This window comes from Prionailurus bengalensis, chromosome A2 (genome assembly GCF_016509475.1).
Source record: "Prionailurus bengalensis isolate Pbe53 chromosome A2, Fcat_Pben_1.1_paternal_pri, whole genome shotgun sequence".
NCBI classification, from domain to species: Eukaryota; Metazoa; Chordata; class Mammalia; order Carnivora; family Felidae; genus Prionailurus; species Prionailurus bengalensis.
The window spans coordinates 32194646-32483003 of record NC_057348.1 but is presented as its reverse complement, the minus strand read 5'-3'; the positions used below and the strand labels follow the sequence as shown (position 1 = coordinate 32483003).

Sequence of the window (288358 nt, the reverse complement as noted above, 5' to 3'; positions counted from 1 at the left end):
GTACCAACCCAAGTGATGCTAAGTCAGCGAGCATCAGAAATAACATACGGATGACGTGCATGGCTGACCAACCGCCCTTGGCTTTCAATTCAGCCTCTTAGTCTCCAGCAGGATTCTCTGTATTCATCAGTCCTTACACTGGGCAACTTGGGGAGGCAACATAAATGTTCTGTGCACCTTCTTGCCTATCTTTGGAAACATTTTTTAAGTTTATTTATTTTTAGAGAGAGAGAGGAGAAAGAGAATCTCAAACAGGCTCCATGCTGTCAGCACAGAACCCCACTCGGGGCTCGATCTCACTAACTGTGAGATCATGATCTGAGCCGAAATCTAGAGTCGGATGCTCACCTGACTGAGCCACCCAGGCGCCCCTGAGGAAACATTTTAGGGAAAGTTGCATTTTTTTACGTTCAGTGTCAAGTGACCCAGCAAGCAAAGTAGATAAGCCTAGAACCCTGATCTTTTAAAAATGTTCACATGTATGCCTATATCCTCTGTACCAGGCACAATGCAAGTTGCTAGTGTTTTGATGTTGAGGACGACAATGATATTAATATTACTATCATCAGCAACAATAACATACACTCAGTGCTTACCCTGGCCAGGTACTGTACGAAGCCCTGTCCACATATTGCTAATTTATTCATCCCATAAACAGTAAGGTATATACTCTTGGCATTTTTCTTACTATGAATGAGATTTAAAGAGGTTAAGTACCTTGCCTAAAGTTACACAGCTAGCATATGCCAGAGATTTGAAATCTTATTTGGCATGCAATAATGAATTAGGCAAACGAGGCAGTGACCTACTTTTTAATTAATATTTTTATTATTTTATTTTGGCATCATCAGAGCTAACATAATAATAGGCCCATGATATCTTGTATAAGGCATTTGCTGAATTAGACATTTTCTTGCCCTCTCTGCCTGGTGTGGAAAACAGATACATGATGATTGTAATATATAATATGATATGATATGATATGATATGATATGATATGATATGATATGATATATTGTCAAAAAACAAATCAGGGACAATTAATTCTGCTTGGGTAGACAGAATGGTGGGGGGATATTTATAAATAGAAGAGGGTATTTCTTAAAGGGCTTTAAAGACTGAATAGGAGCCTGCCAAGCAGAAGAGAAAGAAGCATGCCAACTGGGGCAGACAGAAGGAGCAAATATACAGGCATAAAATCGTAAGGAATTCTGGACAAATGATCAGCCTATAGCAGGAGTTCTCAAAATTAAGGGTGCATTGGAATCACTTAAAGGCTTGTTAAAAAAACACAGAATGCTGGGCCCAATCCTCAGATCTTTCAATTCAGCAGGGCTGTGTGAGACCATGAATTTGCATTTGTAATGAGTTCTAATGCCATTCTTACCCTTCTTGTCCAGGGACAACACATTGTTAGAGCCCTGGTCTATTTAGAAGGATCATCTGGAAACCCCCACAGCTGTGTGTGTGTGTGTGTGTGTGTGTGTGTGTGAGCGTGCGCGTGCGTGGGCACGCCTGGGTGCGTGTGAGGCACAAGCCAAAGTCAGCAAGACTTGCACCAAAAGTAAATTCTCTGAAGAGATGAGGATTTCTTCTTTTCCTGCAAGGAGTGGTAGTTAAATTTTACTGTTGGTTTTGGGAGCAATTCATACTGAAGCCGTCCAGTGGGAGGAAGCAGAGAAACCACAACTCAGGGCTCAAACGAGGAAACCTGGGATTTTATTGCATCTGTGCCCCCTCAGTGCCCTTACTCATGTGTTAGTGAAGGCCTGAAGCTAGAGGAGACCAAGTGCATAACATCTTTTGTTGTGCGAGCAAGCATTTGTGTCCAGTTCGTGGGGAAGGTGGCGTTTTTTACTTCTCTTCCCGCAGTTTTGGCGCTGTGTCTGCTGACCACAGGTGAGTTGCTGTGTTTATCACCTACGTGATCTACTGACCCCCGAGGGCCATGAGCAGGGACTGGGGGACAAGTCGGGAATGTTCTCCCACGCAAAGAGTGAGGAGGGTGCTGGAATGCTGAGCTCATTGGGAAGGCCGTGGCAGATGACATCCTTGTGAAATTACGCCTTTTCCTCCATTTCTAATTTCAATTATCACGCTTTGCTTCTCTCATGCTCCAGGATGGAAAAACCTAGGTTGTGTTTGCCGTTGCTCCTCACCCCCTTCCACAGGGGTGAGCAACCCTGCCAGGCCTGCCTCCGATATTAGGATCTTCCCTTTTCAGCCCCCAACCTGTGTAGGACAGATCCCAGCTAGATCTGGAGGTCCTGTCTGTCCGGTCATCGGAAAACATGTGGCATCTAGCTCCAGTGGCCGATTTTGTCACTAGGTTGGTTTGCCAGCTGATGGCCAACAGCTGTGTGTGTTACACTCCTGGCAGGGGCCCTTCCAGACCCCACCATTACTCCCGGGATTGGGAGAGAGGAGCAGGAATCGCCGACCAGAGAAACAAAACAAAATCGCGTTGTTGGGATTCTGTGTTCCATGTTTGGTTCCATTTCAAAGGCAATTCCCCACTTCTCTGTTGTAATTTTCTAGAAAATTTCTAGAAGCCTACTTAGGAGTCGACCTAGTTACTGGCTAAAGCCCATAGCAACGGTCATCTTTCATTGTGGGATTTTTATTTTCTTGCTGTTGGCCAGGTAGGAGGAGAAAGAGAGTGATGGTCTAAAAAGCACACAGTACCTGAGACAGCTGAGCCCTATGCTCCGTTTTGTTAGGGGAATGGGAGCTTTATTATCGGTATTATTGATGAGACTCTGGCTTCCCTTGCAGAGATGAAGTATTTTTGTCATCATGTCTATTATTCTTCACAAGAACCCAATTAGGCAAGATTGCCTCAACAGAGGAGGCTGATTAAATTCACAGATTTATTGCAAAACCACTTTGGGAGTTATGGAAAATGAGTTTAACTGCTAAGCTTCCTTGCTTTAAAGGAAAAAAAAATTCAAGCTGCAAGCCTGTACCTTGGATTATCCATCTATAACAGATCATAAAATACCCATAACCTTGCACGCAGTTTATCTTTCTCCAGAGAGGCTGAAGATGCTTCTTCCAGGCTCCTCGTACCTCCCCCCACGGGGCAGGTGATGGCTTCTGTGCTCATGGAACACAAGGGGGATTTCTGACCCGGGGCAGGATGGGGTAGGCAGAGAGCTGCTTCCAGGATATAGGTCAAAAGGCAGATTTTGCTTTGCAAATCTCGTAGCCAATTTGTGCAGGCAGTCCTTGTTTTTATTTGGGTCCCAGAAAAGTTGCTGTAAGTAGGAATGATGTAAATGAAATCCGATTTTCCACAGAAATGTGGACAGCATTGAGGATCCTGACCTAAAACCTGATGCCCCAAATGTGATAGAAACACCCACAAACATGATTTTGAAACTTTTAACTTGCTAGTGAGGATATCTAAGACAAACAGCCATCCTGCCCACCCCCAAAGTCTCAGGTTTTATTTATTTAAGGCAGCATTTCCCAAATTGTTTTCTGTAGAACATTAACCTCCAAAGATGTCCTGGAATAAAAGGCTTATGCTGGTAAAATTGGGACACTGCTGCATGTTACCGTGTCCCTTGGCCTGCAGTCCTCATTAACATAACAAAAATAAGAGCTGAGTCTCATTGAAAGTCTGCCTGAGCCAAGCACCTTATATATCTTACCTCTTTAGGGCTTCAAAAAATAATCCTCAGAGGTGGATGCTGATTGAGCCCATTTTGCACATGGGGAAATTGAGGTGTGGAGCAGTTAAATGGGTTGCCTGGTTAAAAGGTGAAAGGTCAAGCCAGGTTTCGAGTCCGTGCTCGTTCCCAGATGCGGGCTCTTAGCCACTAAACTTTCTCACTTTCTCACTGACTGCCGTGGCTACTTTGACCCTTTGCTGTTAACTGTTTTCGTTTTCGTTATTGCTTTTTTACACAGGTGAGGCCATCCTTAACCGTGGCAATTGGTCACTATTTGTTGGCATCTCCAATGTTTATTCATGTCTTCACACAGAGCCAAGTTGGTAGCATTTTAGGTAATAGCTTCCCCTAACATCAGGCTTTCATGCTCCGATCTCGCATGGCCTTTGTGTAACTGCTCTGAGCATACGCTAGTGGATTTTCATCTGTATCTCTAACAGTTTACAGATCCACAAAGATGTAAGGGAGGCAGGATGCGTCTGAGTTTATTTACCCCGTCTTTGGCAAGAGAGTCTTCATCCACAGAATGAAAGTGAGTAAAAAGCAAGCAGAAGATAAAAAAAGGACACTCAGGGTATGTCGTTAACCCTTAGGTTGGAGGGGTTGGGATTTCTTGCACCAATGGCATCTCAGTAACTGTTAGCTGGCCAATCATTTCATCTGCGAGATGTAGGGGGAAGGGTGAGGAGAAGGGGAGACCGAGAATGGTTCAGTACCCAGTGTTTCACCCTAAACAAAGTGTTCATTAAATGTAGGAGCCAGGCTGTCTGCTAATCACTTTACCAAAGCATGCATTTGCTCGGGAAATGGGCTTTGCAAGGGTGACGAAGAGAAGAATGCGAGTTAGTGGTAGGTAGGGGCCCTGTCTCAGCAGGAGCAGGGGCAAAAGGTCCTAGAAGTGGTGTCCCCGGTCATGTAAGATTGCACAGGGCACCTTATCTCCTCCATCGTGCTTGATCCCAGTTAAGTCAGCTTCCTTCCGTACATGTCTGTGCTCTCTGAGAGTCCACACATGAAAGGATTTGCCCTCCCTTTGCCCCCTTGATCAGTCAGGAAAAATTTAATGAGCACCTACACGGTACTCAGTGTTTCCTTTTCGCACAGGCCCGTTGCCTGATGTGGACTGGATGATGCTCAAGGACGTTTTTTGGTGCTTGAAACTGTTGTATGCTCTCCATGGACTATCTCCTTCCATATCCATAACAGTCATAAAAGAGAGAGCCTATTATTAGTTGCAGTTTACGGAGGAGAAAAATGGGGCTAGGAGAGGTGGGACGGCTTGTTAAAAGACACACAGCTAGTGACGGACAGAGCCAGGAAACTAACTTTACTCCCTCGAATTTGAAAGCCTGTACCTTTTATGAGTCTCAAACGCAATAAGCGAATGGGAGCTCCTCCTCCACTGCTCTCTGCAAGGACTAGATGGGTGCTATTTAGGAAGTCTAAGGCAAAAAATAAAAATAAATTTTAAAATGCTGGATTCATGTTTTAAAAATGAATGTTATCACGAATCAGGTAAGTGAGCCTCTGATGTTGCTGGAAGTAAAAAAAAAAAAAAAACAACAACAAAAAAAAACCAGGAGATCATTTATTTTAGGGAAAACACTAATTTTATGGATATAAATTCTTCTGGGTACAAATGCCAAGAAGTCCATTGTTGCCTGCAGCCTAAACAGACCACCGCTACTTTGGCTGTGATTGAGATATTAGCATTTGCTTTCTTTCTCCAGCTGTACAAAAGGTACTTGAAGCTGGTCTGAAATAGTATTTAACTCCCTGAAATAACACTTTTAAAACTTTTTAAAACTTAGGTGATGACTAGTAATCTTAATGAATGTGCAAATGCCAGTTGCGGCGGGTGGGGGAGGGAGGGGGGTGGATAACCATTCCCGTCTCGAACACTAGAAGCTTTATTTTATTTTTTTTTTTAAGATTTTTTTTTTCAATGTTTATTTATTTTTGGGACAGAGAGAGACAGAGCATGAACGGGGGAGGGGCAGAGAGAGAGGGAGACACAGAATCGGAAACAGGCTCCAGGCCAGAGCCTGATGCGGGGCTCGAACTCATGGACCGCGAGATCGTGACCTGGCTGAAGTCGGATGCTTAACCGACTGCGCCACCCAGGCGCCCCTAGAAGCTTTAAATATTAAGCAGAGGTTATTCACCAATGAAAAGAAAGGAGCTATCCAGTCCCCAAAAGACACGGGGGAGCCTTAAATGCGTATTGCTAGGTGAAAGACGCCAACTGGAAAGGCTGCATACTATAGGATTCCCACTGTATGACTTTCTAGAGAAGGCAAAACTGTGGAGACAGGAAAAAGATCAGTGGTTGCCTGGGTTGGTGGGGAGGGAAGACTAAATAGACAGAGCAAGGAGGAGATTTAGGGCAAGGAAGCTATTGTTCGTGATACTATAATGTGATACATGTCATTATATATTTGTGAAACCCCAAAGATTGTAAGATACAGAGAGTAATGTAATGTAAACTATGGATTTTAGTTAATAACAATGTATCACTATAGGCTCACCAATGACAGCAAATGTATCCCAGTAATGCAAGATGTCAGTAATGTGGGAGACTGAGGGAGGAAGCAACGTGAGGGGGTCGATGGGAACTCGGTAGTCTGTTCAGTTCTTCTGGAAACCAAAAAAAAGTCTATGAATTTATTTTTCTTAAGCAGAAGAGAATCACACTGTTTTCCAGCATCATAGCATCTCTGTGGATGACAGTGCCCTTGGAGAAGAAAGAAATTGATAATCCTCTCAATACATAATACCAACTCAGTGCTCAGGTTGTGACAACCAAGGAATATATGAAAGGTCAATTTAAACGTCTCACTGGGTTGGAAAGACAAAGCGGACTTTGTGCCACAATAGAACTCATCCCATGGAACCGTGGAGATGGCAGGAGATAAAACAATACTCTTTATCGCCAGCGGACTAACCAGCAAGGACATGTTCTTTCTATTTATCCTATAGGCTCCTAAGGACAATAGGCCCTTTGTCCTTACACCTGTTGAAAGGGGAAGGAGCCCCTAACAGAGACCTTGTGGGTTTATGTGAGGCCATGCGGTTCAGATTTCTTACCTCTGTCTCTGACGGTACATCCCATTTCATAATACACCTTCCAGCGACAGAACTTGGGAGACAGAGCCCTCAGCGTTCGAAGGGAAAGAAGCAGGTCCCAGCTTTATTTGAGAAGAATGATGGAATACAGAAATCAGTGTAGGAGAGCAGTGTAACAAAGTGGTGGCGTATTCTGGCTCTCAGCCAGACCTGAGTTCTGGGGGGAGGGGGGTCTTGCTCTTTCCCTGCCCTCAGCTCCTGGGCTGAGGGTCAAGGCTCCAAAGGGTGAAGACTGCTGGACGAATGAACCTTCAGGACTTTGCTAAAGAAAAGGGAACAGCTAAATAATTCGTCAAGATTGACAGCTCGTTTTTCCAGCTGTTTGACGAAAGTTTCCAGATAAACGTGTCTGTGGGCACGTGGGCATGGATGACTTTTTTCATTCTGAATTCTTGCTTGTAATGGGATCTGTTGGTTTTACTGCCTTCTTTGGGGGGGAAAACACAGTCTAATTTTCTTTGGGGCAACCAACCCTCCCCTCATTGTTGGTGTGTGAAGTTTGATTTTAATACTTCCTTTTGGCTTGAAGGGATGGTCTGCGGCCTGGGCACAGCCAGATAGTGTTGTTTCCCCTTGGCCTCAGAGGAATTCAGTGAGAGACGTGTAACTCCAGCCGGGCCCATGAGAATCCCACCTGAGATTTTGCTGCTTGATTTGGAAAGAAGTGTTCTTTTCTTGCTAGGGTTGAGAAATGGGTAAAAGGCAAGCCTTGTGGTTATGAGTAGACTTCATAGCCCCTACTTGGGAAAAATATCCTTGAAAATAAAGTCAAAATAGGGGTGCCTGGTTGGCTCAGTTGGTTAAGCATCTGACTCTTGGCTTCAGCTCAGGTCATGATCTCACAGTTTCATGAGAGTCGAGCTCTGCACTGGCAGCACGGAACCTGTTTGGGATTCTCTCTCTCCCTTTCTCTCTCTGCCCCTCCCCCACTCATGCTATGTCTCTCTCTCTCTCAACATAAATAAACTAAAAAAAAGAAAAAAAGAAAAGGAAAGAAAGCCAAAATAGAAGAAAACTGAGCTGAGAGATGGAGAAAGAACAGTCCTGGTAAACATATTTGACCAACTTGAACCACCCAAGCCTAAAGTCAACCCATTTCCTGGATCCTTCAAGGAAATGGGCCACTAAATTCTCAGGGTTTCAACCACCTTATAACCAACTGTATACACACACACACACACACACACACACACACACACACACAGATACACAGAGATATATATTTATATACATATATAGAGATGTGTAGATATCCTTCCAAATACATGTGAGCAGGGGAGAGGCAGAGAGAGAGAGGGAGACAGAATCCGAAGCAGGTTTCAGGCTCTGAGCTGTCAGCACAGAACCCAACGTGGGGCTCGAACTCAGGAACCATGAGATCACGACCTGAGCTAAAGTTGGATGCTCAACTGACTAAGCCACCCGGGCGCCTCCACTTTATTCATTTTTTCACTTACGTGAGAAATTCTGAGGCACTCCTGTTCTCCCATATGTTCGCCTCATTCGTATCAAAATTTAATAGGAAAATTCTAACTGGGAGGTGTTGTTCTGTCCAGAGCCTCCCCAACATGTTGCAGCCTCTTCACCCCCTCCTATGGACAAAGATAACATCTGAAATGAGGAGACCTTGAATCACCTATTCCAAATTTCAACAAAAGGAAGAATTCTCCTTTGTTGAACATCTCACTTCACCACCGGCTCTAAATCTTTTCGTGGCTTAGAAAAAGTTGGCACGTGGCAGAGTCCTGCCGACCAGATTGAGACATCAGAGAATGGGCCGTTGGCCATGCCTGGCACACGTTCTGAAGACATGGCCCCATGCCACCTCCCCCCTCACGTTCAGTATGCCATTAACACTAGGAGTGGGCTCAAGAGCTAGGGCAACTTGGACTTGAAATATAACCTTGAAATTCATGGATGGATTTGAAGGATGAGAAAGAACACATTGTAGCTCTTCAGCCGTCTCTAGCCGTTAAATAGAATAAGATCTAACATTAATCGAGTATAGCTGTACTACATACAGCACTAAATACTCCTCTTGCATCGTCCCTTTGAACCCTCACCACAACCTTGTGTGGTGGGTCCCATTGTAATCCTCATTTTACAGTTCAAGGAATTTGACCTAGAAAACTTAGTGAACCTGCCCTGGATCACTGAGCAGGATTCAGACCCAAGGAGCGGGCAGGCTCTCCATCATCGCACAAGGTTGCGCGTTAAGAGAAAAACGCAGTGCCTGGATCCCCACAGCGATAGAACTGCGGAGATGAATGTTAGGACTGGAAGGAGGCTTTAACATCATTTAGCCTGGTGGAAAACCTGCGACCGAGGGAGAGAAGTGACTTCCCCAAAGCCATGTAGCAAGATAAAGAACCAGACACTGACATCTAGCTTTGATGCCCCAGTTCTTGTGCAGTGCACATCTTGCTATTCAACACACATCACCATGATAGATGCACCAGTTACTAAAATTCTAAAATATATGCACACAGATTAGCAAATGACAACCATCCTGAAACTCTCTCTTTCCTCAGGACTCCTAGACCTCCCCACAATCGATAACTGAAAGGGCTATTATCTGTCCCTGTGGCCAGTTTCCATTCTGATTAGTCAAGCCCCTTCCTTCGTTAAATATTTTTCCTTTTTTTTTTTTAATTTTTTTTTCAACGTTTATTTATTTTGGGGACAGAGAGAGACAGAGCATGAACGGGGGAGGGGCAGAGAGAGAGGGAGACACAGAATCGAAAACAGGCTCCAGGCTCTGAGCCATCAGCCCAGAGCCCGACGCGGGGCTCGAACTCACGGACCGCGAGATCGTGACTGGCTGAAGTCGGACGCTTAACCGACTGCGCCACCCAGGCGCCCCTCGTTAAATATTTTTAATATGAACCCTTCCTTAACACAAAAGCCAGCACGCATGCTCTTTTCCCTCCAGATAATGGGAGATTCACGGGTGGATTACAGGCCACATGTCAGTCATTTGGGATAACAGTATTATCTCATATGTAAGAAACAGATGGAAGCCAATCAAGTCAGCTGTACATAGTACATGTTGTGGGGACCCAGGGGGAGGAGGGAGTGCACAAGAGGAGAAAGTTCTGCCCCAGCATTCAGGACTCTGAGGAGGTCTTGCCATCCCCTTCCAGGTGTGGGTTCAAATGTTCTCTCCCACAGAGAGGAAGTTCAGAGCATCTGAATTGTCAGAGGCAAGAAGGGTCCTGCCCCGCCTCTCTCACCTTTCTTAATTCTTTTTAAAATGGTAGAGCCATCCCTCAAGTCCTGAGAGGCCTACTCACGACAAGTGGAAATACAAGGAAAACCAAGCTCGCCAGCTGCAGAGATAACAGCCTCAGCTCCTTGTGAAGTCAACGGGAGGTAAGCCATTTTTTCTGACTCTTCTCAGCTGCAGAGATGGAGAAGCCAGTTGCTAGTGGAAGGGAAGCCCTGATGCATAGCATGCCCAGCCTGAGTCAACCAACCATGCGCTACTAGCCAGTCTGAAAACCATCTAGACAGTGGCCGGTCTTCAATGGGAAGATGGTTTGCAGAGGACAAACTCCAGCTGTTTGAATATCTTTTTTTCTGTTATGCCTTCCTAGGGCCTATAGATCACCAAATAATCCTTAAATATGAATTGATATGCCTATTCATCAAGACCATTATTTTGTGGACTGGAAATCTATTTCAGTGGTAGAAGGAGATGCACCCTGGTTGAAAGCAAATATAGGAAAGGCCTGGAAATTCCCCAGCCACCTCCCGCATTCCCATAGCACCTTATGATTTCCCTTTTGTAGCATTTAGTGCATTTATAATGATCTTCTCAGTGCTTGTCTTCCCCCACTAGAGCCTAATACCCATGAGGAATGAATATGCATTGCTCTTACTAACATTTCCCCAATACTTAGAAGAGTGTGTTACCATATTCACTGAATAACGGAAGGACACTGCACACTCTTGACACGAAGCCCTAACTATTTATGGAGTGTGCCATTTAACCATCATTAGATTACGTGGGAAAGGCACTTAAAAAGACATAAAGTCATCCATGAATACGTCAAGTTCGTTAGCTCCACCAACTCACCGAACACATTTCAGTTCATCTTCTCTTCCTACTTATTTAAGTGCATTCTCTGCTACCCTGGGATTTAAGGAAACTTCCATTCCATGCTATTGTATCTGGTGCATAACTGAATTTTTCTCCGTCTGAGGTTCACGGACCAACGAGGGCCGGCTTACCTTTTCTTGGGGTTCTGTGAATTCCCTATGAGATTTGTAAAGAGTTGTAGGCATATGCTGAGTCATGTAGATAAACATTGAAAAACTGAATGTGGCTGGGGTGCCTGGGTGTTGAGCATCCAACTCCTGATTTAGCTCAGGTCATGATCTCACGGTTCGTGAGTTGGAGCCCCGTGTCAGGCTCTGTACTGACAGTGAGGAGCCTGCTTGGGACTCTCTCCCTCTCTCTCTGCCTTTCACCTGCTTGCACTTTCTCTCTCTCTCTCTCTCAAAATACATAAATACATTTAAAAAAAAAACTGAATGTTGTCATGTGATTTCAATATCTGGAAGTTTTAAAATATATTTCAAATCCTCTATCACCCTTCCCTTCAGTAGGTGGGATCTAATTTTCCTTCCCTTGAATGCAGGCAGGCTTTAGTGACTTTGCTTCTAACGAATGATGTGAGGCAAGACAACCTTGCATGACTTCCAAGCAGAGGTTAGAAAAGGTGATATGGCTTCCATTTGGCTCACTGTCTTCGGGCATTCGCCTAAGAAGCTCTGAGTCGTATAAGAAATCCGGCTTTCATGACACTGCCATGCTTTACCAACCAAATGGAGGGACTTTATAGAGACTGCTAGGAGAACCCGAACTATTCAAGTCTTCCCGGCCCAGCTAGCAGGCATGTGATAAAGACTTTGAGAGGGCCCCAGCCTCAGCCACCATCTGACTATGACCTCATGAAAGTCCCCAAGCCAGAACTACCCAGCTGAACCATCCCTGGGTTTCTGGCCCAAAGAAACCAGGGGACGTACGTGGTCATTGCTGTTTTAGGTCACCGAGTTTTGTGGTGTATGTTACAAAGCAATAGGTTACTACTCTGTTCTTGCTTGCAATTGAGTTTATGATTGCATTGCAACCATGTATTTATTAGGGGAGAATGAGAAGAGAATACAGGCAGACTTAATAAATGCATGTCAAGTGAGGGGTAAAGTCTTGCAGCGGTTCAAATGGAGAACAGTGACAAGAAAATGGCTCATCACACCCAGCTTGGTGTTTCTGGCAGGCTGAACTCAAAGGAATCTTTGTTCCGTCAATGCCACACTCAAATTGCAAGCAGTTAGTGGGCTTCAACAAAACAACTTGAGCTGCATTTAACAAATGCAGTCAATTTTAATTCTTACTGGCTTTGTTTTGCTTTTTTTATTTTTTCGGATTCTCTTGAACATTATAATTCCTTGTATCTAGTTGTATACGTAGACATTTAAGTAACATTATAATAAAATACTTAAGCCAGCACCAGAGAACAGCAATTACTTTTTCTTTAAAAGGAATCTTCAGTTTGAGAATCCATGAGGGAGGGTCTTCAGGAAGGCGTATGCATCTTATAACACACTGTCATCTCATTAACTGTTAAATGAAGGAATAGCTACTACTCTTCACCCTAGAGCATTTTCCTTAATTGTCCATATATGTAGCAGTTCAATTGCTAGTCTCAGGGTATCTGTCTTTAAGTCTCCCGTTGTTCTAGCCTTGCATTTGAAACCCCTCTTGAGGATAATGATGTTTTCAGTCTGTGTATTCTTAGTATACGTGGCCTGGCTTTTTGATTAGCAATCAGGTATTCCTCCTATTCACGAGTTTCAGCTAAAAGATGGCCACCTGTCTTTTCACTGCTCTTGACCACCCCAACTTAAACCCTTGAGTAGAGCACTTACATTATATTTCAAACTAGACCATTATAAATGTAACTTTCAAATCTGGTGAACATTCATTCACTTGTTTTTATGTTGTGCTTAAGCTAAAATATAGGAGGTTAATTCACAGCTTAGGTTAATATATTTCAGTGTATATATATATATATATATATATATATATATATAATTTTTTAATGTGAGCGATTGGTAGCTATAACACATGGCTTTCTGTTACATGCTGTGAAAAATACCCAGAAGCAATTTGACTTCTTAAATAGAACGATAGACTGTTAATTATCATAATAAGAATTATATCAATCATTTATTGCCGTCTTGAAGTACTTACACAGTACGGTGTTAAAGGCTTCGTATATATATTATTTTGTTTAATCCGTAGAATTTACCTAATGGTTTAGATAAAATTGTCATTTTTTACAGAGGTTTGGAGGGGTGGTCATTTGTCCAAAGATAACATAACTAGAAATACAGGAGCTAAGATTTGAATCCAGATAGGTTGGCCTTTATCAACTCAGAATTCACTTGAATTCGAAATTCTTTGGACTCATCATACTTTCTTATTTACCATATTTCAGCAAAGCCAACCTGTCCTCCGTTGTAAGGTGTTCCATTATTTGCGTGCCTGTATGACAAAGACTGACAGTTAAACTATGACTCAATGCTTTAACGCCACAATTTTCACTCTATATTGATTTGAAAACACTCTATGTAATAAACAGACCCAGTTAGGCATACATATTTCCCTAATGTTACTGTTATACGAATATAAAACAGAAAGCCAAAACAAATAAATGGAAGGAGACGTTTCCTAGAGTTTCTCATTTGGAGTCTGGCTCTTCTGAACTGTTTTGTAGATGAAGGTCATCGCTATCTGTATGTCTCCACATTGTCATATTCCGTGTCAATGAGAGGATCGATGATGTAGCATTTCTTTTCTTTTCCTTTTTTTTTTTTTTTTTTTTTTTTTTTTAGAGAGAAGGTAGAGAGAATGCATGCACACATACACACAAGCAGGGGAAGAACAGGCAGCGGGGGAGAATGAGAATCTCAACTAGGCTCTATGCCCACCGTGGAGCCCAATGCTGGGCTCAATCCCACAACCCTGAGATCATGACCTAAGCCAAAATCAAGAGTCAAACACTCAACCAACTGAGCTGCCTAAGCTCCCCGGTGATGTTGCATTTCTTAAAAGAATGCTCCATTATTGGGTCTGGATTTTTCTACCAAACTACTATCCTCTTTTTTCCAAACTTTGATACGTATGTGCAGGCAAAGCCAATGCCCCTCATTTAAATATTTAAAAATGCACATCTTAGAGTCCATGGAATATGATATTATGTTTCCTGTAGACCATGTTAAAAACTCAATCATCCACAAATTTAAGTGTTTTATAATGGTCTGGTTATTCTAGGCATCTAGGTCTAATCTCAGACGCTAGTCAGCCCTGGATCATTAGTATACATTTATGTTGCTTTAGTTACATTATCTCCATTTGTTGAATACTTATGATACAGCAAGTACTGATCTAGATTCTTTGCATGTGTTAATTCATCAAAGCCACGGAAGCTGCATATTGTCCCATCATATCAATGAAGAAACTGAGATTTAGAATTTAAATTATTTGTTCAGTCACATTGCTTCCTAACTGACAACTCTAGGATTTGACTTCAGTCTCTTGGACACCCACATCCATTCTGCTAACTACTTAGCTATATTACCATCCACATAAACCCACACATTGGCAGTGTTAGAACTGGTAACTAATATTAATGATCCCTATTATGTGCTATGTAAACTATTTTTACTTCCCTTAGCCTTCCCTCTGCCTGCACTTGGGTATATAAAGTACCATGAACATGGATTTTTATTAACTCCTCTCCCCAAAGCCAAATATTAACAGTAACCCTTCAGGAACTGATCTGGACGTAATAGGCCAATATTTCTTGCAGTCTGGCAATGCATCACTCCTATGGCTGTCTTGCTTTAAAGGTTTCTGGGGGTATTGGCTATAAAAATGACCACAGAACTGGCCATATCACAGGACTGTTATAAGACATAGGTCCAAGCATGCGTATTTTACCACTGATCAGAACATTTCACCTTGGCAAATCACTCTATAGGAAATTAATGCCGCTTCCTTCACATATTTATGGCTCACCATATGAAAGGAAACAATATGTGCAGTTGCTGTATGTTATGCCTGAAGCAAAAGATTTTATTATTTAGCCGCTGCCCAGTATAGCCATGCTTAGGTAATTATGTTGCTTTTAAATAGAAGGAAAATAATCTCAAAGGCACTCTGACCTCATTTTTAAACTGGAGGTCAGTGGCACAAACATTTAGCAATACTCCTAAACCTTAGGCCGCGCAAGTAACTAATCCAAGAATCACTTACAAAATAAAGTGAAGCCACTTTCATAAGGTCAGGTCATGGATTTGGGGAACCTTCATTTAAAGATTCCTCCTATGGTACCTTGAGACAGCACCTTTTAACAACTCAGTCCAGGGGTTTGCGAACGCGAGGATCTCTGTAATTTCTAGAACTTGAGAGCCATATTTTGTTGGAGAAAAGTAAGTTTCATCTGAGAAGGCTTGCGAGACGCTATGCACCAATGCACCGGGCAAGATGTGCACGTGCTTCCTCACATTTTCTCAGGTCTCGGCATCTGTGCGACCATCTCCCCAGCTACCCAAAGTCAAAACGATTCTTGCCCAAATGATTCTTACTTGGTCCCTTTCTGCACGCCATCCTAGAGTCTTCCTTCTTGTACCCCCTCAATAAATCCCCAAGTGGGCTACTTCTCCCTGTCATTTCTTCCAATCACCACCATGCCCCGCCTCATGCCTCAGCCTCTGCTTAATCTCACTGATCCTTTCTGCCTCCAGTCCTGCTGTTGATGAGGCACAAAATCTAATCTTTTCACTCTCTGGCTTAAACTCTTCAATTGCTTCCGGTAGCTCTTGAGATGAGGTCCCTAGTTTGTTGTATAGCTTACAAGGCCCGCATGATGAGGTCCCCTGTCAACTTCCCCAGCCCCATCTCCCTTCTTCCCCCCCATCCCCCCCCCATTTCTCCGCTTCAGTCAAATGGAACCACTTTTAACAATTCCGATGTCCCACCTCGAGCCCCTCACACGTGGGATTTCTCTGCCTAAAATATCCTGCCCTTTGAAGTCCAAAGTTAGATTCTACAGCCTTTTAGGGTGACTGCTTCCACGTGCAGGCAAGTTTCCTGCCCCCTGCCCTGTGTTCTCATTTTCCATGATTATCCTATCACTTAGTTAATGCTGGAGTTACCCACTTACTTACATGTTTCACCAAACATGAATTCCTCAAGAGCAGAAACAGTTTCTTGTTCACTGTCGTATAGCAGGGCAACGGTTTCCATGCCATGGATGGCCCTGGTGGTACAAAGGGCAATGTGAAGGAGTATTCCCACATTCTGAAATTTAAAGGTCATCGTATGTTTTTGGTGTTCATCTTCTCTTTGTGAAAAATGGTGTTTGCTTTCTTTGTTATGGATGTTGGATGTACAGAAGTGCGTTAACGGTGATCCCTGTTCTATGACACAGTCATCACCAGCCCTTGCATGGACCCACTTAGATATGTTTTGTTACTTTGTATCATAATAAGCATCTACAAGTTCACAATGCAAAACAAAAGCTAAGATCCTCACATCACAACAGCTGACATTTACCCAAATAGTACACTTGTTCTCTTCTCCATCCTTCCACCTGACCCTGCCTCCTGTCATCACCCTTCTCTTGCTTTCTGTTTGAATAGTTTAACTGCCTATTTCCAAATTTATTTTTCTTATGTTGGTTGTTCTGAACTTTATAGAAAGGATATCATGCGTACACAATAGCTGGGGACGTTTTGTCACCTAATATCATGTTGCTGAGAGTTGTATTTATTGTTGTATTGTTGGATGTTGCTGCAGTTCGTTTGGTTTGACTGCTTTATTACATTCCTCTGATGAGTATACCCCAGTTTAAGCATCTGTTTGCCCACTGACATGGGTTTGGATTGCTTCCCAGTTTTTGCCATTGTGCACAGCCATGCTCTGAATCTTTGAGTGTGTGTCACCTATCAGACATTGCAAGCACTTCACTGGAGTAGACTTCTGGGCCATAGAGTAGGTGAGTCTTTTTTTTTCTTTTTCTTTTTTTTTCTTTTTTTTTTTTTTTCTTTTTTGAGAGACAGAGCGTGAGCGGGGGAGGAACAGAGAGAGAGGGAGACACAGAATCTGAAGCAGGATCCCGGCTCTGAGTTGTCAACACACAGCCCGCTGCAGGGCTCGAACTCACAGATGGCGAGATCATGACCTGAGCCAAAGTCAGATGCTTAACTGACTGAGCCACCTAGCCACCCCTAAAGTATGTGAATCTTTAGGAGATAATGCCAGAATAGAATTCAATGAGATGGCTCTAATTTACCACTACCACTACCACCTTTTGCGAAGTCCTAGGGTTCCAAATCCTTCCCAGTACTTCTTATCATCAGCCTTTTTCGTTTTGGTTACTCTAATGTCAGTAGAATGGCATCTCCTATAATTTTGATTTGCATTTCCCTGATTATTAATAATAATGAACATTTTTTCATGCATCTATTGCACCTGTGTCTTTTCTCTGAAATGCTTATTCTTGGTTTTTTTGTCTATTTTTCTATTGGATTGTTTGTGTTATTCTTAGCAATTTATAGACATTTTAACTTATTTTGATACCAATTCTTTGTAGATTATGTGTGCTTGTTGCAGAATATCATTGAAGTTGGTAACTTTTTTTCAAAAGTTTACTTAAATTCTAGTTAGTTAACATATAGTGTAATATTGGTTTCAGGAGTAGAATTTAGTGAGTCATCACTTACCTATAACACCCAGTGCTCATCCCAACAAGAGCCCTCCTTAATGCCCATCACCCATTCAGCCCCTCCCCCACCCACTTCCCTCCATCAACCCTCAGTTTGTTCTCTATCATCAAGAGTCTCTTATGGTTTGTTTCCCTTTCTTTTCCCCACCTCTTCCCATATGATCATCTGTTTTGTTTCTTAAAGTTGGTAACTTATTTTTGTAATATCTTTAAGTGGTCCTAATGAGCAAAGGGTGATAACATACCATACATGTGATGTTCAAAAGTATCAAGGTAAACTTGTGGAATACATGACAGGGAATGAAATCACCTAGTTTCTTTACTGATAAAATACCTTGTGGTGGAGGTTTCGCTCTGTATTTGAGGTGTTTGGGAACCAAAACCTACTGCTATCCACATTTCCATAAGGGCCGAGGCACTCAGCCAGCACTTGCATGAATAAACTGAAATACTTTGTGGCAACAGGCACATTAATAAGAACCTACACCCTCTGAATTGTTCAAACAGATGGCTTGCTTTTCAAAAAACAACAAACAAACAAAAAGAAACTAAAGAATGGGATTGATCTCCAGTTGATCTTCATGGTTGTGGGGAAATGGTGTTTTTGGTGGGCTTTCTCATATGGTCACATGAACCATATCCTCCTTTTCTTTTTTTTTTCAACGTTTATTTATTTATTTTTTTTGGGGGGGGGGACAGAGAGAGACAGAGCATGAACGGGGGAGGGGCAGAGAGAGAGGGAGACACAGAATCGGAAACAGGCTCCAGGCTCTGAGCCATCAGCCCAGAGCCTGATGCGGGGCTCGGACTCACAGACAGCGAGATCGTGACCTGGCTGAAGTCGGACGCTTAACCGACTGCGCCACCCAGGCGCCCCATATCCTCCTTTTCTAAGACTATATTTTGGAGATGCCTTGGTATTTTTGGTATAGGTAATTTTTACTGACTCATCAGAAAGAGAGTTTTGCATATATTGTGGAAATTCTTTTGGAGCTAAAGAAAGGAAAGAAATAAAAATTAAATGCTACTTACTCCTTCTTAAAAGCCCTCTATGACCTAAAATCTCCCCACCTGCACAGACAGATCTACCTCTTTCTCTTGTTCACTCCTTGCTCTTATATAGGCACAAAGCAAGACATATCAACATGGCCACTTTAATATAAAATCATAATGTAAAATGTTAATTTTTAATCTGCTAAAATATGGAGTTAAGCACCCTCTCCAATTCTCTTCCTGTGACTCCTATCAACCCTATACCCAGCACCCCAACCCACCTCCCATGAGAGCCAAGGCAGTCGCAGGGATAATTTGCATCTGAGTGATGCACTGAGGAGGTCTGTTTTATATCTTACTTGGCAATGTTTCTCAATATAAAAATTCAGTAGTGCATTTTAAAATTTTGAAGTATTGTATAATATATTTCATAATCCAGAAACTACATATTCACACATATGTAGGATAAGGAGCACCAAGACACATACCCCTAAATACCCATCATGCAGCCTGAGTAACAGAACTTCACGAATCCTACTGTAACTCCCTATATCATTTGCCTCTCTCCTCATTTATTTATTTATTGAAAAAAATACTTCATTTTTTTCTTTCATTTTTTTCATTTTTAATGTTTTATTTATTTTTGAGAGAGAGAGACAAAGAGAATGAGTGAAGGAGGGGTAGAGACAGATGGAGACACAGAATCCAAAGCAGGGTCCAGGCTCTGAGCTGTCAGTACAGAGCCGGATGCAGGGCTCAACTCATGAATAGTGAGATCGTGACCTGAGCCGAAATCAGATGCTTAACCAACTGAGCCACCAGGTGCCCTGATAAATATATTTTGCATGATTATTATGTGTCAAGTACTGTTCTAGTCACTGAAAGACATTAAAATAAAATAAAATAAAATAAAATAAAATAAAATAAAATAAAATAATAATAAAACAATGAAAAGCCCTGATTCACAGAGCTTACATTTTATTCTGAAGTTTGGGTTCATCATTTCCTTTTCCTCCCTCATAGTTTTACTATGTCTATGTGAATCTCTAAACAATATATTAGTTTACTATCTTTTAAGCCTGGATTTTTTTCATTTAATGTTTTTATGCATGAAATGCTAGTTTGTTCATTTTTACTGTTTGTGGACTTTTATTATGTGAGTATTCTTCACATTTTCCTGTTTGTGGATATTTGGACTATCTTTAGATTTTTGCTATTGCAAACAAAGCTACTTAGAAATGGTATCATACAACACATGTTTTTTTGTCCGGATTCTTTTGCTCAATATTTTGTGTGTGAGATTCATTTCTCTTGTGTGTAGCAATATTTCATTACTGTTCATTGTTGTATAGTTTTCCACTGTATGTACCTACCCTATTATAATTCCGTATTGCTAGATTTATTTGTGTTAAGTATTGCTGGATAGTAAGATATGTATATGCTGAAGTTTAGTCAACCCTGCGAAATGATTATCCAAGGTTGTTCTACAGTTTACATCCCTATAGCAGTGTATGAGAGTAACCATTTTGGTGGCAGTGTATCATACTGTACTTTTAATTTCCATTTACCTGTTGATGAGGGAAGATGAGCCCTTGTATAAACGCCTGTGGGTTGCTTAATATCATATTTTATCAAGTAGTGGTTTAACACTTCTGCCCACTTGTTCTGTTTCTCATTGACTTGAACAAAGCATATACACAAATACTTCAAACATATAAAACACAGCACCCTTGATATTAAATGTAAGTGGTAATAATAGCCAAACCTGTTTCATTCCCAATCTCAGAGGTAAAAATTCAACATTTCACTTAAATGTGACATTATAGATGTTTAACAATCATTTATTGTAATTTTAAAAATCTGGTTTCATGGAAAAGATTGACCTCTAGGTTTACTTTCTTATCATATCCTTGTCATTTTTTGGTATTAAAATTATGCTGGCCTCCAAAGTACCTAGGAAAATGATACCTCTCCATTCTGTATATTTTCTTCTGGCCCATCTCCCCCTTTACTAATTCTCTTTTCTAACCTTCTGTATCTAATCTTCTGTTAAGCCCAACTGATCGGGTTATTCAATTAAGTTATTATAGTTTAAAATTTTCCAGGTTTCACTTGATCCCTTTGTATAAAATCTGGTTTTCCACCAAAATTCTCCACCTCATTATTTACTATTTTAACATATTAGTCTTGTTTACTTTATTTTTTAATTTATTTAAAAAATTTTTTTTAACGTTTATTTATTTTTGAGACAGAGAGAGACAGAGCATGAACAGGGGAGGAGCAGGGAGAGAGAGAGACAGAGAATCTGAAATAGGCTCCAGGCTCTGAGCTGTCAGCACAGAGCCCGACGCGGGGCTTGAACTCATGGACCGTGAGATCATGACCTGAGCCCAAGTCAGACACTTAACTGACCAAGCCACCCAGGTGCCCCGCGTCTTGTTTACTTTAAAATCTATGTCTGGGGCGCCTGGGTGGCGCAGTCGGTTAAACGTCCGACTTCAGCCAGGTCACGATCTCGCGGTCTGTGAGTTCGAGCCCCGCGTCGGGCTCTGGGCTGATGGCTCAGAGCCTGGAGCCTGTTTCCCATTCTGTGTCTCCCTCTCTCTCTGCCCCTCCCCTGTTCATGCTCTGTCTCTCTCTGTCCCAAAAATAAATAAACGTTGAAAAAAAAATAAATAAAAAATAAATAAATAAATAAATAAATAAATAAAATCTATGTCTGATAACAAAAATATCTGGATAACTTATGGATCTATTTCTAGTGTTTATTATTTTATATTAGTTATTAGTCAATTCTTGTCTTTTTGTGTGTCTCATTATTTTTGTGTGAGTGCTAAACATTGACTTTGAAAACTGGAAATAATTTGAAGCTCTCATCTGATCCTTTATTTTTTTTTTATTTTTTTTTCAACATTTATTTATTTTTGGGACAGAGAGAGACAGAGCATGAACGGGGGAGGGGCAGAGAGAGAGGGAGACACAGAATCGGAAACAGGCTCCAGGCTCTGAGCCATCAGCCCAGAGCCCGACTCGGGGCTCGAACTCCCGGACCGCGAGATCGTGACCTGGCTGAAGTCGGACACTTAACCGACTGCGCCACCCAGGCGCCCCTCATCTGATCCTTTAATATTAGCAAATTCCTTAGGGAAACAAGCAATTCAAGTTATGGGTTCACCTCTCTGGGGTTCCACCCTCCCTCCAATCCTAGAATTACAAGTTCTTACTGTATCAGTATTGTTTATCAATGCTTTCAAAGAAACATTTTAAGACATTTAGTCAAGCTTGTCTAGTTATTATCAGATGGAGAGACTGTCTAAAATAAACCAGGATGCTATTACCCAGAAGTAACATTGTCTACCTTGTTAAATTTTAATTTGCATTTTCCATATTTCAAATGAGTGAACATTTTTAGAAGCTTAGTTACTAGTGTTTGCACTTATGCAAATTTATCTATTTCATGCTTAGTTTCTTCTTAATGATCTATAGAGATTCTTTATGTCATCTAGATTTTTATTCTTATCCCATGTATTTTAAATTATTTCTAATTTGTATTTTTATTTATTTTGATGAACTCATGTATTTTTTTAATGTGGTCATATTCATCAATCTTTTCCCTTTTGTTTTGTGCTTTTTATCTTATTTAGGAACTTCTTCCCCATCTGAATGTCATAGAAATATTCTCCTCTATATTTTCCTATATCATATTAAAGACTTTCTTTTAACTTCTGTCTTTAATCTTCACGTTGTATGTGGCGTGAAGTAGGGATTCAATTTTACTTTTCTCATATGAATATGAGTTTGTCCCAGGACCATTTATTGAGGTAAGAAACTGACCTATATAAAAAGCACCTTAATTTCAGAACAACTTGTTTGAGGGAATTATGCTTCAAGTATGGGAGGTCCCCCTTATCTTAGTATTAGTTATCTGTGTCTCTGAAACAAATGATCTCTTTAAAATCTAGTGTCCCCTCAAACAACCCTTTGACTCAATTTTAGCTTCTCTCCTCTTGTGTCAATAGTATTTGCTAGTCAGTATCCCATAGGTTGTTAGCTGTTTTTAAAATCCTCCAAATACAGTGCAAAAACAGTGAAAATGGATGGTAAAGTAAAATTACAAATCTTGCAGAAGATGTGGGATCTTGTAAAATGAGCATAATTGCCATTACAGATAGGAATATGCAGAATTAGCAATAAAACAAAAGAACATAACCAAGTGAGGTAATGCTATAGATGCCTTAAAATAAAATGACTTTAACATCAAAACTTGACATCAAAACCGACCTTCTAGGTCCATCCAAGTTGTTTTAAATGGCAAGATTTATTCTTTTTATGGCTGAGTAATATTCCATTGTGTGTATCTATCTATCTATCTCTCTCTCCCTCCCTCCCTACATACCTACCTACCACTTCTTCTTTATCCATTCAATAGCAGAAAGAAATTTGGGCTCTTTCCATACAATGGCATATATATATACACACATACCACATCTTCTTTATCCATTTATCTACTGATAGACACTAGATTGCTTCCATTTCTTGGCCATTGTAAATAATGCTGTGATAAATATAAGGTTGCGTGTATCTTTTTGAATCAGTGTTTTTATTGATTGATTGATTGATTGATTGGTGTGGGGGTCAATACCCAGAACGAAAATTACTGGATCAATGGTATTTCTATTTTTAACTTTCTGAAGAACCACCATATCATTTTCCCTAGTGGATGCACCAGCTGACCTTCCAACCAGCAATATACGAGGAATCCCTTTTCTCCACATAGTCATCATTGCTGCTTATTTCTTGCCTTTTTGATGCTGGCCATTCCTACTACTGTGAGGTAATACCTCATTGTGGTTTTGATTGGCATTTTCCTGATGATTAATGATGCTGAACTTCTTTTCATGTGTCTGATTGCCATCTGAATGTCTTCTTCTATTTAGATCTTCTGCCCATTTTTAAATTAGATTATTACTATTATTAATGATGTTGCATTGTATGGATTCTTTATATATCTTGGATATTTACCTCTTATCAAATATATCATTTACAAATATCTTCTCAGTAAGTTGCCATTTTGTTGATGATTTTCTTTGCTCTGCAAAAGCTTTTTGGTTTGATATAGTTCCAATTATTTATTTTTGCTATTGATTCTCTTGCCTGAGGAGACTGGTCCAGAAAAATATTGCTAAGGCTGATGGCCAAGAGTTTACTGCCTAAGTTCTCCTTGATACGTTTTATGATTTCTGGTCTTACATTTAGATCTTTGAACCACTTTGAGTTTATTTTTGTGTGTGGTGTAAGAAAGTGGTGGTGTTTAATTCTTTTGCATGTAAATATAGCTCAATTTTTAAAGACTTACAAACACACACACACACACACACACACACACACACGCACGCACAAGAAACAGCACTTGATTCCAGCTTTAATTGTTCCAATACTATCTCATGCTTGGAGTTATGACCTAAGTTATCTTAAACACAGATTGTTTCATAAGTTATATTGTATTTTTGTTTGCTTAGAAGGGATACACCTTATCTTTTTGTGGCATACATTATATTAGTTTCAGGTATATGACATAGTGATTTGACAGTTCTATATGCGATGCTCGCTACAATAAGTGTAGCTACTCTCTATTACTATTTAACGTTATTACGATATTATTGACTCTATTCCCTATGAGGTACTTTCCTTCCCCAAGTTATGCTGTATTTTTCAAGATAAAATCCCAACCACAACTTTTTCATTTCTATATATTATAAAACCTTGATGACTCAAGGAACACTAAAGTAGATGGGGAGAGTAGGAGGTCTTCAAACCACATGACTGACACAAACCGACTTCTTGATGAACTTCTTTCATAGGACAAGTTTAAATGATTACCAGAGCCAGAAAATAGGGTAAGGTGACTGAGGTGCCTAGGGCAAGGTATTGAAGAAAGTATTCACTCTCGGTTGGGATTATACCACTGCAAAGACTGAGCTGAAACTTATTGCTATACTTTAGTTTTGCCTATTCTAGGACTTGAGAAGAAAATCACACAGTACGTTCTCTTTTGTGTTTGGCTTCTTTCACTCATTTGCTTTTGAGATTAGTCTCTATTTTTGTGTGTATCAGTAGTTCACTCCCCTTTATTGCTCAGTGTTCTCTTTTATAAATTTGCATTTTATAAATATACCTTTTTATATTTTATAATAAACAACTTTTTAATATAATAGTTTATAAATACACCACAGTGTGTTTATCCATTCATCTGTTGATGGGCATTTGAGATGTTTCCAATTATTGCCTACTATGAATAAGGCTATTGTGACATTAGCATCTGATTCCTTTTTGTGGGCAGATATTCCCATTTCTCTTGGATAAATGCCTCAGAGTGAAACTACTGGGTAATACGCTGTTTGCTCAACTTCACAAAAAGTGGCCAAAATGTTTTCCCAAAAGTTGTACCGTTTTACACAACTCTCTGCAATGTATGAGAGTTTTTGCAAACTCCATATCCTTGCCAATACTTGGTATTATTAGTCATTTGAATTTTAGCTGTTCTCTTGCCATGAAGTAGTATCTTGCTGTGTTTTAAACATGCAGTCCCTTGAAGACCAATATAATATTGAGTATCTTTTCATGTGTGTATTAGCTATATACAGTAAAACCTTGGTTTGTGGCTACAATTTGTTCCGTAAACATGTTTGTAATCTGAAGCACTTACATATCAAAGCAAATCTGAAGAACCACTGGCTCAGTTGTGATCATGTGACGTTCGGTGTCAGGTATTACTCGTATTGCAAGACATTTCAAGTTAACATTTATTAGAAATGTTTTCTCATCTTGTGGAACACTCGCAGAACAAGTTACCCACAATCTAAGGTTTTACTGTATCTTCTTTTATGGTCTTTTTAAGTCTTCAGCCAATTTTTTAGTTGAATTGTTTGTCATTTAATTGTTGAGTTGAAGATCACTTTATACATTCTGGATTATGTATTTTGCATTCAGAAGCTCTGTCAGAGTCAGGCATTGATACTATTATCCCCCTGTCTGTGGCTTGCCTTAGGGTATTCCAGTTGGTGTCCTTTGAAGAGCAAGAAGTTTCAATTTTTATAAAGTCAGATATATCTTTATTTTTAGTCTAAGAAACCTTTGCTCACCCCAAAGTTGCAAAATTTTTCTCTATTTATTTTGAGAGAGACAGAGATTGTGAGTGGGGGAGGGATGGGGGGAGGGGCAGAGACAGAAGGAGAATCCCAAGCAGGCTCCGTGATGTCAGCACAGAGCCCACACGGCACTTGAACCCATGGATCATGACCTGAGCTGAAACTAAGAGTCAGATGCTCAAACAACTGAGTCACCCAGGTGCTTCTCTCCTGCATTTTATTTTAGAAATATTATAGTTTGGCTTTTACATTTATAGTTAAAGACTATTTTGAATTAATTTTGGTTTATGGCACGAATAGACATCAGAATTCATTTTTAATACGAATTTCCAGTTCCCACATCACTTATTAAAAACAATTTTACTTTCCCATTTAATTACTTAGGAACCTTTCCAAAATTCAATTGACCATTGGCATGTGGGTCTCAATTTCTAGACTCTCTTCTGTCCCACTGCTCTATATGTCGATACTTTTGTCATTGCTACATTATTGTGATTACTGGAGCTTTATAATAAGCTTGGAAATCATATAGTGTAACTCTTCCAGCTTTGTGTCTTTTCCAAATTATTTTGGCTGGTATAGATCTTTTTTGTTTTTATACAAATTCTCAAATCATCTTATCAATTTCTAGGAAAACATTTGCTGGCATTTTGATTAGGATGCCAATAAATCTATAAACAAATTTGACAGAACTGACATCTTACCAATACCAAGCGTAGCAATCAGTGAACATGAAGTATCTCTCTTAGTAGTGTCTTCTAGTTTTGGTGTAGTTTTGTTGAATATCTTTCATTAGGTTTATTCCTATTGGAATTGTTTTCACTGCTATCAGTTTACTTTTTTAAAATAACTTTTTAATTTTAGATGAGTTTTAGATGCAGAGAAAAAAATGTGAAGCCAGAACAGAGTTTCTATACACCCCACACCCAATTTCCCCTGTTATTAGCATCCTGTTATAGTAGAGTACATTTGTCACAGTTAGTGAAGCAAGATTGATGTGTTATTACTGAAACTCAGACTTTATTCATATTTCCTTAGTTTTTATCTAGTATCCATTTTCTGTTCCAGGATCTCATCCAGAATACCTTATTATATTTAATTGTCATGTCTTCTTGGGCTCCTCTTGGATCTGATAGTGTCAATTTACTTTTTCCTATGTTTATGGTACTATGTTTCCTTTCTCCAAAATGATAGGCATATTGCAAATGAGTACAATATGCAAATGAGTGAGATTGGACCCCTACCTCACACCATGTCCAAAAATTAACTGAAAATGCATTAGTGACCTGAATATACCAGCTAACACCAGAAAATTCTTTTTTTTAAGTTTATTTATTTTTTGAGAAAGAGTAAGAGAGACAATGCCAGCTGAGGAGGGGCAGAGAGAGGAAGAGAAACCCAAGCGGTCTCCACACTGTCAGCACAGAGCCCAACATGGGGCTCAATCTCATGAACCATGAGTTCACCTGAGTCTAGACCAAGAGTCAGATGTTTAACAAGCTGAACCACGCAGGTGTCCCTATAACTGTAAAATTCTTAGAGGAAAACATTTGAGACAAACCTTCATGACCTTGGATTTGGAAATGTATCCTTTAATATGACAAAAGAAAAAATAGACAAACTGGGCTTCTTTAAAATTAAAAACCTTTCTGTATCAAAAGTCATTGTCAAGAAAAAAAAAGACAACTTAGAGAATAGGGTAAAATACTTGTGAATCATGTATCTCATAAGGATATAGTATCCAGCATATATAAAGAGCTTTTACAGTTTAACAATAAAAAATATCAACAAACCAATTTAAAAAGACAAATTATCTGAACAGACATCTCTCCAAGGAAGATATAACCAAAGAAGAAATGGCCAACAGGTACATAAAAAGATGTTCCACATTGGGGTACCTGGGTGGCTCAGTTGGTTAAGCCTCCAACTTCAGCTCAGGTCATGATTTACCTGAGGGGCTCGTGGTTTACAGGTTTGAGCCCCACGTCGGGCTATGTGCTGACAGCTCAAAGCCTGGAGCCTGCTTTGGATTCTGTGTATGTGTCTCTCTCTCTGCCCCTCCCTCCCTCTCGCTCTCTCTTTCTTTCAAAAATAAACATTAGGGAAATGGAGATGTTCCACATCATTAGTCCTGAGAGAAACGCAAACAAAATTCACAGTGAGGCACCACTTTGCACCCACTGTAATGGCCATAATGAAAACATGGAAAATAACAAGTATTGGCAAGGATGTGGAGAAATTGAAACCCTCATCCATTATTGGTGAGAATTTAAAGTGGTTCAGCAAGTTTAGAAAGCAGTCTGACAGTTCCTCAAGGAGTTAAACATAGAATTAGCATATGATTGAGCAACTCTACTCCTTGATATATACCCCCCAAAATTGAAAACAAGTACTCACACAACTACACGTATGTGCATATCTATAGGAGCACTAGCCACAATAGAGAAAATGTGGAAATAGCCTGAATGTCCATTACTGGGTGAATGGATAAACAAATTGTAGTCTGTACATACAATGGAATGTTATTGAACCTTCAGAAAAAAAGTAAATATCTAAGATGCTACAATGTAGACGACCTTGAAAACTTTATGCTAAGTGAAAAAGGGCCAGACACAAATGGTCACTTGTATGTTTCCATTTGTGTGAAATATCCATGGAGACCGAGCACAGATTGGTGGTTATCAGAGGGCAGGGTTCATTCAGGAAGGTGGGAAACAATTGCTTAACAGGTACCTTTTCCTTTCATGTGATAAAAATGTTTTGGAACTTGACAAAAGTGATGGTTGCACAAGGTTGTAAATGTACTAAATGCCTATGAATTTTTCACTTTTACAAGGTTAATTTTATGTTATGTGATTTACACCTCAATACAAAAAAAGAGAAACTTAAAAAAAAATGGTAGCGATAATTATCTATTTTGTCACTGCTATGCCTCCATCTGTTTTTTTTAATGTTTGTTTATTTTTGAGAGAGAGAGAGAGAGTGGGAGCAGGGAAGGGGGAGAGAGAGAGAGAGAGAGAGAGAGAGAGAGAGAGAGAGAGAGAATCCAAAGCAGGCTCCAGGCCCTGAGCTGTAAGCATAGAGCCCGATGCGGGGCTCGAACCCACAAATTGCAAGATCATAACCTGAGCCAAAGTCGGACGCTTGACCGACTGAGCCACCCAGGCACCCTGTCTCCAGCTACTTTAAGAGTATCTGGCATGCAGTGGGTGCTCAATAAAAAAATCTCTGATTCCATGAGAAACAGCACCTGTCTTTTCAGCCCCAAAGTTGCCTTTTATAGCTGTAGCTGGAAAACGTATATCTGGATTTGCGACCAAAAGTAACTTCTGATCCCATATATAGCTATAGTAGAAATGCACCAGCCACAATTTCTTCAAAATATAGAAGACAGGCCCAGACACTGGCAAACAACAGTCTCTGTCCTCTATCATCCTTACTTTTTCTATAAAGTTCAAGCGGCTTGGCTGCCTATGGCTCACCATGACCCCTGCTGTCCCCTGCCTCCCTATCCAGTGTGCCCCAACAAAAGTAAACTTTATTTACTGTGTTTACCCAAGTACATACTATAAAAAACAGTATGTGCAGCAAGGCTGAGCTTTTATGTAAGCCACTATGAGTGCTGGGGATTAGCTTTGCCAAGAAGTACATGAATAAAACCAGCCGGAAGACGGCAACATAGGTATTCAAAATATGTAAAGATAAATACAGCAGGAGTCTTAATTAGCCTCTATTGTTTTTGTTGCTGTTATTCAGTATTTATGATGTATCAGGCACTCTAAATCATACTTTTAATATATTATATAACTGAATTTTCACCCAGCAATTATTTTTAGATGAAGAAACTAAGGCTCCTAGAAGTGATGTAAGTGCCCTAGGGTCATGCAAAAGGGGCAGAGAAAGCATTTGAACTTAGACACTCAAGGATTGAGGATTGGCTTCATTCGGGTTTTTACCAGCGTGCTTTTCCACAAAGTGCACTTATGCTAACTAGAAGCCCCACTGCTCTTTCTTATACTCCACTGGTTGTTTGATCAGGGCGGGAAAAGATGACAAGTTTAAATAAATCTCAGGGAAGGTCTCTGATTGCATTAGCATAGGTCACATGACCAGCTCCAGCACAGGGGTCAGAGCACTATGATTGGATACTACCATTTCCCAAAAGAAAGGAGGGACTGTGGGGAGCATCTAAAACAGGCACAACGTCCTACCATCTCATGTAAGTTTCAGGCTATAGTTTAAAAGGCATCTGCAAAATAACATCATCCATTAAAAATGCAATACAAGGGGCACCTGGGTGGCTGAGTCAGTTAAGCGTCCAGCTTCGGCTCAGGTCATGATCTCACGGTTTGTGGGTTCAAGCCCCGTGTGGGGCTCTGTGCTGACAGCTCCGAGCCTGGAACCTGCTTCGGATTCTGTGTCTCCCGCTCTCTCTGCCCCTCCCTGGCTCACACTCTGTCTCTGTCTCTGTCTCTGTCTCTCTCTCAAAACTAAATAAACATTAAAAGAATTTTTTTTAAAAAAACACAATACAATAAGCATAAGAGAGAGATACTCAGTCTTTTGGTCAGTACTAGTATAATGAAGGGGCTCTGGTCTCTTGGCAGGCTGAAAGTCAGGTTCTGAGTCCCACTTAGCCTGTCTCTCTCTCTCTCTCTCTCTCTCTCTCTCTCTCTCTCTCTCTCCATCCTCAGGTAAGCCCAATCTGAGCCTTGATTTTCTACCTATAAAAGCAGCAGTTGTCACAAATAGTTCCCAAAGGCCTATCTCTAGGTAGCTGTGGTTTTCTTGGTCTAATCTTAAATTTTGGAAAAACATTCCTAGGTAGCCACGTACAGAATAAGAGAAGCATTTTATGGCTGTTTTCAGCCCAAATACCTCCTTTCTAATCTTTGTTTGGCCTTGCGGTACTGGTTTTGCGTCTAGGACTATAAATCCTTTAGTTTTAAGGTCTGATTTTCACAGTGATCACGGGGAATGTGTACATTCTGTGCAATGCCCCACTTAACCCAGCCAGAACTTCACGGAGGGAAAATGAAACAGTGAGTCATTGCTCAGAGAATTGAACCTGTAAAATGAAAACCGGAATAAAAATACAACTTCTAGCTTTTTCTGGGTGAAGATAACTTTAAAAGAGTAGAAATTTGGTGAACATCAGTTTCGTTTGATCGGTGTAGATGGGAATTTCTTAACCTTTTACAATGCATGCCCCATTCTGATAATCCTAAATATCCCCCCAAAAAACCCCAGAATTTTTGAAGCACACCCTTGGCTGGGGGACAGGGCTTGCCCCTCCCTTCCTGTCACCAAGAACGGGCACTAAAACCCAGAACACAGACTCTATCTCCTGTACGTGACCACATGGCAACTTTTGCCAAGCTTTACTTACCCTCCCTTGTTTTATAAAAATTGCAAGTTGTTTTTTTTTTAATTTCCAACTATTAAGCTACAATATTACCTCTCCTTTAATAACTTGCCCTTCGTCTTCATCATCCCGCCCGTGGAGGGGAGGTTCAGATACGCCTCCCCTAGGAAGAAGCGTCCTGTAGTCGAGGGCCACAGCTAGGGCACGCGCACTAATCGTTCTCACTTAGTGCAGACTCTATTTTCTCCTGGAGAGGTTATCTTTGACTTCCAGTTCATTTCTGAACCTCAGTTTGCGCATGTGTAAAAGACACACAGTGAAACTTGATAAGGTTGTGGGGAAAATTCCTGGGATCATTTGTGGAAAGTGCTTGGCACGGTGCCTAGAATATAGTAAGTGCCCAGTGAACATTCAATGATGGCCATCACGCTGCCGGGTATAATCCTAGGGCCTGTGAGCTACACAGTTCCACAGGCCACGAATCAAACTACATTGTGAGGGACGACCCCCGGACCTGTGATAAGCAGGAAATGCTGGACGCGTAAATAGACACGAATATACATGTATATAGATTATATAATATATAAAATATGGTATGTCTACGGCTCTTGCCAGTGAACCCTGCAAATTGCCCAAGCACGGGGTGTCTGATTTGCCAAGACTCTTCTGCTCCTGCTGTATACTATCAACAGCAGAGCCAGGAAGTTCTGGCCGGCCAAGTACGTGGTATCAGGCCAGCAGGATCACATCCAAGTCATTTTCCAAGCCAGCTCTGAAAAAGGAACAGCATTTGTGACCCAAAACAGAGGGAAGTATCGAAATGGAGCGGTTCGGGAAGGGCCGTGTGAGGCCTTCTACAAATTTCCCAGGCTCCCGTGGAAAGCGTTTATGTCTTTTTAAATATCGGTTGTTTAGATTGAGATTACCCTGCGAGCAACATGCTGCTGTTGTTGTAAAGACTAATGCCCAGAGAGAGAAGTTCTATCTCTGTTTGTTTGGACTTGAAGCAAACGCTTGCCCAGCAGCCTGTGGGCTGTAAGTGTTTCGTAACCGGGGGATGCTTCACTTCATGCCAGAGATGTGTGACCACGAAAACAATGTGAGAAGATGGAACAAATTGAAGAAGCAAAGTCTGGAGAACTTTCGATTCGTCGCAGGCTCCCTAACCATGTGTTTTGTGGCACGGAACACTCAAAGCAGAATGTGACATTAAAGAAAATAAGGGGGGCCTATGACCAAATAATACTAGCATGGAGGATTCTGATGGGCTACCTAGCTAGAGAAAACCAAATACTTCCAAGTAGTGGAAAGTGTATTTCCCAGATGCATTCCTCTATGCCCAGATTAACCCCACGCGAGATGACACTGCTTACTTCTCTTTCCCGCTTTCTCAGTTTATTGCTCTCCAATAATTGGCAGGATTGGCCTTGAAAAGCAGGAAACGCCTAAGCCCTTCAATTCCACTTCAAAGGGCATTTTTTGCTTGCCTCCTGTGTGCTAGGTAAAGGGGTAGGAATAGGATGAAGCTAAAGAGAAGGAGATCCCCTCAAGGAGCCCACTGTCTGCACAGTAAACCAGCGAGAAAGGAACTGATTGCAAAAAGGGACCTATATACTCTAACAATGATGCTGTTACCATAGTCCTGCCAGAGTGATGGCCAATACGAAAGAGAAAATAAAACACAAACGACCAATGTACAAATTGATGTCAAATTCAGACCAAAGAACCAGATGACGCCAAGAAATTCTGGGTTCAAGGGGAATCCTTTGTTTAGAGAAAAATATTTGAGACATTTTCAAGGGAGATGTTAATCATTTGTTTTAATAGAAATCGTGTTTTTCTCTTGCAAAATAGCAATTCACATCTATGGAGGAAAATAATTTTGCCTCGGTCGTTATATCCATGATTAATTAGTGGATGAATTGGAAAATCGTGCTTTAGTGAGATTTAACTTATTTAGTGAGCTCAGTGTATTTCGGAGATCTGTACAGACAAAACCTTTTTCAAAATCTATCCCCCAATCTTATTCTCTAACCACCCAGTTCTTTCATCCTTCACAAGCAATCACCAGTATGAAACGAGAACAGCAAAATGAAATGTCTTCCTCTTACTTTAATATGCCTCCTACATTTTAAATAATGATCTAGTTGAAAGGGCAAGATTGGAAATTGTAAAATAAAGCTACAATTCCAGGTTTGGATAAAGGAACTGAAAACATAGTTATTTTGTGCTCCCAGGACATTCGTCGATTTGGTCTGTTTTGCAGACTGTTGTTCTCCACTATGGCCCCCAAATGGTTCTAAGAAGTCTCTGAACAGTTTCTTCCCATGCTTTCAGAATGCTTCCTTTGGCCTGAACAGAAGAGCAGAATCTAGTTCCTTACCCGTGAACTCAATTTGGTACTTTGTGATCTGGAGATAAGAATGAGCTTTAGAAAATCAAGCCAGCAGATGGCCACTTTAAATAAAAATGATTACCCTTGATCAAGTACCTACTCTACGCCAGGTAGTATTCTTCATTTAGCCCTCGAAGTAAAGCCGTGTTTGAGTAAACTTAGGCCCGTTTTAGAGGTAAAAAGACACTAATTTGCGCAAAGGCCAGCAAATGGCACTGAAGGATTGAAAACCACCTTTGCTACCTTCGTGTGAAAATAATTGAATAGGTTAAAAAGCAACAGGATTTAGATGCAGGTCTCTTTCACCCCAGAGCCTGTCCCCTGAAGAAAACCCCTCGACTGCACTGAGTCCCTTCAAAATGTTACTTAATATATAATATTTGCTTACCATAACACTCTCCTGTTATAGGATATTGAAGGCTCTCCACTAACACCAATAGGGCTTCCATTATGTACAAGGTCTTATGCTTCTAATATGGGATACGGAGATGGGGGCTCCATGGCTTATAATCTAGTCCAAAAAATGAAATAATCATCAGCAATGCCTGGCTATCCACATACACGTACATCAGGGATGGGGTATACTCATTCATTTATTCATTTGACAAATATTCATTGAGTGGTACAGTTTGAGCATCTGAGATTGTGTTTACTCATCTGAAAAATAAGGACAATAATTTCCTTGCCTATTACTCTATGCTGTTGCAAAGCTTCAGTTAAGGAATGTGTGAAGTCATCTGAATGACTGCAAACTGCCCCACTTTCATACACTTATTACTGGGAAGCAATTCCACACAGGGATTGAGTACTTCCAAAGTTTGAATTCCACTGCTAGGTGACCTAGGGCAAAGTGTGCCCTTGTTGTAAACACGTATCTCTTAGGTTAACCTGAATCAGTGCCTGTTCCTTAACCACAAAAGTACTCGATGAACGCTGTCATCGTGGGGTGTTTGGGCTCTGGACACCAATATAGGACCCAAAATTTCATTCCCAAGATAAAAGCTTCTTCCCAGGATACAGTGAAAACAACATGCATTTGGGCATCCAATGGGTAATCCTGGCTCTGCCTCTCACTGGTGTGGGGCCTTAGGTATATCATAGACGTTCTCTGAACTTTGGTTTCCTCTCCCATAAAATGGGTGTTTTAATACTAGTCTCAGAGATTTGTTACAATAATTAGCTGAGAAGTGGATATAAAGCTTTCATTTATTGGCACTGCTCAATAAATACTAGTATGTTAGAAAAGCATAGCTCTTGCGTTAATAAAACACAACTCTCTTTTTTCACTTTCTGTTTAAACTTTAATCAGTGAGGGTGATCTTGAAAAAGCTAGAGAGAATGGATAGGGCATGCCTCGCCTTCATCACCACTCACCTTCCCTACTACCTTCTCTTTTTTAAAAAAATATTTTTAATATTTATTTATTTTTATTTATTTTGAGAGAGAGAGAGAGAGAGAGAGAGAGAGAGAGAGAGATACACACAGAATCTGAAGCAGGCTCCAGGCTCTGAGCTGTCAGCACAGAGCCCAGTGTGGGGCTCAAATTCCCGGACCGCAAGATCATGACAGAGCTGAAGTTGTATGCTTAATTGACTGATCCACTCAGGCGCACCTCATCTTCTCTTTGTTAACTGTAGGCTTATAGCAGGCAAGAAAGGCTTATACTTGGCTGCGCGATTTCTGGCCTGTCAAAAAAACAAAGTGTTGGCTATTCCAGATAGTCACCTTATGGCTCCTTCCTCAAGCCCTCGACCTCCAGAAGGGCACATCCATCTACTTCCTACTAAGATCCCCTCCAGGCAGCCAAGAGTCTACACCAGCCCTCTTTCATGCATCCTGTATCTGATCTCTAAGAAATGCTCACACATCTGTTCTTCAATATGTGGAAACTGAGGCCTTTGCCCCCACAGCAAAACTCTCCCAAAATTAGCACCAGAGAAGTTGGTCAACCCTTCTCCAGCCATTGGTTTCCTTGGAAGAGATCCCTAGACAATAGTTCCCCTAGTCAGGACTTTTCATATGGAAATCAGTAGTCGTGAAAGGTCCCAAACACAAGGGACACATTTCAGATTTTTCCAGTACCTCTCCAAACCTTTTTGTTTTTTTAAACCAGGCTTGTGGTTTGATCAGGGATTAGAAAACTTCTTCTGTAAAGACAAAAATGATAAATATTTCAGGCTTTGCAGGCCAGTTTCTGTCACAGCTGGTCAACTCTCCTTTTTCAGTGCCAAAGTAGCCATACATGATATGTAAAGGGGTGTGGCTCATATGCCAACACACTGGACAACCTAGAAGAAATTGTTCAGTTCCTAGAGACATGATTTTCTGAGACTGAATCATGAATAAATAGAAAATATGAATAGACCAGTTATGAGTAAGGAGATTGAAGCAGTAATCAAAAACGTCCCAATAAACAAAGTCCCAGATCAGCTGGTTTCACTGGTGAATTCTACCAAACATTCAAATAAGATTTAATACTTATCCTTTTCAAACTCCTCCAATAAAATGAAAAGGAGAGAACACTTTCAAAATCATTTTACAAGGCCAGAATTACCCTAATACCAAATCCAGACAAGGACACCACAAAGAAAATTAAAGACCAATATCTCTGATGACCATAGATGCAAAAATCAACAACAAAATATTAGCAGATCAAATTCAACAATTCAACAATCAAGAGGTTCATACACCATTATCAAGTGGATTTATTCCAGGGATGCAAGGATTGTTCAGTTTCCACAAATCTATCAATATGATACACCACATTAACACCATAAATGACAAAAAACATATGATCAACTGACTAGATTCAGAAAAAGCATTTGACAAAATTCAACCTCCACTTATGATAAAAATTCACAATAAAGTGCATATAGATGAAGCATACGTCAACATAATAAAAGCCACGTATGACAAACTTGCAGCAAACATCACCAAGGTGAAAAGCTAAAAGTTTTTCCCCTAAAATCAGGAACAAGACAAAAATGCCCACTCTTGGCCACTATTACTCAATGTAGTGTTAGAAGATTTAGCCATGGCAATAAGACAAGAAAAAGAAATAAAAAGCATCCAAATTGGAAAGAAAGAAGTAAAACTGTCATTATTTGTGGATGACATGATACTATATATAGAAAACTTTAAAGACTCCATAGAAAAACTATTAGAACTAATAAAAATGAATTCATTAAATTTCAGGATATTAAATCAATGTGCAGAAATGTCTTGCATCTCTATACACTAATAACAAAATATCTGAAAGAGAAATTATGAAAACAATCCCATCTACAATTGCATCAAAAAGACTAAAATACCTAGGAATAAATTTAAGAAAGGAGGTGAAAGCCTTATACACTGAAAACTGTAAGATATTGATGAAAGAATTTAAACAAGACACAAATAGATATTTCATAAAGGATGAGAAGAATTAACATTATTATTATCCATACAACCCAAAATAATCCACAAATTCTTTGCGGTCTCTACCAAAATTCCAATGGCTTTTTTCGCCTAACTAGAAGTCATTCTAAAATTTGTATAGAATCACAAAAGACCCCAAATAGCCAAAGCAACTTTGAGAAAGAAGAACAAAGCTGGCAGTTTCATGCTTCCTAATTTCAAACTATACTACAAATCTCTGGTAGTTAAAACATTATGGTGTTGGCATAAAATCAGACACATAGATTAATGGAACAGAATAAGGAAGGCCAGAAATAAATCCACTGATATATGGTCAGTTACTTTATGACAAAGATGTCAAGAATATACAATGGAGAAAGAACAGTCTCTTCAACAAATGGTGATGGGGAAAATGGGGAGCCACATGCAAAAGAATGAAACTTGACCATTATATTATACATTAAACAAAATTAATGCAAAATGAGTTAAAGTCTTGAATGTAATTCCTGAAGCTTTAAAACTGCTAATAATATAGGCATTAAGCTCCTTGACAAAAGTCTTTGAGTCAAATTTTTAAATCTGATGCCAAAAGCAAAGGCAACAAAAGCAAAATTAAAGTGTGACTACATCAAACTGAAAAGCTTCTGCACAGCAGAGGAAACCATCAACAGAATGAAAAGGCAACCTACTGGATGGAAGAAGATATCTGCAAATTGTATACCCAATAAGGGGTTGATATCCAAAGCATATAAAAGAACTCAATCAACTCAATAATAAAAAACAAACCAAAAAGAACCGAAACAATCCAATCCTGTGGTAATGTCCAAATAACAAATTATTACGTTGTACACTCTAAATGAATATAACGTTATATGTCCATTTTATCTCAATTTTTTAAAAAAGGCACAAGAATGCTGAATGAGCTTACTGGACATTTTCTTTAAAAATCTGTGTATGCAGATTCGTTTCATTCACTTTGTTATTTTGAATCTGTCATATTGATACGTCACCTGAAACTGAGACAGAAAGAGTTCTGTTTTAAAATCTTGTTGTAATAGTCATTACTGTTATTGTCATCATTACTGCCTAGAGTCTCTGGATGAGAGGTGAAGAAAGAAATACAGTTGAATGGAGTAAATGGTGGCCAATTCTGTTTTCTTCTATTTCCATGCTAAAGTTGTTGATTCAAGTGATCAGGAAGAAGCACATGTATCCTATTTACCTGCTTTAGCTTATCTTCTCTGCCCTACAAGTGTGTCCAAGGTAAGAGTTGGGGCACGTTTTTTCCCATTATCGATTCAGTCATTTTCGGAATGTGGGCTCTAGGGCAATAATGTGACTCCTTTCAGGTTCTAACTTTGTCCAGGAGAACAGAAGTTAGCACTAGGATCCATTGTCATACTATTTACGGGGCCAACCTACTTCAACTTTGTGTAGACTCGTTTTTGCATATGTCCAACAGCAAGTAGGTTTTAAGGATGTTTTAAGTAGCCGATGTACATTTACTCCTATGAAGGCCAAGTTTGCCAAATGAACTGCTTCAATATCAAGCTTCTTTCAGATTTGATCATGTTTTTAACCTTGGAGACTATGAGATTTACACCAAGGAAAAGGAAGGCTCAACTTAAAAGTAAAAGAATAATGTCTGGGGTTTTTTTTTTTTTTTAAGCAATCTCGTTTTCCTTCTGGAAGCATTACTCTGCTGTAATAAAGCTGTAGTACATCAAATGGATATTAATGTGCATCGTATCAAGGGGGCAATTTCTGGGCCACATTTGTATATAAATCCTCTTCCCTTAGGGTCACATGAGATCTGCCATCTGACAAGTTCAAAGCACTGAGAAAATGTGACCTCATTAATTTGCTCCACATCTCAGGGTCAGAAGAGACAGACATGATTTTTCTCCCATTCTGCAGGTGATGAACCTGAGGCCCAGAGAGGTTTTCACTGAAATAGGAGCACACAGCTGGTACAAGGAGGCCTTAGACGTAGTTTCACTTACTGACCTCCATACCCTTTCACTTAGGTGATGGTAGATACTCTTCAAAACGAGACCATGGAACATTTTCTCATATATACATGCACTGAGTGCAAATATTTTTTGAAACTGTCACCATTCCAATCCTGTGAATCAGTGACAATATTTTCCAGATTAGGAGCAGAATTTTCATACTCAAACCTTAGCATAACATCCATTCGTTTTATATTGGGGAAAATGAGGCCCCGGGGGGTATAAAAGATAGTCCCTGGTCACACAGCTAATTGGAGACAAGGAGACCACATCTCCTGACATTGTGTGATCTTTTCTTAGACTCAGAATAGCATGTATACTTCTGCAGCTGGTGCCAAGAGCAGACATCAGTAATCTGTCACCCTGCTCTTGTGTGCCACGTTTAGCCACAGTCTCTCATTCCTCCTAGGACTTCCAACCCTATGTTAAACAATAGTACTGAGAGTGGACATCCCTGTCGTGTTCCTGATCTCAGGGGGAAAGCTCTCAGTTTTTCCCTATTGAGGATGATATCAGCTGTGGGCTTTTCATAAATGGCTTCTCTGATGTTTAAGTATGTTCCTTCTGTCCCGACTTTCTTGTGGGTTTTCATCAAGAAAGGATGCTGTATTTTGTCAAATGCTTTTTCTGCATCTATTGACAGGACCATATGGTTCTTAACTTTTTGTTGCTTATGTGATGTAGCACATTGATGCATTTGCAAATATTGAACCAGCCCTGCAGCCCTGGAATGAATCCCGCTTGATCATGGTGAATAATTCTTCTTATATGCTGTTGAATTCGATTCACTAGTATCTTCTTGAGAATTTTTGCATCCATATACATCAGAAATATTGGCCTGTATTTCTCTTTTTTTTTTTTTTTTTTTTTTTTTTTTTTTTTTTGCTGGGTCTCTGTCTGGTTTGGGAATCAAAGTAATGCCAGCTTCATAGAATGAGTCTGGAAGTTTTCTCATTACTTCTAAACACAGCACTCCAGGTGGTCATAACTCATTACCCAGACTTGACACCAGAAATTGAACCTACTTACCATCCATGATATTAAACTGCCAAATACAGTTTTTAAAGCTACTTGTTGACAGGCACATGGTATATACCAGGAGGAGGGCACATAGTATATAATTGTGATCTCACCACTCTGTGAGGTTGGCACTACTAGAGATAGAAAGCTGAAGTCCAGAGAGGTTAAATAACCTACTCAATGTCACACGGTGAACAGGTGGCAGATCAAAGATTGGAACCTAGGCCATTATAAAACTTCTGTATGTAGGTAGATACATATATACGCATGAATTTCACTTCAAGGTTCTTTATATCCCATATCACTCCCTTTTCTATTTTAAATTATTTATTTTGAAAGAGAGGGAGAGAGAATTAGTGGGTGAGGGGCAGAGATAGGGAAAGAGAGAATCCCAAAAGGGCTCCATGCTATCAGTGCAGAGCCTGACGTGTGGCTGGATCTCACCAACTGTGAGAGTGTGACCTAAGCCGAAACCAAGAGCTGGATGCTCAACTGACTGAGCTACCTAGGAACCCCTCACTTTTTAATTTTTTTAATAAAAATTATATATATTTAAGGTATATAATAGGAAGGTTTAATGTACTTATACATAGTGAAATTATTACTCATGTGGAGATACTATGTCCAATTTTTTTGTGTTATGAATGCACCTGAATGTGCTCTCTCAGCATACCTCCATTGTTCAATACAGTATTAAGTGCAATCATCATGCCTATACATTAGATCTCTAGACGTACTCATCCTACAGAACTGCAAATCTCTACCCTTTGGCCTACATCTCCCCATTTCTTCTGCACCTTCCAGCCCCTAATAACCACTCTTCTACTCTCTGCTTCTGTGTTTTACCTTATTTTTTTTAGGATTCTACATGTAAGAGAGATCATGCAATATTTGTCTTTGCCTTGCTTCTCTTACTTAGCATAGTGCCCTCAACATCCACCCATATTGTTAGAAATGGCAGGATATCCTTCTCTCTCATGGTTGAATAATATTCCATTGTACATACGTATACCACATCTCCTTCAGCCACTCATTCATCAGTAGACACCTGGGTTCTTTTCAGATCCTGGCTATTTTGAATAATGCTGTAGTGCACGTGGGAGTGCAGATAAATCTTTGACATACTAATTTCATAGATACCAAGAAATGAGATTGCTGGACAATGTGATAGTCCTATTTTCAATTTTTAAGGTATTTCCATAGTTTTCTATAGCAGCTACACCAGTTTACATTCTCACCTTATTTTTACCTTCTCTTATTTAAAAAAAAAAAAAAACTTTAACATTTATTCATTTTTGAGAGTGAAAGAGACAGAGCATGAGTGGGGGAGGGACAGAGAGAAAGGGAGACACAGAATCCAAAGGAGGCTCCAGGACCTGAGCTGTCAGCACAGAGCCTGATGTGGAGCTCGAACTCACAGACTACGAGATCATGACCTGAGCTGAAGTTGGACGGCCAACTGACTGAGCCACCCAGGTGCCCCTACATTCTCTTATTTTTTTGTTTTTTTTTTAAGATTCACCAACAGTGCACAAGCATTTCCTTTTCCCCACATCCTTACCATTGTTTGTTATTTTTATCTTTTTGATGATAGCCATTATAACAGGTAGGTGGTGGTATCTCATTGTGGTTTTGATTTGCATTTCCCTGATGCTTAGTGATGTTGAGTACCTTCTCACATATCTGTTGACCATTTATTTGTGTGCCTTCTTTTGAGAGATGTCTATTTAGGCCCTCTGCCCATTGTTTCAATTGAGTGATTTCTTGTTGTTGAATTCTTTGAGTCCCTTATATATTTTGGATATCAATCCCTTATCCTATGTTCTCCATTCCATAGGTTGTCTCCTCACTCTGTTAATTGGATCCTTTTCTGTGCAGAAGGTTTTTAGTTTGATGCAGTCCATTCATCCATTACTTCTTTTGTTGCCTGTGCTTTTGGGGGCATATCCAAAAAGTCATTGCCCAGAGCATTGTCAAGGAGCTTACTGCCTATATTTTCTTCTAATGGTTTTATGGTTTCAGGCCCTACGTTTAATTTTCTAATCCATTTTGAGTGGATTTTTGTATATGGAGTGAGGTAAGGATCTAATTTCATTCTTCTGCATCATGTCACTCTCTCTTGAATACAGTTTCTATATCATACTCATCCTCTTTTCTCCCCTTCAATAATCTTTACATTGGATGAGTGGGTTTCTTTTCCCTTGTTGAACTGCACAGTAAGATCAGATGCTCCAAATTCAGTGAATTAGAAATACAAAGCAATTCCCTGTCTACAGTCCCCTCTCAGTTATTACTTGCTGCAGGTTAGAAATGGCCTTTCCCTGAAAGGCATATTTGGTAGAACAAATAAATTTCCTTTTGTTAGAGATTTGTTGTGTCCTTCTCTCATGTCCCACACTCTCACCACATCCATTTCCAAGTCCCTTACACAACTTCCTCTGCTTCCCTGTCCTCAAATGAACATGAACAAATTCAGCCCTGCTGTGTCTGGCATTTTAAATGGAGCTGGGGCCCGGCCAAAATAAAGTATTCCAGCATTTTCTAGCAATTCACCAGCAAGAAGATTAAGGATATATAGCAATTTTCATTTATATCTAAACACCACCAGGGTAGCTTAAGAGGCCAGGCATAAATTCTAGAACATTTGCCTTTATCTTTCTAAATCAAAAGGAAAAGTAAAAACAAAAGCAAAATAAAGACCCAGGAGAAGTGAAAGTTACGCTGGCTATGTGGTTTTTTAGCTGTCTCTAAATTAGTTAATGGTCCACCCAAGTCTACGAGGGTAAAGTTCAAGGAAGATCACAACAAAGTGCCCTTTTCTGGACACAGAAGTAAATCTGTTGAGATGATTTTTCCTCATCAAACATGATGTGGCTAGCCTCTGGTGACCCAGCTTGGCTCATAAATTAGAACCAGGGAATTCCCATGAATGCCTCACAACATTCGCACATGGCCTTGAGCCTGCTAACTCACACAATGGATCCAGTTTTTGAACACCTTTGGTCCCTCTCCGTAGCTTCTATTTGAAGTCAAAGGAGATAAATGGCGTCAAGTGATCCTCTTGAAAAACGAAACGCCATTTATCCTCGTGGTAAAGAAGATGAAAACAAATAACCTTAGTGTTTGCATATTGAGAGCTGAGATTCTAGTCCCTCTGGCAGAAGCCAAACACTTGGCCTCTTTCTGGACTGTATTTGAACAGTTTCAGATGCCTCGTTGTACCTGGTTTCTTAGAAAGATAAACGGACTCCAGGCCCCCAAGGGTGTTGGCTGTGACTGCTTGCTTTGCCAAAGTAGAATGTAAGCTACTGAGACGAGCACATCCTATTTGAAGGCGTACGCTTCATCAGTAAACAGTTTATTCTGCACCTTGTTAATACTGAGAGGTATTTAATGTAAACTGAATTATTCAAGCCCTGTGCAGCCTTCAGAAACACAGCTGCACCTCCTGGTGTCCTATTGAAGTTCCCTTGTTTGGTCTCCATCAAAATCCTGTAGCCGCAATGTGTTGGGAAGGAAAGGTAAATAGTTCTTGATTTCATCATTTAGATACAGCTGTGTTTGTAAGCACATGGTTGCTTGGGTAAGCGAATGCCATTTGAGATTCTTTGGTTCAATTATGCGGCTGCCATCACTCAAGAAGCACTGAGTCCACACAGACAAACCGCAAGTGAAATCTGATCAGCATAGACAGCTGATCTAAATAATCAAAGCAGCTGATAGTACGTGCCGCAAGAATCCTATACAGACGTGGTATTAACAGTAAGAGAGAAAGAGAGACATCCTTTCCATCCCTTCGGTCCCTCTTCCATGATGCCAAAGATTTCTCAGTGGATGTGCCATTGGAGGTGGATGTTGGTTGGTATTCCACCAGGCAAAGATGACAGAACATATCAATAGGACCTTTTAAAGGCAAGGTCTGGGACATCTGGGTGGCTCAGTCGGTTAAGCATCTGACTTCGGCTCAGGTCATGATCTCACAGTCCGTGAGTTCGAGCCCCGCGTCGGGCTCTGTGCTGACAGCTCAGAGTCTGGACCCCGCTTCGGATTCTGTGTCTCCCTCTCTCTGACCCTCCCCCATTTATGCTCTTTCTCTATCTCAAAAATAAATAAAAATTAAAAAAAAATTTTAAGCCAAGGTCTGATGTCTAACTGTATGTAATTTATATGCTTGCGTCTCTACCTGTTCTTTGTTACCTTTTTCTGGCATTTTTCTTCATACTCGAATATCCCTCCTGCACGCTTACATCCTTCCTGATACAAGAGCTCTGTTCTTGTGTTTGTGTCCTCCATGACTTTTTGCACACTACCCTTGTGCCCGGAATATAGTACGAGGTTCATGAATTCTGACTGAATTAACTTTTGGTTCATAGTCTACTTCTCTTCCCTTCCTTTCCTTTCCATTCTCACCCTACAGCCTATCCATGTTTGCCTTCAGACCTGCTGTCGTTCACCATGGCTTATACATGAGAAGTGGTCCACAAACATTTGATGGAGGGATGGAGGGATGGAGAGAGCAACTTGGTGACTCCGTAAACATGTCCACCTTGTTACATCAAGTATTGCTATACGCAGATATTTGACTCTTAGAATAGGATTATAACACAGGCACAGGGCTGAACCCCACCCCTATGTCATCTGATTGAATCTTCTCAACAACACGATGAAGTCACGACCTTCGCACGCTATAGGTGCTGAAAACAAGGTTCAGAGAGGGGAAATCACCTTGCCCTCCATTCGCCGAGATCATGCGCAAGGGGATTCTGAGTTGCACTTCTGCGCATCCCACTTCAGACCCTGGGTTCTTCCTCCCGTTCAACAAGGGAACCACTATTTCCTCCCATAGCAGACAACGAAGAACTGGCTGGACCTGCCTGTAGAGATACCCCCCAATTCTCATGTCGTGCAGAGAACAGAGGAGCCGAAGAAAGAAGGTAGAGGGAAAGGGGGGAACAGAGAGCGAGTCTCAATTAAAGGCTGAAAGTGGCTCACGTGGACGTACATTTTCTCTGGACCATCTCCTTCCTACTTGCATTGCTTCCTTCCGCTTCCAGCTGCTTAGTAGATAAAACAGCAAAAGCCAGTTTATTAAGTGAAGCCTAAATGGGGAGGCCCAAGCTGCTAGGGCACGTGTGATAAGAGTCATCTCTAAAGGACTTTTGCTCATCGGCTGTGGGTCGTTATTTCTGCCACTGCTTGCCAACTTGTGAGCGTATGAGTGAGAACCGCCTCCCACGTCTCCGCTTCAGAGAGGGCGCTCATACTCCCCGCGGTGATGTGAAAGCAGACTTGGTGAGTAACAACTGTTGGCCTCCAGTGTCAGCCAGGTATACAGCCAGCTAGGATTCTGTGTCCTCTTCGTGCCTGTTTCTTGGAACCTGGACCATTTTCTGTCTTCAGGAGAGGGTTCCAGTTCGTATCAGCTAATACCTAACTTATCACTGAATGCTCGATTATATCAGAGCATTCTGATACCGGATATATCTGATACCGGATTATATCAGAACCAGAGAGCTGGATGGAAGGGCCGGCTTGGAACTAAGGGGGAAAGGAGGAGAGACTGGAAGGTGCTGTCTGCCTGCACCAGACTTTGCGGCCCAGGCGTGCACGGAATGAGCCGCTCAGGTGTCTGAGGTCTGTGTCTGAGCGGGGGGATGAGGATTCTGAAAGTCTCAAAGAATACATTTTTGTGAACTTCAGCCTGGAAATCTTTGAGCAAAATTTAAATTTTGTAACTTTGTAAGTGAAGGGACTGAAAATATGCCTCTGGCAAGAATGTTTTCTTCTTTTGAGTAAAGAAGAGAAAGTAAAGCCCGAAATACATTAAAGAATTAATCCATTCCGACTGGAAAATAGGAGATGGCTGTTAATGCTTTTGTAAAGGTGTATCTCACTTTCAGAAATAAATAGGAAAGACAACTTTTTTCCCCTTCTGCCTCCCTCTGATTGCTCCCACCTCACGCTGATCCATATCATTTTTCATGTACCTTTCATAACTTGACTATTAAAATTGCCTCTTACTGTCTGACCTTATTGCCAGGTGAAGTCAATCCGTTGTATTTCTCTGCATCCCCGATGACCTGGCTACATCCTAACGCATAGAAAGGAAAGTCACTTTGAGGAAAGGGCATTGAGATTCCTCATGCTGGGCCTGTCCTTCTGTTACTATTAAACTGTTTATCCAATTACTGTCGTTGAAATTTCTCTCTGGAGGCTGAGGGGGCTGCAAACGCCAAGGGGAGAAATGGCCCCTTAAGCCACCCACTTACCCCACTCCTTCCCACGATACAGTGCAGAAAAAGGCAGCCCTGAGTGGAAAAGGACCAGGACACCACAGAGCAGAGGGGCCATGAGGTCACATGGGTATCCCAAGGATACAGGGCAAAGATAGATGGTTTCAGATATTTATGCTGGCTTGTTGCCAAGAAGCTAAATATTTTAAGAGGTAGAGGAAGACAGAATGGAAGGCAACGGAAGCAGTTCTATTTCAACCCATTCCCTACGCCTGCAGGGTGACCTTCTCAGAAAACGCATCTGATCAGCCCCTCCCCTGCTTAAAAACCTTCCAGGCTCCCCCTGACTTCTGAATATTCGCGATGTGGGTGACATCTCTGGTCTGGCCATTTTTGCAGTTAGTTCTGCACACCCCAGCGGTGCCAGTACTAACTGTGCTCTCTCTTATCTCCCTTTCTTGGCAAAAGGAGTCTTTTTACCTTGGCCTCCTCCGACTTCTCAGCCTCATTTGGTTAACTCCTCCGTAACCCTTGTGTCCGAGTTCGGGTATTGCTTCTACTGGGCTACCTCCCAGACCCCACCACTACGCTTGTCTCTAGGGCCTACATCAGGGCTTGGAAATTTTTCCCTAAAGATCCAGACAGTGAGTATTCCGGGCTACCCATTTCTACCATTGGAGCATGAAAGCCTACACAAATGAGCAAGTCCGCGTTGCACTAAAACTTGATTGGCCACAACAGATGGTGAGCTAGATTTGGCCCGGGGGTTATGGTAGTTTGCCACCCCTGATTCATATTCCCATAGTTTCTCAAGCTTCCATCTCTCAAGACCCTCATCAGAGATTCTGAGCACCCTGGGGACAAGGACAGTCTTTCATCTCTGCATTCCCAGTGCGTGACACAGAACCTGAGGCACACATGTTGTGCAGTGGCGGTTGAGAACGTGCATCTGTAGACAGAGGAGCGAAGAGGGTTCAGCCAGTCAACCTTCTTGGCTACTTCACTCTTCTACCATCAGTCCTTTCTCTAAAATGTTTTCTAAAACACTAAAGTTGCTTTGGACCATGTTGGGGGTGGGGCTCGGGGAGAATGGATTACTTAAGAAGAAGCTTGTCTTTTTGTGTCCGCTGAAGGGGAAACAAGGACACAGGAAATGTCTTCCTTTCAAATCTTTAGGCCCTGAATATCTGGCTCTTCTAAAAATTCCGGATGATAACTGGTAAGCCTTCCAAACTCCCAGAATGCTGGCAGGATCTGCTGAACATCATTCCTTGAGCCTGCACACTAGGGCCATCAGCAGTATGACCCTTTGAATCTCGTGCTGAGACACATTTCTCTGTCGATTGCATCCTGCCACACTTCCGGCACGCTAGGGCAGCTCCTAGGCAAGAATTTCTGGCCGTTCCTCCAAAGCAGAGACAACTCACTGTGGGGTTTGGCCAGCCCAGGGTATCTCCAGGGACCTTATGGGGAGTGAGGGAATTCCCTTCCCTCCCCCAGTAGTTCACAACCAAATGGATTTTTAAATGCTCTAATTCTTCAACAACCACAACAATCAGCACAAGAACAAAATGCATGTCCTGCAGCTGTTTGGAGAGGGAGAGGGAAAGAGATGAGGGGTTGGCAAAAAGACAGTGAACTTTTGTTCTCGCTTCCGGCCTGGTCCACCCTTACTTCTAGGGTTAGTACCTTTGTTTTCATGCCTTTAGCTCTCAGTCCATAGGGTCTGGATGAGATAAGACCATGTGCTATGACCTAGAGATGGATGCATGATCCAGGTTTTGCCCGTCTGTATGTTCCCTCTCCCCAGCTGTAGAGACCGTCTCTGAGGGATGGGCCTCTGCCTGAGGTCAGGCCAACTGGAACCACTTCTGATGGAGACCCTGGGAAGGCATTAGGTGATCTGAGAGGATAATACTTAAGTCAGGCATCCAGTGTGTCAACAGAGAGGAGCACAGAGCTGAGAGACAGAGTTCTAATGACTTTGCTTGAGCTTAACATCTGCCTTCTGCCTGAAGTTTTTAGCCTGGTGAGCCAATGAACTCCCATTTTTGTTTAAATCAAAGTCAGGTTTCCAGCTCTCGTGACCAAAAGAATCCTGACTAATGGAAGGAGTGTTTACACACCCCGACAAAGCCCCTAGGACAGAGTGTTACAACTTACAAAGGGCCGGGATTCCCCATTCCTGGAAAAGGATTTTCTGCCATCAGCTTAGCCGGTACTTCCTCCCGACATCTCCTCTGAGGAGAAGCACACGTGTGAGCGATGGCCCACTTTGTTGAACCGGGAGGGACATTTCTTAGAGCCAGTTTTAGGGGTGATATATTTAAAGGCAGGAGGGTTGGCCTCCCTGCTGGACAGCCTCTGTGTATCAGTTCATTGGTGGATATCTCCCTTTAGGGTGAGCGGACGGTAGAACGTGGAACGTGAGAACGCTCAGTGAAGTTGCGTTAGCATCCAGGTCTCCCGGCTCTCACCCCTTTAGTCCGTGGGCTCCCTGGCCCAACTGCTGTAACCCGGGCTGCTTCTCCACTGATGAAAGAACAGGCCGATTTCCTTGAAGAGAGAGCCTGCGAGGACGTGCTTAGAGCAACAGTGCTTTGTCTACTGTACAGTATGATTCCTTCCCTCAACCAATTATTGGAAGCCTACTCTGTGCTCGGTACACGTGTAATAGTTAACACAACGTGAATCCATGCTCGCGTGAAGCTTCTATGTCAGCAGAGGGAGACAATAAACAACACAGAAAAATATTTGGCAAGTCAGAGGGAAGAAGAGAAAACTGAAGCCTGGAAGAAGTGCTAGGGGGCCACACGTAACCTGCCCAGGCAGGGAGACCTGACTGAGAAGGTGATAGCTGAGCACCAGCCACCTAAGGGAGAAGAAAGACCCAATCCTGCAAATGGGAGAAGTGAACTCCAGCCAGAAGAAACAATTGAGCCTGGAGGTGGGAGCTGGGGAGCAGATCTTCCTTCTGTAAAGTCACAGTTTCATCCAACGCACCCCACCCTCTTCTCTCTGCTCAGTCAGCTAGGAAGCTGTGCTCAAATATCTATCTGACGGCACTTAGCAAGGTTATAAAAACTATCAGGTAGAGTGAACAAAAAGAGTGAAGGATGAGGGAATATAAACCATCATATTCTCCATAGAGAGAAATGTAGCAACATGTCACTTATATCCTTCCACCCAGAATTTCTGCGTCTGGGTACTCACGCGAAGAAAGTAATCTAATTAAGGATATGTGCAATGACTTGGCTACAAAAATGTTCATTTATCCCGGCATTATTTATAACAGTTCAAAATGTGAAACATCGTAAACATCCATTCTGTGTGGAATTAGCAATAAATTATGGTATTTCCACCAGAAATTCCAGGAATGGTTCAGTTTGGGCTGACTTGATTCATGGACCTATCCCTGAACTAGTTGCTCTGATCAGGAAGACAGAAATCTCTGTTTCGTAAGAAGCCGTTCTATGCGGCCATTAAAAATAACACTGTACAAACCCGTCTGTATTTGTGGAAACAATACGCACTTAAAACAGGTGCATTTTATTATCTTTGCATTTTGTTGTCAATAAAGCTTATTAAAACAAAAAAAAAGTGTATTTGTTAACACGAGAGATTTTTATTGGGTAAAAAAAATGAATCACAAAATGGATGGACTACATCATCTAACATATGCCATATATGACCAAAGTAAAGTCTGGCAGAATATATACTAAAATAGTAAAACGTTTCTTGAGTAGTGGGCTTATAGATGAATCTTACGGTCTTCGTATTAAGTAATTTTTTACGAGAAAATTAAAACACACTCCCGATTCCAAAAAAATCACAGTGCATATGGAATACAAAATAAAACATGTCTATCTCCTTCAAATAACCACTTTGTTTACAAGCTTTTGGGTATTCTTCCAAAAAAAAAAATTTTTTTTTTTTTGCCTACACAAGCACATCTGTGGGTGTGTGGGTTTTTCTTAGTATAAATAAGCCTTTTGAGAACACAAGTAGAAGCAAACTAAATAACACTGAACTACACCTTGCATTTCCCTTCTTAATTCATCTTAAATATCATTCACTATCAGCACTTACACGTAAATCTCTGCATCTTCTCAAATGACTGCAAATTATTCCATTATAGGGATGTCCCAAGCTTCATTTAATCAATCCCCCTACAAATGAACATTTAGATGGTCCTGACTCTTGCTAATCTCAAATGCTGGCATTATTGTTCTTTAATGTGCCTTGTTGGGCACATCTGTAAATATTTTTCTGATACCCAAAACCAGAATTGCTAGGCCAAAGAATATATACATTATTATCTTCATGGCACGTACCTCCATTTAATATTTTGTAAAGTTGCATGTTACCCGAGTACTTTCGTAAAGCAAGTTACTTTAAAATAGCGCTGGAGAGTCAACAGCTCTTTCAAAAATCTTCATTAAGCTCTGCTCTTGTTCATTCGACCTTGGGAAAGAAAGGGCCACGTGCTGGACTTATTACGGTACCGTGCCTACAGGACATGTTCTGAATAGGTTGCCAAATCTGGGAAGCCCATGGCTGGAATCTGAAACAACAGCCTCAATGTATAGTCCATTTTATCGTGCCAGAAAATCACAGAGCTCCTTCCCAGCGTTGCACACCCATTTAATAAAGCAGCCGGCAAAGACAAGCCGTTGGCTGAAGGAAATGGGGATATATCTCTGCTATCTTTGGCATCAGAATACCCTGAGAGAGGCAAAATGGTCAAAAACCCATAAAACTTTCATAGCCTATTAAGAGTGGCATGGCAGGCTTGGAGGAGTCTAAAAACAGAGGAGGTAAACTTGCCCTAAAAAGAAATTAATGGTTAGACTGAAATTCCATAGAGTTTATTGTTCGGACAGAGCAGCTTAAAGTTATTATAGAATCTCATTGCCAAGCAGTGTAAGTGAGCCAGGGCTGAGGCAACATGCGAGTGACAGACGGACAATTCTCACAGCAGCTGGCATCTGAGTAGAAATCTGTTAATTGTGTGTTCAGGGATAACATCGGAAAAGGGCATTAAAACGACTGTCTAAACAGGAGGAAATGAAAGCATATATGGCATGTTTCCTCAAAGGACAGGAGGGCAAATGTTGGCAACTTTCTTTAAATAGCAGATGAGTTTGCTTAGAACGCCCAGACACAGGATTAAAATAACGTGATCCACCTAATTGTTTTTCACTCCCCGGTATGCTCCTTTGGCTGATAACCTCTTCTAGCTTGTTTTCAAGTATATTGTTTTGCCTTGCGATTCCACGTCTAAAAATTATTTGCCGCGCAGTTACGTTTACATTACCATCAAAACTAATCTCTGAAGATTAATTTACATGGAAATAACTCAGATAGTGGATAAAATACATTTAGAACTTAAGGAGTAGGAGAGCAGGAAAGGTTTGCAAACAATTGGTGCAATGAAGAGCTTCAGATAAGTGTATGTTTTTCTGCCCTGAGCCACTGGCCACAGGTAACTATGTTTGCTTAAAATTAAATATAATTATAATTCAGTTCTTCAATCACCGTAGTCATATTGAAAGTGCTCAATAGTCCTATGTGGCCCCTGGCTACCATACTGGGCAGTACAGGTCTAGGACATTCCTTTCGTCGTGGAAAGTTCTGCTGGATGTCACTGGATTCGATCTTGCAAATAATTCTCAGACCATGCTTCCGCCGACCCAGTCTCCACCAGTTCCACCCATAGTTCTGAATGCCACCACTGGTCACCTCCATCTTATTTTCTTGTTTGTGTGTCACCTGGTAAGAGAATAGGAACAGCAGAATAGCAGAAATAATTGAAACACAGTCTGTGGCATTTTTTAATGGCAGCCATAGGAAACTAATACCAAAACCTGTTTTAGTTTGCTAGGACTGAGTTATCAAAGCACCACAGACTGTGTGGCTCACAGAACACAAATGTACTATCTCACAGTCGTAAAGACTGCAAGTCTAAGATCAAGGTATTGGTGGGCTTGGTTCCTTCTGAGGGCTGTGAAGGAAAAATCTGTTCCAGGTCTCCTTCCTTGGTTTGTAGATGGCCATCTTCTTCCTATGTCTAGTCACATCATTTGCCCTCTTTGCATGTCTCTGCGTCCAAATTCCCTCCCCCAATTTTAAGAATACAAGTCAAATGGATGAGGGCCAACCCTAATGATCTCATTTTAACATGGGTACCTCTGAAAAGTCCTTATCTCCAAATATGGTCATATTCTAAGGTACTGGGGTTAGAATTTCAACATATGAATTTTAGGTAATATGACTTTTAAGGGTAATGTGCTATCCTTAAAAATATTTGTAGGTATCAATGAAGGTTGTGGTAGGCAGAGACTCATTGGGATGGTGTGCCCTGAAGCCAGTCCCCATAGTTCTAGTTCTGTGACCTTGGACAGGTCACATCACCTCTCCATACCTGTCTCCTCCTTTTTATCATTACTTTTTTTTATAATATTTTATCTTATTCTGTCATCCTACACTTACTAAGGTACTTAGACCCATGCAGAAATAAAACAACTTAGTTCGAGGGGCACCTGGGTGGCTCAGGCGGTTGAGTGTCTGACTTCAGCTCAGGTCATGACCTTGAGGTTCGGGAGTTCGAGCCCCACAGCAGGCTCACTGCTGTAAGCACAGAACCCCCTTTGGATCTTCTGTCCCTTTCTCTCTGCCCCTCTCCCACTTGTGCTCTCTCAAACATAAATAAACATTTTTAGAAAACCAACTTAAGGGGCGCCTGGGTGGTGCAGTCGGTTAAGCGTCCGACTTCAGCCAGGTCACGATCTCGCGGTCCGGGAGTTCGAGCCCCGCGTCAGGTTCTGGGCTGATGGCTCAGAGCCTGGAGCCTGTTTCCGATTCTGTGTCTCCCTCTCTCTCTGCCCTTCCCCCGTTCATGCTCTGTCTCTCTCTGTCCCAAAAATAAATAAACGTTGAAAAAAAAATTAAAAAAAAAAAAAGAAAACCAACTTAATTCGACAGTCATTTAATGCACACCCAGGAGCTAAACACTCTGCTAGGTGATGAGAACCTAGAAATGGGTTCAGAACAGCACTTGACTTCAAGGAAGCTGCTAGTTTCACGGACTTTAGGTGTCAGATTTCAAATTGGCAAATAAGAGAAAGTTAACCTATTTATTGTGGAAACTGGATGTATATTAGCTCTCCTTCATACTTTAAACTCAATTCATGAATTGGGAAGGATTCGAAGCCTTTTGAGATCAGAATGAAAATGTCACTAAACTGTACAAGTGGGAAGGGGACTAAAATGTATTGATCACTGGTTATAAATCGCCTACTTTACTTCCATCCTTCTCTGATAGTCAAAAGTATTCCAGGCAGAATTTGGGAAAAACCAAATCCAAGAGCAAAAGACAAGAGAGAAGACAATCCAACTCCTCAGCAGTGGAATTACGAGGAATTTCATTGAGTTTTACAGCTCAGCATAGTGGGACAACCTGTATCAAAATGACTCTGAAAAATATATTTTTAAACCTCCATCCATGAATATGAAAGCTGTAAGTACCCTGAATACATAAGAACACCAACTGCGGCTTTACACTCTATGTAGGAGTCAAAATTTAAAGGTAAATCCTAAGCACACACTAAATAACATGAATAACAGAAATAAACAGAACAACCACTGGAGGAGATGAAGATTAGAATTAGAGTTGGTAGGGCTGAAATCTGCCTGGGACATTTCTGATGGCTGCTGAACAGAAGATATAAGTGATCTGTGCCTTAGTCACAGACTTGAAGGTACAGTGGCCCCATTAAAGGGTCATTTGGGCAATAATCGTGGTGATGATAATGCTAATGCCATAATAATGGCTCTCCACTTGGACCAGGCTGGGGGGTTATGGTTCCAGTCAGCTTCCTCCAAGCCCAACCATTTAGGTTGCACTAGCTTTTAACCATTGATCATCTTAGCATCTACATTCCTTCCTGGAGTTGTCGGGCAAACCTCCTACCTTTGAACTGAATAAATAAACGTGACAGTGAGCCCTTCAACAAATGCCCACCCATGATTATTGTAAAGGCTTTGGATCAGCCTCCACTAAAACTGAAGACAGATTTAAGGGGCCTTTGCCATTTACTGGAAACCCATGTTGAATGGGAAGACTTATGGGGGCCATTGATTCTAGAATAATAAATAAAAAAGACATGAGAGTCAAGTCCAAACCCACACAAAACCGCCTGACAGGTTGCAGAGCAAATCTAAACACACAAGCTTCTATAATAGCAAATGTAGAGAAAAACCACCAACCTCTTGCCATCCCAGCCCAACTATTTATAAACACTCTTTCAGCCAAGGTTCAGTTTTAGCTCACTCTCATGCCGAGGTCTACAGTTTTCTGGAAATAAAAACCAAAAAATAAATTACCTCTTACCAATGCATAGACATTGATAGACATCAGTGCACAGACCAACAACCTAGGGTCATTTTTTCACTGCCTAGAAGTTTAGAAATAATTTGAGTGGGAGTCACTGAATGCACTAGAAATACGGCATAATATGGCTCTGAGTAGGAGAGACATGTACTCATCCTTTCTTATCTTCTTTGTTTCTGATTGTCTTAATTTTTCCCTTTGTAAGACTTTTTATTTGGGGATGCATATTCAGACAGATAGCTGCTCATGGTCCTATGCTATTTATCCTCAGTGAAAGGTTGAAAAACGTACAAAAGCACATCCTCCGCAGCTGCATTTGCCAATAACTTCTGGATCTGTCTGGGGCTGATCTCACCCTCAGCCTCCCTCCAGTAACCATCAAAATAATGGATGGTGTAACTTCTCTCTAGTGGCACTGATATAAGTAGTAACGTGCTGTGGTAGGGGTTTTTTGGCTTCTCTGTGATTAATAGGTATTCCAGACTCACAGCCCTTTTACTGTTTTCTTTAGATTAGGGGGGAAACTTGATGCACAGGGTTGGAGTCTGAGAAGCAAGAAGAGGGCTTTTCCGATTATGGTGGAAAGAGTCGCCCCAGTTCACTTTCCTTTTGCATGTTCAGCTAATAGTACAACTGGGCAGTTGAGAGCTTGGGCTTTGGGTCAGACTGAGCTGACCCCACTTCTTGCTTGGCAAAGAAGGAACACCACTTAACCTCTTCTCCATTCCCTCACCAGATGTTAGGAGTAATGTTAACACCTATCCATAGGGGTGGTGTGAGATTTGAAAGCGATAGTGCTGGAAGGACATTAGCCAAGTGCCAGCCACCGTAGACCACTGCCAGGATGCGTGTTAGGATCCTTGGGGAGTTTGGTCAGCTCCCACTGTGAGCTCCTCAATCCAGCCATGGATGACAGGATGTGAGGAGGAGGGCAGAGAAGAGTTTCCAACTGTTCCAGGAAAGAGAGGCCATTTTTAGGTTCCAATACAGGCATGATTCAGAAAACCGTTGGGTGCCTAGACATAAACATCATCATGGAATTGGTCTCCTCTGTTGAACCAGTAGTGGTATTTACAAATTTAGGGCCAGATTTCCCAAAGGGAACATGATAAGCTTCGGCGAAATCCTGTTCTCCACTTCCAACTGGTCAAATGGGGTCATGATAGTTAGGTGATTGTCAAAGCCTGGGACCAGCAGCAGCAGGAGCACTCAGGATCACACCAGAAATGCAAATTCCTAGGCCCTGTTCCTAACCTGATAAATCAGACATGATGGGGAATTTGTGTTGTAACAAGTCCTGGTGGTTGGGATGCATGGTAGAGAGTCCTTACCTTCTCCTCTCCACATATGGATCTTTTTCACTGGTAACCTTACCTGTACAAACAAAGCAAATACAAAACCACCCCACTTTCATAATCCTATAGTTGGTGGGATGAGATTGAGCCATCCTTGGAAGGAAGCTTTAGCATAGGTGTACGTAAGCTAGGTTTTATATGTCTGTATCCTAGAAGTGACTGGATCTTAAAATAAGCTAAAAAGCTAGCTGGTCATCGTATTGAGAAAGGGCTTCGAGATATGGGGGCTAAATGCAGTTCAACAAACTCAAGAGTATGTTTGCTCACCCTATGGTGTCCCTACACTATCAGAGCTTAGCGCTCGGAGTTAGCAGTGTATAGGCGTTTAGTCCCCACAAACACTGTAGCCAAGAATAGAAGATCCTGCAGTACAAGCTGTGAATCTGCTTACTTTCAAAGTCCGAGATAAGCACCCCGTAGAAGCACCCCGTGTCACGAGCAAAGTGTCATGATTGACAGCATACCCGAGAAGAAGCATAGCTGTGACAGACATGGTTCTTATGTCCTTAACTTCAATCCCACTCATTTCCCACGGAGTAGCAGCCATAGAGTCAGATTTGCTCCGCTCCTAGATCCAGGGATGGGCCCCATTTGAACCAAATGCAGGATAATCCTCTCCCCCTTATCTAGAGATTGACTAGGTATCCCTGCCTGACTAGTTGGAACAGGCATTTCTCTGGCAAGAGGGATCAGTGAAGTCAAAGCAGGGGGATTTTTGTTAGGCTACAGAAACTCCTTGTTAACAGTATATGCGGTGGGGAGCCATTTGCCACCATGCAGGACAGTCACCCGCAGACAAGGCTGACCCATAATAAATGTCAGTTGTCATCATCATCAGCATCATCCTTCCTCTCCTCCCCTGCTCAATTCTGGAAAAGAATAAGGAGTTCTGAACAGGGCAGCCTAGAAGGAAGAAATAACTTGCAGCAGAGACCAAAGATAGAGAAATACTCAAGAGTTTCCAAGGAAAAGAATCAAGAAGAAAAATAAGCAGGAAGTGACTAGCTATAGGCCTTGGAGTGAAAAGCATCAAAATAAAACACCTTGATGTGTTAAGTGCAAAGTAAGTTCCTCCATCCCCCCGGAAAGAGAAGAAGCAGGTAAGGCTTCAGGACGATATGTAGCTCTTGAGGGGGGTCCCACCTAATCTAGACAAAGAGTAGAAGGAAAGACTCTTCTAGATACGTGCAGAGACTGTGACGCAAGTGGAAACACACAGAGTGTATGGACTGGAGAAAAAAGCCAGAGTGACTGAAACAGATCAGAAAGAAACATGGTATAAGGTTCACAGACATTAAACTGTTCTCGGAATTGCTATCATGGATTGAAGGGTGGTAGTTGAAGACACAGGACACAGGTCTTTCAGGCCATGATACAAGTTGTGGTCTCCATCTGAGGAGTGCTGGGAAACTATAAGTAAAGGGTGCGTGTGGTATCATGACACTTTGCAGGGAGGTGAGTCAAATCCGTACTTTTCAATTACCGCCTATTAGAGAAAGAGTGAAGACTTTATTACATGCCATACTCTTGGCAGAGTCCAAGAGTTCCTGCCATGGTTAATAATGATTCTATAGGCCAGCTGAGGGAAGTAGGAGACAAACTTAGTCTCCAAGGTGCGGGAAGCCCCAAAACACCACTGGGCACTCCAAGATAGGATGCTAGTCCTCCTTCGCTCCCAGATCCTGCCCTGGGCGGGCGTGAGCTGTTCCCCATGTGATGGAAAACACTTTTCCACCTGGAATTTCCTCTTGAGACTCTAGTCCACAGGCATGCGGCTAGCTTACCAACCCACTGGTATGTCATCTAACAAGACCAAAGTAATTTACTACTTGTAATGATGACCTTCCTCAATTGTTAAACAAGCGTTCATGTTTCTTGACATATTCACGTTTCTGAGACGAAGGTAGGTCTCCGAATCATTATATACATTTAATATGTTTTCTTTTTTTTCCCTCTGCCTCTGTAACACAGCTGATGTTAAAGGATGCACTATGATGTCTTGATACACCAAGGAAATGTCACAGATGGAATGCTCTTGATTGTAATGGTCTCTTCTTAAGTTAGTAACACCTTATTCTTTGTGTTTTTCTCCCTGGAACATGATTACACCTTTAGTCGCTTTCTCTTCCACTAAGCATTGAGCTCCATTAAGGACAGAAACTATGTTATTTATCTTAGTACATTTCCCGCCCTGGCTAACAAATAGCAGCTACTAGGACCTGGCCCACAGTAGGAGTCAGTATTTGTTGTATTAATGGATGAACCAATCGTTGAATAAATAAGTAATATCATGTAAATGATTCAACGATACCCCTAAGGTTCCCTTGGGAGAAAAATCTTTTTAATTTGCAATTTGGGCTGAATTTGTCATTTCTTAAGTATTTACAATGCCAGGCTCTGGGCTATGAGCTTTTACATGCAGTGTTTCATTTAATTTTCAAATGAACCCTCAGTTGATAGTATGTTTTCTCCGCTTAACTAGCATAGAGAGAGAGAGAGATTGGCAATTATTTGCTTCTAAAAAGAAACACCATTTCGGGGTGTCTGGGTGGCTCAGTCGGTTGGGCGGCTGACTTCAGCTCAGGTCATGATCTTGCGGTCCGTGAGCTCGAGCCCCGTGTCGGGCTCTGTGCTGACAGCTCAGAGCCTGGAGCCTGTTTCGGATTCTGTGTCTCCCTTTCTCTGACCCTCCCCCATTCATGTTCTGTCTCTCTCTATCTCAAAAATAAATAAACGTTAAAAAAAATTTTTTTTAAATAATAAAAAAAATAAATAAAAAGAAACACTATTTCTTGGCTCTGGCCTACATGACTCCATAGCCTGTCCTCCTGGCCAGTCCATTGAAACATTTTAAACATGACCTTTGCAGACCTAAATTTTGAAATTAAGGAACAGAGTCTTCTGAAATTCTAGTGCTTGCACCCTTTTCCAATCCTTTGGTAGTTAACGATGGCATCTGGAATTGCTGGCTCAGGAATAAATACTCTAGGGTAAGGAGTGGTTTACCTCCAATTCCTTTGTTGCATAAAGACTTAGTTCAGGAAAAGATACACATGGTAACAGAACTGTTTGCATATTTTTTTTCTATCCAGGGGATTTTCTTTTATCTTATTTCAGGTGGTGAGGTTTATCTTCATAATTCAACTTTGAATGCAGAAATGCATTCTTGCTAAATCAGACACCTCCTTTTCTCTGGAAAGGAAAGTGGAAAGAATTATAAGACACCCTAATGAGATGATGGTGCAAAATATTCAGCCTAGATTAAATTCGTGGGGAGGTACCATTGTGTATTTAGATATGTCAAATCACTGAAACATGCTGTGTTAGGAACTGTTAGTTCTTCCCCTGATACTCCCCCCTTTGTCTGTAGAAAGAGACTTCTGATTTTTAGCCAGGTATCTGGCTACCCAGTTTATCAGAGTTGGGGCTGTGTGTCTAAATTCTGGCTAGTACTCTGTCAGTGGGAGTATCGTGCGGCAGCCCTTAGAATCTTCCTGAAAAATCTGTGGCTATGCTTCCTTAGCTCCATCTTCTTTATTCCTTCTTTCCTGGTGGTCGGAATTTAATGTGTTTGCATCTACACTGGAGCATGAGGTGACCTTGAAAATAGAGGCCGTACACAGTAGGTCATAAAGACAGAACAAGCCTGGCTCTCATGATCTTCATGGAACAGAACCTCATGATAACCTCACACTGTCTTCCTCCAGGTCTTGACATGAGAGAGAATAAACTTCTATTTATACACCATTATAAGTTTATTCATTTATGGCAAGTCAAATCCGACCTGACGTACGTGCCAACAGCATTCCCTAAGACCCTGAGAGTAACGTGATAGTAACGATGGCTAGACAATAAATATACAAACCTTGTCACAGGATCCGGTTAGCCTATTAGGAGATGGGAATTTTATGTAACTACCACTAGGAATCATATTGGAAATGGTGGTCAGTTCTTGGCGAGTAAGGAGTTAGAGGTTGAGTGAAACATCCAACAGCTAGTGCAACTGCTGGGTAAAAGGCAAGACAGAGAGTTACGTAAAAACTAGAGAAATCAGTGAACAAATAAAACTTTATGTTAAGTGATTCAATCATAATTGGCCTGGGAACGCAAGCTTGAGTTGGCCTTTCAACATCTGTCTAGAACAGCTCATCTCCGGGGCGCCTGGATGGCGCCGTCGGTTAAGCGTCCGACTTCAGCCAGGTCACGATCTCGCGGTCCGTGAGTACGAGCCCCGCTCGAGTCGGGCTCTGGGCTGATGGCTCGGAGCCTGGAGCCTGTTTCCGATTCTGTGTCTCCCTCTCTCTCTGCCCCTCCCCCGTTCATGCTCTGTCTCTCTCTGTCCCAAAAATAAATTAAAAAAAAAAATGAAAAAAAAAAATGAAAAAAAAAAATGAAAAAAAAAGAAAAAAAAAAAAAAAAAAAGAACAGCTCATCTATACCTGAGAAGAGAGCGAGATTGGAGGGCGTGTATAATGACTCTTCTTGCCCCATTCATTCTCTGCAAGAGCACTTTTCTTCTTTTTTTTTTTTAATTTTTTTTTAACATTTATTTATTTTTGAGAGAGACAGAATGCAAGCAGCAGACGGGCAGAGAGAGAGGGAGACACAGAATTCGCAGCAGGCTCCAGGCTCCGAGCTGTCAGCACAGAACCCATGTGGGACTCAAACCCATGTCAGGCAAGATCATGACCTGAGCTGAAATCGGCCACTCAACCAACTGAGCCACCCAAGCGCCCCTGCGGAAGCACTTTTCACACTGGGGATCTTATTAAAAGTGCACATGCTGCAGGGCACCTAGGTGGCCCAGCTGATTAAGCATCTAACCCTTGATGTTGGCTCAGGTCATGCTCTTGTGGTTTGTGAGTTTGAGCCCCACGTCAGACTCTGCACTGACAGTGAGGAGCCTGCTTGGGATTCTCTCTCCCCCTCTCTCTTCTCCTCCCCTGCTTGCGCGCTCTCTCTCTCAAAAACAGATAGATAAATAAACAAATAAACTTAAAAAAAAAAGTGCATATGGTGCGTCAGAAGACCTGGGTGAGGAGGCCCAAGGTTCTGCTTGCTAGCCCGTTTCCAGGTGGTGCTCATGCAACCGGTCTACCTACAGACCACGCTTTAAGCACAAAGACTCTACACAACTGCCAAAGAGATCTCTAAAACCTAAATCAGATTGTGTCAGCCTCCTGCCTAAGACCCTCCAGTGGCTTCCCCCTGCAGTTATAGTAAAATCCCAAGTCCTCGTGTGTCTTTGAGACCTACCATACTCTAGCCCCTGCTCCCATTGCTGGCCAAGGCTCAACATTCTTCTTGCCTTTTCCACTCTCCATCAGCCACCCTGGTCTTCTTTCTGCGTCTCCAATATGTCATTCTTATCCCAGCACCTTTTCTTCATTGTTTAAATGACACTTGTCTGTAACTGGGGTTCCGACTTATTCCAAACCTGCAGAATATAAGCTGCCAGAACTTAGTCTACAACAGGCACCACCGTATTCTCACAGTGCACACCAAAATAATATCCTCACCGCACTCAACACATACGAACACCAACAGCTAAAAGCTGGACCACAAAAGTAGCGAAAATAATTGACCCGGGCGCACAGAATTCTGGCGGATAAGAGAAGCTGGGGGACTGAGTGACACCGTTCTCGCACACCCATAGCCTAGTGTCCTAGGAGAACGGGCTCCAGTTTAAGTCACGTCCCTACAGCACACAGCACCAGAACCACACTTCCAATGTCCCACCAGATGGTGGGTCACAGCAGTGGCAGACAGCATCAAAAGTCATGCCAACAAGTGCAGTTGGACGTTCCTCAGTGTTGGTTGTAAGAGTCAGGATTTAGGCTCCAGGGAAACGCCTTTGTGATAGTGATGACTTGGGTGGCAGAGGAGACGAAGCCTAGGGTCAGCCCGATGGAGACAAATCTCTGCCTGTGACACCATTTCCCAACAAAGGCCTCCAAAAGAATGAGTGCGCCCGTCTCTCTCTCTCTCTCTCTCTCTTATCCTCTGCTTACAATGCTGGAAAATCCAAACAAACGTGTACGCTCCAGAAAGGTCAGGCAGCTCATGCCATGGAAAATGGCCATCATGTGTTTCCTTTCAACCTACCCCTGATTCTCTCCCCAAGGGTGGAAATAAAACATTTTGAAGGTCTGAGAACATTCAAAATAAGCCATCATTTAGAAGTAACGGCCGCTCGTGCTATGCACATAAATAAAATCCATGCTAAACTTAAACACATTTATAAGGTCTTTGGAAAGACTGGCTTTTCTCTATAAATGTCCAAAAAGATTAATTAAGAACAGGATGACTCATCCATCTAGATTGATTAAACGTATATTTAAGGGTCAGCCTGGAAACAATGCCTAGAGGTATTAACATACAATTTGCCCACAGTGATTAGTCTATTTATTTTACTTGCTGACAATATTTCTAGAATTAAATCATTGTTAATCTATGACTGAAAGAAGGGACAGGACCGCCCTATTCTGCATCCAAGAAGCCATCTTCTCTCACTTCCCAGTATTATGATTCCCCTCCCAGATTTTCACGTTGCTTTAAAGCTTGGAAAGGGACCAAGATACCACAGGATCCAGGGAGTGCTCCCAGAAGCTGCATCCCAAGCCCAGCCTGCTGCTTCCCGCATCAGTCCCCTGAACAACATCTCTGCCCCCTTAGAACTTCTTCTCCTTTCTTGCACCTTTCTTTTGCATCAGGGCACATTCTCCAAAAACCTTTCGGGAAGCAAGGCACTCTTTCCAAAAACAAAACATTAATTACATGCTGATATCTAGGCCTCAAGACCTTGTGTAGTGTGCTGTACTATTTGTGTTGTGCTCTTTATCTCCATGGGCGTTCACAAAATCCTGCAAGGAGTTTGAGATGTGAACATTCATATCCTCAGCTCACAGGGACGTGGAACCGGGAACTGAAATTGTTAGCCTTGCTCACCCAGCCAGAGGTGAGGAGAGCAGGCGTCACAGCCTGGAGTGTGGCAAGTTCTCTGCGCTTTGCTCTTGGACCACGTGACCTCACGTGACTTGACTCTGTCAGTTATGCGTCTCTGAAATAGGGCTCCTGGACCCCAGCTGAGCAATGGAAGACTGAGAATAAACTTTCGTCCTGAATGCCGTCACCATCTATGTCCCTGGTGGGGAAGTTAAGCTCCTCGTGTGCCCCAGACACATTTGTTGATAGAACACAAATTACGTTGGTAACTTTCCTTTGGCTGTTCTTGAGCTATGGTGGCCAATTCTCTGGCACTTATTTAAACCATGTTTATTAATATAACAGCTAGGAGGTTTTTAAAGAGCCAGTCATACCTCTAGAGTGACCACATGGTTCTAAAAAGAGTCCACCAACAGAGCTGTAAAAAAAAAACAAAAAAAAAACAAGGCACTCTGAGTGAAAGGCTAGGAGCCAGAATCCCAGTCTTCCTCAGCAAATTCATACCAGATTGTGTTTGGTAGAATCACCAAACTACCCCTCTTCTCGGACAGGTTCATTACCCTCTCTGATCCTTAGCTCCTTTGTCCACAAAAAGGGTTGATTGCGAATATTAAGAGAGATCATGAAGGCAAAGCAAGCCACACAGTAGCTGTTAAAGAACGAATATTCAATCAGTGAGAACCATCACTGTTACTGGTCCCTACCTTAGGCTCGATGACGATCACCGCTAGCCGTTTAGTTCTAAGCACCTCACATACCTTATCTCATTTAATGCTTCCTCTGACTTCTGTAGGGAGTGACTGTTGTATTCCCATTTTACAGATGGGGATGTTGAGGTCCAGAGATGTCCACTCATTTGCCCAAGGTCACAAGCCAGTCATTCTCCATTGGAAGCAGGCACTTTAGCTCCAGAGCACAGTCTCTTAACCTTGACGCTACACGGGAAGTGGTTACACAGCCCCAAATCCAGTGGCTGAACTACATGAACTCCTGGAACAGAAGAGATGAGTTAACTTGCCCTCCAAGTCCCTGCTGGCCCACTCTTTCTCCCTTCCCCTACACCACCGTTTGATTTTTTTCAGCCAACGTGTAGCTAAGGAGAAAAGGGAGGCGAGGTGGTTTTTTTCCACCAGGGCTCATTCTCAAGTGGAGCCTCTCAGTGATTTTTAAGATACAATGATAATGTCACGGATGTTGAGACAACAAGGAAAAACAATAGAGGAGCACTAGGAAAGCAAGAGTGCTACATACAACAGACAACACACGGTGGCTCAGTCCCTGCATTTCTCCAGTTCAGCCCATCCCTCAGACTCACTGTCCCCGTAAGGGAGCCCGCTGTCCTCGCCCTATCCCTCCTCAGCTTTAATCACCAACCTCCTGCAGGACTCGAGTTGCACCCTGATTCCTACTTCTCCATCAGATTCCAGCTCAGACCTCCCCTCCTCCAGAAGGCCTTCCTGGATCCCTTTGCCCAGCCCACTCTAGCAGGATTCACTGGTCCCTCTGGGACTTCTGCAGCAAGTGGCCTATAAGCTCCACGAGGGCAGGCTCCAGCAGGCCGTCTTCTATATCCTCAGCAGCTAGCCTCGTGCCTGATATGTAATTACACACCTAGTAACCATGCTGAATGGTACCTTTGAGAACTCCAAAACATGCTAGTTCTTTTAAGCCTCAGCCTTGTGTAATAAAATGCTTAAAGATCAGACTTTTTGTGACCTAGTAGGGATATAAACATTTGCAGGAAAGTATCAGCCGTCTGTTTTCTTAGGCCACTCAATAATTTGGAAACCCAGAGAAGGTTTAATAGTACTTACTGCTGGAACATTCTTTCCTAAAGGGACCCTGCCATCATTTAAACTCCTTCCCTTCATTTGGTTCCCTGCAAAGGTAATGCTCAGGGGCTTAATGATGATTATGACATTTCCCCTCAGCTTTCTCTTTTCTAGATTTAATAACCTCAGCTTCCTAACCTTATCCCTGTAAAAAAAAATCTAATAATTTCCACTGCTATCCCACCTCCCCATATCACTCATATCCTAGCTCTTATTGTTAAATCTCATAATGGAAGTCGGAGGTTCATATTCCTACTTTTGTTCTCTGAGAGCTTAAAGACAAAAAAAGGAAAACTCAACAAACATATCCACGGGGTGAGGAGTAAGATATGGGTTTAGTGAATGGTGATTTGGTCTCAGTGTACCATCTTTTTGAGGTTCATATTTTGAAATATGCTCCACTTTATACAAAGTTCCAGAGTCAGATGATGTGAAATCCACGGTTGAGAATAAGTGAATACATTAAGACATTAGAAATCATTCCACATTTTCCAGAGTGGTCCCATTTCAAATATTTGAGTCCATTTTTCCCTGAGTAGAACTCGTAAGTGCCATGTCTATTTCCTAATTTGGGGTTCAGACACATGGTCGATCTATGTATGACATATGTTTAGATAATGATATTAACATCAGTATGAAACACTGATTACAGCCTGCCTCTGTAGTTGGTGCTGTGGTAGTCATTCGTTGGCATTTTGTCTTTCAATCATGAAAACAACTTTATGAGATAAATGATACTTGTATCCCCATTATATAGATGAGGAAATTGAGGCTCAGAAAAACTTATATGGAATCACCCACCAGTAGGTGGCAGGGTGGGGAGTCCAGCAGACCTATTTGACAGTCTCCACTCAGCTCTAGACGCATTGCTCAAAGTTCTCAATGCACTGATTTTGAGGTTTTGTTAGTTTGTTTTTTTGTAAATGACCTGATCCAGCATTATGCACACAGTAGCTTCGTAATCATTCTTTGATTTGGGACATGAGGAAGCAGGGGCTTGCGTACTTTGTTAGCAAGACTATGAATTGGTTAAACCACCTTGGAGGTCAGTTTGGCAACATCTAGGAGTGTTGAAGATGCGCATATTCTAGGGGCCAGCCATGATGCCCTGGGCATTATGCCAGATACAACTGGTCACATGAGTCAACCCTTTTCCACAGCCCCACACCATCCAGAAACGCTCCTCTAATTGGCTGAGGAATGAACCACAAGATCCTATTCTGCTAAAAGAGTATAAGTGAAAATTACTGAGGGGGCCTCTAGGAAATCGTGCTTACCAGGACGGACACACTGGCTGGACTGCTTTATTAGACTTTCGCTCCTTTCCTTTCCCTCTGACTGGAACTTGACACAGTGCCTAGGTCGCTCTATTTTGTGGCTGTGAAAGAGCAAATCTGAGGATTCAAGTGCACCTTCTAAGGATGGCAGGGCAGAGAAATGGAACAATCCTGGATCCCTTGGCATCATTCGATGGCCATGGTTGTCCTAGCATGCCTACTGTTCTGTTAGGAACAGTGGCCTCCCGTGCCACTAATTCACTGTTAGTTCGGTTACTTTTGATAGGTTTCTCGAGAAACTCACACATGTGCAGAAGATGACATACACAGAAGTATGTAATGTGGAAAATTACAAAGCTTAGTGCCCATCAAAAGGGAAATGGATAAATAACCTGTGAGACACCACACAGCAGTGAAAAAGGAGTGAACTCGATCTGCACATATCAACACAGACACTTCTTGAAACCAAAGTGTAGTGTGAAAAAGAGAAATTTCTGGATGGCGGGTGTTCAGTACAATACCACTTCAGTGTATTTTGAAAGTAGAGGACAACTCTATCTATTTTATGGATCTATGCACATCTACTAGAAGTAAAAAAAAAAAAAAACATGGATAGGGGCACCTGGGTGGCTCAGTCGGTTAAGCGGCCGACTTTGGCTCAGGTCATGATCTCGCGGTCCGTGAGTTCGAGCCCCGTGTCGGGCTCTGTGCTGACAGCTCAGAGCCTGGAGCCTGTTTCGGATTCTGTCCCTCTCTCTGACCCTCCTCTGTTCATGCTCTGTCTCTCCCTGTCTCAAAAATAAATAAAACGTTAAAAAAATTAAAAAAAAAACAAACAAAAAAACATGGATATGAAGGAAACACACTGACTTCAGAGACGGGGGGGAGGGGGGGAAGGGATGATACTGGAAGGGGTGTGTAGAAAGCACTTCACCTGACCCCGTAGTGTTTTATTCCATATAACTAATCTGAATCAAATATGGCAAAAAATCTGAACATTTGTTAAAGTTGAGTGGGGGATCCGTGGATATTTGCTACACAATCCTTTGTATTTTTTTGATAAATTTAAAATGCTTTCCACTTTTTAAAAAGTTGGATTCAAAAAAAAAAAGGAAAGAGACTGTTAAAAAAAATCGTTGGGCATTTACGTAAAAGTAAACTGCCAAATGTAAGGTGATATGAAAGCAGTATGCGTCATAATTATCATCGCCATGGACCAGGAAGGCTATGTTGAGGAGTGAGCTTCCCACGAGCCCTGAAAAAAAGTGTAGAATTAGAAGATTTAGGCGGCGGACATGAAGTTGTGTTTTGGAGTGAATTGTGTCTCCTCAAAACTCGTAGGTTGAAACCCTAACCCCCAATATAGTGTATTTGGAGATGGGGCCTCTAAGGGGGTAATTAAGGTTAAATGGGGTCATAAGAGTAGGACCCTGATTCAAGAAGGCTGGTATCCGTATCAGAAGACCAGGAGACACCAGGAGCAGAACAACACAGGGGAAAAAAAAAAAGCCATGTGGTGGCACAGAAAAAAGATGGCCATCTGCAAGGCCCCAGGAGAAACCAGATCTGCCGACACCTTGATCTTGGCTTCCAGCCTCCAGAACGGTGGGAAAATAAATTGCTGTTGTTTAAGTCACCTGGTCTGTGGTATTCTGTTCTGACAGCCTGAGCAGACTAATACAGAGAGTATGTCTAGAAATGTGGTCCTCAGCAGTGAATGGCACTGCATAATGCGGGGCATTTGAGAGATTGGGGGTGGGGCGGGTAATTTTGGTGGTTGCTAAGCCCAAGGAGCACAAGAGCCGTTTCATGGGCAGTGACACTTGAAAAATGAACACCTTTTTCAGCGCCCAGCTCAGTCCTCACAATACAAAATATTGTGCATCCCAAATGCCTTTAAAATGTCCCACAGGACATTCACATAGAGACGATACCTATATATGACAATCTAAAGCTACATAAAAATGCAGGAAAATGTGTGGGGTTTATTTTTTGTTTTTGTTTTTGGGTTTTTTTGCCAGGTAGTATTATATACTGAATTTTCTGGGAAAGTAACTGCTTAGTAGATTATGGGAGGATTGTACTTTGTTTTCCTCAGAACTTTGCCAAAAGTATACTCACGACCATTTTGGAAAATCATTGACAGTCATGCTCGTGATGTTTGAACACCATTATACACACAACATATCCTTATCAGTCTCCATTCACAGATGTTGTAATATGCCAAGAGCCAGCACACTACCGTTAGCTAGTCAAATCCAGGCCACCGCCTGTTTCTGTAAATAAAGTTTTGTTGGAACACAGTCATGCTCTTTTGTTTACATATTGTCTGTGGCTGCTTTTGTAGCACAACAGCAGAGATGAGAATGGCTCCCAAAGCCTAAAACATTTGCTTTCTGACCTTTTACAGAAATGTTTGCTGATCCTAGGTATAAACCTGATTCTGTGTCTAGAATAACATTCAGTACCTAATCTAGTTGATTTCTGGTGTATTTACCTGTTGAAATACGCGTGATTTTATCATGTTGCTCTCCCTTTAAGTTCTATTCATTATAGTTAATGCATTGGGTAGATTCTTTTGCATTTGTGTAGATAGCTATGAATCTGTGAAGTTCATTTCAGGAAAGAAACGGAATTCATTTCAGTACAGAGGGAGAAGTATTTCTAAATATTCTCAAGAGAGTTAAGAGAAACTACTCTAGGGGCGCCTGGGTTGCTCGGTCGAGCATCCAACACTTAAAAAAATTTTTTTTTAATGTTTATTTATTTTTGAGAGAGACAGACAGACAGACAGAATGGGGGAGGGGCAGAGAAAGAGGGAGACACAGGATCCAAAGCAGGCTCCAGGCTCTGAGCTACCAATACATGCTGAGCCAGACTCAGGGCTCAATCTCACAAGCCGTTGAGATCATGACCTGAGCTAAAGTTGCATGCTTAACTGACTGAGCCACCCAGCTTCCCCTTGAGCATCCAACTCTTGATATCAGCTCAGGTCATGATGTCATGGTTCGTGAGTTCAAGCCCTGTGCTGGGCTCCATGCTGACAGAGCAGAGCCTGCTTGGGATTGTCTCTCTCCCTCACTGTCTGCTTCCCCCCACCCCCGCTCAAAATAAATAAACTTAAAAAAAAAAATAAAAAAGACACTACCCTAGATCTCAGAACAAAGACGATAAAGATAAAAGAAAGTATATCACCAAGAAGAAATTGAAAACAGGTACCTCGCTGAACATTAACTGATCATAAGCTCAATGAAAGAAGCTCCTGGGTCTATTTATATGTCATTTAACTCAGGAACTGGTACACAGGAGGTGTTCACTGAACACGTGGCTGAATGATTCAACGAATGGAAGGATGGATGAAACATACAAATAACTGAAGGAAGAAAGACTGGAGTAGTGACCTTCCTATCTCAAGGGTTCATCAAGCAGAAGCTCAGTTGTCATTTGTTGGGTAGTTTGGAGAAAGAATTCTTTCCAACTAAAAGGACTAAGTGGACTGAGTAACTGAGTGGACTAGAGGATTCTCTAGGTCTCTAAACCTCCATTTCTAAGGTGAGCTCTAACACATGGAAATCTCATTACCTAGGGCCACTAAGACCTTGTTCCAGTTCTGGGCTGAAGATGACCTAAGGCTGCCAATACCTACCCTCCAGACCTCATCCCTGAACCAGTTACATACGGAAATAAAGAGAGGAGTACAGTGTGGGACCTCAGTGTAGAGGACTCCGAAACGAAACAGGTCTGGGTTGGAGGGTAAATTGTCGGCAGAGACGGACACCAACGTTTCCTCCCATCCTTGAATGCATTTTCCTTTGTGCTATGATGCTTCAGAGTTTTCCTTCAGGAGGTCACGTCTACAGCTCCACCACTCGTGTAGAGTATCACCTGGTGACTTGATTTGAGCAGTAGGATGCAGCAGAAAAGACCCTGTGACTTCTGAGCCTCGGTCTCAAGAGGCCTTGTAGCTTCTGCCTTAACTGTTTGGAAAGGTGCAGTCCCATGTGATGAAGTCTGGTTGAAGACAAGGATTGGCCAGGTATGGCCCATGGGCCAAATCCACCCCACCACCGTTTTTGTAAATTAAGTTTTATTGGAACACAGCTGTGTCCACTTGTTTCCGTATTGCCCATGACCGGTTTATACTACACCAGTAAAGTTGAGTGCATACATCCGTGACTGGATGCCCCGCAAAACCAAAAATTCTTACCATCTGACTTTCTGTCGAAAAAGTTTGCTGTACCTTTGGCCTCTACAGGATGAGAGTACATACAACAGAGAGGAACTGTCCCAACTGATGTCTCCTTAGAACAAGCGGCTCCCACTTAAGTGACCAAAGGAGGGCAACCACATGAATAACCGCAGGTGAGACCAGCAGAACAGTCCAGCTGAACTCAGCCCAAATTGCAGATCCATAGACTTGTGAACAAATATAATGGTGGTTGTGTTAAGCCACTGAGTTTTGGGCTGGTCTGTTCTGCAGCAAGAAATCATTGAGAATGGCACTTAGGGAAGTGCCACTTCATGTATGTAGCAATTTCGAGCTCCTATTTGGGGGCGGGGGGGGGGGGGGCGCGGGTGTCTCACCACCTCCATCGCAGGCTGGGTGACTTCCAGCTACCAGTATCTGAAACTCCCTGCTGAGGGGCTTTCTGCAAAGTCCTGGCCAGGGCTCGATCCCAGCTGCGAAATTAACACTCCATGTGCACCCCACCCACCCTCAACCGATGATCCACAGAAGCTGGTGTGGGAACACACTGCAGTTCCCTCACCCTCTGGAAGCGAGAACTCTGATGTATATGTTCTGCAGTGTTTTTTTCAGAGTTTCCCTGCGGACTAACCCTCTAATCTCCCACTGGCTTAGCATCACGCTCCTTATTAGCAGCCAGCCTTTTTGCGTCTATTTTTCCCATGACTCTCCGCGTATCTCCTGAACATCCCAAATGAGCTATTTCCACTCAACTCGTTGTCACAGGTTCTACTTCAAGTCAGAATACAAACCACAAGGCACTGGGTAACCTCAGCTGTTTCTTTCTCTCTCTGAATCTTTGTTTCCTTGTCTGTAAAATGAGGATTACAGGCGCATTTGTATCACGGGCGACGGCCCTGAGGACTATTTTAAGAACGTGTTGCTCAAGCACCCGGCGCTGCCCGTAGTAGGACGCGGCGCCTGAGCTAGCCCCACCTCCTTTCCGCATGGGCTCTGGTGATTGGCCAACACCAATCTGGCCAAGCACAGAGCTCTGGTGATTGGCCAGCACCCTCTAATAATCTAAGCTACTATTGAAGGGCTCTGAAATACCCAGTGTAGAGAGGCAAAACCTGCCCGAATTCGTCACAGTGTGTGGGGGCTGATTCTGGCTTTCCGTCACGTCCCAGTTCCGAAGTCTGGGCCCTGCGCCTCCATATTTGGACGACACTGTGGCTCCTGAATTCTGAGTTGACGCCCTGGGCTGGAGCCTGCTGCGTGCCTGACCCCAGGAACCTGTCCCCGACAGGAAGGAGAAGTGTAGTCAAGGAAGTGTGGCAGACCTGACTCCAGACAATTAGAAAAACATCAACGTGCCTCACAGTGGAAGGTGAGCATGACTTCAACTGTGGCCTTAAAAAGAAACGGGGTGGGGAAGGATGTTTTTCTTTTCTGCCTTAAGAGAGAAGCCGGTCTACCTAACACCCTCCACTCCTCCTAACGGCCTATAAATACATGCCCAAACCTGGAGAAAAAATTAAGCGCACCCTTCCCACCTCGCAGGCTAGGAAACACGTTCCTTTGCTCTGTTCTCTCTTTCAACTGCTGATTCCTTAATTCTCCTCCCTCAAGACCTGCCAAAGCCAAGACATTCAGGAATGTTTAGGAGGTAACTGGAAGGCAGAGCAAGAACAGAATGCTCAGCCGGTCCTGAGATCAATAATGGAAGGGTTCCATCACACCCCCGAGTTAGGCAGCAGCGGTAGTGACAGCAGAGTTCTGGATCACCGCCAGGCTGGGAATAATGGCAAGGCTATAATTACCTTGTAGGACTTTGGATGGAAGTGACTATTTTAGAACCTGAAAACATCTCAGCAGCATCTTGGAGTCCCGTTTGGGAAAGCCCCTTTTACTGTTGTCTTCTTGTCATGCCATAGGATGTCAGTGTCGGGAACATTTCCTACCAGAAAACCATCAAGGGATCTGTGCAGCCCCTTGGAGGAGTTTAAAAAAGGCACCATGGCTTCTAAGCCTTGACTTTGACTGAAAATGCTATCCTTTCGTCTTTCAGAAGAAAATATTTTCATTCTAGTGGTTGTTGGGTCACCATGTTTAGGAGAGGTCGTGGCCATGTACTTTCTAGTCACAGAGTGGAAAGTCTTTGCGATGTATCTTTGCACAACCCACAGCATCTCATTCGAGGTCTTGTAATAATTAGACGCTTGAGGATAACTGCGTTGGAAAATAGGATGTGCTTGGGTATGGCCCCAGAGATCTCTTTGTGGCTGTGTGACGTTAGATCATGCAGCCTCTCAGAGCCTCTGTTTCCTTATCTGTGAGCTTCCTCCCTCCCTCCCAGGACTTTTAGAAGTGTAAAAGGACAAAAGGTGCAACAGCAACAAAAATACGTGCTTAGGGAAGATGAGTTCCTGTCATTAAAGCATCTTTTGAGGTTCTTCAACTTGTAAGAAAAAGAGAAAAAAAGAGTGGGAAATCAAACACAGGCTATTGGGTGAGCATTGGCTCTGGAATTAGACTACACGGGTCCAAATATTAGCTTTGCCATCTCCTTGAAGTACGACCATGGACAGTTCACTTCATTGTTCCCTGCCTCACTCTTCCTAGCTGTACTACAGTTTAAGGACTCCCCTCAGTAGACTTCCACAGGATTAAATGAGACAGTTCGTAGAAATGCAGCAAAAAATCCGGAACGTAGTAGTTACCGGTAGAGGACAGTTGCTCCCATTAGTATCATAATTATTTGTAAACGATTGCTATTGGAAGCCAGTGTTGTTTCATTCCTCGGAATGTGGATTGTAAATCATGTAGCAGGTTCTTGGTAGCCGTTAGGGTCACTGCAGGACAGTACAAAGTATCAGATCAGTTTACCTGTATGAACTCAGTGTCATAACACTCTGATGGGGCCCAGTCAGCTGGCTGAAGCTTCACAACAGAAATTTGTTACAAAGTTCATTTACATTGTCCACGTATATAAAGGCTTCTGTTAAAAATAATACATTGATCTGGAAACGAAATTATCCAGACCAACCATGCTTTCATTTACTTGGATCTTAAATCATTTTCAGTAGGATACTAAGGTGAACTTACAGCTAGCTACCCTTCAGATTGCCTAAAACCTTGCGTTAATGATAGTGATAAATAATGATAATACGATGGTGGATAACATTCACTGCTTATTCATGCTATGTGCATTACCTACATTTGAACACGTGCTTTTTATTTGATTCTCATCAGCTTTCCCTGTGTTACTTTTTTGGATACAAGGAGGGAGGGCACTCTTACTAGCCCCAATTTACAGATGAGATGCTCAAAGCTCAATGAGGTTAAGTACCACTCTCATGATCACCCTCTGGTATGTGACGTGTGGGGGGTTTGAACCCAACCCGGTGAGAAATAGGAGTCTCAAGTTTGATCTCTGTTGAAGCCCACACTTTAGGGATGCCCCGACTGGCAGGGCATAATAGAGTAAGGAGACAGGATTTGCGGAAAGCAGACTTCTTGCAAGGATTTCCTTCCTGTCCCAGGAGAATTGTAAAGAAGCTGGGAAGTGCTGAGCAGTCAGTAGATTAATAATAAGTCACTTCCTTGGTCCATCACAATTAGGAAACAGTTTAACCAGCAGAAGGGTAAAAGTACCCGCAGTGATGATGCAGCAACTGGAAACCCTCCCAGGTACATAGGTATTTTCACTTTGCCAAGGGCTTTCCCCATGCCGTGTCATCGGTCCTTTTAAACTATCCTGTAGAGGCAGAATGAACACAAACATTACTGGAGACATACGCTATGGAAGGACCAGCAAGACAGAAAAGGATTTGGAAACCCTAACGTACAGAAGTTAACTATGAATGATCATTCAACCTGGGCAACAAGCCTCAGCTACCATGCAGCCCTCTGATCACAAGAATCAACAGCTGAAACACATACAGCCATTCTGTACCCATACAACCGTGCTGTTTTGTCACTTTCAGTACAGTATTCGCTGAGTTACACGAGTTACTCAACAAACTAGGCTTTGTGTTAGATTACTTTGCCCAAGTTATAGGCTAATGTAAGTGTTCTGAACACGTTTAAGGCAGGCTGGGCTACGCTATGATGTTGGATAGGTTCGGTGTATTGGGGATGCATTTTTTAAAATTCCAATTTATTTAACAGACAGTGCAATATTGGTTTCAGGAGTAGAATTCAGTGACTCATCACTTACATACAACACCCAGTCCTCATCACAAGTGCCCTCCTTAATTAACTCATCACCCATCTAGCCCATCTCCCACCCACCGCCCTCCACCAACCCTCAGTTTGTTCTCTATTGTTAAGAGTCTCTTGTGGTTCATTTCCCTCTCTTTTTTCCCCTCCCCTTCCCATGTGTTTATCTGTGTTGTTTCTTAAATTCCACATGTGAGTGAAATCATATGGTATTCACCTTTCTTTTTGACTTATTTTTCTTAGCGTAACACATTCTAGCTCCATCCACATGAGTACAAATGGCAAGGTTTCATTTCTTTCTGATGGCTGAATAATATTCCATATATATATATATATATATATATATATATATATATGTATTTGGAGAGAGGAGGGGCACATTTTTAACTTAGGATATTTTTAACTTAGGATGGTTTTATCAGGACCTAACCCCCTTGGAAGTCTAGGAAGATCTGTACATTCCAAACTCATTTGCCAAAACAGGCATTTGTTCAACATCAATTACTCTCTGCACTAGCATAGATAGTTTGGAGTTGGCAGTGGTGCTAGGGGGATGATTTAAATTGGAGGCAGAATATGGAGCTGGGAAAGACATTTTACGTGTCGGTCCAGTCCTTTTCAAAGTACCCACCAAGGGGACAAGAGCGGTCCCAACAAAGAACTGAGCTATGCAAAGGCCACTGCGTGTATTCATTAGGTACGGCTGGGGTGTGCCTGGTGGGAACAGACAAGAGATAACCAAGAACCATTTCAGCCATACTAAGGAGAGCTTGGCTCTTGTCCTCTATGCGCTGGAGAATCAATGAAGAAATTTTAAAACAGAAGTGTCAGGATCAAGATTTTCAAAAGATTGGCGTGGCAGTGCTGTGGCAAAGAGAAAGAAGTCTCTTCTACTCCAGTGTTTAAAGACCATGGTCTCAGTGCTTCTGGCAGCGACAAAGAGCTTTTTAAAACAGGGGACTTCCTCTACTGAATGTAGCCATGCCTGGCAGGTGCACAGACCCTTTTACGTCTAAAACTCTGTCTTTCAGTTCACCAAACAACAATCCGAGGAGGTGAGCCAAGTAGAATTATCCCCATTCACAGATGGGGAAGTATCTCTAAGTAACTTCAGGACCACAGAACAATTCCCAGTCAGAGCAAATGCATTCTAGCTGTGCCCTATTTAAGGCCGGAATTTGACATGCATGGCTAGAAAATGAAGCATGTCTAAAATGCTACAAGGAAAAAAAAACCAAAAAAAAAACCAACTGCTGATGCTCATAAGTAGAAATTAGTGTTAGGTAGTAATCTAAGAAGTATTGATTTCAAAAACAAAGAATGAGTAACTAGCACCAAGACCCACGCCAACATACCTGAAAACAGAAGGCTGCTGGCTGGGGATCTGCTTTGCAAAAGTAAGAAACACTTGATGGAAAGTATTATAGTTTCGCGCATCTAATATGCATAGCTTGTACATGTGCACAGATAGAGAATTTGAGCTTGCCTAATTATGCACATTACAACCTTTATCAAACCATGCTGGATTTCACTTAAAAGCAATTCTGAAATGACTACTGTCACGTACGTTCTTTGAATTACAAGAGAACGGCCTTCATTCTCTACACACCTTTTTGCATTTCCTTCAAAGTATACATACCTTCACAATTTAGGGAGAGAGATCATCAAATATCATTCATGAACTTCAGGTTTTATCAGGAAGAGACAAAAAAAGGAATGAATCAGGTTTGTAATATGACTCTGCACAGTCAAGAGAAATTCCCCGGCGGGGGGCGGGGGGGGGGGTGCGGGTGGACAGAGAGGCTGTTTACCATCTTAAGCAGCTTCCAGAGTGGAAGAAGCAGGATCTTTAGACTTCAATTGCTTCATTGTAAAATGGCCTACAAGACCCTAATTCTGGCCCCTAGCTCTGTCTCCAACCATAGCTCTTGCCATTCTTTTCCTTCCTCACTCATCCTCTGCCACAAGGACAGCCTACATGTCTCCTGGACATGCCAAACACATTACTGCCTCAGGGCCTTTGCACGTGCACTTTGCCTAGAAACAGCTCTTCCTTCAGAATTTTGTGGGTTCACCCTCTCCTCTCTTTCAAGCCTCCAGTGAAATGGCCCTTCTGCAAGAAGGCTTTCTTGGGTCCCTAAGTAGTACCTGCCTATCCCTTCACTCTATGATCTTTCCTATTTTTTTTTTCATAGCATTTATCTCTATCTGACATTATTTGTTTTCCTATTTATTGTTCCCGCCCTCGCTAGAATTAAGATCCACGAGTGCTGGAACTTTGTTATCTTCCTATTTTCCAACTTTTCAAAGAGTATCAGCAAATAAGTGGGAGCTCAGTAAATATTTGTAGAGAGGAAGGACGGAGAGAAGAAGGAAAAAAAATGTTTCATTTTTTTTTCATCTGATATTCCAAATAGACAGCATGGTTTTTTTTTTTTGTTTTTTTTTTTTAATTTTTTTTTTTCAACGTTTATTTATTTTTGGGACAGAGAGAGACAGAGCATGAACGGGGGAGGGGCAGAGAGAGAGGGAGACACAGAATCGGAAACAGGCTCCAGGCTCCGAGCCATCAGCACAGAGCCCGATGCGGGGCTCGAACTCACGGACCGCGAGATCGTGACCTGGCTGAAGTCGGACGCTCAACCGACTGCGCCACCCAGGCGCCCCGGCAGCATGGTTTTAAGGTATTCTAATTAACTGGCTTACCTTGGGCAATTAACTGAGTAAAGTGATAAATAATAGTCCCATTTAAAAAAAAAATATTGTCATAAACACACACAACATTTACCATCTTAGCCATTTTTAAATGTCTAACCGGCACACATTTTTGGACTTGGGGCTTCAAAGGGCCAAAATTCAGCCTTCCTAATGTACTGCTTCTAAATCACTGAAAGACTTCCCCAGTCCACAAAAACTTGTGCTACATTCTTAAATATTTACATTAAACAGATGAACATTTTTAAAATAGAAGGAAAATGCATTGCTATGTACTTGTACTGAGGCAAGATAATTATAGAATTTACCAAAAAAAATTAATAAATAATTCATCATAAGTAGTGTGGTCTGGTAATGGAACATCATTTAAAGCAATATAATTAACTTCTTCCCATCTTGTCAGTGTATCTCAGGAACCTTGTTTAGTGATTGTGTTAAACATCTACATTTGAAACTCTTCACGAACATGAGACTTGGTCAACTGGCCCTTGTGACCCCACTGTGCTAGGCTAAGAGATGCATCCCTAATTTACAGATGGGGAGAGTGAGCCCTCGGAAGAGTTATCACTTGTTCAAGGTCAACACAATGAACAGCAAAGCTGATACGTCAGGTCTTCTAACAGAAAGTTCTGAGTCTTTCTGCTATACGAGGCTGTGAAATGACTTTCCTAAATCTAAAAGCCTTGCTTTTCCGTCTCCTTTTATTATCTACTTTGCTATTCAGAGTCATTCTATACTGAACTGAAATTTCTTCCATCAGCAGTCATATAAAAAGGTGGTGGGTTTTCGGGTTTTTGTTTTTTTTTTTAGCTCAGCCCATGAATTTTCTAGTCTAGCTTCTTAGCAATAAAAAGCACCTTCCCTCACAAAGTGGCCCTACATGCCACCTGGCAGCTCAGACCTCACTTTAGGAAACACAATTTAATGGGGTGCTAGGAAGCAAGCTCAGGGTGCATCCAGCGTTTTAATACAGTGTCTCTGACCAGATGGTATTCACGTGCTCCTAAACTTATCCTTCTGTGATCGTGTGACTGCTTTTGTCTATTACTATAGCAATAACTAAGGAGGTGAATGCCATGGTTTGGATCCGTCGAGGGGTCATTTCCTTTTATTCAGGCTCCAAGATGTTGTTGCTATGATTGGCCCCATTCCACAGGCAGCGCCATTTCAAGTTACAGAGTGCAACTGGGTGGATGGATTGGTGCAAATCCATTACCAGGGGGCTAAGCAGCAAACACCCAAACCTGCACTCTTGCCACCGAAAGCCGCTGTGAAATTTCTAGTATATATCTGAGTACATGCTGGGTGTCCAATATAGTGTAGGATAGGGTGAATGGTTACAAAGTAAACTTTAATACTAATTCAGTGTTAATCAACTAAATAAGGAGTCCCTACTCTGTTCCTGGCACTATGCTGTGTGCTATGGCGATAATCAGGGAAGATATGGCGATAATCAGGGAAGATATTGTGGAGCTTACAAACTAGAAACTAGAGTATACTCCTATAATCGATTCCTATAGTAATTGCTGTAGTAATAAGCCAGTGTCATCTGGTAATGTTACTATTACAAAGGACTGTAGTGGCTACAAAGATAAAATCCCATTCTTGTCCTTAGGATTCCACATAAAAATGGAGAAATGCTCGCTAATGATAGCTCTGTTATTATTTTTAAACATTTTTTTTTTAATTTAGAGAGAGAGAGAGAGCACGCACAAGCAGGAGAGGGGCAGAGAGAGTGGGAGACACAGAATCCGAAGCAGGCTCCAGGCTCTGAGCTGTCAGCACAGAGCCCGACGCGGGGCTCGAACCCACATACCATGCGATCATGACCTGAGCCGAAGTCGGACGTTTATCCGACTAAGCCACCCAGGCACCCCTCTTTACAGTGTCTTTGTGGTAGAACAGTAGAATTTATCTCCGCAGCATTCCTGGGCATCTGATGTCTACGAGGCTTTCATTTTATTTGTATGTGGTCATATACTGAGCAGGCTGTACTCTTTAGGGGAGTTGGACACAAGTATGTTTTATAATGTAATTTTTCAAAGGGTATCGACTGTAAGCTAACTGGGAAAATCTAGGTCACAAGAAATTGGGTCACTGTAAAGCTTTTCCTCAAAAGAGTTTTAAACTTTCCCACAATAACATTTTTGTTAGAAAAAGAGAACCCAGCCTTTAAACATAAGGTTAGCATAGATCAAAAGCGGGCAGCCTCATTGCTCTGAGGTTAGCCTATGTGTGTAGATGCTAAGATCATGAACATGGGAATCGCAGAGGCCTGGATTTGAATCTGGGCTCTGAAATGCACTGACTGGGTATTTATGCATGAGCTGGGGAGTCTCTTAGGTGGGTGGCTTTGTTAACTCTAGAATGGGTTTAACCAAGATTACCTCCAGAAATGGTTGCAAAGATTAAATAATGTAGATAAAGTGCTTAGCCCAGGGCCTGGCTTATAATAAGAACATGATAGCAGTGATGATGTTTATATTGATGATGATGATGATGATGATGATGATGAAGCAGAAGACAACCAAGATGGGGAGGGGGGAGGGATGATAACCATGACATTGATGAGCTCCGTGATTCTTTCCCTCTCCCACCTAACCTAACTTTTCCTTCCCCATGATGCTATTCTAAAGGCCAAGGTTAGATATACACTATACTAGATTAAAAAAAAAAAAAAAAGAACTCTGTAGCATAACAGGGCTAAATTCTTTGAACTGTGTTCCTACTCCTACGGACAAACTTGACATTATTCCTCCCGAGTCCTCCGGCCAGGCCCTCCTGTGAGCAGGAGCTTATGCTCGTAAGATGGTTGGTTGCTTTCACAGAGCTGACAGGCCCAGGCGGGGATTCACCTTGGATCATGTCTCGCTCTTACTAGCACCGTACTCATAACCAACAGAGCTAACTAGTCTGACATGAAGGAAGCATGAAATCCCAAACCAGTCCCTGAGGTTTTTTCCTTGGCTCTACAACAGAACTGTCGGCAGAAAATATTTTTATTGTCGGGCTCCTTTTCTATCCTCAGCAGATTTTCCTTTGGAATAATTTTCTCCAGATTATGGTGACTCCTTGGGAGAAGGCCTGGGACGGAGCCGGCCTGCATTTCCTGAGACATAAGAACAACCACTCCGTTTCATTGTGAGGATCTAATAGGCACAAAATTACATGTCACAGAAACACGAATAAATCAGGACGCTGTGAAAGCCTAAAAGGACAGCAGAAAACAGGGACATTACAGCTTTACGTTGCAACTACATCTTCGCTGCCGTGTGAAAAATATATATATATATCCATTACTCTATATGTGACAGAGATATCTGAAAGACACTATTTTTTCACATGCTCTTTCTACCTAAGAGGTTTTAATGCCCTTAGATAGTAGAATTTTGGCAGCCTGGATAAAATGAAGGCTGTGAATAGCGTGTGACTTAAAATATGCTGGGAAGGGGGCGCCCAAGTGGCTCAGTCGGTTGAGCGTCAGACTCTTGATTTCGGCTCAGGGCATGATCTCATGGTTCACGGGACTGAACCCCGGGTAAGGCTCTGTGCTGACAGCGCAGAGCCTGCTTGGGATTCTCTCTCCCTCTCTCTCTCTCTGCCCCTCTCCTGTTCATGCATGCTTACACTCTTGACATAAATAAATAAATAAATAAACTTAAAAAAATATGCTGAGAAGAGCCAAGCAACATATGAGCTTTGACACCATGAAGACCTTTCACCCGCAGCTAATCCAATCTAGTGATACAGGTTGTAAAATCCTCTCTTGCTTGGCTGTGGGGCTTTTGAAACCCTCACAAATTTTAAATGAGAGCCAAACCTGAATTGTCAGATAAGTATCTCATCATACGACATTTTTATTTAGGAATCAGAACACTGAGGATGGACTTACAATGAAGTCAACTGAGTATTTTTACTGAACGTGTTATTCTTCAGATTTTAGCCATTTTGTATTTTAAACATGATCCCCTTTTGTTAAGAGCTGGAAGATACAGGTTTCAGTGCAAATAATGAAAGCCCTGAGACATGGACATTGATTCGCTTGAGGGAAACTTAGTGATGGTTCTCTGCTTTAAACTACCTCCTGGAACTATTTTGGTGGGAAATTTGATAAAAGTCAAATTTTAAAATAATTTACTGAGTTAAAGTGACAATTAGCACACTTACTGAGTACTTCTGATTGCCTGGCAGTGTTGTGCTCGTAAGCACTTTACAGGCATATCTCATTTAATGAACACAACACTTTGAACTTGATAACTGCAATGAAGTGAAAAGAAAAAGCTTGTTGAACAACTAACTTAAACGGCATCATGGGAAAGGAATATCCAAACCTCCCAAACACCGTAAAAAATAGTAAATAAATTAAAAATTATTTGATTTAGCACCCCCTAGTGTGAAGAATGGGGAAAGCAGTTCCCAGTCAAAACTGGTTTTAATTTCATTCATTCGTCATTCTTTCATTCCATGAATATGTATGGTTTCCCTGTTGTAAGCAAGACACCGTGATGGTGCCGGTATTGAATAGAGGATAAAACAGACCTGCTCCTGCCTTCTAGAAACTCATAGTCTCATCTAAGACACCTAAAGGAAGAAGAAAACCGCACAGTTGCAACTTGTGATGAAGGCGTGGATGGAAACACGTCGGGTCCTGTGATAGAAAGTAAGAGGGGGTCTCTTCAGGGATAAATATGAAGTCGGGCTGCAGAGCTCTCTGGGCAGCGAGAGCATGCGTGAAGGTGCCGAGGGCCACAGAGGTTTGGTGCTTGGGGGAACCCCACTGTGGCTGGAGCATTGGGAGGGAGGGAGAGAGGAACAGGAAGGACTCGATGAAGATGGATGTGGTTGGGAGTATTTGTTCTAAGTGTGAAGGAAACGGTTAAAAGTGCAGAGTGGCTGGGAGCTGGTGAGATCCATATGCTATGAAGACCTCTGTGACCTGAAAGACGCTCAAGGCGAATGCGAGAGGGTATGCTCCTTACTGGGGAGGGAGTAAGGGGCAGTAAGGAGGCTTTGTGGGAGCTGATGTAGGAGATGACAGTAATGTGGGTTGGATCAGGGATTCTCAAAAGGGGGGAGACGTTGCCCCCAGCAGACATTTGGCAACGCCTGGAGACATTTTCAGCTGTACCAAAGTGGGAGTTCGCACGGCCGTCCTGTGTGTAGAGAACAGAGAAACCACCAACAGACCTACGGTGCCCAGGATAGCTTCCCACAGCAAATAATTTTCTGGCCCCAAATGTCAGTAGTATAGAGGCCGTAAACCCTAGGGTAGAGGTTTAGCAAAAGTGATAGATAGGAGTAGACAAATTTTTAAAATGTTTAAACTGTGGAATGTATGGGACTAAGTGATGGATGGATGTAGAGTGATGAGGGAGAGGGACGTATCAGGTGAGACTCCCAGAACCCTGGCTTGAACAAATGTGGGTTGTCATTTACGAAGATGGAAAGGCCCATGGTAGGAGCCAGATTGCAACAGGGAAGAAATAAATAACTCCTCTTTGAATATGTCATGTTTGAGGTGCCTGGGAGATAGCCAAGAGGAGATGTGAAATAAGTTGACTTTCTGAGTCTACAACTTAATCATCGTCATTATAGTAATTAAATTACTGAGCAGTTATAACGTATCAGGCTTCATTCTAAGAAACTGTTTTTACGTTATTTTATTAATCCTACTGACAGTAAGGATCAACATTCATTCTCTGAATCCTCTTGATAAATTCTTAAGTTTCCAAATTATGAGCGACGGATATCATCCTATTCCTCAAAAATTTTCCTTCAGCATAGGAAACACTGTTGAAAGCTAACAGTAAATATTATGCCTTCCCTAATAAAACAGAATGTGTCAGTAAGATAAAACATCCTAACCACTGTGCCATCAAAGATATCCAAAATTATATTTGTCATTACTCCAAAAGCTTTCATCATCTTTATTTTAGAAAATATCCTGCAAGTATTTATCTTCTTTATTGCCTCTGATTCGGATAAAATAGCAAAATTTTACCCCAAAAAGGACACTACCCTTAGGAAATAGAAGCATGATCTCTAGAAGCAGTTTAACATTCCAGGAGAGCCTTCTGCCATTTAATATTCTTCCAAAGCCATCTGGCCCTCCATTTTCCTGGCCAAATGATACAATGTCTTCAAAACACATTTCCAACATTAGCAGATGCAGCTAACTCAAGTCAGGAAGCCTGAAGGAATGGAACCACTCCATTCTAAGTTACATGATATGTAAGTCACTCTGTGATACCCAGGATGGATGTCTGGGAGCACTTTTGCTTATTTAGTCTGAGAGAAAGAATCTTAAATAGCAAGGCTATGAAAGCTCATATTGTTACAATGAGCCTGGTCGCAGTGTTGAGGTTCAGCCAGACCTCACTAAAAGTGGGACTCCAGTTAGGAATTTGTTAGCAACGCCAACTTCTGGTAGGGTATATTTGTAATTTGCCCCAGGGCTAAAGTTTCAGGTCAACTCACATTAAAGTAGAAAATAAAGTACTTTGTTCAGGTGAGACGAACTGCTCAGCTCAGAATCTACGAATACAAAGGATTCGTGATTCTCATATGTCTTGGGGCAGTCTTGCAGAGATTTTTTTCCAGTTTCTTCTCCACCTCTCTCTCCTCCACCCAGAACCTGACAGATTTCTATCAGGTGAGAAAAAAGGGCTGGTAAGCTTGCATCCTTCCTGTCATTATTGAAGGTACCCATCCATCTACGGGGACAAATAAGGTTTCACATGGCACACTGCAGTCTGCTTTCTATTTTGTCGGGGTTCTGGGTTTCTAGATACCTACAGGAAAAAAAAATCTAGAATTTCTAAATTCTGTGGCTGGCTAGGGCCTATTGAAAAATCCCTGTTTTACAGTCCACGCCGTTTCCTGCCCCTCGTTACACAACTTCCTCAGCTGTTCTAAAAGCGGCTTAGGGATTTTTTTTTTCCCCTGGGGAAAGAGGAGGGTCTGGAAGCTGAGTAGCAAGATACAAAAGCACAGTCTGGTGGGGCGCCTGGGTGGCTCAGTCGGTTAAGCGTCAGACTTCGGCTCAGGTCATGATCTCGCAGTCCGTGAGTTCGAGCCTCGAACAGAGCGTTGGGCTCTGTGCTGACAGCTCGGAGCCTGGAGCCTGCTTCACATTCTGTGTGTCCCTCTCTCTCTGCCCCCTCCCTGCTCATGCTGTGTCTCTGTCTCAAAAATAAGTAAACATTAAAAAAAAAAATTAAAAAAAAAAAACAAAAGCACAGTCTGGGAGTGCTGGTCCTAACGTGGGTCCCTCTACTGAAATTAGCCACATGTGCTGAACAATTTCATACCACCTGGTAATTCCCCCTCAGTATCTCGCGTCAATCCACAAGAGCACCTTGATCCGAGAAATGGCTCTTATCCTCAGTAGTCCCCCAAACAGTATATATGAAGACTGTATAGCCAATGGAATGTTTTTTGATGGAAACTTCAAGGGAGGGTGCTTTTCTACTTGCAACCTTTTTTTTACTTTTCCATCCATCTTTCTGAAGAGAATATCCCTTTTGGGTGGGGGGAGGGGACAGTGGGGGGGGGGGGAGGAGACATCCAATGATATTTGCAATTCCCCCAAAATACATAATTGAATTCTTAATAAAAAATATGCAGTTTTACCATTGAGGAATATAAAACACTAATTCACTAAAAAGATGAAATTCTACCAAATGCCCTCTCCTTTTACCTCCTACCCAGATTTTTAAATTGTGTCAACTCTGGGTTTGGGGCCTGTGGTCTCACGACTGAACATCATTAGCTGCCTCCAGGACACCTGTAATCCATTGTATGGTGGGAAACTAGTTTGAATCGAGTAGAGAATGAAAGCTAACCTTGACTGAGCTCACAGTCTGGACCAGGCACCATGCCAGGTGTTTATACCTGGTGGTTAGCTCATTTAATTATTAATGGATAATGAACTCATATGCATTTTTACACTGGTGGTGGATAATTATCTTTAATCATTAAAGTAATACATGCTTATTTAAGAAATGTAGGCAAAGTGAAAATTAGCTGGGGGGGGGGGGAGGGAGCAGTCATAACCCCATTCCCCATAAGTAATGACTGTTCAGTGTATTTCTCCACAATAATTTTTATAAGATTTGGCTTAAAAAAGAAAACCTAGCTGTAATGATATAATATGTATAATATACATAATCTATATATAACTATGCATAATCACAGTAATAACATACACAATGATTTAAAATTGTTTTTCAGTTAACACTAAAACTTCTTTTTGATATGCTGGGGTTCCACTTTTTTTTTAAACAGCTGCATTTTATTCCCTTTATGGCTGTATCATATTTGCCTTAATCACTGTGAAGTTGAGCATGGGCATTTAAAGCAACTTACAAAGGTCAGAAAAAAAAAAAACTTACACTGTCGTTTTAAGTCAAAAAGAAGAAATCTAAATTAAGCTATGCAAAGAAATCAGAACCTTAAAAGTACATTAATATTCTTTTATTTTAAAATTATTTCAGAGGGCATGCATGATTCAGAATTTTATTAAGCATATTAAAAGGCATTCCAGTTAATAAATGTGACTGAAATAGGTTCTCATGTCCTCCCTCGCCTCAAAAAATAACTCTACTGGAACACAAATGCCCTGAGTTCTGTATGTACTTTTAAAACATAGCTAAACATGTATGGCAGAGGAATATGGAAAACAAGCTACTGTTTCTAACAAGGAGTTATCATCTTCCACTGGCAACATCCTTTGGTGGAAACAGTCATTAGACTGAATGTATTCGTTTCCTAGGGCCGCCATAACAAAATCCCACAGAGTGGGTGGCTTAAACAACACAAATTTATTTTCTCACAGTTCTGGAGGCCAGAAGTCTAAGATCAAGGTGCTGGCGGGGCTGATTTCTTTCGAAGCCTCTCTTGGCATACTGTCTCACTGTGTCTTCACATGGCCTTTCCTCTATGTGCACATGTCCGAGTCCAGATTCCCTCTTCTTATAAGAACATCAGTCACATTGGGCAAACACCGCCCCCCCCCCCCCCCCCCGCCATATGACTTCATTTTATGTTAATTACCTCTTTCAAGGTCTTATCTCCAAATATTCTGAGTTCCTGGGGATTAGGACTTCAACATGTGAATTTGGGGATGGGTGGAGAATTCAGCTCAGCCTAGAACACTAAGCAAGAGCAGCCGTGAGGGCTCTCCTTTTTTCTTTCCTACTAGGATATCTGAGTAACAAAGAATATTCCTTCTTAAAGGAAAAGGAGAGGAGAAAAACGAAAAACAGATGTAACTCCTCTCTAACACCCCCCACCCTACACCACCACCAATTAAAACATTTTTCTTGAGCTTATTTTCTTCATTCAAAGTCTCCTATCATGTTTGCATTGGGCATGTTTTCAAATCTTGGGCAAGATCTCAGGATAGCAAGGGGCACAACTTTTGCACTAAATTCCTTTAAGAAATAGCCCCAGACTTGCTGCAATTTTGAAAAAAAAAGAAAAAAAGAAAAAAAAAACGTTAATACAGTTGCTGTCGCTGACATATCCTCGAGACCACCTTCCTGGTCCTTGACGCCACAGAAGCACTTTTCTTCCACAGTCCCCTAACTGCTTGTCCCAACTGAGACCCAAACCAAAAACAAACCCTATTTTGTTCTCAGAACCCGATCAGAGAATTTCCTACCAAATCCAAACACCTAAACATCTCCCCCTGAAATGATCCTAAATTTAAAAATAACACATTAAAAAAAAACAACAACTCGATTTTGTAAAGATTTTGTTAAATACCAGCCACCTAACACTTAAATGCAAGAAAGAAGTCGACTTTAAATGCAAACAGTCCAGGGAAGGCTCTTCTTTGAAGAAATGGCCACTGGCTCTTTTGTTCTTTTATTTTTGCAGGAGACACGGTGAGGGATTTTGTATCCCCTTCCGTATCTTTTTGTGAAATCTAATCCTGTTTTGCTAGAGGTTTCCTTCCCTGTTCAGTTTGCCATGCCAGGGGGGTGAAAAGTTGCATTTTAACCCAGCATAGGGCTTTCTCAAGTTTATTAACGCGGTACTGCTGAGGCAAGTCAGTCCCCCAGTGGCTGTCCTGGCTCCCAGATGAAATATCCACTTTCCCTATGATATGTTATTGTAAATATAATACCGAAAGATTATTATATTTTGGACTAGGTGACTGATTCTGAATTTCCTGGCTCTACTGGAATGAAAATAAAAGACCACACAATATTGTAATGGGAACACATCTGGACAGACCACTTTTCCTTTCCTATGGATGGTGAGATTATGGGTTAAAATGTAAGACTCTTGGGTCTTTTCATGTTTCGTGAACTTAAACAGGCAAATGTAGATCCACATCACCTGCACAGATAAATGAAGGCCTCTCCTCCAGTTAGGAACCTATCAGCCATGGATTATTCCATGTGATACAGGGGATGATGTTGTACTGCTTACATCTGCTATCTATCAAAATGGAAGAAGAGGAACACCTCTGAGTAAACCAAATGTGGTCACTTCAGGCTAATTAACTTTCTGCTCCTCTGTGGCCAAAGGTTGGACTGCAGTCCTACGAGGGTCACTTTGGAGGAAAATTTGGACACAAGAGGAAACACTGGAGAGCAGATGGCTTCAGGAAAATCCCTAGAAAACCCACGATGAGCAATTACCTGCCAATACACTTAGCAGGGTGGCAGTGTGAATCATTTGTAAGGTTTCTATTTTCTTTTTTTTTTTTTTTTTTTAATTTTTTTTTTTTCAATGTTTATTTATTTTGGGGACAGAGAGAGACAGAGCATGAACGGGGGAGGGGCAGAGAGAGAGGGAGACACAGAATTGGAAACAGGCTCCAGGCTCTGAGCCATCAGCCCAGAGCCTGACGCGGGGCTCGAACTCACGGACCGCGAGATCGTGACCTGGCTGAAGTCGGACGCTTAACCGACTGCGCCACCCAGGCGCCCCAAGGTTTCTATTTTCTAACTGTCTGTGTCTTCTACTCTAAGTCCTATGAAGGCAAGCATTGATTAAAGGAATGAAGAATTGAATGAAAGAAGGAATCAAAGCACCCCAGGAAAAGTACAGGATTTGCATTTGGAAGCCTTATGTATGAATCCTAGGAGGTTTAATTCTGTAATCCTAATTTTTTAAACAAAATGCCTGTGTTCCTTATACCATGCTGAGAATTTTAATCCTCACTTTTCTTCCCTGAAATAAAAATAGCTAATACTTTCTGAAAGTTGTTTGAGTTCCTCATCCTTGGATGACCAACAGTCCCAGTTTGCATGGGACTGACAAGGTCCCCAGGATGTGGAACTTTTGGTCCTAAAACGAAGAAATTCTGGCAACACCAGGAGGAGTGAGTCATGTTATGACAATGAACAAGTTGTTTTTTATTCATTTTGATCTCCTTAATCCCCACCAAAGCTGTATCAGACCAGTAGATACTTTAATTACTCCATTTCACAGATGAGGCTATGAAGGCTCAGGCATGCTAAGTAACAAAAACAGAACTGTCAGGGCGCCTGGGTGGCTCAGTCAGTTAAGTGTCCGACTTCGGCTGAGGCCACGATCTCATGGTTTGTGGGTTTAAGCCCTGCATTGGGCTCTGTACTGACAGCTCAGAGCCTGGAGCCTGCTTCAGATTCTGTGCCTCTGTTTCTGTTTCTCAAAAATAAACATTGTTTTAAAAATTAAAAAAAAAAATCAGGACTGTCATATTCCGGAGGCTGAGGACTAGTCAGCATGAATCTATACTGCTTCACGTCCAAAAAAGGGGAACTTTAGGAACCCCACCTCCTGGATCTTAACGTGGTGATTGAAATGATGGTAATGAATTCAAGTGTAGCATGTGGCTATTTGCAAAGCCCTTTCTGGTTTCACTCTATAGTGAAGGGATGCCATTAAAACTAAGTTATAGTCAACCCAGGTTGACCATCTATTGGGAACTTTGTGGTCCGTTACTCTGGGCTCCAGTGAACTATTTTCACTTCTGTTTATGGAGAAGACACACAGAAGGCAGAAGAGGAAGGGAGAGAGAAATTAATCTTCATCAGCAAGTTATTTCCTCCAGAGGGACTTTCTGATCATTATTGTAACAAAATATGTCTTTCTCCAAAGTCTGTGCTAAGGTTGAGAGAGCAACGTTAACTGAGGAATAAATGAGGTGTCTTCAAGTGGTGAGGTTGTAAATTGCCCATCAGGTCTGAGGATTCATGGTTGGCTGCCTTCTTTCTATTTATCTCCAAGAGTTCCTGGTCTTCCACCTGGGATTGCTCATCCTAATGTGTATTTTTCAGTTTAGCCAAATCTCAAAGTGATAGGCAAGAAGAAATTGAATAAGGTGGGAGAGACAGATGCATTCAACGAACATACTAAAAACTTTTTTCCAGGGGTAGGTCAAGCAAGCTTATGCAGTTTAACTGAAAACAAATTCCTTAGAAATGAAGCCTACAACTACATACCAGAGTCTTGAAGACAACACAGAAAGCTCACCTGTTTTCAATTACGCCTGATGATGGATTATGTTTGTAAAATGTGATGATTTTTTTGGACACCTCTTTGCCACCACCCACCCCCACAATGCCTTTACAGTTGGGCACGAAACCTCATCTTGGCAGTCAAGGCTTTCTCCAACACATCTCCAGTCACCTTTTTCTCTGCTCTCCAATCTTCTTGTCAACTTGGACCTTCCTCTCTTGCCTCCATGCCTTTATTCAGGCCGATGCTTCCCCATCCTTCATCTGCACTTGTGAAACTTGTAATGGACACCTCTCTCCTCTTTTGCCGTTTGAAGCACCCTTTATTATTTTGGAGTACCGCTCTTGCCCAGGCTCAGTTCATGGGTTCCTGGGGCTGAACCTATTTTCGATTCTAGAACTGGGCACGTGATCTAGACCTGGTCAAACAGAGCTGCTGGTATATTTTGCTGGATTTATCAGGAGAGAGAGGCATTTTCTTTTTGCTAGAGTGATAAGAGCTGCTAACATGGTGGGGGGCGGGGAGGGGGGGTGTATGAGAGAGCTGGTGTCTATTCTTAGCTCCACAGGGAAGAAATCTGTCTGAAAACAAAGCCAGTGCAAAGTATAACAGTCAAGAGTTGGAGAGACTGTTCTCTTAGAGCATCATTTGGATATCCTGGATCCAAATGCCCCTGAGGCAGGATACCCCCAGATTTTTTTAAGTTAGCTAAGTCCATTTTTGCTTTAACTAGAGTTGAGCTTAAAGTAGAGTTGGGCTTCTGTCACTAAAAACCAAAAACCCAAACGTCTCCATTATACAAACCCTACTCATAATTATGGGTTCTTTCAAAGGTCACCAAATTTCTAAAGCTTTCTTAGCTTCAAAAGAGGGTGAGCCTTTTTTATTTCAAAATGTCCTAGGACTCTGTATCTAATAAAAATTATCATTATTATTATAGATAAAGGGGAAAATACTAGGGAACAACATTGGATTTACTTAAGCCACCTGGCAGATTTTCTGATACATCTGATACTATTTTTTCCATCCCCTTTATGGTCACAGGTGTATTAAAAGTTGTGCATAGTTTTTGCTCATTGTTGACAACTGTTAAATTAGCAAACTCCTTTTTGAAAGCAGCCTAAACATGTACCAGAGTCAGGACAAGCCAACTCTTAGGGGTCTATTCAAATGAAACAATACAAAAGTAAAAGCTGTTCATTCCAGTATTCCTGAAAGAGCACAACTGGAAATTATTTCAGTACTCCATACCATTTCTGAAACCAGTTTTGAAACCCTCAGGTATTTTCCTAGATACGATGATGTTCTTCTAGTGCCTGGATTAATGATTTCAACAGGCTACATTCCTGGGAAATGAGTCTTAGTTATTGGTGTGCAGGAACGATACCTGTGATCAGTACCTGTGGGGAAGTGAGGCAAATTGACACTGGGCAGAGGGAAAATGAACTGTGATGCAGTCATAACAAGGCGTCAGCCAAACCCAGGAGCCTGGAGCTGGAATGGGAAAGAGACATGAATTTGGATGAAAAGGCAATCTTCAGTCAAGGCCAAGTCCTGAGGAGGGATTCAACTGAGAGCGTGAAGCAGCCAATGCTTCCAGCATTCGGGGGAAGGGGCATGTCAGGCCTGAAGGGGGGGATCTGGACTGTGTCGATCAGTGTCCTCTACAAGGGTCAACACTGACCCATGCTGAGTTGGTAAGATGCTGTTGTCTAAGAGTTTGAAATGGGAGACAAGGAAACCAGAAACGGGGAGGCAATATTACTACAGTGTTTGAGGCAAAGTCCACAAACTCATGTGATCCTCAAAACCACGTGGTCCCCTCCCTTCTCTGTGCCTGGTTGTTCAATGGTTCATTGGATTTCATTTGTTTCTGATACCAAGAAAACGTTAAATACTTTGCCAGCAATCCTCAGATTATTATGAATATGACGGATTATGCAGCTGTCAAAATGATAATAATGTAATGTTTTAAATAATGTCAAACACAAAAGTGTGTCCAAATGTAATTTTAGGTGAAACTAACAAAACAGGAAGTAATAGTTCTCTATGTAAACATTAGTAAGTGCAATCAATGACACTATCAAAAAAGTGAACAGACAACCTACAAAATGAGAGAAAGTATTTATAAATCATATATCTAATAAAGGCCTAGGATCTAGAATCTTTTAAGAACTTTCAACAGCTCAACAACAAAAAAAGACAATTGAAAATTGGGGAAAGGACTTGAATAGGCCTTTCTCCAAAGAAGATATACAAATGGCCAGAGATGCTCAATGTCATTAACCATGAGGCAAATGTATATTGAAACCACAATGAGATAACACTTCACATCTATTAGGATTGCTATTTTCAAAAAAAACCACAAAACCAAACAAGAACTGGAAATCACAGGAGTTGGCAAATACATTCAGAAACCCTTCGGGGGTGCCTGGGCGACTCAGTCGGTTAAGGACCTGACTTTGGCTCAGTTCATGATCTCATGGTTTTGTGAGTTCGAGCCCCACATCGGGCTCTGTGGATCCCGCTTCGAGTTCTGTGTGTCCCTCTCTCTGTGCCCCTCCCCCACCCCTGCTCACACACTCTCATTCTCTCTCTGTCTCTCTCTCAAAAATAAACAAACATTAAAAAAATAAAAAAAGAAAGTGAAACCCTTGGATATTTTGGGTGGGGATTTAAAATGGTTCAGCCACTGTGGAAAATAGTTTGGTGGTTCCTTGAAGAGTTAAACTTACCATAAAAAAATTACCATGCAGAGCAATTCCATTCGTACGTATATACATAAAACAACTGAAGTCAGAGAGTCAAGCACAGGTACGCTCAGTAGCTCTGTTCACAATAGGTAAAAGGCGGAAACAGTCCAAATGTCCATCACAGAGGAACAGATAAACAGATGGTGGTAGATCCGTACTTTGGAATATCATTCGGCCATAAAAAGGGATGAAGTATTGGTCCATGGTGCAGACTTTGAAAACATTACGCTCTCTGAAAGAAGACAGACACAAAAGGCCGCATGCTGTAGGGTTCCATTTCTCTGAAATGCCCAGAATAGGTAAGTCCATTGAGATAGAATGTAGATTGGTGGTTGCCAGGCAACAAGGGGAAAGGGGAAATGGACCTGTTTCCTGTGTGCATGTGTGTGGGACTTCCTTTTGCAAGTAGATAGAATTGGTGGTCGCGTGATATTGTAAGTGCACTCATCGCCACTGAACTGTTCACTTTAAGACAGTGAAAATGCGAATCTCACCTTGATTTTTAAAAAGGTAATAAAGATAAAAGATAACAGTGTGGGAATCATTTGATGAGAAGTGGTTTTCAAAAATATATCACCATGCCATATGCCTATCAGCAAATTCTTTTTGCTTTGGGGTAAACAATTACTTGCCTCCTAAACGAATTATAATAGGTTAGTATGGGAGAAGTAATAGAGTCTGCGTGATCAGCATGCTTCCTGGGGAGAGAACGCCCCATGATAACACATCCCTCAACAATATTGCCTTGGATATCAAGTGCTTGGTAGCCGGCTCTTGTCCTTCACAGAAGTGTCCATCCTGTCATTTAATTAAGCTCAGTTTAATGCAGTGTTTCATCGTTAGCAGGTGAATATCTTGGACCGCACTTACATTGTATTGGCAGGCTTTATCTGTAGCACCTTTGAAAAATGTTCTCATTAAGTCTTTTGTTATACATTTTCTAGTATAAAACATAAGCATAATAGAGTTCCTTCTGAACACTCATATAAGAATGGAAATAGGAAATAAAAATAGCCATCATCCGATGGCCTAGAATGGAAGGATTAAGGTTTGGTTTTACACGTATGTGTACACACCTACACGTATATACAGTTACACACGTGCGTTTTGGGCAACAAATAAATAGTATTATGCTGTATATGCTGTATTATTTTTCACTTTCTATCATGAGCAATTTTCTCTGTCATTCTTCTAAAATAGCATTTTCAATGTATAGCTGTACCATAACATATGAAACTGATTATCTCTTTCAGACGCATAAGGTTTCTTCCCCAGTATTTCTGCAATCTAGTCTTTCATTGTGCTCCATTATTTTTTTAATGTCTGTTTATTATGGGGGGGGGTGAGGAGGGGCAAAGAGAGAGGGGGACAGAGGATTTGAAGTGGGCTCTGTGCTGACAGCAGCGAGCCCGACATGGGGCTCGAACCCACGAACTGTGAGATCATGACCTGAGCTGAAGTTGGACACTCAACTGACTGAGCCACCCAGGCGCCTGTCATTGTACTCTGTTATAACCATTCTTTCTTTCATACATACATTCTTTGGTGGTGGGAGGTAGCTCCCAGTTTTTACTAAAATATTTCCAATTTCACTACAAAGAACAGTGGGATGGAATTCCTTGTATTTAAGCCTTTTTGTGTATCATTGTTTTCTCCAGACAACCTTTTTGGTTGAGATATAATTGATATATAACATTATGTTAGTTTCAGGTGTACAACATAATAATTCCTTATTTGTGTATATTGTGAAATCTAGTTGAAATCCTTCACCACACATAGTTATAATTTTTAAAAAAATTTTTAACATTTATTCATTTTTGAGAGACCAAGCGCGAGGTGGGCAGGCAGAGAGAGAGAGAGAGAGGGAGGCATAGAATCTGAAGCAGGCTCCAGGCTCTGAGCTGTCAGCACAGTGCCCAACATGGGGCTCGAACTCATGAACCTCAAGATCATGACCCAAGCTGAAGCCGGACGCTTAACTGACTAGGCCACCCAAGCGCCCCCATAGTATAATTTTTGTTCTGGTGATGAGAACTTTTAAGATCTACTCTCTTAGCAACTTTCAAATATACAATACAGTGTTATGAACCATAGTCACCACGCTGCACATTACATCCCCTGGACTTACGTCTTTTAAAACTGGAAGTTTGTACATTTATTCATTTTGCCCAATCTCCTTTCCCCTCCTCTGGCCACCACCAGTCTATTCTCTGTATCTAAGAGTTCAGTATTTTTGTTTGTTTGCTTGTTTGTTGTCATCAGATTCCATTTATAAGTGATATCATATTGTATTTATATTTCTTTTTCTGTTTTATTTCACTTAGTGTAATGCCCTCAAGGTCCATCCATGTTGTCGCAAATAGCAAAGATTTCCTTCTTTTATATGGATGAATAATATTCCATTGTGTGTATTTACACATTCACTATAATAGATAGATAGACCTAGATAATCTCAAATTCTTTATTCACCCATCCAGCCATCACCGGACCCGTGAGTTGCTTCCATGTCTTAGCTATTATACGTAAAGCTGCAATGAACACGGGGATGCATGTAGCTTTCTGAGTTAGTGTTTCATTTCCTTTGGATAAATACCCACAAGCGGAATTACTGGATCAGATGGTAGTTTTGTTTTTCATTTTCTGAGGCATCCCCATACTGTTTTCCATAGTACCTGCACCAGTCTGCATTCCTACCAACAGTTTGTCTTTTCTCCATATCCTCGCCAACATTTCCTATTTATTGTCTTTTTGATTAAAAAAAAAAAATATTCTAAGAGGTGTGAGAGATCATTTCATTGTGGTTTTGATTTGCATTTCCCTGATGATTAGTGATGTTGAGCACTTTTGCAAGTACCTGATGGCCATCTGTATGTCTTCTTTGGTAAAAAAAAAATATATATATATATATGTTTTCAGATCCTCTAACCATTTTTAGTCAGATTATCTTTCGCCATTGAGTTGAATGGGTTCTTTATACATTTTGGATATTAACCCCTAATTAATTATATGTTTGGCAAATATTTTCTCCCATCGCAAAGGTTGCCTGTTCGTTATTGACAGTATCCTCTGCTGTGCAGAAGCTTTTTAGTTTGATGTGGTTTACTTGTTTATGTTTGCTTTTGTTGACTTTGCGTTTGGTGTCCAATCCAAAAGAAATCATTGCCAAGACCTAGGTCAAGGAGCTTACTGCCTAGGAATTTTATGCTTTCAAGTCTTCTATTCTTCATCCATTTTGAGTTTGTGTGTGGGGGGGTGTAGAATAGGGGTCCAGTTTCATTCTTTTGCATATGGCTGTTCAGTTTTCCCAGCACCATTTATTAAAGAGACTATCCTTTCCCCATGGTATATTCTTGGCTGCTTTATTGTAAATTAATTGGCCATATATTCATGGGTTTATTTCAGGGCCTTCCATTCTGTTCCATTGATCTCTGTGTCTGTTTTTATGCCAGGATCATAGTGTCTTGATTACCACAGCTTTATAGTATAGTTTGAAATCAGGAAGTGCAATACCTTCAGGTTTGTTCTTCTGCTTCCCCGCCCCGCCCCCCCCCAATTGGCCATTTGGGGTTGTTTGTGATTCCACACAGATGTTAGGATTTTTTTTTAAATTTCTGTGAAAACACCATTGGAATTTCGATAGACATTGCGTTGGATCTGTAGATGGCTTTGGGTAGTGTGGACATCTTAACAATGCTAATTCCTCCAGTCCATGGGCATGGAGTATCTTTCCATTGATTTATGTCTTCTTCAATTTCTTTCCTCAGTGTCTTCTAGTTACAGTTATATTCTTAAAAAACAAATTCCTGCAACTGGATATATCTAGTCCAAAGGAAAATCTGGAAGTCTTTAATATGTTTTGACAAACTTCATGTTAGGTGATCCCAATTTCCCCTTCCACGCATGGGCGTAAGATTGTGCTGCTCTTCTACATTCTTGGCAAAATCGGGGTTCTCGCTAATAACTGCCAACAGTATTATTTTACATGTTTTTTAAAATTTATTTTTGATTAGACAACATATAATACAGTTTAAATATCAAAGGAACCCAAGGCTGTACAGGGAGAGTCACTGTCCTGCCTACGTACACCACCCCCCTCTGGGGGCAACCCATGTTAACGGTTTCTTGTGTATCCCTTCCAGAAGGAACTCATGTGTTAGCAAATGGTAGGAGTCTAAATATACTGTACTTTGCACTTATCTCTATATTCTGAACACAGCCTCTTCATTCTTTTTTTATGGTCACATACTTTTCTACTGTTGAATGTAACACCCTTAAAAGTCCCCTTTTGCTGGACATTTAGGTTGCTTTTCAGCTTTTGCTACCACAGACCATGTGTCTGCAAATTACCTTGTAAATCTATCACTTTGTACCTGCACACGTGTGTGTGTGCAAGTTCAGCTTCTGGGTTACTGGGTTCAAGGAGTTTTTTTAATGTTTTTGCTATTGTCAAGAAGAAAAACAAGAAAAAGGAATGTGGGAGAAAAAAGAAAAAAATTAGAAACTTTAGTGAGTCTGGTGTTTATTAAATAGTGGGGAATGTCGCATATTTTTCCCAGACTGCACATCTCTGAAGTTTCTGGGTTTTTTTTTTTCAGTAGTCTCCCTCATCGGTGAAAGGGGTTAGACATTTCAAAAGAGTAGGGGCAGGATAAAGAATGGGTGCTAAAAACCCAACAGCAGAGCTGCTTCTCATCATACAGCGGCTGTTTTACCGTCCGCTGAATTCCGATAAGGAGGAACAAATGCCTTCGAACAAGGAAGGCTAAGCCTTTAAGCCCTGGAGGTGATGTTACACATCTCTTCAGAAATACAAAATGAAAATACGTTTTGTATTGGAAAATAATTTTCCAGAGATGAGATCATCTACAACATAAAGGATTAAAACTTTGAAACCCCAGTCAATGTGCCTTTATTTAACAGTGAGGTTTTGTTTGAAAAAGTCTTTTTCATTTATTTTAAGTAAACTTAAAAAATTAACGTGCAAACAGCACGGTGTGCAAATCATAATTATATAGCTTAATGAAGCTTCACGGAGTAAACACATCCCTGTAACCACCACCAAGATCAAGCAAAAGAATGTGACCAGCATCCCAGAAGCCCCCATTGTGTCCTTCAAAATCACTGTCCCCCCCAAAGTGACCATTTTCAATCGCCGTCAATTAATTTTGTCTATTTTTTAACATCATTATAAATGGAAAATGTAGGATTCAGTTTTCTGCGTCTGGTTTCTTCTGCTCGATGTTATATAGAATTCATCCATAATGTTATTTTTATTTTTTTTTTCAACGTTTATTTATTTTGGGACAGAGAGAGACAGAGCATGAACGGGGGAGGGGCAGAGAGAGAGGGAGACACAGAAGCGGAAACAGGCTCCAGGCTCTGAGCCGTCAGCCCAGAGCCTGATGTGGGGCTCGAACTCACGGACCGCGAGATCGTGACCTGGCTGAAGTCGGACGCTTAACCGACTGCGCCACCCAGGCGCCCCCATGATGTTATTTTTAATTTTGTGTGTGTCCACAAATATTTAGTAAGCATCTACCATAGTTAGGCACTATGCTAGGTACTGGGCAAGTGACGGCGATGATACAGACAAGACCTTGGTCTCCTAGAACTTCTGTAACTTCTGCCTCTGAAAATGAGCATCTGAGGATTCAAAAGTCACTGCTTTTCAGGAAGACGGCACAGTACCTCAAAGGCATCCATTTATCTAGAAAGTCATAGGGATGGTCAGGCTAAAGCGTGTTCCAGTGGATTCCTGCATGTTCATCCATAGGACCTCCTAGCATCATTTACTCACTACCTAAGAGACAGAGGCTTACAGAATAAAATCTCAGTTGCTTTCAGAGTTGCATTCCAGAACAGCTCCTTGACTGAGTGACTGTAGTATGTCTGCCAGGCAAGACTCTGGGGAAGGAAGCTGTCTATAGCTTTGAAACGCTATTTCAAACATGTTTGTTTTGCAGAAAAACTCATAGAGTAACGGCCACACAATGGGTTTTTTTTTTCTATTAAGTTATAGTTTCTGCCCCTTTCTCAGTTTAAGAAATGGGCTGGGAGAAATACTTCTTGTGGTCAGGAGAGATTTTCAGTTAACCCCCCAAATCAGGAGACTGTTATTTCAAGACCTCACAGAAAGACAGATATTCTAGAACATGCATATATTAACTTCAGACTTGATGGTGATTATTGACATTTGTAAAAGACTTTAACACAATTTAATGAGTACAATATTGCAGTAATTAAATACATGCATTTATCAAAAGCTTTGAAAATATGAAGAGCATTCGAAATCAAATCCCTTTGCCCACCATCCTCAAATGTGTCCCCTCCCCCGTTCCACAGGTACGAATTTAGAGTGCATCTTTCTAGACCTCTTTTTATATCTTTATGCACAAACACCTATGTGAGCTGTTCTTCACCTAAAGCACACGCACATCATGCTGCAACTTGCTTTGTCCTTCCAACGATGTTTTTTTAGATCTTGCCAATGGAGGTCTCCTGGTTCACTCCTTTGTCAATATTCTGCCATACGAACATGCCATTTTCTATAATGTGGCCATCCTTCTGAGGACACGTGGTCTCGTTTCTCACCATTACAAGCAACACTGTCATGAACATCTTTGACATGCATTCTTATGTAAGTGAGCAAGTGTTTCTCCAGGGAACACATCAGGAAGGGAATAGATCATGCCATTGCTTCTGTAAGGCAGTGTTTTTTGGGTCCTTAATGGTAAGGAGGCTCCCTGAAGGCTGGGTAGGGCTTAACTGTGTCTGTATCGCCAGAACCCATCACAGAGCCTGCTAGCTAGTGACTGCCTTCCACAACGCAAGTGGAGGTCCTGCCATTTCATCTCTTTACTTCGCTATGTTTTGGTTGGCTCTTCTTTGCCTACCAGCCATTTAAAAGGTAGAATCCTAGGTCCTTATTCTTGGCTTTCTCTGGTTTCTCCAGAGTCTCTTTCTCTGGTCAGCAGCTCTCTTCCCTGGCTGCACATCAGAATCAAAGGGGGAGCTTTTAAATTTTTTTAACTTTTTTTTTTTTTTTTTTTTGAGAGACAGAGAGAGACAGGGCATGAGTGAGGGAGGGCCAGAGAAAGAGGGAGTCACAGATTCCGAAGCAGGCTCTAGGCTCTCAGCTGTCAGCACAGAGCCCAACACCGGGCTCGAACTCATGGACTGCGAGATCATGACCTGAGCCGAAGTCGCATGCTTACCCAGCTGAACCACCCAGGCGCCCCAGAAAGGGGAGCTTTTAAAATTTACCAGTGTCCATGCCCACTTTCCAGAGGTTCTGACTTAATTGGCCTGCAGTGGAGTGGGTCCCAGGTAATTGTGTTTTTTCTCCTGGCTTTCCATCTGATACCAATATGAGGTTAGAATGGAAAATCACTGCCCTGGGCTAGTGGTTGTCCAAGTGGGGACTCCAGTCAGTAGTACCAGCATCCCCTGGATTTGTTAGAAGTGTAAGTTCTAGGGGTTCCTGGGTGCCTCAGTCGGTTGAGCGTTCGACTGCAGTTCAGGTCGTGATCTCGCCGTTTGTGACTTTGAGCCCCATGTTGGGCTCACTGCTGTCGACCTGTCAGCGCAGAGCCCATCTTGGATCCACTGTCCCCCTCTCTCTGCCCCGACCCTGCTTGCAGTCTCCCCAAAATAAGTAAATATTTACTAATAAAAAAAGAAGAAGTTTAAGTTCTTGGGTCTGACCGAAGAACTACAGAATCAGAAACTGGAGGCAGCTGTTTTAGCAAGCCCTCTAGATGATTCTGAATTATGTTAACCAAATTTTGAGAACCACTGCCCTGGGTGAGCCCATGCATTTCCCTGATTTTGGAAACATGTAGAAGACTTGCTTTTTTCTCATCTTCCACCTAAACTCCTGAACACCACCTGCCTAGGGGACGTTCCACTAGAGTGCCTCACCAGCATGCCCAGTGCTCCTGACCCCACTCCCACTTCCCTGAAGCCTTCTCCATCTTAGCAAATGACACCCTTATCCTCCAAGTTGCTGGAGGCAGAAATGTGGAAACCACTCTTTAACTTTTTGAAAATAGGTAACATGCTCAGGTAGCTTAAAACCCAGAAGGTACCAAAAAGCAAACAATGAAAGTCTCCCTCCTGCCCTCATCTCCAATCATAGACTGAATATGCCCCCACCCCAAATTCATATTGATGAAGTCCTGACCCACAATGTGGCTCTATTTAGAGACAGCACCTTTAAGGAGGTAAAGTTAAATGAGATAAACGTGGGGCCCAAATCCAATTAAGAGAGGTGTCCTTTCCCCTTAGAAGAGGAGGAAGAGACACCAGGAGTGCATGAGCACACAGGAAAGGCCAGGTGAGAACACAGCAAGAAGGTGGCCATCTGCAAGCCAAGGAGGGAAGTCTCATCGGAAAATAACCCTGCCAGCACCTGAATCTTGCACTTCCAGCCTCCAAACCTGTCAGGAAATACACTTCTGCTGCTTAAGCCCCCCAAGCCTGTGGTATTTTGTTATCGCAGCCTGTGAGGTTTAATTTTATGCGTCACACACAGGGTGGCGAGATATTTGATCAGGCACAGTTATTCTGGGTGTTTCTGTGAGGGTGTTTTAGGATGAGATTAATGTTTAAATTGGTACACTGAGTAAAGCAGTTTGCCCTCCAGGATGAGAGTGGGCCTCATCCATCCGTCAAAGGCCTGAATGGAACAAAAAGGCTGACCCTTCCTCAAGTAAGAGAGAATTCTTCCTGCCTAACTGCCGTCCAACTGGGACATCTACTTGTGCCTTCAGACTCTAACTGAAACATAGGCTCCTCTTGGGGCTTGAGGCTGCTGGCCTTCCAGTGGAACTAAACCATTGACTCTTGGTTCTCAGGCCTTTAGACTTGGACTAGAAGTAACCCATCACCTCTCCTAGCTTGCACTGAACTCACTCCGCAGGTCTGGGGACCTGACAGCCTCCATAATCATATAAGCCAATTCCATATAATAAATTCCCTTTAAGAAGTCTCTTTATATAGATACTAATAGGTATATAGTGTTAATATGTATATAATAAACACAAACATGTACACACACACACACACACACACACACACACACCCCTTCTGGATCAGCTTTTCTGGAGGACCCAATGCAGCCTTAGCAGACTAAGAATAGATCCCCAGTGTTTTTCACACACACACACAGGCACACACAAAAAAGCACCGTATTTATCAAGATTTTACGTGATAGCTACAAAAACTAGTATTAGCATAGTTTTAATTTGAATTTTTTTATTATGTGTAAAACCGAGTATCTTTTTACAGGTACACATCATTTGCATTTCTTTTCTCGTAAGGTATCAATTGATAGGTTTTGTAGATTTTTCTTTTGGCTTGAAGGAAAGATCTCTCTCTGTGTTTTGAGCTGAAAATATCATTTCTCAGTCTGTCATTTATTTGACTTTTGGATTTGGATTAGGATGTTTCTTCTCACACAGAATTTGTTTTTGTTTTGTGAAGAAGTTAAATGCCTCAACTTTTTTTCTCATGTGGCTTGTAGATTTTTGAATCGTGATTAGGAATTCTTCCTTATGCCACAGATACCAAGTATTTCCTCCTATTTTCTCCTAAATCTGTCTTGATTTAATTCTTATATTCAACTCTTGATTTATTCAATATGGATCAAGCATGTATTGAAAGTGTGAGATAAGATTCAACTGAACTATTTTCAGTTAGTTTGTTTTGAAACCACATGGCCACCGCGTCATTCTTTCATTGTGCTGTGAACCAGGTTTTCCCAGAAAGTTTCTAACGTCGTCTGTTTCAGAAACTAAGTTCTCACAGTTAGCCCTGTTTCTAGAGTTTTCTAGTCTCTTCCATTGAATGTTCTCCTAATTCACGGATCAATATCCCACTATTTACTTATTGAGACTTTATATTATGTATTAACATCTAGTACTTTGGCTCAATTTATCTCATTCAAACAAAACAAAAAATAACAGAAACAAATTGTGGGTATTTGTATTGGGGTTCTAATCATTTGTAAACTGTCTCAGGGAGAACGGATGGGCACCTCTGTGATAGTCAGGCATCCTGAGAATTGGCTGTCTTTCCGTATACTCATATCTCCTCTGAGGACTTCATTAGCGTTTGTAAAATATTGTTCACATAGGCAGTACAGATTTCTCGTTATTTCTTCCCAGTGATTTTGTTGCTATTGTATGTGTGGCTTCTATTCCTGTATATTCTCTGTCTGGTTGTTATTTGTGTACATAAAAGATAGCAATGGCTGCAGTCAGAACTATGGGACTTGATGTAAATTAAAAACATTAAATTTTAAAAAATAAGAAAAATTGAAAAAACAACAGGAAAAAAAATAATAACTATGGGACTCATTCTTGATGTCCCTCCTGTCTCATCCCTGCTGTAACATCCTTCACCATGTCATGTTGAACTAACCTTCAAAATACCCTGTGCACGTGTCTAAATCCTGCCACCTCCACTAACACCACCCCAGTTCAAGCCATGATGCCCCTCAGGAACAACACAATACCCCTCCTCAACCCTAAACAAAGCAGTCAGAGGGATCTTTTCAAAACAACAAGAGCATCTGGTAATCCCCCTGCCTAAACCATTTCCATGGCTTCCCTTGCACCCAGAAGCAAATGCACCCCAAGGCCCTCTATCACCTGGCTCCCGGCTCCCTCCCTGCCCCCCACCGCCTGGAAACCATCTCTGTTCACAGAACTCCAGCCACAAGGCGTCCTTTGGGTTCAGAAACACTCCCACCAATTTCCTATCCCAGACCCTGCCCCGTTGTTCTCTCTGCCACGAATATTTTTTCTTTCCATTCCTTAGGGGGCGGGCTCCTTCTTATTCATCAGATCTCAGTTTACCTACCACTTCTCGAAGAGGCTTTCTCTGTTCACCCTTTTAATCTCCTCCGAAATACTTAGAACCGTGTTGAATTATATACCTGTTCATCTCTTCACTCATTTTGTGTTTGTCTTTCCCACTAGAGTGTGAACTCCAATGCTATCTGCAAAGTACATGGCCTATAGTAGACAGTCAAGAATATGTACTGAATGAATGAACAAATGGCTTCTCACTTTGTACAGTGAGGGGCTGAGAACGCTTTTACTTTTGTCCTGTTACTCAGCTGTTATTCTGCATTCACATTTTAAATGCACAGTTACTGTGTATCAGATGCTTGTATTTCTTTTCTTTATTTGTATTAAATTTTTTTTAATGTCCTATCTTATTTTTGAGAGACAGAGACAGAGCGTGAGTAGGGGAGGGGCAGAGAGGGAGGGAGACATAAAATCCGAAGCAGGCTCCAGGCTCTGAGCTGTCAGCACAGAGCCTAACGTGGAGCTTGAACTCACAGAGCACGAGATCATGACCTGAGCCCAAGTTGGACCCTTAACTGACTGAGCCACCCAGGCGCCTCTGAAATGCTTATATTCCTAAGTCACAGTCTCCTCTCTAAAGCCTGACTTGCCTATCATAAATCTCTTCCTAGTGCTTGTTCATATATACACAATATATATGAGGTTATTTTCAAATAATGAAACACATACTGAATGGTAGAGAAAAAGCTGAAGTCATGCATAATTCATGAGAAAAATTTCTCTAAGGATGGTGAAACCATATTTTCTTTATATATTATCTTTTTTACTTAAAAAAAAATCAACTTTTCTCATCAAGAAACGTATATTCTTGTTGTAAGGATTATTAAAAATATGGAGATGGGTATCAGAAATGTAGAAAGTATGAAAGACTTCCATAATCCCCAGTCCCAGAAAGCACAGCCCTGTGGCCATGCTTTGATGTAATAGCCACCTTTCTAGATTTTTTTTTTCTATGCATACCCTGTTTTAGTACCGGCTGAGATTTTGTTATTTTTTTCTTTTTACCGTTCTAGGACCCAATTAGACAAACAATTCTGTAACTTGCTTCATAAAACACCTTGGACATGTTTATGTGCTACAACACCCAGTTCTTCCGTCCTCTTCGATCATTGTCTAATACTTCATGGCACTTGTGGTCTCTTGACTGTGCCTTTCCCTTCTCACCTGACTGGTAAGGTGGGGAGGGGATGGTCTTGAATTGTCCCTTTTTCTATTTCTAGGACCTCTGCCACACCGGGACCTACAGACCAAAGTCACTGCTCAGGGAGTCCTTTCTCTACTACGACCTCCGTTTTGCCAGAAAAGGTACCTTAGAGCAAATATGAATTTTGTGAGGTAGAGATTTGCTTTCATAATTAATGAACTGAATAATCTACTGTATGAAGTGCTGATTTAAAACGTACATGCAGGGACCCCTGGGTGGCTCAGTCATTTAAGCATCCGACTTCGACCCAGGTCATGATCTCTCAGTCCGTGAGTTCGAGCCCCGCGTCAGGCTCTGTGCTGACGGCTCAGAGCCTAGAACCTGCTTCAGATTCTGTGTCTCCCTCTCTCTCTGCCCCTCCCCCACTTGTGCTCTCTCTCTCTCAAAAATAAACAAACATTAAAAAAAAAGAAAAGAAAGGATACGCAGGTGATTTTGTGTGGCCTGCTCTAACTAGAATTCAGGCACCAGTGTCACTGTGAGAAGATTGCCCAAAAGAAAATTCTACCTGCACACCCCCACTTCTCGTAACCGTACCTCTTGCACAGAGCCCAACAGTAGCTGAAGCTTATTCCAGTTATGCTTGCCGTGACTGCCACTGATAGGTACTGTTTTTGAGGGGGGGGGAAGAAAAGTGCAAAGGCAGTCATTTTGCCAACATCTGATAGGGACGCGACAAGGCACTAATTGCTAGGCTTACATTTCAGGAAGCAACCTATTTTGTGTTATTGGTGCCAAGGAATACAAGGGCAGTGCATGGTGAATATGCCACTTACAACTGGCATCGATCTGATGTCACATAATCTCCGTGCCAGGTCAGGCTGGGACATGGGACACGTTTAGGTTTTGGCACATTAATTGGGAAAATGAAGATATTCCTCCCTGCTTCCCACCCCCCCCCCCCTCCCGCCCAGCCTCTCTCCATTGTCTTTGGTGGTCACAGTCGCTGAGATATTTTGAAAAGTTCTTGGAAAACCTTTGTACTGGCCCCCCGCAGAAACTCATCATGGGGAATTCAAATCCTATCCCACTTGTGAAATTCCAAGGTACGCTTGGCCGTACAATGTTTTTATAGCAAGAACCAGGGCGTAGCCTGAACACTAAGATGCGGGGCTACACTGAGGGTCACCGGAGTCTACAAAAGTGGTTGTAGCAGCAAGGCTATTGAAGAAGACTAGAGTTGTCATGGGCCAGTCTTACATTTAGATGAATGAGTGGTTTAGGGTACTGGGAAGATCTTCTCCTCAATATCACTTTGGCTTGATGTTCAGAATTTCATAACTTCTGACTCCCTGAACCAGACCCCCATTGGCCTCCTTCCCTAATTGGCCTGATATCTGAATTTCTACTAATATCAATATTTCCACTCCTTCAGTATGTATTTCTAAGGATAAAAATGTATCCTGCATTAAGCTTACCAGATCATAAATACATATGACATATGTATGATATGACATACATATACATATCTATCTATACATAGATCATAAATACATATGACATACATACATAAGAGTTCAGGCCTTGAGATCAGAAAGCCTGGCTTTAAATCTCTACTCAGCTACTCACTAGCTGTGCAACCTTGGGTAAGTTACGTATCCCCTCTGTGCCTTCATTTCCTCCTCAGAAAAGGGGGCCTAATGGCCCTCCTGTTTCATTGGGTTGTCAGGAGAACTGAATACAGTATTACCTACCGTACCGAGACATAGAAAGCAATTGGTAAGGTTTACCCTTATTATAATAAATAACATTAGGACAGACAGGACATTAAGCATTATCTGCAGAGGAAATTACTTTTTTGCATGTGTAAAAATCGCTTGCCACAGAAAAACAGGTTTTTTTCAATGTTTAGAGGGAAAATTGTGTTTTGATTATGTCAACATTCTGCCAGAAAAACACAAGGCCCAGGGTTCAAAAAAATGTTAAATCGGACTTACACGCTAGAATTGCTAATTTTAAGCAGAGTATGAGAAAGAGAGAGTAAGCTGTTTTAAAAAATGAAAATAATTTTAAACTTAAAAAAAATTTTTTTTTCAGATATAGAGAGACAGAGTGCAAGCAGGGGACAGGACAGAGAGAGAGAGGGAGACACAGAATCTGTAAGAGGCTCCAGGCTCCAAGCTCTCAGCACAGAGCCTGACATGGGACTTGAACCCACAAACTGTGAGATCATGACCTGAGGCCAGGTCAGACGCTCAACCGAATGAGCCACCCAGGCACCCCAAAAATGAAAATAATTTTAAAAGAGCAAGGGGGCTAACAGCAAGGATAAGTGTGAAAAAAAAATACATGGTCAAAGAAATATTATAGCACACATGTGACTGATTTTCTTTCCCAGGAGGAGAAAGGCTCATGACCCGGTGAAGGGCAGTTAACAGGGAAAGGCGTGCTAGGTTACCACGACTGTTTTCTGTCTAACTGAATCAGAAATCACTCTTTCTAACTAGCAGAAGGGTTATCAGTTAATCAGTGAGGCCACCGATTTGAACAGAGATCACTTACTCTATGCCAGCCAATAAGCCAAGACTTTTCATTGGTCAATTCACTGTCACACCATCCCTACAAGGCAGGTAACTGTAATGACCCTGTTTTTAGGATACAAAAAGAATATGGAAATTGCCACAGCATTGGTCTCTTGTCACGTTCATGATCCTGAACTTGCCATCGGGGAGAGTCTAGCTCTGAAAATTTCTACTCCGGAAAAAAGAAATCACGATAAGATTCTAATTAAAGCAAGACTTGCCTCTCACGAGTAATGATACCATAAAAAACCAGAGATTATGTCAGTCATTCCCGGGTGTGTGTGTGTGTGTGTGTGTGTGCACGCGCGTGCGCACTGTGTATGAAAGAATGACTTTCGTTAATTAAGAGAAACAGTGGCTCTGAAAGCTGGAAATAATTTTGCAGAAATAGTTAATTCATTCATTTAAGAAATATTTATTAAGTGCCTGTTGCATACCACCAAGGGGATACCGTGATAAGAGAGACTGATCTGCTCCTTGCCCTCAGATAGTTGAAAGTCTACGGAGTATACCAAGCAACAACAATGAAAGAAAGCGTGAAACAAAGTAGGACAGGAGAATGTCAAGGCTCTGGGGGCATACAGCGTCCTGGTGCATCTCAGAATGCTGTAAGAGTTATCAGGTTCCATGCTTGCACATATATAACACCTGTTTATGTTGAATGTGCTCTTTCACAAGATGGTGACCTTGTATTTGCACCCACTGTATTGCTTTTTGAATGGACTTCAGTTTAAAAGTGGTTTGGATCTGAGCTAGAAGTCTAGTTACTTCTGAATCATTTGTAGTTGAACCCAGATATGATGGCCAGGTTATGATGGCCAACCCAATCAGTTGAACCCAAGTATCATGGCTTCTTCTATAGGGTGTTAGAGGGAATGAAATAAGGATTTGAGGTCCACAGACTCTCCAGTGAGTATCAATGGGATTCATTTCAGGCTCTAAAGCCTGAACAGTAGCAAAAGTATGGTCTTCTGGAATGACAAGTAAGCAAGGCACACTTGATGAGTGAACAGCTTTGTAGAATTGCCATGAGCTAGCTGTATCTAGAGCCACATTAAAAATTGGAACTATGACTTTAAAAGTAGGCTTAAGAGAAGTTATTTAGGGGATGCCTGGGTGGCTCAGTAGTCCAACTGTGCAGCCTGCTTGGGATTCTGTTTCTCCCTCTCTCTCCCCCTCCCCTGTGTGCTCTCCATCTCTCAAAATAAAAGAGAGAGAAAGAGAGAGAGACGGAGGGAGAGAGAGAGAGACACACTAAAGAGAAAAGTTCTAAAAGATCACATTCATCAGGCCAAGTATAAAGGCTGAATGATCAAGAACAGTTAGGCAAACATCTTCATATTCGTAGACTTCTCCGGTTAATGGAGATCACAGGCTTTGGAGGTAAGGTGACCGCAGTTCAAATCCCTGTGCAGCTCACTCTAGCTCTTTAACGCTGGGTGAGTCACTTCACTTTCCTGACTCTTACTTTCATCACATGTAAAATGGGAGAGTCAAACCCAGCTGGCAGGACTGGCGATAAGGATTCATTAGCACAAAGTAGGGACTCGAGAGAATCTTGTGCTGTTATTACTAACAGCTAAACTCCTCTAACTTTTGGTATACTATTGGTATACAATTATAACTTTCTCTACACTATCGTTTACTTGAAGTCAGTATTTGGAAGACTTCAAACAATACAGTAGCGTCCTTCACCCATGTGACAAGAAAAGAGGACCGTTTCTCCCCACCTCCCCTAAGCAAGCATGAGACCGGATCAGAGAGGTTACTGCTCGAGGTCACAGAGCTGGGCCACTACCAGTTCTCTGCTTTGTGGGAGAGTCCGGTGTAATTGAGTACCTTGGCTTATCTATTCCAGAAACCACCACTGCTGACCAGTCAGGAAACTATTCACTTTAATTCTGGCTCCTGGTCTCTCCCTATTATTCGGGTGTGGGTTTTCCCTTTCTGTGGAAATAGATGGCTGTACCTCATATCTCCTTCCTGCTGTTTCCAGTGATGTTCTGCAAACACAGTCACTTGTGATGTCATGTCTCGTATTTCCTTTGGCCAGCTTCTCTCTCCCTAGTGATTAATGTCAATCATCACTCCCCTGGGATACAATTTTCATGAAGAATCAGCCAAAGAGGTCTGCCTCTTAACCTACAATAACGTTCAATTCCAGTAAAGCCTGGGAGAAGAAAATGGACTAAAAATTGTTTCTCCATTAACTCTAGGTGACCTCCCAAAACTCTGCTTCTTTTCAAGCAAACTTTTGCAATGGACCAGTTTACCAAAGAATTCACTTTTGTCCCTGAGCTCAAGTCATTCTATATTCCTATTTATAAAACTATCCTCTAAACTGCACATGTGTGTGCTGTTATAAAATAAAGAATATATTCACTCATTTAATAAATACTTCTTGAGCACCTACTATGTGCCAGATTTGTTCTACGTCCCGAGAAAAAAGTTGTGAAATATCAGTGAAATGAAAAAATCAGCTAAGATGATTATTATGAAATACTCAGCATTAGAATAGTAAGTTAGACAGGCGAAGAAAAATTATACAATCAAGATACGTTTGAGGAAACTCTCTACGTGGTATTAGCTGACGTCTCCCAAACCAAACCCCCAAAAACCCAGCCACACTTTTGATCAACCCTTCATTCATTATATACGATAGTGATTATGAACTTGGACTAAATTACTGGAACAGAATCTCAGTCCTATCTCTCACTAGTTGAGGGACCTTTGTCCTTTGTCAAATTATTTAACCTTTTACTCCTCAATATCCTTATGTGTAAAATGAAATTACAGCCTCATATAGCTGTTGTAAGAATTAAGTACTGTATAATTGTACATGGTCTGGCACGTGATAAGTACTCAATAAATGATGATGATGATTTGGACCTGAATGATTTAGATAAATAGCTCATTGTCCTAAGGTAAGATTTCAAACATCTTCCTAAATTTTTTAAGCCTTGTTTATAGATATAAATTCAGAGGCAAGACAATACACTTGAGAAAGGTTGAGCAGACTTGCTGAGGATAAGAAATTCAGAAACCCAGGCTCCTGATCACGTGGCAAGGTCACCAAGAGATACTTTGTATTTTCCTTCCTTATCAGCTCTTGTTTGTGTCACGAGCAATTGTAAAGAACAGTAAACAGAGTTCATCTTTTAAAATCAAGTACTAGGGGTGCCTGGGTGGCTCAGCTGGTTAAGCGTCTGACTTCAGCTCAGGTCATGATCTCACGGTCTGTGAGTTCAAGCCCCGCGTGGGGCTCTGTCCTGACAGCTCAGAGCCTAGGGCCTACTTCGTGTTCTCTGTCTCCTTCTCTCTGCCCCTCCCCGGCTCATGCTGTCTCTCTGTCTCTCAAAAATAAAGAAACATTAAATAAAATTAAAAATAAATAAAAATAAAAAATAAAATCAAGTCCTAGAAAGAAAGGTAAGGAGGGAGAAGACACAGAGGAGACTTGTATCCCTACATAAAATAATTTCTACGCTGTCAGCTTATCTTTATGAGAAAGGTTCAAATTAAAAGGGAGAATATTTGTTTACTAGGAAATTTTGAAAAGTGCCATTGTTTTCTTTTATCCTTTGTAAACTTTATTCCTCTTACTGATGTATAATTTACATATAATAATATATTAGTTTCAGGTATTCAACAGAATGCTTTATTGTATGTATATATTATGAAATGATCAACACAGTAAGCCTAGTTAATATCCATCCCCACTCAGAGTTACATTGTTCCCCCTTGCGATGACCTTTAACACCTACTCTCAGCAAGTTTCAAATGTACTAACTGTAGTCACCATGCGACATCACATCCCAAGACTTACTTATCTTACAACTGGAGCTTTGTATCTTTTGCCCACCTTTACTCATTTTGCCCACCTCCCTCCCCCACCTCTGGCAACCACCAGTCTGTTCTCTGTATCTATGAGTTCAGTTCTGTGGGTTTTTTTTTTTTTTTTTTTTAGATTCCACCCATAAGTGAGACCGTCTGGGATTTGTCTTCCTTTGTCCGACTTACCTCGCTTCGCAAAATGCCCTCAAGGTCTGTTCACGTTGCCACAAGCTTTCCTTCTTTTTTATGGCTGAACAGTATTCCCTTGTATGTGTACCACGGCCTCTTTAGGCATTCATCTATCAATGGACACAGGTCGCTTCCATATCTTGGCCATTAGTGGTAATACTGCAAGGAGCATGGGGGTGCAGGTAACTTTTCGGGTTAGTGTTTTCAGGTCCTTCAGATGAATACCCGGAAGTGGAATTGCTCGATCCCTACTTCTATTTTTATTTATTTACTTTTTAATGTTTATTTTTCAGAGAGAGAGAGAGCAGGAGAGGGGCAGAGACAGTGGGTAACAGAGGATCCAAAGTAGGCTCTGTGCTGAGAGCGGAGAGCCCGATGCAGGCCTCAGACTCACAAACTATGAGATCATGACCTGAGCTGAAGTCAGAGGCTTAAGTGACTGAGCCACCCAGGAGCCCCTGTTTCTAATTTTTAATTTTTAAACTTTCCTATGGTGCTTCATGGCTACACCAATTTACACTCCCATGGTAACAGTGCACAGAGCTTCCCATTTTTCCATATCCTCCCCAAACTTGTTATTTATCTTTTTAATAAAAGCCATTTTAACAGGTGTAAGGTGATACCTCATTGTGGTTTTGATTTGCATTTCCCTGATGATTAGTGATGTTGAGCACATTTTCATGTACCTGCTGGCCATCTGTGTATCCTCTTTGGAAAAGTGTTTTTTCAGATCCTCTAACCATTTTTTTACGCTTATTTATTTATTTTGAGAGAGAGAGAGAGAGAGAGATAGAGCATGTGAGTGGGGGAGGGGCAGAGAGAGTCGGAGAGAATTCCAAGCAGGCCCCACACTGTCAGTGCAGGGCCTGATTCAGGGCTCGAACTCACAAACCTTTTCTGAGATCGTGACCTGATCGTGATGAGATCACGACCTGAGCAGAAACCAAGAGCCAGATGCTTAACTGACTGAGCCACCCAGGCACCCCAGACACTCTGACCATTTTTTCATTGATTTTTTTTTCTTTTTGCTTTTGAGTTGTAGGAGCTCTTTATATTTTTTTGGATATTAACCCCATATCAAATATATATGATTTGCAAATATTTTCTCCCATTACATAGGTTGCCTGTTCACGTTGATGGTGTCCTTTGCTTACAGAACCTTTTTAGTTTGATGGAGTCTTACTTGCTTATTTTTGCTTTTCTTGCTTTTGCTTTTGGTATCAAATCCAAAAAGTCATCATCAAGACCAACATCAAGGAGCTTACTCCCTGTTTCTTCTAGGACATTTATGATGTCAGGTCTTAATACTCAAGCCTTTAATCCCTTTGTGTTGATTTTTGTGTGTAATGCAAGATAAGGATTCACCTTCATTCTTTTGTGTGTGGCTGTCCAGTTTTCCCAATATCACGTATTGAAGAGATCATCCTTTCTCCACTGTATATTCTTGGCTCTTTGCCCTAAGTGAATTGACTATGAACATGGGTTTCATTTCTTTTCATTTACGTATCTGTAAAAGTACTATATTTTTGCGTCATTTTAAAGTAAAAGTTCTAGAATATTTTCCATTGGAATGAGCTAATAATTTGATTTTGTGGTATTTTTTTCCATTCCTTGCTAAATTTACAGCAACTCCCAGACACTGGGATTGCGAGGAATTTTCTTACATGATGAAAAGAAAGGTTGTGTATTAGGAGACTTATGTTTTAGTAAATTATTTTGAAGGTTTAAGAAAAAGATCTAAATGTCATCCTTTAAAACTGAGCATTTTACAGGTGTTTCTGTTTTCCCATCTTTATACTGTTTATACTTCTTATGAATTCCGGTAATACAGTTGGAGAATGGCACCATTGGTCCATTCGGGTCAACAACTTTTTTAGGAAATTCCAGTCTTACCAAGTCATTTTTCCCTCTACAAGAGAAATATTTGCATTAATATTTCAAGAGTAGTGGATACTTGTAGCATTTTGCTATTCGGTCCCTGGTATTGGTAGCCTTTGTATTTCCCGTCCAGAGTGCCAGCCCAGCAAGCAACAGAAATCTCCACTTCTGGGACATGGGCAAATATACCTTTATTGTATCTTTTACTGAAATTGCCATTTCCTTCTCTTGAAATTAGCACACTCTAGCTAGCTTCTTCCTGAGGGCTGGTGAAGAAACACGTACTTCTGAACCACCCAGGATGAAACAATTCCCTCTGCCTCTCCCCCCACCCGGCTTGTCCCCTCACGCGCTCACATGCTCACACACACCCTCCCTGGGGTCTGGCTTGTCTAACGCCAAATTTGCCTCCCAAGGCAAAGGTAAGCATCTCCTCCTTGTCTTTGGCCAAAGTGAAGGAGAAATGATTGAGAAATCCCTCCCCAGACTGGTGCTTCCCACTCCCCGCCCCGTGCCCCGTCCCCCGCGCGGGTCCAGGACTCTCCCCGGGCACTCCACCCCCTACTGTCCTCTCCCCTGTATCTCTAAACCTAGGAGCAGTCTGGGCACCAAAGTCCCCGCCCCCTCTCGCGGCCAAGAGCAATTCTTAACCTTTTTTGGGCCGGGGACCTACAAAACACGGTGGACCCTCTCCGGATGGGGGCAGAGATTGGGGGCGGGGGGCGCGGAAAGGGCTTGAAAGCTTTGCAAAACTTTCGAAAGGACGGGGATCTGAAGCACACCCCCAACTGCCAGATTAAGAACCCCTGAATCTTAAGAATCTCTGAAACTGTTGACTTAGGGCGATTAAACCGAGAGTGGAGCTCAGATGCCACATTTAGTCCCTAGTGAGAGACTGTAGGAGGGCCGGGCGCTCCTGCTCGCGGCCACTTTCACTTGTAAGAAACCCAAAGAATGGGCTAGATGGGGGACAGAAATTCCCAAGGAGGGGACGAGAGAAGAGGGAGACGGCTGTTGTAAAGACACGGAGGCAGAAGGGAGCCAAGGGAAGGGAGAAATAGGGGAAACTGGGGCACCGCGGGAGAACCGGGCACAGAGCCGGCGCGGCAGAGAGGCAAGGGCGAGGAAGAGAAAACAGAGCTTCTGAAGGCAGAAATGGAGCAGAGACAGGAGAGGGGTCGAGAAACCGAGAGCGCCTGGAAAGGGAGAGAACTTTCTGTGCTCTCCGGCCCCAGGGCTGGGAGTCTCAGCAAAGCTGATGCCCGCGAGGCGGCAGGGAGCGCGAGCCGCTGGCCGCGAGCTCCCGGCGCCTCCGGCCTCCGCCTTCTGCAGCCCGAGGCCGGCCGCGAGACTCGCACGGGCCGGCCGAGGAGGGGACTCCTCCGTCTGGAAGGAGGCGGTCCCCGCTCGCTGCGCTTTCCCCTCCCCTCTCCTCTTAGAGGCGGGCACCCGGGGTACTTGAGCGGCGGAGGACCCGCGGCCCCCCCGCCCCCGCCCCCCCAGCCCCCCATTCAAGAAGCAGCTCCGCTATCCCCGCCAGCAAAGGGCGCCCGGCGCGCCTCGGAGCGCACGTTCCGCGCCTTCTCCTGCCCGCTCCTTGGACATTATGCGGCCGAGCAGTCGAGCCCCAGTCCTCCTCCTCTTGCTGCTCCTCCGGCTCCTCCTGCGGCCCGAGCGGCTCAGCTCTCGGCAGGCGGCGGCGTTGCTCAGCCGAGCGCAGACGGGACCCTCGCGGCGAGACCTCAGCGACTCCTAAAGTCAAAAGTTGGCGGCGGGCGCCAGGCTCCGCGGGCTCACCGCGGCCGCTGCCTCGCGTCGCCGCCGCAGCCAGGGAGGGCAGGAGGGAGGGGGGTGGGAGCAACAGGGGAGGGGTGGGAAGCACCATGCAGTTTGTATCCTGGGCCACACTGCTAACGTTCCTGGTGCGGGACCTGGCCGAGATGGGGAGCCCAGACGCCGCGGCGGCCGTGCGCAAGGACAGGCTGCACCCGAGGCAAGGTAATGAGACTCCGGCCATCGCGACCCCTCCGCCCCAGTCGCCACCTCCCCAGCGTCTGCGCCCGACAGCGGGCACCCCGCAGCGGAGGGCCTCTCTCTTTTTCCTAGAAAGAATTATCTCCGGCTTTGCCGCCTCTCCCTTCTTTAGGTCATTCCCAGCCAATTTCTAGAGAGAGCCACTGTAGAGTAGACTTGGTCTCCCCCACCCCGCTTTGCTGGTAGTTTGATCTTTCCCCTTCCCCACCTCCAGGGCCCAAACTATAGTTACTTAGTAACTGGGGGTAGCAGATACTGACTTGTTTTATTTTATTCAGATTATTTGTCAGAATACGAAATGTATCTCATGTATTTTGACTTGTTCACGGTCTGATTCCAAATGGTGTAGCCTCAGCGTCGAGCACAGTTCCTGGCTATTCCTGGCACATAGTAGGTGCTCAGCAAATATTTGTGCACTGGCTGAGGGTGAAGGCGTGGGCTCAAATGGGCAAAAAAAATAACTGCTGGAAAATAACCCGGGACAAAGCCCCTTCATGTTTAAACTAAAACTTGCGGGAAATTGGTTTGCGGAAAATTGAATTATTGCTTCATGTGTCTCTGCTTCTCCCTGCAGTGAAATTATTAGAGACCCTGAGCGAATACGAAATCGCGTCTCCCATCCGAGTGAACGCTCTCGGAGAACCCGTTTCTACGAACGTGCACTTCAAAAGGAGGCGCCGGAGCATTAACGCTGCCTCTGACCCCTGGCCGGCCTCTGCCTCCTCTTCCTCCTCCTCCTCTACCTCCGACCAGGAGCATTACCGCCTCTCTGCCTTCGGCCAGCAATTTCTATTTAATCTCTCCGCCCATTCCGGATTTATCGCTCCACTGTTCACTGTCACCCTTCTCGGGACGCCCGGGGAGAACCAGACAAAGTTTTATTCTGAGGAGGAAGCGGAACTCAAGCACTGCTTCTACAAAGGCCATGTCAATACCAAGTCTACCAAGTCCCAGCACACGGCGGTCATCAGCCTCTGCTCAGGAATGGTGAGTTGGTGCCCGCTCCTCTCCCCCCCCCCCCCTCCCGCCTCTTCACAAGTTTCTGGAAGACTTCACTGCTCTCTCTTCTAAGACCCTCACTGCGCCGAGTTTCCAGTCTGGCTCTAAATGCCCGCTGGAAGCTAGTTTGCATCCAGCGGTTTGGATGACTAGCCCAGTGCGTGCGCTTACATTGGAGAGGAGCGCACGCATCCGCTCCCAGGGGTTCCGTGTGTTTTGGGGCTTTCTAGAGTCCGAACCGAGCTCCGCTGCTCCTTGCCCAGCGCTAGCAGGCGGCTTGGAAGTCGGTTTCCAAACTCCAGAGTTGCCTGCCCTTCCTTGTAGCAAACACAGCCGCCCAGGAGCGGAGCAGCTGAGCGCAGGCAGGACCCGACTCCTTATTGGCGCGTCTCGAGTCAGGGGTGTGGGCTGAGGATCCCCAGCCTCGGGTATGGGGAGTTCCTTCTGTGTGTCGTGGAGGGCGGTGCGTAATCTAGAGTCCCCGCGATCTCTCTGGGCCTCTTTTCACGCGCCAGGAACCCTGAGGCTGAACAGGATTGACAGGGAACAGGTCCGTCCCAGGAACGGAAGGGTGGGCCAAGGACTCCGGAGGCGGGGAAGAGGGCGGAGCCTGCCCCGGACGCTTTGAATTAGGGTAAAACTCGGAGTGGGGGTGTGGCGCAGTCCGACTCTGCACCCTGCTGGCGGGGTAGCCCCTAAGAAACAGAAATAGTGGGAGAGAGCCCGCAGAGGCTGCCCGGACGAGAGTTAGGTTCTTTTGGGTTTTCTGCCACCCATACGGGTTCCAGAGAGTCGAGAGACGGAGCCTACAACGCACGTTTCCCCTACAGAAGGAGAACGAGAAGGCGCGAGGCGGCCACCTCCCTGCGCTGCAAAATACGCACTTAGCAGGGTTTCCGAAAGGGTGCCTCGACCCCCTTTTGACCTCCCCTCCCCTCCCCACTTGCTCTCCAGTTGGTCCGATAAGGCATTCGCTTTCTTCCCCAGCACATTTGAAGACATGCTCTAAAGTTCTGACCCCAGCGAAAGTGATCCTTGACTTTTCCAAACGATGTGCGTTCCTAACACGCGCGTGTGACGCAGAAACTTTCCCGGGTCAGGCTCTCCCAGCGCACGGCGTTGTGCGCACTGCTCCCCCCCATGATGCGTTTACTCTTCCCCTGAGGACCCACATTCCCCATCACCTTTTCTAAGGGGAGCACGGATAACTTACCGGGCCACTTGGCTGCCCCTGCCGAGCGCTGTCGTTGGTGGATCCTGCGTCCCCGGTTGGGATGTCGCATCTGTCTCCACTGCTCAACGGAAGGGTCCGGTGGGGGAACGAGGCAAGCTTGAAGAGTAGGATTGGGAAGGTTTTAGCCTGCTGGGATACGAGCACAGCGATGAGCTCCTCCAGCCCCCAGCAAAGCGCCAGGAGCTGCGGCTCGGCTCGTTGTTGAGATTGTTTGGGGGTGGGCGGAGACGGCAGTTTGACGCGCGGGGGGGTAAGGGGGTGCTGCCGTGAGTCATCGCCGCCCCAAGACCTAGGGCCAAAGCGCAGGAATCCTTCCATTCTGCCGAAGGTTATGGCTGGGGTGGGCATAAACCAGGCACTGGAACCCAGGTCATCAGAACACCCCTAGATCCGAAGGTTGTAAGCACCAATTCCAGAACTTTACGAATGGTGCTGAGTATGTACGTAAAGTTTGTAAACAACCTTCACTCCTCCTCCCTCTCCGCCTCCACACCCCGCGGAGTGGCCCCAGCAGTTGTATAAATACTTTGCTGCGCAGGACCTTAATTTCTGTTGCCAATTTTAGGTGATATCTCGCAGCAACTGGTAACTCTCTTAGGGAACTGAGGGCCGGCCGGGACTTTAGAATGATTGTATAGACCGTGACAAACCCATGTATATTGCATTTAATTTGCAATCTGCCTCTCTGGGGAGGGAAAGGTCCAGAACACATCTTAAGGATAGGTGCACTGGCTGTTTCTTTCAGGGATTAACCTAGCTCCAAAAACCTCATCCCTCTGTCTCCCTTCTCGAATTTATCTTTCCTCCCAAGACTTCCCATTACCGTTTCTACACCGGAAGTATCATGGCGTTCCTAGTGGAAATATTTCCACCCGGGAATTCTTTCACTCTTTAGAATGAACCACACCAATCTATTCCCCCTCCCCTCAACCCGGAACACACACACACACACACACACACACGCGCGTGCACACACACACACACACACACACACACCCTACCAGTCGGTTATCAGTTTTCCTGAATTCCATCTTAGATGTGTCTCTCACTGGTCTGAACAGGCCCTACCCTAATTCTAGACCTCCTTCACTTCTCTGCCCCTCGCTCATTTAGGACTGTTGTCTCAGAAATATTTCCATGTGGTCTGTCCTCCTCCAGTCTTCCCTCTCTAATCCCTGCCAAACACCGCTAACAGATTAAGGGTGACTAGGTATAAGATCACATTACTCCTCTGTTCACTCACTCTACATAGCTCCCCATTGCTTAGTGAACAACTACTGATTTCATCATCTGACACTTGAGACCATTTACGGCATCCCTCCTCATGCCTTGCACATCTACCCGCCAGGCTCATCTCTCAGGCTTTCCTCCACAAATTCTGGGTATCGGGCAATCTTCTTTTGCAGATTTTCTCAGAGTTTCTCTCCCACCCCAGTCCTATGTCATTGCCTTTGGGTTTACTCGGTCATGTCCCCCAGCATCACATGCTCAAATCCTACCCTTCTTTTAAAGTAACTTACATAGCTTCTTCCCCGGGAAACCTTGTCCTTCAGCCACTGTTCTCTTTCCCTCTTCACCTGCACACACACTTATCTGTACCTCTCTTATGATGCTGAGTATGCTCTCTCTTGTGTTGTGGTTCTTGGTGCACATGATCTATCCCTTCCTCCTTCGCAGCAGGGACAACATCGGTGCCTTTCTCTCCCCTGTTGGAGCCTTGTATATTGCAGGTACTTAGTACCTATGTTTGAATAAATGGTCACTTTAACCAAGAAAGGACTACTCTTTGATCAAACATTCTTCTCTGAATCGACAACAAAATTAATTTGACCTCGTAAGGATGACATTTATTGGACTCTTATGTGTCTTGCACTGTAGTAAGTACTTTTTGTATGCATCATCTCATCCCATCCAAATCCTCATAACAGCCCAGTTCTGAAAACAACCAATTTTACAGATGAGGAAGGACACTGAGGCTTGGAGAGTTGGAGGCTTGCCCGAGGTCTCCTACCTACTAAGTGACAGAGTTGGGGTTCCCACCTTATCTTTCTGACCCATGCTCCTAACCATGGGCCAGAGACTGAATCTCTGTTCCTAAAAAGACTTTCAAAAAAAAATTTTTTTTACTAAAGTTTATTTATTTTGAGACAAGGTACAAGTGGGTGAGGAGCAGAGAGAGACGGAGAGAGAGAGAGAGAGAGAGAGAGAGAGAGAGAGAGAGAGAGAGAGAATCCCAAGCAGGCTCCGTGCTGTCAGCGCAAAGTCCAAGGCAGGGCTCAATCTCACAAAATCATGTGAGACTGTGACCTGGACCAAAATCAAGAGTCGGACACTTAACTGACTGAGCCACCCAGACGCCTCTCAAAGTTCTTTCCAAAAAGGTGCTGGACTAAAATCCAAATTCCTGAGTTCTAGATTCAGCATTGGACACTATTAAGATTCAACCTGAAGCACGATTCAGCTGCTTCTGTATCACTGAAGAGAGACTTTAGACAAGTCACTTCCTCCCTCTGGGCCTTCATCTCCTCTTTTCTAATCAAAGGTGTCAGATCACATGAGCTCCCAAGTTCTTTCCTAGTCTTTATGACCTGTCTCTGGTAGGTTTCACGTGTTATAGTAAGCTTCCTGCTGTGTGCTCAGAGAACACAAGAGTTGTTTATATATATTTTTAATGTTTATTTATTTATTTTTGAGAGAGAGAGAGAGAGAGAGAGAGAGAGAGAGAGAGAGAGAGAATGAGTGGGGAACAGGGAGAGAGATAGAGGGAGACACAGAATTCGAAGCCGGCTCGAGACTCTGAGCTGTTAGCACAGAGCCCCACACAAGGCTCGAACTCCTGAACCGAGAGATCATGACCTGAGCTGAAACCAAGAGTCAGACGCTCAAGGGACTGAGCCACCCAGGTGCCCCACACACATTCTGTCCTGGCGGCTGGTGGCTAACACAGCAACACAAAAAGCCGCTAAGGTGTTACAGTTCCTTACAAAGGGTCCTTTTGCTAAGCACTTTCCATGCATTATCCCATTTATTCTGCACAGTAAGGCTTTACAGTATGTATTTTTATCACCAATTGATGAACAAGGAAGCTGAAACTCAGAGCGATTAAGGAACTTGCCCAGGGTGGATGGGTGAGTGGCAGCATTGGGAACCTAAGGCATCCTGACTCCAGGCATCACTCCCTATTGCACAGGGAGGGGGTGCAGAGACGCTCATGTGCCAATGTCACAGGCAGCACCACGTGGAGTGCCTGTGATCAGTATATGCTCTCTGAATTTGAATTAATGATAAGGCCTCCACAGGTCAGCTTTTCCCTGGGAAGCTCACACTTTTCCCTAAGTTTCTGGGCTATCTTAACACAAAGAAGAATGCTCTCTTTCCTTTAAAAGTGAGTGTGATGAGAATTTGAGCACCAGGGAAGGATTTCTTAGAAACAGATTTGGATAGCAGTTGCAATAGAGTCAAATGAAGAAGGTACGGACCTGGCCTGGCGGATTGAAAATAAACTGCTTCTCCAAATATGTCGGCAGCAAGTTCCATTCAAGCAGCCCTCATGGGGAAGGGATTGGGTGAAACGGCACCTTGTCTACTTGACAATGTTCCTTTTCTTTCCCTCCTTCTGGTTGAGTTATATTAAATCAGCCTCTCCCCTCTCTTCATTTGCAGCTGGGCACATTCCGGTCCCATGATGGGGATTATTTTATTGAACCACTGCTGTCCATTGATGAACAAGAAGACGAAGAGGAACAAAACAAACCCCACATTATCTATAGGCACAGCATCCTGCACAGAGAGCCCTCAACAGGAAGGCAGGCGTGTGACACCTCAGGTATTTCCTTCTCACTTAAGCAGAGATCCCAGCTCTGCGAGATGGGTTAGTGGCCACACTACAAACACGTAGCTCTTTGACAGGATGCAAAGTGCTACCACGTACGTTGTCTTGGATTCAGTCTTCAAGCGAGGTATGTATAGCCCCATGGCACAGGTGTGGAAGCTGAAAAGAGGTTTAGTAACTTGTCGAAGGTAGCACGGCTGGGAACTCACCAAGTTCGGGTACAAGCTCAACTAGCTTCAAGCTCTCTGTGGGCAAAGCTGCCTCTCATTGAAGTTGCTGATTTTTAGGATCAAACGTTAGTAACGTCTTCAGGCTCTTGCGGCCATATCCTCAATCAGCCATCGCTCGTGTTTCCCGGGTGTTCTGGTGTTTTCTGTTCATGGGGGATTTGGTTTTGTTTTGTTTTTTTTTTTAAACCATGTAGGGTTATGAAAAAGTGAAAAAGTCTCACAAGTGGAACTCCGAAAAACCTCTGTGTGTTTATAGGAATTTTTCCCATCAACTTCGGTTTTCGCCATTGCTCTGTGACTTTGGGAAATAAGCAAATGGAAGTGTAGATGGCATTTCTGGGTTTGTGTCAAATGCGTATATGCCCACCCCTAGACTCCTGCCCATGCTGGACAGTTTCCTTGAGGCTTTGCGCTAATGTGCCTGGCCATTGTCAGACATGTGTCATTCTGGGCACCTTGAAAAACTTATGCTGTGTGTGTTGCTCAGTCTCTAGCCATGAGGCAACTCTTCACCCGCTCTGAAGCCTGGTCACTTTCTCAGCTTATCACTAAAGATTGTCCTTCAGGGGCGCCTGGGTGGCTCAGTCAGTTAAGCATCCGACTTGGGCTCAGGTCGTGATCTCGCGGTCCGTGAGTTCGAGCCCCGCGTTGGGCTCTGTGCTAACCACTCACAGCCTGGAGCCTGTTTCAGATTCTGTGTCTCCCTCTCTCTGACCCTCCCCTGTTCATGCTCTGTCTCTCTCTCTCAAAAATAAATAAACGTTAAAAAAAATTAAAAAAAAAAAAGATTGTCCTTCAGTTTGATCCTGTTTTAGGATGTTTGTTAAAATACTCTTTTTGTTGTTGTTGTTCTTCCGACTTTATGTTTCTGAAACTTTATCCTTCTTCCTCTTCTTTATTTTTTAAAAGCTGCTTCTCCAAATCATGTAACTTCCCAGGGTCTTTCTGGCATCTCCGAAATAGAGCTCAAAACCGGCAGGGGGTTCCCAAAATGCTTCCCAAGTGAGTCCTTATCTCATCCTATTATCTGTATCAGGTTCTTCCGCTGTGACACGGTGGTATCCTATTGCGTCCTGGAATTGTGATTTCTAAAGTGAAATCTTTCAGTGAAAGATAACACTGGCTCCTTATGACCTGGAGTAGTCATGTCATAAGTTGTGTGGTGTGGTAGCTCATGTCGCACCGTGTTCCCACTGCCAGGGCTAAATGGAATATAAGTGAAATATCGTGTCAGTTAGACTCACTGGAGAGCCAGGGCGAGGGAGAGCCGGTGGAAAGAGCGGTGTGCTCAGAAACAATAGTGCCAGCAACTTGCGCCCTTCCTGGCTGCCATTGACTTTAGCGGCTGTTTGGACCACGCTCGTAAGAACAGTGTCCTTTGCTTCTTGACTTTCCATATCAGAATTAGCAAGTGTTCATCTTATATATGTGTACAAACCTATACATAGCGTGTGATAGAGAGGAAAGATGTGATTCCTCCCCTTTTATCTTACTAATGTATGTTCGAAAGATACCCAACTGGTACGTTCATTGATCATTTTTTTGAACAGTGGCACCTGGTGACATTCTTCTGCCCTAAAGTGACAGCAAACCAAGATTTAAAACAAAACAAAACCAACAAACAAAAGCCTTCCGGCTATGAAGGTCCTATTCTGCACTGGCATTGTGCAAAGCCCTTTCCCTTCACGACTTCCCTGAATCCTTACCACAACCCTATGAGGCGGGTGCCATCCTTACCCCATTGTACCTGGCAGAGGAGCAGAGACGAAGCAACTTGGGTCAGGTCTCACAGCTACTTCATCATGACAGCCCATGTCTGTCTTATCCTGTGACCCATTTTGTCTGTGCACGTGTGTGTGTGTGTGTGTGTGTGTGCGTGCGCGTGTTGGCTCTGACAGAAAGAGAAGTCTTACTTGACGCTCTCGTTCAGAAAACCCTCAGAGTTTGTTTTTTAAAAGTTAATTACCTGAGTCAACGGACATTTGGTTTCCTGGGTTAGAGGACGAGTCATTGTCAAGTCCTGTTGAAAACAGAACAGGGGACTCTCGAAAGGTGCAAATTGAGGACAAGAGAAGATGCCTCAAGTTTTCACAGGAGTTATTTGCGTTCTAGTCATTATTGGTTTGGCGGCCTCTGTGTGCCACCATCCAAATCACTGGTGCCAACTTAGTGTTCCTTCTGGTTTGTCCTTGCCAGGGACCAATATGGCTGCCTTTCCTTCACTCCTGATGAATCAGGAGCCCAGCACTTTGATCGGCTCTTCCAAATGTTGCTGCTGGACTGGTTGCTGCCATTCTGGTTTCTCTCTTCCAGCTGCTTCTGCAACCCTTGTTTGAATACAGATGCATGAGGCTCAGAACAGTTGGAGAGAACTTTGGAATATGGCACAATTCACCAGCAGCCATTAGAGGAACAGAGTGGCAGGTCTTGGAAACCTTCAAAACCAGGTAGCCTGTGCACAGGGAGTGAAAGTAGGTGGGGGGTGGGAGAAGCCTCTCTGGTCAGAGCAGAAAATATCCTCTACCAGTATCAATCCATTCACCTGTAGGGATTTCTCCCCAGAGCAGTGGTTAGTAGCCCAGAGTAAACTTTAGAAGTATCCTGGGAACCTCAAACAAACGCAGATTCTTTAAAACAACAGCAACAACAATAAACCAACCTCTGTCTCGGGCTGGTGAGAAGGAGCAAGAAACCTGGGATTTACCGAGTGCTCTATGGGACCCAGAAGTTCAGATAAACGTGAGAGTTCGTGCTAACGTGGGATTTAAGGCAATAACCACTATCCATTGCTTGCCACTTGCTTTTGGACTTGGGGTTCTTTTGTTCTGTTTTGTTTTCATGGTGACCCACTTTAGTGTTTATTTTTGAGAAGGGGAGAGAGAGCGCTCAGGCCGGTGGGGGAGAGGTGCGTGCAAGCCAGGGAGGGGCAGAGAGAAAGACAGAGACAGGATCTGAAGCAGGCTCTGTGACAGCAGAGAGCCCGACATGGGGCTCAAACTCATGAACCTTGAGCTCATGACCTGAGCTGAAGTCGGATGCTCAACCAACTGAGCCCCCCAGGCACCCTTGGTGTTCTTCATCACTGCTTTCTAGTTCTTCTCTTGGGATGACAGAAGATTTTCTGGAGGAAAATTTAAATTGTTAGCTCTAGGCCAACAAACGAATATTCTGTACAGATGAGTAAACGGTAGTCCTGGGATGTTAAGTTACTTATTTCTAGGAGTGATACTCTATACATTCAACACCAGCCCCTCAGAATCTAAGATAGCCCTAGCCTTGGAGCAGGCTCCTGGAAGTCCCCTGCTGAGCTGGGCGTTAACCCTTTAGTTGCTGGCTGCTGGGAGTCTGCCCAGGGCCAGGCACTGTGACTGTCACACTGCTCCTTACAGATGGATTGTGAGTCCTGCTCATTTCTGATTCTTGATGTATATCTGATTTTCAAGGAACAGATTCTGAGATAAATTATGTTGAAAAGACACGTGCAGAAGGGAGTCTTATGTAGTGAAAATTTCATGGGTTCAGATGGGAGTCAACAACTTAATTTATTCATTCATGTGTGCATTCAGCCTTAACGAATTTACTAACCCCTCTGTGCCATGAGGATAAAACCAGGAACCATCTTTATTCTAGTCAGCCGTGTGACCTCCAGCATACTTAGAGCATAAAGTAAGAATAACACATACCTTTCAAGGGTGTAGTTAGGACTAAATGAGTATGAAATAATGAAAGCTCCCAGGACAGTGTTTAGCAGATGGTAGGCAATCACTGAATGGTGGGCTAGAAAGAAGAATCATGAAAATAGAAATTGAAACAACACAGCAAGGAAAGGAAAACTCAAAATACCAAAACCCAGAGCTAATCGGGTTCCCGTGATTAAGCTTAGAGCTTCTTGGTAACCAGGTCATAAAGGGCTTATGGGACTTGCCCAAGGTCACCCTGCCAGCAAGTGGTGGGGCCGAGAGCCCTTTCTCTCAGCTTCTTTTTTTTCTGTACCTAATGCAGCATTGTAAAAACTCATCTCTTGCAAGTTCCTCTCGGCCCGGTGGCTGCCCTCGCGAGAGTGTCTCTGTTTTGGCATCATTGGTTATGTCTGTGTGTATACGTTTGGGCCAGTTGAGTGTGTCTGCATTTATCTGTGATTGTCCTCCTGTTTGTAAGTTGCTCAGGCTTCCGAATGGGCTGTGGGCATCTTCTCCCTCCTGTGGCATGCCCTTGTCATTTCACGGTCCCCTACGCAGCGGGTCCTCAGTAGGGTTCATCCAGCTGACGGCCTGTGTGCCCCCACACACCAGGGGGACCAAGTGGCAAGCTCAGGGGAGCCATTCAGGAGCTTATTGCCTTTTACAAGCCGCTTCCTGCTGATCCTTCACGTGGCTTTTCCAGATGAAACCCCAAGTTCTGTCTCACGGACACTCTGCGTTTGACTCTGAATTTTGCACAAGAGGATTTAGTTGCTCTTATCAGTGAGACCGACGTGCTTCCTGGTAGATGAGAGAGAGAGAAAGGCAGGGGAGAAGGCCGACACAAGGCCGTTTTGTTTGACTGGGCCTAAACGACAGTGTTTTTCCGTTACTAGAATACCTCTCTCACCCTCCCATCTCGGCAAGCCTGCTTTTGTTTTGTTTTATTTAAAGCATTTAAGAATTATATACTCGTTGACCCATCGATACCACTTCTAAGGAAACAATTGGACAATTGTGTATGGATGTTTGTGGGAGAATACTTAATATGGTGTTGTTTATTATAGCAGCAGGATGGAAAACCCTAAGTGCCTCTCAGTCGGAGGATAGATCAAATATTTATGAGGTATACATTTCATGGATTCCTATGCAGCCATCAAAAATAAGCATACAGATTTATGTTAACAAATACACACACACACACACACATATATATGTATGTGTATAGGTATATATATGTATGTATATGTATGTTTATATATGTATATATGTATGATATATGTATATGTATATATATGTATGTATATATATGTATATATGTATATATATATAGTGAACAAGCAGATAAGTTAGTAGGTATGGTATGATCTCATTTTTTTAAAATGGCAACAGTGTGGTGGTATATGTGTGTATTGAGAAAAATCTGAAGCAGTATGCACAGAAATTTTTTTTTAATGTTTACTTATCTTTTTTATTTAAAAAAAATTTTTTTTTTAACGTTTATTTATTTTTGAGACAGAGAGAGACAGAGCATGAACGGGGGAGGGACAGAGAGAGATCGTGACCTGAGCTGAAGTCGGACGCTTAACCGACTGAGCCACCCAGGCGCCCCAATGTTTACTTATCTTTGAGAGAGAGAGAGAGAGAGAGAGAGAGAGAGAGACAGTGTGTGAGTGGGGAAGAGACAGAGAGAGAGAGGGAGACACAGAATCCGAAGCAGGCTCCAGGCTCTGAGCTGTCAGCACAGAGCCCAACGCGGGGCTCGAACTCACCATGAGATCAGGACCTGAGCAGAAGTGGGATGCTTAACTGACTGAGCCACCCAGGTGCCCCCGGTATGCACCGAAATATTAAAAAGGGATTGTTTGTGGTTGACAGGAACATAGGCTGTCTTTTTATTTTAAATGCCTATATTTCTGACATAATTCTATAGTAATTTTATAATCAGAAGATACAGTTAAAAGAGAAATGAGGATACTGGCATGTAATTATTTTGTAGCCCCGTGGCATTTGTCACCAGATACCAACAGCCAAGCCATGATCCCATGCATTTTTTTTTTTTTTTTGAATGAGACAGTCTTAGTAGCCAGACAGATGAAAATCCTGCCTTGTGTCTACTTCCTTGGGACATCGGGACCGATCAAAGCTGAGGCTCCATCTCAACCCAGCTAAACTGCCTTGCGCCTGTTGGACATACCCAGGGATTACCATGGCTTAGTCTCCATGAGGCACTGGAGACTCTGTCCCCTAGAATGTCTGGTCACCTGTTGGTTTGACTCCCAAGGGTGCAGTCAAAAACGCTGGAAAACACAAGATGATGGTTCAAGGCATCCTTTGTTAGGGCTTTATGTGTGCTACCCACATTCCATGTGTTAGCACTTGAAATCTGGTCATCAACCCTATAGGGTAGGTATTATTATCCTTATTTTACATTAGAAAATTACAGCTCAGAGAGGCCGAACCACTTGTGCAAAGTCACACAGCTAGGGGGAAGTGGGCCTGACATTTGAACCCAGATCTAATTCCAGTGTGCTGCACTGTGGGCCTAACTCCATTGAACATACAAGTCCAAATGATATCAGCAACGGCTGACATTTGTTGAGCATGTATTGTGTGGCAGGCACTGTTCCAAGTGCTTTACATGGATTGCGTAATTTAATCCTTACCTCGACCTCCATGGTGCACCTGGCACGATGGGGACACAGAGAAGTGCATCCAGTGGGCTCGCCCAAGGACACAAAACTTGAAAACACACCAATGCCTACAACCATTTTGTGCTGGTGTACTTGGAGGGTTTTTTGCTCTGTCCTTTGTTGATTCGTTTGCATTCGGATATGGATTACTTTTGCTGGCAGGACTTTTAACACGCTTGCCTATAATTTGATAGGATTGGAGGAGGGCTGCCTGATGCCCGGAATTCCCACCGAGACTCTAATGACTCGCTGAGGCCTTGGTCTGCAGCTTGCCTCTGTTGGAGAGTATCCTTGTTACTCATTAACCTCTGGGATCCCATTAATAATTTAGCATAGATTAGCTGATTAGATTAGCTGCCGTGAAGAGTTGAGCCCAAATGGAGTGAGAGACAGAGCTAAGGGCAGACCTCCAAGGGGGGCTTTAGGTAAACAATTCTCGGACAGCTTGAGGGTTCCAGGATGCAACAGAAGCGTTGGCTGACCTCACGCTCCTGCCCGGGCTCAAGCAGGTCAGTGGTTGTTGGCTAATTAGTTACTTCTGTGAGAAGCCGGCCTGCCTTCGTCTTCCCACACACTCTCTGTATCTTCACATCCTTTCTTTGGGCTGTTCGGCCTGTGAATGTAAGAATGGGCAACAGTCAAGGAGCCTTGTGCTGGGCACGCCGTGGGTTCTTTCATTTAGTCCTGCAACAACAGCTCCCTGCAAAGAAGATGCCTCAGTTACTCCCTTTTACAAATAAGAAAGCTGAACTCCAAGCGGTCAGTGAACTTGTGTGCACTGTGTAAGGGAAACAGCCCTCAAACACAGGGCTGTTTGAATCTTTAAAGATAGTTTCCACCATTTGGGATTTATTGTTTTGGCTTAATTTCCTGTCACTTACACCTTTTTGTTCCTCGTCAGTCTGTATACCTTTTTTTCTCTTTGATATATTCTTCAATGACTATATCTAATGCATAGTCCGATGCATTAGGCAATAAGCAATGGCCTCTCTCTTTGCAAATTACTAGAAAATTACTGTTTTAAATAACTGAATTCTTGAGCCTCCTCCCTCAGCTTTATCTTCTTTGTGGCAGCTTTTTAAAAACATCAGTGTTGGGGCGCCTGGGTGGCGCAGTCGGTTAAGCGTCCGACTTCAGCCGGGTCACGATCTCGCGGTCCGGGAGTTCGAGCCCCGCGTCGGGCTCTGGGCTGATGGCTCAGAGCCTGGAGCCTGTTTCCGATTCTGTGTCTCCCTCTCTCTCTGCCCCTCCCCCATTCATGCTCTGTCTCTCTCTGTCCCAAAAATAAATAAACGTTAAAAAAAAAAAAAAAAAAAAAATCAGTGTTAATAGTGCTATACAACAAAATGAAAGGATAATAAAAAAGAAACTTCTAATACAGGCAGTGTTTTTTTTTCTTTCATTTCAAAATTTTCCATCATGTCTTTTTTATTATTTATTTATTTATTTATTTATTTATTTATTTATTTATTTATTTATTTATTTATTTATTTATTTTAGAGAGAGGGGAGGGAGGGTCAGAGAGAGAGGGAGACGCAGAATCTGAAGCAGGCTCCAGGCTCTGAGCTGTCAGCACAGAGCCTGACGCGGGGCTTGAACTCAACGAACCGCGAGATCATGACCTGAGCCGAAGTCAGACGCTTGCCTGACTGAGCCACCCAAATGCCCCCCGGCCCTCGACCCTCCCTGGTGTCTTTTAAAAAGCACGTTATTAAGAAACATAGAAGCACACATAAACAGGTGGAGGTAATTGTAAATGAACCCATCTACCCGTAATGATAGCAAAGATTTTTTCCGTGTATGCTTTTTATTTTTTCTCTCTGCTGGACTATTTTAAAGGAAACCCAGGTACCATGGCATTTCCTCTCTGAATACTCCCATGGACATCTCTGAAAAACGAGGATACTTTCTTCCGTAACTGTAATGTAAATATACCGTGCTGAGCAAAATCAACAATAATCGCTCCATATAACCTGAACAGTGCCTGTTTATAAAATGTTCCTAATTGTCCCTGAAATGCCTCCTTCAAGTCCCCTCATTTAGGCTGTGATCTGAATCAGCTCCCCCTGTCGCGGTTGGTTGTTCTATCTCTTAAATAACTTTTCACTTCGTTGCCAGTGTCATCCTTACTAAATTACTATTTTCCTTCTAGGTTAGATTTGCTCCCCGTGGTCTTTTCCCCCCTTTCCAGTTCTTTTATTCACTGATTCCTCTTTGTCGTCCTAAGGTCGGTCTGCATTTGCAGCCATTTGAAAGACCTGGGTCAGCCCTAAACCCAGAGCAGGTACCAAGAACAAAGCTACCAGGAATGAGCCACTTATCAGAGTAATTTCATTGAGCACAAAAGGCAGCTTGGTTGGGTTGATTTTTGCCCCTTTATCTGGAGTACCTTGATAACCCTCTTTCTTCTTTTTTTAAACCTACCAATAGAAAGATCCTCGATTTACAGTATTTACTAAGACTCCCTTGTCTGCCATTCAAGGATTGTACTCACCTGTGTTGGAAGCCTGTGAGAGTCAGTTTGCAATTGGGAATTGTCAAGTGGCACGTTAGGTTTGGGCCTGAAATTAGGACCCCATGATGTATGACCTGCTTTCCTGCCTCCTGTCTTGGCACTTTTGGTAAGCTTCTGGAACCAGAGATAGCATGAGGGCTCCCTGCTTTACTTTGAGCCCCAGATTGATTTCCTTGTCACCTGTCATCATTCCTGGTTGTTCCTATCACTTTGCTTCAGAAACCCATTGTCGGTCGAGGAAAAAAGGGTCGTAGAATACCTGGCCAATGTGTTTATCTTCCCGGTAAGCCCCTGAAACAAGTTTAGATGCACGCCTCCTTCTCAAGAAGAGATGTAAGAAACTTCAGAAGGCTTTGGTCAGGGCCAGAGGGAAATTGGTCAGGCGTGCACACTAACAGAGGGAAGAAGTATTTGGGGTTCATCGGGGTGGAGCTCAGACTCTTCATCTGACCTGAATGGGCCGTCTTTTTGAAGTAAGATGCTGTAGAATCTGTTAGTTCTCTTCGTATGAGGGAATAAACCCACTTGTTCAATGAAGGGCTATTTTATCATGCAGTTGAGATTTAAATGGTTTAACTTTGTATCTGCCAAAGTTAGACTCTCTTTGATACTCAGATCATTACAGAATCGTTACTATAGCCATTTGTGAGTAGCCAAAGTCGGCTCCTGTCTGGGCCAGACTTCTGCATGGGCATTCTGTACAGTTGCGAATCAATAAATATGAAGCATTCTGAATACCCCAAAAAGGAGCATAAGGAAATGCAAGATACGATGCTTTGTGTACCTGCAGGTGGTGGGCTCTGAGAAGGAGCAAAAGCAAGGGGTAAATGTTGGTGCAATGCTTGCTGATTGATTACTCTTCATCTCTCGCGGGACGTTAGAATCAGAGCAGGGGGTTGAAGATAGCAGTTGGCCTGTGGTGTGTGGAATGAGAGACAGGACTCCATTAGTCCCAAGTTGCTCCGGGGACAGTATAAGGCTTTTCCGAAGTTTCCTGATGATGTGCTGTTTTTTTTTTTTTCTTGTAAGCCAGTTTCCTAATTCTCACATTTGATGCCTTTCCACTCTAACAAGTTAGATTAGAGAGAATGGAAATGGTTTTCAGCAACTATTATCTGTTTTAGCAGGTGCCAAATAGAAAATGTGCAGTGAATAATGGAGACATGCACACACACACACACACACACACACACAGACACACACTGCACTTCCCTTGAACATAAGGTGCCACCCACTTCTTTTCTGTGGGTGTCTCTCTGCTCTGGATTTACTCTGGCTCCTTCCACCCTCCCACCCTGCCCCCTGTTTGGCTGTCTGTTTGACACCCTCTTTCCAAGTGTCAGTTGACCAGGAGAGGACACTGTGGTGGGTTTAGCCTGTGTTGAATCCTAGGAGTTCATTTTTCAGCATTATTTGCTTTTATCTTATAAAAGATTAGAACTCACAATTTTTTAATACTGGAAGGAACTTTAGAGAGAACTTCTTTTCCATTCCTTCTTTTTCTGGATCAGAGAGGATCAAGGCTCAGCATTTTGAAGGGATTCGTAATCTTGGAAGTAGGGTGAATGAAAAACTGGGCCCTGAGCACAGGCCTCTTACTTCTGCGTCCTGTGTACTTTCCAAGCTGCAGGTCAAGGGAAGGCCGTTGGTGGAAGCCGCGCTTGGAAAGGCGATGTTCCAAAGTGCACCTCAAATGAGATTTGGGAATATCACTGGATTTATTTGATGCGTAAGGATAATGAGGAATAAACTACTGAGATCCTTTAGGAAGCTATCTCAAGGCTATAGGGAGAGATAGCAGGCTCTTAATTCATGTAGGGGATTAAAGCAACAGCTGAATTTAAAGCAACAGAACATCTGAGCTGGGCCAGGGTGCTTGCAGGAGGGTGGCTTGTGACTGCGGAGGGTTCCAGGTGGTTCTACTTGTAATCAGATTAGCCTGTGTCCCTGTGACCACTCATTTCCGTGGTGGCTGAGACATGGACATGAGGAGGAGAAAGGATGTGTAGTCCGGGCTGTGGTGTGGAAGTTAGTCCTCAGTCGTGTGTAAGCTGGGAGATGTGTATCAAAGGAATGTGGGAGCTATGCCCCCGAGGAGTTGCCTAGAAGCCTTTTTAAAGAGTTGCAGGGCCAACTGCTCTTTAATCTCTGACAGGGGAGGGATACCTCGACCCCCCACAGGCACCACATTCAGCTGGAGAGCCACTGCCGCTGCAGTGAAAGGTCAGATAGCAGCAAGCCCTGGGGCCACCTCTTTTCTGCAGCCTTCGGGGCTGCTCATCTTTAGTCACGAGGCACCCCAGAACCAAGGCCCTTAGAGCCTTTACACAGCCTGGCCCTGTGTCGTTCCTCTGTGTGTATGAAGTCATTGAATCCTCCCCACTGCCCCGTTAGGGAGGAACTTTCTTATCCCCATTTCACAGATGACAAGACGGAGGCACAAAGACCTTAAATGACTTGGCTAAAGTCACACAGCTTGAATGTGGAGAAACTGAGATTTAAACGCAGGTCCTTCTGAGTCCCAAGCCCAAACTTCCCTGGCACAGCATGTCGGATCCGGTATTCACTCTGCGAGCACCTTGAAAGGACCTTTCTATAATGGCAGCCAGCAGCCCCATGTGGCTCCTGAGCCTTTGAAATGTGGCCTAGTGCCACATGTTGAAATGATAATATTCTAGATATATGGGGTTAAATAGAAAATATCAAAATTAATTTCATCTGTTCCTTTTGGTGTTTTTAAAATGTGCTACTAGAAAATTTTAACTTCCATGTGTGGCTCACATTTTATTTCTTCTGGGAAGTGCTGGCCTAGAAGGTCCCAAGCTGTGTCACAAAGGGGCCTGGGAGGCGGCCATCCAAAGGAGGCTGCAGATAGCACAGGGTGGCTGTGGGCGGCTGGCACCCCACCGCCAGAAAGGCCAGGCTCCCCTTACTGCGGAGAGAATGGAATGAGTCAAAACCAACGTTTCCAGAAGAGTCTTTTGCAGGATATTAATAGTAAAACCAAACAGTCTCTTAGTGAAATGCAGGCCTGGGTATGTTCAGCATGTTATACTACGTCAAATAGATATTCTTTAAATATTTTCTCAAGTTATTTCAAGTATGACTCAGTTTCCTCATTTTGAAACGGATAGAATAGTTCCTCCCATATCTGGTTGCTTGGAGGAATGATCTAGTTAATCGATATGAAGTGCTTAGAAGAGCCCCTGACACAGAGAAACCCACTCAACAAACGTCAGCCAGTGTTACTGTGCCAGGAGCCCCTTGTCACTGCTTTTGTTGAATGAGGTGCAGGCTGTTGAATGCGGAAGGGGCAGCTGTTGAATGCGGAAGCTGGGCCTTTGGGTGTAGTGCCCCGAGTCTCCCCATTTGGCTGGAGGCACCCACCCGCTGGAAGATAGTGTGAGGACCCTCAGACGTGCCTCCCACCACCCACAGCCCACAACCCACCCGAGCCCCTTGAACTCTGCAAGAAAGCTTCTCAAGTGTTTTCTTCCAATGGCATCCCCTTCTCTGCCACCGCCCTCCCCCCCACCGGCCCCCGCCCAGAGGAAAGTTCCTCAGTACACTTCTTTCCATTATCTTTCCAGGACTGGGTCAGTCCCCCTCACCTGCCCTGTAACCTCGCCAAGAGCCCGTAAGTTTCCCTCTTATGTGGTTCAACAAATGTAAACGGGGTTCTTCCCTGCAAGACTTGGTGTTCTTAAAATGCTAAGGAGCATGGAGAAAGTCCCAGATGGAAATGCTGCATGTAATGTTTTGCAAACCTACGTTATTCGGTTCTGGAAATATGTTCTGGGACTAATGTCCCATGAACCACTCTCAGGGGAACATAGCTCACAGAGGTTCTGGCCAGCCAAAAGGAGTTTTAGCAAACTGTCTTCCACCACTGCCCTTTGCACGTATTTCCCTGCCGGCACTGAGCACAGAGCATCACGGGACACTGTGCGCGCCATTTGTGTTTTCCCCAAAGCTCACCGTTTGTACAGAGAAATGGGTTTGACATATCCCAGTGAGTATCTGGGGATTCACTCTTGCTTTTAAAGCCAGCAAGTTGAGGACCTTTAAAAAAATTAAACATTGGTGAGTTTTCATTCATCCGGGACAGTCTTTCCTCCACCCCCCAGCTCCTTCCATACCCACTTGCTGCAAACTCATTGTTCTTTATTATTAGAACATTCATTGGTTTTATGGCCGTTTTTCTTTTTATGTTTTACCTCCCCCCCCCCCCCCCACGGGTCTTGTTTATCCATCGTCCTCTGGTCCCAATAGACTTTTTTCTCTCCAGCCGGATCTCTGTCTGAAGGCTTCATGAACCCTTTGAACAGACGGGAGTAATGCAGATCTTAGATCTGACGAGAACAAAGACAGTCTGGGCAATGCCACTGGCCTCTCCTTTTTCTTCCTGGTATGTTATCAGCTCTTGGAGTCAGTGGAGAGATGGAAGCGTTTGTGGCCTTTGTTTCCATCCCGTGACATCTCAGACTGTCTTCCCCCTATCAGTGCGCGTGTGCTTGTCACTGGACCGGATGTCCCACTGGAGCAGGGACCGGCCCTTCACCCTTTGGTCCCCTCCCCCACCCTCCCTTCTTTCCTGTAGAAGAGTCTTTCTGAAATAGAACTGTTTTCCTTGAGAAACCTTAGTATCAGCACGCGAATTCCTAAAGAGGAGATCTGTTGCAAACAACTAGTAAAGACATCAATTCATCATTATTATCACCTTAAATACTTAACGGATCTTTCCTGCATACCGTGCTTTGCACTGAGGATGTTTTGGACACCCTCTCTTTCTATCCTCACAGTTACCCTTCAATGTGCTGTTCTTGCTATTACAATTGTTGTTATTATCCTCATTTTTCACATGAGGGAACTGAGGCTTTGAGGCACAAAGGGCAGTTATAAGAGTGCTCGGGCAGGGCCACAAACCGGGGCTGGTCTGCCTCCAGAAGCCAGGAACAGGACCCACAGATTCCTGTCCGGTTTCCTTTGGCTGCCAGGCCAGGGTGGAGCAGAAGGGAGGCATAGTCTTCCCTTTGGTTCTGTGCTATGATTTCTCTGCCCACTTAGACCATGAGGTCACAAGGTGGCTCAGTGCCTTAAGGAAGTTCAGTTAAATTTTGATAAACCTTCTGAAAATAGAGAGCAATAATTAACTTCCCAACTGTTCAAGTTAACGTTTGAGTCTCCTTAGCCCAACCCCGGCGGACATGAAACTCTCATTGAGTGACTGCTGAATAACAAGGCTTGAATGTTAGTTTCTAAAATGATTCCAGTTTTTTTGTAATGCCATATGCGTTCTATTGTATGGCAACGTGACATGAAGCGCCTTTAAAATATTTTTTACCAAAAATAGCCAAATGTTACAGTTTTTTTTTTTTTTTACTGTGAGGTTTTAAATAATGAAACCATCTTAATTTTTTTTTTAAGTTCATTTATTTATTTTGAGAGAGAGAGAGAGAGCACAGGCAGGGGAGGGGCATAGGGGGAGGGTGAGAGAAAGAATCCCAAGCAGGCCCCTTGCTGTCAGCCCGGAACCTCAAGCAGGGCTTGAACCCATGAGCCATGAGATCATGACCTAAGCCGAAACCAAGATGCTTCACTGACTGAGACACCCAGGCGTCCCGCCATCTTGAATTTTTATAATATAATTTTTTTAAGGATTGGCCCCAAGTTTTATTTTTGTTTTGTTGTTGATACTGTTTATTTCAACTTACCTAGCTCAATACCTTCACAGATTAGATGTTCAAGAAGTAATTTTTTAAAATTCCACATGTAACCTATAAGGAATGTTCTATATACTTTGTTATTTAATTCTCAAGACCACCTTAACATAGGAGCATGCCCTGACATGCCCATTTAAGAGGTCAGGAAACTGAGGTCCAGAGAAGTGACTTAGAAAAGATCATTTAAGGGTACAAACAGCTTATATCTGTGGAATTGTTACTGTACCCCAGATAATTGTTTTTATGTAGTCACTCTCCCTTAAATGGTTCCTTGAAGTCCTTTATGACTTGTAAAAAAGAATAGAAAGAATAACTCTACTTACTGGTTGCTTCCTATGTGCTAGGCACTTTATACGCATGACCTCCAACTATTCCTCAGACAAGTCTATGAAATGGGTACTGTTCTTACTGAGCTTTATAAGTGAGAGAATGGAGAGTGAAAGGTGGGCATTGGCGGGAGGGTGGGATACTTGCCCAAAGTCAAATAGGGCTTGAAGCGTGCTCCCTTCAGCGCATGAGATCTTGGAACTCTGTGCTGGTGTAAGCATCACTGGTTCCGCTTAGTGGTCAGCAATGCAAAGCAGTTGGAAAAGCCAATATTAACTCATCTTCTTGTTACAAAATGTTACAACTTGAGTGCTTATGATGTGGCCTTAGGAAACACACCCCTGCCCCCTCCAGCTGTTTAACGTGCCTCATTTGTTTCCGTGTGCATGCAAGGGTGCAGACTGCAAAATATTGCACTTTTCTCTGAATGCAAATGTGCATTTCCTTATGCTTTTTCGTGGTTTTTTTTTTGTTTTTGTCTTAAGTCTATTTTATAGAGCAGTTTTAATAGCAAAATGAGAGGAAGGTACAGAAATTTCCCATACATCCCCTACCCTCGGGCCTGTATAGCCTCCCCTACCATCAACATCTCTCACCAGAGGGTACATTTGTTACAGTTGATGAATTTACATTGATATACCATAATGATTATATCTTAATCACGTCAAGTCCATATTTATATTATGATCTCTTCTTGGTGTTTTGTATTCTCTGTATTTCGACAAATGCATAAAATGACGTGTATCCATCATTATGATTTCATACACAGTACTCTCACTGTTCTAAATATCCTCTGTGCTTTGCCCACCCATCCCTTCGTGCCCCAGCCTCTGGCAACCACTGATATTTTACTTTCGCCATAGTTTTCCTTTTCCACAATGTCACATAGTTGGAATCAGTACAGCGTATAACCTTTTTAGATTGGCTTTTTTCACTTAGCAGTATGCATTCAAGGTTCCTTCATGTCTTTACATGGCTTTGCTAGCTCATTTCTTTTTAGCGCTAAATACTGTTCCATTGTCTGGCTGTGTCACAGTTTATTTATCCATTCAGCTACTGAAGGACATCTCGGTTGCTTCCAAGTTTAGCAATTATGAATAGGAGCCATAGACCTCCATGTGCAGGTTTTTCTGTGAACAAATCCTCTGGGTAAATACCCAGGAGCTTGATTGGTACATAATGTGGTATGGTTCGTTTTGTAAGAAACTGACAAACTGTCTTCCAAAGTGGCTGTGCCATTTTACATTCCCACCATCAATGAATGAGAGTTCCTGTTGTTAACATCCTTGCCAGCATTTGGCGTTGTCCGTGTTCCAGATTTTGGCCGTTGAAAATGACGTGTGGCGATATCTTAATGTTGTTTTAATTTGCATTTCCTTGATAATGTACGATGCTGAGCGTAGTTTCGTGTGCTTATTTGACAACGGTATATCTTCTTCTGCTCAACGCACTCTTTTAAGATTTGAATGCATACGGGTCGCTCCTGAGTTATTTCGTTAAGTGAATGTGATGAGTTTTTGAGGAATCCTCGAAGGAGAACCATCTTGAAAAAATGATCTCCTATTTCTGAGTGTCATATTTGAACTTTAAGAAGAGGCAAGAGAATGGTACAGCCACTTTGGAAAACAAGCTGGCAGTTCTTCCAAATGGTAAACACAACAGTTCTCCTTCTAGGTACATACCGAAGAGAGACGTAAGCATGGTCACACAAAAACTTGTACGCTCATGGTCCTAGTAGAATTACCCAATTGGATTGTTAGACCCAAATGCCGCCAATTAATAAACGAATAAATAAAATGTGAAAGAAGCCAGTCACAAAAGGCCACGTCGTGTATGACTCCGTCCATATGACATGAGAGAATAGGCAAATCCATAGATACATAAGTTAGTGATTTCCAGGGGCTAGAGGGAGAAGGGCAGTGGGGAGTGCCCACTAACGGGTACAGAACTTCTTTATGGGGCAGTGAAAATGTTCTGAAATCAGATAATGGTGATGGTTGCACAACTTTATGAATATGCTCAAGAAAACCACTGAATTATACCCTTTGAAAGGGTGGATTCTATGGTAAACAAATTATATCTCAACATAAAGTACTAATACATGTAAAGCTTCTTGGGGGGAGTGGTGGGAGGAGGGGACAGAAGAGCAAAAACGTGCCTTTTGTCCTGTGCTTTCCACCAGGGTGAAATTTCACTATGGAGCCCATTCTGATAAAACTGGTAGGAAAGTAACATTGCAAATTGGAAACACTAGCCTCAGTTCTATGATGCGACCAGGTCATAAAAGAGAAACGTGGGCAACTTTCTTTTTATCCTGTATGTCCCTTGGCGGAAATCCTTGGCTGTTATTACAAATTCTATTTGTAGGTATGCACGTTACAGTTCCTGTGTTTTCAGTTCTCAGTAAAACAACGTCCATGCATTTTAGTCATTATGAATACCTGACTCTTTAAAGCTCATACTATTTTTTAATGTTAAATTAAAGTTTGCCTGTTAAAATGGGTAATGTGGTTGGAATTAGTCGAGCCAATTAGGTCATCAAATAGGATTCTAACTGATTAGGGTAAAAGATCAGATGGGTCAAAGGCTGGGAAGTATTATCTATGAGAAGATGTTATTTTTGATTCCGAAGAAGTCATTTTGTTCCTGCTTGTTCATGCCACATAAAGCCTACTGAATTATTTCTTTGATGCACAGATTACTTGTGAATGAAATGTCTTCCAGGAATATTAGAATTTTCGTGTGGTGTTCTCTGTTATACACTGTAGTCTCTTTGTGACTAAATGCCTGACTTCTTCAGCTTTGTTATTTAAATAAGTGTACTTTGTTTCCAGTTAGTGCCTCCTCCGACTCAGTTCCTCCTCAGATTTTCCATGTGCCAGTCCCCTGATAGTTGATTCTCTGAGAGTGTATTTTCCCCGCTCAGTGGTCAAAAAGAGTGAATTCTTTACAGCATTTCCTGAGTGGTTTTCTCACTGCAGGTATACTTTTCTCTAACTAAACCTGATAAATCAAAATACTTAAGGAAGACCTGAAGTAAATATTATTTATTGTTCACAAACTGACATATTTTCTTTCTGAAACGGCTTTATTGAGATCTAATTCACCTACCATCCCATCCATCCATTTAAAGTATACAATTTAATGGCTTCTGGCGTATTCACAGATATGTGCAACCATCATCACAGTCACTTTTAGAACATCTTTATCACTTGAAAAAGAGACAGCATACCCTTTAGCCATCAACCACTCACACCCCTGCCCCACCTCCAGCACCTAATCTACTTTCTGTCTCTTTCGCTCTGCCTGTTGTCACATTTCATGTGACTGGAATCATATACTGACTGGCCGCTTTCACATTACTTTATTGATACAGTAAAGCTTGTCAGAGTGTTTTATAATTTTAACAAAGGGCCAATTCACTATGAAGATTTAACCATAATGAATATAGATGCACTTCATAACAAAGCACCAAGATACATGAAGCAAAAACCGACAGAAATAAAGGGGGAAATGGACAATTCACCAGTAACTCTTGGAACTTCAGTACCCCATATTCTATAATGGTTACACCAGAGAAGCAGAATATCAACAGGAAACAGAAAACTTGAACAACAGTGTAAACCAACTACACCCAACAGATACCCATACGCTACTTTACCCAGCAACAGCAGAACACAAATTCTTCTCATGTGCACAAGGAACATTCTCCAGAATAGATCATATGCTAGGCTATAAAAAAAACTCAATAAATTTTAAAGGATAGAGGTAATACATAGCATCTTCTCTGACTACAGTGGAATGAAAAGTAGAAATCCAAACCATTTAAAAAGTGGGAAACTCAAAGCAATGTGGAAAGTAAACGGCCCATGCTGAAATAACCAATAGGTCAAAAGGGAGGTTGGAAAATACTTGGAGGTGAACGAGAGTGAAGATAGAACACATCAGAATGTCTGGGTTACAGGTAAAGCAGAGCTAGAGGGAACTTTAGCACCATCGAGGGCTCTATTCAAAAAGAGTATCTCAGATCAGTAATCGTACCTTCTCCTTAAGACACTGGAAAAGGAAAAGAACACAAAACCACTGTATGTAGATGGAAGAAAATAGTAAAGAGTAGAGTACAAATTCATGAAATAGTAGAAAAAAAAGAGACTCTAAAACCTTTGAAACTTTACTGATTTCAATAATTGTCTTAAGCTTTTACAGAAGACATTAACCAGGATTATTTGTTTCTCATAAAGTAAATGACAGTTTCTTAATATTAAAAAGCATTCCATTTTCAACATGGCCTCCGTAAAGAGCTAGTCTTTGTGAAAATATCCAGGTGCTCTCTTTTTTTCAGTTGAGATGCAACCAAACCATGAGCCATTTCAATCCCCAGGTCTTGAGAAATCTTGCCCCGATAAAGCGGTTTTCAGGGCAGTGATCAAACTCACATCTCATACCTTGTATGGCCACTTCCTGCGTGTAACATTGGACGAGTTGCTCAATCTCATTGAGATTTATTTTCCTCAGTAGAGGTTAATTTTCTCATTCTAAAAGGAAGCGTGAGGTAACATACACCAAAGAGCCTAGTTCAATGCCTGGCCCATAGTAGGTGCTTGATTAATATCTATTCCATAGTCATTTGATGACTTAAAAAGGGACAGCCCAATGACCCATATGGCATGGGTATAACGTATATGAATGTACTTGAAGGAGACCCGAACAAAAGGATGTCATATTGAATCGTACTATGAACCAGACTTTGGGCTAGTCATGTGATCTATGGTCGAATCGCATATAACTTGTTTGACAGTATGAACTAATTTCACTATTGTAACAACTGCTAAAACACTCATCGTGGGCAAAATACACATCTTGGCCTCCATCAGTTGCTTTAGCAATGGTTTTCATGGTCAAATATGTGAACCCTTCAAATGTGAAACCACTTATAGTTTAATCTTTGTTATTGGCGTAATAAATTCTAGCACTTGTGTCTTAGGTAAGCATACTTGTCCATTGTACAATTCTGTTGCCTGTTTCAGGCTACAAGATGGTGGCATTAAAACCTGGGAGTATATTTATGAGATGAGAGGCAACATCACTGATTAAGTTCCGTTTTTACTCCAAGCCTGTTTGGGCAGGCACATTTATGCTTATTCTGTTTATTGTGTGGTTGATGACTTTAAAATTGAATTATTTCCACCAGCAATACAAGCTTCAAGCCATGTTCCAGACTCGTGCTTCTCAAAACATGCATATGAATATGAATCACCTGGAGATCTTGTTAAAATGGAGATTCTGATGTATCAGGTGTAGAGTGGGGCCAGAGTCTACATTTCTAACAAGCTTGTGGGAGCAGCCAATGGTGCTGGTCCATGGACCACACTCTGAGCAGCAAGACTGTGTAGAACTGACGGGGTACCTAGGCAAGAGTCAGAAATGAGTAGAGCTATTCTGGCACTATCCATCACGGCCCCAATGGCCCGTTCATACTCTCTGAAATTAATCCACTTCCTTAGCTGAGCCCTGAAGTAAATTAATTAAAAATTCAATGACGACGAAGAGCAGTAATTCTATTCTTACCTTTCACGTATTACAGTTATTTAAGACAGTAATAGAAAAATAACCTTGTCATGCGTTTTCTAGAGTTCCTTTGTATTGTCTGTTAGCCTCGCCACCTCTCAGGCCTCTTTATTTTGTAGCTCCTTGAATATCAAAAGTGGTGTATATGAGACATCTCCATTTCCATTCTCTAAAGCTCAGTACCTGTGTTGGCCCTTCTTTGTCTGTAGCAAAGAACAATGAATGGTAACCACTTAAATCCCAGCAGGACTTTGTTACTGAATGAAAAGAGTCATAGGCAATTGTTTCCCTTAAACCCATGCCTGATTTTCTAATACCTTAAGTGAGCATTTATGGAAGCTTCCGGAGAGGCTCATTTCAGGTCCTTCGTCATTTAGATGAGAGTGCGGATTGAGTTTCTCCCCTGGAGTCCACAGGGTGTAGAACCCGGTTTTGTATGTAATTTGACAACAGAGGCATCATTTTAAGACGTGGCGAATTACATTCTTAATATGAAATAGATGTGGCTCGAGACATAATATGTGCCATCTGATTTGTTACAGAACGCAAAAATAGTCACAGTGAAGACAAGAGGAAAATGAGAACAAGAAAATGGGGAGAGAAGCGTAGCCTGGCTGACGATGTGGCGGTATTAAAAAGCAGCTTAGCAACAAAGGCTCTGCCTGCCTCTGGTAACAAGACGGACAGCACGAGGGAAAAGAGGACCCACAGAAGAACAAAACGTTTTTTATCCTACCCACGGTTTGTAGAAGTGATGGTGGTGGCAGACAACAAAATGGTTTTATACCACGGAGCAAACCTTCAGCACTATATTTTAACTTTAATGTCAATTGTAAGTACATTCAAAAGAAGGTGGTTTGTGAGGTCCTTAAATGTGCCTTTGGGAAAAGGGTTTCCACCCAGTGCTGTGGAAGAGCCTTCTCAGGGCTGGCATTTCAACGATTCAGGCAAGTGACTGAAGAGAACCTAAGATTATGTATTGGTTGCCTTTCTGTCAGAACAATAAGGGCTACCGTCCTGAATGTTCATTCTGCTAGACAGTGTGCTTCATTGTGACAAGGTGGCATTTCTAATCCTCCTGGCAACTCTCCTAGGTAAGCTTATCACCCCCATTTTGCAGAGAAACTGAGCCTCAGAGGACTTAGGTCACTTGCCCGTGGTCAAGTAAAGCTGATCAGGGGCTTAGAGACTGCATGTGACCTGTAGAGTGTCCACGTCCCAAACCCAGTGCTCTTTGTGTGACATATAAACTTGCACAAGCGGGTTCGGGTCTCTCGTAAGACTTTTGAGTGCTTCTTGTGAATCAGAATCACCTTGGAGCTTTTTGACCTGCAGCTATGTGCCTCTGTCCCCTTCCCCAAGATTCGAATGAAATAGCCCTGGGATGAGGCCCTCAAATCTCTCCTCTCTATTTTCCTACTCTTGGTTTGAATCAAGAAATCAATAGGTTTGCATTATAAAAAAAAAAAAATCCAACAGAACCAAAGACTATTAATGAAAAATAAGTGTCCTTCCCTACTCTGGTTCCTTCCCAGAGGCGACAACTATTAAAAGGTTTTTTTGCATATGTTTCTAACCAGCACTGCCCAGTAGAAATACAATGCAAGCCACGCATGTATTTTTAAATTTTCTAGCCACTCTGTGAGGAAAGAAAAAAGTAAAATTAGTTTTAATAATGTATTTTATTTTCTATCAAAATATTATCGTTTCAAAACTTGCTAATGCAATACTTTACTTTTATTTCATACTGTCTTCAAAATTCAATACGTGTTTTACACTCCACAGCACGTATCATTTTATTTTTTTATGTTTGTTTTTTTTGAGACAGAGAGTGTGTGTGTGTGCCTGCAAGTAGGGAAGGGTAGAGAGGGGAGGGAGACAGAATCCCAAGCGGGCTCAGCAATGTCAGCGCAGAGCCTGATGCAGGACTCGAACTCAGGAACCATGAGATCATGACCAGAGCTGAGATCAAGAGTTGGACCCTGAACTGACAGAGCCACCCGGGCACCCCACATGTCATTTTCGATGAGCCACATTTCTAGTATTTAGTGGTCACATGTAGCAAATGGCTACCATATTGGACAACACAACTCTAGGTATTTCTTAGATGAATATGTATGCATATGTATCTTTTTTTCAAACCAGAATGGAGTATTAATATATGGTGTTATACGTATTATTCTTTTCTTTTAAAAATACTGGGAATTGTTCTTTAGCAGCCCATATAATCTCCCCTCATTCATTTTAAGACTCAACATAGCTTTTCTTCCAATGGACTGACCCTAAGTTATGTAAACAAGAATGTACTTTTAATAAATTCCTCAAAAGAATAAGAAAAGCAGCCGTGTTTGGGAACTATGCTTTAGGATTTCTTCCTCTCTCGCCCTCGCCTCTGGTTCTCTTTGTCTTTCCCCTCACTGCTGTGAACCACTCCATTGTCCTCCCCCCCCCCACACCTCAACCAGCCTCCCCTCTCCTCTCCCCTCTCCCCCCCTCCCCACACTCAATCCCATGTGCCCCAGCCCTCTCCTGTCTTGGAGGAAGGAAAGGAGAACCTAATCAGCCTTCGTGCTGAGTCAAGTCCATTTCCAACCTATACGTTCAGACCTTTCAGAAGAATTTCAGTTTTGAGCCCGGACTCTGGGTCAAATGGAGCCTGGCTCTGCTCCTCACCGCTGTCTAGTCTTGGAACAGTTACTTAATTTCTCTGAGCCTCAGTTTCCTTACTTGTTGCACAGAGATTATAATACCCAGCTCAGAGTTTTGCTGTGGGGACTAAATGCAAATGTGTGTGCAGTTTTCAGCAATGATCTGGTACACAACAGGCATTCAATGAATGTTAGCTCTCATAATTAATGATAATACTGGGGGAAAAAACAAAACAAAACAGGTTACCAGCTTGTGAGGAACACAAATGGGAGGTAAACATGAAGAATGGCAATATTAGCAAACGCGTAGTCACTGTGAGATTCCATAATTGGGCAATCTGGGGCTTCAACTGGGATGAAAGAGTGATCGAAAATTAATACCCAGTGCTTTGGCAGAGAAAACTTTCAAGTTGCGTAGCAATGCAGTTTCCAAGGAAAACACTTTGAAATTTAGACTTGTTAGGTCTCATTATCATCTGAAACTGCTGTCTGTGAATTTTTCAAAGAGAGTTTTAATACATGTTTGTTGAATGAATGCAAATTCAGAACTACCAAATGCATATGTTACGTGAAAACGTGGCAAGAGGTGGAGCCCAGCGTAAGAAGTGTATTGCTTATTGCTTACACAGAGTTCACAATTAACCTTGAAAAATTTATCTCGGTTGCAGGTAGCCTCTATCTATAAAGACCCAAGTATTGGAAATTTAATTAATATTGTTATTGTGAACTTAGTTGTGATTCATAATGAACAGGTAATAAAGTTTTTTTTCTTCTTTCTTGTATATGTATCCGAAATGGCATATCTAATTGGTGTCGGCACAATGGGCCAATCATAATTCTCTTCCGCATTTAGGAAGGACCTTCCATATCTTTTAACGCCCAGACAACATTAAGAAATTTTTGCCAGTGGCAGCACTCCAACTATCCAGGTGGAATCCAGCATGACACCGCTGTTCTTGTAACGAGGTATATGGATTTTTTTTTTAAGTTTATTTATTTTGAGAGAGAGAGAGAGAGAGAGAGAGTGCACAAGCAGGGGAGGGCCAGAGAGAAGGAGAGACAGAATCCCAAGCAGGCTCCCCGCACCATCAGCACAGAGCCTGATGCAGGGTTCAAACTCACAAACTGTGAGATCATGACCTGAGCCGAGATCAAGAGTCGGACGCTTAACCGACCACGCCACCCAGGCGCCCCTTAAATCTTCCAATTTGTAAATGGCAGCTACTAACTCAAAAATGTTTGAAGCGCCATGCAGGGCAACCAAGAGGGGTGCTGTCCTATCTGTATTTCTTGTTGGCCACCTTGGATATAGTCACAAACGCTTACTCTTACAAGAACTGAAACGAAAGGCATCCGGAGCCTTCTCCCAAAGGAATGCTCCCAAGGGAACTAGAAGCACTGACACCGCTGTGGGAGGGAAAGTCCCAGTTGGAGAGGTTTTCACTTGCTCTGTGGCTACCCCTGCGGCAGAAGAAGACCGCTAGATGTAGCTTTTAATCCGGAAGTCACTGGCTCCCAAGCTTTTTTGAGTTGCAAACCCTTGGCCTTGTTGGCGTTTTGTAACCTCCTGCCCCGCAAGGTGGGTGCTGTTGTGAATGTCTGGGGGATTGGGAAGTGTTTTACTTGTGTTGACATTTACTCTTTGCTATTATCCTGGCCCTAAGTCTGCTTTGCTTTCAGACAGGATATCTGCAGAGCTCATGACAAATGTGACACCTTAGGTGAGTGTGCTCTGTGTATGTATCCTCCGTGGCTTCAACAGTCTACCGCATGTTTTTATTCCAAGCCGCAGTTGCTTTTTAAAGCAATTCTCAGTCCTTCTTTCCTTCTTTTTTTTCCCCCCTTTGAATAGGTCTTGCTGAACTGGGTACCATCTGTGATCCCTACCGAAGCTGTTCTATTAGTGAAGACAGTGGACTGAGCACGGCTTTCACAATAGCCCACGAGCTGGGCCATGTGTACGTTTCCTTTCCGTGTTTCCATTTAATTCACAGTGACCTAACCCTTTTCTTCCTTGGCATCAGTGAGTATTCACTTGACTTCAGAGAGTGGAACGTACTCTTAGAGTCATAATAGAGATTTTAGGATTGAAGAGCCTTGGACCTAACTGGGAGAAACAACGTAGACTTTAGAAAGTTGAGTAATGCGGTGAACCCTCTTCAGCCATGGCTGACGTGTATCCTGGGTTCAAATGCGCATGTTTTCTGTGCACCATCTGATATTCTCCTTTCCTACTGGGAATTGGAGGAATGAGGCCTTTCCAGCCCATCCACTGAAGCTGAGGGTGTATTAGCTTAGGAAACTTTTGTGACGTAACATCTTTATCTGGAAGGGTCGGTCTCTCTTCCCCTGGTTCACGAGATTTTCGCAAATCCAGATCATTCCTGATCGTAGATATACAAGGCTGTCTTTCAGACATTTAGCCTCTAGGCACAATGACATCCCTTTTTTCAGGGAAGAGATTAAAGATACAGAGAAGAAAACATTTCCTAACTATGGTCACTTAGTGGTTATTATGAAATTGGCCTTTCCTTTTTGTTCTTTAGAGACAAAGGATAGTTAGAACGTGGGTGAAAGAGTGTACATTTACGAGAAATTCTTCTGATTTTTGATCTGCATTGTTTTCTTTCTAGGATGAGTTACTTATGCTATGTCTTTTAAAAATAATTTTTTCAAAAGATGTCACTAATGTAGTTGTGTATCAGTTTGCATGTCATTGTTAACTTTGTTTAGAGGAAAAATAATCTATCAAGCAAGCTTTTTCATTCAACAATTTTTTTTAATTTTTAATTTAAAACTTTTTTAATTAAAAAAAAATTATTTTTGAGAAAGAGAGAGAGCATGAGTTGGGGAGGGGCAGAGAGAGAGGGAGACACAGAATCCAAAGCAGACTCTAGGCTCCGAGCTGTCAGCACAGAGCCCGACACGGGTCTTGAACCCACAAACTATGAGATCATGATCTGAGCCGAAGTTGGACATTCAACTGACTGAGTCACCCAGGTGCCCCTCAACAAATGAGTTTTGAAGGCATGTATGCACAATGTGATATTCTAGAAGGAAAGCAAGATGCATATGTAAAGCCATCTCCAATTTAGTTCAGCATATAATAGGTATATTTTAAAACTTTGAAGCATATTTTTAGAGCATGCCTGTTTTCTTTTCTCCAAAGGAAATATTGTCAGATGCTCAATATTTATAGCACAAAAGAGAAATGGCTTTCACTTAAGCAGATATGGTGAGCCAGAGTCCTTCTTAGTCTGCTTCCTCTTTGTCTTTTTGGTTTCTGAGCTATTTTTGTGAAACTCAAGGATTTCTTGGAACTCAGTTTAAAAACTGGTCCTACCAACATTTCCCAATACAAGCGCTCCAACAATAATTCCAGGAGAGTGCTCTGTGAAGGGGAGAAGGATTTTTATATTCAAGTGATTTAAAACATTTTTTTTCTTCCCGGTAGAGCCCTGCTTGGAGTCACAAGGCTGAGTGACATAAAGTCAAGGCTCTGACAAGTCCTGTATTAAAAGTAAACTGCTTAGTTTTGTTTAACTCTCTTTTCCCAAACTTATTTTAATAGAATCTTTGGGGGATTTTGTTTCTTTTGCATAAAGTCTAGTAATTGCTTTAGACCTTTAAATAGGAGGTATAGGTTTGGCCATGAAGAGTAGGGTGGCGTTTCAACAAGGCAGACCACAATGGGGGAAATTATAGAGATAGGAATGCATTCAAAAAAAGGCAAGAGTTTTTGTGATTAACAGATTAACAATTCCTCACAATGTATGGTCAAGAGGCGTATACTATTTAAAGAAATTTAATTAGTTTCCTGTTAATTCCTTCCTCACAAGAGCTTACAAACTCCTTTTAGATAGTCAGTCTACTAAGTTTGTATTTTAAGGAAAGTAAGAATTTTGATCAGCAAAACCTGAATACTTTCAGCTACAGAGGAGCCTCAGCTGTGTCAACTGTAGTCAACACACATCTCCCCCAACAAAAACCATGTTGTTGGCATTGGCCTAGGAGCTTTTGACATGGTCTCCCTTAAACTTCATAATCCCCACATGGTGGATAGTGTTGTTTCCCTGTGTTTGACCTTGGCAATATTAAATTGCCTCAAGTTTAGTTGCTAATGTTGAGGTACCAACTTGTGACATTGGAACTAGGGAGCCGGGAGCCAGATACGCAAGTTCTGGACTCATTCTTTGACTTGAGAAAAATGTATGCTGTTTCCCTAACTATTAGATAGGGCTAAAACATATGCACCACATCTCTGAAGTGTTAAGAAGTTTAAAAAAAAAAAATGAAGTAATTGGTGAATGATGTGAGGTATAAGTGAAACAAAAGGTGAGCTCTAGCCCTTTAGTGAATTCTTTCTGTTTTGGTGCTTTGTCTCATATAGTTAGGTTTGCTTATATTTTAAGGAAAATGACTATAATGAATATATATATATATAATGAATATATATGAATATATAATGAATATATATTGAATATATAATGAATATATATAATATAATTATATATATAATATAATATAATGAATATATATTATATAATGAATATAATATATAGTGAATACATATACATATATATGTATACATACATATATACATATGTATATATATATTTTAATTTGCTACAGTACTTTTTAGCAAATTTTCTAATGACCTTTTTAAAGATTAAATGTTAAGTTGTTACAGTCATGACTGTCTGACAACATAAAACCCTGTTGGAGAGGAAAAAGCAATTGATCTTATGTGCATCGAGCATCATTGGATGCTTCAAAAATAGTTCCTACATTCTTGTACCAGCTCTGAGGTAGGAAGAATTTGGGAGGTCACTGAGTCTCTACTCTGTAAAGATACAGAGATCTTTACGCAGTATTTCTGACAAATCTTGTACAATTTGTCTAACAGGAGAGAATATGCTTTGTATATATTCCAAAACACAGAGGTTTTAGAGTCAGACTGAAGTGCTTTCCAATCCCAGCTCCCCCACCCCATCAGCTGTGGGGCCTTAATCAAGCAATTTACCCACAAACACCAGATCCTCTGCACCACAAGGAAACAAAAAACTAAGATTTGAGGGTGTTGTTTGTGTTGGGTTTGTTGGTATAAGAATGACAGTGACTTTGCATCAGGGAACTGGCAACTGGGACAGTCATTCTTTGCAGAAAATGGACTCGGAAGCCTGAAGAACTATTCATTTGAACTTAGACAGATAAAGGTTTTCTATCTCATAATTTCCATTCGGAATTTACTCCATCAGGCAGTAATTATTGAGGAGCCCAAGTTTTGTTTTTTTTTTTTTTTCCAATGTAGAAGAAAACCAAACCCAAGGCAAATGAATGAAATGCATTTTATAGGCTTTTATCTGGGCTTTGAATGTGAAACAAGTCCACACACTTCTGCCTAGCTCGCTGCTTTCCCTATTTCAGGATGAACTCATGATGCAAATTCTTCCCCAAATGCAAAATTAATCACATGCATCAATTTTGTGACTGCAGCATCATTCAGAGAGGACAGTCCCTGGGGGTTTGTTACCTGAGCTGTGAATGGCATGTGGGTCATAGAATTGATGTTTCTAGATTGAGAAATGCTTCCTGTCCTTCCCTCCCCACGCCCCCCCCCCCTCCCAGGCCCCATTTTCTCTGGCAAAGCCAAGAATGGCAAGTATGTGTTAATGCTGCTGCTGAGTTCCCTCCCAAGCCCCAGAGGACATTGACACTCCATCATCGCCTTTTCTCGGGTAGAACCTGGATTAGTTTTAGAATCTTTTTGTGCCCAACTTTTTAGGAAGCCAGTACCAATCAATTGGCGTTGGCAGGAAGCATGAAACTATTTGCCATGTCTGCGTTAAGCCAATTGAATTGGCATGTCTCCGGCTTCCACGCCTGCCGCTTTCCTTAATGGGTTTTATTGTGCACGAACTTCACATTCCTTTATAATGATATACCTATGCGGTTATATCATTCGTCAGCCGGACCCAAAAGGAGAGATGCCAAGACCCATAGTGAGCCTCTTATTAGAAAGCTTTTGGCCTCAAGTTTTGACACTTGACTGACTCTTTGTATTCACGATGCTATCATAACTTGGCCAAATTCTTGACTCTATAAATTGGCCTTTAACAGCTTATTAGGAATTCCAACTACTGTTTTCTAGCACCAACTATAGCACGTTCACAGCCTCTGCAATTCCAAAAAGTACACTTGACCCAGATCATGGCCCACTGTCCTTTTTTTTTGTTTCGTTTTGTTTTTTTATACATTAAAGGCCCTTTGTATTAAATTGGGGGAGAATTCTGTTTTATGCTTCACTCTGCCTGGAACCATCCAGTAGGTTTTCTTGTGATCACCAGGATGTAGGTTCTTAGCCGCAATGAAGACGTCAGTTAACTTTTTGCTCTTAGATGCATTCTTGTAGCAATGATGAGAGCTCAATCCTTTGGTGTTTGTTGATGTTCCCATCTTTGTCTCTTTGGCCTTAGGTTCAACATGCCTCACGATGACAACAACAAGTGCAAAGAGGAAGGAGTGAAGAGTCCCCAGCATGTCATGGCTCCCACCTTGAACTTCTACACCAACCCCTGGATGTGGTCAAAATGTAGTCGAAAATATATCACTGAGTTTTTAGAGTAAGACTTAAACTTTCTTTCAAGCACGCGCTTCTAGTGTCTGGCCTCCATGTAGTGAACTCATTGTGGGAAAGAAAATGTAGAGTCAAGCATTCCTTTTGAGTTGTTATTTTTGTTGACATTCCTGGGAGGAGGTAAAAAAAATACTCTGTGACATCTGTGCAGTTCTATCCTTGCCAGAGTTTTGAAGATTACAGACTGAGCTAAAGAAAAGGTCAGGATCTTAAAGAGAATATGTAAATGTTGCTTCATTCTTGGTAAAGATATGAAATCTGTTCAGGTCTTCGGGGAGGGACCACGATTGTGATTACACGATGAAGGAAGGCCACAAATATTTATGTGGTTGCAACTTAGTAATTTTGGCTTGGAAAGGGGGAGGGTGGTGAGATGACCCCAAAGAAGGTAATGTGGGTGGATGAAAATTACACAGACCTCCATGTTGTTGAATTGAGAACATTCTGTCTCTGTCTCTGTCTCTGTCTCTGTCTCTGTCTCCCTCTCTCTCTCCTTCTTTCCTCTCTTTTCTTGTTTTGTTTTTTAAGCTTCCTGCCAGGCAGTTCAGAGATCCAATTACATTATACAATATCCCTGTGTCACAGATTTATTGCTGTTCTCTCCCAGATGTACGAAAGGTTAAGTGATTGTCCAAGGTCACTGGGTGTATATTTCTTCAGCCACAGGGAAGAGGGGGCTTATTAATCAGAACTCACCAGGTGTGAATTTTCCAGAAGAGGTGTTTGCAGAAAAGTCAAAGAAGCGGAGGGTTGCTGTTTTTTCTTTTTAACCAGATGATCTGAAGGGTTGCTTACTATGGTTGTAGGTTCACTCACTCATCTATTCAGCAAACAATTACTAAAGACCTGTTGCTATAATGTTTAGAGCCCCATGCGCACATGAAAAAGATAGTATCTTTGCCCCTAAGAAGCTTGCAGTCTATTGGAGACGATAACAAATAATAATAGGTAATTGCCCCAAAATGTGATAAATGCTAGGAAAACTACATATTTCCTACTGACTATATTGTATGGATAGCCAGCAGATCCACAAACAAGTATATGCCAAAAATAGAACTTCAGCTCCTGGAGTTTAGCCTGGGATATACAGAGTAAAGCACATTTGAAAAATAAACTATCCGCTCTACCTTTAAAAGGCGGGATGGCCTTCACTTTCATCTGGAGCCTTTGACAGCCACATCTCATCCAATGCTCTCACCATCTGTGTTTTTCTGCTTTCCACAGCACTGGTTACGGTGAGTGTTTGCTTAATGAACCTGAAGCCAGACGCTACCCTCTGCCTCCCCAACTGCCGGGCCTCCTTTACAACGTGAATAAACAATGTGAATTGATTTTTGGACCAGGTTCTCAGGTGTGCCCGTATATGGTAAGTGTGTGGGGCCATCTCTGTCCTCATCCCTTGATTCTGGACAGTTTTCTAACACTTTTACATTTTAGTTACTTATTTTGAGAGGGGCAGAGACAGTCTGAGTGGGGGAGGTGCAGAGAGAAGGGGACAGAGAGAATCCCACGCAGGCCCTGTGCCACCAGTGCAGAGCCCAATGAGGGGCTCGAACTCGCGAAACCACGAGATCATGACCTGAGCCGGAACCACGAGTTGGATCCAGCCTGATCGACTGAGCCACCCAGGCGCCCTGATTCTGGCATTTTTAATTCACAGTTTCCCACTGGCTTCTTCGGTCTAACATCAGCCACTCATGGTAAACTTGAGAAGGGTCCACTGGCTGTTCAGGACAATAGTAATAGTGATGTTGGTGATCAAGTAGGAATAGTGCTTGCCGCTGGGTGGTACTTCACCTACACATTCTCATTACCCTGTCGTGGCAGCCCAAAAGAGAGATCCCCATTATCTTTTTCATTTTTCACGTGGGAAAGTGAGCTCAGAGAGGCAGGGGTCACAGAGCTGGTGATGGCACAGCTCAGCCCTTTTCCCTCTCTCCCCTGACTTGTCGGGGTGACCTTTACCACACAGAATCTTCTAGATTCGGTGAAGGCGGTTCATGAGGCAAACCTGTTCCCCGGTTTCAGCTTGTCAGGGCCGTGTCCCGTGACCATGTGGGGCTTGAGATCATTTCTGGCAGTAGCTCAAGTGGTGGGTGTGGGATATTTTAATCTCTGCGCTGTGGGCACTTGGACCAATGCTATCCATTGGTTATCAGGGTGCAAGTGTGCTTCCAAAAGGTACCCCCTTTCCTTCCTGTGGGAGTCTGTTTGGCTGTTTTGGAGGGAGAGACTTCCGAGATAGCATGGTGAATTGGGAAACACAGGGATTCCAGGGAGATAGTAAACATTTTTAGTAAAATTTGTCCATGATTATATTCCTTTCTGCATTACTCATGATGGCAAAGATTCCCCCTTTACACCATCTGAAGTCCTACCAGACATCGAAATGTGTCTCACGGGCTGCCCTCTAAGCCTTTGGAATATTTTATCATTCATCATAGCAAGGAAAAAAAACCAATCCCTTTCCAACCCACGCTCTCTCGCCGGCCAAACGTTAGTTGAAAGCAGTCCTTGCCTGGTCCCATAACGTCTAATCGCTGAATTTTTGTTTAACGCAATTGAGCAGATGCAGTGTAGACGGCTCTGGTGCCATAACGTGGACGGAGCGCACAAAGGCTGCCGGACTCAGCACACGCCCTGGGCAGACGGGACAGAGTGTGAGCCTGGAAAGGCAAGTAGCACCCCAATCCGTTCTTTTGTCTCGGGGCGGCAGAAACGGGCAAAACTGTAGCTGTCAGCTTGGTCGCCGTCGTTTAGAATAGAAGTTGATGCAGTGTGTTTTAGCATGCGTAATACCTTTTGGGGCCAGGAGGTTCGACTTTACATTTGAAAATTGGGAAGACTTACATTACAGTGCAATAATGCTGCAAGACACCGAGCCATCATTATTTGCCTCAATTTGAAACCCACCCCCCTTCTCTCATTTTAGCCTCCCTCAAATCCCAATGTGCTTTTCAGTGTATGGGTACATTTAATGCGAGATGGTGTTCCTTTCTCTTCTCTTTCTTTTGCGGGAGGTGGCGGGTGGGGGGGGGGGCAGTGGAAGGCTGTTTTTAAATGGATGGAGGGTCTTAAAATCAAAGAAACGCAGATATACCGTGTACTTATTTTGTTCACTAGTGGGATACCACGATTGTCCCAGCCTGTGTTGGTCCCTTAAAGGAGCTGTGAGGTCGCTTGGGATTTATCCAAATGCAAATTCTGAATTTGGACTTATTCCCACTTACCTGTTAATGACCAAACAAAATCTGCTCCTCGTACAGCCCGGAAATAACGATGCGTCCACACCCCTAGGAATATGATCAATGCCACCTCCTGCACCTGCTTTCCACTGCAAGAATAAAAAGTTAGTACATCAGTGATACCATCATCATCATCATCACAAAAAAGTTGGCTACAAGAAGTTTTAGATCTAAACCTGATTTTATCCCTTTGGAAATGGTGTCCTTGCGCGCACCAGTGATGCAGTCCTGGGACTATTTTCTGAGTCTCTTGTCATCCTTACACACAGATTTTTCCTGTCTTCTCTCTTCTTCCCACTCTCCACTTTCCTTACTTTTAATATTCTGTTCTTGGCTCATTTCATTTGCCTCTAGTTTCCCTTGTGGAATTAGTAGCCCTCAGGATGTGTCCATAGAAGAGGTCCTCAGAAATGACAGACTTGAACTCTCCCTTCCCTGATCTTCTAGATAGGGAATTTAAAAAAGAAGTGACTTGCCCACGGTCACTTAGCTCATCAGGGCAGTGCCCCCATACACCCAAGCCCCTCCCCACCCTCTTTTCCTCCTCTGCTTTGTCTGAAGCGTCTACTGTGGTGGCCATACCTCAGGCCCACTGAGCTCCTTTGGTCCCAGTGGTCAAGCAGGAAGACCGGTGGCTTCTTTACTCGTGTGTCAGGGTGGTTGTAAAGTTACACGAGCTGGCGAGTATGAAAGTTATTTGAAAAATTACGGAGTTCAGTACAAAAAATTAAAAATTACAATGAAGCTGATTTTGTACCTGACTTACTTGGTGACTCCGTCAGCTCATGTTGTCGCTTCGTGATGGCTAAGGACCTCAGCACTTGAGAATACAGCTTTCCCCAATAACAACCTAACCAAAACTATATATGGACGTGAGCACAGTAGCTTTCGCACCTTTCGTTAACTTCAAAAGACATTGCTCTCCTTGGCCAGAGAGAATTCTTCACTTTTTGCAGGACGTTTATCTCGACGTGTTGATGGCTGGAAGATCACAGGTTTGAGTGAGAATATGGTTCTCAGGTTTCCATTGATCCAGACAGACCATTGATGCAAGTGGTTCCTAGATTGGACCTAGCTGACGCCTTGGTTGGTTGGCTTGAGTTAGAGCCAGCTAACTAGGTTGCCTAAATTGATTCTGTTTGATCCCAGAAAAATCACTGGTGTTATCCCGTGGTGGTCCTTAGTCAATCTGACGTACCCACCTGCTATGTCCATTTCTCGTGCACGTTATCGCTGGAAAAACCGTACCAAAGAATTTTCAGTAATAGGATGACGTGGATTGTATTTAGTGATAGTGCCGCGAATGGGCTACCAACGTCAACGTAGCATTGTGGCATCCCAGTCAACCCTGAAACACAAAAGAAGTTGGGAGGACATTTGTCGTATCTTTTTCTGATCTTCTGTTTTCGTAACAGAAGCAGAAGATAAGGGGTTGCAGGGTAATCTTATACCTGAGGGATGGGGAAATTTGGTAGATCTTTCAGAAGTCTTTTTCTCTGTATGCTTATGTTTAGCAAGAGCAAAAGACTTCAAGGCATTCCAGAGGGCAGGCTCAGAACACTCTCAGAGAAGCAACTATGCGGAGAACACGATAGGTAGCTGTTGGTTCTGTTTTAGAAAAAGTATCCAAGTCTAGCAGCTTTTATTAAAGATGCGGGCACGTGTGTGTTTATTTCCCTGACGAGCCTTTATGCATTTTGCATATGCCCAAGATGGTGGAATTGTTGGCGTAGAAATCCTTGGTGTTCTTTTTTCCTCCATTTTGTTTTGTTTTCTTAGAATTAGCAGTAAAACCATATGCCTTTTCTCCAGCCGATTCGGACTCCCTTTGCGGTGGGGTTAATTTCTTGTTTCTTTCTCTTCTTTCTGCCCTGCTCCCTCAGCAGTGATCTGTCTTGAGCTGCTGACACGATGTTATTTTGATGAATGACTCCAATTGTCTTTATTTTCTCCATTCTCTTGTTAAGTCCATTAACATTTCATTTTAACCCTTTTTGTGAGTCTGAGGTATGAAACTCTGGTTTTAAGTCTCCTTAGGACAAAATTGACCAGCCTCTCAAAAAAGACGCATTTATATAAACTGTTGTTTAAGTGGTCCTGGATACCTTTAAAAAAGGCTGACTGTATTTTGGCTTGGATTCCACCAGCCGCTTAGCACTTTGTTATGAAGTAATGGCTCTTCCACTATGTAATTATTTGTCGAATTTGCCTGGTGAAATAGAGTCTCTTGGGACATATCTGCCAAACAGCTCTGATTTCCAGGCACTTCTCCTATTCTTGTTGTTGTTGTTGTTGTTGTTGTTGTTGTTGTTGTTGTTGTTTTCAATAAGCTCTGTACCCAATGTGGGATTTGAACTCACGACCCTGAGATCAAGAGTCACATGCTCTTTGGATTGAGCCAGCCAGGTGCCCCACTTCTCCTGTTATTCTAAGCTGCTTCTTCTCCTTCCCTTCCTGCGCATCAGTGTTCACATCAGTAAGGAATATTTGATTTGCAGATCAGTTTTTAATTGTAAGTATAGGAATTTCTCGTTATTTTGTAGAATTTGTAAAACCTGTTTTTAGCAGCTGGCCTTGAGGGCTGGATTTGAGAGTCATCAGCTATGACCCCATTTGTATATTAATTAAGATTTTGTTTAGGTCAGATCCAATTATAGTAATGTAAGCAAATTGGCCCTTTTTTCTGACACATACAAAAAAATTAGTCCCGAACTAGACAGGTTATAGAACTGTTGTGGCAGTTCCACAAATCATCAGGCAGAGACGTAGGTTCCTAACGTCTTCCTGTTCTGCTCTCATATGCAAATGAATTTCCTCCTCAAGATCACAGAATGGCTGCAGCGACTCCAGCCATCAAGTATGTGTTCCAGGCAGAATGAAACCAAGGGGCAGGGGACAAAGGGGCAGAAAGACCTTCCCAGGAATGTCACCCAATGTAGTCTGCTGACTTCTCTGATCTGTGCAAGAATCTGCGGAAATACAGATTCTTTTACCAAGGATATAGGAGAGAATGGATATTGGGTAGGCAGCTTGGGGTCTCGGCCTCACTTAACTATGTCATTAATCTTGCCTTTTTACAATTTTTTTTTCTCTATTTAATGTCAAAAATTATTTCCATTTTCTCGCCATCGGGAAGGCAGCATATGTGTCACAGTTAAGAGTTGTATAAATGTTTGTCATTATCTTACTAACTTTATTTAGTCAGGTCCCCTGACTTACACAGCTGTGTACTGGGTGCTTTAGATACACTGTCTCTAGTGTTATACTCACGACAACTTTGCAGGTTGGTGTCCGTTTTCAGCTGTGGAAACAGAGTCAGGGACTCACCTAGGGTCGCAGGGTGAGTTTGTGGCAGAGCCCCCGCTCACCACCAGACCATTGGCCTTCCAAGCTTTGTCTTTCTAAGACCTGCACCGTCTGGCATGGCAGCCAGTAGCCGCACATGGCTAATGAGGCCTTCACATGTCAGTCCTAACCTGAGATGTGCTTAAGAGAAAACATACAGCAGGTGTTGAAGACCGAGTATGAGAAAAAGAGTGCAAAAAACCAAATTGTGCATTGGTCGCACACAGAAGTAATACTATTCAGATACTTGGAGCTAAGTAAAAACATATTAAAATTCAGTTTTCTTTTTACTTGCTTTAAGGTGGCTTCTAGATATTAAAAACCTTTTCTTAAGTGTGTGGCTTCTGGTACATTCTCATTGGATGGTGGTGCTCTAGACCAAGCTACTACCTCTCTCCTTTATTCGTATGTGTGTACGTTGCAATAAACGTTCAAGAGCCTTGTGGAGACAGATCCAAAATGATTTCGGGAAGTGCCGTTGTCCCTCTTCCTCCGCCCGCCTTTCTCAGGTCCAGGGTTGCCCAGAGTTCTCTGCGCAACGTTTTAAGCCTCTGCCACACAGCCCAGGGAAAGGGAGCCATCCTAAGATGCCCTAACAGAATAATTACGAGGGAGAAGGCGCTGCGAAGTAGAGGAAGCCTAAGTGTACCCTTTGAGTCATTGTTGGCTGAGCCTTCTGTGTGGCCGCCCCGTTCAGTCTGGGACCTTCCCCTGCATCTTATTTGTCGTCCATTTTCCCAGCACGCTCCCCCCCCCCCACCCCACCCCACCCCCGGCCCCGGCCTCGGCGGGCCTCTGCCTCTGCCTCTGCCCTCCCTGCAGATAAATCACGGCAGCCAGCCACCACCAGCTTCACTTCAGAGATCTGAGCAAGCTGCGGGGCATCACCCTCCTGCCGCCACTGCAGCCAGCGCTTTGTCCGCTGCTCCGTGACCTCGCTTTGTGTCAGGGCCTCACACCCCAACAATGGCAGAGGGTTGAAATGGGCTTCTCGAATCCCTTGTCCTGCTGAGGAGTTTTATTCTGTTTGGTTTTGTTTTAAGCATCATGGCCTTCTTCCTGCTGCAGGCTGGAGAATCTGAAACCATTAGTAACAAAAAAAGCAATAAAGTTTAGGGCTCTCTGGAATATGTCCATTTTGCTCTAGTCTCATCCTGTGTGCTTTGGTGGAGGGAGTTTATAGGAATCCTCTAACGTGCTTTTTTTTTTCTCTGCCACTTAATTAAAATTGGCTTTTCGAATCTGCAGGGAGCAATAAAACATATTTTACCAGGCTCACAGCATCTTTGAGCCTTCTTAATGGACATTTGCTCTGCAAATCCAGTAACTCACTTTGGCCCTGTCTGCAGCCAGTCTGCCCGCTTCCTCTCCTCACTTTTCCAAATAGACTAATTGAGCACTTTGAGCCTGGCCACTGGAGTTACCCTGAGAGCCTGGAACCAACCACTCATTGGTTAGTTTTATTCAAGCAAGTGGTAAATGAAGACATGGCCTAAAATCAATAAGGACGAGATTAAAATCCCTACAGTTTTCATTACTCACGTAGATGATGAAATGGCAGCATTTCAAACTAGCATGTGGCGGGAGAGGTGGGGGGGGGGGGGATAAAGTATGCCATATAATCAAAAGGACAGTGGGTCCTATCACGTCTCCAGCACCGAGCTCTCCCTCACTGTTCCCCTTATTAAACACAGCACTGCAAGTTTGGATTTTGTGTTCCCAAAGAAATGGAGGTCCCTGTGACTGATGGATCCTGGGGAAGTTGGAGTCACTTTGGAACCTGCTCAAGAACGTGTGGAGGGGGCATCAAAACTGCCATTCGTGAGTGCAACAGACCAGAGTAAGTCCTAGAACTCCTTGCTGTCATTATTGGGATGGCCCGATGGGAGCCCTCTGGAAGGGAATCGTTCGGCTGGAAGCAGATGGAAAACTCTTTCCCTGGTAGAGAGTAAGTGCCTTTCTAGGGCTGCTTAGACTGGTGGTATCCAATCAGTTTATTCCCGGGCACCGTCTTCTGTAGCATTAGTTTCTCCCACCATCCTCCATTAAGACTTCGGTCTACCCCAGTAGATGCTTTTTGTGTTGGTTGGTCTGTTTAACAGTTTGACAGTCAGGCATATCTCCCTGCCTCCAGAGCTTGGTATAGCTGGCCAATGAAGGGAAACAGGTTTTCCTGAGGAAATGAAGAAACTGGACATTTCCATCTAGATTGTAGGTAACTTGTACCCTTTCCTGTTAGCTACTGAGATGTTGGACAGGGCACAAGGAGCCCCATCGTGATAGCAGACTCTAAGGGACTGAGAACCTCAAGTGAGGAATTACTTTTAGAATCAAGTTAGTTGTTTTATGGGGAAGACACCTAAGGCCCATCCTACAACTAGACAGTATACAGCCTGGGAGTATCCTGCCTTTCAGGATAATTCTCCTTATGTGACCAGCCTAGCCTTGTAGCACATGTTCAAATGAAGTTGATTTTTTTTTCCCCTGGCATCTAGCCCCGGAGGCGTGCGTATTTATAAGTAGATTTTAAAAAATCAGATTTTGATGATAAGGAATGACATCAAATTTTGTGTGACTCCAAGATGCATCAACTAGAAGCTAATACATCACGTTATTGCCATCAAACCTGTATAGGCTAGGGGGCCAAGAAGTCTTCGTAGACTAGTAATAGTTTTTAGATGTATGCACCGATAACCATATTTAAGAAGCAGCTGTCTTGGGATTAGGTAAAGTGATTTCATCCGGTAGTATTCATTTCTTTTTCACAGACTGTGTTGGGGTAGCCAACTGAATTGTAGACAGAAGCACACAGGTACAACAGTGACGTGGGTGCCATATATTAGGGTAGCGTAGCACGATGAGTATATTAATGTATGTGTATACTGGGATGGTATGATAGGGTTGTATAAGAAGGTGGTAGAAACCACGTACAGGTGCTCCTCAGACTTAGCTGGTTGTTCACAGGTAGGAAAGGGGCCTCGTGTTGGCAAAGCTTCCAGTTTTTTCATAAGAAAAATCTGAATCGGGGCGCCTGGGTGGCTCAGTCGGTTGAGCATCCAGCTTCGGCTCAGGTCATGATCTCGCAGTCTGTGAGTTCGAGCCCCGCGTCGGGCTCCGTGCTGACGGCTCGGAGTCTGGAGCCTGCTTCCGATTCTGTGTCTCCCTCTGTCCCTCTCTGCCCCTTCCCTGCTCATGCTCTGTCTCTCTCTCTCTCTCTCCCTCAAAATAAATAAACATTAAAAAAATTTTTTTAAAAAAAGGAAAATCTGAATTGTGTTCACCAGTAAAGAACGTACCTTTAGGCCACTGTTGCCAGCCGTGGCCTAATAAATACTCATTCGTGCAAATCACAAATGACAATCCATTTGTTTCCCTTTATTTTTGTCCACAGTCCAACCTTTATTTCATGTCCATGTGATGTTAGCCTCTGTAAAGACAACTATAGAGCTCTAAGACACAGACTGTAGTCTGTAGCTATGGGTATAAAGAGTAAACAGTAGATGATCAATAGAGTCTATAGTTTCTGTTAGTTATTTAAGTAATAGCTTAAACCTAGTACATGCTTTCAAAAAATTCAGACACAGAACGATATGAAATAAAAAAAATCTGTCATCATCATTCCTCCCTCCCACCTACTCCCCGCAAGAAATCACCGGGGAAAAATGATTTGACGTGCATCACTTTGGACTTTTAACAAAGATTTGTCATGTAATATGTATTATATGAAATAAGCATTCTGTAGATATAAAATAAGGATCGTGTTATATACAGTGTTCCACTACTTGCTTCTTTCAAGTCAATTACAAATCTTAGCTGTTGGTATTATTGAAGCTTTAGAATAAAGCATTTGAAGCTAATAGCAAATATGACACATTTTTTTAAAAAAATTAAGAACTATGCAGTAGCTACGTGGAGCCACATTATTACCATCTTAGTGAGCTGTTATTGTCGTGAGGATATGACTGTTGCCAACAGTAGGCATTTTTGAAATGGTGACTCAAGAATACGTCGTTGAAAAGAAGTGTTTGGTCTTTTTTTTTTTTTTTTTTTTTTAAGTCTTCGAGCAATTCTAGAGGTAATGTAGAAAGTGGAGAGAGATAAATCACTTCATAATTGGAACGAGCCAGACAAAGAAAATCACCCAGCGTAAAGATCTCAGCAGGAAAGGATCTCGAGCCTCCAAGTGAAGCAAAGATCCGTGCATTCACAAGTTAGGGGCTGATCATTAAAGACTTCAATTAGAGGTCCTTGTCCTTGCTGTTTGCTATGGGAGGTTTTAAAAGAATACAATCCCCCCAGTTGACTGTCAGCCCTGACACCATTTCATGAAAGCGCTTCCAAGTTATTTGCACTTTGGGATGTCCCTGTGAATTGAGGAAGGAGTCTGCCTCCGAAAACTTTGAGGAAGTCAGTTTGACGAGAGAAAGGGACACAGAACAGGGAAAATCAGATCCAAATCTCAGTTTGAAAGCTCGTTCAGAGAAACTCACAGAGCAGATGGTTCATTATGCAGGAATCAGTAGTAGTTGCTGCTGACTCTCAAGGCGTTTGAGGGAAGTGGTGCCCCTGGAGCTGGCAACCTGCCTCTTCCCGGGTTGAGGAGCCCTTTGAATATAATGGAGAGCCCCATTTTTAGTCCAAGGTATGTCTCTATTAAGACCCTGAGTTGTTTTTATTTTTTTTTTCACAGTATTCATGCGATTCAAGAATGTATTTAACATCCATACTTTGCGCTGTATTTTTAGGGTTGTTTCCCTTGAAAGCGTAAAAGTTACAAAAGAGAAATAGCCTTGTCCTACACATGGGATAACGGCATACTCGTGAACAAGCTGTAGAAACCAGATGCTTTCTGATTTTGGTCGAAAGGTGTTTGGTCTCAACTGGTAGGCGGTCCTGCTGATTTGCCATCATGAGAATAGGGCCCTAATATTTTGTCTTTAAATGTTTTATTTATTTTTTAATCCCATCTTTGACCCATGCCCTGTAGATAAGAGCTTATGTTCTGATTTGTAAACACAGTCCCAGTTTACGTCTGTTGTCCAGGAGAAGTTATTCATAGCTACCCTTTACATTCTCTAAGTGTCCTGAATTGAACAATTAACTACATGATCACCCAATCATAGCTGTAAGAAACATGTAATACAGTAAAACCTAAAATCGTAACTGCCAAAAGCATAACTTAGGGTACCAAAACAAGGCCACCGTTGGAACTAGAAGTCGCATTTATCAGGCCATTGGGCCCTACACTTGTTATTTCGTGCTCTGAATTGACTCTGAGCTTCCTAGTAGCTAGAAAAAATAATGTATACAGTTTTTACAGTCCATCAAAAAAAATTGTCCCAGTTCTTTGGGAAAGAACTGGTGCTTCCCTTCCCTCTTCTGGTGCTTCTGTTTTGCTTTTAAGTTAGGAGGTAAGTTAAATTAAAAACTAAGAAACTCATAGGTGTGAGGAAAAGATTGTGAACTAGATATTTTCCCATTTAGGCTTTCACCATAGTAACTGCTTATGAAATCTGGCATACGAGCAAGGTAATAGATGTCTATTTCATCTAAGGAAACGAATCACTCATTTGGCTGGAAAGAGTTGCAGCAACGTTTTTTTTTTTTTTTCTTCAGGCACTGAGTTGGGTGAGCGTATTTCAAAATTCAAGAATTACTTGCTGTGGGAAAGCTATTAACTAATGAATGCATAAAGATATCCAGGCCTTTAGACTGCTCTATTCGGAAGGATCATTAATGATTGCAAGTATAGTTCTCCGGCCCATCCCATCTAATCCCTGAATAGCCTTTCAGCGTCCACTGCAGTTGTCCATTAGACCTCTTCCCCAAACCCTCCCAGCATAGGAAACACACTACCTTCTGGGGCTGCCTGTCGAATCGTTAGAAATTCCTTCCCCGTGCTAACCCTAATCTGCCTGCTGCAATTCATTTTAAGTGTTCACAGAAGCTGAGATTTCTGTTCAACCCCATTTGCCGACCAAAATTTAGCTTTCCTGGAGGGTGAACGCACGCGTGGTGATCTTTGCAAAAATTCCTTCATAGCTTTGGCCATGCAGTATCATGAATTTTCTTTGTATATGAATAGGCATGGTTGTGTACTATGTGCCTGAAAGATTCAGCTCAGCTGTGCTGAATATAGTTACTATCATAGTAATTAACCTAGCAGTTTCATTAAGTCCTTTCCATCTGTATTTGACCTGCAATGTTTTAAAGGATCTTAATAGCAGGAAAATGTGGTTAATATTATTTTTTTTAATTAATTAATTTTTTTAACATTTTTACTTATTTTTGAGAGACAGAGAGAGACAGAGCATGATTGGGGGAGGGGCAGAGAGAGAAGGGGAGACACAGAATCCGAAGCAGGCTCCAGGCTCTGAGCTTCAGCTGTCAGCACAGAGCCCGACGTGGGGCTCGAACCCACAAACCGTGAGCTCATGACCTGAGCTGAAGTCGGAGGCTCAACCGACCGAGCCACCCAGGCGCCCCGTGGTTAATACTATTTTTTAAAGCTGCATTTCCTCTAATTTTTATTATTTGTCTACATGGAAAAAAAAATACTCCCATCCAGCGAAATTATTAAATTACAGCATGAATTTTTTCCATGCCGAAAGGTAAGTTAGGTTGGCTACAGCCTTCCCTGTTACGCAGGCATTGCAAATCAGGCAGAGGTACTCTGGGATAAGAGAAAAGGCACATGTTCTGAGAGAGCAAATTTAAGTTTGTTGATAAAATATAATCTGTCTTTACATAAAAAATGGCAGAATCACAGAATGAGTCTTGATACGGAAAGAGGCCTGTCTCAAGAGAGGAAGCCGAGGAAAGACACCAGATCATGAGCTTTGAATCTGGGAGACCTGCGTTGGTCCGTCGACCAGCAGGTCTCACCTGATGGACATGTCACCTTGCCAGGTTACCTAACACTTCTGAAACAATTTCAAACAAGCCTTCAGGAGCAAGGCTGCCACTACCTGCCTCACAGCACGGCTGGACACGGTCACAGAAAGTGGCATGGTGCCTTGCACGCAAGAGTGGCTCATGGGTGGGCAGACCTTTACCGTAAAGGAACGTGTTTGCCACAGAGCACTCAGTCAGTGTTTCAGACTTGAGGATCAGAGCGTCTGTGACCCAGCTATTCAACCTTGCTGATACAGTGAGAGACAGACACCTGCGACATGTGAAGGGTTGAGTGTGGCTGCATGCCAATTAAACCTTATTTATGGATATTACTCTTTGAATTTCATCTAACTCTTATGTGTCTCAAAATATGTTTTATATTTTCTTAAATTTTTATTTTTTATTCATTTAATCAAATTTTTTCATGTTTATTTTTGAGAGAGAGAGAGAGAGAGAGAGAGAGAGAGAGAGAGAGCAGGGGAGGGGCAGGGACAGGAAGACCCAGAATCCAAAACAGGCTCCAGGCTCCGAGCTGTCAGCACAGAGCCTGGTGTGGGGCTCAAACCCACAAACGGTGAGATCACGACCTGAGCCGAAGTCAGAACCTTAACCGACTGAGCCACCTAAGCACCCTTTTCCTTAATTTTTTAAAATAGAAAAGCCATTCTTATCTCATAGCCAGGGAAGGACAGGAAGTGGACAGGATTTGGTCCACAGGCTGTGGTTGGCAGGCTCTTGTAATAGCTAAACATTTACAGTGTGGCAGGCCTTGTTCAAGTGCTTTGAATGTATTAACCCAGCTGACCCTCGCTTACCCTGATGAAGTAGATACTAGGATCATCTCCCTTTTACAGATAGGGAAACTGATCCTTCAAAAGATTAAGCAACTTGCCCAAGACTGCACCATTATTAAGAGGCAGGCCTGGGATTCAAACCCTCTGTTTGCACAGTCCCCACCTATGACCCTCAGCAACACTGCCTCTCCCATGGAGGGTTTTCTGTGTGTTGTTTTTTCAAAATGTCATTTATAAAAGTAAGTCAGTGAATGCTGTTTGCCACTCGATAGTAGTCAAAAGCAAACGTCCCTTTCCTCTGAAGGGAAACTACCTGTAAGTATTTATTATTCACAGCCCAAAAAACTGCTACATGTGGGCCGTTTCTGGGGTGCATTAAGACTTGTTGTATAAGAGAGCCAAAAGAAAAGAACCAACTTTTGAAAATTTGATTTCAAAAAGAAAAATGAGCTACTGTGAGGCGATAAATAAACGATTAATCCTGCATAGTTAGTGGGCCTTTTAAGAAGATTCCGCAAAGATCATTTCAATCTGAGGAAAAATTGCAAGAGGTCTTACATGTAGCACATTTAAAATGCGTTTCACCTGAACAGGTATATGGGCCTGATCTGTTACTCATGTATCATCTGTGATATTGTGTGCATGGGACTAGGGCGTCTTGATACTTAGAGAAGAGCTGGGAATTCAGGAAGCCAAGGCTCTATCTCTAAATGGCACCAAAAAAGGAAGGAAAAAAAAAAAGTCTTGACCATAGTTCCCGGATAATGTAGCAGAAAGAGCACAGAGAAGAACCCAGGGAATTTAGAATTCTAGTCCTATCTCTTCTCTTTTTTTATCTGTGTGATCATGACAAAGTACTTGACTTCTCTGAACTTCGTGTTGCTCGATATAAAAATACTGCCTCTGCCTTACCCTTGGGCAAGATAGGAGTGTATTTTAGGGAGTCAAGTGCACAGTGGAGCTAGAAAGCATATGGGCTTAATTGTGTTTCATGGAGAAACAATGAGACACAGTTATTGTTGGATTAGGTGCCATGTTGTATCCCTAGATACAGTTTTCTTTGTGATAAATAACTGAATATTTATCCGCCTCCTTACTAAGCTTCCCAGATTCTGAGCTTTTCATGGCAGGTGTACAATATCACCTCTGTTCTACATGCAGGATGGAGCTCAGAGAGGCCAGGTAGCGCCCACAAAGGTGTCCAGTGTGTGGCTGCAAAGCCCATGCTCCTCCCTTAGTCTCCGCATGTTTGATCTAGGGAGCACGTTGCGACAGTATCATGGCGGGTGGCCCTTCCTGACGCTTGGTGCTCTGCAGGAGCACTGAGTCCTGCCTTCACGCTGCACACCATGTCTTAGCGCAGATTCGGTACTCAAAGTGCACAGTTGGATCAGATTAGGTTGGGGGTGCTGACATATTAGCACAGTAGCTAACGTTTTCAGCATCTACTATTTGTGCTCATTTTAGACAAGGGGGCAACTGATACTCCGGGGCTGAGAACTTCAGAACTTCATCTAAAGTCATGCACCGAGGGTAGGGTCGGGACTGGAACCCAGCTCTAGCTCCAGAGCCTTACCTGTTCTGTTGGACCGGCTCTTGTTGTATAAATGGGCACGGATGTCTTTCCCTTTCACCCAGGTCCCAGCTTAACAAAACAAAACAAAAACCCCTTTGTATGGTCCAAATTGCCCTGAAAGATTCATTTTAAAGAAGAAAAGTGGAAAATTTTCTTTCCGTTTCAGAGATGTCCGTAGAGTAGCTGTGAAATCCGACCTGCTCCAGCCCTGGGTGGGCGAGCCCAACTTCCTACGATTCTCTGATCTTCCCGTTTCCATGATGAACTTGGCAAGCTGTGGACTGCTAGGAGAAACGTTGTATAATTTAGTCATTGGGTCACATCTGGAAAATACATGTACATTTGAATTTCATCTAATTCGGGGTTGCATGTCGAGATGAAATTTACACTCTGGTGCTGTGCAAGGCACCCTCCGTGCTCTCGTCACACAAAAGTTAATGAAACCAGTCTGCTCTTCCTGCTCTTCCTATTAAGTTAGTCACAATATGGGGATGTTCCTTTTACTCCGTCTCCCTTGTAAGACAAAACAAAGAAAAACAATGGTTGTGAGGGTGGAGAGAAGGAGGGAGAGAGGGAGAGAATGAATGTAAGTAGAATAGCACAGGTTTTAGGCTGGTCTCCTGTGAGTCTGTCATGTTACAAAAAGTAGACAGGGAGCATTCCAGTGACTCCTCTGGGCCTTTTCCCTTCCACATTTTTAAAACCAAAGGACTGCATTTTCAGGAGAGAGAGGACAGATTATTGTCCAAGAGATCCCAGGCTTTGTATTTCAAACTCGAAGTTACGTGCTCTAACGTTTCATCTTCAGCACTGCCTTACTCAATAACCCCTTCCCGTTTTTATAGATGGAGGGGCTGGGGCTTCTGGAGGTTAAGTGACTTGCCCAAGGTCATACACTTCATGGTAATGAAAGCAGAATGCACACGCAGATTTCAGAGCCTCAGTCCTGTCCTCTGTCATCAGCCCCTTTTAGACATGCTTCCCTGGGAGACCGGAAACCACGGATGAGAGAGCGATGTGGGGAGAAATCCCTGGCAATACAGCGCGTGTGTTCTTTCCCTTTCCCCAGGCCCAAAAATGGTGGGAAGTACTGTGTAGGACGTAGGATGAAGTTTAAGTCCTGCAACACAGAGCCATGTCTCAAGCAGAAGCGAGACTTCCGAGATGAACAGTGTGCTCAGTTTGACGGGAAGCATTTCAACATCAACGGTCTGCTTCCCACTGTGCGTTGGGTCCCTAAGTACAGTGGAAGTAAGTGCAACCGGGGTGGGGGGGGGGGTGCCGTGGTTGGTCGGCAGGCCGGCCCGGGGGTGCAGGTCCGAAACTCACATTGCGTCGTGTGTTTCCTCTCTAGTTTTGATGAAGGACCGTTGCAAGTTGTTCTGCAGGGTGGCAGGTAACACGGCCTACTACCAGCTGCGAGACAGAGTGATAGATGGGACGCCCTGTGGCCAAGACACCAGCGATATCTGTGTCCAAGGCCTCTGCCGGGTGAGTCCCACATCGAGTTTCCTTCACCGTGTTGTCTTGCTGCTAAGCCGTGATTTGTGGCTTCCTCGAGAGACCAGCGGCGAATATCTGTGCGCTGTCTCCAGGGAAGTGGTTTTCCGAGCGTGTTTCCCAGGGCAGCATCAGCAGTGGCATCGCTTGATTGTGATGCCGAAGTTCGAGAACCGGCGTCCTGCATTTTTCCGGCACTCTCAACCTCTGTGAGGATCTGCGCGAAACCTCCCCGCGAAAATTTATTACAATAATTTGTACACACACACCTTCCTTTACTGTAACCTCAGGGCTAACCCTTAACCATTTGGTTAAGGTTAAACCAAATGCTTCCCACACAGCGAGTTTTCTAGACTGGATAGCTCTGTTCCAGAAAGACGTCGTAAGGAATCAGGCTTCAGCCAGGCCTCCCATCAGATTTCTCATTCTGATTTCAAACACCATAGCTTCTACCTGAGACCTACCTGTTCGTTACTCTTGGATGGGCCACGGAGAAACTTCTGGAAGATCGTGAAGCACGAGTGCAGTGATTCCTAGAGGGCTTGATACCATTTCACTGTTCTTACCAATCAGAAAACATTCTTAGCGTCACCAGGCTTTGAGATAATTTATTTGTTCCTTGCGTGTGGTCCAGGAAAATGGGGATTCTAGTCAGTCGGGTCTGATGCAACGAGCCCCTGAGAGCTTCACCCATTTCCCAACTCAGAACTGCACAGTCCATGTTTGCTTGTCAGTCCGTTCGTAGTAAAACACTGAGCTTCTCCTCAGAGGCTTTTTTTTTTTTTTTTTAATGTTTAGTGTTGAAAGAGAGAGAGACCTGAGCAGAGGAGGGGCAGAGAGAGAGGGAGACACAGAATCTGAAGCAGGCTCCAGGGTCTGAGCTGTCAGCACAGAGCCTCACGTGGGGCTCGAACTCCCGAACCGTGAGATCATGACCAGAGCCGAAGCCACTTGCTTTAACTGACTGAGCCACCCAGGCGCCCTGAGATAGCAGATCTTTAATTGGATACAGTCACCCCCGCCAGCATTCCTATGTCTTCATTCTTGAGCGGTTTTTCTCATTTATTTATTCCACTTATTTGTAGACAGACTTCTCAAACTTTATTTTTTTTTTTTTTAATGTTTTATTTTTGACTAACCTCTCCACCCAGTGTGGAGCTCGTACCTGCAACCCTTAGGTCAAGGGTCACGTACTCTACCGACTGAGCCAGCCAGGTGCCCCTGTACTTCTCAAACTTTAATCTGTAGATGAAGCACCTAAGTGTCTTCCAGCATGTCAGAATTCCACCCAGTGGATCTGGGTGGAGCCCAAGGTAATATATTACTAACAGCCTCAGAGATGCCCATGGCTGCCGGTCCAAGGACCACATTTTCCACACCGGGGCTAAATACAATTTGAGTTCTCAGCCGTTGCAACTTTAAAGGGACGTTCTTGGTCATTTTTGGAATGCGTCATTCGAACAAACATGCTCCCTGCCGTTTCATAATGTTTTATGATTTGTATAATTTTATAATACTTAACCATTCATTTCAAACGTTTCTTCTTAAAAGCAAGCTGGATGCGACCACGTTTTAAACTCAAAAGCCCGGAGAGATAAATGTGGAGTTTGTGGTGGTGATAATTCTTCGTGCAAAACAGTGGCAGGAACATTTAACACAGTGCATTATGGTAAGAACCTGTCGCTAAGAACCGTGAGAGGGGAAATAGTCAAAGTTTAAAAATTGTTAACCACATGTAGTATGTGAAAGTATTCATGTCAGGTGTAAAGTCAGTCTTGTTAGGGTACTTTAGCTGTCCGGCTAGAAGACACTCAAGAGTGAGAATTGTATTACACCCCTGGGTGGCCCACCTTTTATTCCATACCTAGAGAAAGTGACTTGTGCTGTGGAATACTGAGTTTGGGCTAAATTCTTTTCAGGTTACAATACTGTGGTCCGAATTCCAGCCGGTGCTACCAATATCGACGTGCGGCAGCACAGTTTCTCAGGGAAATCAGAGGATGATAACTACTTGGGTAAGATGGCCTGTCCCCTGCCATGGGCGGGAATTCTGGTTCTCTGGAGCCGTTGGCAGGTGCTCCCTCCTTCCCCCTTCTGCGCACAGAGAGCTTTCAGATGTCGTGTGTTTTCATACAAGAAGTTGATCTTGAAATTCCTTATTTTGTTTCTCCCTCATGTGTATACCCTCGAAGTATGGAATGAAGAGTCGTGTAGTTACCCTAGTCAATATCAGAGCTTTATTCTGGATCGCAGCAAATGGGAAGGCCCTAAATCAGATTTTGAAAGCGCTTACCTTGTAAGTTCAGCGTAAAAAATTAAAGGTACCACTTCCCCTAATTTTTGTGGTGTCAACTCTAACCAGTTATAGACCACTGGTGTGGACCTATTCGACATTTCCTTACGCCCTGTTATTCCAAAAGGTTCTAGAGTGGTACATTTTTCTCATGTCATGACTAGAATGGCCCGCCTTGTTCTTTTATAGATTCTTCATCCTTCTCTCATGTCCAGGCACATGACTAATTCATGTCTGTGCCTTCTGTTTAAACCACAACGCGCCAACAACCCTGTGTTCATTTCAACAGTTTGCTCAGCCCAATCCCACGTCAACTTGTCCTTCTGTAAACTGCTGTGATTATGAAATTTTCCCAACCACTTTTAATTAAGAGAAGGACAAGGGGAGTGAGGTCATGACTGAAGGGATTCAGCTGGTCACCTTGCACAACCAGACTCCTCCGAGCCACGGAAGGCAGCGTGGCTTGCCCTCTGATCTAGAAGAAATCCCAGCAGTCTGGCTGGGCAGTCACGTTTTAAAAGAAATGAATGTACTTGTTCTCTTACAATGTCTAGGCAGAAACTCTATTTAATCTATCTGAATTCAGCCTCTGTAGAGGCTTTCTCCACACATTTGGGCATCATGAGCTAGTCAGTGAGTATTTGTTGAATCAAATTAGAATCCCTATCTGTATTTTGGAATATCTACATGAAATCCTTCATAAGTAGACAATGATCCTTTGGCCACGCATGCTAATCCAGTATGATATGTATACACAACTTCATCATAGTATTTTCTGCAGTGTATATTCATTCATTCATTCATTCATTAATCCCCTTATTTAATATGTGCCAGGCACTCTTCTGGGTACAATAAGCCAAAATAAAAGAATAAGTAAGTAAAAATCACTGTCTCCTTGGAGCTTTTTAGTGAGAGAAGAGAGACAATAAGCAATAACTTAACAGATAAGCAAACTGTATACTGTTAGAAGGTGGGAAGTGCTATTAGAAAATAGAACAACAGAAGGGAAATTGGGATACTGAGGATGAGTTGGGAACAATGGAGCTGACATGTTTGCATTGTAGCGGGAGAAAACAGGTTGATTGGGGGAAGAGCATTCCAGGCAGAGGGAACAGCCAGTGCAAAATCCTTGAAATGGGAGCATGTCTAGATTGCTCCGAGAATAGAGGGAGGCCCGTGGGGCTGTAGCTGCAGCACAGAGGAGAGTTCTAGGTGAGGCTAACCATGTACCAGGACTAGATAATATAGGGCCATATAACCATTGAAAGGACTTGCTGATACTCTGGGAGACATGGGGAGCTAGTGAAGGTTGGGAGCTGAGGAATAACTTGATATAATCACATTTGTGTTTTCAGAGGAGCACTTAGGCTGGAAGAAGGGCACAGAGTAAATGCAAAGAAGACTGGTTGGGAATTATTGCAGTAGTCCAAGAGAGAGATGCTAGTGGTTTGGTCCCCATTAGGAGCACTGGAGGTGACAGTACCTGGTTGAAATCTGGATATTTTTTGAAGGCAAAATCATCATGATTTGTTGGTAGATTGAATATGGTATATGAGAGAGAAAAAGAAGTCAGGGTGACGCCAGGATTTCTACCTGAGCAGCTGAGAAGACAGAGTTGCCATGAGCTGAGATGAGACAATTTGTTTGTTATTTATCCATATGACCACTAGGGTCTTAAGGTCAGAGGCTGTGTCTTTATATCTTTAGTCCTTGATGTAAAGACGATACATATACATGCTAAGTAAATGATTGTTCAGTTGTTAGACGGTCAATGCTCATGCTTTTTTTAAAAAATTTTGTTAAATGCTTATTTATTTTTGAGAGAGACAGAGACAGAGACAGAACGTGAGCGGGGGAGGGGCAGAGAGAGAAGGAGACACAGAATCTGAAGCAGGCTCCAGGCTCGGAGCTGTCAGCACAGACCTGACCTGACACGGGGCTCAAACTCACAAGCTGTGAGATCATGACCTGAGCCGAAGTTGGCCGCCCGACCGACTGAGCCACCCAGGCGCCCCAACTCATGCTGTCTTTACTGGGTGTTTCCTATGTGCTTAACGGGGGGATGAGATTATCATGTAAATATACAGAACCATCCCTTCTTTTAATTTTTTTTTTCAACGTTTTTATTTATTTTTTTGGGGACAGAGAGAGACAGAGCATGAACGGGGGAGGGGCAGAGAGAGAGGGAGACACAGAATCGGAAACAGGCTCCAGGCTCTGAGCCATCAGCCCAGAGCCCGACGCGGGGCTCGAACTCACAGACCGCGAGATCGTGACCTGGCTGAAGTCGGACGCTTAACCGACTGCGCCACCCAGGCGCCCCCCATCCCTTCTTTTAAAGACCACGGAGTGTCACTTGGAATCATTCACTCAGTAACTGCGTCAACTTTTTCCTACCCTAGATATCCAAATGAATGGTGACTTTATAAAACAATTAAGAAAGTTCTTGGGGATGCTTTTCAATTTACTTTTGGGGGGAATCCACATTTCTCATTTCAGCACCGAGCAAAATAGGTCAAGCGTTTTTGTTTTTGTTTTTGTTTTTGTTTTTCGTGCCCTGCGTTATAAACTTGAACATGTGGCTGCTATGGCCCTGGTACTTCCTAATTAAATCCTGCAGCATCGCGTGCAACCTCCTTTATTAATTCATTTCCTGAAAGCCAAAAGCCATGTTGACCTGCTTCTTTCTTTTCCTTGAAAAGGAGAAGAATTCTTCTCTCTTCTTTCCCTTCTTGGAAAGATCTTCCAAGTAGTAGCCTTAGTTCAATTGAACTTCATGAACCAGGCCAGGCGCCTGAATTGGGGAGGCCTTCCTGATAACCTTGTATTCCTCATTGGAGGTTTCTTAATCTCCTTGTAAAGAATGAAAGCAAAATTCACGAAGATTTGTCATCTGGGACATGCAGGCTGAGGCATTCGTGGCTCTTTAGTGGAATATTGTGGTAAAGTCACCTGTTGACCAAAGAACTTTCTGGAATCAAATGAGAAGTATGCAGGCGTAGATGGCCAGTCACAGTTCACTGAGTGTGAAAGTCAAGACCTCAGGGCCTTTGAACATTGCAGTGGCTTCTTAACAAGTGAGGAAGCACATGATGTCGTCCAATCTGAGGTGTGTACAAATTTACGCTCGGCCCGAAGGAAGGTAGAGCAAATGCTCCAAGAAGGTTTTAAAACCCACAGCTGTTTCCATCGCTGAGGTATCTTCATCCTTCTCCCTCACATTTTTTTAAAGGCCAGTCAAGCCACGCTCTTTCCGCATGCGTTGGTGAGGGAGCCGTTTCCAGGGGAGAGGGCCTTTGTAGCAACCTAGCTCTGATGGGTGAAATGGGGGGGAAACCAACCCAGGAAATTAGCTCCCCTAATCGCATTAGTGGAAGGTTGGGCAGGAGACTGTTGTTTGCAGGAAGCTATTTGTTTCACAAGGTACCGAAGCAGAAAGTCTCCCTGTCAAAGGTCATCCTTTCACACAGCCCGCTCCCTCCTGTTGGGTTGGAGCCAAGCTGCACCCAGTGCCACCATGTTCGAGTTTCTTTAGGAGAAAAAGGGGCCATTGCCATGATACGTGTTGTCTCCAGTTCACTTAGCTCTTGATTAATTATGGCAACGGGAAGACAGGAATCAATTCAGTTGGAGATAAAGCACGAAGTTCAGTTCACCTGACGACTCCTGTCTCTTTCCCTCCTCACCATCTACTGGGAGAAGGAGCGCGCAGGGAAGGGGAACATGGCCCGAATTGGCACAAGCCAGAGAGGAAGGCAGGAGACTTTGGGGAGGAGCCCCAGAATGGACCTGCGGTAGACGGTTGCTCTTTGAGTACGACCAAAACTGGATTATCGCTTAATTTACAGAACAGGCCTCGTGACATCTCATTTCCCCCGTTCTGGTGAAACATCAACTGGGTAGCCAGCAGGCGACTTCCCTTGAAAGGACTGGGTGATTTTGCTGGCAGCACGTCCTGCCATCACCGTGTAAATGACCCACATTAGGAGGCAGCCTCGGGATGTCTGAGGGACCATGGAAACAACCTCGCCTCCAATCAGTGACCCATTGCAACTCCTGCGTCTTGCATGGCCGGTGGATGTCACGTTGCAGAAGCTGCAGGGGAGACAAGGCTGTCAGAGGTTTACACTGACAGGGAAACGGTCATTTGCCTGGAAGCACTCTGTTCTCCTTGCCATAAATGTCAGGTCCGATCCATCACTCCTTCTTTTCAACGTCACTGATTGAGCACCTACTATGGGCCAGGACCTTTCCTGGGGTTATGAAAGTGCATTGTTCCATGGTCACTTGACTGGCAAAAACAATGACTTAAATTTTTTCAAATCTGTGGCTCACCATATTTGATTTCAACTTGTATGTTAGAGAAAGCATGCATGAATTCATTCACTCATTTAACAGACGTTCATTGACCTCGTCATTAGAAAATTTTAGTGGTTCACAGGCTCTGGAGACAGACTTCCCATGATTAGAAATCACCTTCCCTTGGGAAGGTATTTTAATAATATTTACATCATGCTTTTCCCATCCCTAAATTAGGCATCTGTAAAGATATGGTAAGAAGACAGCGCGTATGAAGGCATCCTGATCGGACAGCAGCTGCAGCCAGTGTGCACTATCTTGTTTAATGTTTGTAACAACCCAGTAAGAAACCCATTAAACAGAGGAAGAAGATGAGGCTTAGAGAGGTTATGTAACTTACCCAAGGTCACATAAACTTCTCAGAAAGTGGAAAGAGTTGGAATCGTTACTGGTCTGACTTCAGACCCTACACCCTTAACCCACTTCATTTTCCTACCTCAGTGTAGAAAAACGTATGGCTGACTTAGGGATATGAATGGAAATTGAGGTTTATTGTTGGCAGTGAATAGTGTGGCTGGAAAGATAGGTTAAGATAAGATTGGCAAAGACCCAGGCAGGTTATGCTGAGTTTGAACTGCGTTGTATAGGTAGGGAGGATTATCAAAGGATTTGGGGTCAAGAAGAAGTCAAGATTTTGGAGGGTTTGTGTTTGTAAAAGCTTTTTTCCCTGTCACCACATTCTTCCCAACCATTTCATATGAAGGCATCTCGTTCTTCCCTCAGGACCAAGGTAGGGCTTATATGAGTGGGTAAGTAAAGTGCTAGATTAGGGACAGAATTCAATGCACTTGATCAGTGACCCTAGAAAGAGTAGTTCTTGCATCAGTGTAGTGTCCAAATGACTGAACTCTGTGGGGTTTCCATGTCCAAGAAAACAAGGACCCTGGTGCCACTGAGCCACCAAGAATGTTCAGAGCCTCACCTCAGCCCTCGGGCGTCTCCACAAGGCCAACTTTCCCTAAACCCTCTACACCTCTCCTACATACACGCTGCTTCTGGCCTGCCTGGTAAAAGACAAGATATCACCTGCATCGGTGAAAGAGAGGTTAGAAACTGGCTAATGCCTAAGACAGCTCGGCTCTCCATCCCACAACCAAGATCAACGTCACTAACGTGATGCTGAGGCATGACCTCATGAATCGTGCGCTGCATAGTTTCTGGAGCAGCTGGGATAAATTGGTTGACATTGGCATCCGGGATGAAACCTACCTGCTGCCCGAGTTAAATTTCCACATGCCTTTTATTCACTTAAATACACGGCCTGTGCATTTCGATTCTCTCCCTACTGAGATTTACTAATTGTGCACCACTTATAAAAGGTAAGAGGGCCTTTTTCTGATATTTTGTTCGGGGCAAAATATTTAATAGCTCTGATTTATTGAGTGCCTGTTTCATGTCAAGCCCAATACTCAGAAGGGTTCATTATTCCAGGAGTAGTAGAACTGAAAAAAAAATTAAGTGGTACTAAAAACCAAAATTGTATAATAAATACTAGGGGGGAAAGATATGATTGGGATTTTCTCTTGAGAAATTAATCAAGTAGTATGAAGATAAATTTGTTTTTTCTTACATTCAATAAAATTATATTTTCATGTCAATCATGCCCAGGGTTTTAGATGATAAGATAAAGCAATTGATAAATATTCCTACCTAAGTTTTCCAGTTAAATTATGTGCTAGCAGAGTAGTACATTCTTTGCTTAAATTTGTTTGAATTTCACAGAAAAATCTGAAAAGGAGTTATTTTTATAAAAGCTTTCTGGAACTGGGGAACCTAGGTGGCTCAGTCAGTTACACATCTGACTTCTGCTCAGGTCATGATCTCACGGTTTGTGAGTTGGAGCCCCGCTTTGGGCTCTGCGCTGATAGCTGATAGCCTAGAGCCTGCTTTGGATTCTGTATCTCCCTCTCTCTCTGTCCCTCCCTCTCTCTCTCTCTCTCTCAAAATGCATGAACATTTAAAAAAGATTTTTAAAGCTTTCTGGGGCTTTATTCACTTTCTCAATAGTCTGTCTTGCACTTGGACTTAGGTAAATGATTTCTTCTGAAGCAGCTGTCATCTTATCTTCTCTGTCCACTTTATTTACTTTCCCTAAGTTTGTAAGTGGTCTAACTCCATCAGGCTCTCAGTTGGCCAATATTTTGGACAATATGACTTTTCATGCTTTTCTGATTTTTTCATCTTTTTCAAGATGTGCAGTAGATCCAGTCATTCTTTCCAAAAACAAAGTATTTATTGATGGGGTACCATGTCCTCTTTTTGAAGCTAGATATAGCAGTGCATAAAGGAGTCCAGAAATCCTTGCCCTCATGGGGCTTACATTCTTGTTTGGGGAGAGAGAGGATAAAGTGTTATGGAAGAAAATTAAGGGCAGGGGAAAGGTATGGGAAGTATGGAATCTGTGTGGTAGTGGGAGGGGGTTGCAGTTTTAAAAAGAATGATCCAGAAAGGTATATTACTTATCTTTTATTGCATAACAAGTTATCTCAAGACTTTGTGGCTTAGAAAGCAACGGTCTACTATATTCCGATGTCTGTGTGTCAGGAAATTGAAAGCAGCAGTGCTGGGTGTTTCTGGCTTGGTCTCTCATGAGGTGGCAGTTAAGACTTCATTTAGGGCTGTGATCACATCCAAAAGCTTGACTGGGGCTGATGGCTCCATTCCAAAATGCCTCATTCAGAATGCTGCTGATAGAAGGCTCTAGTTGTTTTTTGTTTTTTGTTTTTTTTTCTTTTTTTTTAATTTACATCCAAGTTAGTTAGCATATATACAACAATGATTTCAGGAGTAGATTCCTTAGTGCCCCTTACCCACTTAGCCCATCCCTCCTCCCACAACCCCTCCCCTTAACCCTCTGTTTGTTCTCCATATTTATGAGTCTCTTATGTTTTGTTCCCCTCCCTGTTTTTATATTATTTTTGTTTCCCTTCCCTTATGTTCATCTGTTTTGTCTCTTAAAGTCCTCATATGAGTGAAGTCATGTGATATTTGTCTTTCTCTGAGTGACTAATTTCACTTAGCATATTACCCTCCAGTTCCATCCACGTTGTTGCAAATGACAAGATTTCACTCTTTTTGACGGAGAAGGCTCTAGTTCTTTATAGGAACTCTCTCAGTGGGGCTGCTTGGATATTTTGACAACATGGAGGTTCAGCTAGCTTCTCCAAAGCCAGAGAATCAAGGAAGAGTTCCCCAGTGCCTAAGACCTGGCCTTGGAAGTCACAGTCTGTCATTTCCTCATAATCGCAGTGATTACACAGTCAGTGTTATTCCATGTGGGAGAGGACGACACAGGGTGTGAATATCAGGAGGCGGGGATCATTGGAGCCATATTGGAGGCTGGCTACTCTACTAGACCTCAGTGAAAAAAGTGACATTTAAGCATCATGTTGGCCATGAATTTTCAGATTCCAGTATCTGTGAAAGAAGACTAACAAAGATTCAACAGGCTCAACTAATCCTAACAGAAAATAGGGATATTTGCATGGGAATTGATTTTGTAATGTTCAGTTCATTAGTACATATTTTCAAATCATGAGATTTTTGCTTCTACCAGTAATCCTATAATTTAGGGCTTGTATATCAAACGCCATGCTAACAAGACCCATATATTATATTTCAGTAATATAATTACAGGGTCAGGTGTTTTAATCTCCATTTTAGAGATAAGGAAATGGATCCTGAGAGAGGGAAAGTGAGTTCCCAAGGCCATGGAGCTGGCAAATGGCAAAACTAAGTTTTGAGTTCATCCTGTCTGGCCGAAAAGTCTATATTCTTTGCAGTCTGACTCTCTGCCTATCAGAGTGTTGTTTCATAATTCAGACCACTGTGAGTCATTGGCAGAAAATCAGCGAATTCTCGTTTTTCATCTACAGCTTTATCAAGCAGTAAAGGTGAATTCTTGCTAAATGGAGACTTCGTGGTCACAATGTCTAAAAGGGAAATCCGCATTGGGAACGCTGTGATAGAGTACAGCGGGTCTGACAATGTCGTGGAAAGAATTAACTCCACAGACCGCATCGAACAAGAACTTTTGCTTCAGGTAAAAACTTGGCCATGAGCCCACCACCCTTTCCTTCCACTTGGAATCACCAGACCTGCAAACATCGTCTCCATTTTGTCCACTTGTCCCAGGTGTTGTCGGTGGGAAAGTTATACAACCCTGATGTGCGCTATTCGTTCAATATTCCAATTGAAGACAAACCCCAGCAGTTTTACTGGAACAGTCATGGGCCCTGGCAAGCCTGCAGCAAACCCTGCCAAGGTATCTACTTTTCGGTTGTGTTTTGGGGATTTGAGCTGGTTTTTGTTTCTTTTTATTTATTGTTTGTTTTTTTGGAGGCAGCCAAACACATGTGATCTATAAAACTCTATCTGCACGCATTCTCAAATCTCAAATCCTTTCCCTGCATCTTTCTGGTTATTTTTAGCTGGCAGGTTGAGCTTTTTAAGGGTTTCGGGATTTGTTGGCTTTCCTCTTTTTAAGCGATTCGGGATTTGTTGGCTTTCCTCTTTTTAAGCGATTCATATACATTGTGAAGCCAAGAAAGTCAGTTCTGCCACTTTGATTTTCCAGAGACATGGAGTTAGTAGTCATATTACGTGTCATTCATCTTGTTTCCTGTTGCCTAAATTGGGGGTTAGCAGATTACAGCCAGTGGGCCAAATCCAGCCTGCTACCTGCTTTTATAAATAAAGTTTTATTGGAATGTAGCCACACCTATGGGTACATGTTGTTTATGAATGGTTGCTTTTGTCCTATCATGGCAGAGTGGAGTAGTTGTCACAGAGGTCATAAGGCCCACAAAACCAAAAATATTAACTAATTAACCCAGTACAGAAAATGTTTGTCAGTCCCTGGACTAACTAGTTTACAGAATGGGTGCTTTTCTCTGATTGTTTTCTTCCTTGCCTAGGGGAGCGGAAGCGCAAACCCGTTTGCACCCGGGAATCTGATCAGCTTACGGTTTCTGATCAAAGATGTGACCGGCTGCCCCAGCCAGGACCCATTACTGAACCTTGCGGCACAGACTGTGACCTGAGGTGAGGCTGGTGTTTGCTTTTGGTCTTTACTATGAGCAGTGAGGGTCTTGTAGGGGAAGGAACGGAAGGAAGAGACAGTGGTGTTTAGTTCCTCTTCCCTTCCTTGTGTTTCTGTGAAATAAGCTTCAGCCAATTTTCCATCCCTCTGAAACCGATTATCCAAGACATATGCCTGCGGATTTCCTGTCCTTCTCCTAAGAATTAAAAATAGCTAATAGAGTATGGCACTTGCCAAAAGAAGTTCTCATTTGACTTTCACAACTCAGTGCGTAGGTATTGTTATGATCGAATCACATCTTACGTAAAAGTTTGGTATGAACGTCAACAGAAAAGGGGGACATGTCATTTCTCAGAGCACCCGTATGATGTTCTCTATACACCCAGAGTGTGTATCACCCAGTAGAAAAAATCGTATGCATATGAAAGTTGCAAGGCACTAACAAGAACGTCATGGAAGCAACTAGAAGGAACTATAGCTAGAAGATATCTAGATATTGCAAATACTCTGTATTGTATTTAAGAAAATAGGAAACCTGAGGCAAGAAATAGTGAATGGGTACAGAATTCTAAAGCTTTCTCATTGACCCGCTAGGTTGACTGTGTCAGGTTTGAAATATTAAAATAGCCTGGGTATTGTGTTGTGTAATCTGCATGTCAGTTAAATGCAGGTAACAGAAGTTGATGCTTTAATTCTCCTTTTACAGAACAGAGATTATCAGTGTGGAGTGGTGTGGGAAATTGTTAGGATCTTACCGTTTGGAAGTGGCAAAGTGAATATCTAAGCATTTTGCAGCTTCTTTGCCATGGTGCCAAATCTGATCAAATGATATTGGCAGCCTATAGTGCTGGAGTGAAGACTATAAGGCCCTCTTGAGGCTCTGAGAGAAAAGAGGAGTGCTGCGATCAATTAGTAATGTCTGTCACGAGAGTAGGTGGGGGTGCCACGGCGTGAGTGCCACATCTTTGCCAGGCCTGACCTGGTGGCTTTGACTTCAAAACCCAGACTCTCTCCACCCCCGCTATACTTACGTCTACCCAGCAACAGTTACCTGCTTGTTCAATGAGCTTGTTGCAAAGCATTGACAAGCCATTATAGAAAGAGAAAACCCAAGACATTAAGAGGCAGACATTGGCACTCTGCGATATTAATTCTTGTTATAGGTAATGTACTTATAAACCCATTGCTTCAGCCAGTTGAGTTGATTTAGTTGAATTAGAGTTAAGGTCTTTTCAGAAAAATAATTAGTTAGCTATTTGCTGAACTGAATCACCAGTTTTTCCCATAGGGGAAAAACTATGAATTAGTAAGTAGATTCCCTGAGGTAGAGCTTCAATAAATTGAGAAAGGTGACATTTTCAGATTAGTCCTATATCAAATTATCACTGAAAATAATGATGTTCTATAATTAATAATTAATTAATATTAATTAATAGTATATGTAGCATATAAGAATATTCTATGTAGCATAATATTATATGTAGCATATAAGAATATTAATTAGATTCTAATAGGAAAATATATAACTGTTAAAATAGTTTTTAGTAAATGGTTGATGATTATTATGTTCAGAGTAGTTACCACCCCAAATAATATTAATATCAATTGCTATTATGAATTACTATTAATTAATAATATTAACATTATTAGTATTAATAATTAATTAATATAATTAAGAATATTAGTGTTGATTACTGACTAATAATACTAATAATTATTAATAGTAATTGATATTAATATTATTTGGGGTGGTAACTACTCTGAACATAATCGTCAACCATTTACTAAGATATATTTTCCTATTAATAGAATATAATTAATATTCTTATGTGCTACATATAATCATATCCTATTAAAATAATTAAGGCTCTATTACTATCCTATTAAATTAATATAGGCCCGACATTAATATATGTCCTATGCAATTAATATTTTATTAATTCCCCCAAACAACATAATGACCTAAGAATTACAGTTAGCCTCCACTTTACAAATAAGGAAACGGGCTGAGAGAAGTTAAACAAAGTGCCTGAGGTCATACAACTATTAGTTGAAGTGCCAGGAGTCAAACGTGGTCTTTCACAACCTGGATTCTATACTCTTAAACCCTAGGAGAAAGCCATTTTAATTCAGTCACAATGATAAGGGTTACTCATTGATCCCGTTCTGTGAAGCTTTTCTACCTTTGCGCATAGAAACGGCTCCCAGGACTTCTGTGCCTCATCCCTGTCCCCTGACTGACTTGGATAAGTAAGGCACCAGCTGTCACTTCTCCACGAGCAGAATCACACTGGGACTGGTAGAGTCTCAGATGATGACAGCCCATGCTGTGGGACTCCTGCCCACAGCGCTGTAAGCACGCTCTTCTGTGGCAAGGAAGGCAAGTTTGTACAAAGCATTTCAAGTCCTAGAATGTGACCTTAAGTAAATAAACAATTCTTTAAGAACCCTGCTGAAAGCCTACCTAAGGACCAACGCGAGGGTGGAGATGTTTGAGCAATTACTTCCAGAAATGAATATTCTTAACTTCAAATAGATTTAAAGCAAGCCACGATTTAGTTTGTGGTGTTGCTAGCGAATCACTGTTCTCCAGAGTTTCTCCTGCATTGGAAGCTTTCAGATGTAAAACAAAAATTAAAGCAAATTTTACAAAGTGAATGCGATTACAGGTAGCCGCAAGTCCATGAGACTTTTATGTAGAATGATACCAAAGATCTCAACTGGGTTTCTCCTCAAACTTTGTGTTATTGGCCTCTGCGGAGCTACATGATACTTAGAACTTGGCTGCAGAATAAAATAACAAGGGTGGTAGTTATAATGATAACAGCTACTCTTCTTGAAGGCCTGGCTTGTGTATTAAATGCTATTCATGTTGTAGCTTATTTATCGTTTCGAGTAGTCCTGTAAATTGGACCCAGTTTCCCCCCATTTTGCAGATGAAGAAACTGAAGCTTGGTGAGGTTGAGTCACCTGTCCGGGTGTTGGAAACACCTGGGTGTTGGAGCTCACGTTCACATCCAGGTATAACTTCATAATACTCAGGTCAAACCAGAGCTTAAAGTCTCTTCATTTCATAAAGTAGGTGTGTCAAAGGTGCTATTGTAAATTCCCCATTTGGAGTAAGCCACCTTGTTTTAATACTTAAAAAAAAAAAAAGTACTTAATTCTACAGAAGTAGAGGAGGAGGCATAGCAGCTCTGGGAACAGGCTTGGGTGATAATAGGACCTCTGGCTGATCAAAGAAAAGAAAGTGAAGGAACTTCAGTCCTGCCTACCCTTGCCACTATACAGGTGCCTTCTCGCATCTGAAATTAAATAGATCGTGCTTCCTTGTCAGCACTCAGACTCATTCCTTCCTGAATGTTATAGACTGTCGGAAAAATAAAGTTGTTCGCTGAAAAATGTACAAAAATATATACCAAGCCCCAGCAAAGGTGTTTTGTCTCTCTTCTCTCTGTGAACCTGACTGTCATTTCATCGTGGTTCATACTAATTATTGCTGAATGTCTGTGGAAAACACTGAAAGACTGGGGAGAGGACTGTTACTGATGGATCAAACTCTAAATAGTTTTTCCCGAAGCATGTTTGTGGAACACGAGTTCCACGAGATGATTTGTGGAGAACCAGTATGCGTGAGGAGCCTTACCAACTGTCTCCTCCTGTGTGGAAATGCGTCATGTCAGTTAACACTTGGAAGGCCCTGAGAAAGCCCTGAAATACAGAAACCTGCTTAAATCAGTAGTTCCCAAATTGATTCCTAGTTTTATTTACTTCACAGCCGCCGGCACACCCACGGAGGCATATACATTTTTTTGTTTCCACTTATAAACACTTATAAACACTTTGCCTCTCTGAAATATACTCATAAAATGATTTGTCACATGAAATGACCCAAATGAATTCAAAACACTCAAGCTGAGACCACCTTCCAGGGAGAGAATATGAAGCGGATGACCGCATTTTGAAAAGAACTTTCCTAAAGCCATGCTGTAACATTTCCGCAGTCTCTTCCAGCTTCTCTGTTCAAATTCCAGGGATTGTGTGAATATCAGTGAGACTTACTACACTTGACCTACGGGTGTATTGTTTTTTGTGGGGGACTGGGGGGTAGGGGCAGGACTCCTACCTCCCTTACCCGGGATAAGCTTTCTACGAGAAAATGGTGATGAAGGCAGAGAGAAGGTAGCCAAGAATCAAAGAGCAGATGAAAGTTCCAGATGCCTCTGTTGAATTGGACCACATTTTTGCCTCACTTCCTCAGGGAAGTGAGAGTTTGCCCAGATTAAACTTTGACAGGATGAGATAAAGCTTTGTTTTACAATCCCTCATTTAACATGTTCCGGTGAGAACAAAATCCCAAAATACTGTGTCACTCTAACGGAAAATCTCAGTAGCCCACTTTATATGCCAAACGTAAAGTCGGTCAACTCTGACCTACTTTTAAGCATTTGTGAGAAACTCCAAGATAAGCGTGTGGCCAGTACTCACTGTTTTCCAGCCCTGCCCCTGGACAGGTGTGGATGGAAGAATTCTTCAGGCTCCCTGTATTTGGCAAACCACCCAATTTCTGAGGAGACAGTTAACAAGAGTTAATTCAAATGAAGAATGTAAAGAAATTATCCTTTTTTGATTACTAAATTGAACCAACAACCTACCTTTTAAGCTTATTTATTCATGCTCTTCTATTCAGTTTAGGATTTTTTTTTTTAACTTAAGCACTGACTGTGTTTGGGGGGCATTTAAGAATAACTCAATTCCTCAGCACACACAGAGTACATCTTGCGTCCCAAGAAAGGCTCATTAGAGGTATTAGGGATACAAAGATGATAAAGATTTGTCGATTCAATTCTAAATTTAAAAGTATATAATCATGGGGCCAGGAGGGATGAATAGATGAAGAACAGAATTTTTAGGTTTTTTGTGAAAATATTCTATGATATGATAGTGATGGATACATGTGATTTTACATTTGCCTAAACCTATGGAACATGTAACACCAAGAGTAAGCACTCGTGTAAACTATGGATTTGGGGTGGTGCTGATATGTCAGTGTAATTGATTATAACACATGCACCCTCTGTGGGTAGAATGTTGATACTGGGGAGGGTATGCATGTGTGGGGGCTGGTGCATATGGGAAACCTCTGTACCTCCCTCTCTGTTTTGCCGTGGACCTTAAAGCTGCTCTAAAAAAGTAAGTCTTTTAAAAAAATTGTATAATTAAACTATGTAGACTATGGTCCATGTCTAAAAGGAGCTTAGTCTTTATTCACAGTAACGTATACAGAGTTCAGCACACTTGAAATTCACAGTTACCCTCCAACTATCGGTGCCTTTATTAAGTCACAGGATATTCACTAAACACTTTCAGCCTGGCCCCTATGAAGGAGGCTTTCTCGGGAGAGTTTCCAACAGTGGTTGTCTATTAGAAGCAGCCTTCTTGAGAAATGAAATGCTGAGTTGCATGAGCCTTTTAAATACAAAATTGCTTTTTTTTGCTCTGCTGAATTCCAATGTTTTCCTCTTTTTGGTTGCTTGAACTTCAGATTGACTGAAGGGAGAATCTTCACAAAGATGGCACCTCTGACTTCCACTCTGACTTCCATGTACATTGGCAGCCATGAAAAATACATGGATATGTTGGTTTAAAATTGGATTTCAGTAGCTGACTGTGGCTTTGGGTTTCGCGGTATTTGAGTTAAGGAAGAAAAAAGAACTCAATTTTTCCGCCGGCTGACTATAAATGGGACATACATATTTAACAGAAATGTTGGTTTCTCCCCATTATTTATGCATAGGTGGCACATTGCCAGCAGGAGTGAATGTAGCGCCCAGTGTGGCTTGGGTTACCGCACACTAGACATCTACTGTGCCAAATATAGCAGGCTAGATGGGAAGACCGAGAAGGTTGACGACAGTTTTTGCAACAGTCACCCCAAACCAAGCAACCGGGAAAAGTGCTCAGGAGAATGTAACACGGGTGGCTGGCGCTATTCTGCCTGGACTGAAGTAAGTCGGTTCTCACTCGATGAGCGTCTTCTTGGATGCTAAGTCTGAGTAGTTAATGATGGCTGATCAACTAATGGATTAGTGAGGGCTGCATTGAGAAACCCCCATTTAGACTTTCTATCTACATTGATTTATAATGCCTGACCTCATTCTGCAGAAAAGAGTACCATGATCAATTTGTAATGTTTGATTATATGACATTGACCATGGCATGTGGAAAACCGGGGGCAGTGGAACAACTCATCCAATCCCCTTTTCCATACCCCACAAACCATTTCCAAATTTCTTTCCCTGTGTCCGTTTACTAATACTGAGTTCAGTATGAACTTGGTAAATAAATTGATAACATGAACAGATGCTCCCCAAATCACCACTAGAATTGGGTTGGGTGGGTGGGTGTTTCTTAAGGGCCGGAGGAGACACACGGCAGAGCCAGGATCTTGACCATGCTGGATAGGAAACTTAGCTGTGGTTTTATTTCGCTCATTTTCCTTTCAGTGCTCCAAAAGCTGTGATGGTGGCAGCCAGAGAAGAAGGGCGATTTGCGTCAACACCCGCAATGATGTACTGGACGATCGCAAATGCGCACATCAAGAGAAAGTCACCATTCAGAGATGCAATGAGTTCTCTTGTCCACAATGGAAGTCAGCAGACTGGTCAGAGGTAAGATAAGAGGACTCTTATTTCCTCAGGTCATCTGTGGTACTTTGAGTCTCTGCAGCTCAGTGCAACCTAAACCTGCTGCACCTTTCTGCCCCCTACTCCGGAGGAAGCAACTGTGGTTCCCCATCTGCCCCATGGCTGCCTTACAGGATGTGACTGGTCCACTGGTGACCTCAGAGGCATGGTGGGTTTGGCCGGATCACCCACTGTGGTAGCTTCTGTTGGTGATTTTGAAGTTCCTGCGTCTTACCTTTCCTCCTCTTTGAGCCCCTGCTAAATCATTGTAAAAGAAAACAAGGGCTTTGTTAATCCGAAATCTGTGCTGGCTTAGAACTGAAGTTAGAAAGAAAAAGAAACAAAAGAGGTTTTCTACGTTCTCGTCTGTGAAATAAGATCATTCGACCCCAGTAAGTAACCTATTGGACTCACCCATCCAGTTGCTAGTGGAAAACTTAGAAAAGAAAGGACTAGTTGAGGGTTCCAGACTTTTGCCTGTCTCATCCCTTACCTGATGAAGCAAAAGGCAAAGCCTCATTGCTTAGTACAGGTGGCCCCAGGACAGCAAGAGAAAGAAGGAAGAGCCTTTTTCTTGCTTTTATGGTGCGGTATTAACACTCACTATTAACCCAGACCGGTGAGAGTCTCACCAAGCAGGTGACTGCCTCCGTCTTCCTTTATGGGAGCAAGGGGAAAGGAGAGCAGAAGTTCCCTTACTCGGGGGCCAAGTCAGGAATGTGGGGAAAGAGGTTTCCCTGAACAACTTCTGTGCCCGTTTCCTTATCTCAACCATGTAAGCACGGTGTTAACTGTTTCCTTTCAACAGCAAATAAAATACGAGTCTTAAAAGGATATTATAGAGGCCCCTGAAATGGCTGAGAGTGAACGCATATGATTAACAGTGTCTGATTCCTGCACAAGTTAACAACAAACCCACTGTTTTTGTTCTGTTAACAAGCTGCCTTAGCTTAAACTCCAGTGTTTGGTTTTAAAAAGATGAAAGAAGGTAGTGGGTTAAAGTTTTACTTAGATAGCTAATGATAGCTAAAGGACCACTTCAAATCGAGTAACCAACCTTTGAAAGAATACTTGGTAAAATGGAGGTGGGGGGATGCTAACTATATATTCAGGATGATGCAACAGTCCTTAGCTTAAAAAACTGGGAAGAAAACAGCAAAATGTTAATAATGATTATCCCTGGGTAGGGAGATTTTTTTTTTTTAATCATTACAGTTCTCTCTCTTCTGCTTTTCTGTATTTTTCAAATGTTCTACAATGAGCATTTGATAAGGATGATATTTAACATTTATTAAATGAACATATGGTAAGCACTTTATTTGGATTTTTTCGGTTAGTTTTCACAATTCTTTGCATTGGACACTACTCTTATCCCCATTGTGCACATGAGAAAACTGAGGTACGGCGACATCACTTGCATTGGTACCTATAGCTGTTTGTGTTGGAATTAAAACCCAGGCTGAGCCCCACACCTAACTCCTGTGCTAGGAAACCAGGAATGTTGTTTTTCAGTACAGATGGCCCCCGACTTACGATGGTTCAACTTCGCAATTTTTTTTTTTTTTAACTTTACAATGGTGTGAAAGCAATACGCATTTCGTCAAAATTGTCCTTTGAATTTTGAATGTGGATCTCTCCCCGGGCTGGCTGGCTGTGGTCCAATACTCTCTGGTGAAACTGGGCAGCCGTGCAATCAAAACCATATGAGGGTCAACAGTGGATATATCCACAACCATTCTGTCCCCGCACAACAGCTTTATTTTCACTTTCAGGACAGTATTCAGCAAATTACGTGAGATAGCCAACACGTTATTATAAAAGAGGCTTTGTGTTAGACGATTTTGCGGAACCGTAGGCTCATGTAAGTGTTCTGAGTACGTTTAAGGCAGGCTGGGCTACGCTATGATGGTCTGTAGGTTGGATGTATTAAGTGCATTTTCAACTTAGGATATTTTCAACTTATGATGGGTTTACCTGGATGTAAGCCCATCGTAGGTTGGGGAAGTTCTATATCTCGTGGCGTAGTGCTGTGCCGAGTTTATTCTGTGCTTGATACCGTCCAGAGCCTTTATCAATACAGAAGGAGTGAATGAATGAGTGAATGAATGAACGCATGAACGAGAGAAGAATGAGCCGTGCCGTATTTACAAATTGCTGTGGGAGAGAGCGCATCTGTTCCTCCTGATTACCCGTGAATAATCCCTGGGAACCACAACACATTGTTCAGAAACACCCCCGATTGTCTGTGCTTTTTATTACAGTGCCTGGTCACCTGCGGAAAAGGACATAAGCACCGCCAGGTCTGGTGTCAGTTTGGGGAAGATCGATTAAACGATAGAAGCTGTGACCCTGAGACCAAGCCAGCCTCCATACTGACTTGTCAGCAGCCAGAATGTGCGTCCTGGCAGGCGGGTCCCTGGGGACAGGTATTTTGAACGATAAAAGTTCTTAACTACATTCTTTCCTTCTTATCTGGAGAGGGCTTGCAGAGGGGCATTCCGGTGGTGGGGATTTAACTGCTGTGTCTCGTGACTTGCCCTGGACCTCCATGGCGCCAGATCGAGCGCAAGACGCACTGCAGCCATTCTGCCCCAGGTCTGGGGATTGCTGCTTTCCCGGCTGGAGCTGGTTATTCCCTTTGTAGATACGCGTGCAAGTCTTCGTGCACAGATTCCCACCAGATCTCCTGTCTGGCTGATGTTAATCTTTTTTTTTTTTTAATGTTTATTTATTTACTTTTGAGAGAGAGCACGTGTTGGCAGCGTAGGGGCAGAGAGAGAGAGAGAGAGAGGGAAAGAGAGAATCTCAAGCAGGCTCCGTGCTGTCGGCACGGAGCCCGATGCGGGGCTGGAACCCACGAACTGTGAGGTCATGACCTGAGCCGAAACCAAGAGCTGGGTGGGTGACTGAGCCACCCAGGTGCCCCCTGATGCTACCGTCCGGCATGCGACTGTGGGTTGCTACGGAATGGGGTCCAGTGCCTTTGGCAGGGGGTTCTGGACCGGGATTTGGAAGGGATGTTTTGGCTCCCGTGTCACGGTTCCAAAGCTCACCTCTCATAAACTAGTCAGACACTTCATACAGAATGAGCGTGATCAAAAGTTGCAGAATCATCTCGCTGTGAAAGAATCTTTCCCATCCCCTAGTGTGTCGGTTCCACAGTCTGAACCTGAGCTATTCTTAAAGGAGAGAGTGGAAGTCTCCCTTGGGCTCACATCTGAGAAGCCACTGCTCTTGAAATGAAGTCCTTCCCAATATAGAAGCAAAAGCATTCTGGGTACTATTTAAGTAGCACTCCAAGTTCCTGAGAGAAGCGAAACAGCTGTCTGCTGTCACTTATGCAATCTCCTGAAGAATAACTCTCCCTCCCCGCCCCCCTGCCCAGCCGCAACCAGTCTTCTCGTTTATGTCTTCATTTCCAAGATGCATGCAATAAATGAGAGCAGCTTTATTACTACCCCCTTACAATTTTTAGGAACCTGATGTTCTTCTGAACCCTCCTGTGGTACAGCATCGCTGGTCGGAATGGCTGATCATATCTGATTACACTAACAAGGAGAGTCTCTTACACTCCTAAATCCAGCCTCCTTTTTGTCAACATCTGCGTAGCTCTTAGGGAACGAGAGAAAGAGAGAGGGAGAAAGAGAAGCCAGCTCAGAGTCACTGAGAAGATTTGAGTATAACATCTTTTACAACTGATGGGCGTCTTTTTTATCCATGTCTACACCAAACCATCAGCACACCAAGCCACGTTTCTGTGCTTCTTTCCTTTCTGTGGCTACTTAATTTTCCATTATGCAGATGTACCGTATTTGTGTATCCATTCATACCAAGCTGGACATTTGGGTTGTTTGTACCTTTTGGCTATTATGAATAGTGCTGAGATGAATATTCACGTACGAGTATTTGTTTTAGTACCTGATTTCGGTTCTTTTGGGTGTATCCCAGGAGTGGTATTGCTGGATCGAATGGGAAGCCTGTTTTGCTCTCTTTAACTGCCAGTTTTGCACAAAACCCGTACCATATCACATTCCTACCAGTAATACACAAGGGTTCCATTTTCTGTATTCCATCCCTTTTTGATTATGCTTATTATATTCCCCCTTTTACATTATGGCTCTTGGTGGGAGTAAAGTAGCATCTCGTTATAATTTTGATTTGGCATTTCCCTCGTAACAAATGATATTGAGAGTCTTTTCGTGGGCTTTTTGGACATTTGTGTATCTTCTTTGGAGAAATGTCTATTCACGTCCTTTGCCCATTTTTTAAAAGTTTGTAATTATGGTTAAAAAAACCACATAACAGGGGCGCCTGGGTGGCTCAGTCGGTTAAGCGTCCGACTTCGGCTCAGGTCACCATCTCGTGGTCCGTGAGTTCAAGCCCCGCGTCGGGCTCTGTGCTGACTGCTCAGAGCCTGGAGCTTGTTTCAGATTCTGTGTCTCCCTCTCTCTCTGACCCTCCCCCGTTCATGCTCTGTCTCTCTCTGTCTCAAAAATAAATAAACGTTAAAAAAAAATTAAAAAAACCCCCACATAACATCAAATTTACCATCTTAACCATTTTTAAATGTACAGTTTAATCGTTCTTCTTTTCCCATTTTTTAATGAGGTTGGCTTTTTGTTGTTGAATTGTAGTTGCTCCTTATAGTGTGGATTTTAACCCCTCATCAGACAAATGATTTATAAATAATTTCCCTAATCCCATGGTGGTTGCCTTTCCACTCCGCTGGTGGTGCCCAGTGGTACAGAAATTTTTGACTGTGATAAAATACAACTTGTCTTGTTTTTTCTTTTGTTCCCTGTGCCTGTGGTAGAATATCCAAGAAATCATTATCCAAGAAAGTTCCGTGTCGTGGAGCTTTTCTATTACCTTTTATTCTAAGAGTTTTATAGTTTTACCTCTTAGATTTAGGTCTTTGATCTATTTAGGGTTGATTTTTATAAATAGCATGAGGTAGGAGTCCAGCTTTATGCTTTTTCATATAGATAGCCAGTTGCCCCCAAGGTATTTGTTAAAGAGACTATTCTTTCCCCCTACTGAAGGGTCTTGGCATCTTGGTTAAAAATCACTTGGCCATAGATGTCCAGGTTTATCTCTGGACTCCATTCTATTCCATGAGTGTATATAACTATCCTTATGTTAGTACCACACTGTTTTGGTCACTGTAGCTTTGTAGTGAGTGTTGAAATAGGGGTATATTGAGTCACAGGCAAGGGGTTGAACCCCTACACATAGAATTTCAACGGGAGATGGAAATAATTCCAACCATCAAAGTGATCATCGTTGAATATAATTTGTGCAGAGCAGGACTGCCCACGTTAACCTAGGTTCTTTGGGTGCTAGCCTTCTGCTCCACTATGATGGAACTACTTTTTTTCTTATAGGACGTTATGAGGAAAGTTAGGGAAAGAGAAAATTTGCTAACGTGTGCATCCCTTTTGTTGTATTTCTTTCCCTCAGTGCAGTGTCACTTGTGGACAAGGATACCAGCTGAGGGCAGTGAAGTGCATCATTGGGACTTACATGTCAGTGGTCGATGACAATGACTGCAATGCAGCCACTAGACCAACTGATACCCAGGTGAGTCTCCTTTGTCCAGCCCAGTGATTGGCTTTGGGCAGTAGGATGCCAGAATTTCCTAGTGGTTCAGTCAGAATGGAAGTGCTCTAATGGGTAAGTGTGTAGGTAGAGTAACCAGATGATTAAGTAAATGGTCCAGATTTACCTGTTGGCTACATTTTGAATCTAATATTTGGACATACAAGTTTCATTCTCCTCTGGTTATTTGAAGTGTAGGTAGGTCTGATTCTGATTTTTTATTGGCTAGCAAATGTTGATTGTTTGGTCTTGTTTTCTTGAGCTCAGAGGTTTTTTTTTTTTTAGTGATTTTAACGTAGGGCTGAGCAAATAGTGTTGTATGTTCAGGCAGCAACGTGCTAGAGCTGGCTCGTACCATCTCACAGGAGCGGATTGGTGAATGTTCAGGAATGTTGCGAGCTAGTTGCTAAATGTAGACACTAGTAAAAATTGAAAATATAAGCCTATAATTAAGTAGATGATATTTCAACGAAGCAGATAAATACTCAAAACTCACATTTTTCCATTGCTTGACTACATTTTACTATTATCTGTGCCCTTGAGGTTATTTACATTTACAGGTGTGTCCATGTGGTGGGAATATTACATAATGGTAAGCTATTGCACATCTCTTCCCAAGTCTGTGTTCATCGACATCAAGCTGGTAGTTTGAAATTGGCTGTGGTGAGAGTATTTACACCACAGGAATCAGCCAATGCCATAATTGAGGGTTAATTGATTGTTTTTAGACTTAAGAAAGTGATGGAGAAAATGATACTCATACGCAATCTACATTATGTTTAAAAGAGTCTTCTGTCTTCAGCTGTTACATTGGAAATAACACATACAAATATCAAGGAAATATTCTTCCGGTATTTGGACATTATTGTCTGATTCGGCGTAGAAGTCATTCACGTCATTGGTAGATGAAGTTCTGACATCGATCTTGTTTGTTCCACTTTCTCCTTACTCTTCAACATAAACAAAAGAGCAGCTCTCATTAATGTTTGAAGTGCACTCATTTAGCAGTTACAACCATATTTTGGCAACAGATTCAAGAATTCAACAAAAATCAGCGACAGGATTCTGTGAGACTCAACTGGCTACGTGGAATTTAAAAGAAAGCATTGTATATTTTATTACTATATGTAAATTGTGTACCATACAGCCTTTGTATCAGTAAACTTTGTGATAACCAAACAAACATATGTATACATATATAGGTGTATATGGGCATGTAATATGTGTGTGTATACATGTAAATGCATTTCTACAAACACACACACGCACTCCTTTTTTCTCAAGAGAGCCAGCTGACCATTACTGCCACTACTTCCTCTTTATGGGCCATGATTTTGGCATCATTTATGGGAAGAGACTATGTAAAGAGAAGACTTGGGTTTCTACATCAGTTTTGCTAATTGCCGAAGACAGGATTTGAACCCTGACCGTGCCCAGAGCTCACGCTCTAAGGCCCCCTTTGGCCAATGCGCTGATTCCATTCTGAGGGCCCTCATTCTGTCTGCACTTCCACATGTATTGTGAATGGATGAAAAGTGTCAAAAACTACAGGAATATGGCAGTGTTGTTCATGTTGTCACTGATCGATGATAAAATACCACTTGTGACTTGTGTCCCCTTTATTATTATTATTTTTTTTTTTACTTTATTGAAATGCTCTAAACCACCACAGGCTAAATGCCTGCGAAATGTTAGCTATTCCATCTGAATAGTCATGAACTGAGGATTTAGCAACTCCCTTAGAGATTCAGAATACTCGTTTCTCTCTACATTATTCTGTAATATTCAGTGGAGTACAGGGCGGCTCCCACAGTTGAAGCATATGGACCATTTCTTCACTGTGGGAAAAGTTCCCTGTGGTTTTCTTTGGACCACCGGCAGAAGAATAGGCAGGGTCTGGAGCCAAGTAACGGAATTTCCCCATTCAGTTTGTAAGCTCCCTAATGTCAGGCTCGGTCCCGAGCTCACCACACTTTGCACCATGCCTGGCACATTCAGTAATTTAATGGGTATGTCTTTAATCAAAGAGTGTTTGCTAAATTGTGAGCAAGTACGTACTTCTGTTTTCCCATCTGTAAACCTGAAAGTATTATCTACACACAAATAACCTCAATTCATTATAGGGATTTCCTCTGAGTGACTGAAGAGTGTTATTTATATACATTCCAGGCATTGGCATATTGAATAGACCTCTTATCTAGATTTGACCATCAGGACCTTGGGAGTTCTCTTTGGGTAAACCTAGAAAGCCAGTTCATGATTAGCAAATTCTGATTAGGAAATTAATTGAAATGTGAAAACAGAATTTGGTCTTTGGAATTTTTAAAAATTAACAACTGATATATATTTTTTGTTTTGAGAGAGAGAGACAGAGAGAGAGCAAGTCGGGGAGAGGGGCAGAGGGAGAGAGAAAAAGAATTTAAGCAGGCCCCATGCTCAGCGAGGAGCCCAACGTGGGGCTCGATCCCATGACCCAGGGATCTGACTTGAACCAAAATCACGAGTTGGACGCTCAACAGACTGAGCCACCCAGGCGCCCCAACAATTGATAATTTTGAAAGGATATCCTTTTCTTTCTTAACTTACGTGCCATTTTGCAATCGCTTTTTTTCTTTCCACATGAACAGGCAAATAAATATGATATTAACAATCACCAAGTAAATCCCTGCCCTATATCAGTGCATTCATGAGGTGACTCAGATTATACCCCATTTTACAGTTGAAAAAAACTGGGGCCGAGAGATGCCATGTGATTTTCCCAGAATTCTGAGATCTTAGAATTCTTCACTCTTATATTTTTATTCACCTGGACCCTTAAAGTGTGCATTGACTTCAAGGTAACTTTGGCTTTCTTCCCCCTCTCCCATCTAGGACTGTGAATTACCATCTTGTCACCCTCCCCCAGCTGCCCCGGAAGGAAGAAGAAGCACGCAGAGTGCACCAAGAACCCAGTGGCGATTTGGGTCTTGGACACCAGTAAGAAATAGATGGCAGACATAGAGAGGGTGGAAGGGGAGGAAGAGGTTCTCTGACTTGACTGTAGGAAGTGGGTTGCTGTCCAATGAACCATCGTGTCCAATAACATCCCTGCATTATCTTACTTCAACACCCAGTGCTCAGCCACTTGTGGAAAAGGTACTCGGATGAGATATGTCAGCTGTCGGGACGAAGACGGCTCTGTGGCTGACGAGAGCGCCTGTGTGACTCTGCCTAGACCAGTGGCAAAGGAAGAATGTTCTGTGACTCCCTGTGGGCAGTGGAAAGCTTTGGACTGGAGCCCTGTAAGCGAGTGGATTCTTGGGAATTGGGAAATGACTGGGGGAACCATAGAGGATGACTAACGACAGGTCACAAATGTCAATGGGTACTGTTTTATAATTGGACTTAGTTTATGATTTAAATTATTTTGCCTCATATGTGTGCGGCTGGTATGAATCTTGGCCGGATGTGCAAGAAATGGATGTTGTTAAAATGTGTAAGTCAACGTGCAGTTGACTGATGCCCCATCCTGTTGGGTTGACTGGAAAACCCGGTGTTGATTGGGTCACATCGGAATGTAATAGGCTTGTGGAGCACCAAAAGTGCCAGGGAGAAGAGGGGGAGTCAGGAAAGAGCCTCTTACCTTGAGTCTGGGTGCCTCCTAGAACCCAGACTCTTGAAGTTCAGAGGTTCTTGGCTTCTCTGTCAAGAGTGGGAAGTGGGAATCCTCATCCAATGCTATGGGCTTGGCCTCCTGTGCACACCAGGCACCATCTGTGGGCTTGTGTAAAAGTAGAAAAACCTTCATTTTCAGGCGGCACCTGCCTTCTGCCTTGCAAAAATCCCAGCGATAGGGAAATATAAAGCTTAGGATAGGTGAGGAGAGGCCATCAGGAAAATAGAGAAGTAATATCTCCATAAGTATCATAACATAAGTACGAAATTTGAGCAATAGATTCAAAGAGAGCCGTGTAAAAATCCAGATCTTGACACATACTGGCTGCATAACCTTGAGCAGTCTGGTTAAATCCTTTGAACCTCAATTTCTTCTTTTTAAAAGACCCAAAAGAGTACCTATCTTACAAAGATGTTGTATTATTTGAGATTGCCTATGTTAACTGCTTAGGACAAAGTAGGTGCTCAATAAATGATAGATAATCTCACTCTGATGCCTTGAGCTTCCAGTCCATCCGTCCATCCGTCCGTCCATCCATCCATCCATTAAATACACCTGTCTGTGCACCAGATATTTGTAAAAGCTTAGTGTAGAAAAAGCAATGAACAGCAAATAAGAAAGTCTTAGCCTTCATGAAGATCATTCTGATGGAGGTTCCAGTCAGTCAACAAATAAAGAGAGAGATTTAGCAACAGACACTGACAAGTACTAGAAACAAGTCAAGCAGCATAATAGCATAGGGAAAAATGGAGTATGCTTTTAGACAGCGTGGTCAGAGAAGGCCCGATAGCACGCTGAGCAAGACTTGAATGAAGTGAGAGAGTGAGCCATGTGGGCATCCATGTTGTTTGGGGAAAGATAGCAGCAGTTACAAAGACCCTGAGTAGAGAGTGTTCTTGGCATGGTCAAGAAACATCCATAAGACCAGTTTGGCTGGAGTGCAATATGTGCTAGGAGATGGGTCAAGGAGGTCGCCAGTGGCCATATCACAGAGGGCCTCCCAGGCCAAGGTACGGACTTTGGACATTTTTCAAAGTGAGTTGGGAAGTCACTGGAGGAAATGGCATGAGCTTTTATTTGTAAGTGTCACAGTTGCTGATACGTGGCCCACAGACTAGGGCTGCAGGGAGGGGTTCGACGTTGTAAACAGGAGCCCAGCTGAAAAGCCATTGCGGTGCTCCTGGCAGGGGAAGGTGACAGCAGAGACGGTGGGGAATGGATGGATTGGGGTATCTGTGACGACTGAGCTGACAGGGTGTCCCAGTGAGATGGCTGCAGGGTGGGAAGACAAGGGAGCAGACACGGACGATGCCAGAGTTTGGGGTCTGGGCAACCGAGCGGGCGCTGAGCCACTCACAGAAAACGCACACTGATGGGTTTGTGCCTGCCAATGACCGACCCTTTCTCTTTCTGGGTGTTCGACGTAGTGCTCCGTGACATGTGGGCAAGGCAGGGCGACCCGGGAAGTGGTGTGTGTCAACTACAGTGACCACGTGATTGATCGGAGTGAGTGCGATCCAGACTACATCCCAGAAACGGACCAGGACTGTTCCACCTCACCATGCCCTCAGCGGACCCCAGACAGCGGTCTCGCTCAGCACCCCTTCCAAAGCGAGGATTTCCGCCCCAGAAGCGCGGGCCCCAGCCGCACCCATGTGCTTGGTGGAAACCAGTGGAGGACTGGCCCCTGGGGAGCAGTGAGTATTCCCTGAAGTCCTTCTCTACTTTGCTTTCTTCTCCTTCGCCCTTGCAGCTTTGGGGGCAGACAAACTAGAAACACCTCTGAAGCCCTTTTTTCTCACAAGGGCTTGGCCTTGTACATTCCCATTTGTTTTGGGTGAACCCTAACGGGTTCATCACAGTCCCTGAAAAGTTGTCCCCCGATAGTGCCTGCAGGCCACCTAGAAGCTGCCTTAACTGGGTGGAGGGGGGGTGCGTATCACAGCTGGACAACAGCATCGGGTGGCTTCCTAGGAGGTACCGTGAGGGCCAGGATGATTGATCCCGGAGGCGGAGGCGGCAGGCAGCTCTTACCTGTAAGGAAATCAAAAGGACAGAGGAAGTTTTCTGATAGGGAGCTCTTAATGAAAGTGGTTTTCCTTCTTGCTGTTTTCTAGACGAGTGCAGTCTCAAAGTGGCATGGTCCATGCATAGTTTGTAGTAGTAGATCGTTGTCCTGGACTGAGGGGAATCACTGGTCCAGATAATTCTGTGCTTAGGGGAGCAGTACCAGAATCTAACGGCGAACGGCACAGGCTCCGAGTGAAGGTGCCTCTGTGTGAACCAACGACCTACACTTTCAGATTTTGAGATATTTAGCATGCCCCCTAGTCTCAAGGAGCCTCAGTTTCCTCCTTTGTAAGACAAAGTGAACAACAATTCCAGCTCTCCTGGGTGGTTGTAAGGAACAAATGTGACGATGGAAATAAAGTGCTTTGCACGCTGCCTGCCCCAGAGTGAGAATTTTCTCAGTATTCTTAGCATTGCCCTTCACGTGATGAAGATCTTGAAAAATATTGAATTTTAGGTTTTTCACTAAATATTTTTCGCAAAGTAATTATATTGTGCAATACTGGGCATGTCTAATGGGACTGCAGGAGGGGTAAGAGAGCAAGGGACCCCGCATAGGTGTGGGAAGTCGGAAGATGTCTAGTAATCACCCCGGGGTCTTCGTTCTAATTGTTTACTCTCAGTTTCCTTCGCGTACCACTAATTGTGTTTAATTATTTCTGAACTAAAACGCATTAGAAGGAAGCTGCGTGCTTCCCACTGTGGTTATGTTTCAGTAAGTGAGTTTTTCTTTTCCTGTGACTATTGATGAGCCGTCAGCCATTTCCACCCAGTACAAGTATTGGTTGTCCGCAGAACGTCTGCCATATTTCCCAGGACCTTTGCCATCTCATTCTCCTTGCTGGCTTACCCCTTCCAGGCTTCCTGGGCCTGGGTTAGAAGAGATTTGGGTTCAGAGAAGTTAACAGGTGATCACAGGAGGTAATCACTGAGTGTCCCACAATTTTTCGGATTGGAAGAGTTCCAAACTCATGTGCGTTCTAATGATAGCACTAGAACTCTTTAAAACAAAAATTTAAAGCTATTCTTACTTACGACTACATTGGGAGATGATGCATTCTTTTAAAATTGAATGATTCTGCCCTCGGGCAGTGTTCCAAATTAGGGAGGATTAGGTAACCTTTTTGCAGCAATGGGCAATGCCGTTCTTTTCCTCATCGTGTTTTTGTTTGAGGACTTTTTTTCCCCCCCAAGTTAAGTGAGGCTGAAAATGGACAATGTGATTTTTTTGCAGCTCTAGCCTGACCTGCTTCCAGAAGGTGCATGTTTGCTTGGTGCAGTGCACAAACCATGGGATTCTTCCTGCTTTCCATGGCAGGAAAGGCAGCAAAGAATTTTCACCACTAGAGAATGGGAATCTAATGTTTTCAGTGGATTCTGGAGTAAATACCTCAATTTCTAGCACATTCCTGTATAAACCTGGACCCTGTGTGAGGTTTGCCCCCTGTTACCAATTAGGGGTCTCTGGTTGTGAACAAAAGAAACTGACTCTTTCAAGTGAAAACAAGACCAACAAACAAACCTTTTCGTTTGGCCCCGGTAGAGGCAGAGACCAGAGCACCTTCAGGGATCTAGCTCAGGGGTTGGCAAATCTTTTTCGGCAAAGGACCAGATAGTAAATATCTTGTGTGAGGCGGACCATCTAGTCTTTGTCACAACTAATCAGCTCTGTCGTTGTAGCACAAAAGCAGGTGTAGACAATACATAAATGAGTGGGCATGTCTATGTTCCAGTAAAACTTTATTTATAAAAGAGGGAGCAGGTCACATTTGGCCCTCATGCTGTGTCTTGCCAGCCCCTATCTAGATGGAACAGTAATTAGAGGGTAATTTTTGTAGGGAGTTTCTGTCTTAATAGAGCCCTCTGAACGCTCATCTACCCTGCTTAGGATCTAAATTCTCAGGCAAGTCTCACTGGCCCTGCTTGTTCCACTTGCCCACTCAATGATCAGGGAGGGGCAGAGTATCTTAATACATATTCTCCCCCAAGATGACATCCCTTGGGGGAAGAAAGGTTCCTTAAAGGAGAATTGGGCTGCCAGATATAAGGGGAAGTGTGCTAGGCAAGTAAGAACGACAGATGACCGCCACCTCCTACCCCTGCAGAGACCATTCCTTCTCATTTTGGCCAGTGTGGATGATAGGTACAGGGTTTTTTCAAAGAAATGTTTACCTAAGAAAATATGTCATCTTAAAAGGACAGGAAGATTGTTACCAAAAGAAGTCCAGAGTGAAATGCTGCAACATGGAAGAGAACTAAGAATCCCTGTTAATACAAATAAACATTTTTTAAATGGCCATATTGAACCTGGAGAAAAATTATGTAGAGCTCTTTACTTGTCTATGGGATTATAAAGCCCCAGACAGGCCCTGGGTTCAGATGGTTCAAGACTGTGCTATGTAGTTCCTTGGCCCCAGCTGAGCACTGTCTCTATCTCTTTGGTCAGATTTTCAGTAGGAAACATCTTATTGGTCACTGGACAGCCACTGGAGTGGTTGGCCATAGGTCAGGTGACCAGCCTTGCTCCATTCAAGCATATTGGAGGCAGGGTAGCATGTGGTTTATAGAGCTGTTGTTTCCAGTAACTTTAATTGAACCAGGCTGAATATCCTGTGACTGGTGCTATGTGAGCTAACAGGGACACAAGTTATGACCCTGAACCCTCTCAAGGAGCTTACCACACTTCATTGAGGCAATAATGTTCACAGGTGACAAAAGAATGAGACAGGATTGTATTTTCAAGGGAAGAACTCAGGGGCCAAAATATATATTACAAATGCACTTACAATATGGAAGTCCCTTCCTCACATTATATAGTTTGGTTCCCAAACAAAGCCAATTAAAATAATGATTTTGTGTTTCCTGTTACGTCCTAAGCTGTTTAAAAATAGAAAACAGGGGTGGTTAGGTGGCTGAGTCAGTTGAGTGTCCAACTCTTGATTTAGGCTTAGGTCATGATCTCACAGTTTCATGAGTTTGAGCCCCACGTTAGGCTCTGTGCTGACAGGATAGAGCCTGCTTGGGATTCTTCCTCTCTCTCTGCCCTTCCTCTGCTCACTTGCTCTCTCTCACAATAAATAAAATAAACATTAAAAAAAATTAGAAATAGAAAACAAGTATTTTCTTTTTTTTTTTTTTTTTTTTTTAATTTTTTTTTTCAACGTTTATTTATTTTTGGGACAGAGAGAGAGCATGAACGGGGGTGGGGCAGAGAGAGAGGGAGACACAGAATCGGAAACAGGCTCCAGGCTCTGAGCCATCAGCCCAGAGCCTGACGCGGGGCTCGAACTCACGGACCGCGAGATCGTGACCTGGCTAAAGTCAGACGCTTAACCGACTGTGCCACCCAGGCGCCCCGAAAACAAGTATTTTCAAGTTTAGAGTCATTATACCAGAATCCTCCGAGAATAGAAATGGCATTTTAGTCAATCAAAAATTGCCTAAATTTTTTTTAACGTTTATTTATTTTTGAGACACAGACAGAGCATGAACAGGCGAGTGTCAGAGAGAGAGGGAGACACAGAATCCGAAGCAGGCTCCAGGCTCTGAGCTGTCAGCACAGAGCCCGATGCCGGGCTCGAACTCACGAACTTGTGAGATCATGACCTGAGCCGAAGTTGGAGGCTCAACCGACTGAGCCACCCAGGCACCCCAAAAATTGCCTAATTTTTTTCTCAGGCAGAAGTCATAAATCTGTTTTCCTTCTCCACATCTTAAAATTATACCCGATGTATTTTAAAGTCACCCATAATTTGTCTGAGATGGGCAGAGAAATTGAAATTCGGTCCAACCATAAGCCAAAAAATATATTCAGAGCTTTATTTGGAACAAGCTGACCAGCAAGATGCATTGTTTGCAAGTATTTTGAAATAACCCTGGTTTGAGCTAGGATTCGACAGAAAGCACAGATCAGCCATCAGAACCCAGAACAAATGGGGCACTGGGATAGCTCAGCTGGTGAAGCATCTGACTTCGGCTCAGACCACGATCTCACCATTTGTGAGTCCAAGCCTCTCTTTGCCTCCAGCTTGGAGCCTAGAACCTGCTTTGGATTCTGTGTTTCTGTCTCTCTCTGCCCTTACCCTGCTTGCTTGCGCGCGCTCTCTCGCTCTCTCTCTCTCTCTCTCTCTCTCTCTCAAAAATAAATAAAAATTAAAAAAAATTTTTTTTAAAAGAACCCAGCACTAACAAAAAAAAGTTATCCAGTGCAGTTGGAAGCTTAATAATTCATGGGAATTGCATTGCTTTGAGGACAAGTTGTTATTTTATAGGCAAACTGATTTTACAACTTAGGGGTCACAGTGAAGGATACTAGCAAACACATCGGTTTTCAAAAGATAAGGACATTATGGAAAGAACAAAACCACTCAAGATGTAGATAAATAAGAGAACTCTGAGAAGCTTGTGTGGGAAATTAGCTGAACTGCAAACATAATTCTGCGACAACCAAGAGAGGGAGCGTTAGAAAGTGCCCCTGAAGAGAGGCTTGTCAATGTGGAATCCAATTAAGGTCCTTGGGGAAGTAAAAAATAAATTACAAAGCAAATCTTGCTGCCATCAGCCACTAAAGTCAAGGCTATTCTGAAGAGAGAGATGGGAACATTCCCTGCAAAGAAATGATGTCTTAGTGACGTTCCGCTACGCTTTGGGTAACCGAATGAATTAATACGGAAGTTCACTTTCAACAGTGGTATCTCGTTAAGCATGCACTTTGACCTCTGTGTTGAAGTCAAATGTTGGTTCTAAACGAGCATTTGGATTTTGAAAAGAAAAGAGTTTCTCAATAGGCTATGGTATCTGTTAACACCTCTGTGCTTCTCAGAGCTGCAGAGAGGTTAAAAGAAGACAGTAAATGGAATTGCTTTGAAAGACATTATCACGCATGGGGCATCTTTTGAACACTTCGTGAGTGCCGAAAGTGTGCAAGGGAGAGGCCCTTTTTCTGCCCTCCAGGTTGTTATAAGGCATGCCCATTAAACAACCCCACAGAGGGGAAGTTCTCATAACGGCTTTTTGACCACGGTGGGAAACCTGAGAACGGATTCTGTCACGTTTGTCTCTGACTTTCCAACCAGCTGCTTTTTGGGTCACTGAGATGTCGATCGAGGTAGGGATTAACCTGTTGACTGATGTCTGATGTGTTCAGTGTTCCAGTACCTGTGCTGGTGGGTCCCAGCGACGTGTTGTGGTATGTCAGGACGAAAATGGATACACTGCAAATGACTGCGTGGAGAGGATAAAACCCGATGAGCAAAGAGCCTGTGAATCTGGCCCTTGTCCTCAATGGGCTTACGGCAGCTGGGGAGAGGTGAGAGTGAGCCATCCTTTTGTACCTCCTTTGGAAAGAACACAGAGTAATTTTGCTGACCAAACTGTGCTGTGGTTCGTGATCTATTTTAAGGGAGAAGAATGAATTCTGGTGAGAGCTTCTTGATTGGGCATTAACCACGAGACCTGTCTTAATTCCAGACCATCTGAAAAGTACAGTCATTACCAATGAGAAACAGCTTAAACACATAGGAGAGGAAAATTAGGAAAGAATACAGATAAACGCTAGGCTAGATTGTTTGTTAACCTCCGCTGATTAAAAATGGGACACTTTTAAGGTAATTGGACACACGTGTTAAATTGGTCCATGGAAACGTTACCATCCTTTTCATAGTTTGGGGCTGTTTATAATTTACGCTTGTTCCCTTGGCATAATCATTCTGGTGTTCCAAATCCTTGATGAAACCAGAATGAATAGGTGCTGTTATTCCTACCGGAGGTGATGCGTTCTAATGGTGGACGGGAATAATTAGCTCTATAATCTCAAGTAGTAAAATTCTTCAGCTGTTACCTTTTAAGAGTAATGACCAATGAGGGGCAATAGACTATTTGGACCAGACAAAACTGGATTCCATTCCCGGTGCTGACCCTTCCAAGCTTTGTCGCCTGGGAAAATTATATAACTTTACCAAATGTCTGTAGCCTTGTCTGTAAGTGGGAATAATCATGGCACCAACTCATGACCTATTGCATGAGATAGTGCACGACCAATACCTAGCATATATAGTCTCCAAAGTTCGCTGCTATTACAATCATCATCATTATCCTCACTACGACTACCCTTTATCATTAGGATGACTACTAGTATAAAATAGGGTTTTGAGCCACTCTTTTGTGGAGGGCTTACATGCTTATTGTTTTGTGTTTCGTTGACCAAGAATGCATCCCTCTACTCTTGAATCCTCGGAGAGAGCGCATACTTAAAGCTTGTGGAATTGCTCTGTCTTGACTGTCAACTTTATAAAATAAAACGTGAAGGTTAACGTCTTGCAGACCCCAGTGCCAAGAGGGGGAGAAAGACAAGTGAGAGGGATGGGCGTGTTAGTCCACGCTTCTGGCAAACCCAAATCACGTGTCCCCGGTTTCACATAACCCAGTAGTAATAGGCAGTCATAATGGAGCGTTCTGTTAACTTTCGTTGACGGTGCGCCGTTCTGGAGGGCTTTGCCGAAAGGCAGGAACGGGGAGTCAGGCTTTGAGACTCATGCGTTGTGGGTTTCCCAAAACTCCTCACAGAGTTCTGTCCTGTGGGGCTTGTGATTAAGCTTCTGTAATTGGACCAAAGCCAGGAGAGTACACGCATTCACTGGGATGCTTGCTGTCAGCGCAGACCAGATCATTCCAAATTCTGTGGGAGATCTGGCCTCGACACAGCAGGAAAGCCAGATGTCAGTGTTCCTGGATGTGAGCACAGCAGTGCCGTCCAAGAAACACAGCTCGTTCCTGCCTCAGAAGTTCGGGTCTCCCCCACCACATTGTTTATTCATCCTGGGGAAAATCATCATTATCCTGAGATGCGGAGATAGCGTAAAATGTCTTAACGTCATAAAGGTCTGGGGAAGTTGGAGTCACATAATAGCCACAAGTTGGTAACAGCTTCTTACAAGCTGCCAGAAAATAAAACTGGCTCAGTCATTATTTCCTTTATTTGGTAGTGGGTGGTTTCGGGATTTTTATTGGTTTGATTTTTGCCTCTGTATACCTCAAAGAAAAGGCTGTAATCCTGTCCTAGTCACTTACTGTCGAATTGGCTATGATCAAGTTAATTAACCTCTTGTAAGCTCCGTTGTCCCATTTGTAAAATGGGGCAAATAATTATAGTCTCCTCCTGATGAGACAATGCCCACACCAGCGCGTAGTACAGGGGAAGGGAAGCACTCAAGAGACGATGCCTACCGTTAAGTCAGGGAACTCCAGTCTATCGTATATAATAATTTTGGTAACTCAGCTCGGTCCTGCCTAGAGACTTACCTTGCCCAGTGCCGTGATAGAATTTGGTTAAGAAATTGTTCTTAAGGGAAAGAAAGGAAAATTTGTCACTGGCTGTTCAGACCGAGTGACCACAGCATCATTTTCCCCTCTTGCAGTGCACGAAGCTATGCGGTGGGGGCTTGCGCACGAGACTGGTGGTCTGCCAGCGGCCCAGCGGCGAGCGGTTTCCAGATCTGAGCTGTGAAATCCTTGATAAGCCTCCAGATCGCGAGCAGTGTAACACACACGCTTGTCCGCAAGACGCTGCCTGGAATCACGGCCCTTGGAGTTCGGTACGGCCCTAACTCTTAATGTTCGTTAACGAAACTATTTGACTAACATGCCTGATTCCAAGGTGTTCTGGGTCGCACTCCTCTGCGACAGCCAGTGGTCTTGCTCCCAAGGGCATCCCCGGGACTGTGCTGTGGTCTGTGATTGTCCTCATACTGACAAACAGGAGAATTAATTTTTTTGTGGTATTGCCGAAGTGACTTTACAGAATACATGTACCTCATATTGGCCTGGGGCCAATGTCAAGAAGTAGCTTCCTTTTTGAGAAAAGCAAGACTGGATAGATAGATAGATAGATAGATAGATAGATAGATAGATAGATAGATTTTTTTTAAGAAATGAAATACGTTCATGTAGTTATTAAGCTCCAAAGTGATTTAAACAGACAACTCAATAGCAGACATTCTTTCCTTTCCTAAGCTATGAGAGTTTTGACTTTATGGGGAAGATACCTGCGTATTGAGGCCAAACCAGTTTTTTTTTTCTTCAATGACTGTAATTTGCCTCTGTATGACTCGGGTACGACTCTCGACGCAATCACCGTAAAGCCTGTGCCCACAAAAAAAGACTGAAATGATTCTGACAACGCAAAAGACCAGCGACAGTGGACTCCATGACTTGGTGCCTTTCAAGGCATCTGAAATGTTCCCTCCCTCTCCCCAAGACACAAAGCCCGTTTGAGGCGCTTTTTTGCATCAGTCCGAGGCTTCCCTTGCTATGGGCTCGCTGACATTGTGAGACAGGTTTTCCACTGTAAAAACTATGCAAACTTCTGGGGCGGCTCTTGGCAAACAGAAGGTCGGCTGGCTATGTCAAAACAATTCTTTGGCTGAGTTGTGTCATAATCTTTGGAGCCATTAGGGCTGTTTCATGTAAATAGAGTAAACGTTTCTGTAAATACATTGATTGCACTGAATCGGAATTTAGTATTATATGAAGTCATATCCAGAAGCCTTTTTGGCTGCATAGGGTTCTGAGGGAAAGTCTTAACCATTCCTGAAACCAGATGAAGAACAGATTAACAGAAGTGAAATGTCTAATACCTGTCGATGCCTCTTAGAATCAGGCGTTTCAGGGTCTGAGATCATGTCTGCAGGTAGAACCTAGCTACATAAGCACTGTACTTAGTATGAAGTAGAAAGCCAGAAAACTTTAGAGTATCATCTCTACTGGTACTATTTAGCTGGGCTGCAAGGCTTTCCTTCAAGAGCTTAAGAAATGCCACTCTGAGTCAGATGTATCTTCACCCGAAGCATTTTGTCTGCAATACTGGCACCCTCCCAAAATGAACATTTTGAAAAAGATCAGAAATGGCTATAGAATGTCAGGAACCTCCTCTGGCACTCCCAACTTCCCTAACTCATCTTTGACGTATTATTTTTCATGAAATTTCCCCTCTCGGGCCCATTATATTTTTACCTTGTTCGCTCAGCCAACAGCAACACCACCCCAGAGTTGTGTCTCAAAACCTCTAGCCCTCCAAAAAAGTTCTTTTTCTTTAATTTTGACCAAAAAAAAAAAAAAAAAACATCTCCTGACCTTCAGAGGTCAGGAGATATTTAATATGTAATATATATAATATATAGTAATATAATAATATATTATATACTGTATACATACTATACGTGTATGGATACACATTATATACAATATATAATATATGTTATATTGGTTTCCACTGCTGTTCTCCTTGAATGCTTTCTAAATACACCTCAAATTTTTTTTTACACAAGATCACCACCCTCCCCCACAGATATTTTAAGAGTTCAATGCTTAAATTTTAAACTATGATTTGCTACTTTAGCTGAAAATTTTAAGATTTTTATTGTAGTTACTCTTCTTAGGCCTGCACACGATTTTCTGAAACACAGAAAAAGAAAGAAGAGAGATTCCTAGTGCTGTGTCATTCACAGAAAAGAATACATGGATTTTTAAAATATTTTTGCTGCCTCTATGATTTTAGTGCTTCCTTTATAAAGTGATCGTTGTTCAAGCATATATTTAAATGCCTCTACAATCTAGGAGCAAGGCCAGTTGTGTAAGGCTTCTAGCTGTGATTTAAAAAAAAAAGTGAAATCAAAAGCATTCTATTTAAATAGATACGTTTATATTACTTAAATACATGTGTGTGAGGGCAGTCTTTCAGATTCTTACTGTAGGACTTTGATTTCACTTTTATGTCAATTTTCATGGATGCTTTGGTACAATTTCTAGGCAATTCTAAATTTAAGCATACCTCAGAGAATCGTGTTAATAGCCATAAAACCACTCCCATGGTGCTTCATCATTGTAACTGACAGTGAAATTAACAACAGCAAAAAGTATATTTGAGGTGCTAACATGTTGCTTTCAAGAGAAAGCGCACTCCATTTATTAGAGACCAAGAGTAGCAATTAGTCCTTCAGTAGGATTGCTTTCTCTCCCCAGATTTTCACACACTGGCGATAGTGTCCAGAATCAGCTGCGGCCGTGTGGAGTAGGCCTTTTCCAAGGTCAAAATGGAGATAGCCTCATTCAACAGTTGTTACTAAGGAACAATATTTAGGAAAGAAAAGCCACATCATGTTAGCATGGCCTGCCAGTGTCTCTTAAAATGAAGCTTCGGTGAACGTAGGCTTAAGTACCCGTCTTAGACCCTTAGTTCTGGCTCCTGTCGTTGGAGATTCGGAATCGTGATTTTGAAAAACATCCTCCAAAAGCTCAGCCTTTTCTGTCCTCTTTTAAATGTGTCCTTCCACTCTTACTTGGTAACGTTCTGATTTCTAAATCAGGTTCGCACCCTGCTAATGCCTTCCAGTCTGCTCCTGCCGCTTGTGGGAGCGGGCTGAGGGGTTGCACGCACACGTCCCATGACTAGCGGATAAATTAGAAAGAGAGCTCTATACTGTCACACCACGGCAGAAGTTAGTTTAAAAATCCGCAGCATTCTCCAGTCAGCAGATCCATGGAGAGAATTCAAGTAACAAAGGTTGCAGGTGATGTCAGCTCTCGCAGCTGGTCTTGTCGCATTCCTTTCTGCGTTGCCCCGTGTATCTGCTTGCTCATCATCTTGGACCCTGTGCTTCTCCTTAGGAGAATCTGCTTGTTTGGGTTTTTTCGTGACAAACCTAAAAGTGTTCTCTGAGCCTTGCTTTAAGGTGCTCTGGAGCAACGCTTGTCGACCCGAATAATGAGAATTTATGAGCTCATGAAGGAACTGTGCTTTTGTTTCTGCCTGGCCAACTTATGCATTTGTGTCTACCTCATTTTCATATTAAAGTTTGCAGCTTCCTTAGGTAGGAAGAGAAAATGTCTGACATCAGTATTTTATCACCTCGCTGCATCTATCTCTAGCAAAAATAAAGACTGTAAATATCACTACCAAACTTTCTGAATACGGTTTTATGCAGCCAAGCCTAGTATTGTCTGAATATTTTGAGCAGTACAGATTTCTATGTGTTTATATAATAAAGCATATTTATTTTTTCCATGTTATTTAATTTTATATACAATGTTTAAAAATCAGTGTTTATCAGCAGATTGTAAAGGCAAATAGGCTATGTGAATTAGAAATTCATGTGTATGTTTCTTTGGGTTTTAAAAAGATACATTCTAACTTTGTAAATCCCTTCCAACCTGTCCCATCCCTCTCCCCAATCTGAGCGGCCAACTGGTAAACTCTATGTAATTGGATAGTTTAAAATGTGTATTTTAAAAGGATACTTAAAAAAGAATTCTGAATTGGAAATGATGCCTAGTGATATAAACAAAAATATATGAGGCTTAATATTTTGGGGTTTTTTTTTCTTTTCTAATACTGTTGTCCTGATTCATTGAGTCTCAGCTATGATATATGAATGTTCCATTTATTGAATTTGTAGGTAATGATAAAATATAGCCAGAAGACAAAACAAGCGATTAAAAGAAATGGTCCTGAACATGTAAAAAGAGCTAGGTACAGGAAAACACTAACCTAATGTGCATACATTTGATCACACTTTATTCTTTGTGTTCAGATAACTATAAAAGACTTGAGCATTTGTCAATTTTGTTATTGGTTCACCTGCAATACATTTCAGAAGGAATTTCTTTCTTATTAAATAAAGAAAATATGATCAAAATAATCTTGGAAGTTTTAAGAGAGCCTGCGGTTTTCAAAAAATTATGCATCATAAAGATGGTCCCTGATACCTATTGGTTCCACATCCCCTGAGTCTCCTTTTTACATGTAATTTAGTATGGTAACTGAGAGTTAAAAGGACCAAAATCAGATGTATGTGAGTTTGGGGTTTCTATAAGGTGCCAAATAAATAAGATAACTTCTCCAAAGCAGATGATGATAGCTAACTTTTCCCGAGTATTTTCTGTGTACCAAGCCAAGTTAAGCAAATATACATCATATTTATCTCCCATGATACCCCAGGAGGGTGGTGTTTTTATGAATCCATTTGAGTACCTGATCATCTACTATAGTGTTAAGACTTCACTAACAGTATACTGACTGTACTAATCCTGCCTAGTCCGACAGAAATAGCCCGTATTCAGAATGAGTTTTTTTTTAACGTTTTTTTATTTATTTTTGAGACAGAGAGAGACAGAGCATGAATGGGGGAGGGTCAGAGAGAGGGTGACACAGAATCTGAAACAGGCTTCAGGCTCTGAGCTGTCAGCACAGAGCCCGATGCGGGGCTCGAACCCACGAACTGTGAGATCATGACCTGAGCCAAAGTCGGCCGCTTAACCGACTGAGCCACCCAGGCACCCCAGTTTATTTATTTATTTTTCAAATGTTTATTTGAGAGAGATAGAGCACAGGAGAGTGGGGAAGGGGCAGAGAGAGAGGGAGACAGAGGATCTGAAACAGGCTCCAGGCTCTGAGCCTTCAGCACAGAGCCCAACGCGGGGCTCGAACCCACGGACCGCGAGATCATGGCCTGAGCCAAAGTCGGCCGCTTAACCGACTGAGCCACCCAGGCGCCCCCAGAATGAGTTTTTTAAACTCCCACTTATATTCAATAAAAGAGATGCCTAAAAGTCAGACTCCATCAACCTCCATGTTATTTAGCTAATAGCAACATCATCCATTTGACTCCAGCAACAGAATAATCCACATTTATTATGATTATTGGTAAATTCCCATAACCAGCACTTGTAAACACTTCAACTGGTTATGTTTCAGGAATGGCAGAACATCTCTCTTTCATTTTAAAGTTATCACATCAGCCAGATTAGGAGGACAGTATAAAGATTTTGGTCATCAGGAATGTCACATTAAATGCGTATGCATTTTTTATAAAGAAAAAGATTTTTCACTAATGAGGACACATCTTCAATACACTGCTGGTGCCTTTTAAAAAATAAGTAAGAAACACATTATTTGGCTCTATCCATACAAAGTAGTGAAAAATAAGGCTTTTTTAAACAAAACATTGTAACATATGAAATTACAAAATACCCGAATTCAGTGTAGATTAAGACTCAATAACCCACTCATCTCAGATGTGTTCAAAGCAAGCAAAACACTGGCCTGCATCTAGCTCGTTGGAGATAAAACTTAACTAGCTTTTTCTCCCCCCATTGTTGACAGCTGATATGTCCTGATAGCTTGACAGATTTCTATTTTTACAGTTTTAAAAAGTCCGAAGATGGGGGAGACGGGGGTAGGAGAGTTATTAGACCATGAGGAGGAGTGTAGGTCCTTTTACTGACTCACGTCAGCGAGTTGTCCTTCTGGAACAGAAAGGAATGAAAACTTTGGAATGTACAGTGGGAGCGAGAGATTGAGTCCACGTCTAATTGTTTAGGAGGGAATCCTGATTAGTAAAGGCAGTTGAGGTAGATTGATTTTACGAAGAGGGAGTAAACAGTTCTAGGTCATTCCTTTCAAAAGGGGAGGGGGAGGCGGGTCACCATTTATTTTTCAGCGAATACTTTTTTATGTGCCTGCTGTGAGCCAGGCACTGTTCTAGGTGCTAAGGATACAGCAGTGAACAAGTCGGAGCTATTCTAGCGGAGAAAGAAAAATGTGTTGTTAAACGAATCAAACCAATTATACGTGTAATTAAAGAACTGACAATTTTTTTTTTCCTGGCAGCCTCATTACAACCATCAATATAAAAATACAGACTGCTCTTACTGTGTGTGTGTGTGTCTGTGTGTATTGTGTAATTGTACATTAGCACACAGCTGCTAATGATCTTTGGTCATTAAATAAAAATTATCCATCCTACCTTTCCTTTTAAATGTACAATTACACAATCATTTTCAGTGATAAACGCTCCCTGGCTGATGACACGGAACCTTTAAAAACCTCTTATCAGAGAGTGTTCTTCTATTCACCGCTACATTATAACCCAGGCATGAGGTCCGTGGTCTGAGAGCCAGGATAGGCAGAGATCCTGGCTTTCCATCTCTCTCTCTGTCAGGGTCCTCAGCCTCCACCCAAATGTGGGAAGCCCTGGCCGAGGTACATTTTCCCCTTTGTTATTTGATGATCACCAATAAAAACATCTAGAACGTGGGGATTGCCACACCACCACCTTTGCTTCCTGTTGTTTTGTTTCCTCTGAAGTGGGATCCTTTTCATGGATTGTTTTAAAGACCACAACCTCCCCCTTCCAAAAATGTAGAAAATGGAACATTGGCAGCCAAGAAAAGAGTGTACAGGAAGTAGTATGGAAGATAATTGATACAGGCCCAACGGACAAAACCATCATTCTTACCAGATCTGCATCCCCTTTCCCCTCTTAGAAAGAGCGTATGTCTTGGCCAGTGCGGTCCACTAACTCTCTACAGTGAGGGAAATGTTCTCTCTTTTTGCTTTCCAGCATGGAATCTGCTAGCTGCATGTGGCTTATATGGAGCACTTGAAATGTGCGACAGGGATACTGCACTTTAAATTGTATTTCGTTTTAATTACTCTAAATCTAAACAGCCACCTGTTGCTGGTGGCTACCGTATTGGACAGGGCAACCTCAGGCAACGTCTTTAGCAATTAATCCGCAACTAGCCGAGAAATCCGTAAACTCACAAAAGCAAGTTGGAGAGAAAAACCCTGTGTCGGCTCGTAAAGGGTCCCTATGTAGGATGCCCTTGCATCCAAATGAGTACCATTCTCTTGCCTTTCTTCTGTTTTGTGCCTTTGTTTTGGAACACTTCAGTGGGTGTTCCCTGACAGCTGGGCATTAGAAAAAACAGGACAGTGGGAAGAGAGGCTTCTCAGAACCAGCTGTCTTGAGGGTAGTAACTCCAGAGCCTCAGTGTAAAAGCAGCTGTTAAAACAACTCTCCTCTTGTGCGTCTTAGAGTTCAAGTTCATCGTGGCAGTAAGTTCAGTTAGGGAAAAAGAGTGTTTATGTGTTCAGTGGGCCGAAAGGGCAAGGCTTGATTGATGCTTTTTAGGAGAAGACAAAAATGGAAAACACCAGGTAGTCACCTTGTAGAAGCTTGAATTCCAAGAGATCATTCCCTCTTTGAAGGAAGTCTCCGGAAGGCAGCTTTTCATATTCACTGAGCCCTGTAGGTAAAGGTTGAGCAGATTAGCTTTAAGGGGCTGTGTTTGAAAGATACTTCTGAAGAATCAGAGCTGAGGCAATGTCTTCTCCACCACTGTGGTTCTCATCATTTAACTTGGCAAAACTTAGCCTCCCCAGTGATAAGAAAACCCTTATGGATTCATTCACATTCGTACACTATATTGACACACACCCCCGCCTTGAAATTAAAATGTGTGCAACAGCGTTGGCTGCAGATTGAATGATGATGTCATCAATTCTCTCTCCCAGTGGCCAGATAGCTGTTTGTTTGTTTTTTCCTTTAGAGTGACATCTGAATTAAACTATAAACCACTCAGGTGAAATCTTTTTAAGAAGCACTTATTAACTTATGCTCGCAGCTTGGCGGCATACATGGGAAATAAGTAAAATAATTCTCAGGATCTCAGAAAGTGGATGAACTGATAGCTTCAGGTATCCACAAAAGAGCTGTTTCTCCCTTCACTTAATTTTGTGCCATGTATTTCTTGCCATAATTATAGGAAGGGCTTTGATTTTTTTTTATGATAACAATCACTTGTATTTTGGAGTCTTTACTTTTTGCTAGGAGTTCTACAAAGCAATTCACCCATATAGTCTAATTTAATCCTCTGTACTTGATGAAGTTAGCATCATGTTGGGTCTAGGTCTCACTGTTGAGAAGGGGCTGAGTCAGGACTTGACCCTGGGCGTTCTGCCTTTCAAGCCCCAGGTTTTAACCAAGATATAATTCCCTCATCTTCCTCTTTAGTTGGTGAAGTGGCAAAATGCAACCTCTGTGGAGAGAGGAAGTTTAAGATTTTCTGTTCCCCCAAATTGTAACGATTTGACACATTCTGGAATTCCTGAGCCATTAACAAATTTTGCTCAGAGTTCTGAAGGGAGGAATATGAGAAAATTGTTCCTCTTAAAATTAAACCAAGTAAAAAGTAAAATTTGTGTTTAGAAGATTTTGAGGAAAAAAAGCATCCTCATTTATTTATTAAACATGCATTGAGTGATATTTCTGACATTTTAATACGCAAAGAGCAATGAAATAACTTGGGGTAGTCAATCTAAGTGTTTTCTGTGTTCAGTGGATGTATAGGTAACAGGACAATAGATCAGGTTTTGTTAAAGCCAGTTGGGGGATTTGCAGATGCGTGTGGTGATGTGGTTCATTGTCGAATGTAATCTGCTGCTTCCCTACAAGGGAATTATGAAAAATGATGAAATTAAAATGTATTAAAAAGTGATTTCACACTAACAGCTCTCTGGTTGAAATAAAACACATCAAATGCACTGAGATACCTTCCCAGCTGGTTCTTGGGCTAAATCTAAGCTCTTCCTTGAGCATCGCTGAGTTTCCTCTATTCCCATTGGTAGGACAGTCATCAACTCTGAGTTCTGGCCTTACATTCTGTTCCTTTCTTCACCCCCCATCGTCCCAACCACTGTATTCCTCTGTCCACGTGGCTGCTGGATAAGACTTGGTTATGGTTTGGGAGCTGTGTGGGATGAAGAGAGGGAAGATGTAGCAGAAAAAAAACAAAACAAACAGTGGGCTCGTTTGCTTCTTCTTAGCTAAGACAAAGGAACAGATACAGTCACCACATTTCAAGTGAAAAACCTTTTAACCAAATCATTTATTTACTTTCCCCGAACCTTAATTTCCTTTGGGCTGAACAGGCCTGCCATTGAAGCTTGTTGCCTTACTCCAAGTGGGCATACCATAAGCAATTTTCAAATGGATGAATGAATGAATGAGCCCGCTACTCAGGAGCTGAAATCCTTATGGCGTTGGCCTAGAAATATGAAAATTAAGAGCTAATCTGTATGAGGGAATAATTAAAAAGAAACACATAGGATTGGATGTTGGTGGTGTATCAACAGTGATTTCCTGACTTGGGGAGTTGTATGGCATTTATGTAGGAGAGTATCCTTGCATTGATGGGACATTATGTGTATAAGCAATATATACATGTGTGTGTGTATATATATATATATATACACATATATATGTGTGTGTATATATATATACACACATACATACATATATACGCATATATACATACATATATATACATACCTATATACACATGTGTATGTGTATATATATATATATATATACACACGCCATTATTAAATAGAGGGGGTTGTTGTAATAGTTCGCAGTTGGAAAACCTAGATAAGGGGCATAATGGAGGTCTTCTTGCAATCTTTCTTTAAGTTTGATGTATTTCAAAATAAGCTATTGTTAAAATTACCTAAACATAAATAGGTTCAGAGTGTGTATTTCACTTCACAAGGAAGTGATGGGTAGGTCTCTGGATTTATTCCAGGACTTATAAGAATTCTGACATATATTAGAAAGCTATTTTTATTCTCAGATTTCCACTAGCACATCATAACAAAAGTGAGTTCTGTAGCCAGGGCTCAGTAAAAATCTTTCTCAGTTTTTCACTGGTTTATGTCCCATGACTTTCTCTTCCCCTTGTCTCTATCTCCCTTCTTCCCTTGGCCCCCTCGTACCTATGCAACTAAAATGAAAGGCCCCTGGGAATGGTGTGGTTTTTATTCCTCTTTTTCCCAGGGAAACCCAGACTTTCATAGCAAGTCGTACCAGTAAATTCCAGTAAAATACTTGGTTGTATGCAGATTCACCTTTTTTTTTTTTTTTGGATCTACTACTCCCCAGTAAAGCCCAGATTCCATTGAAAACTAAGGATTGTGGTTCTTTTGTTTGTTTTTTTTCCTCTAAAAACGCGTGTTTATTTTCCTTGCACTTAATAAAAAGTCCTCACCCAACCAACTCACCTATTTCTGCATTACAATGTGCCCTTTCTTGTTGAAATCATTATTTCCTTCTCATTGGTTGTCTTTTTAATCATTATGTGAAATATCCGGGAACTCTTAGCGGTGGCAGGCCAGGGACATGATGTCAGGGAGGAAGTGCTGTCCCGAAGAGCGTGTTTGTTCATTGTAGTCATTGCTGTGTGTGGGAATTGGTTTCACGTTGTCCATGTCACGTTCTCTGGAGACCAGGACTTCCCAGCTCTTTTAGCCTAAGACCTTGATCTTGGATTGATGTTCAGCAGGCCCTTTACCACTTCCTTCCATGAAAAAGCTCTCTGTGCCCCACCATGGCTATTAAATCAGTTACAATCAATTCCGTTTTGAGATTTTGTTGAAGGACTTTCTGAAAACCTTAGGATAAGTCAGTGGTTTTCAACTGGGGGTGATTTTTACCCCCTGGGGACATTGGGCAATGTCTGAGGACTGTCTCAAATGGGTTGGGGGTGCTACTTGTATCTAATAAATAGAAGCCAGGGATGTTGATAAGCATCCTACGAGGCACAGCATAGCCCCCAACAGCAAAGAATTATCTCACCCAAGATGTTGACATAGTACCAAGGTTGTGAAACCCTAAAGAGACATGTGGTGAGGAGAGGGAGGACTCCTCAGCAAAAGTCAAACTCAAGGTCACAGATGCAAGCCCCAAGGAATGTCACTGGCTAGCTATCAGAAAACAGTTCTCTCCAGAGAGTTGAATTTTCCATTATATATTATGTGGGATTGTGGGAAGCCATCAAGGTCAGTCAAAAACTTTCAAGGATGAGCTGAAAATATGAGGCCTCAACGTTGTCTTACCAGACTGAATTTGCAAACCAATGAGTAGAGTCCCTCCTTTTTTTGAAGTCAGGAGGGAGAATTGTTATAAATGTCTACAAATGTGTCCAATGTAATGCGTAGACATTCTGCATGGCAATTTTGGCAGGAGTGACCAACTTTGGAGACAAAGGCACACACGAGGATGGGCATTTCTAAAAAGGGCTACTCTGCCATGTTCACACCTTTGGATTGTTCTGGTAGCACTGATAGTTCGTACTTATAAGTTGCTTTTAACTTCGTGTTTCCGGCATCAGTATTTCCCTCATCCAGGATAGAATTTGCACATATGTAATAGTCCGGCTGTATCTAGGAATTGGTGTGTCAGAGTTGAACATTTTGGTTTTCTTTTGGATACTTTTTAAAAGTAGGATTCATTCCTCATTTGCATTTGATCAGAGGAGTAGCAGATTGTATTTCTGATTAGAGACTAAGGCAGAGGTGCAGAAAGTATTGTATGGGTTGTAAATAGGAGTGAATCAGGATACCCCCGTCTCAGCACTGTTGACGTGTGGGACCAGGTAGTTTTGTTGTTGGGGAGCTGGTCTGTGCATTGTAAGATGTCACACAGCATCCTTGTTTCTGCCCACTGGATGCCAACCATCCTCTTGGTTGTAATAGCCAAAAATGTCTTCAAACGTTGCCACATCCCCTGGGCGGTGATATTGCCTCCTCCCTTCATTTCTATGGATTTCTGACAGTAAAACTTTTCTTTCCATATTCTCATGGGCATTAGGTGGGCTATATATAGACTGCAGCATTTCCCAAATGTGTCTGATACAAAATTCCTATTTTTTTTAAGTCCGAGAAGTCCTTAAAGTTATAAAATTAAAAAGAAAAAGTTATAAAATTCCTTTCTCCTTTCTGGAAAGATAAATTGTTACGTTGTAGAGATCAGCAGGTTTTCACCATCAATGCCTTCAATTATTTCCCACCGGTTTTTTTTAAATCCTTAAGAGGAAGCCATACGTAGGTGATCCGCTTTTCCAGATGTGTGGCATTAAGTTGGCTTTTCAGCGCATGAACCTCTGAGGAAGAAAGTTTCTGAAGCTCTACCTCTCCTCTTCCCTTTGCCACTTTGCAAATCTTCCGTGCTCTAGCAGAAAGCAAATGCCGTGTCTCCAACCTCCACGCTACCCATACGGATATACCTTCCGAAGAGCAGGCTCAACTCTGAGCATGGTGGGTCAGAGAACATTTTAGATGATGCCTCTCCTGGTCCTAGAACGAAAATTAATCTCAGTACTTCTCCTTCAAAAAGGTCACAAAACAGTGGCCACATAAACACTGAACACAAAACACTATTTTGACTCCAAAACTTTTAGACCGAAGAAATCTGTCAGTAGAGGAGAAGACAAGCGCAACAAGCCCCAAGGTACTGTTATCAACCTCGGAAGTTTTCTGGTAGGATCTAAGTCCTAATGAGAAATTGTTTTTGACCCACAACGTTTAATGTATTTTTGATGGAATGCCACAGAAAATTTTATTAGAAGATCTGGACTCTGGTGCCCGATGTAGAAGAGAGTTCTCCATAAGACAAGTGAGTGCCACCTTCCAGAATTATCTAGAACCTTAAATTACCAATGGACTATGTAAAAATGACTTTAAAATTAGAAATTGACTTTTGCCTTTTACCTAATTCTAACCCGAATTATAAACCTAATTATATTTATATAATTTAACTGGAAGTGGAGACATAATAGCAACGACCCCCATTTACTGAGCATTTGCAGTGAGCCAAGCCCTGGGCCTGGTGCTTTTTTGTGCGTTATTACTAATTATCATAAAATCCTTGCAGAATGGACCTTATTACGTAATAATGGATGTAATAAGGTCCATTCTGCAGGTGGGAAAACTGAGCTTCCGGAGGTAAGCAATTTTCCCAACATCATATGATCGGTAATTCTTGAAGCCCCACCTGACTGACTCCCAGGCCCCACGCTTTCCTGTTTCCTCTCTGGTAGGGCTTTCAAAATTTCTAGAACTAGTGATTTTCGATTTGTGACACACGCAAGAAACTAGCTCCTGCACAAATGGAAACCAGTGTAGCTCTCCTCTGCTTTTAAAAAAATCCATTGAAGCTGCGTCCTTAGTCTTGGAATGTTTCCCAAGGATTTTCAGCCAGGTTCCTAGTTTTGTTTACCTTACTTATCGAAAGCGGGAGGGAGCTGAATATTTGCATTTTTAAACAGAAAAATTTTGACAGGTTACTTGGTGTTGAATGGTTTTCAAAAAAAAAAAAACAAAACTCCGGAATTAGGCTTGGTCACCCAGAATTCCCCAGCCAGTGCTCCGAAAGGGCCTGGCTTCCCCCTGAACATTTACGGCTAGGAACATTTTCCCTAGGATGATGGGAATTGATACGTTTTTAAGGAAACTTCTGCTGGACTAAGAGAAGTAGGGCTTTCTGAACACAACCTGATCCTAATATTTGGGTCAGTTACACCACTTAATCGGTCTGTGGTGGCTGGTTTATGGAAGGTGTAGAGGACGGTGGCAGTGATTGATTTCTATCAAATTCGCCCTACGGTTACAAAATCTCAGGACTCCGTGTTGCTTTGGCAGCCCTGTATATTGTATATTTTGAGGGCCTTTTCTTCAACGGAAGGGAACTTAAAAAAAACAAAAAAAAAGTCCGTGGGCACCGGGGTGGCTCAGTTGGTTAAGCATCCAAGTCTTGATTTTGGCTCAGGTCGTGATCTCATGGTTGTGAGACTGAGCCCTGTGCCGGACTCTGCTCTGAATGTGGCGCCTGCTTAAGATTCTTTCTCAGCCCCCACCGCTTGTGCGTGCCGTCTCTCTCTAAAATTAATTACATAATTAATTATTGGGAATAGCAAGTGTGAGTTTTCGGAGGTTTTTTGGTTTTGGTTTGTTTTTTGCTTTTACATCTTTCCAGCCAGCATGGAGATAGAAAATACCCAACCTACATAGAACCCCTTTGTGTTCATACATTTCTTTATAGGTTGCTTTCAGTCTGTATATTTACCTTTTTCCACATGGGAGAAGTATCATTCTGAGGTGACATCTTTGGGGGTGAGAAACAACATTATGTGACGCTTGGGGTACAAGACGGTCTCAAAGGCTTAGAGCTGACTTTCAACAACAGTCTTGCCCTTGCGGGGGCAGAGTAATATTCTGAGTTCCTAGCTTCTGCCATTTGCCGTTGGTCTTGTGTTATATTCTCACATAACCTTCCTCTTAGGTGTCCCCTGTGCAGTATTTAGTTCTTTTTTAAAAAGTTTATTTATTTAGAGAGACAGAGAGAGAGAGAGCAAGTGGGGGAGAGGAGGAGAGAGAGAATCCCAAGCAGGCTCCATGCTGACAGATGTGGGACTCGATCTCATGAACCATGAGATCATGACCTGAGCCAAAACTGAGAATCGGATGCTTACCTGACTGAGCCACCGAGGTACCCCAGTGTTGGACTGAGTAGACACAGGAGATAGGAGAGCACAATAGTTACTTATTTGGTCCTTACAATGAACCGAGCATTGTGCAGGATACTGACTTAATCCTTAAAAATTCTTGAGACATAAGTGGCCCTAGGTTCTTTGAGATGCTATTCATTCACTCATTCACGCATTCACTTGCATATTCCATAAGTATTTGAATTTTTTTTTATGAGCCAGGCACTTCTCTAGCTACTGGGGATATAGCAGTGAACAAAAAAGACAAAAATTCTTAGAGAAGAGGAAAATAGCTTGGAAGGTGGGATGAGAACTGTACATTTAAGGAGTCAGGCAGGTATCCATTAAGAAGGTGAGATTTAAACAGAGATAAGCTGTGTGGATATCAAGAAGAGTATTCTGGGTTAAGACCTAGAGACAGGTGTATTTCAGGCACATCTTAGCAATAGTAAGGAGGCCACCGTGGCTGGATTAGAGGTGGTGGGTGGTAGGATGTGAAATTAGAGATAGGATTGAGACAGTATAACATACAGGTAAACCATGGGATGGGGATCGAGGGGTTAGGCTATTGGAATGACTTTTGCTTACACTCTGTGAATTAGGAAACCATTGTGGGGAGAGGAGTTGAGTGGGAACGTGAATTTGTTTTCAAAGACGGATGCTGGCTTCTGAATTTAGAGGAAGCTCCTCGAGGAACAGAGTTCTGGAAGCAGGGAGAATATTAGGAAACCATTGCAGTAAATCACATGGGAGAAGCCCGTCAATGAGTGGCTCAGATGTTCACAGTGGAAGCGGTGAGAATTGGTGGGATTCTGATGTATTTTTAAAGTAGTACCTAAGGATTAGCTGAGAGTTTCGATATAGGCTATGAGAGAAAGAGAGGTGGTGGAATGAGCCCAAATATTGGGCAGAGAATAAGCAGAGGTTGGATGGAATTTCCATTGACTGAGATGGGGAGAACTCCAGGAAGGAGTGGTTTTTGGAGGCGGACCAGGGCTTATGCTTTGGACATGATAAGACTGAGATGCTTGCTTATTCACCGTCGTTTCATGGCTCTGTTGAGCAGAACTGGAAAGAGATGCTTGCCGTGGTTAAGCCTCTTGCATAATATCACAAAGGAAGAGACAGCCCTGGTCAAACCAGGTCTGAATGATTCCAAAACCAAAGTCATACCTACCACCCTCTTTGACTCAACCCTTGGATGTCCGTTTGAGTACATCTCAGAGTGGTGTAGGAATAATTTAAATTCACATAGAACCATTGACCTAATGTTAGCCACTTCAAATGCCACGTCATTCACGTAATAGCCATTTATGTTTTAGCTGGTTTTTATTTCTTCTTGTCTGATCCTTTCATAATGGTGCTTTGGAGCCATTTCTTTACCAAGTGATAAGCAGGAGGAGAAGCAAGAAAAGAAACATGGACGAGAGGTGCCTGGGTGGCTCAGTCAGTTAAGCGTCCCACTTCAACTCAGGTCATGATCTCACAGTTCGTGGGTTCGAGCCCCATGTCGGGCTCTATGCTGACAGCTCAGAGCCTGGAGCCTGCTTTGGATTCTGTGTCTCCCTCTCTCTCTGCCCCTCCCCAACTAGCACTCTGTCTTTGTCTCTCAAAAAATAAAAAAATTTTAATAACGTTAAAAATTAAGAAAAGAAACACGAATGAATAGTGCCTGTTAACAGCACCTTGGTCTGATCTGAACTCCCAATAGAGCAAAGCAAAGTCGGAGGATGAGCGTCTAATTCAACAATGGTTAAGATAATCTTTTTTCCTTCCTGCTGAGATATGTTTCTCTGGATGCAGACTCAAATATGTATGCACGTTTCAGTTTTGGGGTGGCATTGGTATCCACTGGAAAGCAAACTAATTACATAAACTACTTCTCCCCCACCCCTGCCAAAAAAAAAAAAAAAAAAAACCCAAAAAAAGTTGTAAGTTTTCCAGTATAAGATGTTGGACATGTTGGCATGCAAAGATGTTCCTTTCGTGCCACGCCAACGGAGGAAGGTCCAGATACACAGAGAAAGCAAGACTGTGGAAGAGGCAATGGAATAAACTTGGTCCTGGTGTCTTTTAAATGACTGAATGGCAGATAGACTAGTTCTTTTGGAGGAGGAAGAAGTTCCTGACTGCCCTGTAGTATCATGAGTGGGTGTTCCTGAGCATTGTCATCTTCTAGAAGAATGACATCTCCAGGTAACCTCCAGTCACAGTCTGCCTGCAGAGTGCCAAGAAATTCTGGTCACTGTTCCCTCAGCTGTAGCTTTGCCAGAAATCACTCAGACACTTCTTCACTTACCTTTGCAACAGCTGAGACCTGGCACAAATATCTCACCTCCTATCCCCCTATGTTCCAGACTGCCTTCATGAATAATCCCGGGGTAAGCACAGGGCATGCGTCCTTCTGTCATCTCCACCTCTTTCCTGCAAGATTATTCTGCTGATGTCAGATTACAAATAATCATCACCTATAACCTCGAGAGGCAAAAGAAGTTGTGTAAAATTAGTCAGTGTGCTTAGAAATGGGGAGTCGGAGGGCATGTTAGGGACAACAGAGCCTGGGCATGTACTATGCCTCAGACTCCTGGGGGCACCACTGCACGTAGCCATGAGAAAATTCAGCTTTTGCAGATTTTGTTGGTTGTTATTCTTTGTCTTGGTGGGGAGGAAAACTGTCATATTTACATTCTGGCAGAACAACAAGAACCTCAATTCGGGTTTCATGACTCATGTAGCTAATTTCATATGCTGTTCTGTTTAATGTGAATATTTGTTCCCCCCCCCCCCATAAGATGTTGTCACATTAAGAGGTTAGGAGGAGACAGCTGGAGAGCCCTGTGCCTCCTAATTCTTGGGGGTAACGGGAGGTGGAGGGCATGAGCCCTTCTTACTGTCTCCCCTTATTGGCTTGGCCCTCCCATCCCCCTTGTGAGCCATCTGTGGGGCCACCTACTTGGCTGTAGTATTGAGAGCAGCCTTCGAGTGTGCCCCAAGGGTTGACATGTGATCCTTAGTTCCTTTTCTCCCACGGTCTTAGACCTTTGGAGTACTGCAAAGACTGCCGGTGTTGGGGGCAACGGAGATGGAAGGATGGCCTCGTGCCCCATCCGGCTGGACTCGCGCATCTGCTTTCTTCCATGGTGTTCCCTGCCAATCTCCTGCTTTCTCGGCTCCTTTTCATGGTAATAAGTGCCATGGTGGTCCTGGACATAAACAGCCATCAGGCAGGCCTGTCAACATTGGCTTTACGCCCTGAAGTCACAGCCCTTGTTTCCTGGCAAAGCTTTTTCTCGCTCCTCAGTCACTCGGCTTCCCCAATGCCCCCCGACCAGAGCCATTCATGGGTTGTGAGAAGCCCTAGCTGCGTGCACACCCACCAGTTAACAAATAACTGTGACCACTGCCACGGCAGAGCCGAACAGAGCCAGGAAGTGAGTGAATGGGCGTGCAGTAATGGCGATCCCTGGTGTGGATTCTGTGTCTCTAGACATTAAAGAAATAACATAACAAGAAACAAATGAGAAACATAAGTAGTCCCTCAGATAATAAGTATGAGCAGGAAATGGTGGAGTAGGAGAAAGATGTGGCATTCAGATGTGGGGTCCTTGTCTTCCTCGTCTTCCTGTCTTCTCTGGTCAGAGAGACCGTATTAATAATAGTCGATAAAAGCGAAAAGGGCACCGCAGAAGCAGAGGAATCTTCGACATTTATGTCTGTTCTGTGGATTGCTCTGTGACCTTTGGAAAGGAAAAGTCTTCACCCTTTTACTTGGGTGAGATGTTGCCTAAGCCCCTCCCTTACTCAGCAGTGCCTGTGTTAGAACGTTAATCTGAGACTCCATTAGTTGACGTACATTTTTTTTTTTAAAAATACCTTTTTAACCACGTGCTGGGGGGTATTCTAAAAGACTCTGCTGAGTAGAAATAGTGGTAGTGATGAGAGTGAACGTGCATCGATTTCTACACCGCTTGGCCAAAGCCCCAGGAGCTCCGTCTATATGCACTACAGTCGTACATGTATACAGTTGTTCCGCTTAATTGTAACGTAACTCTGTTGAGTGTAGACTGTGCTGTTGTCCCGTTTTACAGAGCTGAGAGAGGTCCGGTAATTTGCCCCAGATGGCCCCGAGGTGAAATGGCAGGTGGCATGCCAGCCTAGCACTGCCTGATGCCCAAATGCCCTGCGCCCTGAAATGCTGCGTTTTAGAACAAGGTGAAGACAAGTAGTGAGCTTTTGTTTCCTGTGCTGGCACTCGTGCGCCTCCACCCGTTGGAATTTGTTCTTAGCTGGTGTCCCCAAACAGGAGCTTGTTATACTCACTCTTGTTCATGCTCGTGTCTGCTGTCCGTCAAAGCCAGAGGCGGGAGAATCTGTGCCTCCCTTGCTAGTCCCTGTTGGGACTATCCCTTTGGAATAGAAAGAGTCAGGATGGCTGGTTAGCCGTGGCTGCTGAACAACACGAAGAACGTCCGTACTTGGCTACAAATCCCCGGGGCGACGGCGTTCTCTGCGGGGCACGGGAACTCCTAGTCCTAGGTGTGCAGTCAGCATGCCGTGTCTCCTTTCCTCTTGTGTTCCATGTGTGAGATAAACAGACAGACTGGATAATCTTCGAGATGCCCTTACAGCTCAGACAGTTGAGAGATTAGCCCTCGGTGAATGGACAGGCCCATGAATTTCCATTCATGACCGTGCAAAGAGCCATTCATCAGTGAACGGAAATAATCATTCGCCCCGTGACATCAGGCGGGCCCCAAAGGGTGAATAAACCCTGAAAAATGGCCAAGAGAAAATCAGGGTGTGGCTTCAGCCCAAGGGAAATCTAGCCCTTTATGTATGTGGCTGTTTATTTGCACACTAAGTGTCTTTCTTCCCAAGGTCCTAAAGATGTTAGGAAAAAAGTAATAAAGTCAGACATACTAACTCTGTATAGGTACTGTCTCCCTGAGAGACTCGAGGAATCAGAGGCTTCAAAAATAGGCTCAAGAGACGTTCCATTGAGGTCCTTGCTCTCTGTTGTAGACTTGAGTGAGCAGGGGTGAGCACCTTGTTTTCCTCTCTGGTCCCTTTCTTCAGTATAGCTTAAGGAAAAAAGTGGTGATTCTGGAGAGGACCTGTTTGAAGACCAACTCTGTTGCTTCCTGGCTTTGTGTCCCTGGCTAAGTGATAGCACCTCCTTGTTTCTCTTTATCTGTAAAAAAGGAATCCTCAGGGGCACCTGGGTGGCTCAGTCGGTCGAGCGTCCGACTTCAGCTAAGGTCATGATCTCACGGTCTGTGAGTTCGAGCCCCACGTCGGGCTCTGTGCTGACAGCTCAGGGCCTGGAGCCTGTTTCGGATTCTGTGTCTCCCTCTCTCTCTGACCCTCCCCCTGTTCATGCTCTGTCTCTCTCTGTCTCAAAAATAAATAAAAGTTAAAAAAAAATTAAAAAATAAAAGGAATCCTCATAGTATCTGAGTCACACGGTCGCTGTTGGGATTAATGACAGAAGCCAGTGTCCTTCAGCCCAGTTTTCCATTCACAGTTAAGAGTTCAATAAAAGGTAGCTGGTGTGATTTCCAATAGCTCTGCTCTGACTGAAAGAGGGGTCCTGGGGTGGCCTTTTTGCATCTCAATAACTTGTGCCAAATCGGTTCAGCCCTCACACTGTGGGTCAGATTCCGAGTGGTTCTTTCTTTGTGACATTTAGGCAAACATGACGTTTCGTTTAGAGCACACTTCTGTGATGCCTACAGATTTCACGTGTCCGTTCGTTCCCGCAATTATTTGCTGGCTGCCTACGGCGTGGAAGGCAGTCTATAAGCGCATGTGAGTGATGGCTGCTTTCTTTTTCCTTGGTGGCAAGCCCACGTGGTGTTCCAGGCCCCACACTGAGCTGTGTTTGAAACTTTGATCCCTAAGTCCAGATCCTTGTGCTCACGTCCTGGCTTCCCTGGAAACGGCGTGCGCAGGCTGGTTTTGCCTTCCCCACTGGTGCCATGCTCCTGTATATGCCCTTCGTTCCTCCCTGTGACTGGCAAAGGCAGATGCCAACCTCGGGTGTGAGCCTCACGTCCTTTCTGACAGTACATTCTGCAGGTGAGGCTTGACTTTGTGTTTTGTTCAACCAAGTCCAAAGGAGACTAGAATCAGAAAGAGCCTGCTGTCCGTCAAAAACACAAAGGCACATTTTTTTAAATGGAGGGATTTGGATGTTACTTTCACATTTTAGGGACGCACAAGGGAAAGGCACATCATGATTAGTTCAGGGTCCTGCCCCCAAACTGAGCTCTGTTCGTCGGTCTCAGAGGGATGGTTCGCTCCCTGATTGGCAAAACTTTTTCCATCAGGAGAATCGTGACTTCACTTGGTCATGGCTTGTGGTCTCTGTCCTTCCTCTCGGCCTCTGAGCTCTTCCTTACCTGCTGGCAGCCAGTCCCATGGTTGGAAATATGGGCTAGTTGATCAGTATCCTCCATCACACATTACACATAAACAGAATGTTTCCGTTTATGTGACTGTGTATTTGCAGTATGAGTGTCTTTCTTCCCAGGGTCCTAAAGGTGTTATGAAGAAAGTAATAAACATGTTTCTCGTGTTTTCTAGATCCCTTGGAGGTGGAAATCACCTAGATATACAGAGCAGTGCCAGAATCCTGCCAGCTGTTCTCCTAGACCATCCATTAACCCCTGTGTAGTGAGCACCTGCTATAACCAGGCGGTCCAGGTCTATACCTCGGCCCCGCTGGTGCTTTCTCTAAGCCCCGGCATCTCCCAGCCCCATCGAGAAGCCTCCATCTGGCCAGATTCTCTGAGCACCCCTGACCTCCCGCCTCCACTTCTTATTCCTTCTTAGTTCCTTACGGTGGCCTTACCAATTCCGCGCTCTCCTCTGTCTTTGCACACATGTTCAGGTTCACAGCTGCCTTGGCAACGCAGGAATCTCCCTCTCTCTAGGTCCTCAGCCCTTCTCATCCTGGCAGACACACTGGGGTTGTTTGCTGGCTCCTTGATGTCTGAGAGACCACACACGTCTACAAAAGTGAAAGGGCAGAAGCAGGGCATCGCGAATGCCAGCGGTAGCACGCCGGACCCTAACCGGCACCATAACCAGGGCTACCACTGAGAGAGGACAAGCCCAGAGGAGAGATGATGAGCAGACTGCCCATGCCTTGAGTACATTGTCTCCAGCCAGATGAGTTGAAATGCAAGGATGTCAAACTCTTAAGACGTTAGGCGAGTAGACGGTGTTAAGGCAAGAGCTGAACAAAGCTTCACGTTAAGCATCCCCTTTGAATGGCCTCACAGAAACAAAAGCCTCAAAGCCCAGGCATTTGGGATACTGACCTTGATGTTTCTTTCTTTTTTTTTTTTTTTTTAATTTTTTAAATGTTTTGATTTATTTTTGAGAGAAAGAGAGACAGAGTGTGAGCAGGGGAGGGGCAGAGAGAGAGGGAGACACAAAATCTGAAGTAGGTTCCAGGCTCCAAGCTGTCAGCACAGAGCCCCACAAGGGGCTCGAACTCACGAAATGCGAGATCATGACCTGAGCCGAAGTCACTCAATTGACTGAGCCACCCCGGCACACCTGACCTTGACGTTTCTAACTCACAAGGAGAGACTATACCATTGTTTGGGAGTGTTGTGCAAAGCTGGGGAGAAAGCATGCTCGTAAACATGTTCGGTTGTTTCTCCAGAGGAGCAAACGTGGGACTCCAACTGGCAATTTAGGAGGCTATATCCACTGCCCATTTAAGGACTTAAACATTCCCCAGAGCAAGAACCCTGAGACATGTAGCCCGCAGATAGCCCATAGTAGGTGATGTGCTGAACTTTACTCTTAAATCTCAGTGATGCACATCGACTCAAAAGTCAGCATCTGGAAAAGGACTGGAAATGATCAGATGGAAATTTCCCTCAGAGTAGAAGAGCTGAAACGTTTGTTTATTTGATTATCAAAATGACAGCTTCTTTAGAGAAATCATAATAGACCCACTCATGAACCTGTTAGATATGAAAATTTCCATAAGCAGCTTCTTTTCTTCACTGGTAAGTTAGAAAGCATGTTTTTTTTTTTTTCTGATTAGTTACCTCGAGAATGTCCTTATCACTTTTAGATCTTCATTTTAGGTAAATAATATGTGAGTCATGCTGAACTATTGCATTCTTTTTTTCCAAGTCGGTTCCATTCAAATCCCCAGATAAGAAAAACGCACGTAGGAATGGGTGGGATGTAGCTAATCTAGATGTTAACAGGATGTTTAAGGCATCGTATTTGGGAACTCCTTTGTTCCCTTTCATTTGAAGGGCAATAGGCATGGGTCACACCAGTAGTGCCCCTCAGATGAATTAGTATCAGTGATGTTCGTGATAATTTAACTGTTTCCCTTGTGTTGGCATTGCCCTCAATAGACGTTTGTCTATCTGTGTTGGAATCATGTGGGGAGAGGTACCTAGAAAGCTTTGTGGTTACTTACACCAGGTTGGAAACACTAGTTATCTCCAATAACAGTACCTATCTCAATGGTTGTTAGGATGATTAAATGAGATGTTGCACGCACGGTCTTAGAGCAGTGGGTGGCACATAACTGAATGCCAGAATACTGTACCTTTTCTCATTCTGCCTCTGTAGGTTGCTGTCTACTTTTAGACTGTCCCTCTGATGCCATGCAGATTACTGAATTAGCATTTTCATCAACTCTCTTCCCCCCACCCCTTCATAGTAAAGGACAGCTTGCTATCAATGATTTGTATGTTGAAATGATTATCCCTATAGGTGGATTTGTTTTAAGTTCATCCATGTTCATCACCATTATGCCTCTTTCTTCATTAAGCACATTCCCCCCCCCCCCCCCCCCCAGGAATCTGTATCTTTCAAGTTCAGTCTTTTTCCTACAGATAAATACATCCTTGACGCCCGGGGCTGTTTTCCCATCCCTGTAAACATCATCACTGTCCGGTTGCCCATACTGCAAACCTAGGAGTCCCTCCTGAGTCTGCCTTCTGCCCTGCACCCCATGGCTGATCCACCACAAACTGTCATTTCTACCTTAAAAAAAATAGGTCATAAGTCCACCAACTTCCCCCACCGCAATACCTCTGCACCCTATTTAGTATCACCATCACCTCTTGCCTGGACCAGTGCACTAACTCTTCCTGAGCAGTTTTACTATTTCCCTTCATGCTGTATTCCCATCCATTGTCCTCTCAGTAGCCAGGGTAGAATTTCTGAAGCAAAAATCAGACCGTGTTTTGCCCTGATTTAAAACTCTTCTGTGATTTTTCCAAATCCAAATACATTATGATGACCTATGAGCTCTGCACGGTCTGGCCCTGGGGGAAGCCTCAGGAGCCTGTGTCCTTCAGAGCACTCATTTCTGTTAATAAGCATGCATTTGTTTTTTGTCAACATTGCAGTGTTTTGATTAACACTGGCCTGTAAGCTCCGTGAGGGCGGGGAGTAGTCAACTTCGTTCATCACTATATTTCCAGCCCTTCGCATAATTTTTGAAACTTAGTAGTTGCTCACATGTTTGTTGAATAAACACAGAGGAACTCATCCCAAATTCCACTTGTGCCCCTCTGTTATTTATTCGTCCAAGGAAAGTTTCTAAGGACCAAAATTAGTCACTAACAATAGAGATTATTCCGTATGCATGTCATTAGACCGGTGCTTTGTAGGAATATTTCTAGGAGCTTCATTTTAAAAACCTTCCAGAATTATGTCCCAAGTCTTTATTTATGTCAAAGCACCATAGGTTGCAAGATGGGTATTTTTGTTTTGATCTGAATATTCAAATTGGGCTCCTTTCTTCCTCACTGTATGCTCTGTTAAGATTTCCAGAATGACCTCTCCAAATCATAATACTGTCATAAGATGAAGCCCAAACGAAACCAGCAATGGTTCCCTTTCCTAAAGTAAAAAGTCAGGGCCAAACCTATTAATATACATATTTCAAAATAATCTATTCGCTACTATTGAAATCTTTACAGTGATTTGTGTTTACTAGAGAAAGAGGTCTGTCACATTTATGAATGATGTAACTTTGGACATGCTTGGTAACAGCGGTTGAATTAATACTAGGCTACGTGTTTTACGTGATGCGATTTATCTATTAGGCATGAAAGGGCACTTCGGTAATTTAAGTTAACAAAATCACAAAGTTAGTGAGGGCAATAAGAACTATTGAATAGGGGGCGATGACACGAAATCTATTCCCATTGCAGTTTCACATTTTGTTCTTCATTCTTAAACTCATTTCCCTCTAAAAGTCAAGAACGTTATATTGGGAAGTAATGTGTCTTGAAAATCTGAGCCAGCAAGCTTATGATCCAAGTGGTAATGACTTCTGTAATCGCTAATGAGGCAATGGACGTTGAATATCTCAGTGCACTCATTGGGGCCAGCCTCTTGCCTGTTCCACAAGAAGCTGTCATATCAAATTTTTGTCCTGACTCCATGGGCGCTTTGATTCCTAGACCTTTCTGAGAAACCTAATCTGAAATCAAAGTCAAGTTCCTTAGATGTGGTCAGACAAGGTCACATTTAAAACAGTTCAGTGAACTTGCAGATCAAAGTTGAAAGGTAATGCCCCCCCTCCCAGAATTGGCACAGACTTACCTGCCAGCTTACCTTTCGGTTTCTAATGTGGCTTTTTCACCTCCTTCCCAACGGACTGGGAAAATGAGAGTTTATCCTCTGAAAAATGGTAGGAGAGTTTCCTTAAATCATTTCATTAGGAAATTGGACACAGTTGTATTTTGGAAATGCACGTTTATCCAAATCAGTGAATCGCAAGGCATTTGGTTGAAGAAGTATCCTGATCCTGCATCAAGTGAGTTGTGCGAAAGGCATCCTTTCTAATTCATAGGAAGATTTTTTAGAAACTCAGGATGTCATGGTAATTTTAGGTTCATTGGCTTTATGTTTTGGCCAAAATTGTCAGGACTTACCCGCACTCTTGAAGAACCCAAAATACTAGGCAGGATTGCTGCTGAAATACTACGGACATTTTTTTTCCCCGAATGCTATCTTCTTGCCGTGTAGCGCGTTGAGATATTACCTTAAATGGTGTCGGAAAAGGGGGGAGATGGTGACTCTTGTCAGGTATGATCTTAACATCTCACGACACGGGTTTTTATCAAACTCCATGTGATTTAAAAAAAAAAAAACACACAACAACAACCTTGCCATTGCTTTATATTTCAGTGTTCTGTCTCTTGTGGTCGAGGGCATAAACAACGAAATGTTTACTGCATGGCAAAAGATGGAAACCATTTAGAGAGTGATTACTGTAAACACCTTGCTAAGCCAAGTGGGCACAGAAAGTGCAGAGGAGGAAGATGCCCCAAATGGAAAGCTGGCGCCTGGAGTCAGGTGAGCAATGCTTCTCCTCTACGACTGCTTCCTTACCTTGGGCCACGTGGCTGACACCGGCGTGTTGATTGTGTTTGTCTGCACAGGTTTGGTTTTTCGGAGGGGAGCTTGGGGACGGGGAGGGACGACTCTTTGCGTCAGGATAGTTGTTACCTGGCCGAGTGGATTCCACCCTCGGGGCCTTGGGTAACACCTACAGTAGGATGGTTGTGAGAATTAATTCTAAGTAGTAGTAGATATTGATGTCAGACATCTAGCACGGAGTAGCCCTTTAATACTTCGCTGATGGCATTTTTATCATCGCTCACCACTTAAAAAAACACGAACTCAGATGGCAGTAAGGTTGACTCTGGTCACCTCGCAGGGACTGGGTCTGAATTTACCTTTGAGGTTCTTAAAGAAAGGGCTGTCAGGGTGAGGTATTATAGCGAATGCTCTTAGATACAGCAGAAGTGGGAGACAGAAGTTCTCTCGCATTTGCTAGCTATGTGACCTTGGGTGATCTGTTTTCACCTTCCTGAGCCTACTACATTTAGCTCTTATGAGGATTTAATGCAATAATGAATGCCAAGTACTTAGTTCAGAGGTCTTAAATCTAAGAGGCTCTCAAGAGTAGTATTTTGTGTGGATGAATGTGATGCGTGTATCAGATGGGGAAGGGGTAAGTACCCAAGAAACTGATTGCAGTCAGACTCTGCTAATTCTAAACATTTGATAATCTAGCCAGGAGCTGGGTGAGAGAGTTTCCCTGTTGGATTCAACAAAGAACTCCAGAAGCTTCTATTTATCTATAAATAATTGTTGTGTGAGCTAAAGTCTCTGACACGTAATCCTTGAAGCTGATCTCTTTACTCTGTACTTGTACATTTTCTCAGCTCGGTTGAAGGTACTTACCTAATAGTAATAAGGTGCAGGGGAGCCTGGGTGGCTCAGTCGGTTAAATGTCCGACTTCAGCTCAGGTCATGATCTCACGGTTCATGAGTTCGAGCCCCACGTTGGGCTCCTCGCTGACAGTGTGGAGCCTGCTTGGGATTCTTTCTCTCTGTTGCTGTCTCTGTCTGTCTCTGTCTCTGTCTCTCTCTCTCTCAAAATAAATAAATAAACTTAAAAAAAGTAATAAGGTGCAGTTTCATATATTCTGTATATAATGTTGCTCTTCCCCTCCACTGGTGTGCCTCAGTGAGGTTTTACTGACTTTGTGGTTCTCCCGTGCAGTGGAGAATCACACAGCTGCCCCTAGGAATCAGTAGAAAAGTAGGTTCCAGGTTGGCACCCTCTAGATTTGGTTCTTTCAGAGCCTTGATCTTGATTCCCTAAAGCCTCAAAGAAGCTGTGGACAGTTGTGTTAACATGGGGAGGAGTTGGGAACCCTCCATTTCGATGTGACTAACAGAAAGTTCCTCTAGCAATGTGAATTTTTCCTAAAGGCTCTGAGCTGTCATCATTGCCCCACACGCACGCCCTCCCCCCACCATAGCCACTTCACCGAAATGTAAAACATGACCTGCATCATTCCCTAGAAGAGTAGCCTCATTCTTCTCGAGGCCTTTATTGGAATGATCGCGTGTGTTTGTGTTTGTGTTTTAATTCAACAATCCAAGCCTCGGTGCCCAACCAGAGCTAGTTTCCCCTCTGGCTTCCCTACAGGATCAGATTTCAAGGCAGTGTTTCATATTGGTCTTCCTTAACGGTTTGTCTGAGTGACTGCTGTCCTCTGTAACTTCCAGCCCTTTTATTTGGGGAGCTATTCAATTCATGTAAAAGCCTGCAGCTAACATTATTTAAGATATTGCACTAATTAGCTTGTCCTCTTGTAGACTTTCATGCTCTGTTGCTTTTCTTTATGTTGCTTGGCCTCTACTTATCTATTTGCATCATGCCCTGAATATTAAGTTTAGAGCATGGAGATGATGCTCATTTTATAGGGCTATGTATTTGACATAGAGACAATTAAAAGAATCTTTCACTCTCTACTGGTAAACACAGAGTGAGTTTTAGCCCAGCATTCTGTGGTCTTTTGGGGAAGTCCAAAATTGCTTACAAAGCTGGGATGATTAGGTTTGAACCCTGTGGGGTTTTTTGAACATAATGTAATAGGATTATCAGACTGCCTCCCCAGAAAAGACTGCACCTGTTCAAAATGATTGCTTAGAAAAGTCTAGTCACCTTTGTAGAAAAATGCAAGTAAACACAGTTATGTAATGGTCTGTGGCCAGCTTTGACATGCCCTGATTTGGTCTGTGGAAATGAATTATAAAAGCGGGCAGGACAAGGTGCTGCGTGAGTAAAATCTGACTTGTGCAGTTTCGAAGTATAGCTGAAAATAATCAGACACAGCGGTTGATGGAGAAAGACGGTCTGCGTGGTTAAAGACTATTGGCTTACTAATGATCCAACGGTAAACGGAAATGTCCCTAAGGCAGGGATACTGAAGCAAGAGTAATGATTACCCATTTGCAACAATGGTTGGAAGATTTTATATCTGGTTCTTCTGTTTTCTGCCGGTAGCTATATCCTAGTCATCTCTTGTTGAAGGTAGGAAGAAGAATGAGTGAAACTTCTCATCATGTTGAAATGTCTGATGATGACAAGACGTGTAGAATGTTGGGGTCGGCAACGGGTTTGCTGTGTTAATCTTCATAGTCTCGCCCTCAAAATTGGTGCTTTGAGATTTAAAGGGGAATGTTTCATTTCTCCGTCTTTTGAAAATCTTGAATTTGTCAAGGAAATTTTCCCAGTAAAAAGAGAGCTTTTACTGGAAGACATCCAATAAGAACAAACTGAGGGCTGATGGGGGTGGGGGGGAGGGGAGGGGGGGGTGATGGGCACTGAGGAGGGCACCTGTTGGGATGGGCGCTGGGTGTTGAACGGAGACCAACTGGACAATAAATTATATATTTAAAAAAAAAAAAGGAAAACATCCTCACTAAAACTGTAAAGCATTTTTAGAAGCTCATGTTCAATTTGTGTAGATGCTTTTGATCAAGAGGTAAGGGATGCACATGAAATTTTAAGACAAAAATCAGCCTTGAATTCTTGATTCAGTTTGAGAAATGTGAAGGCTCGGTAATCCCATGAAATAGAAGCATTCCTGAGTAAAAATCGTTTAATCTATCCTATTCATCTAGAAAGGCTTTCAAAAAAAATGAAGGTCAGAAATAAAAAGATTAAATGAGCAGATTAGAGTAAAAGTAACACTTTATCGTCACTCATCAGTCATGAATCCACACAGTGGAGTCATTCATCAGTCCTGAGATGCATGTGTCTCTCACACCTTAACCTCTCTGTTCTCAGAATGGGCCTAACAGCCGACAGAATGCCATGATTTAATTAAAATAGACCTTTTTTGTAGCGATACAAAACATTATGCTTTGTCTTGCAATCAGCGGTGCCTTAGGTTAAGGGAAAATAACTAATTTTTAAAAGCTCTCCACCGTTCATGCCAAAATGGAAACTGGCAAGTTGCCTTGTGAATCCACCAGCCATTTTTGGTGAGGACTTTCCTTGTGATTCCAGTGAGAGCAGCTTGGTTTTGGTGTTTGATTCTGAGGTATTTTGCAAGTATTTAATGCAGAAACATGGCAAACGTGTAGCTCGTGTCCTTTGAGAAATCAAGGAAACCATGTGCACAGAGTCGGTGATGAGAAAGGGTTGCTTTCGTGCTTCGAGCTCTCCATTGTTTTGTTTGTATTTGAACTGTGAGCACTGATGTTGATTTGCTTGAACACAGGCTTCTCACCCACACTCTTGCTGACGTAGTACGGAAGACTGCATCATATTAGCACCATATTTTAAAACTGGAAGCCAAATTCTAATCCACAGTGACCATGGTACATTGCCTAGGGCAGAATTCACTTTGGCTGCTTTTGGGTTTTGTTTTTGCTGGAGTTGGAGTGATTATCTCTGGTTCCTTGACGTATTTGTGCACGATCTCCCTAAAAGGTTTATTAGCCAGTACAAAGATATGTCGTGTGCCGTGCTCGGCATGGAGCTAAGCCCTCAAGTAGGGGGTGATTTTGTCCTTTGGGACATTAGGCAATTTCTAGAGACAGCGTTGGTTGTCACAACTTGGTGGAGGGCGGGGAATACACCTGGCATCTAATGGTTAGAGTCCACAGATGCTGTCACACTTCCTACAGTGGATGAAACAGCTCCCAGCAAGAAAGAATTATTAGGTTGAAAAACCCTAGTACAGAGTCAGGAACATAGTAAGTGCTTGGTAAAAGGTGGCTATTATCATTGGGACTGTTCTTATGTATTAAAGTTGGTTCCGAGAGTTCTTTTTCAAGCTAGTCCCTCCTCTAAATAACATCACCACCATAATTTCAGCAGTAATTCTGGAAGAAAGGATGTAAACACTTCCCAGTTTTCAAGTACATAGGATTCCCCACACACCAGAGGGTGCACAGAGATTCTTTTTATCCGTGGAAATAAGTGTCAAGGCGCCCCGTCAAGTTGGTGAGGCCTGCACACCAGCTAGCAATGCACAGTACCGAGAGCAGACAGATGAAACATAGCTCCCGGCTCAGTAGTTCGGAACGAAAAACACCTCCTTTCAGACCTGCGCATCCTGTGCCGGAATGATGGCAGAGGGAGCACATTAGCAGAGACTGCCCGACCTTTTTCTTTTACAAACTAACGAAAGCCTGTTCCAAATGGAACCAGAAGCATTAAGCACACACATGTGCACACAGCACAACCCTCACCACCTCCAGGGTCACGCAGAGGTCTTTCGGTTGCTGTTTTATTCACGAGGTTTCCATACACATCGCTCCGAATTCTCCGAGCAAGCCTGACTGGCTGTGTATGCAACTCATTGCCTCCCTTGAGACACAGTGCGGGCAGAAAAGTGCAACCCAGAGAGTTCACTCGGGTGCAGCCTATTACATTCAGAATAAAGATGACCCTAGATGCAGGATTCGGAAAGGCAGAGCTCATCCCTCACATGCCTTTAAGTCGTGTCAAAACTTTTATTTTTTATTTCACACCTGGCTTTGACATTATAAACATCGGAAGCCACGACGGCATGTTATATAATTGAACTTTCCTGTGTCTTTGCCTTTTGAAAAAGTATTCAACACTGGAGGAAGTGATTTTTTTTAGTTTTGGATACTTATGGCTCTTAATACCTTACCTTCGTTGAACCATAAGTAATTTACTCAATAACAATAGCATCAAAAAGAGGTTTCATTTATTTAGAGCTTGAATAGGAGACACTCTGAAAGTCTTTCATGGTTTTTTTTTTTTTCCTTTTGCTTTAGGTTATTAAAACGTTAGGAGACTTTGAATATATATCAGCCCTATGCCATGTTCAAATTTGTTTACCTAATGGTTCTTAGTCTTTCTCTGTATTTCCATTTCGATACACTGTTCTGGAAATGTACTCTTTTATATTTAAGACCCCAAATTCAAATGGCGGCAGGGTTTGTAGTCGTCATTGTTTGTTGTCAATGATGACGCCGTTGGAACATTTCTGTCATTCATGGGATGACACTCCCAAGTTACAGTTCCTTCATTTCCAGGGTAATCAATGGGAAACATACGTGTAGCTCCCGTGAGCCTTAAAGGGTCATTCTCTGTAGACAAGAGCATTACTTGTCTTCAGGGGCCCTCCTATTCCACCCAGGACACAATGACTTTAAAAGTCTGGTTCCTTCTGGGTCACAGACTCATTCAATCCAATTAATACAATTAAACCCAAACAATAGCAGCTGTGTTGCCTCAAAATATTTCCTTCTCTTTAGCTAGCTTTGATGTGAACATTTGAGCCCCTCCCTGGCATAGACTCATCTGAAATGATATGATTTCCCGAGCTGCCCTCTGAAGAGCACCAACTATTTTCTTAAAATATGAAATGATTGGGCACGAATACCTTTCTAATTGAAAGGATCATGATTCTATTCTTTAAGACTTCCTCTTAGAAATACGGCTTTAATGTATGCTAAACTTGTTTTCTCAATGCCAGACAAATTAGCGGAGGCTGAGCTATCGCAAAAACTCAGGAACGATTTTAAATAAACGCAGTCATATGCTGTTCTTTCCAAGCAAATGTTGCCTTTGGTTTTTAACTGTCAAAACCTTAATAAAGACAATAATTCTTGGCCTGCCCATAAGTGAGATTATGAAACCCAGCAATGAGGAAACCATTAAAAAGTTAATTTAAAGGAAAGTTAATTGCAGATTTAATATGGCGTTTTGCAGCTTGGTCAACAAAATGCTTCAGCCTGATTCACAGTATTTTTCAGGGGCTGGAAACATGACGCCCGCCTGAAGAAATGGTTTTTCCTTGTCAGTTTTTATTCTTCGTGTATTCATTTGAGGTTGTAAATAGACACTAACACTTTAGTGAATTCAGTAGTTTAAAAAAAATTCTTCTTTCCTCTATCTCCAGGAATAAGAGCAAGGAAAGAAAAAGACTGGAGAAAATAATTCTGCTTATAAGGCCCTAAAAGCTTCAGTAATTTACTCTCGTTGGGTTATGCTTTTAATCTGCCAAGAAATTCTTCTTGTACAGCACTTATCTCCAATTTTCAAGAAACTGCAATCCTCCGGGGTAGTAATCATTGGGGATTTTCATTTCACATGGCAGCACTATTTATTTCTCGATCGTATCGTTTCATAACGATCTCTCCCAACCTCTCCCATCTCCAAGACTTTTGGTATCTTTAGAGATTCCCCAAGAAAGGTAGAGATACTTTGCTCGCTCACCGGCATCGACAGGCAGTGAGTTTGCAGATTTAAGTACATTATCTTGGGTCCCCTTCATTGGAAATTAGGAAGCTTTGTAATCGCAGGGAAAGTCATTGGATTAGGAGCGCATTCCCCATGACTGTGACCCTCGCCACTCCTGCCACACACACACATACACACACACACACACACACACCCTCCCCACCAAATGACCCAAAGCTCCCACTTACACAGTCTTTCTTCTTAGTGCTCTGTGTCCTGCGGCCAAGGCACACGGCGGAGAAGTGTGAGCTGTCAGACGGGAACACACAAAACAGCCAGAGAGACTGAGTGCAACCCCTACACCAGACCGGAGTCGGAACGCGCCTGCCAAGCCGCACCGTGTCCTCTCTATGCCTGGAGGGCAGAGGAATGGCAAGAAGTAAGTAGAGCCATGAAGTGGGCACCTGCCAGGCATTTCGCTCAACCCCCTTGCAACCATCACATCCGTTACCCTGAAAAGCCTTCAAGCACGGTGACAAGGCTGGCTGTTTCCCAAAAGGTTTGCTGTCAGACGGCAAGCGGTTCACTCCGACGAGGGTGGGAGAGCTCCTCCTTTTTATGCAGTTCCTACGTCTGTGTTCTTGAATGTTCCAAGTCTGGCTGCCTCCAGAAAAACTGTAACAGGCCTTGGGCCAAATGCATACAGCTATCTTTCACAAAAGGAGGGGGAGATGGAAGAGATATTTTAAATATGTATATCCAAACTTGGTCATTCTGTGTCAGCTCAGACAGCCACAGGGCAGACTCCAGGTAGGACCTACTCTGTGTTTGTCTCCTTTCCGTGACTTGGGCTGTCAAGGAGAAGACAGGCGGTCACTTGAAGCACCAGTTAATTAGTGAAGCATTTCCAACATTAAAAAAAAAAAATGATGGAATCTGAAAAACAGCTCAGTTGATGCAGAAATAGACTTGTTTTCTCCCTCACCAAGTTAATGTTTAGTTAAAGAAAACACTATGCGTCCCTGGAGAAGAGCCTGGCTAAGGAAGGTAACACTTGGGCAGGAGATAATCTCCTGTTTCCAGAACAGAATACTTTGTAGAAAGGGGAGAAAGAATGTAAGAAAGCAAAACTGTGTCCATTGACTTTGGAACGAAATAAAAAGCACATGCTGTAAAGGGTTCAGAGATATGAATGATAAGATAGGAATTTCCCACCAGGAATGATTTTTAGAACAGGGAGAAACAGCGCCTGGTGTGTGCTACGTGCTTTATATTCTTCCCCTCGCTTAATCTTTTTAAGCACTGGGCACAGTGGGCATCACTATTATCGTCCCATTTTGCAGTCAAGAAAACTGAGGCTCAGAGAGCCAACGTCATTTGTCCAAGTGTCACGTGCCCAGAAGGAGCAAGACCTGATTCTAAACTGAAACCATTACCTGATACTACAGCTGCATTTAAAAATAATTTTACACAAGCACTCATGGCAATGCTGATGTACATTTTTTTCCAGTTGTATTGAGCTATCATTGGCATATAACATTGTATTTGTTTTAGGTGAAGACATGATGATTTGACGTATGTATGTATTATAAGTTGTTATTAACAGTAACTATGTTATACTTTACATCCGTCAGCTCACACGGTTCCAAAATGTTTTCTGGTGTTGAGAGCTTTCAAGATCTATTCTCTTAGCTTTCAAGTATATGATACAGTATTGTTAACTTCAGTCACCATGCTGTGTATTATATCCCCAGGACTTACTCATTTTGTAGCCGGAAGTTTATCCCCGCTCACCTACACCTTTCCCATCACCTCTGGCACCATCCATCTGTTCTCTGTATCTAGAAGTTTGGTTTTTGTAAGATTCCATACACAACTGAGGTCGTACGATATGTCTCTTTCCCTTTCTGACTTGTAGCGCTCAGCATAATGCTCTCAAGGTCCATCCCATATTGTCAGATGGCAGGATTTCCTTCCTTTTTATGGCTATTATGTTCCTTTGTATGTATACACATTTTTTTTTTAATTCATTCACCCATCGATGGACACCTCCGTTGCTTCCATGCCTTGGCTGTTGTAAATAATGCTGCTGGGGGGAGCAGATAGGTTTTCAAGTTAGCGGTTTTATTTCCTTCAGGTGAATACCCAGAAGTGGAATTGCAGGATCATAGGGTAGTTCTCCTTTTACTTTTTTGAGGAACCCCCATACTGTTTTCCATAGAGTCTGCACTGATCTGCTTTCCCACCAACAACGCCCAGGGGTTCCCTCTCCTCCAGATCCTCACCAACACCTGCTGTGTTTTGTCTTTTTGCTAATAGCCATTGTGAGGAGATACCGCCTTGTGGTTTTGATTTGCATTTCCCCAATGATTAGCGATGTTGAGCACCTTTTCATCTCTCTGTTGGCCATCTGCACGTTTTCTTTTGAGAAATGTCTGTTCGGGTCCTTTGCCCATTTTTAGTTTGATGCAGTCCCACCTGTTTATTTTTGCTTTTGACGTCTTTGCTTTTGGTGTCATGTTCAAAACAAGTATGGCCATGACCAGTGTCAGGGATCTTACCCCCTATGTCTTCTTCCAGGAATTTTGTGTGTTTAGGGCTTTCAGGGTCAACTCTTTAATCCGTTTTGCCCTAAGTTTTGGGTCTGCTGTAAGATAGGAGTTCAGTTTCATTGTTTTGCACGTGTCTGTCCAGTTTCCCCAACACCTTTTGTTGAAGAGACGGTCTTTTCTCCATTGCATACTCTTGGCTCCTTTGTCGTAAATTAATTGACCGTGTATGTGTGACTTTACTTCTGGGCCCTCTATTCTGTTTCATTGATCTGTGTGTTTCTTTTAATGCCAGCACCATGTTGCTTTAATTATTGTAATTTTGTAATATAGTTTGAAATCAAAGAGGGTGATGCTTGAGCTGTGTTCTCCTTTCTCAAGATGGCTTTAGTTTTTCAGGGTCTTTTGTGGATCCATACACAGTTTAGGATTGTTTCTTCCACCTTTTGGAATTTTGATAAGGATTGCCTTACAATCTCTAGATTGCTTTGCATAGTGTGGACATTTTCAGAGTACTAATACTTAGAGCTGGTGAGCACAGAAGATCTTTTCATTTATTTGTGTCATTTTTGATTTCTTTTATCAGTGTCTTATAGCTTTCAATGTACAGGTCTTACACCTCCATGGTTTAATTTCTCCCTGAGTGGTGTTTTTTTTTTTTTCTTTTTGATGCAGTCTTGAATGGGACTGTTTTCTTACAGCTGCATGTTTAACCCATGTGGAGATCAGCCTTCCTCCCGGTCCTTCCCTCTCCCTCACCCTCCTGATGGACTGCTTCCATTGTCTGCTATCGTGCCTTTTCTTTAGGATTCTCATTCTCTCTCTCTACTCAGGTTTTTTTGCTTGTTTTCCTTCCGTATTTTTTTTTCTTTCACCAGAGGATGGTGGGGAGGAATGGCTAAAGCAGTTAAATTTCAAGTTAATTGCACTGGAGCCACACAGGTTATTGGGATCCCCAGAGACTACAGAATTCTGCAGTCCAGTTGATATCTCAACACTACTACTGTTCAGCCATGTGACTTCGAGCAAGGATGCTTGATTCTCTGATTCTTGGGTTTGCCACCTGTAGAATGGGGATAATAACAACTACACAGAGTTGTGAGAAAATGAGAGATAATAGAGTGCTTTTGGGGGTTGACACTATCAGATATGGAAGGAAGAAAGGGCTTCCTGACCTCTCGCCCCCTCAGTGTTACCTCTTGATTCTCTTTTGGTCTTGTTTCAGACCCACCCCTGCCTGCTTTCTCCTTCTCCCTCTTCATCTCGCGCCAGACTTGACCCTGTGTAACTGTTCCAAGGAACAGAAAGTAAGAGAGTGTGCTGAAATGAATCTAAGCTGACTGCTCACGCTTTAGCCAACTTTCAGAAATGCTCCAGCCAATCAGGGAAATGCAAGCTCCATTTACAGTTCCTTCTGAATTCCAAAGAATAGAAACCTCGCCAAATATGCACTGAGGAAGTCCTGCCTCTGATCGTACAAAGTATGCCTAGAAATGTACATCTTTGCCTGCGCTCTGCAGACGGATCTTTTAACATCCCGCTTTAAATATTGCTGTCAGGCTCCACGTAAGAACAGAACACCTAAGGAGCTAGCCTGACCTGTGGCCGTATTTAAAAGTTAGAGATTAACCATTCTCACAAAGAGAACAGAATCTTTAAGCAGTGGGAAAAGCACTTACAGTTACCCACCTGCAACCGTGCTTGCTCACCCGTCTGAACCCAAAGCGGAAAGTTTGAGAAAGGTGGACCTGGGTGGTAAGAGAGGATAGAGGCCTAGGGGGGTGCCCTCACGTGACACTGAATTGGCAGAGCGAGGCTTGGGGCAGCTGGAGGAGAGAGAAGACCCGTCCAAAGCCTTTGTTCCTCCTACGCACAGCATGCTGGTGGCCTAGAATGGCCTCACGGCCCCAACACTTAGAGTGAGTGTTCATAGCAAGTGGGCAACCACCTTAAGAGGCCAGATCTCCCTTCCTGATTGGGTGCCCGCAGTCCTTGTGCGTGCCTAGGAAAGTTCTGCTGTAATCATTCATTGTCCCTAGTTTCATGATCAAAGTTATCCTTGTTAAACAGCAGATCGGACAGCACAGCACCCTTCAGACTCCCCTCAGTCACGGCCCTCACCCCTCTCTCATGCCTACTTCCCTTCCCACCTACTCCCTCTTCCACCATCTTCCCTCAGACCTGCTTTGACTTGGTTCCCATCCACGAGTGACACCTCGACCTGATGTCAGTGAGGATGCCAAGGTCCAGCCTCACAGCCGAGACCCTTGGCACCCACCTCAGAGCCGTCCTTGGCACCCACCTCGGAGCTCTTGTTTGCCTGCTGAGCGTGCATTTTTCCCTCTTGCCTCCCCCCTTGTGGATTGTCAAAGCCCACTTGTTTGGGGGCAAGATGTGTGTCATGCTAGGCACGTAGGGAACGGCAGCCCCCTCGTTTTGACAAATAATCCAGGTGTCCACCTTGAGGAGCACAGGTTCTGCATAACCACAACAGCAGGATCATCGGGTACGCTTTTCTCAGTCATACAGGTTGCACACTGCACAACTCTGGGGGTACCATTCCCATAGGTTACAATACGAGGGGCATCCCCCAGACTTACACAGTTCAGTGGTCGATACTGATGATAAAAATAATACATCTTTTTGTTTATTAAGCTAGGGACCAAGCACTATATTGAGTGTTTTTTATGGAAGCCCTCACTTAACCTTTCCATAACTCTCTAACGAAGTAATTAAGTTTTTATCCTCACTTAAAGATGAGGAAACTTGAGGCTCAGATAGATTACTTCATCCAAGTTCATGCATTCAGTAAGTAATAAGGCTGGGATTTGAAGCTTGGAAGCCTGACTTCTGGAACACGCGCTCTGAATCTTTATATTCTCCTCCCTCCCGTGCCAGCATTCATCTGAGGCAAATTATTTTATTTCCTTCTTAATGGCTTGTCTAGCCTCTCACGGAAGCCAGAGTTGGCATAAAGTCCAATTCCCTTTATTGGGTGAGCACCCCCCCCCGACCTCCTTCAGAACATGGAATGCTTGGTCCGCTGGGTTGGCAGTCCGCCCCTAAGCCAGTGGGGTCAGTCTTGATGGTGATAGAGCGTCTCACTGGGCCTCCTTTGTTGGGAGGCCTGGTGCCTACACAGCAGGGAAGAAGCACCCATGTGCCTTCAGGATACCCTAAGAGTAGAGCCTGGACTTTTAGATATAAGGCGAGACAATTGGAGAAGAGACAAATGCTGTATCCAGACACGAATCCAGGTTTTTAATATCACCTGCCAACTTGGGGCCAGGTATTGGACCTTTCCAAGCTCGGTTTTACTCACTTTAGAATTATAATGCCCATGAGGCTGTGGAGGGCGGGGGTGGGGGGGATGACTTTTTCGTTGTTTTGAAAATTATCACGATGATGTTACTTAACAGCATCCTAATGATTTTACTTACTAGTATTATAATCTGACATATGAATTTCCTTATAGCTGCAGAGGTCTCAACCGAGTTTGAATTGGGTGTGGGTTATGCATCTCTTAGCATTAAGGAACAAATTTTCCAGGACTTGCAAGTATTCTTTTGTTCACCTCTACCCAGAGTATTCTCTTCATCCCTAGTGCCTCTGCATCACAAGGAGGCTGCCCTGCTCCTTCCCTCACCTCAGTCACCTCTGCCCACTCTTCAGGCTACTTCTCAGAAGCCCCCACTGATCACACCTCCCCACCAATAACTGCGTGAGACTACCCTCCTCTCAGCTCTCCTGGCACCCCGAAAATACTCTGCTCTAGCAGTTAGCACTCTGAATTGTGGTTGCCTGATTTCCTTGTCTACAGTATCACCCGTTTGAGGTCAGAGAGTTTGTTCGCCAGAGTTTTCCTCAGCGTTTAGCATAGTACCCAGAGCACTGAACACACTTGTTGAATAAACATGGACAGCGGGACCAAAAAAAGTTGGAAGGAAGGAAAGAAAGGAAGGAGGGAGGAAGGAAGGAAAGGAGGAGGGAGGGAGCAGGAGGGAGAGAGGCGGGAGGGAAGACATTTATATATTAATACCTTCCTAAGTCCTCAGAATCATGACATTCTAAAATGTCATTAAAATTTTTTTTCAACGTTTATTTATTTTTTTGGGGACAGAGAGAGACAGAGCACGAATGGGGGAGGGGCAGAGAGAGAGGGAGACACAGAATCGGAAACAGGCTCCAGGCTCTGAGCCATCAGCCCAGAGCCCGACGCGGGGCTCGAACTCACGGACCGCGAGATCGTGACCTGGCTGAAGTCAGACGCTTAACCCACTGCGCCACCCAGGCGCCCCCTAAAATGTCATTTAAAAGAGTCAAGCAGACTGTGTTTTTCCTGTAAGAACAGATAGTTTATTTTCTTGCCACACTGCCACGGACACGCTATGCTCTGACATGTCTGGCCTTCACAGAGCTTCCCACCCCGTGGCTCTTTGGCCCAGTGCAGAGACTTGGACCGTGTGCTCTCATACATATTAGGATTCCACGGGCTTTTATTGAGATCAACTGCAGAATGATTCCCAAGTTTACCCCCTTAGCCCAGAAGAGTTAGAAAACGGCAGGCCTCTGGTCAACCTGTTGCAAAGCTTTTACGAAGTTTGCAATAGGGTGTGTGGACAAGGGCCAGATATTAACTCTGTATGATTCCTTCTCTCGTTACTTTGCTCAAGAAATCTTTACCCGGCACCTACTAAACGCTGGGGTCTGGGCATCGGGGACGCAGTAGGGACAGCGACATCGCTGTGGGGGATTGACTGACCAGTGGGAGAGACGGAAAGCGAGCAAACAAACATGTTCTGTGAAGTTGCCGAGTGTGAACCGTGCTGTGACGGGAAGAAGCAAGGCACTGAGATACAGACAAAGAATGACAGGCCAGTCCTACCTGCTTTAGGGTGGTCGGAGGTGAAGGGCAGGGGAAGATGATTCCAGGTGGAAGGAAGAGGACAGGGTCCAGCCCAGACAAAAGTGCAGCATGGCGGGAGCAGAGCAAGTGAAGGACCAGAAGGCTGAAACAAGACTGGACCTGCGGGAGCACCCTGATTAGGATTCGTAGGCCAGGGCCAGGGTTTGGGTTCTCCCCCAAGCAGTGTAGGAGGCTAGCAAGCGCCTTCGTGACCTGGCCCCTGCCCGCCTTCGGAAATTCCCATCTCGATTCGAACCGAGTCTCAGCCCCAAACTGCGGTGGTCGGTCCCCAGCCCGGCTTCCCCACGACATTCGCCTCCAGCCTCCATGCACGCTGAGCCCTGTCCTGAGAATGTCCCCTTCTCCTCCTTGCCTGGCTAACCCATCTCTTCATCCACTGCTTGGGCACCCCTTTCGGCACCATGGGAATTCTAGACCCTCGCCCTTACTCCTCTCTTGCTGTCACAGTTGTGGGACACCTTGGTGGCTTCTTTTCGCCATCCTGCTCTGTTATGAAACCCACACCTGCTCCTCTGGCCATACGAGGCAGCCCTAAGTGTTGAATGCCGATGGTCACCAGGTAGCCGGCTGTCCTGGCATATGGACAGCAAGCTGGGAGTAGCAGCCACCTGGGTGTCATAACAGAGAGGGAACATGAGTAGGAAGATGTCAGGGCTGTATCCCAGGGCCCAGCACAGAACTCGGTCCCCCATGCAAATATTGGTTGAATGAGTGAATAACTTGGAAGTTATCAAATATCTCCATAGTCCTATTTCTGCCTTTTTCCCTTATAAATATACTGTTTGGGGGCAAGAATGTCCCAACTCCACACACCTGACTTTAAAATGAGCTTTGAGAAAGAACCCATTAGTAATTTGAAGACTGCTTTTTTTCTTTTTTAATTTAAAGCATCGTTAGAAATTGATTCGTAATTACTGTGCCTTATCACATAAAACTCTGCAGAGTATACACAAAACACTGTGCCATCAAGGTCCCCACTTGTTGTGTCACTCATCTGTCCACACGCTGTCTGACAATGGTCGTCTTGCATTGGAAACGACTTTGTCCGTGAACAAAATCGACAGCCTTAAAAGGTAGAGCGTGTAAATATGAAATGATTTTTTTTTTCCTACCCACGGTTAGGGCATCTCATGAAAAAGTGCAAAGCAACTTCATTACCATGTTTAAGGAAAGGCAGTTTCTACTCCCTGCGTTAAAGGACCCTCTTTAGACCATTACCCTGTGGCCAACCTACCTGGTTAAACAAAATAGTACCTTAAAAGTTTACGGTAGCTCTTCCTCACTCTCAAATGTCGACACCTATTTTCCTCCTGTTAATCTCAGCACATTTAAAGGCATATGTAGCCTGTGGGGCAATGAGCAAGCTACCCAGTTTAGTGCAGCCCTGTGACCCGTGGCTTGATGAATTATGGTTGTTTCTCAGAGCTGTAACGAGAGTCAAGAAAACCTTTTGGAAGTGAAAATGAGGCTAGTTGAACTTTCTGGCTGTTTTTAGAACATAGAACATAGAACATAGAACATAGAAAGAGTCCCTAATTCTGGGTTTGGTGGGCAGTGATATTCCCAAAAGCTGATAAAATTCAGGAGCTTGGGTGGGTTTGCTGTTTGCTTTCTGTGCCCCCAGCCCCCGTGCTCTAGTTAGGACCCCAGGAGAAAAGCCTTGCCAGCTGACTTTCAGAGCTGCTGTTGACTAATTCCAACACCCTGGATGAGTCACTTATTTACCTAGCTTACTTTTTCTAAAAGCAATGTTCATAAGGTCTCCCAACTAACTCCCTTCTCCACTGTCGGCAAAAGAGTTTTCATGGTAGTTAACCTTTCCTGGACACCAAGGCAGAAGCCCTTAAAAAGCAAATATGTGTCTAGAAGTCCTTGCATTTCTATTGAAACTGTTACTTATTGGCACAGATTAGAGCCCGAGGGATTAATGAAGAAGACACTGGAAGGTTTAGTCCAGTTTGGGCCGCTCAGTAATCAGGATCTGAGTCACCTAAGTCCTGATTTTCTAAGGAATTACTTTTTCTCCAGGCAGTTAAGTGTTTCTTCTGCATTTGTATACACATCACAGATTAACCACGGCTTTGTTTTGCTTTTGAACATTCAGTGGCTCTGTAACTCATTTGGGATTGTGTGTGTGTGTGTGTGTGTGTGTGTGAATAAACAAAAGTGTTATTACTTCACACTAGTACCCAGGACACTCCAGAGGAACAGAAAACCCCAAGATAGGGTTGACCTATGGAATGGGGCTCAACCAGCCTCCCAGACCCTTTGAAGTGATTTGCTCATCTGCACTCATCACCTCAGAGAACTTTCAATTCATATTTGTGCCCCAGAAAAATTCAAGTGACTCCACATTCTAGACGTGGAGGTTCGTTTCCAAACAGCAGAAGCTGTGAGTTAAGTTTGCAAATGATAAGGGGCTAGCAGGACACATCGCATATCCCTTTTACTTCCTAAAAGAACAAAGTGGCTCACAAAAGGCACGGGGTATCCCAGATGACCCAGCATTTCTACTCCTGGGGTACACCCCGAAGAATTGAAATCACATGTTCAAACTTGGATGTGAGTGTTCATAGCACCATTCATAATGGCCACGAGGTGGAAACAACCCAATGTCCCTTGTCATTTGAATGACCACAATGTAGTATAGCCACCCAACAGATGGTTATTCAGCCACAGAAAGGAAGAAAGTACAGATACATGCTACAACACGGATTGACCTTGAAAGCAGCAGGCTGAGTGAAGAAGCCAGTCACAAAAGGCTGCGTATTGTATGATGCCATTCATATGAAACAGCCAGAACAGGCAAACCCGTATAGACAGAGAGCAGCTTGGTGGTTGCACGGGCTGGGGGTGGGGGAGGGGGGTTGGGCTGGCGGTTGGGGAAGCAAGGAGCGACTGACTGTTTCATGGGTACGGCGTTTCCTTTTCGGGTGATGAAAATGTTCTGGAAGCACATAGGGATGGCGATCTTACGACGTTGCAGATGATTAAATGCCACTGAATTGCACACTTTAAAATGACTGAAGTGATCAATGTTAGGTTAGGTTAGGTGTATTTTACTGTCAAAAAAAGCAAGGCACAAGACATATCTGCAAAGACTTTTCAGAGTCAGACTGGAGTCCAAACTGAAATGCCCGTGGGACAAGGCAGGTAATCAAAGGGAAAGAGGTATGAGAGGAGAAAAAGATAGGTGGGGGTCCATGGGTCTTCCTAAATAGACTTAAAAAAATTTTTATGTTTATTTTTGAAAGAGAGAGAGAGAGTGCAAGAGAGCAAGTGGGGGAGGGGCAGAGAGAGAGGGAGACACATAATCGGAAGCAGCTCCAGGCTCGGAGCTGTCAGCACAGAGCCCGACGCGGGGCTTGAACCCATGAACCACTAGGCAATGACCTGAGCCGAAGTTGGGTGCTTAACCGACAGAGCCACCCTGGCGCCCCCTAAATAGACTTTTGAGAAGAGAAAGTTTAAAAGATACCATGCTACCCACAACTCTCGGTTGTTGTTAATGAGTTAGCTAAGGCCCAGGGGCTATAAGACGCGTAATCCCTGGTGTGAAGGAAACACGAGTCCCCAGATTAGCTCACCGTGGATCTCCAAGGTGGTTTACAGTCTTGAAATGCTGGGACACAATAGATGCTCTAGATAGGACGGGCTTTGGGAAACCTTTAGCACACAGATAACCAGGTTAAACTTCAAAGGTGGGTGTGCTGTTGGTTAAAGCGAAAAAGATAGGGAGCTTGCAGGCAGCATAGAGAGGGTCCTGGAACAGCACGTACTGCTTGCTCTGTTTTCCTCACTTGGTGGGTGGGAATAAAAAGATGTGTCCCATCTACCTCACAAAGAGTTGTTTGATCTGGGACAAAGCATTTCGGCTAAGTCCCAGTTTCTCCATCTGAAAAATGGAGATTGCAGTAATCTTTAAGTCTTAGCCGTCTCCGTCCTCAATGTCTGTCTTTGCTGCTAAAATATAAGCTCCTCTCTGAGGGCTGTGCGGCGCGTGTCCGTTCTTGTTGACCCCGGACCCATCACGGGCCCTGATGCTAGGAACTTGGTGAATATTTCCCGAGTGAATGAGGGATGAGAGCCCTTCATCCTGGAGGAGAAAACGCAGTCAGTTGGGGGCGGGAGGGGGGGTGGTGGGGAAGGTGTCACAGTAAAGCAAAGCCTCTCAAGTCCCGGAAGGGGGACGATTTGGGAGAAATGAGATTTGTCCTTCATGCTCCCCTGGAGTCGACAACTAGGACACGAGGCTGCGGTCTGCAAATCGGTGTGTGTAGTCATAAGATAAAATGGGCCACCTGGACACGTAACAACTTCCCTGGCTCTCGAGGTATTTAGACACCGTTCGATAATCATTTAGCTGTAAGTTTTAAAGAGAGTCCATGTTTGCGTGAGTAAAGCCGTCAAGCCGTAAGGTCCTTTCCCAACCTGACATTCGTTCATTCATGCTTCCATTCCTTCCCTCCAATAGCCACTTATCAAACACTTATCGCTGTGCCAGGAACAGTGTTGGGAATAAGTGGGATGAGACAATGAGTCCTCTGATCATGCCTCCCCTCAGAGGCCTCACATTCCTAAAGGGTAGACAAGACAGGAAAATAAGTCACCACAAAAACAGCATATAATAAGCCATTTATTAGCTTTCCTTATCAACACCTGTTCTGTCTGTCACGAACAGTGCACCAAGACGTGTGGCGAGGGCTCCAGGTACCGCAAGGTGGTGTGTATGGATGTGGACAAAGGCACTGAGGTTCACGGCCTACGCTGTGACACGAGCAAGCGGCCTGCGGACCGAGAGAGCTGTAGTTTGCAGCCCTGCGAGTATGTCTGGATCACAGGAGAATGGTCAGAGGTACGTCCCGGGGATTCTGTAACCGCCTTCAGGACAGCGACGGCCTGAAGGCAACAGAGTGACCGCTGGGTAGGAACGGGGGAGACTGGGACCCACCTGCCAGTTCCACCTGCTGGGGCTAGACCCCTCCCCCCATGTGCAAGGTAGGAGGATGCCTGAGATGATCTCTCGGTGCCCCTCAGTCCTGTGATTCCCCTTGATGTCCTGTTGGTGTGATAAAGGAGGAATTATCACAGGGCCTGCTAGTTCATGTGATGCCTGTTGGTGTCTGAAGAGAGTTAGCATAAGAAGATGCCCTTCGCGTCGGGGAGACAACAGGGAATGGCAGAGACTGTGACAAACGAGCACGTCCCGTGTGATGGGAGCAGGCTCCCTCCCTCTCCAGCAGAGGCCATGCAGAAATGTGGGTGTGGTGCTACCAGACCTGAGTTTTCAAGGAGGACAAAAATCTGAACTTTTATGTGGGGTCTCCTAACTTTAAAACGTGGACTCCAATTTTTTATTTGAAAACGTTATGTGGGGCGAAGCAAACGCTTCCGTGGGCCAGATACGGACTGCCTCTTTGACAACCTCTGATCCAGAGGAACCAAATGATTTTCCAAAGTATTCAAGGAATCAATTTTTTTCTTCTCTTCTTTTGCCCACAGTGCCTAATCTAGAAACTTTTTATTATTAATAGACCAAACACGATCACATTGTTTTCAAACCTCGTAACACTTCTTAAATTTATTTATTTAAATTCAAGTTAGTTGATGTACAGTGTAGTCTTGATTTCAGGAGTAGAATTTGTGATTCATCCCTTACATATGGCCCCCAGGGCTCATCCCAACAAGTGGCCTCCCTAATGCCCGTCCCCCATCTAGCCCATCCCCACCCACCTCCCCTCCAGCAGCCCCTCAGTTTGTTCTCTGTATTTAAGAGTCTCTGATGGTTTACTTCCTTCTCTGCCTCATAATATTTTCAAAGACTGAAAGACCTCTAACATCCAAACCCGTTGTCATTTGCCCAAAAGGAGTTAGAGGTTTCGGAATTACCTGGGCTCATAGTAAAGTTTCACAGGGCAGCGGTCTCACATTTTCAATAGGAGGAATATTTGCATGCAGATGATATGTGTGTTGGGTGGTGAATGCTTCCTTCACTGTAGCTGGCCTAGAGTCCTTTCTAACTATGTCTCCCCATCCTTCTTCTCTTTGCTCCATTGACTTTTGCCTCCCCTTCCTCACCCAGGGGACATCTGGCAATGTCTGGAGACATTTTGGGTTGTCACAAGTGGAGGAAGTGGGATGCTACCGGCATCTAGTGGGTAGAGGTCAGGGATGCTGCTAAATCTCCTGGAGTATGTGGGACAGCCCTCCCCCACCCAGCCACCCCTCCTCCCCCCCCACACACAACAGAGAGCTATCTGGCCCAGATGGCCATGGTGCTGAAGTTGAGAAACCCTCCTTTGCCCCGACTCTGCATGTTCTCCAACTCTTAAAGAGTGGAAGGGAGACGTGGTCCAAATCATTAGGAAGTCCATTTACCATTGGCTAGCCAGGAACCTGGGAGTCCAGATGCTTGCTCAAAATAGTCCTTGACTTTGGGTTTGAGGCATAGGTTCCAACCCATCCAGATTCCAAGGAGGGTCTGGGGGAAGGCGTCTGGAGAGGGCTCCTGTCTTCTCTTCAACTCACTTCTCCCCGGTCCTCGTCAGGCGTGGTCCATAACTTCTGGTTCTCAGGTCCGTAACTGCCCGGTTCCCCACCAGGCAGGGAAAAGCCTCTCTCGCTCCTCAGGCCTCTGTCCCTCTCTGCCTCCTGGAGGCCTCCTCTTATTAGTTTCTGGCTTACTTCTTGGTCGTTCATCTCTCTGGAGTTTCTACACTTAGCACACTGCAAACATTGGCCTCTTCACTTTTCATCTTAGCCAGTCTTTTGTGTGTTGTTATTATTACGCTGAAAGAATTGTGATCTGAGACTGAGTCATGTGACTCCTATAGCTTTATTTTAACCTTAATCTTAACCCCCAACAGATGAGATTTGGAGAAGATCCAAATCTTCTCCAAAAAAAAAAAAAAAGTCTTAAGTATTTATGCAAATTCTCAAGTGTATCATGGATTAAAAACTCTGGAAACTTATAGCAAAGTGGAGAAGGGTTGGAGATAGGACCTCACATGGATGCAAGGCCCACTGGACCAGAAATCCCTCTAGGAAAGCTTCTGGAAAAGTTCAAGAGCCACAGCAAGCCATGCCTTCTCTCCAGGACCTCTGTCCCCTGGAGAGTTGAGTGCTTTTCTCTGAGCTCTCCTTGAATTTGAGCAGGCCTGGGCCAGATGGGAAAAGAGCACCCCATCACCCCTGGCTCATCATGCATTTCTCGGCTTAAGCCTGAAGTGCATCATTAATGCAAGGAGCGCACATTCTTACCATTTCATCCTGCTTTGCTGTTATTTTCACATTAGAAAAGTAATATATGCTCATAATGAAGCAAGCACATGACCCCCCAGGGCATGGAGAGTCAAGAGTAAGAGCTTCCCTGCCTCCTTCCTCCCCGCCAGTCCCCCTCCTCCCTCCCAGCCTAGACAGACCCAGCATTGGCTGGCGATCCGCCCACACACGAAACACCCCAGACCAGCCTCGCCCTCCCCGGGCCTAGCCTCTGCTGGCTCTTCAAGCATTTGAACAGTGGCAGCCGAAGAAGGAAGAAACATGCACAACATTTCCAGGTCTCGAGCCATCCGAAAAGGAAGGACCAGGGATGCTCCGTGTGCCTCTGGCTGGGCCTGTCACCCTCCTGCCTCCAGGACCTCTTCAAGAGGTATCTTCTCCCTGGAACAGGTAGTTATAGGAGACGAAAGCCACGTGGCTGAAAGCGCCAGCTCAGGAGATGTTAGGAAAGAATGACACTGTGGCTTTTAATAGCTAGTGAGACCTCATGGATGCGCCCCCTGGAGAAAGCAGACCACACCACTTGCTGCGGACTGGGTCGGGGGTTCATCCAGGACGCCTCCGGCAACCTTTGGTCTAGAGAATCCTGATCCTCTCGCTTAATTTTATGTGACACCTTCCCAGGGGATGGCCGGTTATCTGACCACATTGTCTAAAAAACACCATCAAAACTAAATTCACTGCAATGCACTTTTATTTTCTAAATATATTGTATCAAGTGCTTAGCGTGGGAGGTTGAACCTACTTCAGCATGGCGTCAATATCCAATTAGGTGTCTCATCACAGGAAGGATCTTGGACACTAGTAAGACGTCCTCTCTCTCTCCTTTGGCGTGTTGTTTGCATATTTGTAAATGCCGTGTAATGATGGTCAACAGGTAAAGTGACGGCCTGATCTGGTTAGATAGGCAAAGAGATAGGAGAGCAGAAGGGTGACATTATCGGTCCAGACGTATGGGCAGGGAGAGCAAAGAGAGAAGGAGATTGAGTGCGGGGCAGACGGGAAAGGAAAACGAACGGAGCAGGAAAGGAAAACTGTGCCCAAGTCCCCTTTTGGCTAAGTGCTTGGGTTTCACCTGTAACTCAGGTGAGCTGTGACACGCCCTCCTCCCGTCCCCCGTGGCCACATCTCCGGTTTGGAGAAGCATGTGCAGTGGGGCTATGGGGAGCGTCTAAATGGAACCGCCTCCTCCCCTCCTCCCCTCCTCCCCTTGAAATCCAAAGCAAGGGCTCAGAGCGCCCCGTCCCGCAGCGGGGGCCACACTAGATCCCCGAAGGCGACTTTTAGGGTTGTCTGTCCGCGGTGCGCTCGGGGCCTGCCGCTTGCGATGCACAAACAAGCTAATAAAGTGAGAGCTCTCTGCAGCGTCGTCCGGGGTCAACGTTGGATGTGGGGGTCAGGGGCCTATTGTGGGCTGCCCCCAGGCGCTGCTCCAGCCTCTCCTCCCACCCCCTGTTTTCCCAGTGCTCAGTGACCTGTGGAAAGGGCTACAGACAAAGGCTCGTCTCCTGTAGCGAGATTTACACCGGGAAGGAGAATTATGAGTACAGCTACCAAACGGCCGTCAACTGCCCGGGCACTCAGCCCCCCAGCGTCCATCCGTGCTACCTGAGGGAGTGCCCTGTGTCGGCCAGCTGGAGAGTCGGCAACTGGGGCAGCGTAAGTAGACTGTTGGGTGATCAAATGGGAAAGCTTTGGGATCCCAGACTTCACCTTAGACATGTCCTGCCTCGGCCGTCCCAAGGGATCCTCCTTCCGGGAGGGATGCTGGGAAGACACTGGCGTTTAGCACCTCGAGGTGGGCTGATGGGAAGAGAAGGTTCTCTTCTCGTTCGGCAGGGTGGCCAAACCCAGAGCTTAGAGCACGGGCTCCGACGCCAGACGCCCGCCCTGTGAATCCTGGCCCTCCTACTTGCCAGTTGAGTGAGAGGTGCAACACTTCTGTGTCTCTGTTTCCTCATCTGCAAAATGGGTGGTGGTGAAGAAGGGACGAGTTAATATGTAAACAGCTCATAGATCATAATAGCACACTTCACGTTATGCTTTTTTTTACCACGATGTTTTTCCACACCAGCTCCCGGAACTCTGTCACCTAGTAAGAGTTACAGAAGAGTTCGTTGTTGCTTCCGCGGTTAGGAAGTCAGCAGACTCTAGTCCCTCTTCAACGGGAGTATTTCACTGCATTAGGCGTACAGTAAGCGAGAACATTTAAAATTGCGACTGTCCTTGGAGTATTGCCACCACCCCCTGGCTCCCGCCTACTAGGTTCTCAGTGTGGCCAGGTGACGAGACAAAGTACAGGATCGGTCGAAAGGGGTTAGGGTTTGAATCCTGGCTCTACCATGACCTTGAACAAGTTCTTGACCTTTGGGCCCCAATCGCCTCTGTAAAAATAGAATAATGGGAGTACTATCTCAGAAAATTTTTGTAAGGCTTAAATGAGAAAATTATACATCGTATATATATATGTCATATATAGAAGTATATATGTTATACATGTAAATATAAATACACAGGTAAGATACACGCATATATGAACATGGATGTATAATGCTTAGCACAGAGACTGCTCCACTGTAAGTGTTGCACATACGTCAGCACTTGTTTTCAGCAGCCTAGGGTCTGAAATGACACCTCGGACGTGGAGCTGTGAGCCCCACATCACTAGACCCCAAGTCTCCCGGGTTCCGGGGCTGCATCACTGACTCTGGTCTGCCTTCCAGTGCTCAGTGTCCTGTGGTGTGGGAGTGACACACAGATCTGTGCAGTGTTTAACCAACGAGGACCAGCCCAGCCACTTATGCCCTGCCGACCTGAAGCCAGAAGAAAGGAAAACTTGTCACAATATCTATAACTGTAAGTGGGCCAGCTGAAGCCCTTTCTCCGGAGCACGAAGACCAGGGTTTCCTTGTTCGTTTGCCCACCCTCATTGGAAATAGAGAATTTATAAGATAAATACGTGCTGGGGATGAAATGCACAGCGTGAAAACCATAGTCAACACTGCCGTATGCTACGTTTGGAAGTCGCGAAGAGAGTAGATCCTAAAAGTTCTCATCAAAAAGAAAAACAAACATTTTTATACATCTATCTGTAGGAAATGATGGATGTTAACTAAACTTAGTGTAACTATTCACAATCTGTAGAAGTCAAGCCACTATGCTCTATGCCTTAAACCTATACAGTGCTATAGGTCAGTTACCTCTCCATAAAACTCAAAGAAAAAAAAAACATTTACCCCCAAAAAGGGAAAGAATGTATTCTAAGGAAATTATCCCCCCCCCTCTTTTCAAGCTGCAAAGTATTAGTGTGAACAGTATCATTCATTCCCCAGGCAGACAGCGGGGGGATCCGGGAGCATCACACTCCTTTTGTACGTTTCGTGGTTTCTAGGTGAGTTACCCCAGAACTGCAAGGAGGTAAAGAGACTGAAAGGTGCCACTGAAGATGGTGAATACTTTCTGCTCATCGCGGGAAAGCTCCTGAAGGTGAACGATGGATATCAGTCATTATTTCTAGAATGATTGGAGAGTGAGTCGCCCTGGGTCCCATGGTCTCACCTCTGAGCTGCTCTTCCTAGGTTATCTCTGGCCTCTCTTTCAGATATTCTGTGCAGGGATGCAGTCTGACCACCCCAAAGAGTTCATAACCCTGGTCCACGGTGACTCAGAAAACTTCTCCGAGGTATACGGGCACAGGTAGGAGCGTTCGGGCTCGGAAGGGCACAGACAGCTTGGGGATGCCCCGGAAGTAGCTGCCGTCCTCACCAGAACATTCTCTCTGTGACGTAGGCTGCACAACCCAACCGAATGTCCCTACAACGGGAGCCGACGGGATGACTGCCAGTGTCGGAAGGACTACACGGCAGCTGGGTTTTCCAGCTTCCAGAAAATCAGAATAGACCTGACCACGATGCAGATAATAAGTAAGTCCGGTAGAATGTCACGGAGAAGGACACGTGCTCATTCCTCTCCCCATTCAGCCAGCGCACTGCACTCCGCACACTGGCCGGGGGCAAGGCTCTGAGATGCTGCGGGGGAACGAGATGGGTTGCCTTGCCATCCAGCGACGACAGCTGGGGTCCACGCTGCGTGAGGGCGGGGTTGGCTCCTTTCCGTTTTACTGCTCTACAGCCAGTCCCTGGAAGGTGCCTTGCCCAGGGCGGAGCTCCCGTCAGATTTGTGAGAAACGAACGCGTGGAGTAGGCGAAGGCCACTAAAAGGGGACCACTGCAGTGGGGGGGAGTCAGGACGGCATCCCCCCAAAAAATGACACTGAACCTGACATCTTAAGGTCAAGTAGCAGTTAGCCAGGCACAGGGTATCGGCGTGGGGAAAGGAAGGGTAGGAGCAGAAGCTTTGAAGGGAGAAGACAGAGCAGCTGCATGCCTTAAAGAGATTCTCATGGAACCTTCCATTCCCCCAACCGCCTCCCCCCTGCACAGTGCACACACATGCAGGGGGACACAGCTAATTTTATCCAGTTGTCGATTTACAGAAGAGAAGCGGACCACGGGCTTGCCTCTTGTAACCAGCCTCCGCGCGAGCTGATTTCATCCTGCAGCCAAGACTGCCTTTTCGTAGGGACGTTAATCATAGGCGTGGTTGTAGATAGCTGAACGATCCAAACGTGTTCCCTCGAATAGAGGAAAAACAGAAATAATGAATAATTAATTTTTGCTCATTACCGTTGCTCCCGTAATATTGCATCGCTTTCCCCTCGAGGTGGATGAAACTTGATTTGTACCAAGCTACTTTTTATCGCCTTCCGCGAGCCTGATGGGGGCTAAAGGCAGAGAGTCTGCAGTTTTTCCGCTTAGAAAAACACTCCAGCTGAGACTTGGGGCTTCGGTGTGCTGTGGCCACAAGGGCCCCTCTCTTTGCGGGACAGGGAGCTCAGACTTCCTTCCCACTGGAGCTCGGTTAACTGTAGAAAGATAAAGGGCTCTTGCTGTTCCCGAAAGGCAAGGCGGAGAGGTAAAAGCGGCCTCTCCTTCTACCAGCGATGGCTTTTGCGAGATCCTTGCTTCGACTCCTCCTGCTCTGTGTAGAGCTGCTGTCCAGAGTTATGAAGAGGTTAAAAACACAAGCATTGTTTTCATTGGATTTTTTTTTTAAACTCCAAGGTAGCCCCAAACTTGAGAAACTGCCATTAATACTTTCAAGATGAGGGTTCTAACTGCGCCACATTTTGGCAGGCATAGTGCATTGGCCATGGGAGGGCAGCTAAAGCCCCAGGAAGTAACTCCTAAGTAGCTGGAGATACTTTTGTAGCCGATTTCTTCCCATCCTTACAGCTGGGAGGCTGTACGCAGGAGACTCACAGCCATCCAGTGACGCTTACCTTTAATGGATGCGATTCACGTATTTATTTATTTATGTGAGAATCGATTCCAAAGTCATCTTAAACCCCCCTTTTGGCTTCCCTCCCATGGAGAGACCGTGCAGATAAAACCCAGGGAGCGAGGCTCTTGAACCACAGATCCAAGGGGGAAAGCGGTGCACATCTGGATCTGTTGCACATCTGGATCCGTTTGCTCACTAATGACACTTCGGGTATTTTTTTTCTCTCCGCTCTCCCTCTTACTCTTTCTCTCACTATCCTTCTTCCCTCCCGCCTCCCTGTGACTGTCCTATCCCTTCTGTACCTTTTTGGACTTCTCTCCTCTCCCTTTCTGCAAAACCCCGCAGCCACTGACTTGCAGTTTGCCCGGACCAGCGAAGGACACCCTGTCCCTTTTGCCACAGCCGGGGACTGCTACAGTGCTGCCAAGTGCCCGCAGGTATGTGCTAAGGGCTCCCCCCACCAAGGACCCACGTTCCGCCCTGCCCGCAGGGGACCCCTGGCTGCTTCTGCTCCCGGGAATACAGTTAGAACAGCTGCTCTGGAGGGCAGTTTGGCCCCCTGCAGGAAGTCTCAGAGATGCTCCGAGCTACTCATCTAGCCATGCCACTCCTAGGAGTGTGTCCTAAGGAACCGCTCAGAGCTACATGGCAAACCTCTGCATGCAGCAAAGTGCACCTGCTATAACAGTAAACATCTGGAAGCAGATTAGGCATCAGAGGGCAGGGGCTTTGCTTAAACAAACCGTGCTGGTTCAGAGTGAATGTTACACAGTCAGTGACAGGCCGGTATAGGCTTCATGACTGGCTCTTTAAGAAAATCACAAGTCCTGCTTTGTAGCATTTTTGCCAGCCTCCCAGGTGTAAATACTCTCGCTCCGCCCCACCCCCACGCGCCATAACTGATTTCAAGCCACCAGCGTTATGTCCCCAAATGGGGAGTCCGGCAGAAATGCACACGATCGGCTCTCGCAAGCCAGGACGAGCGCGCTCTAACCCACCACCACGGTCAGCCGTTACAAATTGCAAACGTTGTGTGACAGAAAAACTGCTATCCCGCCATAGATGTATAAAACGTGTAGTGTCCAGACGAAGGGCAAGTTTATCATCGTCTGCTGGATTTGCTGTTCAGCAGAGCCGCTCAGCGGCCATCTCATTGCCCAGCCACACTGCCACACGCCCTTGCCGCCCTGGAGGTGTGGATATTTTGAAATGCGCTGTCGTAAGGATCTGCCTGGCGCCACTTTTGCAAAATCGGCATCATCTTTGCAAGAAGCTGCAGCCCTGAGAAGGCGTGACGAATTCCGTGATTCCGGCCAGGAGAACTTGGCCCCAGTTCTGGCTTTGGTTCGAAAGGGGTCCTCACGAGGCCGTTGCTAAACTCTGGGCCAGGAGTTTCCCACTCCGCCCCCCCCTCCCCGCCCCTGGGCCTTCAAAAGTCTGGGGACCAGGACGGGGAGCTGCATTGGGAATCCTAGGACGGGGAGCTGCATTGGGAATACACCATCTCCCCAGGATGGGTTTAGGCCCAATCAGAGACCATCTGAAGACAAACACATCTGAATTTTCTTTTAACAAAGTGTTTTCTCAGCCCCCAGCTTCAGAAAGCAATGCTAAACATTTTAGGGAAGTGAAAAGGAAGCTCTCAGGGAGAAAGAAAATAAACAAAGGACATAATGGTAAAAGGGGGCCTCTCCTCTATTACCCAGGAATTGAAAACTTTTGAAGTGCTGTTTCTTTAGAGCAGCAGATGACTTCAAACACCCCACTGGTGTGGGTTGCATTTTAACAGCTAATAGATTAGCCCTGTCCTGCCTTTTTCAAAAGTCTGAGGATTTTCTTGTTTCTCTCTGTGCATCTTTGGGGAAGTTTAGGTAAGTGAAAGGTAATCTGCATTCATTTCTTTTAATAATTCAGAGACAAATGAACTTATTGATTTGCTAAATCCTGACCCTGAAGCAATTGCTAAATGAGAAAACCCAAAGCCCGTGAGAAGCTAATTTGTATTTTTTCCTAGCCTGTTCTTCAAGCCATATCAGGGGTTTTCAGAACTCAATCCCGTAGACATTTATTGAGCACCAACTCCGTATACTGATGAAAGCCCTGAGTTTTGCGGACGGGTTTTCCAGGAAAAGGTCCGCACAAGCACCCTTGTGCGAGGAGCTTTGGAGAGGTCGGCCCCTCCTGTGACCTGCTGATTGCACAGAAGCCAAAGGGAATGTGCTGTTTCCTCCTCGTTCACACTGTGGCTTTGGCGACTTACTTAGCAGTAAGAGCAGGTCCCCTAAGGGCCCTCAATGGGAAATGTAGCCAGAATGTGTTTTCCTCTTCTGACCACAGGGGATGCGGCGTTACTGTTACTGATGCTGGTATTGGTAGCATTCACTGAGTGTTTACTAGAGTTTAGACTTGGCTCAGCATTCCTAGCTCGGTGTGGCATGTCACCTCACAGCAGCCACCAGCGAGAATGTCCCCCCTTTTCAGATGAGAAAATGGAGTCACAGAGACATGGGGCGGGGGGGGGGGGGGTTGCCCAAACCCACACAGCTGGTGCTCAGTAGAGGCGGGATTTGATCCCAAATGTGTCTGAGTGCAAATCCACGATGGCAGACGGGTCTGCCTGACCCCACTTGCAGAGAGGACTTTGCAGCCTTCTCCTTTGTCTGAACAAAGAACAAAACCTCTCCTAGCCTCAGGCACATCTTTCTCAAATCCCTCTGGATCCTCTAGTGCATGCATAACCCGGAATTACTTTTACCCTCTTAAATCAGCCACAGGAGGTAGTAGCTATAACATTCACACCCTCTACCCCTCGAAGATGAGGGCTGTAGGGGCAAAGATGTCTCACCTGGAGCTCAGAGGACAGTAAGTCTTCACGCCTCACAGGACCCTTAACTTAAGGTGGTCATTATCCGCTGAAAACGTAGGTCCCCTGTGCTGGAAAAGGTGGAAAGAGAATGAGGAGGAAGACCGCCCGTTCCATCGGGTCTGTCACCCGCTCCGAGAGGGCAGATCTAGCCAGACGTGTGTATGGAAGGTGCTTAGACACCGGACGCTCGGATCAGCGGGGGGAGTTCTTGGGCCAGAAGGCAGGTCAGGGGCCTGGACCTTGCAGGGACCTTGAGGTCAAAGCAGATCACGCTACCTTCTCCTGCAGTGCAGGGGGTACAGACCATCCGCATGGGAAGCAGGATGGGAAGGGGAGAAAGAGAGGGATCCTCGACTGCAGTGGGGTCTGGCCATAATGAACGGTGTGAACACGGCCTCAGGACAGGCAGGAGAGTGAAATAAGGAAATAGCAGGTGAGAAAGCAGAGCTGGGAGAGGTGTGTATCTGAGGAGGCCGGGCAACACTGGGCTTCGTGCCTCAGGGCAGCCACAATCACAGACACTTACTGAGGCCACTTCGCCTACCAACCACGAACGCCTGTAGGGTACTGTCATAATTTCCAAAAATACTTTTTAAATATCACCTACTCTGTGCCAGGTAATGAGTTACATGCACTATACCTTCTACCTCACCCCCTCCTATTTGCATCGTAGGCGTTACTAACCCATTTTAGAGATGGACTCAGGAAAGTTAAGCCTACACGAAAAGTAGAGGAATCTGGATTCTAGGAAAAATCCAAACGGTCACAACCAGAGTTTCTCACCGTCAGCAAAATCAGTGTTTTGGACTGGATCGATCTCTGTTGTAGGGACTGTGCTGTGCATCGCAGGCTATTTAGCAGTACCTCTGGTCTCTACCCCCCAGATGCTAGTAACACACACACACACACACACACACACACACACACACATACCTGCCAGTTATGACAACCAGAAAGATCTCTAGATAATTACCAGATTTCCCCCCAGGGGCAAAATCGTCCGCTACGGAGAGCCACTAACTTCGATGCTCGCATCACTTCCGAGAATTGGAATGTTATTTTGTCCCCATGTCATACATGTGGAATCTAAGGCTCCAAAGGGGTTGATAACCTCTGCTTAGGAAATAGTGATGGCACTGACACAGAGAGGGAGCCTGCAGGGTACCCCTAGTCCTGCCAGGTCATAGTGGACAAGCCAAGATAGAATATTTATTAACAATCTACCAACCGCCTATGTGTTACAGACCATTATTGATATAAATAAAGCAGTGCCAAGTCCCTCCCCTAAGTCTACTGTTCCTCTTGGAGCGAGACACCCAACACAAAACAACCAATAACCAGGATTTCTGAAGTCAGGTACCACCCGTGTGCTGCATGGCTAATTTCATTTAGCCCTCCCTACAGTAGGCTGAGGCAGATACTGTTACTATCTTCCATTTTACAGGTGGACAAACTGAGGTTCTGAGATTTCATCCCCCCCTCTCCCTCCCTGAAAGAGCCCGATTTTTACATAGGCCTGGCCGGCGCGGAGTCCGCCTCGCCTTATTAAAGACTGCTTTGACAAAGTACGGGACCGTGTCAGGTTCCGAGAGGAAACATTCACCGCGAGCGTGTTGGTGCAGAACATTTTCAGATCTGAAACCGCTCCTTGTGGGGGAGGAAGCCTCAGCAAAGTATTTCAGGTGCCTTTGTGGAGTCATTTTTGCAAGCGAGGGAGAAACAGAGACAGATGGGCAACGCAGGAGAGCAGCTCTGCGGCGGCGTCTCCTTAGAAATAAACGTGGAAACACCGAGGCCCGGTTTTGAAAGGAATCCTGGAGCGAGTTGGGATCCGGGATCCCCGGCCTGGAAGAGGCGGTCCCGCTGCAGGCTGTGTAGAACGGGCCGCGCGCGCCCTCTGCTGGCCGTCCCGGAGAGCGCACCTGTCCTTTGAAGTCCCGCCCTGCTGTGCTTAGGACGCGCAGTGCTCAGCGTGGCGGGGAAGCGGAGGCCCGGGAAGCTTTGGCAGCGAGATCTTGTTAGAAAAATTACACTGTGGCATTTTGTTCCTGAAGGAATCTGATAATTGTGAGCAACATCAGGATTGCTGGGTTAGGGAGGCAGAATGGCGCTGGTTGAGAGCGAGGACTTTGAAGTCAGGAAAATGTGAGTTGGCCTCGCACTGCCTCCTGCAGAAGCTAGTCACCTCCACCGGGCCTTAGTTTCCCCATCTGTAAAGAGAACGCCTTCAGAGAGCTCTTGTGAGCATGCATGTAAAGTGCCTGGCCCAGACTTCCCCCCCACCTTCCAAAAAAAAAAAAAAAACAAACCACCCTCATTAATTAGTAGCTATCGTAATTAATTAATGTCCTTCTCCTTTCCAAGGGCCCTTCATTGTGTGGCCTTTGCTTAGGACATCACGTGGACTAAAAGTCTTTTTCATTGGCTATTTATTCCAGGGTCGTTTTAGCATCAACCTTTACGGGACCGGCCTGTCTTTAACTGACTCAGCCAGATGGATATCACAAGGGAACTACGCGGTCTCCGACATTAAGAAGTCCCCGGTAAGGTGACCTAGTGGCTTCCGTTGGGTTTTGGTTTTTTCTCTTTCCTTCCTTCCTTGCCGGGTCTGTTGTGGTGGTGCTAAAGGGACGAACGCGCTTTCCCACTTGCTGAAACTATTTTGCAAAGTGTCAGGAAGGAAATTTAGGACATAAATTGAAGGTGAAGCAAGTGTAAGTTGGGTTTATCCGAAAGAGCCTTGCTTCGCTTCCGGTGAATCCTTCCCTGAGTCCTCAACCTGTGAACCATCCGAGTAATTGGACGATGCCTAACGGGGAAGCTGAAAGCAGTTAAGAAGCCTCTGAGAGAGGGTGCAGCTCCAACACCTTGCAATTAGCCAACATTAGATTCCTTTTGTGAACGTAGGGCACAGGATGTTTGTTTGTTACTGTTGTTTTCCAAGTTTTCCAGTTGCTGCTGTTTTCCAAGAAAAAATGGAAATACAACAGAGGCTGGAAGGTAGGGATGTTATCAGGTGATGTTCGCAGAGCGTTCGAGAAACACTCAGGGGTTTCACAGTTAACAGGTTTTCATGATCAAAAATCCTGCCACTCAAGGTGTGGTCCACATAGAGCATCAACATCACCTGAGGCTTGTTCCAAATGCAGTTTCTGGGGGCCCGTGGCTTCTAAGTCCGGATCTGCCGCAGAACAAGGTCTCCATGAACAAGGTCTTATGATCCAGGTGGATCATAAGCAAGGCACAGCTTGAGAAACCCTGGTCTCGGCAGTGTTTCTCAGAATCCCCTGGAAAAGTTTCAAATGCATGTGCCCAGACCCCAGCCAGACTGACTGAATGGGAACCTCCCAGGCAGGGGTAGAATTTTTAACTCCCCTTGTATATACCCAGGACAGAAACTGCTGCGTGTTCCAGCCTTCCCTCAGTTCTGAGAACCTGCGACAGGAACCTGACCCCAAAGACAAAGGGGAAATTTACCAGAGTATGGCCTGTGGTCCCAGGTCCTGCTTCAGCCGTGACCCTCACACGGGGTCTTCTCAGAAACGTGGCTGGGGGAGGACAAAGAGGAAGAGAACAGGGAAAGGGGTTATCATTCCAGAGTAGGGTTGCCGGATGAAGTAGAGGACGCCCAGTTAAATTTGAATTTCAAATAAGCAAGGAACATTTTTTCTTTTTACTACATGCATGTCTTAAACACTGTGTGAGACATATTTATTCTAAAAAGATTACTTGTTGCTTATTTGAAACTTACATCTAACTTAGTGCCCTGTATTTTTATCTGCTAAAACTTATCAAAATGAATATAAAGAAGAAATTGAAGCTGCTCCCCCCCCCCCCCCCCCCCCAGGAAGGGACGAAACATCCAATTGTGACTTCCCAGGGAAATCCCCGAGTTTCTAGAGCCCCAATTTTCAGCTTCCAGGGTTAAATTTGTCTATGGGAAAAAAAAAAAGAAAAAAGAAAAATCTGACTCCCGTCTTGCTCTAAGCCAGTCCCCATTGATTGCTCGTAAATCATTCACCGTTTTCCTTTGCACTGAAAGGAATAAAGATAGCTGATAGACGGCCCGCCTGCTTTAGAATATGCCACCAAATGATTATGTTCTTCCACACCACTACCCCCCAGGGGCCATATATTATGTTTCAGTCACTCCGAGGGACAACAACATTAACTGCCCAAAATGTGGTCAGACACGAAGCAGGATTCCGTAGGAAACCGTCTATGTAGACTCCGTTAGCTAAGTTTCAATCCCGTCAGCCCTTATCAGTATTGTTGTTTGCATCCAGAACCTAAAAATAATTACGGCGGAGAGCGCCACCTTCTGGAGAGAATGATCACTGCCCTGCAAAGACGGGTTGGCTCTTTCCCAAGCGTTTGGGAGAAGTTCCGCCTTTCCTGGAGGGGGTTGGTTTGACATTTGCCTGCCAGCATTTTTTTTTTCTTTTTTTAAATCTTGGTGTTCCGGAAAAAAAAAAAAAAAGAAAAGAAAAGAAAAAGCAAAAAAAGAAAAAAAAAAAACCCAAAAAACTCTTGGTGTTCCGTGACAGCCCGGAGAGCCGGAGCTCAAAATTAATCTCCAGGGTCTGCTGAGCACTCCTTGTGAATCCCTGGGAGCCCGGCCGGAGCCATCTGTGGCGCCTGGTTGCCGTGCCACGTGCTGCCCTGTGTGCCTCACCTGCTTGGGGGGCTCTCAGAGCAGCATCCCCCCACTACGCGCCCCGAACACAGGCCTCCCTGGCCAATGACATTTGGAAGAAAATTGTATATTTTATTTGCTTCTTGAAGAGGCACAATAAGCCTGAGCTTACTAAAGGTTGGAATGAACTATACAGGAAGGAAGCCTGTGTGACTTTATCGAAGCCAGTGTTGCCCTAAATCAGTGGTTCTCAAACTGGAGCGTGCATCACCTGCTGTGCTAGTTAAAAACACAGCCAGCCTCAGGAAGGGCCCCAAATGGACATTTCCAGCAGTTTCCTGGGTGGTGCTGATGGCCCTGGTCTCAGCCCACGTTTCCAGAACGGTTGGCCTGAGTTAGACCAACCCCAGAACCTTCTTTTCAAAGTTACACTTTTTGGTTGCCCCCGAATAATCTGGTGTTCCTTAGAACACACTTTGCAAAACCCTGCAATGTCCTGCTCCCCCCATTACGTACTCGCTGGTTGCCCCGAGGGACTGAGGCCCTGCTTTGATTCAGCCTCCGATCATCCTCCCTTACTTTCCTACTGTCTTCTGCTGAGAGCTACGAGGAAAAAGCCATGGTGAAAACCTCAATTCTCCAAACCTGGTTGGCAATAAAATGTTTTTCCCCAGCAAAACTACAGGAAGACGCCAGTTGTCCAGGGTGAAACTGAATCAGCAGAATCACTTCTGGTGGCTGGCACCCCAGAGCACCAGGTGGGTCCCCACCCCACCTGGGAGCGAGGGACAACCCTATTTCCCAGCGGTGCTTCAGGTGCACCTGCTGTGCACAGGAACTTGAGTTTCTACCCCGCTTGTGTGTGAGGGGAAGACCCACAGAAAGGGGAGCATGGCCCGGATGTGAGATCGGAAAGGAGATGTTGGAATTCGGAGCTCCTCTGCCAGTGACATTCTGTGCCCCCTCAGCTCACAGATGTGCTCAGGATACGAAAAGGCCCTCAGCCCCATCCAGAGGTCTCCCGGGGCTCCCCACGCCCATCCTCAGAGCTGCTATCTGAACGTCCAGGAGGAGGTTCTGGAACAGCCTTGAGAGCTGAGCAGAGTGAAGGGAGGTTCACTTCAGGCCACATGGGAGAGGTGCCCACCAGTCTTCTTGCTTCTTTGCAGGCCTGGGGAATTTGTGGGGTCAGCAAGGGGCGAGGGGCGGGGCCTGTGTTTCTGAGGCCTGGCTGCCTGGCCCTGGGGCCTAACAGACATTCCTTACGCTGAGGGAGGGTTGTAGATTGAAGAATTGCTTTGAAATCCAAAATTAATGAATTTTGCATTGTCATAGAGGAGATGGCCTCAATTCATATCTGTTTTCAATTTATTTTTTTCATTTACATCCAAGTTAGTTAGCATGTAGTGCAACTGTGATTTCAGGAGTACGTTCCTTCAGGCCCCTTACCCATTTAGCCCATCCGCCCCCCCCCAACTACCCCTCCAGAACCCTCTGTGTGTTCTCCATATTTAAGAGTCTCTTCCGTAGTGTCCCCCTCCCTGTTTTTATATTGTCTTTGCTTCCCATATCTTGTAGCTCATTTACAACCAGTGGAGTTAAGGGAACACGAGATGAACGTGTTGGGGCGGGGTGCAGTGTATACGTGGTCCGGAGTCAATGCTCATTCATCTTCCATGTACTGCCTCCTACCTCGTAGTTCACTTGTGAAAATCCAACTGTCCGCAAACATAGAAATCATACTGCAGGCCAGGAGAGAAAAATGACATTTTAGACATGTGTACTTTTTCTTCCATACGTTCCTGTAGAAGTTAGAGATTTAAATATATTCTAAGGGGCGCCTGGGTGGCGCAGTCGGTTAAGCGTCCGACTTCAGCCAGGTCACGGTCTCGCGGTCCGTGAGTTCGAGCCCCGCGTCGGGCTCTGGGCTGATGGCTCAGAGCCTGGAGCCTGTTTCCGATTCTGTGTCTCCCTCTCTCTCTGCCCCTCCCCCGTTCATGCTCTGTCTCTCTCTGTCCCAAAAATAAATAAACGTTGAAAAAAAAAATTTTTTTAAATAAAAAATAAAAAAAATAAATATATTCTAAATATTAAACAATGGGTATATTCACATATATGTGACTGTGTAGGGTTATATTGGGAAATACATATACCTCCCATGTTTTATGGGCAGTTCACCACCAGCACACGCCAAAGAAATGTACATCAGGGGCGCCTGGATGGCTCAGTCAGTTAAGCATCTGGCTCTTGATCTGGGCTCAGGTCATGATCTCACAGTTTGTGAGTTCGAGCCCCGCGTCAGGCTCTGCGCTGACCGTGAGGAGACTGCTTGGAATTCTTTCGCTCCCTCTTTCTCTGTCCTTACCCTTACCCTGCTTATATGTTCTCTCTCTCTCTCAAAATAAATACGTAAACTAAAAAAAAAAAAAAAAAAAAGAAAGAAAGAAAGAAAGAAATGTAAATCAATACGCTTCAAGAAAATCCCAAGTAAAACCGCAAAGCCTACCTCATGTTGATGGAGGAAACCAGAAAAATTTACGAAAAGTATGAGATACAAACTGTTCATAGTTGAGCAGAGACTCTCTCGTTTTAATTATATGTAATAGCGCAAACTAAGCTAACAAAATACTCACTGAAAAGAGGTTTTTAGAGTACTTGCTTTAATGAAGAAAATAAAAATGATTTATAATTAGTGTTTCATGGTATGTGAGTAGGTACTTCTAAGATGCTGGAAAGCGTACCTTTCTCTCTGAAATAGGCACTGTTTCCATGACAATCGTATTTATGCTAATCACTCTCTCGGTATGTTTTTTTCTTTGTGTTCTGTAGCAAAAATGGTAAGTTTTAGCTCAGACTTGATCTAAATCACATTAACAGAGTCCCGATTAGTGAAATAGCGTGAACATTGCAAAGCCATTATTGGCACCTTTATAATTACCCAGACTTTTCTTCTTCTTCATGAGAAAAGGCTATGATGGGGATCCACACATGAAAAACTGCCTTTATGATAATAATAGCTAGTATTTTTTGAGCACGCACATCAGGCCAAGAACTCTGCTAAGCACTTTGCGTACATTCTTGCTTTTATAGCAGATCTCTGAGGGCAGACAAATATTACCCCCATTCTACAGATGTTCTAGGAAACTGAGGCTTAGAGAGTTGCTTAAACATGCAATACGAGCCCCAGGCAGTCTGACTGTGGTTCTCTCTACTGCTGGGTCCGGAGAGCGTGTGAAGAAAGCATGAGCTTGTGTGAGACAGAAGACATTCACAGCACATCAGCAATTCTGAAGACCCACAGGCCAGCGATTTAGCCTCCAGAGAAGGTTCCTAGTTGGAAGGCTGGCTGGTCTGGCATCACATCCAGTTGATGGTATCAGATTGGCTCCAGAATTAATACGGGCCCCTAAAAGCAGGACCAGTCAGGGGCGCCTGGGTGGCTCAGTCGGTTAAGCCTCCGACTTCTGCTCAGGTCGTGATCTCACAGTTCGTGGGTTCAAGCCCCACGTCTGGCTCTGTGCTGACAGCTCAGAGCCTGGAGCCTGCTTCCGATTCTGTGTCTCCCTCTCTCTTGGCTCCTCCCCCCCTCAAAAATGAATAAACATTAAAAAGTAAATTTAAAAAATGTTAAAAAAAAAAAGTTTAAAAGGCAGAACCAATTTGAGTTTTAGAAATAGATCACTCTTCCAACTCAACATCACTCATAATCAAAGGCAAACAAATTTTTAAAAGGGAGAAGAACGATTTTGTTCTCTTTGTCAAATTGACAAAGCTGTTCTTCCCTTTGTTTTTAAACAAGATTATCCGTTATTTGCAAGAGACTTTCACAGTTTGGCAATATGAACCAAACCTTCATGACCTTGACCCAGTTCTGGGAATGTAGCCCGAAGATATCCTGAAATGCAGGCACAAATATGGTTCATCACAGTGTTTCTCTCGACAGTGAAAAGTGTGAACCATCCAAGATGCCAAACATTGTGCAGGAATGCAAGGGTGGGGGGTGGCTAACACAACATGGGAATTTACACAGTGAGATATGATGTCACAATTAGACAAGGAGTTCTTCACAGCATGGTAAAGTGTTAGGGGAATTAATTCAGCAAGCTATCTGAATTGCGGGTCAAAAAGAAGAGTGTGTATCAGCTTCAGCCTCTCATTCATTCATTCATTCATTCATTTAAGAAATCTGTATTTAGTCCCAGCCTGAGCCACACACTGTTGGGTTCTAGAGACCTTGAAATTTAAAAAGACATTGGCTTTGAGCACCTGGGTGGCTCAGTCGGTTAAGCGTTCGACTCTTGGTTTCGGCTCAGGTAATGATCTCATGATTCTTGGGGTTCGAGCCCCACATTGGGCTCTGCACTGACAGTGCAGAGACTGCTTGGGATTCTTTTTCCCTCTCTCTCTGCCCCTCCCATGAGGATGCTCACTGGCTGTCTCTTTCTCACTCTCTCTCTTTCTCTTAAAATAAACTTTAAAAGCAAAAGAAGACATTGACCTTGCCATCGTGGGACTTATTCTAGCAGGAAGACAGATGTAAAGAAAGTATTACCCAGTTTTATAGGATGCTATGCGGTAGGTGACTGGGTAAGGAAGGTTTTTAAGAGAAAGTGGCTGCTAGGCTGGGTTCTGAAGAATTTAACAGTCAAAAACTGGGGTGGTCCAGTGTACACAGATGGGCAAGGGACACGGAAGAGAGTTCCAGGCATAGGCCATGGTGTTGCATGTGCAAAGGCCCTGTGTTATATAAGGGGCACGTCAGAAGAACAACCCAACGAAAGGCAGAGGTCAGGGGTGGGGTGGAGGGAAATGAGAGCATCTGGAGAGTCAGGAAGGGATCGACCGCAGGCCAGCGAACTTTTTCTGTGAAAAACTGAATCATGGATACTTACTTATAAATATTTTAGACTTTGCCAGCCAGGGGGCAAAAATCAGTGCTATCGTATATGTATTTATCTGACAAGAGTGAAAACAAATTTGCACAACATTTTTATTGATTCAGTTTTAAAAATAATAATTGAGTACATTTTTCTGTAAACATACTTAGCAGTGAGAACCATGGAATATTCGGAAATGATCATATTTTGCTTAAACTAGCTGCATATTTTGCTTAATTCTCTGTTATCAAAGTTGATGATAAGTATTTGTTAATGCGGGTCAGCGATGAGATTTTCTGCATTTCATCTTTATAAACTTTCTTTTACACAAATAGGTATTGTCAAACACTGATATAGTCCACAACCATGTCCTTTTAATTGAGCATATTCACACCTTGGCAAGCATTTCTAGAATCCTATTCGATTTTTCTCTTGGTATTCGCCCTTTCGTACGTCATTACATCACAGATTAAGCCCTTGCCATTGAAGGCGAGATAGAAGCTTCTCAAATGCCTTGTTAAATGGATTTTGAGATATGAAATTTGCTCGGCACTTAGCCCAAAGTCCAGAACATGGTGCGGGTGCTGCCACTCAAGCTCAGAAAGTACATTCACCAAAAATGTACGTGGCCTGAGATATGGCTTCTTGTCTTCATTCTCAGCAGAATGGAGAGCACGTAAATGGCTTCACTCTACTTACGATTGGAACAATGTTAATTGACGTTAAAATGACTTTACCCCAGGGTAAGCTGTGCCTGTAAATGCACTTTTGCCTTGAAATTCAGGTTCCATTCCCTAAGAAATATTGTCAGATCCATAGCAAAAGCTAATGCGCACAGCCAGGGGGGTGTCCAATTACAGCAACTGAGAGCGGTTCTCGTTCAGAAAAAAAATGTTAATCCCAGCTCTGAGCTCGAAAGTTCACGGTCCAACCTGTCCACTGCTAAGTTATCAAACTGCTAGATGGCAGCATGGGTCAGGGTGTTCCGTTTCTAGTTCTGACAAGGAAAGTCTATAAAACTGATGATGGATAAGGTCGTGGTAGCGAAAGCTGTTCATCCTGGCTCTGTAACACCTGATGGATTCTTCTATTTTCCACCAGGCACCTACTGATGGATAATACGTTAAGTGATTATAGGCTTCAGGCACCTTACGTTTTTATGAGCTTTGTAAATTTGGCCAACTAAAGCTTTCTCTGCATTCACATACTTTTTTTTACCACTGTCAGTTGCCAACACATCTTGGTAGATTCCACTTCAGCTGTTCTGTGCTAGTGTTTTCTCAGCCTCTTTGAAATTGTCTTGCCTGAATTCATTTCCCACAGACTATTCCCGGAAGCCAAGTCTGCAGTCACTTCACGCTCAGCATCATCTCAAATGAACAACTGAATGATATCCATAATACCTACCTATCAGCTCATCAGGAGCCAAAAACAAAAACCAACACCCCCCCCCCCCAAATTATTTGCCTCGTGTTTTAATTGATTGTTGATGTTACTGTCAGTGTCATCGATTTTTCAAGCAACTGTTTTCCTCCCGAAAACGATTGTAGTCTTGAACAATTTATTTTCTCTGGACCCGTTTGTTCAGCTGTTAACAATGAAACAAGGATGTCTTTAACTCACCATGGGGCAAACTGTTTTCCCGGCTTAGCTAATACATCAGCCACTTGGAAACTTACTTGGTGTCATTATTTTTACTCAGTTTCATTTTTTTCTAATTTCTTAATGTCTATTTATTTTTTGAGAAGCAGAGAGAGACAGACCATGAGCAGGGGAGGGCAGAGAGAGGGAGACACAGAGCCCAAAGCAGGCTCCAGGCTCTGAGCTGTCAGCACTGAGCCCGATGCGGGGCTCAAACCCACGAACCGTGAGATCGTGACCTGAGCCGAAGTCAGTTGCTTAACCCAGGTGCCCCTACTCGGTTTCACTTTTTTATCGTTGGGAAGAAACAATGCTACGGTGAGATCTTCGGTTTTGAATTGTCTAAATTTATGACCATGGCTTTCCTTGTGAGTTGGAAACGTGTGCTGAGGCTGAGGTTGGTGACGATGGTGTATATTGTATACTCCTGGCACAGCTGTGGTGTCATTGCACGAGAAACACAATGCTTTGCCATCTAAGTTTGATAACAGAAGAGCTCACATACAACAGAGCCTTAAAAGAGCAACATACACAGTCCCTTTACGTTTCTTGTTCTGACACGATGGTATGCGCCGGTAATGAAACAAAATACAACGTTAGGATATGGCAACACGCACAGCACTGCAAACGCTGTTAAGTCACCCCTGTGTCCCTGTGGTTTGCAGTGTGCTGAGTCGCGGTGCAAAGCAATGAGAACTGTCACCACCGTCCATCCTGCTCTTACAGCCCGGAAGCAGGCACACACATTAAGTGAATGAATGAACATGGCTGTGTTCCAATAAAACTTTATTATGGATACGGAGCCTTGAATTTCGTATAATTTTCAAATGTCAGGAGATTCGGTTCTTGGTTTGCTGCTTCTCGCCGTTGAAAAAATGTCAGCGCTCTTCTTGATCGATGATTGACGAGCCACACAGAAACAGGTGGCAAGCTGGATTGGACCCACAGACCATAGTTTGTCAGCCTCCGCTTTAGACCGTGTGGGGACGTTGGGGTCTGCTTCTATTCACAAGGCCTACCTCCCGTGCATGCAAGAAAGATGTCCAAAAAGCCAGCGCAAGCCTTGGAAACACTAGTCGGGCAGGGAGTCTGAGAGCATGCGTTTTCTTGCAGGACGGTACCCGAGTCATGGGAAAATGCGGTGGCTACTGTGGGAAATGTACTCCGTCCTCTGGCACTGGCCTGGAGGTTCGAATTTTATAGTTAAGGTAAGTAGGTCCCACGTTTCTCTCTCTCTCTCTCTCTCTCTCTCTCTCTTATTTTGTAAACTCACGATTAGCAAATGTAGCCAAGTCATTTGCCCCCGGAAAGGTGACTGTTAAGCATCTTGAAACTGACTGGCTGTTCTAACTTTTTCTTTCCTGTTCATCTGCCCTGTTCATCTGTTCTCCGCCCTTGGATAGGAGGTCCCTAGGCTTTCTGCGTCAGATTCCTCTGCAGTTTTTCTTTAAAAACTTAGCCGGGCTCCATCTCTAGAGGTCCTGAGGTCTCTGGCGCATCTAAGAATCTGTATTTTTGATACAGGGAATTCTGATTCAAGTGACTTACGGATTAACTTTTGAGATACTGCCCGAGAGTACTGCATTAATAATATTCGTGACATTCATTGAGCTGTGACTGTGCCAGGCACCAGGCTGAACACTTTGCTGGCATTATTTCATTGAACCTCATAGTAAAGCCACGAGAGGGGCCACTTACCCTCATTACACAGATAGAAGCTCAGGCCCACATAATTAAGTAGCTTGCTTACGATCACAATAGATTCCTTCGGAGGAACCCATCAGTGTCCTACACCAAAGCCAGTGCTCTCAATTAATGCTCTGTTCCACACGCTTGTGACTCAGCGTGTCATCCAAGGACTGGCATGATCAGCATCACCTGGGAACTTGCTGGAATGCAAAATCTCAGGCCTTCCCTGGACTTACAAAGCCAGAATCTGTATTTTGACAAATCCACAAGAGAGTCATGCGCGTGAAGGTTTGAGAATTCCTGGTCTCACTACATTATGCTGGCAAGTGCTCCCTCTGCTGGGCAGAGGAATGAATCGGTCACTCATTTTCTGGTCCCCGCGCCTTCAGCTACAAGGTATGAGTTCAGCCAACTCATGTGACCCTTCTACAACTTATTTCAAGCTTTCAGCAGTCCACTCTCCTGGAGGGCTCTTCAAGATCCTGACACAGGAGTACCTACTTGACATTTGTGTATCAGTGTTTCAGTTTAATTGAAATCCGTAGTCAAAACTATGATCTTCAGTTAGGATTGTTTTTATTGCAAGAGGCAACAGGAAAAAAAGGAACTTATCATCTTAAAGAACTGAGAAATCCAAGCAGTGGGCTAGCTGCAGGCATAGCTGGATCCAGAGGCTCAAACGGAGTCATCAGGACTCATTTGTTCTCCCATCAGCCAACAAGGCTCGCTTCATTCTCAGGCAGACCATTTCCCCAACACCATGAGCTGCCCCCAAAAAAACGCTCACATCCAGCATTCATTCTGCACAAGAACTCAGGTTCTTGTTTGCCACGTGGGCACTTCTGAACCAATCGCCACGTCCAGGAGACAATGTCCTGAACTCATGTACCCACCTGGAGTTGGGTGATTGACAGCTTCCTTTAGAAGAGGAAAGAGGCGTTTGTTATCAGGAAAGATGAGATGGGATGGAGACAGGCAAAGTCAGCAGGTGCCACTAGAGATTCCCATTTTAAATGTATTTTACATATTTGATATCTAGTAAAATAGTATTGTGTGTGTTTATGTGTAGTAAAATTTGAGTGAGTGTATATTATAATATTTACATGTATGTCTAGGAAAAAGACTAGAAGGAACGGTGCCAGTATTTGAAAAGCATTATCTCACGTGGGGGATTTCAGGCTAGGAGTTTATTTTATTCTATATACTCCCCTGAAACGTCCATGTTCCTATAGCAGACATACATCACTTTTAAAATCCAGAGAAGTTAACAAATGTCATTTTTTAAATTCTGTACGTAAAAATCTTTGGCTTATCTACTCTTGACTTACCGCAGTTGATACAGGAGATTTACTTTTCTTATTTGGTTTGTTTATTTCCAGGTGCTCTGAAAAGGAAGCCATTATGGGATGGATGAAGGATAGTAATGCAATACCTCCACCTTAAATTTGTGTGCGTGTGGGCGTGTGAGGACTTGTATGAGTGTGTGTGTGTGTGTGTGTGTACATATGCACATATATACATATATATACACACACACACATATATATCTGTATATATGTGTGTGTGTGTATATATATGTGGAATATCCTAATGATGTAAAGTTTAATATTTATGTTTGAAATTATTTATTGTGATGTAATATTTTTGTACGTAAAATGATTCTATTATGACTGCTTTTTGCATTATGTTGTCCCCTGCAGTCAAATCACTGCATTTTACGTACTCTACATTATATGTAGTACTATGACAAAAGTGATCCTTCATTATCACGGTACACTATTGTTTACTTCCTATCTGTAAATATTTTATTGTGACCTTTACGAAATTGTAATTTGTCTTTTTAAAACAACCTAGCTGCCATCAAGGTGCTACAGAGTCGTGTGAGTGTATTTTGGCATTTCTAGGAAAGTATCCGCCAACAAGTAATTTAGCGATGTCACAGATTGTACCAGCCATTAGTTATGTTAACTATTCAGTTTCATGTGATCTCTGGGAAAAAAAAAAATTGCTGCCTTGGTGCTATATAATGTATATATTTAAGTGATCACCAGACTCAGAAATGTAAACACGTTTAATAAAAGGGAGGCAGAGAAGGACAGAATGCGACGGACAGAATCACTTGGAAAAGCAAGACCACTTGTTCTTATTTTTGGACACGCTTGTTTTGGAAGAGGATTGGACTCTGTTCTTTTTGTTACTGTTATTAATACTTTGCTTCAGTTCATGGTGCCTAGATCTCTCTGAAGTCAAATGGAGGAGACCCCAAAGCCACTGCATTACAGAGTGATACTCGACATTTTGCCGAGACGTTCTAAAATGGTGTCCCCGTTTATCAGCTGCAAGACAGAGGATGCTCAGGATGGGGTGACCTTCAGCACCCCCAGCACACCCGGGGAAGTTCAAAACCAGTCCCTCATCATCAGGACTGCCTTCTGCCTAAACGCATTGACTGGTGACCTGACTTTTCTTCAGGCCATGAGCCTGAGACCCTGCCAGTTCATGGCTGCTGCAGTAATTAGCATTTGTGAGAAGAGAAGACGTAAACCGTGGAGTGGAAGACACCTGAGTCTTTCCAATCTTCCATGAACCCACTCTTTGTTACTTATGTCCAAAATGGAAGTCCTGAAGTCAGTGTCTCTCAGCCCTTCCAACCTGATTGAAGGGGAGTCATTGCCAATGACCCGTGGCAGACCTTCAGTGTTTGAAATCCTGCCCGCGTCCAAAACCCAAAGAGATTAGCAAGAACCTGGGAGTATCCTCCAACCCCAAACTCCAGAGTGCTCCATAAGAAGTTATACTCAGTGTATGAATAAGTGTTATTCTCCTTTATTAATACATTGTGAAAATATACTATGAATAAATAACATGACCACATCCAAACATTTGTGTTCGTTTGTGGACTCTTGATTCAACTAGGAATGAAAATATATCTGTTTTTTTTTTTTTTTAAGGTTGCCGGATTGAGAAGAAATGCACATTTTCTTAATCCCATCCATTACAGTTGCCATTCCAGAGGTCGATAAGGGACAGGGTCTGTCCCTCAGGTCTGCGTTTTCACCCTTCAAATCACTCGTCTCTTCTGAAAGAGTCTGTGTGATGGGGAACAGATGAACAAACAAAACAGGAGATTTCAGTGGGTTTAGGGGCTTGATTGTTGGTTTTATATAGCAGTAGTTTCTACTCTATGGACTTAATGGTGTCCAGGGATATGAGAGCTTTCCAAAGAAGTCTAATAAACAGCAAATAGTAGCTCGCCAGCCCCTCTGCGTAATTGGTTGAGCTCATCCTGACAACCACCAAGTAGATGTTCACGTACAGCAAGTAAGTAGCCGTCCCCAAAAGAACCCTGTTTGGCTCTGATGGGGTTACACGTCCACTTCTGGACCAGTCATATTGTTGAGGGAGCTGACATCCTGTACCACCTAGGGCCGGGTGATTGACAGCTTCAGCTGGAAAGGATGGTTCCTGGAGGGAAAGGTTTGTTTTCAGAAAAAGGTAGGTAAAATTAAGACAGACAAAAGCCAAAGGAATCCACTCCAGAGTCCCTGTGTGTGTGTGTGTGTGTGTGTGTGTGTGTGTGTTTGCGTGCACGGGCAAACTCAAATCCCATAGCTCATACCAGCCACAGTCCCACCCCTTATCATCCCTAAGCATCATCTAAGACTTGTGTTCTAGGCCTTTCTCTGACATATATTAACTGTCTGATCCTGAGCCTTAGTTTCTTCATTTGTACAATGAGGCTATTGTTAGTCCTACCACTTACTTGTGAGATGGTTTTCTGAAGACCCTGTCAGCCCTGCATCAGTGGTGGCAAACTAGCTGCCCTCAGACTCTGCATCAGCAAGCTTAAACTGATTTACAACAGTGAGACACGAGCTGTTTCAGTTAGGAACTGCGTTCCGCTGCTAATTTCAGAGCCCTGACAGCAATGGCTTACAACATTACAGAGTGTATTTCAGGGGCGCCGGGGTGGCTCTGTCGGTTAAGCGTCCGACTTCAGCTCAGGTCGTGATCTCGCAGTGCATGAGTTCGAGCCCCACGTCAGGCTCTGTGCTGACAGCTCAGAGCCTGGAGCCTGTTTCAGATTCTGTGTCTCCCTCTCTCTGAGCCTCCCCCGTTCATGCTCTGTCTCTCTCTGTCTCAAAAATAAATGAAGTTTAAAAAAAAAAGAAATAAAAATTTAAAAAAGGTGTTCCAGAAACCGCGTTTAACAAATTCCCCTTTAGCTCCTCAGCCAGAAATTAGTCACGTGGCTGCAGCCAGGCTGCAGGAGCAGTGGGGGAAAAGGGTTGCTTCTCAGAGCACATTGCCAAACTGAATAAAAGGAGGGATCTGTTCCTCCAAAAGAGCGCAAAATGAGTCTGAGAGAGGCAACTAAAAGTCTGTGACAGGTTCAAGTGGAGAGAGATTCGAGGGAGTGGTTTAGAAGCAGTTATCACCAAGGAAGCAAGAGATGATAGAATCTGGGCTAAAGCTGCGATCATCATAATAGTAGAAAATTACAGCGTGATCTAGGTGGTGAGATTGACAGGAGCTGACAGTGGATAGACTGAGGGTGGACTGTGGGAGAGAAGGCACTGGTAAGGGTTCAGAGGCGAGGTTTCGTTTGCTTGCAAATACAGCCAGGGTGATACAAGGCTGAATGTGTAGATGGCTGAATGGACAGATACGATCCTTTAGAGTCTGTTAATCTTTTACATTTTTATAGCACTATACAAATTAAATATTGTCTTTCTATTCTTTCGTTTATTTATCTAAGTAATATTTATTGCATACATGCGAATTTCCAGGCGTGTTCTGGGCTCTAGGGGTGCACATGCGAATTTCCAGGCATGTTCTAGGCTCTAGGGTACAGGCTAGAGGCTGTATTGGTCCACGAGGGGGCGCCATAACACAATACCGCAGAGCGTGTGGCTTATCCAATGGAAATTATTCTCACCGTTCTGGAGGCTAGAAGGCCAAGCTCCACATGTCTCACCTGGGTGAGACCTCTCTTCCTAGCTCATAGACATCCCTTTTCTTACTGTGTCCTCACATGGGTTTTCCTTGGTGTGAGGACTGAGAGAGAAAGAGAGATCGCGATCTTTGGGGTCTCTGTTTCTCCTGATGAGGACATCAGTCTGATTGGATAGGTCCCCACCCTTATGACCTCATTTATCTTTGATTACCCCCTTACAGGTCATGTCTCCAAACACAGCCGCATTAGGACTTCAACCTATGAATTTTGGGGAGACACGTATCAGTTCCTAACAGAGGCTATAAGGAAGAGATCGCAAGTTAAGACGGATATTTATTGCTCTCTCTGCACCATGCAGAGGTCAGATCCGGTTGGGGAGTCTGTTCTGTATGTCATCGGAGGACTTGGGCTCCTTCTGTTTTGCATCTTAGCCATTCTCGCAGGTGTTGTTCTGAAGTGACTTGTCCTCACCGCATCTGAGTTTAGCCTGCAGGAAGGGGGCAGTCATTTCCAGGCAAGATCTGGAAGTTAAAGGACTTTAATTCACCACCTACTGGCAATTGCTTCGATGCACTGCCTTGTCTAGCTGCAAGGGAGGCTGAGAATCGTGCTCTCTAGTGGGTCAACCGCACACCCAGCAAATGCCACGTGGAGGTGGGGGTTCTGTCACTAAAAGGATGAAGGGAAGGGTGGCTGATGGGCAAAATGGCAGCTTCCGCCAGCCGCAGTGAAAAAAAACCTGCCCTTCGGAGCTTGCATTATAGTGGGGACAGATGGAGAAGAAAATAAGCAAAGACACGACCAAAGCACTCCACAGTCGTTTTCCGGTGGTAAATCTGACCCTGTTTTCCCCAATGGCCATCCAGATATTGTCGTGCCACACCACATCACTCCCTCAGCATCGAGAGCCTCGTAGCCAGAGCTTTCACACCTGCTGCTGTCCCCTTTGCCTTTGTGCATCCAGTTTTCTGTCTCTTCTGATACAAAAGTAACAAATAGCAAGTGAAACCTAGTGTGTGGGATGGTGAGAGGGAACAAAGGGAGAAATAAAGCTAAGAAGATGAACAGGCACTGCCCTGTGTCCTGAGGGGAGGGTCTTGGTATTTTACATTTACTTTATTTATGTATTTATTTTTGAGAGAGAGAGAGAGAGAGAGCACACGCAGGAGAGGGGCAGGGACAGAATCCAAAGGAGGCTTCATGGGCTAAAGGCACTAAGCTGTCAGCACGGAGCACAGCTCAGGGCTCGAACCCATGAGCCATGAGCTCATGTCCTAAGCCAAAGTCAGAGGCTTAACTGACTAAGCCACCCGGGTGCCTGAGTGTGTTGCTGTTTTAAATAAAGTGGTCAGAAATTCCTTCTTGATTAACTTCTGCAGCTACAAACAAAGCTGTTGGTACCACAGCCGACCGACCCAGCAGGTGCGGGGCAACTCTACCTGTCACCAACAGATGGGGGAGAGGTCTCCAGGCTAGGTCATTGCGCTGGGAAGCCTTCAATGTTTTCTGCTGAGTTTAGAGGTGATTTTGCTGGAAGGCCATAAGACCCGCAGAGCCCCTAACCCTGCAAAGATTTTGCTACTCCCCTCAAATAGGTACCTCAAAATTAAAGATAACTCAGACCATCAATTTAGTTTTTCTCATGAAGGCTATCTTTTAAAAAAAACCAAATAATGGTTTTTTTTTTTCCTAAGAAATTTGAAGACCAGTTTTTCTGTAGCCCTAATTACGTGTTTTGTGGTCAGTAGGTGATCCAGCTAGTTTTACAGCATTATTAGTCACAATGATATTCTATCAGTTCAAAGGAGCAAATATTCAAAGCGCTTATAAGAGAGGCATCCAGCTACAGTGGGGAAGAAGATAAAATTCAACTTTGCATAGACATATTCACATCACTATGTGGCTGGTATTATGGCACTTTGGTAGGACTTAGGAACAAATATGGCTCACACATTGTTGGTATGCGTATCACAGAGTAGTCGAACATGGCATTTATGTGTAGAAAAGACAACTAAGAGTCAATTTATTACATTTACAAGTGCAAAAACCTAGTTCTTAAGCTTTGGAGTTCAGCTTAGAAATTCTATTATTTTACGTATCCGTCTAGTTTTTAGCAATTACTTTTTAAAAACTTAAATAATGTTGGCTTCATCTTCAGTCAATTAAAAGCCTTCAAATACTTTCTACGGTATTTATACGTTTCATGAAATTTGTCTTAAGTTCTTCAATTATCTGACTAAAGCAAACCTTTCTGAGTACTTAAATATGCAAACATATAATATAAATATTACATAAATCAGTGGCATTGAGTTCTCTTAGGGTTGTCTGGAGACTCAGTCAATCAAGTGCCAACTTCAGCTCAGGCCGTGATCTCACAGGTGAGTTCGAGCCCCACGTCGGGCTTTGTGCTGACAGCTCAGAGCCTGGAGCCTGTTTCGGATTCTGTGTCTCCCTCTCTCTCTGCTCCTCCCCTGCTCACTCTCTCTCTCTCTCAGAAATAAACATTAATAAAAAATTTTTTTTATAAAGTTCTTTTAAATATCCCCGAATAGAAAATTAATCCAGGGGGCGCCTGGGTGGCTCAGTTGGTTAAGCGTCCGACTTCTGCTCAGGTCATGATCTCATGGTCCGTGGGTTCGAGCCCCGTGTCAGGCTCTGTGCTGACAGCCCAGAGCCTGGAACCTGCTTCGGATTCTGTGTCTCCCTTTCTCTCTGACCCTCCCCCGTTCATGCTCTGTCTCTGTCTCAAAAATAAATAAACATTAAAAAAAATTTAAAAAAAAAAGAAAATTAATCCAGGATGGCTGTAATGTAAAATTACTAATTTAAATCAAGTACTCAATGGCATGTTTTAAATTGGCATTATAAGCTACCATGCTCGAGGTTCAAATGTGTAAAATCATGGCAATTATAGAAGCTATTTAATTTTTTTTTTAATTTTTTTTTAACTTTTTTTTAAAATTTATTTTTGAGACAGAGAGAGACAGAGCATGAACGGGGGAGGGGCAGAGAGAGAGGGAGACACAGAATCGGAAACAGGCTCCAGGCTCCGAGCCATCAGCCCAGAGCCCGACGCGGGGCTCGAACTCACAGACCGCGAGATCGTGACCTGAGCTGAAGTTGGACGCTTAACCGACTGCGCCACCCAGGCGCCCCAGAAGCTATTAAATGTTTACAAATTCCTAACACAAAAATCTTAACACAATGGTTCTGATTCCCTTAAGCATTTTTATATCTTAAGTCCGACTGTTAGCATGAATAAAAGCTGTGCCTCCTACACCGTGTTATAGACCCTGGGATTCCCATTGGCAGATCAGGAGCAGGAGACAATCAGCATGGTTCTTCTCACTCCACCTAGGGAAACCTTCTGTATCTAGTTATTTCCTGTTGCTGCTGTAACAGATTTCCTCAGGCCAGGTTTAGAACAATACACATTTATTATCTGGAGCTCTGGAGGTAAGACATCTAAAGTGGGTCAGTAGGGCTGTGTTCCCTCTGGAGGTTCTAGGGGAGAATCCATTTCCTTGCTTTTCCAGCTTCCAGAGGCCACCTATGTCCCTTGGCTCCTGGCCCCTCCCTCCATCTCTGAAGCCCGCAGTGGTAGCATGAAAAGTAGCATCTTCAGGGCGCCTGGGTGGCTCAGTCAGTTAAGTGTCTGACTCTTGATTTTAGCTCAGGTCATGATCCCAGGGTCATGAGATCGAACCCCACATTGGGCTCTGCACTGACGGTGCAGAGCCTGATTAGGATTCTCTCTCTCTCTGCCCCTCCCCCCTCAAAATAAATAAACTTAAAAAAAAAATGAAAAGTAGCATTTCCAAATTTCTCCCTATGACCTCTGCTTCCATCATTACCACAGCCTTTTCTAACTTTGACTCTCTTGCTTCCTTCTTGATGGCATTGGGCCCACCAGATAAGCCAGGGTATTTTCCTTATCTTGAGATCCTCAACTTAATCGTATCTGCAAAGCCCATGTGATATGTAAGGTAATCCCCCGTGAGATGTTTGGAGATTGGGACGTGGTCATCTTTGGGGGTCATGGTTCTGTCTGTTATACCTTCTCCATGCATTTCAGGACCAGAGGTTTTGGTCCAGTGTTGACTTGATCGTCCAAATGCCAAATGGGCCACACTGGCCTTTGTGTCAATGACCCTTAATTTAAAGACAGGACTGTTCCCATAGCCCATGTTCCTGGATTTGAATTCTCCATGTTCTGCCTAATTTTTTCCACTCACATTCCAAAGTCTGCAACAAATGGCTTGGTTGGATTTTGCACACAGCTCTTATATATAGATACCTTTCTGTCTTGGTCCAAAGGCTTTTGAACTCGACAGGAATTCTGTGTTTTCACATGTACTTCCTGGGACACAGAATTCCTATGATACAGAGGTGATAGCATACTGACTTCTGGTTTCTCTTATACTTGGATATCTCTGAACCTCCCTAGAGAATCAAAGGTCCCCCCCTTTATGATGGCTTTTTAGGACTTACAATGATATGTACAGAAATCTAGGGGCGCCTGGGTGGCTTAGTCGTTTAAGTGTCTGGCTCAGTTTCAGCTCACGTCATGATCTCATGGTTCGTGGGATCCGGCCCCGTGTTGGGCTCCACACTAACAGTGCCAAGCCTGCTGGGGATTCTCTCTCTCCATCCCTCTCTGCCCCTCTCCCACTTGCATGCTCTCTCTCTCTCCCTCTCACTCGCTCTAAATAAATAAATAAATAAATAAACTTCAAAAAAGAAAAAGAAAAGAAAACCACAAGGGAGTCTGCAAGTCTCCCTTGCAGACTGCCTTGCAGACTCCAAAGCTGACATTCAGTGTGCCTTGATCCACCTGCCCCTGTCTCTCTCTCTCTCTCTCTCTCTCTCTCTCTCTCTGACCAGGAGGGGGACTCTCTTTTGGAGTTTCCTTCTTCCCACACAGCCTGAGCCTCTCCGGGCAGCATCCGTTTCCCACACTCCCCCAACTCCAGCACTTAACGTCTGCCTATTGTCGTCTATGGTCAGTACCTACAGGCTCTAGAACAAGTGGGATGGCTTGCTTGGTTCCTCCACTCCCAGCTGGGTAACCTTGGACGTGTTGCCTCCACTACCCAGCCTCACTTTCCTCTTCGTGTCGTGAGGGATAATAGTGGCTCCCGTGTTATTTGGTTGCCGAGAGGGTTCAATGTGCTAATACATTTAAAGCATTTAGAACATTACCTGGCATGGAGTAACGGCTCGGTGTCTCTTAGCTATTAGAAAATATATGTAAAACATTAATAAAGGCTATGTACAATCTATACGTTAATTTGGGAAGGGCTACTGTGGAGAAGGTACAAAGGTATTGACTCAACTTTTCGCCTCAATTCCATGTCCTATAGGTTGGAAAACTAGGTTTTTGTGTATGTCCCCTTGTGTATTCCATTTGCTCACAAAATCCTACAGTTCTTTGCTTCCTTTTCCAAAACGTAGGAAGAAGGAATTCTAGACTCTAGACTGCCTTCACACTGCAACATCAGCTCCTTCCTGGGTCTCCAGCCTCCAGTCTGCTTGCCAAATTTTGGACTTGCCAGCCTACACAATCGCGTAAGCCATCAAGACAAATCTCTCTTTAGATCGTATAATAGCATATGTTGTCTATCTCTATACATACTTTTGTTTTTGTTTTTTAAAATGTTTATATATTTATTTTGAGAGAGAGAGAGAGCACGCTAGTGGAGGGTCAGAGGGAGAGAAAGAGAGAGAGAGAGGGAGAGAGAGAGAGAGAGAGAGAGAGAGAATCCCAAGCAGGCTTCATGCTCAGCACAGAGCCTGATGTGCGGCTCGATCCCACCACCCTGTGATCATGACCTGAGCCGAAATCAAAGTCAGATGGTTAATGGACTGAGGCACCCAGGTGCCCCTCTGTATATTCTGTACAGATATCTATATCTGGTTGATATCTCCTATTGGTTCTCTTTTTTCTGGAGACTATTATACTGTATGACAGGCTGGAGCTGCTCTGTTGCCCATCTTCAGAGGGTCCCGTTCACCCTGAGCCCTGTGCTTTGCATGTGTCCTTTCATGGAAACCTCATGACTGCCCTCTGGGGGAACCACTGTTTTTATTCCCATTTTAAAGCTGAGGACATGGAAGGTTGAGTCTGACAGCCTGACTCCCAGGGTCTGAAGCACTTGGGGCAGGCGGGATCCAAAGCCAACATCTCCTCCCTCCTGAACCACTGAGTTTCCACACAAGGAAAATTTCGAACCTTGCTGCACATGAACAAGCAGAGAAAGAAAGAAAATGGTCCCCCCCCCCCCCCCACCGGAACACTTCCTGTGAGTGTTCGACTGTCCTGAACAAGACACAACAGTGAAGAGTCACAGGGCCCCTGAGAAGTCAGGATGAAGTCAGTTTCCAGTTAATTAGTAAGACTTTCCTCCTCTTCCATTTCTCTTTGTGGCTCACCTTTTCATACGACTGAGAAGCCCTTAAAGATGGCGGCCTCGGCATCCTATCCAGCTTGCTGCCTGACCAGCAGCCCGGTTCCAACAGGGAAAGGTTGGGAGAGAAACGCTGGGCTCATTTGCATTCCCTCGACACAGTGACACAGTGTCTGAAATAAAACCTCTTTGTCTGGGGCAAGAGCCAAGCTCTTCCCTCGACAGCTGTCTGGTGCAGAGACCTGTGGCTTTTAAGAGGCCCAGTGTTGTCTGAAGTGAGGTTTATTTTCCATCTCTGCCCAGGTATTAGACCAGTTAGGAGCTCAAGTGTTAAAAACAATTGCTTGGCCAGTTTGGGCTAACCCCAGGGTTCGCAAATCCATGCTTCTTGCACAATTTACAAAATATTTTCTTTGTAGTTGTCTTTGAAGCCCAAGTGGGACTAATGGCTTTAACTACCAGCCTACATGTTTCAAAGCGATTTCCACATCAGGAAGCCATTGTCGGCTTCCCCAAACACTTAATTGGTATAGGATGTGAGCCGTTCTGAAAGGGCAAGCTTCTGTTCCCGTCCCGATCTGCTGCCCAGATAGGAGCAGGTTTTCAGCAGCAATTTCCACCTCTGCCTCCTTGTGTGTGCTAAATCATTTATGGCTCCATTTTTCTATGGAATAAAAGGTTTCCCTGGTAATGAACATGCCTTCTAGTCATCGCCAGCGTCTAAGAAATAGACTTGGCTCCGCGGTCACAGAGACCAAAGTGCTCTGCGTTGGCGCGAGGTCCCAGAGGAAGGGCGTCAAAACCGTCTTGGCGAGCGTGTGGCGGTGAAGAGTACAGTCTCTCAAATCTGGACAACTCGCATACTTTTCTAGACCTCCGCTTCCTCGTTTGTAAGTCGTTTGTAAGTCGGGGCAATCGTGGCATTGATCTCATGCCAGTGTGGCACATCCAACACATCACCCCAAAACTTTGCAACATAAAACAGTGCACACGTTTATCTCACAGTAGTGTCTGCGGATCAGCGACCCAGGTAGGACTTAGCTGGGTCTGAGACCCCTTCCGAGTGTCCTACAGGCTCCACTCAAGACGTTGGCAGGGGCTAAAGTCAGTTCTAGGTTGACTAGGGGGCATCCGCTTCCAAGTTCATGCCCACGGTTGTTGGCAGGATTCAGTTCCCAGGAGGCTGGTGACCAGATGCTACCCTCAGTTCTTGCCAGTGGATCTCTCCGTAGATCCAGAGTGGATCTCTGATCGGAGTGAACAAGCAGAAAGAGCCAGAAAGAGAGTGCCGGCAAGGTGGATGTCATAGTCCCTTATAACCTAATCTAGGAGGAGGGATCCTATCCCTTTGGCTGGATTCTATTCACAAGAAGCAAGTCCTTAGCTAATTTCAAACATCATGAGCTTTTACTCCTAGATTCTTCTAAAAAAGAGACATTCTCCTCCTTAACCACAATGCCTTATGACCTCTAAAGTAATTAAAATGATTCCTTTATTTATTGTATTTTTAAAGTTTATTTATTTGTTTATTTTGAGAGAGAGCGAGAGAGAACAAGTGAGGGCGGGAGCATGGGAGGGACAGAGAGAGAGAGAGAGAGAGAGAGAGAGAGAGAGAGAGAAACCCATGCAGGCTCCACACCGTCAGCGCAGAATCCGACTCGGGGCTGACACTCACAAACCGTGAGATCGTGACCCGAGCCGAAATCAAGAATCAAGTGCTTGACTGATTGAGCCCCCCAGGTGCCCCGAAAATAATTCCTTACATCACCTAAGTTCCTGTTCCTATCTTAAAATGTTTTCAGTTATCCCTGCAATGTCCCTTATGCATAGTTTATTGGAACGACGATCCATTAACATCCACCCACTGCATAAATTTGACTGTGATATCTTTTAACTCTCTTTCAATCTCCAACATCCTCCTCCCCTTTTTCGTGCCATCGATTGGTTGCAAAGAAGGGAGGCCAATGGTTCCACCAGCTGGATTTATCTGAGTGCTTCCTTGTGATGTCCTTGAACTTGTTCGTTTATCTGCTGTATGTTTATGTTCCTATAAACTAGATGTTAGATTTAAAGAATTATATTCAGCAAACTATTTCATCAGTGACAGAGTGCCATCCAATTTCTATTTTACTAGGAGGCACGCAATGGCTGCTTCTGCCACTACTAATGATTTTAGGATTAATCAGAGTGGTGTTTTTTAGCATGTTTTTGTCACTCCTTTGCCTAAAGCCCTGGAAGGGCAACCCATTCATTACGCTTAAGATAAATCCAGGCCCCCTACCGTAACCTGGCTCTGGGCTAATTCTTCTTCCCCTGTTTGTCACTATACCTCCACTGCAGTGAGTTCCCTTACCTCACACTTGCCAAGATGTTTCTCAATTTAGGACCTTTGCACTCCCCGCTTGGGACACTCTTCCCCTAGAGCTTTGCATGGCTGGTTACTTCTCACCCCTTCTCAACAGCCCTCCTTCCCAAACCACTCTCTAATCCATAGCCCTGTTTTATTTTCTTTTGCTATTTATCACAATTTCACCTTTTTTTTTTTTTTTTTTTTTGCTCGCGTTATTTCCGTATGTGTTTCTGGGTTTATTGTCTGACTTCCCATACTGGAATAGAAACACCTCACAGTCAGAGACCAAGTCCTGGTTACTTACTACTGCACCCCCACCCCTTGGCAGAGTGCCAAGCACCTAGTCAATGCCCCATCAACTGAGCAAATAGATCAATCTTACCAGGCGGTTTGTGTTAAGATACATAACCTCTAAGACACCGCTCTGCTGAGAGTAAAAATAGCCCCGTCCCTATCTGTACTTCTGCAACTCAGGGGTTTGGTTTTGGGGCATATAATGCTTTCCCACCACAGACCATTGCTACTCTTCAATGCGCGCAGCACAGACCAGAAGTCTTGGCATTACCTGCAACCCCGTTAAAAAGTCAGAATCTTTCAGCCCCAGCGCAAACCTACTCAATCAGAAGCAGTATTTAACCAGATGCCCAGGTGGTGAGTGCATTTTAAAATC

At 43.4% G+C, this 288358-nt stretch overlaps 1 protein-coding gene and 1 long non-coding RNA gene across 5 annotated transcripts; one reads left to right on the top strand and one right to left on the bottom strand.

The window, feature by feature from the left end:
- Window positions 1–114625: 114625 nt before the first annotated feature.
- ADAMTS9 (ADAM metallopeptidase with thrombospondin type 1 motif 9) lies at window positions 114626–276854 on the top strand. 3 transcript variants are annotated; one of them, XM_043587867.1, is made up of 40 exons: window positions 114626–114801; window positions 115412–115824; window positions 120734–120896; window positions 142181–142470; window positions 144955–145038; window positions 145140–145252; window positions 145967–146007; window positions 146139–146244; window positions 150763–150909; window positions 152148–152289; window positions 153493–153597; window positions 159208–159353; window positions 167847–168028; window positions 168132–168268; window positions 169829–169946; window positions 170197–170292; window positions 178805–178971; window positions 179064–179193; window positions 179846–179972; window positions 185768–185978; window positions 186477–186641; window positions 188918–189082; window positions 192117–192236; window positions 195126–195230; window positions 195368–195535; window positions 197337–197606; window positions 203126–203287; window positions 205395–205571; window positions 231325–231492; window positions 238431–238604; window positions 250323–250496; window positions 254387–254581; window positions 255646–255778; window positions 256314–256408; window positions 256524–256618; window positions 256712–256845; window positions 258611–258702; window positions 263570–263674; window positions 273399–273493; window positions 275354–276854. In XM_043587867.1, the coding sequence occupies exons 1-39, from the start codon at window positions 114687–114689 to the stop codon at window positions 273486–273488; spliced, it is 5820 nt and encodes a 1939-aa protein (XP_043443802.1). In that variant the 5' UTR covers window positions 114626–114686; the 3' UTR covers window positions 273489–273493; window positions 275354–276854. The 3 variants fall into 3 exon arrangements, with proteins under 3 accessions (XP_043443802.1, XP_043443804.1, XP_043443803.1); XM_043587869.1 differs by lacking the exon at window positions 231325–231492 and having other exon boundaries at window positions 275354–275501; XM_043587868.1 differs by lacking the exon at window positions 144955–145038 and having other exon boundaries at window positions 114654–114801.
- LOC122487401 lies at window positions 214020–227545 on the bottom strand. 2 transcript variants are annotated; one of them, XR_006298367.1, is made up of 5 exons: window positions 226991–227545; window positions 226539–226673; window positions 223091–223340; window positions 222473–222612; window positions 214020–217948 (listed from the first exon to the last, which is right to left on the bottom strand). It is a non-coding gene; the product is annotated as an uncharacterized LOC122487401 (long non-coding RNA). The 2 variants fall into 2 exon arrangements; XR_006298368.1 differs by lacking the exon at window positions 226539–226673.
- Window positions 276855–288358: the final 11504 nt, after the last annotated feature.

Bases quoted from the DNA above. Each gene is read 5' to 3' on its own strand.
- ADAMTS9 (XM_043587867.1), top strand. From the start codon at position 114,687: ATGCAGTTTGTATCCTGGGCCACACTGCTAACGTTCCTGGTGCGGGAC. The intron at 178,972-179,063 runs GTAAAAACTTGG...CACTTGTCCCAG, and splicing joins AACAAGAACTTTTGCTTCAG to GTGTTGTCGGTGGGAAAGTT. The intron at 258,703-263,569 runs GTATGTGCTAAG...TATTTATTCCAG, and splicing joins GTGCTGCCAAGTGCCCGCAG to GGTCGTTTTAGCATCAACCT.